A 243793-nucleotide genomic window follows, 5' to 3' on the forward strand; every position below is an offset into this window, starting at 1 on the left:
GGGAATACAGGCGTCCACCACCACGCCCGGCTAGTTTTTGTATTTTTAGTAGAGACAGGGTTTCACCATATTTGCCAGGCTGGTCTCGAACTCCTGAGTTCAGGTGATCGGATGTTCTTGACCTCCCAAAGTGCTGGGATTACAGACATGAGCCATCGCGCTTTTTTTTTTTTCTTCTGAGACTAGGTCTTCCTGTGTTGCCCAGGCTGCTTTGGAGCTCCTGACCTCAGGCGATCCTCCCGCCTGGGGCTCCCAAAGGGCTGGGATTACAGGAGCCGCCATGCCCGGCCTTAAAAAAAAATTTTTTTTAAGGCTTTGAAAGGTGTCATTTTCTTTGGAATGGGGTGGGGCTTCTAGTGCCTGCCACAGTCCTCCGCTCAGGCCCGCGGGGCTGGTGCTGGGCTCGGCCTTGGTGCGTGGGTGCAGAGGGCCTCCGCCACACCTCCTTCTCCCTCTGCAGAATTGAGCTGTGCGGTGGTAACCATAGCGACCATACTTCCTCTTCACCCAGTGCTTCCCCTCCCTCTTGTGATTTAGGAGTGTAGTGGAAATTATTGCCAGGGTTATGGGTTCTTCAAAATACAAAAAGCCAAACCAAAACGAAAAAAACCCTCTTGTGTAATCAACTTCCCCTGCGTGCGAAGTTAGGGAAACGGGGGCGGCATGCCTCTGCCTCCCGCCTGCACACCGTCTCCTCAGGAGGCTGTCTGGTGAAGCACCCTTGTGTCCTTGCTGGCATAGCAGCCTCCCTAGACGTATTGTCCTGTGACACACTCCCAGGTCCTTGTAGGTGCCAGGCTTTAAAAAGGGAGCTGCTTCAAGAAGAAAGCACATCGGGGGCTCTTAGAGGCCAGCGTGGACACTGCAATCGGGGGAGAGCCGCTCGGAGAACCTGCGGCTCCAGGGAGGTGCTGACTCGGAGGGTGCGCGCGCACCACTGACCTCGCCAGTTTGGGGTCGGGCCGGGGCATCGCACTGGGTGGAGCCGTTCCTTGGCCCCTAACAAAGGAAGTGCTCATTGCTCGGTGGGAATTGTGAGTTGGTGCCAGAGTCCTACTAGGAACTAGGTATATAAAACCTATCTAGGGCCGGGCAGGGTGGCTCACGCCTGTAATCTCAGCACTTTGGGAGGCCGAGGCGGGCGGATCACCTAACATGAGGAGATCGAGACCATCCTGGCCAACATGGTGAAACCCCCGTCTCAAAAAAAAGAAAAAAAAAAAACAACAAACCTATCTAGAGGGTGTTGAAGTTCCAGCAAGCAATAGAATTATCACAAGGCTGTAATTTGAGGCCTGAAAATGACCAGGTTAAATGTCTCTTGAATTCGTAGAATTTCTGTTACAGATTCTGTCTTAACATAAATTATGCTTAATAGAGTCTTGTCTTTTTTTTCCTTCCTTTTTTTTTTGAAACGGATTTTCACTTTTGTTGCCCAGGCTGGCGTGCAATGGGGCGATAACCTCCGCTCCCTGGCTCAAGCAATTCTGCCTCAGCCTTCCAAGTAGCTGGGATTACAGGAATGTGCCACCATGCCTGGCTAATTTTGTAAGCCACCGCACCCAGCCTAATAGTCTTTAAAATTGGCATAATTTGAAATAGGCATGATATCAAAGTCCTTTGGTGTTGTCTATAGGATCCTGGAGATGGATTTTATTTATTTATTTATTTATTTTTATTTCCGTGTCTCTCTGTGTGGCCTAGGCTGGAGTGCAGTGGCACAAACAGAATGCACTGCAGCCTCGACCTCCTGGGCTCAAGGGATTTTCCCACCTGCAGGCCTCTGCCACACACCGCTAATTTTTAAATTTTTTGTAGAGACAGGGGTCTTGCTGTGTTGTACAGGTTGGCCTGGAACTCTGGGGCTCAAATGATCCTCCCACTTCAGCCTTCCAAAGTGTTGGGGTTACAGGCGTGACCCATGGGGCAGGCCTGTTTGAATTATTTACTTCAAACTACAACCAGGTGTCTGAGAGGAGCAGCAGGGCAGCTTCAAAGAAATCTGGTGAAAATTTCCATTCATATGTAATAAGTTACAATTTATTTGGTATTTGAGATTTTATCAAATGCAGTTTGATAGCTTTCTCTGAATTAATCAGAAATCTTGGCCGGTTGTGGTTGCTCATGCCTGTAATCCCAGCATTTTGGGAGGCCGAGGCAGGGTATCACTTAAGGTTAGGAGTTTGAGACCAGCCCAGCCAAGGTGAAACTTCATCTCTGCTAAAAATATAAAAATTAGCCATGTGGTAATCTGAGCCTGTAATCCCAGCTACTTGGGAGGTTAAGGCACAAGAATCACTTGAACCCAGGAGGCAGAGGTTGCAGGGAGCTGAGATAGCACCACTGTACTCCAGCCTGGGCAACAGAGGGAGACTGCATCTAAAAAGGAAAAAAAAAAAAGAAGTCTTAATTTGCATTATTTATATTCTGCTTGCATCTTGATGGTGTAGATGTTACAATCTCCTAGACCTGGGTGTTTTGGCTAATGTGATTATCACTTATGGTGAAACAGTTAAGCTTTTCAATAATGGAGATTAGCGTTAGGGTCTTAAAAGTTTGAATGAGAGCCTGGCACCATGGTATTCACCTGTATTCAGGTGGTTGGAGCAGCAGGATCCCTTGAGCTCATGAGTTTGAGGTTGCAATGAGCTATGATCCTACCCCTGCACTCTAGCATGGGTGACAGAGTGACACTGTCTCAGAAAGAAAAAAAGAGGTTGAATAAAATATCTGAATTGGCTGGGCGCGGTGGCTCAAGCCTGTAATCCCAGCACTTTGGGAGGCCGAGGCGGGTAGATCATGAGGTCAAGAGATTGAGACCATCCTGGTCACCATGGTGAAACCCCGTCTCTACTAAAAATACAAAAATTAGCTGGGCATGGTGGCGTGTGCCTGTAATCCCAGCTACTCAGGAGGCTGAGGCAGGAGAATTGCCTGAACCCAGGAGACGGAGCTTGCGGTGAGCCAAGATCGTGCCTTGCACTCCAGCCTGGGTAACAAGAGCGAAACTCTGTCTCAAAAAAAAAAAGAAAGAAAGAAATATCTGAATTAACATAGAGAGGAAGAACATTTTGTTCATGTGGGATTTTTAAATATAATAAATGTTAATTTAAGGCATGCAATGAGGTGTCAACATTTCAGAGGAACCCTTAACTAAAGTGACCCAGACGCTGACTTCCAAAAGTCTTTTTGTTTGTTTTGGTTTTTTTTTTTTGAGACAGAGTTTCACTCTTGTTGCCCAGGCTGGAGTACAAGGGGGAAGATCTAGTGAAACCTCCGCCTCCCAGGTTCATGCAAGTCTCCTGCCTCAGCCTCCCAAGTAGCTGGGATTATAGGCACATGCCACCACGCCTGGCTAATTTTGTATATATTTTTCTGAGTTGGAGTTTCCCTCTTGTTGCCCAGGCTGAAGTACAATGGCACAATCTTGGCTCACTGTAACCTCGCCTCCTGGGTTCAAGCGATTCTCCTGCCTCAGCCTCTTGAGTAGCTGGAATCACAGGCACTATGGCCGGCTAGTTTTGTATTTTTAGTAGAGATGGGATTTGTCCATGTTGGTTAGGCTGGTCTTGAACTTACAGGTATGAGTCACTGCACCTGGTGGGGTTTTTCCCTGTTGGTCAGGCTGGTCTCGAACTCCTGACCTCATGTGATCCACCCACCACGCTCTCCCAAAGTGCTGGGAATACAGGCGTGAGCCACTGCACCTGGCCAAGTTTTTTTTTTGAGACGGAGTCTCACTCTGTCCCCAGGGTGGAGGGCAATAGTGTGATCTTGGCTCCCTGCAACCTCCGCCTCCTGAGTTCTAGCGATTCTCCTACCTCAGCCTCCCTGGGTAGCTAGGACAACAGGCATGAGCCATCATGCCTAGCTAATGTTTGTATTTTTAGTAGAGACGGGGTTTCACCATGTTGGCCAGGGTGGTCTTAATCTCTTTTTTTTTTTTTTTTTTGAGACGGAGTTTCGCTCTTGTTACCCAGGCTGGAGAGTGCAATGGCGTGATTTCGGCTCACCTCAACCTCCACCTCCTGGGTTCAGGCAATTGTCCTGCCTCAGCCTCCTGAGTAGCTGGGATTACAGGCACGTGCCACCACGCCCAGCTAATTTTTTGTATTTTTAGTAGAGACGGGGTTTCACCATGTTGACCAGGATGGTATTGATCTCTTGACCACGTGATCCACCTACCTCAGCCTCCCAAAGTGTTGGGATTACAGGCGTGAGCCTCCACGCCCGGCGGTCTTGATCTCTTGGCCTTGTGATCCACCCACCTTGGATTACAGGCATGAACTACTTCGCCTGGCCCAAGCGTTTTTGTTTTTTGTTTTTATTTTTAAGACGAAGTTTCACTTTTGTTGCCCAGGCTGGAGTGCAGTGGTGCAATCTTGGCTCACCGTAATCTCTGCTTCCCAGGTTCAAGCGATTCTCCTGCCTCAGCCTGCTGAGTAGCTGGGATTACAGGCATGTGCCACCAGACCTGGCTAGTTTTATATTTTTAGTAGAGACAGGGTTTCTCCCAGGCTGGTCTCAAACTCCCAGTCTCAGATGATCCGCCCAACTCAGCCTCCCAGAGTGTTGGGATTACAGGTGTGAGCCACTGCACCCACCCCAAGTCATTTTATTATAACGTATTTGTTTCAAATTATAAAAGCAATACCTGAGAGGGCTTGGTGGCTCATGCCTGTAATTCTGGCAGTTTGGGAGGCTGAGGCTGGAGGATTGCTTGATACCAGGAATTCAGACCAGCCGCCTGGGCAATATGGTCAGACACCATTTGTTTTAAAAAAGACAAAAATTTAGGGGGCTGGGCGCGGTAGCTCACACCTGTAATCCCAGCACTTTGGAAAGCCAAGGTGAGTGGATCACAAAGTCAGGAGATCGAGACCATCCTGGCCAACATGGTGAAACCCTATCTCTACTAAAAATTCAAAAATTAGCCAGGCATGGTGGTGTGTGCCTATACTCCCAGCTACTCTGGAGGCTGAGGCAGGAGAATCACTTGAACCCTGGAGACAGAGATTTCAGTGAGTCCAGATCGTGCCATTGAACTCCAGCCTAGACAACAGAGTGAGACTCCATCTCAAACAAACAAATAAATAAATAAAATAGCAAGCTGGGTGGGGGAGCTGGGCATAGTGGCTCACATCTATAATCTCAGCACTTTGGAAGGCCAAGGTGGGTGGATCACCTGAGGTCAGGAGGTCGAGACCAGCCTGACCAACATGGTGAAACTATCTCTACTAAATTAAAAAAAAAAAAAAAAAAAAAACCGGGTCTGGTGGCATGGGGCTGTGTTTCTAGCTACTCAGGAGGCTAAGGCTGGAGGATTGTTTAAGCCCAGGAGATTAAGACTGCAGTAAGAAGTGATCACACCACTGCACTCCAGCCTGGGAAACAGAATGAGACCCTATCTTAAAGAATAATAAAATAAAAGTAATACCTGTTAACCAAAGAAAAATTTAGAAAATATAGAAAAATAATTTTTTTTTAATGAAGTCTTGCTCTTTTGCCTATGCAGGAGTGCAGTGGCTCAGTCTTAGCTCACTGCAACCTCTACCTCCCAGGTTCAAGCAATTTTCCTGCCTCAGCCTCCCAAGTAGCTAGGATCACAGGTGCCCACCATCATGCCTGGCTAATTTTTGTATTATTATTATTTTTTCGAGACAAAGTTTTGCTCTGTCGCCCAGGCTGGAGTGTAGTGGGGCCATCTTGGCTCACTGCAAACTTTGCTTCCTGTGTTCAAGCGATTCTCCTTCCTAAGCCTCCCAAGTAGCTGGGATTACAGGTACCCACCACCACACCCAGTTAATTTTTGTATTCTTAGTGGAGACGGGGTTTCACTATGTTGGCCAGGCTGGTCCTGACTTCAGGTGAGCCACTGGCCTTGGCCTTCCAAAGTCCTGGGATTATAGGCGTGAGCCACTGTGCCTGGCCAGGAATAAATTTTTAAAAATTCAAATTTGACTACTTCTCCCCCAGACTCCTTGATAGTCTGTTAGTGGGAGATCCTTAAAATTAAAAAACAAAATTCAAATTCTACCACATAGACATTAACCAGGATTAACATTTGCAAATATCTTTCTAGTCTGTTTTCCACTCAATTACACAAATACTGGTAAATTGCATTAATAATCCTTTTTTTTTTTTTTGAGACAATCTCGCTCTGTTGCCTGGGCTGGAGTATGTTGGCATGATCTCGGCTCGCTTGCTGCAAACTCCACCTCCCTGGTTCAAGCAATTCTCCTGCTTCAGCCTCCCGAGTAGCTGGGACTACAGGTACATGCCACCCATGCCCAGCTCATTTTTTGTATTTTTAGTAAAGATGGGGTTTCACCGTGTTAACCAGGATGGTCTCAATCTCCTGACCTCTTGATCCACCTGCCTCGGCCTCCCAAAGTGCTGGGATTACAGGCTACTGAATAATTCTCAATATTAAGTATATTGCTGGTACTTCCTCATAGAGGGAAAGATGTTACTTTTAGCAAATTTCCAGGAATAAAGAATGGTAGAAACCTAAGAACTGATTTAAAAATACATCAGCCAGTATATTCATTTCTGAAAAACTAAAAATAACATGGAATAAATTATTTAGCTTTTTTAGAGGGTTGAACAGTAAAGTGCTTTATGAAGTTGGTTTTGTTTTTTTGAGACAAACACCCTTTGATAATATTACAGTGGTGGTGTGTGTCTTATTTTCTGTTATTTTGAGGAAAAAGCTTGGTTCTACTAGTAGGAGTTTGTTTATATTGTCCAATTCTCTTGTGGTTGGAGCTTTTTCCATTTTATAGCTAGTTAATATAATTTTATTTTATTTTTTTATTTTTTTGAGATGGAGTTTTACTCTGACACCCAGGCTGGAATGCAGTGGCATGATCTCAGCTCACTGAAACCTCTGTTTCCCAGATTCAAGCAATTCTCTGCTTCAGCCTCCCAAGTAGCTGGGATTACAGGTGCCCACCATCACGCCTGGCTAACTTTTCTGTATTTTTATTAGAGACAGAGTTTCACCATCTTGACCAGGCTGGTCTTGAACTCCTGATATCATGATCCACCCACCCTGGCCTCCCAAAGTGCTGGGATTACAGGCATAAGCCACTGTGCCTAGCCAGTTAATATAATTTTCTATGACGCCTTTAAGAAGAAATGTGCTGGGCGAGGCCGTTCATGCCTGTAATCCCAGCACTTTGGGAGGCCGAGGTGGATGGATCACAAAGTCAGGAGTTCAAGACCAGCCTGGCTAAGATGGTGAAACCCTGTCTCTACTAAAAATTCAAAAAAATTAGCTGGGCATGGTGGCAGACGCCTGTAATCCCAGCTACTTGAAAGATTGAGGCAGAGAATTGCTTGAACCCAGGAGGCAGAGGTTGCTGTGAGCCAAGATGGCGCCACTGCACTACTGCCTGGGTGACAGAGTGAAACTCTGTCTAAAGAAAAAGAAAAAAAAGAAATGCTGGCTGGGCATGGTAGCTCACGCCTATAATTCCAGCACTTTGGGAGGCTGAGGCGGGGGAATCTCCCGAGGTCAGGAGTTCCAGACCAGCCTGGCCAACATGATGAAACCCCTTCTCTATTAAAAATACAAAAATTAGCTGGGCATGGTGGTGTGCACCTTAGTCTCAGGTACTAGGGAGGCTGAGGTGGCAAAATCACTTAAACCTGGGAGGTGGAGGTTGTAGTGAGCTGAGATCACACCACTGTACTCTAGCCTGGGCAACAGAGCAAGTCTTAATCTCAAAAAAAAAAAAAAAAAAAGAAAGAAATGCTTACATTTTGGCCTGGGCAAAGTGGCCCACACCTGTAATCCCAGCACTTTGGAAGACCTAGGCAGGTTGATCACTTGAGGTCAGGGGGTTTGAGACCAGCCTGGCCAACACAGTGAAAACCCATCTCTACTAAAAATACAAAAATTAGCCAGGCATGATGGCACATACCTATAGTCCCAGCTACACAGGAGGCTGAAGCGTGAGAATCTCTTGAACCTGGAAGGCATAGGTTGTAGTGAGCCGAGATCATGTCACTGTACTCCAGCCTGGGCAACAGAGGAAGATTCTATCTAAAAATAAAAAAAGAAGAAATGGATATATATGTGTATATATATGTGTGTGTGTGTGTGTTTATGTGTGTATATATATATATATATATATATATATAATTTTTTTTTTTTGAGACAGAGTCTTGCTCTGTCGCCAGGCTGGAGTGTAATGGCGCAATCTCAGCTCACTGCAGCCTCTTCTTCCTGGGTTCAAGCGATCTCCTCCCTCAGTCTCCCTAGTAGCTGGGATTATAGGCATGCGCCACCATGCTCAGCTAATTTTTTGTATTTTTAGGAGAGATTGGGTTTCTCCATGTTGGCCAGGATGGTCTTGATCTCCTTACATCATGATCACCTGCCTCCCAAAGTCCTGGGATTACAGGCATGAGCCACTGCACCCAGCCGAAATGCTTTTAAGTGAATGTTTTCTCCTGAAACAGCTGAATTTTAATAGCTTGGGACCTGATTTGTAACCAAATTCTTGTTAAATATCTGATAACTATTGTGTCCTGCTATTTAAATGGAGATATTAGTTTATCTGCTCTAGTGGCTGGCTTAGCATTCAAAGCCTGAGTTTGAGGCTAGGACGCCTTCCCCATCTGAGCTTCCATTACGCATGACTGAACTCTTTGAGCATGTCTAGCATGCTAAATACAGCAGCTCCTCACAGTGTGAAAATAAAACCTGATTAAAAACAAATCTATTTTAATTCCCCTTTGCAAATGGCTCTGCTTTAATGTCAACTTTCTGAATTATCTTTAATAATCAAATGAGGAAATTCACTTCACTATCCATTTATCATAGATAAATCACAACCTACTTTTTGACCTTTTTCAATGAGCGTCAATTATTGTTAAATAAAAAATCATCAGAGAATAACAAGAGTGGGTTGCCTTTCTATAGAACACATAACAAAGATACATGCTTTAAAGATGTTCTGCCCCTCGAAGTATTTGTTACAGGAATATAAATGGAGAAAAGCTCTTTCTGGTGTTTTGTGATGCATTGTCAGCAAAAATGAAAAGCACTGAGAGGTGGTGCTGTTTTCTCTGAACCATCCAGTGCCATCCTCGTCGGTGCAGTGGTACACGCGCTCTCCGCCGCCATGACTGAGCAGATGACTCTTCGTGGCAACCTCAAGGGCCACAACGGCTGGGTAACACAGATTGCTACTACTCCTCAGTTCCCGGACATGATCCTATCCGCCTCTCAAGACAAGACCATCATCATGTGGAAACTGACCAGGGATGAGACCAACTATGGAATTCCACAGCGTGCTCTGCGAGGTCACTCCCACTTTGTTAGTGATGTGGTTATCTCCTCAGATGGCCAGTTTGCCCTCTCAGGCTCCTGGGATGGAACCCTGCGCCTCTGGGATCTCACAACGGGCACCACCACGAGGCGTTTGTGGGCCATACCAAGGATGTGCTGAGTGTGGCGTTCTCCTCTGACAACCGGCAGATTGTCTCTGGATCTCGAGATAAAACCATCAAGCTATGGAATACCCTGGGTGTGTGCAAATACACTGTCCAGGATGACAGCCACTCAGAGTGGGTGTCTTGTGTCCGCTTCTCACCCAACAGCAGCAACCCTATCATTGTCTCCTGCGGCTGGGACAAGCTGGTCAAGGTATGGAACCTGGCTAACTGCAAGCTGAAGACCAACCACATTGGCCACACAGGCTATCTGAACACAGTGACTGTCTCTCCAGATGGATCCCTCTGTGCTTCTGGAGGCAAGGATGGCCAGGCCATGTTATGGGATCTCAACGAAGGCAAGCACCTTTACACCCTAGATGGTGGGGACATCATCAACACCCTATGCTTCAGCCCTAACCGCTATTGGCTCTGTGCTGCAACAGGCCCCAGCATCAAGATTTGGGATTTAGAGGGGAAGATCATTGTAGACGAACTGAAGCAGGAAGTTATCAGCACCAGCAGCAAGGCAGAACCACCCCAGTGCACCTCCCTGGCCTGGTCTGCTGATGGCCAGACTCTGTTTGCTGGCTATACAGACAACCTGGTGCGAGTGTGGCAGGTGACCACTGGCACCCGCTAGAAGTTTGTGGCACAGCTTTACAAATTAAAGGAAAAAACTGGGAAAAAAAGAAAAGAAAAGCACTGAGAAAATTAAACACTCGATTTCAGTCTGAGCAAAGGGCATATACTTACCAGTTTTGTTATTAAAAGCTTTTGCAATAGAAAAAGTCAACCAAAAAAATAAAAGCAAGAAACTTCATATCTGACATGCAATCACTGCATCCTGATTTAACTACAGGACCTGGCTATAATGATGAAAATATTGTTTTTTTGAGACTGAGTCTCACTCTATCACCCAGGCTGGAGTGCACTGGCAGGATCTTGGCTCACTGCAATCCCCATTTCCCAGGTTCAAGCGATTCTCCTGCCTCAGCCTCCCAAGTAGCTGGGATTACAGACACTCCCCACCACTCCTGGCTAATTTTTGTATTTTTAGTGAAGACCAGGTTTCACATATTGGCTGGGCTCGTCTGGAACTCCTGACCTCAGGTGATCCGCCCACTTCAGTCTCCAAAAGTATGGGGATTACAGGCGTGAGCCACCACGTCCCTCCTGATAATGTGTTTATTAAAAAATACTTTTTATGAAAACTATTAGGAAAATGTAGTGTTTTAAGCTTCAGCTGTTGCTTACTTTTGATATTAATGTGAAATTAAATGTCCACATAATAGTATAGTATGATATTTACATGGTGTTTACTTCCAAACATTTTAACATATATTATTTCATTTGTTACTTCTAGCAACCTTACTAGATACAGAAAACAGGTAGTTTAGCCGGGCGCGGTGGCTCACGCCTATAATCCCAGCACTTTGGGAGGCTGAGGCGGGTGGATCACGAGGTCAAGAGATTGACACCATCCTGGTCAACATGGTGAAACCCCATCTCTACTAAAAATACAAAAATTAGCTGGGCATGGTGGTGCGCACCTGTAGTCCCAGCTACTCGGGAGGCTGAGGCAGGAGAATTGTTTGAACCCAGAAGTTGGAAGTTGTGGTGAGCCGAGATCGTGCCATTGCACTCCAGTCTGGGTAACAACAGCGAAACTCCGTCTCAAAAACAAAACAGGTAGTTTTATACTCGCTTTACAGGTAAGGTAAGGAAATTGAGACTTCGAGTATTTAATTGATTTGCCTAGGCCATATAGTCAGTGACATAATTGGAACTAGATTTTTTTTTTTAATCTAATGCCAATTATTATTACTATTTTTTTTTAAGGCACAGGGTCTTGCTCTGTTGCCTGACTAGAGTTTCTCCATGTTGGTCAGGGTGGACTTGAACTCCCGATCTCAGGTGATCCTCCCGCCTCGACCTCCCAAAGTCCTGATATTACAGGTGTGAACCCCATGCCCAGATGGAATTTTTGACTGGCTCATGCCTGTAATCTTGGCACTTTGGGAGGCCAAGCCAGGAGGTTCACTGGAACCCAGAAGTTTGAGATCAGCCTAGATAGACATGGGTTCATACCTATAATCCCAGGCTTGGAAGGCCAAAGGTTGGAGGACTGCTTGAGAACAGGAATTGGAGACCAGCTTGGGCAACAAAGTGAGATCGTTTCTCTACAAAAAATAGTTGTGGTGGTGGGCACCTGTGGTCGTATCAATATAGCAATACCTTGTCTCTATTAAGAAAAAAAAAAGAGGGCTGAGTGTGGTGGCTCACGCCTGTAATCCTAGCACTTTGGGAGGCAGAGGTGGGTGGATCACCTGAGGTCAGGAGTTCAAGACCAGCCTGGCCATCATGGTGAAACCCCATCTTTAAAAAAAAAAAGTAACGGTAGAATTCCCACCTGTATTGCTTTTTTAACCCAGCATTTCCTTTTTACCTTTTATTTTTTTTGGAGACGGGGTTTCACCTTGTTGGTCAGGGTGGTTTCAAACTCCTGACCTCAGGTAATCCAGCCACCTCGGCCTCCTAAAGTGTTGGGATTACAGGCGTGAGCTACCATGCCCGGTCTATTTTTCCTTCAAATGAATTCCTTAACTGAAATAGAGTATTATTTTTTTGACACCATAGGAGCACATTAAAAATTAGAACAAAAAATAATTAAAATTTGTTTTACTCATTACATAATTTACCTATCTATTTAGCTGATGTCTGTTGACATTTTAAATATTGAGAATTCTCTTTTTAGAGGTGTAATCACATTTCAAAAAAAAAAACCTAAATCAAATACTTCTGTTGCTATTTTTGGTGCCCCTAATTCTGAAAACATGTATTTTGTTAAAACTAAGACTTCAAGAGAATCTGAGTGAGGTGGTTATAAAATGATGTTTAATGGAAATTTGCTTGCCTGTAAATTGTTAAGAGTTTCTCAATTGTTTGAGAAATCTCCGATATGATGATAACTTGACATTTCCTCGTAATTTCTTTTTACATTCTATGATCTCTAAGGATCTTGGAGATAATTATAACTAAACTTTATTGAATAATTTGTATGTTAATAATCTTCCACAAGTTTCTCCTCTGCTATTCCCCAGATGGTGGGAGGTTTCAAAGTATTTGTAAACAGCTTTGCCCATTTCAAATTAAATTATAAAAATTGTGGCCGGGCGCAGTGGCTCACGCCTATAATCCCAGCACTTTGGGAGGCTGAGGCGGGTGGATCACGAGGTCAAGAGATTGAGACCATCCTGTTCAATATGGTGAAACCCCGTCTCTACTAAAAATACAAAAATTAGCTGGGTATGGTGGCGCACGCCTGTAGTCCCAGCTACTAGGAAGGCTGAGGCAGGAGAATTGCTTGAATCCAGGAGGCGGAGGTTGCGGTGAGCCAAGATTGCGCCATTGCACTCCAGCCTGGGTAACAACAGCGAAACTCCATCTCAAAAAAAATAAAATAAAAATTAAGTATCTACTCTGCCTTTTACATGGAGCAATAGCACTACTGTAACAAGACTTTTAGGCGAATCAGAACGAAATTAAAAAATTTAGTTTGGTAAAAATGTTACTTTTTTTGTGGAGAAAGTATTATAAACATTTATTTTTTCTTTTTTTTAAAGACGGGGTTTCACCATGTTGGTCAGGCTGGTCTTGAACCCCTGACCTCAGTTGATCTGCCCACCTTGGCCTCCAAAGTGCTCGGATTACAGGTGTGAGTCACCACACCCGGCCTATAAACACTTCTTAATTGGTTCTTACCTTTTTATTGCTGTTTAGATGCAAAATACCATATTGAATCATTACTCTAACCATTCTCTCCTTTAATTATTTTCCTTCTTTAAAAGGCCTTTTTTTTTTCCAGCCCTTGAATTCTTTTTTTTAGCATGATTTTAACAAGCCTGCATTCACAGTGAGACATGCCATTTATTTCTATAATTGCAAGACACTTTTCTGAATCCTCTTGTCAGTTGCTCCTTTTAATACAATTTAATACAATTGAGGTGACGCTGTTCTTCATGGGAACTGTGTTCTTTATGGTGACACTGGTCTTTCTCAAGAGGTTTTAGCTAATTCAGAGTCTATCAGATTTTAAAATAAGCTTCAAACCTGGGTGCTTGTATTCAAATTTGTGCTTCACAGAAAAATGCTTATCAATTCAACATTTAATTGCAGCCACATTCACAGTTCATGAGTTTAGGTAGTAGGGTGCTAGCCTGACTTTCCTTATGTGATAATTGTGACAGAGTAATGGCCAGATGTAAGTAGCCAATTCTACTTTCTTTATTCCTTTTTTAAGAGAGGGGTGTTCCCTATGTTGCCAATGCTGGAGTGCTGGGGCTTTTCAAGGCAAAATAATAGTGCACTACAGCTTGGACCTCCTGGACTCAGGTGATGCTCCTGCCTTAGCCTCTCCAGTAGCTGAGACTACAAAGAAACAATTTAATTATGCATAGGTGACCTATTTGTGCCATTGGTTATGGTGACAGTATTTTTGAAGTCAAATGGTGTCGTTTGTAAGTTGGTTTGTATTTAAGGATAAAATCCAGGAGACCAAGTATTTAAAATTGGCTGGGCTGGTGGCTCATGCCAGTAATCCTGGTACTTTGAGAGGCCAAGGTGGGCAGATCACTAGGTCAACAGCTCGACCATCCTGGACAAGGTGAAACCCCGTCTCTGAAATAGAAAAATTAGCTGGGCAAGGTGGCTCGAGCCTGTAGTTCCAGCTACTCGGGAGGCTGAGGCAGGAGAAATGCTTGAACCCGGGAGACAGAGGTTACAGTGAGCTGAGATCGTGCCACTGCACTCCAGCCTGGTGACACAGGGAAACTCCATCTCAACAACAACAACAACAAAAAGTTCAACTGTAGGTTTCAAAAGCTTTTAGGCCTGGAAAGGCCAGAGGTCTAATTCCTTCTCTGTTTAAATTATGGCAAACCCTCTGAAGGGAGCAATATTGGATTCCTAACTGTCTCATTTCTGTTTTATTCCTCGTATACCCTAGCGATCAGCAAGGATATCTTGCAAATGGTTTTGCAAGATCCTATATAAAAAAGTTGCTTAGGCTGGGCGCAGTGGCTCAGGCATGTAATCCCAGCACTTTGGGAGGCCAAGGCAGGCGATTACCTGAGGTCAGGAGTTCAAGACCAGCCTGGCAACACGGTGAAACCCTGACAACTAATACAAAAATTAGCCGGGCGTGGGGGCAGGTGCCTGTCATCCTAGCTACTCGGGAGACTAAGGCAGGAGAATCGCTTCAGCCTGGGAGGCGGACGTTGTAGTGAGCCGAGACCGTGCCATTGCACTCCAGCCTGGGCAACAGGGCGAGACTCCGTATAAAAAAAAAAAAACAACAAAAAACCGTTGCTTAATGTTACAAGCCAATGGCTCTTGCATGAGATCTATTTCTGAAGCCGTCGCTGCTCAGCGGGGCGGTGAGAAGGGCATCCTTGTTTTGATCGCTTTCCCAAGCAGGCGGAGATCCAAGTACTCGGAAACGCCGGGAGCTGGCCGCCGGGTGAGCGGAGGACGAAAGGGTCCTGGCTTTTAGGGGACAGGCCTTGGCAGTCGCTTTGACCCGTAGCCCTGTCGAAACCAACTCCATTTCTCTTAATTTCTTCCACTAGACCTGCGCCTGGGGTTACCGCTGGAGGGGCTAGAGACCCGCCCTACCGCCCCTGCCCCTCCTCGCCCCGCGCTGGAGCCCGACCCAAAGCCCGTAGAGTTGCCGACCTCTTCGAGCGGCTGCGCGCCTGCGTACCGGGACCGAGCGCGCGAGCATTCGTTCCCTACCCCGGCGTTCTTCACAACGTTGTCCGGCCCGCGCGCCTGCGCGCCTGCTGGGAGGAACTCCGCGTCTCCACCTCGGCGGGCGGGAGGACGCGCGCGCGCCCGCGGCGAGGGGGAGGCGGTGCGGCGGCGGGAGGCGGCCTGCGCGCGCCGGTGGGAAGCGTCCGGCTGCCACAGCGCTAGCTCCGTCGTAGTTGCTGCCGCCCGGGTCCCGCTCGCCCCTCCTCCCGCTCCCCCCTCCCGCCGCTGCCCGGGCGCATGCGCCGCCGGAGCGCGAGGGTCGGCTTCGGGTGTGTGGTGGCGGCAGAGCTAAGCTGCGAGGCCCGAGAGTCAGAACCTGGGGGAGAGGGATGGTCTCTGCACTGGGGGGAGCCGGAGGAGCCGCCGCCGCTGCCGACGCCACCGCCGCAGCCGCCGCCGCCGCCGCCCCGGCGCCCGCCTCCCGGCGCTGACGGTCTCGTACGAAGCCGGCGAGGGGGAGCCAGCAGCGGCGGTCGCCGGCACGCCGCCCAGCATGGTCCGGGAAACCAGGCACCTCTGGGTGGGCAACTTACCCGAGAACGTGCGGGAAGAGAAGATCATCGAGCATTTCAAACGGTAAGTGACACGAGGCCCGTGGCCGCGCTCGCTTCTCGGGCGCCGCTTCCCGCCCGGCCCGTTGCCGACTCCTCCCGGAGCGCGGAGCTGGTGAGGGGACCCCAGCCCGGACCCACGGGCGCTGTGGGACCTCGTAAGCCGCTGGGTTGGGCCTCTGGTGTCGGCGGTGCGGGCGGTCGAGCCCCGCCGCCCTCGAAGAGCCCCCGCGGCCCCGGTGGCCGCGTCCCTGAAGAGGGAGGTCGCCGAGGCTCGGCCTCCACGCAGCCGGCGCCCCGGGGCTGCCCTCGCTTCGGCCCGGGAGCCGGTGGGGTCGCGTCCTTGCGCACCGCGCCGGGCCCGGAGCAGCGGGGACCCGAGCCCTCCCGACAGCCCGGCCCGGCGCCGCCACTCGGAGCCGCTCTGCGGGCGCTCGGCGATGTCTGACTTCGGGAGGGTTCCGTGCGAAGGGAAAGGCGGTGAGAAAACAGAAGTCGCGGTAGGTACTGTGGCGCGTCGGGGACCCGGGGAGAGACCACCTAGGACCTCTCCGGAGGATTTGCGCCCTTGAAACCACGGGGAATGGCAAACGTTTTTCGTTTTTGCGGGGCTGGGTGGAAGGTGGTGTGAAATGAGTTGGTGAGCCCGTTTCGGCTCCTTCGTCCCGGGCGGAGGGGACCGCGGGCTCTGACAGGAGGGTGCCCGCCCCGGCGCCGGAAGCCTCGGGTTGCACTCGCTGGCCGCCCTAAGACTCTGGTGTCCCCCACCACTGAATTCACGAATCAAACGGTAAAACATTACAAACCTTTTTCGATGAGAAGATGTAGTTAAAAAAAAACAAAAAACACCTTACCTGATTTTTTTGTGATTATAAGAATCAGTGTTGTCCTTGATACATTTTACTGAGTAGCATGTAGCGCGTTTTCTTTGTGAAATGCCTGTGTACCGTAACGGATGGCCTCCGTATAAAACGCTTATTAAAATGACGATTGGCTTGGTGCAAATTCAGAGGGACCGCAGCAAATCTGTGATTGTCCTCGAAAATGATAGTTTATTAGGATATTTAAGACCCTGGAAGGTTTCAAGTTTGGGTTTTAATTTCCCTTACTATCTAGTGAGTGGAGGAAATTATGAAGCGTCCTCATTAATGAGTCACCATGGGAAAAATAGATTGCGTCGCTCGCTTTGAGCCGCTTGGATAAGGAAATGGAAGCAGCGGCAGCGGAGCTCCTGTCTTTTAAATGGAGGATCATTGATTGTGTTGGTGGTTGCTGTTACTGGGGCATTAAACCCTCGCTGCTGGAGCGCGCGTCTGCGCGTGTCCGCGTGTGAAAAGAAGCCGGGAATCGTGGGGCCATTCATAACCTGCTCGAGCTGTCCTCGGCAGGCCGGGGGGAGGTGCGCGCTTCCAGGGACTCTCCCGGTGTTTACTACGTTGTGCCTGAGAAACCAGGAGAGGGCGGGGGGGAGGCAGGGAGCAAAAATTCACCTCTGTGCCCTAGGATGAAGGGGAGACCTCGGGCTGGATTGGGAAGCAGATGGGAACTTTCTCTTCCTGGCGCTGCTCCACCCCTTACCCGCCCCCCACCTCCTGCCTTCTCCCCCAGTATCATCAGTGTTTTGATGGAAAAATAATTTAGGTGCAGATTATTGGAGTGGAAAAACTACTTAGACGTGCTCACTTTAATCCCCTGTGGACTTTCTCTGTAGGTCTCTGCCTGGGAAATTCGGTTGCACCAATGTGCAAGCACGTGCATTGCAGCAGTCGCTGGCTCCTCCGTGTTAGGTGCCCAGACGTGTCATTTCTCATTATGCAGATTCCAGAGACATTGCATGCCTATGGCACAGGAGTTTGGCCCCTCTGCAAATGAGGGGGCAGAGAGAAGAAAGAGGAAATCGTCCAAGGCAGTTTTGGAAGGTTTTTTAGTGGACGGTGCTGCAGTCCGGCTTCTGTGAATGACTTTCTAAAATGGCGGCCAGGACCCACTTTATGTGGGAATCGGCAGAGCCAATCTCAGAATGCACAGAGGGAGGAGGGGGCGGAGGATGCGAGCTGCCTTGGAAAGCGGCAGTCTGGAGGAACATGACTGTATTAAAAAGGGCTTAGCTGGCACTTTGCTCACGACTGCATTCAAAGGAGCATCTTACCTTTTGCAGAGTAAGAGCAGATGCTTCTGATAAAAGCAGGTTATTTTAAAACTAAGCAGATTATGGGTCCCTGAAATTCTTTAAAGATTTTTTTCATTTTTAAACCTTATTTTTTAAATAGACAGTACATTTTTATGGGTTCAAAGCGTGTGAAAGGTATACAGAGAAAAATCTCCAACCCTGACTCTGGGATTCCCAGTTCCCACACTTCCTCCCCTCACCCCCCAAAATCCAGGTAATGTCTATTTCTGATTTCTTGTTTATCTTTCTGCATGTACAAGAAATGTTCTGCTGATCTAGCTGTGGAGCTAAATGGACCTTGTTTGGAGGATATCAAGGCCTTTTATCCTTATTGTGGAATATGTTTTGTAAAATGTGTGATTGCTACTGGGAGTGAAAATGAAATCTGAATAATTTAAGTGAAAGGAATAAAAAGGTAGTTGTACCAGAATGATGTCTCTGCAAGAAAATGAAATGGTATTCACTTCGGGTGTCTTGTAGAAATCACAGTGAGGAAAATCATGCAATATCTATATTAAAACTGAACTTTCAGTGCCTGCTTTTACCCTTTTCCCTAGATGATTACATTAATAACTGTTTTACAGGATTAAGAGGTATACAGTGGGAATACATTATATAAAACGTTTTTAAGATGAATGTTCTCTTAACAGTGATTAGGCTTTTGTAGTAAGTGTTTGGATTTTACAAAAAGATTAAACCAGACAGCTTTGGGGGCAGCTTAGAGACATTTTAACGGAAAAAAGAGGTCAGACGATTCTTAAAATTTTTATTTTTAAATTTACATTTTGATCAATTGTTTTGTTTTGTTTTTTAATGGACCATAGATTGAGAGGAGGATGGTGATTTGGCTTTTTTCTCCCCAGTGCCAAAGAAAGACCAAATCCTTAAAATATAATCAGAACATTTTCAAAAATTGGCGTTACTTTTCTTGCAGTAATAATTCTGTTGTTACGTTTACAGTTTTCAATTTGCTGATTTAAAAAAATTAAATGAGAACTATTTCTGAATTGGGTTTTAGTTAACAAAGATTCATTACAGGGGCACAATAGAGAAAGTCCTTTCCTTTGTATGTTAGCTGGGTTGAAGGGGGAAGGGAGGAGTTATACAACAATTGATTCCTGTCTTTTACTTAGGAGAGGCAGAGAGGTGTGTGCAAAGGCGACTCCTTGAATTAGAATGAGCAAATAAAAACCCTTAAAATATTTAAAATCTTTATATCTTTTCAGATTTTAAATAAGTTGCAAATTTAGGTTCTTCCCATCCATTTCCAGTTTTAGAGACTAGGTTAAAGATTATGCAGAGGTGAAGTGAGGTAGCCCCTCATGTAAAAATATCGTTTAAAGAATGAGACCCAGGCTGGGTGCATTGGCTCATGCCTGTAATCCCAGCATTTTGGGAGGCTGTGGTGGGCGAATCACCAGGTCAGGAGTTTGAGACCATCCAGGCCAACGTGGTGAAACCCCATCTCTATTAAAATACCAAAAATTAGCTGTGTGTGGTGGCCTGCACCTGTATTCCCAGCTACTCAGGAGGCTGAGGCAAGGGAATCACTTGAACCGCAGAGGCAGAGGTTGCAGTGAGTGGAGATTGCACCACTGCACTCCAGCCTGGGCGACAGAGCAAGACTCCATCTCAAAAAAAAAAAAAAAAAAAAAAAATGCCGGGCGTGGTGTGAGTGCCTGTAATCCCAGCTACTGAGGAGGCTGAGGCAGGAAAATCCCTTGAACCCGGGAGTTGGAGGTGGCAGTGACCCGAGATCATGCCACTGCACTCTAGCCTGGGTGACAGAGCAAGACTCTGACTTGGGGGTGGGGGCAAGAATGAGAGCCATTTAAAAATGTAATTTGTTTTTGCTGATTTTAATTATCACTGTAGTTTTCCTGAGTTTAAATAGATGGAATAATTATTACATTTTATGTATATTCAGATATCTTTATCTCTGGGACCCAATATAAAATATTGAATTTCCTTGTCCTGACTACTAGGGATATTTTTAGACTTAAGCAAATTTGACTCACTGTAGCCTGTATCATTGTTACATCGTTTCTTCATTTGAGACCAGAAGGTTTCTGTGAAACCACTTGTTGTCTATGGCCATACCACCCTTACCACGCCCCATCCCGTCTGTGAAACCACCTCTGGTTTTGAATATTACGATTTTCAATATCTATTTTCATAATGTGCTTTTGCACATTTTAAAAAAAGAACAAGATCAGAATTATCTTGAAACATTAAAAATTATACAAAATAATTATATAAGCAATACAGAATAATACAGAAAAATTATACAGAATAATTATACAAAATAATATAGAATAATAAAATGTATTTTGTTTACCGAAAGGAATGCCCTTGGCAGATTGAAGGAAACTGTAGGGCTCAGTGTCAGGAAGAATGGTAGTGTTTCACTTGTGTAGAGGGCACCTTTTTCTAACTATGTTTGTTGTAGGCTCTTGATTGCTGGGATTGTATTGTTTGGTGTGCTTATGAAGAGGTTTCAGGCTTGATTTATGAGACATTTTAAATCCTGGAAACACTAATCCTTTGGGAAAATTTATGTAGGAGGTTTTTTCAAATAGTCTTTCAAGTTTCCCTTTCCCCCTAGTTTGAAATTTTACTGAAATTAAAAAAAAATTTTTTTAATATTCTATGAAAACTAGCATATCCAGTGGAGACTATATATTTATTTGCTTTTATTAATTAACTGACTGACTGATTGAGACAGGGTCACCTAAGCTGGATCACAGCTCACTGCAGCCTTGACCTCCCAGGCTCAATTGATCTTCCCACTTCAGCCTCCAAAGTAGCTAGGACCACAGGCATGTGCCACCCAACTAATTTTTTGTAGGGATGGGAGGTCTTCTTATGTTACCCAGCCCTGGCCTTGAACTCCTGGGCTCAAGTGATCCTCCTCCTTTGTCCTTCCAGAGTGCTGGGATTACAGGCATAAACCAGCTTGCCCAGCCTTTGCTTTTATTTTTATTTATTTATTTACTTATTTTTTTGGGGATGGAGTCTCTCTCTGTTGCCCAGGCTGGAGTGCAGTGGGGCGCTCTTCGCTCACCACAACCTCCTGCCCCAGCCCCCCAAGTAGCTGGGATAACAGGTGCGTGCCCAACCACACCTGGTTGATTTTTGTTTTTTGTTTTTTGTTTTTTTTTGGGAGACAGAGTTTCGCTCTTGTTACCCAGGCTGGAGTGCAGTGGCTCAATCTCGGCTCACCGCAACCTCCGCCTCCTGGGTTCAGGCAGTTCTCCTGCCTCAGCCTCCTGGGTAGCTGGGATTACAGGCACGCGCCACTATGCCTAGCTAATTTTTTGTATTTTTAGTAGAGACGGGGTTTCACCATTGACCAGGATGGTCTCGATCTGTTGACCTTGTGATCCACCCGCCTTGGCCTCCCAAAGTGCTGGGATTACAGGCTTGAGCCACCGTGTCTGGCCTGATTTTTGTATTTTTAAGTAGAAATGGGGTTTCACCATGTTGGTCAGGCTGGTCTCAAATCCCTGACCTCGTGATCTGCCCGCCTCAGTCTCCCAAAGTGCTGGAATTACAGGCATGAGCCACTGCACCCGCTTATTTTTTTATTTTTGTTTTTATTTGTTTGTTTATTTATTGAGATGGAGTTTCGCTGTTGTTACCCAGGCTGGAGTGCAATGGTGCGATCCCAGCTCGCTGCAACCTCCGCTTCCTGGGTTCAAGCAATTCTCCTGCCTCAGCTTCCCGAGTAGCTGGGACTACAGGCGTGCACCACCATGCCCAGCTAATTTTTGTATTTTTAGTAGAGACGGGGTTTTACCTTGTTGACCAGGATGGTCTCGATCTCTTGACCTCGTAATCCACCCGCCTTGGCCTCCCAAAGTGCTGGGATTATAGGCATGAGCCACTGCACCCGGCCTATTTATTTATTTTTTAGACGGGGTTTCACTGTGTCGCTCAGGCTGGTCTTGTACTCCCGATCTCAGGTGATCTGCCCCGCCTTGGCCTTCAAAGTGCTTGGATTACAGGTGTGAGGCACCATGCCCAGCCTATTTTTATTCATTTTTTTTGAGACGGAGTCTTGCTTTGTTGCCCAGGCTGGAGTTGCTTTGTTGCCCAGGCTGGAGTGTGTGATCTTGGCTCGCTGCAACCTCCTCCTGGGTTCAAGCAGTTCTCATGCCTCAGCCTCTAAGTAGCTAGGACATCATGCCCAGCTAATTTTTGTGTTGTTTTTAAACTTTTAATTAAAAAAAAATTTTTTTTAAAGATGGGGTTTCACCATATTGTTCAGGCTGGTCTCGAACTCCTGACCTCAGGTGATCCGCCCACCTCAGCCTCCCAAAGTGCTGGGATTACAGGTGTGAGCCACTGCGCCTGGCAATTTTTATATTTTTAATAGAGACAGGGTTTCACCATATTGGCCAGGCTGGTCTCAACCTCCTGGCTTTAGGTGATCTGCTTGCCTTAGCCTCCCAAAATGCTGGGATTACAGGTGCAAGCCTTTGCACCAGCCTATTTTTATTTTTTGAGATGGAGTCTTGCTCTGTTGCCCAGGCTGGAGTGCAGTGGTGCAATCTTGCCTCACTGCAGCCTCCTCTTCCCAGGTTCAAGCGATTCTCCTGTTCAGCCTCCTGAGTAGCTGGGATTACAGGTATGAGACACCATGTCCAGCTAATGTTTTGTTTTGTTTTGTTTTGAGACGGAGTCTCACTCTGTCACCCAGGCTGGACCGCGGTGGGGTGGCGTGGTCTTGGCAGAGATGGGGTTTCACTGTGTTGGCCAGGCTGGTCTTGAACTCCTGACCTCGTGATCTGCCCGACTTGGCCTCCCAGAGTGCCGGGATTACAGGCATGAGCCACCATGTCTGGGCTAATTTTTGTATTTTTGTTAGAGACAGGGTTTCATCATGTTGGCGAGGCTGAACTCCTGACCTAAGTGATCTGCCTGTCTCTGCTTCCCAAAGTGCTGGGATTACAGGCGTGAGCCACCACGCGTGGTCTGCTTTTATTTTTAAAACATTTTTAGTGTTAGTTTGAGCTGTAGTTAACTGTCCACAGTATGTAGAGTAAATAATGTAGTCTGAAAATACCTTGAGTGTATATATTCATTAAATTGGGCTCCTGAATTTTGTTACTGGATGAATTGAAATAAGTACTTTTCAACCCCTTGAAACACATATATTAGCCTGCTGAACAAGGAGACTAAATAGAGTACATTTATCTGTAGTTAAATTAATAATCTTCTTTACTATTTGGTTTAAAATTTTCTTTAAACTTACTTGCCTTACAGCTACACATATTTTGAATAAAAATAATGTGCTCCTCTTGGAAACCAATTAGAATGTTAACCATTTTATTTGAAACCATGTAATTTTTGTGTGGTATGTAGCTGGTTTTTTTTTTTTTTTTTCTTTTTTTAAAATGGGGTTTCACCATGTTGGTCAGGCTGGTCTTGAACTCCTGACTTCAGGTGATCCGCCCGCCTTGGCCTCCAAAGTGCTTGGATTACAGGCATGTGCCACAACGCCTGGCCTGTAGCTGGTTTTTAGTGTGTGTAAATATGCTTTGCAGTGAGTGAAAAATTTTTTTCGTATAAAGTATTTCAATATTCAGATTGTTCTCCCTACATGTATCCCTGTCTGCCAAGTTGAAGATTACAAGTGGCTAAAAAAATCATAGTGGAATGGTTCTATAAAATCCTAACTTAAATTTAGTGAATTCTTGGATTTAATTACTTATGATTTCATTTTGAATATGGAAATGATATGAACTCTAGCATACTTAAAGATTTGTATTATGTAAGGAACTGCTCCAGTCCTTAGAATTAAGGAATATTTGTCGGAAAATTCAAATGAGAAACACTATTTCTTATCCTGTGTACCTGGTGCTAGATTTTTAGTCCAGCCTTAAATGCTAGGGTTGCATATGCATGTCTCTGTTTGGGTTACTAGGGAACATTGCCAAATGATGTAAAGATTCTTCTAGTTATACATTGTATTGACTTTGATTGTTATATTCCCATTATGTTACACATATGTACTTTTACATATATTTATAGTTTCTTTGGTTCTTAAAATTGACTAAAAGTGATTTTTTTTACACATCATTTTTTTTCCCTTTGATTTAAAAACTGGGGCTTATGTACTCAAAAACCATTTTGTAGTTTACTAAACTACATTTGACATTTAGCAATTTGTCTTTTTTTTTTTTGAGACAAGTTTCACTCTTGTTGCCCAGGCTGGAGCGCATTGGCTTGATCTTGGCTTACCACAACCTCTGCCCCCCGAGTTCAGTGATTCTCCTGCCTCAGCCTCCCGAATAACTGGGATTACAGGCATGCGCCACCACACCCAGCTAATTTTGTGTTTTTAGTAGAGACAGAGTTTCTCTGTGTTGGTCTGGCTAGTCTTGAACTCCCGACCTCAGATGATCCACCTGCCTTGGCCTCCCAAAGTGGTGGGATTACAGGCGTGAACCCCACCGCACCTGGCCATGATTTGTCTTTTACCAGTCACGTTGGTTGGTAGTGGATGTATTTTCTCTGAACCATTAACTTTTAAAAATTATGCTGTTTGGCAGCTGGGTGAGGTGGCTCATGTCTGTAATCCCAGCACTTTCCAAGACTGAGGCGGGTGGATCACAAGGTCAGGAGATCAAGACCATCCTGAATAATATGGTGAAACCCCATCTTTAAAAAAAAAAAAAAAAAGAAGATAAAAGAACAATTTATTATGTTGAAAGGATATTAGAATCTTTAATGAAGATTAAAGATTCTGGATCAGAATTCAAGAGGAAGTACTAAACTTTGGTGAGAAAATGCATCTTTATTTTTACTAACTTCTTATTGGGATCTAGTATTTCCTTCAACTGTAACAGAGAGAGAAAAACTAACAATACTTGTATTTTTTGTCACCAATATAAATCATATGCATTTTCATATTTTATATTACAGTTTTTACAAACACCTCATTATTTATGCTCATCACAACTTGGAAATTACAGTAGCTATTAGACCTGCTGCTAGAAGACAGAGTCTCGCTCTGCCACCCAGGCTGGAGTGCAGTGGCATGATCTCAGCTCGTTGCAACCTCTCCCTCCCAGGTTCAAGCGATTCTCCTGCCTCACCTCCTGAGTAGCTGGGATTATAGGCACCCACCATTATGCCCAGCTAATTTTTGTTTTTTGTTTTTTTTGAGACGGAGTTTCGCTCATTACCCAGACTGGAGTGCAATGGCACAATCTCAGCTCACGCCACCTCCGCCTCCTGGCTTCAGGGAATTCTCCTGCCTCAGCCTCCCGAGTAGCTGGGATTACAGGCACGCGCCACCATGCTCAGCTAATTTTTTGTATTTTTAGTAGAGACGGGGTTTTACCATGTTGACCAGGATGGTCTCGATCTCTTGACCTTGTGATCCACCCGTCTCGGCCTCCCAAAGTGCTGGGATTATAGGCGTGAGCCACCATGCCCGGCTAATTTTTGTATTTTTATTAGTGACCGGGTTCCACCATGTCGGCCAGGCTGGTCTCAAACTCCCAACCTCAGGTGATCTGCCCGCCTCGGCAGGTATGAGCCATTGTGTCCAGTCTGGATACTTTTATTTGGTGTGTTAGTTAAGAAGCGTATGTATTACTATATGATCAGTTTGTGTTACCTATCATAAAAATTCTATCTTGGGCAATTTTTTTTTTAATCATGCCATATGATTTTTAATTATGCATAAACATCTAACATATCACCCAGGGACCATTTCACCTGCTGCTCTGTTTGGCTGCCAGTCTTTTTTCTCTCTCTTCAGCAATGGTGAGGCGGATACCCTTTCCTCGGGGAAGAGAAATCCATGGTTTGTTGCCCTTGCCAATAACAAAAATATTGGAAAGTCGAGTGGCAAAACTGTTGCCATTGGCATCTTTCACATGAACCACATCGAAAGATCCAGGGTGCCTCTCTCTGTTGGTAATCACACCAATTCTTCCCAGGTTAGCACCCCCAGTCACCATACACAGGTTACCAGTGTCAAACTTGATGAAATCAGTAATCTTGCCAGTCTCCAAATCAATCTGAATGGTATCATTCACCTTGATGAGGGGATCAGGGTAGCGGATGGTGCGAGCATCATGAGTCACCAGATGAGGGATTCCTTTTGTGCCCACAAAGATTTTTTGTACCTTGCACAATTTGTACTTGGCCTCCTCAGGTGTAATACAATGTACAGCAAAGCGACCCTTGGTGTCATAGATCAGACGGAAATTCTCTCCCATCTTGTCAATGCTGATGACATCCATGAAACCAGCAGGGTAAGGTTATATCAGTTCGGACTTTGCCATCAATCTTAATGAACCGCTGCATGCAAATCTTCTTTACTTCATCTCCTCTCAAGGCATACTTAAGTCTGTTCCTTAGGAAAATGATGAGGGGGAGACACTCTCTCAACTTGTGAGGACCGGTGGATGGACGAGGAGCAAACACACCAGTCAATTTATCCAGCATCCAATTCTTTGGAGCTGCCACCCGCTTCAGATGCTTCTTGGGACCACGAGCCATGGCTGCGTTAGGCAAGGAAAGAGGACCTCCGTCTTCTCTTGGGCAATTTTGAACATACACAAAAGTGGACAAAACAGTCAGTGAATCACTAGTATCTATCATTCATTTCTAACAACTATCAGCTATGGCCTATTTACTTTTCTCCTTCCTGTATTTTCTTTTTCTTTCTTCCTTTCTTTTCTTTTTTTTTTTGAGACGGAGTTTCGCTGTTGTTACCCAGACTGGAGTGCAATGGCATGATCTCAGCTCACCGAAACCTCTGCCTTCTGGGTTCAAGCAATTCTCCTGCCTCAGCTTCCCGAGTAGCTGGGACTACAGGCGTGCACCACCATGCCCAGTTAATTTTTGTATTTTTAGTGGAGATGGGATTTCACCTTGTTGACCAGGATGGTCTCCATCTCTTGACCTAGTGATCCACCCGCCTTGGCCTCCCAAAGTGCTGGGATTATAGGCGTGAGCCACCGTGCCTGGCCTCTTTCTTCCTTTCTTTCTTTTTCTTTTTCTTGGGACAGAATCTTGCTGTATCCCCCAGCCTGGAGTACAGTGGCGTGATCTTAGCTCACTGTAACCTCAGCCTCTGGGGTTCAAGCAGTTCACTTGCCTCAGCCTCCTGAGTAGCTAGGATTACAGGTGTGTACCACCACGCCCAGCTAATTTTTGTGTATTTAGTAGAAATGGGGTTTCACCATGTTGGCCTGACCTCATGATCTGCCTGCCTCAGCCTCCCAAAGTGCTGGGATTACAGGCGTGAGTCACTGCACCCAGTCTCTTTTTTTTTTCTTTTTTTGAGATGGAGTCTCACTCTGTTGCCAGGGCTGGATTGCAGTGGTGCAATCACAGCTCACTGCAGCCTCCTTCTCCCAGGTTCAAGTGAGTTTCCTGCCCCAGCCTCCTGAGTAGTTGGGATTACAGGTGTATTCCACCTTGCCCAGTTAATTTTTTAGAATTTTTAGTAGAGACAGGGTTTCACCATCTTGGCCAGGCTGGTCTTGAACTCCTGGCCTCGTGATCCACCTGCCTTGGCTATCCAAAGTGCTAGGAGCCACCTTGCCTGGCCTTATTTTATTTAAAATTTATTTATTTATTTATTTTTTGAGACGGAGTTTCGCTCTTGTTACTTAGGCTGGAGTGCAACGGTGCGATCTTGGCTCACCGCAACCTCTGCCTCCTGGGTTCAGGCAGTTCTCCTGCCTCAGCTTCCTCAGTAGCTGGGATTACAGGCACGCGCCAACATGCCCAGCTAATTTTCTGTATTTTTTTTTTTTTTTAGTAGAGACGTGGTTTCACCATGTTGACCAGGATGGTCTCGATCTCTTGACCTCGTGATCCACCTGCCTCGGCCTCCCAAAGTGCTGGGATTACAGGCGTGAACCACTGCGCCCGGCCCCTTATTTAATTTTTTAAATTGAGACAAGGTCTCACTTTGTCACCCATGCTGGATTGCAGTGGCGTGATCACTGCTTACTGTCCTTTCGACCTCCCAAGCTCAAGTGATCCTCCCATCTCAGCTTTCCGAGTAGCTAGGACTATAGGCATGTATGACCGCACTCAGCTACTTTTTGTATTTTCTGTAGACACAGAGTCTCTTTGTGTTGCCCAGGCCGGTTTCACACTCCTGAGCTCAAGTGATCTGTCTACTTCAGCCTTTCAAAGTGCTGGGATTACAGGTGTGAGCCACTGAGCCCAGCCTTTTTTTTTTTGAGATGGAGTCATGCTCTGTTGCCCAGGCTGGAGTGCAGTGGTGTGATCTTGGCTTACTGCAATCTCTGCTTCTTAGGTTCAATTGATTATCCTGCCTCAGCCTCCTGAGTAGCTAGGATTACAGGTGTATGCCACCACGCCCAGGTAATATTTGTATTTTTATTAGAGACAGGGTTTTACCATGTTGGCTAGGCTGTTCTCAAACTCCTGACCTCAAGTGATCTGCCTGTGTCGGCCTCCCAAAGTATTGGGATTACAGGTGTGAGCCACCGTGCCCAGCCCCTATTTTTTTTTCCATAAAAAATTGTTTTTTCGCACCCAGGTTGGAATGTAATGGCATTATTATAGTTCACTGTAGCTTTGACCTCCTGGGCTCAAGACATACTCCCACGTTAGCCTCCTTAGTATCTCAATACATCCTCCCACGTTAGCCTCCTTAGTATCTGGGACTATAGGCATGAGCCATAATGTCCAGCTAATTTGAAAAATTTGTTCTAGAGACAAGGTCTCACTGTGTTGCCTAGGTTGGTCTTGAACTCCTGAGATCAAGTGATACTGCTGCCTTGTCTTCCCAAAGTGCTGGGATTACAACTGTGAGCCATTGGGCCCAGCCAAAAAAATAGAAAAGTTCAGGAGCTGACTAGAACTCCCATATCCCCTTCTTCCAGATTCCCCAGTTAACATTTTGTCACATTTGCTCTATTACCCCTTGCTGTCTTTATGGCATAATGTCCTTCCACCCTAAATTCTCTAGTGTGTACCTCCCTGATAGAAGGACACTTTCCTGTATTGCTGCCCTGTAGTCCTCCTACTTAGGAAATCAAAACTGATAGAACACTACCACACCTAATCCATAGCCTAGGTAGGCTCTGCCCTCTAGTAACTCAATTACTCCTTAAGTAATCCACCTGGGATTACGGGTGTGAGCCACAGTTAATTTTAAAAAGATGACCGTGTGCTTTGTTATACTCTGTTATACTAATCTATGCTTTATAAAGATATGAAATATGCTCTTTTTTTGTGGGGGGGTCTCCTTAACCTGTTTTTCTTTTTTTTTTTTTGAGACGGAGTTTCGCTCTCGTTACCCAGGCTGGAGTGCAATAGTGCGATCTCTGCTCATCGCAACCTCCGCTTGCTGGGTTCAGGCAATTCTCCTGCCTCAGCCTCCCGAGTAGCTGGGATTACAGGCGTGCAGCACCATGCCCAGCTAATTTTTGTATTTTTAGTAGAGACGGGGTTTCACCATGTTGACCAGGATGGCCTCGATCTCTTGACCTCGTGATCCATCCGCCTCGGCCTCCCAAAGTGCTGGGATTAGAGGCGTGAGACACCGCGCCAACCCTAACCTCTTTTTCTTATGAAGTAACCCTTATCCACAGTTATTTATTTATTTATTTATTTTGAGATGGAGTCTTGCTCTTATTGCCCAGGCTGGAGTGCAGTGGTGCAGTCTTGGCTCATTGCAACCTCTGCCTCGCAGGTTAAATGATTCTCCTGCCTCAGCCTCCCGAGTAGCTGGGATTACAGGTGCCTGCTGTAATTATGGGCGTGGGCCTGGCTAATTTTTTGTATTTTTAGTAGAGACGGTGTTTCACTATGTTGGTCAGGCTAGTCTCGAACTCCTGACCTCAGGCGATCCACCCGTCTCTGCTTCCCAAAGTGCTGGGATTACAGGTGTGAGCCACCTCGCCCGGCCACTTTCCAAAGTTATAATTTTTTTGACACAGATCATTCCCTTTCAACCTAAGTTTGCTTTGTCATTCTAAAAGTTGATATAGAAAAGGAACTTTCATCACAGCCTTGGGTCTCAAAGAGTTGTAACATTTTATTTTCTGTATATTGAATTTATTTGAAATTTGTTTCAAAAATGATTTTCTGTGAGGATTCTTCCTAAAAGGACTTTATTTCTGGAGAAAGCTTTTAATTCTAGAGATACTATAATTCAGCAGATTAAAATGTTGACTGGAGGCCGTGTGCGGTGGCTCACGCCTATAATCCCAGCACTTTGGGAGGCCGAGGTGGGTGGATCACGAGGTTAAGAGATCGAGACCATCCTGGTCAACATGGTGAAACCCCATCTCTACTAAAACCACAAAAAATTAGCTGGGCATGGTGGCGCGTGCTTGTAATCCCAGCTACTCAGGAGGCTGAGGCAGGAGAATTGCCTGAACCCAGGAGATAGGAGGTTGCGGTGAGCCGAGATCACGCCATTGCACTCCAGCCCGGGTAACAAGAGGGAAACTCCGTCTCAAAAACAAAAAACAAAAAACAAAAAAAAATAAAATGTTGACTGGAAAGTCTCAGATATTTAATAAGTGTAAAGAATGTTCAGTTAACATCCTAAGGCATAGACTTCAGTGACTTTTTCTTTTTGAGACAGTGTTGTTCTGTTATCCAGATTGGAGTGCAGTGGTATAATCCCAGCTCACTGTATCATCAACCTCCCAGGCTCAAGTGATCCTCTCACCTCACCCTCCTGAGTAGCTTCAGCTAATTTTTTTTGTTTTTGTTTTTGTTGTTGCGATAAGGTTCCACTATATTGCTGGGGATGATCTCAAACTCCTGGGCTCAGGAGATCTTCCCTTCTCAGCCTCCCAAAGTGCTGGGATTACCATTTTAAGTGTGAGCCCCTACAGTAGTGACTTTGTTTTTTGCTCTGTCACCAGGCTGGAGTGCAGTGATGTAGCCTCCATCTTTCAGGTTCAAGCAATTCCCCTGCCTCAGCCTCCTGAGTAGCTGGGACTACAGGTGCGTGCCCCCAAGCCTGGCTAATTTTTTCTATTTTAGTAGAGACGAGGTTTTGCTATGTTGGCCAGGATTGTCTCAATCTACTGACCTCATGATCTGCCCTCCTTGGCCTCCCAAAATGCTGAGATTACAGGTGTGAGCCACCGTGCCTGGCCTTTTTTTTTTTTTTTTTTTTTTTTGAGTCAGAGTCTTCCTCTGTGGCCCAGGCTGGAGTGTGCAGTGTCTCGATCTTGGCTCACTGAAACCTTTGCCTCCCAGGTTCAATCGATTCTGCCACCTTATCCTCCCAAGTAGCTGGGACTGCAGTTTCGTGCCACTATGCCCAGTTAATTAAAAAACTTTTTTTTGATGGAGTTGGGGTTTCATCACATTGGCCAGGTTGAGTGCCTTTGTTTTTTTGAGATAGTCTCACTCTATCACCCAGGCTGAGGTGCAATGGCATGGTCTTGGCAGAGACCAAGGGGAGACTTGGGGAGAATTCAAGTGATTCTCCTGCCTCAGCCTGAGTAGCTGGGACTACAGGTGCGTGCCACTATACCCGGCTAATTTTTGTATTTTTAGTAGAGATGGGGTTTCACTATGGCCACGCTGGTCTTCAACTCCTGACCTTGTGATCTGCCCATCTTGGCCTTCTAAAGTGCTGGGATTACAGGCGTGAGTCACCATGCCCAGTTAAAAGTTACTCATTAATTATTCTGAGAACAGTGTTCAAATGTTAGCTTAATGGTCATCATGATTATTTATATTCCTGTACTTTTTTTTCCCCTCCTGCACTTTTTGATACTTGCAGTATAGACTCCTGTCTTGTTCTCTGGGGAAGAAGCAGACTGTGAGTTTTTCCAAGATTGTTAAAATATTCCAGTTTTTTGTTTGCTTTAACCAGTAGAATCTAAAGATTACAGAAAACTGGAATTTTTCTCCTAATTGGACAATCTTTTGAGAGGTTTGTCATTTGAACACTATCCCTTTTTTAAAAGTTAATTTTATTTAATAAGTAATTTTTCATCAGATTGGAGTCAAATAATGTGAATATGTATGTATATAAATAATTTTTTTTGGCTAAGTACGGTGGCTCATGCCTCTAATCCCAGCACTTTTCCCATTATCAATGGGGAAAAAAACAAGTAGTTTGGTGTGGTGGTGTGTACCTGAAGTCCAGCTACTTGGAAGGCTGAGGTGGGCAGATCATGTGAGCCTGGGAGGTTGAGACTGCAGAGAGGCAAGATTGTGCCATTACATTCCAGCCTGGGGGACAATTTGAGACTCTGTCTCAAAATTTGTGTGTGCGCGCGCACACAAACACACACACACATCTATCTGTCTATCTATCTATCTATCTATCTATCTATCTATCTATCTATCTATCTCTTTTTTCCTTACTGGAGTAATGATGCCTGTAATAGTTCTGAAAAATATTTACTTTCAGAACTTTACTGAAAACAGATGCCTTTTCCTAGGAGTTATAATTATCAAGTTTTCCATGTTCAGGAATCTAGGTACTCACTCTAGATTCAGTAAATGGGGGTGTAGTTTTATTGGCTGAATTGAGCTTATTCTTGGTCTTAAAATTTTCTTAAAGATTTTCTAATTAGAACCAATAAATAGTTTCTAATATAAAAAAGTAATCTGGCTGAGTGCAGTGGATCATACCTTTAATCCCAGCACTTTGGGAGACCGAGACTAGAGGTTTGATTGAGCCCAGGAGCTGGAGACCAGCCTGGGCAATGTGTTGAGGCCTCATTTCTATGGAAAACACAAAAAATGAGCTGGGGGTGGTGATGCCTGCCTGTAGTCCCAGCTGCTTAGGAGGCTGAAATAGGAGGGTTGCTTGAGCCCAGGTGGTTGAGGCTGCAGTGCGCTAAGATTATTATGCCACTGTACTCCAGCCTGGGCAGCAGTGCAAAACCTTGTCTTAGAACAAAACAGACAAAAAAACTAATCTATTATGTTTTCAGCAGCATTATTCACAGTAGCCAAAATGTGAAGGCATCTCTGATATCGATGACCAATGAATGGGTAAACAGAATGCGTTTATCAGATGTGTAATAAACAGAATTCATACAATGGAGTATTATTCAGCCTTAGAAAGGAAATTTTGATGCATGCTACAGCATTTGAAGATACTATGTAAGTGAAATAAGCCGTTACATAAGAAGGAAAAATGGAGTGTATGATATACGTATATGAGGTACCTAGTTACAGTAGTCTGTTCCATAAAGACAGCAAGTAGAATAGTGGTTGCTTTTTTTTTTTTTTTTTAATAAATAGAGTCTCACTCTGTAGCCCAGGCTGGAGTCTGGTAGCGAGATCTCAACTCACTGCAATCTCCTCCTCCTCCTGGATTCAAGTGATTCTTGTACCTCAGCCTCCCAAGCAGCTGGGAATACAGGTGCACGCCACCACGACCAGCTAATTATTTGTATTTTTAGTAGAGATGGGAGTTTCATTGAGTTGGCCAGGCTGTTCTCAAATTCCTGGCCTCAAGGGATCTTCCCTGCCTCGGCTTCCCAAAGTGTTGGGATTATAGGCGTGAGCCTCTGCTTTTTTTTTTTTTTAATACTGTAAGCAGTGTTGTAGTAAGCAATTTTGTACACTTGTAGACATGTGCAATTACACGTGTATGATAATTTTTGTGAATGGAATTTCTAGGTTTGTGAAAACTTAGGTTTGTGGGGTGTTTTTTTTTTTTTTTTTGAGACATGGTCTCCCTCTGTTACCCAGTCTTGAGTTCAATGATGTGGTTATGGCTCACTGCGGCCTGGAACTACTGGGCTCAAGGGATCCTCCCGTCTCAGCCTCCCAAGTAGCTAGGACTACAGGTGTGTGCCAACACAACTGGCTAACTTTTTTATTTTTAGTAGAGACAGGGTTGGGGAAGGGGTCTTGCTTTGTTGTCCCAGGTTGGTATTGATGTCCTGATCCCAAATCATCTTCCCACTTTGGCTTCCCAGAGTGGTGAGAATTATAGACATTACCCATTATTCCTGGCCATTTTAAAAATTTTGAGTGAAACTGAGCAGCTTTCAATGTATTTATTTTTTTTTGAGATGGAGTCTCACTCTGTCACCTGGGCTGGAATGCAGCTGTGCCATCTCAGCTCACTGCAACCTTCGCCTCCTGGGTTCTAGTGATTTTCCTGCTGCAGCTTCCCGAGTAGCTGGGACTACAGTCATGTGCCACCATGCCTGGCTAATCTTTTGTATTTTAGTAGAGACGGGGTTTCACTGTGTTGCCCAGACTGGTCTCAATCTCCTGACCTTAGGTGATCCGCCCTTCTTGGCCTCCCAAAGTGCTGGGATTACAGATATGAGCCACCGGGCTTGGTGTGAGTGTTTGTTTTAATTACCATTTTTGAGTGAGCATGTTTTAGAAAACATCCTATGCAGGTATTTGCCTGTTTATTATTTATTTATTTTTGAGAGGGAGTCTCACCCTGTTGCCAGGCTAAGGTGCAGTGCACGATTTTGGCTCACTACAATCTGAGCCTCACGTGTTCAAGCAATTCTCCTGCCTCAGCCTCCTGAGTAGTGCCTGGCCACTTTGCCTGTTTTTTGTTGCGGCTTGTCTCTCCCTTCATTTGTAAGAACTCTGCATAATTAGGAAATCATTTATTTCTCAGGTGTTGCAAGTATTTTTTTCTCCACTTGTCTTTTGACTTTATATCTTGCTATATAGGAGTTGTAATTTTTTTTTTATTGAAGATGGAGTCTCACTCTGTTGCCCAAGCTGGAGTGCAGTGGCATGATCTCAGCTCACGGCAACCTCCGCCTCCTGGGTTCAAGCAATTCAGGAGTTGTAATTTCTATGTGGTTTGATTTATGTGATCTTTTCCTTTATGGTTTAGGGATTCTATATCATGCCACTTCTTTCTTAGTTCCAAAATTTAAAAACCAGCTCAATTATTATTATTATTATTTTTTGGCAGAGAGCAATACATATCTTCAAAGTAGTAAAAATCCTTTTGCCCACCTCTTTTTCCTTCCCTTCTCCCATCCCTCCAAGTAGATAAATACTTCAGGGTATGAGCTTTTTCTGAAAATGAGATTAGGGCTCTGTAGTTGACTTTCTTTTGCTGGCTTTAAGAATTCTCAGTGTCTTTTACCATCTTTAGGAATTATTTGTTACAAAGTATTTATTACTCAAAAGAGTGATTAAAGGACGAATACATTAGTTATTTAAGAACAGCTCATATGTCCATTTTTATTTTATTTTATTTTGTTTTTTTTTGAGATGGAGTCTCACTCTGTTACCCAGGGTGGAGTGCAGTGGCATGATTGCTGCTCACTGCAACCTCTGCCTCCAAGGTTCAAGCGATTGTCCTGCCTCAGCCTCCTGAGTAGGTGGGACTACAGGTGTATGTCACCATGTTTGGCTAATTTTTGTATTTTTAGTAGAGACTGGGTTTCACCACGTTGGTTAGGCTGGTCTCAAACTCCCGACCTCAGGAGATTTTCCCTGCCTTGGCCTCCCAAAGTTCTGGGATTATAGGCGTGAGCCACTGTACCCAGCCTATCCATTTTATATATAAAATCATTTAATAATAAATTTTTTGAAAGAGTTCTATATCACCAGCCAGGTGTGATGGCTCTCCATTCTTTGTCCCCAGCCCCTGGCAACCTCTAATCTACTTTCTGATTATATGGATTTGTGTATTTTGGATCTTTTGTGTATTATGGAATCATACAGTATGTGACTGGCTTCTTTCATTTTGCATGTTGTCAAAGTTCATGTGTATTTTAGCATATTTCAGAACTTCATTTTTCTTTATTGCTGAAGAATATTGCATTGAATGAATGGGCATACATCCCCTTTTATTTATTTATCTTTTCTTCTTCTTTTTTATTTTTCCCCCCCTTTTATTTTTATTTTTAGAAGATGGGGTTTCACCATGTTGCCTAGGCTTGTTATCTCAAACAAGTGATCTGCCCACTTTGATTTCCCAAAGTGCTGAGGTTATAGGCATGAGATACCGTGCCACATTTTTAATCCATTTATCAGGTTTTATCCATTATTAGGTTGTTTCTCATTTTTGGCTATTATGAAAAATGCTGCAATGAAAACATCTGTGCATTGGTAGTTGTTGCTTTTTGAGAAAGGGTCTTGTTCTGTCACCCAGGCTAGGTGGCTATCTTACCAGTGATGTATGAGAGTTCAGATTTTTCCTCATCGTCATTATTACTTGTCACTGCCTTTTTTTTTAATTTGGCTGCCCTAGTGGGTATGAAGTGGTATATAATTGTGATTTTGGTTTCTCTAATGACTAATGATGACTAAATTTATGACCTTTTCATGTATTTATTGGCCATTTATGTATCTCTCTCTGTGTATGTATATGTGTTCTGTCACCCAGGCTGATGTGCAGTGATGTGATCTCAGCCCACATCAACTTCCCCCTCCTGGGCTCCAGCAATCCTCCTGCCTCAGCCTCTGGGGTAGCTGGGACTACAGGCATGCGCCTCCATGCCTAGCTAATTTTTGTGTATTTTGTAGAGATGGGATTTTGCCATGTTGCCCAGGCTAGTCTCAAATTCCTAGGCTAAAACGATCCACCTGCCTTGGCTTTTCAAAGTGTTGGGATTACAGGTATGAGCCACTGATTCCAGCCCCAGCTAATTGAAACATTTTTTTTTTTTTTTTGGTAGAGCTAGGTCTTGCTGTGTTGTATATGTGGTACTGGAACTACTGGTTTCAAGTGATTCTCCCACCTGGCCTCCCAAAGCTTTGGAATTGCAGACTTGAGCCACTGTGTCCAGTCTCATTTTTAAAAATTGGATTGTGCTTTTTATTGAGTTGTGAGTTCCTTATCAGAGATATAATTTGTAAATATTTTCTCCTATTCCATAGGATTATGTCTATTTTTGGTATGTCTTTAGATAGAATAAAACTATATTAACTATTTTAGTTTGTCATTGTCATTTAGCTATTTAGATTTATCATTGACTTGCTGGATAATTGTTAAAACTTAAGTTTTACTTTTGGTTTTAATTTATTTTAACTGACATGAGATAGATGGCATATTACAAATTTTACTATTTTATTTGGTTATGTTAAAATTGTAGGAGTCTTGTAATCTGATTATATGATTTCAAGTAATGAGTATGAGTATGATTATAAATAATTTTTGTATTTTTAGTGGTATATATCAGTAATTGTGAAGTAGTCTTAATATCTACTTCAGTTATGTTGATGACAAGTGACAGGTTTTCAAAAATAAATAAATAAATAAATAAATAAATAAATAAATAAATAAATTTATTTATTTGATGGAGTTTCGCTCTTAATACCCAGGCTGGAGTTCAATGGAGTGATCTCGGCTCACCACAACCTCTGTCTTCTGGGTTCAAGCAATTCTCCTGCCTCAGCCTCCCAAGTAGCTGGGACTACAGGCGTGCGCCACCATGCCCAGCTATTTTTGTATTTTTAGTAGAGACGGGATTTCACCATGTTGACCAGGATGGTCTCAATCTCTTGACCTTGTGATCCACCTGCCTAGGCCTCCCAAAGTGCTGGGATTATAGGTGTGAGCCACCGCGCCCGGCCCTCTTTTTATTTTTTAGATAAGAGAAAAATCTGTGTAAACTTAAGTTTAGTGATAAGCTCTGTGTGTGTAAGTGTGTGTTGGGGGAGTAAAATATATATATAATATGAAATTTATCATTTTATCATTTGAATCATTTAAAATTTACAATTCAGTTGCATTAAGTAAATTCACAATGTTATGTAACCATCATCGCTGTATTCAGAACTTTTTCATCATCCCATATAGAAACTCTACCTATAAGCAATAACTCCCCATTCCTGTTTCTCTCAGGTCTTGGTAATCTATTCTACTTTCTCTTTTTTTGAGGTGGGGTTTCTCCCAGTTGGTCAGGCTGGTCTCAAACTCCTGACCTCAGGTGAGCCGCCCACCTCGGCCTCCCAAAGTGCTGGGATTACAGGTGTGAGCCACCGTGCCTGGCCTACTTTCTTTATGAATTTGACTATTCTAAATACCTCATATAAGTGGTATCATATACTGTTTGTCCTTTTGCATCTAGCTTATTTTATTTAGCATAATGTTTTCAAAGTTTTATTCATGTTGTAGCATGTTATCAGAACCTCTTTGCTTTTAATATCTTATATTCCATTATATGTGTATTCCATATTTGTTTATCTCTTCATCCATTGATGGACATTTGGGTTGTTTACGCTGTTTGCTATTCTGAATAGTGCTGCACTGAACTGAACATTGGTGGAGACTGCTTGTTTGAGTCCCAGTTTTCAATTTTTGGAGTGAAATTGCTGGGTCATATGGTAATTCTGTGCTTAACTTTTTGAGAAAATGCCAAACTTTTTCACAGGACTGTGTATCATTTTATATTTCTACTACCTACGCATAAGGATTTAAATTTCTCTCTCTCTCTCTCTTTTTTTTTTTTTTTGAGACAGTCTTGCACTGTCACCAGGTTGGAGTGCAGTGGTCCAGTCTTGGCTCACTGCAACCTCTGCCTCCCAGGTTCAAGTGATTTACCTGCCTTAGCCTCTGGAACAGCTGGGACTACAGGCATGTGCCACCACACCTGGCTAATTTTTTGTATTTTTAGTAGAGATGGGTTTCACCAGGTTGGCCTAGGATGGTCTCGATCTCCTGACCTCATGATTTTGGCCCAGCCAAAAACAAAAAAATGAAAAAACAGAAAAGAAGTGTTTGCAGGGATGTACATTTTTTTGTTTTTTAGAGTTTAAAAAAAATAGCCATGGCTGGAAGTGGTGGGTCACGCCTGTAATCCTAGCACTTTGGGAGGATGAGCGGGTGGATCACCTGAGGGCAGGAGTTCAGGACGAGCCTGATTAACATGGTGAAACCTCATCTCTATATTAAATACAGAAAAGTATCCAGGAGTGTAGGTCCATGCCTGTAATCCCAGCTACTTGGGAGGCTGAGGCAGGAGAATCGCTTGAACCCGGGAGGCGGAGGTTATAGTGAACCAAGACTGTGCCACTATACTCTGGCCTGAGCAATAAGGGTGAAGCTCCTTCTAAAAAAAAAAAAAAAGCCATTCTCAGCCAGGCGAGGGGGCTCATGCTTATAATCCCAGCACTTTGGGACGCCAAGGTGGGCAGATCACAAGGCCAGGAATTCAAGACCAGTCTGGCCAATGTGGTGAAATTCCGCCTTTACTTTTCTTTCTTTTTTTTTCCCCCTGCATGCATGTATGTAAATAATAGACTTACTTTTTCTGTTTTCCTCCCTGTCTCTACTAAAAATACAAAAATTAGCTGGGCGTAGTGGTGGGCTCCTATAATCCCAGCTACTCGGGAGGCTGAGGCAGGAAAGTCACTTGAACCTGGGAGGCAGAGGTTTTAGTGAGCTGAGATTGTGCTATTACACTCCAGCCTGGGTGACAGAGCTAGATTCTGTCTCAAAAAAAAAAAAATGTCATTCTTGTGAGTGTCAAGTAGATGTCTGGTTTTTGTTTTTTGTTTTGAGACAGGGTCTTACTCTGTCACCTGGAGTGCGGTAGCACAATTTTGGCTCACTGTAGCCTTGAATTTGTGGGCTGAGGTGATTTATCTGACTCAGCCTCTTGAGCAGCTGTTGGGACCAAAGAAACATGCCACCGTGCCTGGCTATTTTTTTTTTCTTCATAGAGTCAGGGTCTTGCTTTCTTGTCCAGGCTAGTCTCAAACTTCTGGGCTCAAGTGTTTTCATGCCTCAGCCTCCCAAAGTGCTGGGATTATGGTGTGAGCCACTGTGCCTAGCTTGAAATAGTATCTTACGGTGGTTTTGATTTATATTTCCCTAATGACTAAAGATTTTGAATATCTTCTCATGTGCTTGTCTGCCATCTATTTATCTTCTTTGGTGAAATGTTTTAACCATTTAGAGAAAATTCGATTGAGTTGTAAGGTTTCTTTTTTCTTTCTTTCTTTTTTTCTTTTCTTTTCTTTTCTTTCTTTTTGAAATGAGATGGAGTCTTGCTCTGTTTCTCAGGCTGGAGTGGAGTGGTATGATCTTGGCTTACCGCAACCTCCACCTCCCAGGTTCAAGCGATTCTCCTGCCTCAGGCTCCCGAGTAGCTGGGACTACGGGTGTACACCACCATGCCTGGCTAATAATTTTTGCATTTTAAGTAGAGACAGTGTTTTACTATGTTGGCCAGGCTGGTCTCAAACTCCTAACCTCACAATCTACCCTCCTTTGCCTCAGAAAGTGCTGGGATTACAGGTGTGAGCCATTGCGCCCAGCTAAGGTTTCTCATGTTCTAGATAAAAGTCCTTTGTCAAATACATTGGATGGCATTTGTGTCTGTGTGGAAAGAAGTATTTCAATTTCTATCAGGTTTTTTTTCTAAATTAAAAAGGTTCTTTTTGAGGGTCCCTCTGAAACTATTCTGGTTTGGGGGCTGCTCAATAAAGGGGTGAAAAAGGACATTTTAATAAATTAATTTGTGCCAAGTAGTTTTATTACTTCTATTTCAGTTTCCTGATGAACCTGGTTTTGGGATTATTTACTTTGTATGAGATGGTAACTTAAATCATGTGAGGCGATGTAAAAAAGAAAAATTGTGCTTTCTTATAAAGTCAGCTTCTTCACAGGAAGTATAAAATTATGACTGGATTGTCAGCAAATAAGAATGTTATATTTAAAAGTGCTTGTGCCTGCTTTTCTGCCAAATTACGTGTACATAAAGTATTAACTCCTAATGAAATTTATGGCATTTTCATGATTTTCTATTGTGATTCCAAATTTTATTTCTCACATGTGCTTCAAAATATAACACATACCTTATAATTCCCTTTTTACAGACATTGTATACTTTTTTTTTAAGAATAAAAATTAGGATGTATGGTCTATCAAAAGATTTTCTTAGAGATTTATTAATTTGTATAGATAAATATATATATGTTTTTTTTTTTTTTTTTTTTTTGAGACACAGTCTCGCTGTATTACCAGGCTGTAGTGCAGTGGCAAGATCCTGGCTCACTGCAACTTCCATTTTCGAGTTTCAAGCAATTCTCCTGTCTCAGCCTCCCGAGTAGCTGGGACTGCAGGCACCCATCACCATGCCTGGCTAATATTTTGTACTTTTAGTAGAGATGGGGTTTCACCATGTTGGCCAGGATGGCCTCAGTTTCGATCTCGTGATCTGCCTGCCTCGTCTTCCCAAAGTGCTGGGATTACAGGCGTGAGCCACCACGCCCAGCCATATATGTGTATTTTAAGATGGAGTCTTACTCTGTCACTCAGGCAGGAGTGCAGTGGTGCGATCTTGGCTTACTGCAACCTCTGCCTCACGGGTTCCAGTGATCCTCCCACCTCAGCCTCCTGGGGAACTGGAATTATGGATGCATGCCACCTTGCCCGGCTAATTTTTTTATTTTTAGTAGAGACAAGGGTTTCACCATATTGGCCAGGTTAGTCTCAAACTCTTTTTTTTTTGGAACAGAGTTTTGCTCGTTACCCAGGCTGGAGTGCAATGGTGCGATCTCGGCTCACCGCAACCTCCGTCTCCTGGGTTCAAGCAATTCTCCTGCCTCAGCCTCCCAAGTAGCTGGGACTACAGGCATGCGCCACCATGCCCAGCAAATTTTTGTATTTTTAGTAGAGATGGGGTTTCACCATGTTGACCACGATGGTCAAGAGATCGAGACCATTGTGATCCACCCGCCTCAGCCTCCCAATTGCTGGGATTATAGGCGTGAGCCACCGCGCCTGGCCTAGTCTCAAACTCTTGACCTCAAATGATCCACCTGCTTTGGCCTTCCAAAGTGCCAGGATTATAGGTGTGAGCCATTGCACCCAGCCTGTATAAGTAATTTTAATTATGTCTATGTTAAAAATTTAACAGTTTTTTTTTAACTCCCTGGAAAAAGAAAATTAAATAGCAAAAAATTACATTAAAACTTAGACTATCACTTGCAAATGGGCACAAAAATATTTGGATTTATTTTTGCCTTTTTTTTTTTTTTTTTTTTTTTTTGAGACGGAGTTTCGCTGTTGTTACCCAGACTGGAGTGCAGTGGCATGATCTAGGCTCACCGCAACCTCCGCCTTCTGGGTTCAAGCAATTCTTCTGCCTCAGCCTCCCGAGTAGCTGGGACTATAGGTGGGCACCACCATGCCCAGCTAATTTTTGTATTTTTAGTGGAGACGGGGTTTCACATTGTTGACCAGATGGTCTCGATCTCTTGAACTCGTGATCCACCTGCCTCAGCCTCCCAAAGTGCTGGGATTATAGGCGTGAGCCACCGCGCCTGGCCTATTTTTGCCTTTAAGTAAGGAGTGTTTGAGTACTTCAGTTTTCCAGTACGATTGTCACTTAAGTTAAAATGAAATTTGTGAAATAGCTATGTATGTTTTTATTTTAATAGAAGTTTTACAGATTCCTTTCTTTTAATAGAAGTTTTACTTCACAGCATCAATTGCTTTGATTCTATCCTAGGGTCAGTAATCGTTTTTCGAATATAAGTATTTCTAAAAGCTTCTGAGAAGTGTATTTCAAGGCTGGGTGCTGTGATCCCAGCACTTTGGGAGGCCAGGGCAGATGGATCACCTGAGATCAGGAATTTGAGACGAGCCGGGGGGACATGGCAAAACCCGTCTATGCTAAAAATACAGAAAAGTTTTAGCTGGGCATGGTGGTGCATGCCTGTAATCCCAGCTTCTTGGGAGGCTGAGGCATGAGAATCACTTGAACCTGGGAGTTGGAGGTTGCAGGGAGTTGGAGGATTGTACCACTGCACTCTAGCCTGTGTGACAGAGGGAGACTCTGTCTCGAAAGGAAAAAGAAAAACGTATTTCAACTAAGTGTTCTAGAAAGGTGAAGGGGAGTTTAGTAAATATTATATTTAAAAAATGAGAGTAATATAGTAATGCGGTGAAACTATTTTCCCCAGAGACAAAAATGTAAATGTAAAAGAGAGCCATTTAAAAAGTCATTTTGCAGCTCAGCCCTCCTACATACATAATGCAAATTGTCTAAAAAATTTTTTTAAATCTCATTTTGGAAAATTAATATGCAGTAATAATGTTGACTTTATTTTTTCCAGATATGGCCGTGTGGAAAGTGTCAAAATTCTCCCCAAGAGGGGATCTGAAGGAGGAGTGGCTGCCTTTGTGGATTTTGTGGACATCAAAAGTGCACAGAAAGCTCATAACTCAGTCAACAAAATGGGAGATAGAGACCTACGCACGGATTATAATGAACCAGGCACCATCCCGAGTGCTGCTCGGGGATTGGATGATACAGTTTCCATAGCATCTCGTAGTAGAGAGGTTTCTGGGTTCAGAGGAGGTGGTGGAGGGCCTGCTTATGGTCCCCCACCGTCACTTCATGCACGAGAAGGACGTTATGAGCGGAGACTTGATGGGTAAGTTCCAAGGTTTCTGTAGGCAGGTATTTTGTATTTGATATGGTGAGAAACAGAAACTCATATTTAGGGGCCCCAGACGGATTTAAAGTTTTGGGCATTCTCAATGTTTCCTATTTTGGGTTGGAAACGGAAGTGATTTCTATCCCAATGGCTGGTATCTTATGGAATCGTAGAGGATATTTCCTGCAGCTGATTGGATATCTGTTCCTGAGATATAAAGTGGTGGAAGATTTCCTATGGAAGCATCATTTTTGGAGTTACCTGTCTTCTAGAATTAATTATTCCTTCTCCTGGATAATGTTAAGTCCTTCCTTGGATCTATCCCTTCTACCTGATGGAGCTATTTGGCTTTTGTGTTCGTACTATATGGAATATTTCTGGAATATAAGAGCCTACAGATTCTTTTAGAAGTTGATATCTGCCTCTCCATTTTCACTGCATAAAGTGTACAAACAAATTGGATTGTCACAGATAATCTAGCGGACCGTAATGATTCAACCACTTGGATTCTACAAACAATACTTTAACATGGAAATATGTACTTGGATGAAGAGAGAAGGCAATGCTTGATTTTTCCATTTTGGATCTACACAATCTCTGTATTGTTGGAATTACACTCCTTGATGGAATGGGGGAAAATTGATATGATGGACGTTTCCTAAATCCTGGAATATAGCGATTCTTTTCTAATTGCTGGGATATATGGGATGTCATGCTGTCAAGACTCCACTAGCCCAGGGAAAGAGGATTACTATATCATTTCTTAAGCAAGTTGCTGTCCAATCAAAGGTACTTTAGCTTTGAACACATGGTGATTATCACTTGTGGATACAGCAGTCAAAATTAACTGGGCTGGATGGCTACAAAAGTGAACTCTTGGCGAGCAACTGTGCTTCCTCATTTGTTGGAATTGTAGAGGATATTTCCTCTTCTGCCAGCTGCCTGATTCATACTTAGGACTGGAAATATTTATGAATGTGGATAAATTTCTAATTGTCTACTCTCTCAAGAAAGAAGTCTGGGGGTTTGAGAGTTACAGTTTGTTTGGGACTACTTGCTTCCAGTGGAATTATTTTGTCTGGTCACTAAGATTTTTTTTTTCTTGTGGTTCATCTAAATATCATTTGACACCCTTGCCCATTAAGAAGGTGGATTACCCCCATAAGAGGGGCCAAAATTGGGGAAGTTATGTTCACAATTCTCTCCCTAGATTTAATTGGGATTATAGGTCGTGTTTCCACACTTGGAAAAGGTTGGTATGTCCTGACCTGTGTATATTAGCTTCTCTCCTAACCCAAGTCAAACTCTCTTTTTCCCCCCACTAACTCTAGAAGTATTTAGTACTAATAGCGAATCAGAGAATAGCTATTAGATTTCAGCTCTGCTAGCTCTTGTGCCTGCCTTCTGTATCTTCTTAATGGATAAGAACTTTGCATATTTATAAAATAGCAGCTGTAGCAGTAATTATCCTAGAACTTTTTGGCCTATTGTTTCTGTTATATCATTAATAATGGCTTTCACTGATTAACATTTGGTAGGGTGCTAAATTAATTATTTATGACATTTTCTCAAAGGATACCTTCTTATTTGTTAGACATTGAAATATCAAAATTTCAGAATTGTAGTGAATAAAAGAGAAAGTCACAATACATTTAAGAAGTAAAGATATATAATGTTTATCATGCCAGTTTTTTTTCACAATAGCAGCAAAAAAGCTAAACTAAGCTTAGGAGGATAGGGTTGCTACTAAGTAAAATAATGGGTGAAAATGACTATTAATGGAGAGACCTGGAATCTAAGCATGTACTGAGGATCTAGTATTAATTATCATAAGATTTTGCCAGATATTCTTCTTTGGAGATATTCTAATTCTTTATCTTTCATGATTCCTTAATCCCTTTTGATAGAAGATAGATCCAGAGATGGGTTGAAGAGAAATTCAAGTGAAATGGTCTTTTAGTAACTCAGGAGCTGAGTTCTACTTCTCTACAAAAGTAGATAACTTTTTTTTTTGAGACGGAGTCTCGCTTTGTCACCCAGGCTGGAGTGCAGTGGTGCAATCTCGGCTCACTGCAACCTCTGCCTCCTGGGGTCAAGTGATTCTCCTGCCTCAGCCCAGGATTATAGGCGTGCACCATCATGCCTGGCTAATTTTTGTATTTTTAGTCAAGAGATGGGGTTTCACCATGTTGGTCAGGCTGCTCTCGAACTCCCAACCTCAGGTGATCCATCTGCCTCAGCCTCCCAAAGTGCTGGGATTACAGATGTGAGCCACTGTGCCTGGCCAGATTTCTTTGTAGGATTATAATTAGTTTTTAATATTAACACATAATTGTATGTGCTACAAAAGTAGAGAATTTATGATTTCTTCATAGGATTATAAGTAGTTTTTAATATTAACACATAATTGCATGTATATAATTGTACATGCAACATGTTTTGTACTTTTTAGGTTGACAGATACATCCTACTAAATGATTTTAGCAGGATTCTAAGTGACCTTAGAATATGTTGCTTAACTTAATCACAGGCAATTTGAATATAGCTAAAAGCTAAGAGAACATATCTTCTACTACCATTGAGTATATACATTAAGAAACTTAATTATGAAATAGACATTTTTAAAGTCATCTGGAATTTGATAGCACAAGGAGTAAAATACTTTTTATTTAAATTTACATAGAACATCATGTGATAACCCAATATTTTGATATTTGAAGTGGTTTTTTTTTTTGAGGTTGAATTTTTATTATTAAGTGTAATTGGTCACCACTGTGCAGTCTATGTAATCTAGTTTAGGTAGTCTAGTAATTTTCTATAATTATCCAAGCAGTCAAAACTTAATGAAAAAAAGTTAAAGTTAGAAAGGTTTTTCTGGACTTCCTTGAAAGTCCTTCCTACTGTGAGACACACGCTGCAGCGGGGCTTTCATGTCTAAGTTAAAACGCAGCATGGAAATGTGGCCTCAAAGAAATTTGTGAGTAATTAAAATTTGGTATATACTTTAATCAGATGAAAGTGAAAACAATAGTCTCCTCTTGTTCCGTTAAACCTAACAGGAAAAGGAGATAGTATATTTATGTATACAAGTCAGAAAATCTCTAATAAAGTGAGCAACTGAGCTGCAAAACACTAGTCATGAAAGCCCAATATACATGAAAACAGTGATTGTTCAGCTATGAAAATAATTTTTGGAGCAAAGTAAAATGTTAAGCTTGTTAGCATTTGCTTACTAAGTAGGTTAATGCTGTTTAGAAAATGACCATTTGCAAAGACAAAGACAATGCTGAAGTGAATGTTTGCATGACTTGCTTTTAGTTTTGCTTGCTCCTTTCTGATTAAATATTTTTCCCCCCTCCTAAATGCAGGGCTTCAGATAACAGGGAGCGTGCTTATGAACATAGTGCCTATGGACACCATGAACGGGGGACGGGAGGATTTGATCGGACAAGACATTACGATCAGGATTACTATAGAGATCCTCGAGAGCGGACTTTACAACATGGGCTCTATTATGCTTCTCGGAGTCGAAGTCCAAATCGCTTTGATGCTCATGACCCCCGATATGAACCTAGGGCTCGGGAGCAGTTTACTCTGCCCAGTGTGGTACACAGGGATATCTACAGGGATGATATTACCCGGGAGGTACGAGGCAGAAGGCCAGACCGGAATTACCAGCACAGCAGGAGTCGGTCACCACATTCATCCCAGTCTAGAAATCAGTCTCCTCAGAGACTGGCTAGCCAAGCGTCTAGACCCACAAGGTCCCCTAGCGGCAGCGGCTCTAGAAGTAGATCCTCCAGTAGTGATTCAATCAGCAGCAGCAGTAGTACCAGCAGTGACAGGTAGGTTAACAGCCTTTTGTTATAACAGATGAGCTAGCTTTAAACAAATTCTCAACAATCAGTGGGAATGGTTTCAGCATAGTAATATTTTTAAAATTAATTTTGGATCATATATGTATGTAATCAGTAAAGAAACTGGCATGTGGCCACTGAATTAACTATTCTCAGTACTTGAAGTGATGATTTGCAAAGTGCTGTTTCATCCTCCAGATGCACAATATTAAAATTAAATGATTAAAGAGGAAGAGAGGTGGTGACACTAGTTGTGCAAGGCAAATCTTGTGACACTGAAAATGTGGTATCTCTGTAGCATTTTAAGTTTTGTAGGTGTATACTACCAATTTATTTCTATTATTTTGGTTGAATATTTGTGAAATCTGGTTAAATATATACGGGTGAAATATATTGTTGACATATTTATTATCAATGACTAAAATTATGAACAAATTTTAGTTAATTTTAATAACAAGGTGGTAGCTAATTTATAACTTTAAGTAGAAAAGCTTCCTTTCAATGTGGGTTGTAACTTTACTGTTCTAAGGCAGAGAAAACTCATTTCACTGGTTGAGAATATCTTTTTACAAATAATTTTTTTTTTTTTTAAATGGAGTCTCTCTGTTGTCAAGGCTAGAGTGCAGTGGTGTAATTTCGGCTCACTGCAACCTGTGCCTCCTGGGTTGCAGCAATCCTCCTGCTTCAGCCTTCCAAGTAGCTGGGATTACAAATGCATGCCATCACACCTGGCTATTTTTTGTTTTTTAGTAGAGGTGAGGTTTCGCCATGTTGGCAAGGCTGGTCTCAAACTGACCTGCCCACCGCAGCCTCCCAAATTGTTGGATGACAGGCATGAGCCAGAGTGCCAAGCCAAGAAGTTTTATTTGAAAAATGAAAATAATAAGTTGAAGGTAATCTCAATAAGGAATTTAGCTTCAAAGCTAGGTATATGGATTTTGAAATCACAGATCTAGGTATATGGTATAGATTATCCTTTAGGTAATCTAGGATAAATTGCTTATGCTCTTCAGGCCTCAGTGTTTTCTGTCTCTCTCTGTCTCTCTGTCTCTCTCTCTCTCTCTGTCTCTCTCTCTCTCTCTCTCTCTCTCTCTCTCTCTCTCTCTCTCTCTCTCTCTCTCTCGATATGGAGATTCGCTCTTATCGCCCAGGCTGGAGTGCAGTGATGTGGTCCTGGCTCACTGCAGCCTCCACCTCCTGGGTTCAAGTGAGTCTCCTGCCTCAGCCTCTCAAGCAGCTGAGATTACAGGCGTTAGCCACCATGGCTGGCTAATTTTTGTATTTTTAGTAGAGATGGGCTTTCATCATGATGGCCAGACTGGTCTCTAACTCCTGACCTCAGGTGATCTACCCACCTCGGCCTCCCAGAGTGTTGGGATTACCTATGTGAGCTATTGCGCCTGACCCAGCTTTCTCATTTTTCATAAGGACCTTAATAAAGTTATTGTGAAAATTAAAATGAAAACTTCATGTAAAATGCTTACTTTGATTACTAGTATATGATAAAAAAAAAACATGCTGCTATTCAACTTGTTAATCCCAAATGTCCTACTTTTCATTTTAGGTGGTATATATCTAAAATTGACAGTCAAATTCTTTGACCTGATTAAAAGACTCAGATTATTTTTCTTTTGCCTGCTTAAAATTAATTTAAGAAAAGCAACTGGTCAAATGGCCAACATGGTGAAACCCTGTCTCTACTAAAAGTCCAAAAATTATCCAGGCCTGATGGCGCATGCCTGTAATCCCAGCTGCTCAGGAGGCTAAGACAGGAGAATGGCTTGAACCCGGGAGGCGGAGGTTGCAGTAAGCTGAGATTGAGCCACACTGCACTCCAGCCTGGGTGACAGAGACGAGAAGCCATCTCGAGAAAAAAAAAAAAAAAAAAAAAAAAAAGGAAAGATGTTGAGGCTGGGTGAAGTGGCTCACACCTGTAATCCAGCACTTTGAGAGGCTGAGTCAGGTAGATCACTTGAGGTCAGGAGTTGGAGACCAGCCTGGTCAACATGGTGAAACCCTGGATCTACTAAAAATACAAAAATTAGCCTGGTGTGGTGGTGGGTGCTTGTAATTCCTCTACTCAGGAGGTAGAGGTGGGATAATCGCTTGAGGCCAGGAGGCAGAGGTTTCAGTTAGCTGAGATCTCTAGAGGAGAATGATGCCTTCAGGGTGGCATTATACTTTGATGGTAATATAATGGATCCACCCTCAGAATTGTAGGCTCGGAAGCCTGACCCCATAGGGGATCTGATGAATTTGATGGAGTTAATCCCTGCTCATGTAATTTAAAAAAAAAAAAAAAAAAAGCAACTCTGTGCTTCTAAATACTTACACTCAACACTCAGAAAGGTAACTGCTAGAAGGGTAGGCTACACTTAGAAAATCTGCCTGGGGACTAAATTACAGTAAAAAAGTTGGTGAGCAAGAGGATTTTTGATGATTATTTTATCAAGTTATGGTAGCTAGATGTATGCACTTACATACTGAAGGCTACAACCTACAGGTTTGAAAGGTGGCATCTGATTAGCAGACACATTTAATTCACCTTGTATAGTGTTTTAAATTATTGCCAGTGTTTAAAAAGTTGGAATTTCCACCTAAAAGGCCAGATTTGGGCTCTTGTATGTTCCTTCCCTCTGATTTGCACTGTAGGACCATACCTGACAGGGAAGTAAGGCATGCTGAAATGTGAAGACACATTCTTTCCATGGGCTTGGGGAAGAATCACTGAGAGATTCTTGCTCTGTTCCCCCTTTCTTATGTCTGTCCAGATTATTCCTTTATATGAATCACTATTTTTTTTCCTTCTGAAGGTTATAGAGCATTTACTTAGGTTATTGGTTTCATTTCATACAGTCATATTTTCTAGAGCTAACAGATTTCAACCTTATATTTATACATTGCTTTTAGTGAGTTACTTGAACCTCATTTATTAATATTGATTCCTTCTACTTTCACTCATGTGACAAATTTTATGTAATGATAGCTTTTTATTTCCTTTTTTTATTTTAAAACAGGGTCTTACTCTCACCTAGGCTGGAGTGCCATGGCACAATCTCGGCTTACTGCAACCTCCGCCTCTTGGGTTCAAGTTATTCTCTTGACTCAGCCTGCTGAGGAGTTGGGATTACAGGCACTGCCACGCCTGGCTAATTTTTCTGTTTTTAGTAGAGACGGGGTTTCACCATGTTGGCTAGGCTGGTCTTGAATTCCTGACCTCAAGTGATCCACCCACCTGGGCCTCCCAAAGTGCTGGGATTATAGGCGTGAGCCACCATGTCTGGCCAATGATAGCTTTTAAGAAGAACAGTGAGAGAAATCTTTTGACAGTTGGAAAGACCTGATAGGTAGCATTTGGTTAGGCTATGAAGGATATGCAGAAATTCCAACAAGAAGAGAGGAGGTTTAAGCTAGACAGGGAACGCTGTGGGTAGAAGGAACAACCTGAGGAGATACAGATAGGTGGAAGAATGTTTTGAGCACAGCATGTAATTTAGAATTAGACCATTCATTACCACAGAACGGTTTAACTGTGGTAATGTTTTTTTTTTTTTTTTTTTTTTTAAAGAGATAGGATTCTGCTCTGTTGCCCAGGCTGGAGTGCAGTGGTATAGTCATAGCTCCTGGGCTCAAACCATCCTCCTGTCTCAGTGTCCTGAATAGTTGAGATTATAGGTGCACATCACTCACATCCGACTAATTATTAAATTTTTCATAGAGATGAGGTCTCACTGTGTTGCCAAGGCTGGTCTCAAACTCTTGGCTTCAAGTGATTTTCCCTCCTGTGCCTCAAGTGCTAGGATTACAGGTGTGAGCCACTATGCCCAACTTGTGGGTTTTATTCTGTATACAGAGAGGGCCATTAAGAGTTTAGAAAGGAGATAACTTGCTGAGATCTGTGTTTTAGAAAGGCAGCTGGTGATTTGGCTGTAATCTCTTTTTTTTTCCTACTATTAGCATTCTGAAAATTTGGAACAGGTGGGAGAGACATTGTATTAAGAATCAGATTATCCTGATGTGTAAAAACCAGAATGAACCTTTTGGGGATATGAAAGAACAAGACGGGCCAGGCTCTGTGGCTCACGCCTGTAATTCCAGAACTTTGGGAGGCCAAGGCGGGTGGATCACCTGAGGTCAGGAGTTGGAGACCAGCCTGACCAACATGGAGAAACCCATCTCTACTAAAAATACAAAATGAGTGGAGCATGGTGGCTCATTCCTGTAATCCCAGCTACTTGGGTGGCTGAGGCAGGAGAATCACTTGAACCCGGGAGGCGGAGGTTGCAGTGAGCCGAGATTGTGCCATTGCACTCCAGCCTGGGAAATAAGAATTAAACCATCTCAAAAAAAAAATAATAATAATAATAATAAGACTGAGTGGCCTTAATGCACATCACAGAACTTAGTATATTGCCTTTCTCCAAAACGTGTCCAATACGTAGTTGAAATATTTAGATACTGTTCTAGTTAACATAAAGGATAAAGCAGAATTAATGTAGATAGCTAAAAGTTTTTGTCTTAAATTGTGATTGAAGCAGGTGTGCAGAAATAATCCTCTGGTGTTCAGAGTTTACCCATTATTCCCTTTTATCAGATGCTCTCTTTTCCTCTGTAATTATATTGAATTTAAAGTGGAATATTTTAGGATGTTATGAAATTCAGAATATTTCGTTTCCTTTTGGAAGAAATAAGTTATTTCTTGTGATCTTTAAAACTTGTGAAACTGGCCGAGCATGGTGGCTCATGCCTGTAATCCCAGCACTTTAGGAGGCCGAGGCAGGTGGATCACGAGGTCAAGAGATCGAGACCATTCTGGTCAACATGGTGAAACCCCGTCTCTACTGAAAATACAAAAAATTAGCTGGGCGTGGTGGCGCGTGCCTGTAATCCCAGATACTCGGGAGGCTGAGGCAGGAGAATTGCCTGAACCCAGGAGGCGGAGGTTGCAGTGAGCTGAGATCGCGCCATTGCACTCCAGCCTGGGTAACAAGAGTGAAACTCTGCCTCAAAAAAAAAAAAACAAAAAAACTTGTGAAACTGTGACATTCCTTAAGTCCTTTAAAGATGTTTAAAGTTAGCACTCATATAGTGGACAAAATATAGCTCAGTTTTACCTATAGAAACAAGTTTCTCTTCTGTCTCCATGACCGATACGACTGATGGGGATATTAATCACCCTCTATCCTTATTGACTGTTACAGTTTTGGTGAATAGATTCCAAGCAGGGCATTTCAAATGAGTAAATATGGGATTAATGGCAGTCTAGTTGTGGAGTCCTTATAAATAATACACCTACTGTTTCTGCAAAACCTTTAACAGTATTTAACTGGTGAGAACATGCCTCCTTTTGCTGCTATATACTGCTAGATGTCTTTTAGTTTCTCTGTTATGGCCATTTATTGAGCCACATTGCCTTGCCTTTTTTTTTTGAGCCACATTTCCTTTCAACAGAACATTTTAAATGCACAAGTTCCACAGAAGTATTTATTTTAAAATCCCTTGACTGGGGTTGAACATTCTTTATTTCTATAGTTCCCTATTATTGGACTTTTTTCCCCCATCAAGATGTAAGAATTTTATTTTTATTTTATTTAAATTTTTTTTGTTTTATTTTCTAAAAATTCTCTTTAATACAGGCCAAAGGAATTAAGGTATTTGGTGAGGTTAAATTAAGATATTTGGAAAGTTGATGAACTAAGGTAATTTCGACAGCTGTTTCCCAGTTGTTCATTTTGATTACAGTCAAAGATGATTAGACTGGGTTAGGGGTTCAGTCATCTTTGGAAATATGAATGGGGGAAAAATTACATATTTTCCCTCACCTGTAACTGAAATTAAACATTGCCTTCCATTTTGAAAGTAGGCAACAAACTACAGTTAATAGTAACCGTATATGTTACTTTGTTACCAGTATAAAGTTACAGGTATTTTAATATCACAGTTGCAGATAACCTGAACTTATATTCACCATTACCTTAAAATTAAGATAGTTATTGAACCCAGTGTTAGGTCGTGTTATTTAATGTTAATAAAGACATATATTACTATATCACAGAAATTTAAATATTTTAATAACTTTCAATATAATTTTCCTTTTTATTCCTATTTATTTACTTTATGTATTTAAAAAACATTATCCTGAAAAGTGGTCCATAGACCTTACCAGATTGCCAAAAAAGGGTCCCTGACACCTTTGGAGCTGAAGTTAGCCCTTGATTCTATACCCTGTAGGAGATTACCAAATCCTGTGTGGAGATGGATGAAAGTACAATGGAGGGAGATTGATATTTGGATAATCCAAAACCTTTTTTTGTTTTATCCCTCCCTGCTAATAGGTTACTTCCCTAAATCTGTTTTTAGGCCACAGTTAACTTGAGTTTACATTTAGCCATCTCTTTACTTAGTAATGCTTTTATTGTGCACCATACTTATTGAGTAAGATATTTTAATGGCAGATTGTCTAGAGCCCCAAGAATAGAACCAGTTAGAATTAAACACTGGGGCTGGATGCGGTTGCTTACGCTCATAATCCCAGCACTTTGGGAGGCCGAGGTAGGTGGATCATCTGAGGTCAGAAGTTTGAGACCAGCCTGGCCAACATGGTGAAACCCTCTCTCTGCCAGAAATACAAAAGTTAGTCAGGTGTGGTGGCATGTGCCTGTAATCCCAGGTACTCAGGAGGCTGAGATGGGAGAATCACTTGAACCTGGGAGGCAGAGGTTGCAGTGAGCCAAGATCACACCACTGCATTCCAGCCTAGGTGACAGAGTGAAACTGTGCTTCAAAAATAAACAAACAAACACTAGCTAATCCAAACAAGAAATTCTACATGTCTAATTAAGAGTTAACATGTAAGACTGGGTGGGGTGGTTCGCTGCTGTAATCCCAGCAGTTTTGGAGGCCGAGGCCGGTGGATCATCTGAAGTCAGGAGTTCGAGACCAGCCTGGCCAATATGGCAAAACTCTGTCTCTACTAAAAATACAAAAATTAGCTGGGTGTGGTGATGCGTGCTACTTGGGAGGCTGAGGTGGGAGAATCACTTGAACCTGGGAGATGGAGGTTGCAGTGAGCTGAGATTGTACCATTACACTCCAGCCTGGGCAACAGAGCAGAGTCTGTCTCAAAAAAAAAAAAAAAAGAAATTATTTGCCACTAGCAAAAGGAATGCACAGATACTAGATTGGTTTGGACAGCTTACACATACTGAGCACATACAATGGGTCACACCTGTACTAGGATGAAAGGTGCAGCCTAGAGGGCTGGCAGGTGTTGGGTGATGCTCAAGTTTCCAAGTGATGGCAGAAGACTAGTTTGGTAGGCCCGCATGGCTCTGCTTGGCAACATCACAGGCCACAGCCCCCTCAGGGCTCTTGCTTCCCCCAGGCTCCAACCAAGTCTGAATCACGGAGCTATGAATGAAGCTTCCCTTCCCTCCTCAGCAGGAAACCCCCCTTTTCCCAGAAGAGAGAGGGGAAGGGAGGCAGTGGCTGACAAGGTCATTGCATCCACCAGAAATTGGAATTTTAGAGCAAGCTTTCTTCTTAAAGAGATTTTAAAAATTAGAATGAGCTGATTTTTAAAAAGTACTCAAATTTTCATTGTATAGTTGTTACATTATTAAAATTTCTTTTGCATTGTCAGAAGCTAGAAGATATAGGGGAGAAGCTTGGGAACAGGAATGGGGAGAGAAAGACAGACACACACACAGTTTCTGGTCAGGGAAGCAGACAAGTGAAAGCCTTTTTGGTGTTTGCTTGAAGTAACAAGGAAAGTATTTAGAACTTCAAGTAACCAGACTTTTCAGCTCTTAATGCCGTGTTAAGATACAGAAAGCTTTGTGTCTCTCTCTTCTTCAGTATGTTAGCTTTGTAGTAGAACTATTTACTTTTTTTTTTTTTGAGACAGAATCTTGCACTGTGGCCCAGGCTGGAGTGCAGTGGTGTGATCTCACCTGACTGCAATGTCCAACTCCCGGGTTCAAGCAACTCTCATGCCTCAGCCTCCTGAGTAACTGGGACAACTGGCATGTGCCAGCACATCTGGCTAATTTTTTGTCTAATAGGATTACAGTTGTGAGCCACTCTGCCCAGCCTAGAACAATTTACTTTTTAATTGAAAGTGAAATGAAGTTATTTTTTATTACTGATGATAATTCTTTGCACAACCTGTCTGTATATTTCTTTTTCTTTTTCTTTCTTTTTTTTGAGACAGAGTTTTGCCTTTTTACCCAGTTGCTGGAGTGCAAGGGTACAGTCTCGGCTCACCGCAACCTCAGTCTCCTGGTTCAAGCAATTCTCCTGCCTCAGCCTCCCGAGTAGCTGGGACTACAGGCAATGCGCCACCATGCCCAGCTAATTTTTGTATATTTAGTAGAGACGGGGTTTCACCATGTTGACCAGGATGGTCTCGATCTCTTGACCTTGTGATCCACCTGTCTCGACCTCCCAAAGTGCTGGGATTATAGGCTTGAGCCACCGCGCCCGGCCCGTATATTTCTTTAAAATTATTTATGCTGAGTAAAGTATATCAAAAGTTGTGTATAACCCTGTTACTTTTTTTCTTAATATTAGACAATTTAAGATTCTTTTATGGGTAATTAGAATATTGGATGAATTCTGGATTTTCTTAAAAATTTTTGATTTTTTAAAAAAAAGACAGGGTTTCACCATGTTGGTCAGGCTGGTCTTAAACTCCCAACCTCAGGTAATCTGCCCGCCTTGGCCTCCAAAGTGCTTGGATTACAGTTGTGAACCACCATGCCGGGCTGAATTCTGGATAGATATAAGGTTATAAAAAGGAATATAACCCCTTTGACTTAAAAAAGCATGAAAGTCTCTAATAAGAAGCATTTTTTCCTCTAAAGACCAAATCTTCAAATCATGAACAATTTAGATATTACAGATTATAGTTTCTTTCCTAGAGGGGGAATTCTGTTTATGTATCCTTTGTCTTTTCATGAAGAGGTTTTGCAGTTAACTTATTTTAGTTAGGAGAAATGATTTTCTTCCAAGTTCAATTAGAAAACTTCAAAAATGCCACCATTTTTGTAGTCTTGTGAAAGAATGTGGATGAGGGTATAAAGGTGAGGGAAACCGTTAAGAATGGTGGCGTCGTATGTATCAGAGTGACTGTACTTTCCATTTCTCTCTCTTTTTTCTTTAAACAGGTATGCTCATTCAGGTTTTAATTGGGAAAAGGAATGCTAATTTTATTACATGGCTGTACAGTTTGCTGTGATACATGGCATGTGCTAGGAACTGCCAGACACAGCAGCAGTTTTAAAATGCATATGAAGTAAAAGTCAGTTTCTTTTTTTCTTTTCTTTTTTTTAAAGGCGTAGTCTCACTTCGTTGCCCAGACTGGAGTGCAGTGGTGCAATCTATACTGACTGTGACCTTTGCCTCCTAGGTTCAAGCGATTCTTCTGCCTCAGTCTCCTGAGTAGCTGGATTACAGATTGCGCCACCACATCCAGCTAATTTTTTGTATTTTTCTAGTAGATATGGGGTTTCACCATATTGACCAGGCTAGTCTCAAATTCCTGGCCTCAAGTGATCCACCTGACTTGGCCTCCCAAAGTGCTGGGATTACAGTGATGAGCCACCAAGTCTGGCCTAAAAGTCAGTTTCTTAAAGTATTAAAGGAATTAATAATTAGTCATCTTTTTTTGTTGATCAGAGAAACAAATTTGTCTGATTATCATCAAAAGTTATCTATAATATTGAATAGGCAAATGATTTCTGGATTCAGTGGAAGATATAATTTTGTTTTGTAGCTTTGTGATTCTTTTTTTGTTTGTTTTTGAGACCAATTCTTACTCTGTCTCCCAGGCTGGAGTGCAGTGGCGCAATCTTGGCTCAATGTGGTCTCCAGTTCATGGGCTTAAGTGATTCTCCTGCCTCAGTCTCCTGACTAGCTGAGATTACAGGTGCTCACCACCATGCCCAGCTAATTTTAGCATTTTTAGTAGAGACAGGGTTTCACCGTGTTGGTCAAGCTGGTCTTGAGCTCCTGATCTTGTGATCTGCCCACCTCTGCCTCTCAAGTTCTGGGATTACAAGTGTAAGACACCATACCTGGCCAGTTTTGTGATTCTTTATTTTCAGATAAATTTTGTTTGGTTATAATAGTGTGTGTTCATTTTTTTTTTTCTTTTTAACAGTTACTATCACCAAAAAATCGCATCTTTTAATTTCAGAAAAAAATGATATAACTGAAATTAAACCTTCTTTGGGATGTTAGTGATTAGCCACCATGATTTTTTTTTCCTGGCTATTCTGTTTGTAGCTACATAGGCTTGAAGTAAAAGTAGAAATCGATTAAGTTGATTGTTCACAATATTAACCTTTCTCTTTCACCTCTCTGTCATTTTGAGATGATCACTTAAATTGAAATGAGATTTTTGAGATGATCACTTAAATTGAAATGGGATTTTTTTGGGTTCTTTGAATATGTATAGAGAAGATACCTGTGCTAAGATACTACTGAACACATAAATTATTACTTATCAATTAAAATAAGATAAAATTATAGTAACTCAAAATTCAGTGATTAGCTATATATATATTTTTTGGAATAACAATAAATGAAGTTTATGTTTTGGGAGCATTGAGAGGATTTTCAAGGAGGAACAGTAAAGGTTTAGTGAGGCCTTTACGAGGCCAAAGTCAGCGGGGCTCAGTGGCTCATGCCTGTAATCTCAGCATTTTGGGAGGCTGAGGCATGTGGATCACAAGGCTATGAGTTTGAGACCATCCTGGCCAACATGGTGAAACCCTGTCTCTACTGAAAATATAAAAATTAGCTGGGCGTGGTGGCATGTGCCTGTCATCACAGCTACTCAGGTAGCTGAGGCAGGAGAATTGCTTGAACCTGGGAGGCGGAGGTTGCAATGAGCCAAGATCGCGCCACTGCACTCCAGCCTGGGCAACAGAGCGAGACTCCATCTCAAAAAAACAAAAGGCCAAAGTCAAGAATAATGTCTTAGGAGAGATATTTCTTAATTTATCTTGTGCCCCTCGTTTTCATTTAAAGTAGAAATATTTGCCGGGCTTGGTGGCTCATGCCTGTAATTCTAGCACTTTGAGAGGCTGAGGCAGGTGGATCATCTGAGGTGAGGAGTTCGATACCAACCTGACCAACATGGAGAAACCGCATCTCTACTAAAAAATACAAAATTAACCAGGCATGGAGGTGCATGTGTGTAATTCCAGCTACTCCAGAGACTGAGGCAGGAGAATTGCTTGAATGTGGGAGGAGGAGGTTTTGGTGAGCTGAGATCATGCCATTGCACTCTAGCCTCAGCAACAAGAGCGAAACTCCATCTCAAAATAATAATAATAATAATAATATTTGCACTCTTAAGCCTAAATAAAATACTGTGTATTGCATTTCAAATAGCTGATTTATTTCTGCCTTTCACAACTTTACTTCCTCCTCTCCTTCCCTCCCTTCCTCTCCTCCCCTCTCCTCTCCTCCCTGGAGTCATCTCAGCTCACTGTAACCTCTGCCTCCTGGGTTCAAGCAATTCTCCTGCCTCAGCCTCCTGAGTAGCTGGGATTACAGTCACATGCCACTATGTCCAGCTAATCCGAGTTGCTGGGATTATAGGCACCCACCATAACATGCGGCTAATATTTTATATTTTTAGTGGAGACTGGGTTTCACTATGCTGGCCAGGCTGGTCTCGAACTCCTGACCTCAGGTGATCTACCTGCCGCAGCCTCCCAAAGTGCTGGGATTACAGGCCTGCACTACCATGCCTGGCTAAATTATTTTGTATTTTTGGTAGAGACAGTGTTTTACCATGACAGACCAAGATGGTCTTGTCTCTTGACCTGGTGATCTGCCTTCCTCAGCCTCTCAAAGTGCTGGGATTACAAGCATGAGCCAGAAGTTTTTTTTTTAAGCATTCAGGAGGAAATGTATGTGAAGTTTCTGTCTTGATGTTTATTATTATTCTTTGTGATGGAATCCTGTAAGAGCCAATTATTGTTTTCATTGACTGTGTACGATTAAATATGCTCTTTCCTTAAAATATTTGTATCCAAATTCTTTAAAAAAATTACCTACTTGGAGAAGGGTTAGGGAAGAAAAAGAGAACAGCAGGCATATTAGTGTCTGTAATCCTCAAGAAACGTTAGGTCGTGCCTCATTTTGAGTGGCTCTCTTAAATACTTTACAAAAGAATAAATATTTGCTTGTTCTCTGCTTAATGCTATTTTGGTACTGTTTAGCAGCATGGAATAAATGTTCAGTATTTTGTGCTGTGGAGAGAAACCAAAAAAAACCTCTTTTTTCCCCTTCAGTGGCAGACAAACTGCAGAGGTCGCTGAAGTGCCCACATTTTGGAAACACATTCTTTGTTTGGCTGCTGTATTACTTGCGTCGTTTGTTATTGCTCAATAAGCAACACACAGCCTTCTGTTTTTGGGGGTCATATTAGCCAGCCAAGCCTTTTTTGTGCTAATTATGGAACATAGAAGAGACTTAATTGCTCTAGTAGGCATAGATCTTATAATGGATACCTGTAAATAGGTCTGTTTCCTTTCTGAATTACCTTTTTTTGGCCAAACACAGCATTTTAGTAAAGGGTTTTTTGGTTTGTTTTGTTTTAGTTGTGTAAGTGGCAGGGTCTTGTACAGAATAGGCATTCCATTTTAGAAACAAGTGCTGGGCTGACCCATATAGCTGAAGTGGGAACCCTGCTTTTAATTAAGATGCTGTACTGCAGAGGAATGGGAACCAGATAGACTTAGCTCTGGAAGCAGATGAGAAGCGCTCACCGGGGCAGCCCCTTCGTCTGAATATTGTGGGGGAAGCTAGTAACTGTTTGTTACTTGAACCAGCCTAAACTGGAACTATCCAGTTTGGGTTGGCTGCTTGCCACCTCCCGGAGGCTTCCTTGTTTTGCCAGAGTTTCTGCCCAGCCCTCAATCCAGGGGCGGGGCGCAGGGACCCGGCTGCTGCACGGTGACTGGGCGGGAAGGTGGGAGGGGCAGGACGGCTGTGCCTTTACTGTTCCTGGGGAGGAGGATTTCAAATCTAGCAAGGGTGAACACCCAGCTGCAAGCTGGTGCAAACTCTATTTTTAATACATCGTTCTGTTATTAACCCTTGCTTTAATGGTAATGTTTAGTCTTCTACCTTTTAGAAGCTATGGCTTCTGTAAAACTGCTTCTAGCATGCTGCCAGTGCTTGGCCACATCACAACATGGTCCAGCATTTGGTGACAAGAAGTCTATTACCAAAGTCCCTAGGAGCATTGCTTTTAGTTAGGTTAGTCTGTTTGAAGAAAAGAATGGTCCCTTTCACCCCTTCTCATTCTTACCACTTAGGTTGTGCTGGGGTTTTTTATTTTGGTTTCTTAGGTGAAGGAATTAAAGGTTTTGGTGGCAAAGCTGTGACATGATGTCTTGTGGGTTTTAATTTACTCTGGATAATTGATTGATTGATTGATTGGTTGGTTGGTTGGTTAGACAGGGTCTTGCTCTGTCACCCAGAGCAAGTGGCGATCTTGGTTCATTGCAGCCTCAACCTCCTGAGCTCAAACTATCATTGCACCTCAGCCTCCCAAGTAGCTAGGGTTACAGGCACACACCACCATGCTGGGCTGATTTTTGTATTTTTTGTAGAGATGGAGTCTCACTGTGTTGTCCGGTCTGGTCTTGAACTGCTAGGCTTAAGCTGTCTGCTCACCCTGGCCTTCCACAGTGCTAGGATTACAGGTGCGACATACTGTGCCTGGCCTGAAAAATTTTTTAGTGTTGCTAAAAATTAAAAAGTCGAGACCAGTGTAATGGTATGTGCCTGTAGCTACTCTGGAGGTTGATGTGGGAAGATCACTGGAGGCCTGGTGTTTGAAATGTACAAGACCCCACCTCTTAAAAAAAAAAAATAACAAGTCCATCAAGTAGTACGGTGGCTCACACCTGTAATCCCAGCACTTTGGGAGGCTGAGACAGGCATGGTGGTATGGTGGGTGCCTGTAATCCCAGCTGCTTGGGAGGCAGAGGTTGCAGTGAGCCAAGATCATGCCACTGCACTTCAGCTTGGGTGACTTAGGGAGACTCCATCTCAAAAAAAGAAACCAAAAAATAAAAATAACAAGTAATTAGGTAGATTAAAGTTCTAAACAACAAGTTTTATTTGTTTATCTCTTTTTTTGTTTTTGAGACGGAGTCTTGCTCTGTCGCCCAGGCTGGAGTGCAGTGGTACTGTCTCAGCTTATTGCAACTTCCGCCTGCTGGGTTCAGGTGATTCTCTTGCCGCAGCCTCCTGAAAAAAACTAATTTAAAAGTAAAAAATGCCAAATCAGATTGTATTTTTTTTTATTTGGAAACAGAGTATGTAAACCTTTTATTTTTATTTTTGCTTATTTATTTTTTGAGATGAGTCTTGGTCTGTTGCCCAGGTTGGAGTGCAGTGGCATGATCTCGGCTCATTGCAGCTTCCGTCTCCCAGGTTCAGGCAGTTCTCCTGCCTCAGCCTCCATGGTAGCTGGGGTTACAGGCACATGCCACCATACCTGGCTAATTTTTGTGTTTTTAGTAGAGACGGAGTTTCTTCATGTTGGTCAGGCTAGTCTTGAACTCCTGATCTCACGGGTGATCTGCCCGCCTTGGCCTCCCAAATTGCTGGGATTACAGGCATGAGACACCATGCCTGGCCAGTCATTTTTACTTATGGTAAAACTTTACTCAGTGCAGTTTAGGTGATCTTGTTCTTTTCTTTTACCTCTTTTGTGGTGTTTGTACTCTGAGGTTCTTTATGATCATTCTTAGAAGCCAAGACACAATTTTACCTTGCCCCAAACAAGGAATCATGCATTTCCAGAAATTTAAGGAAAATGTAGCATTCTCATTTTAAAATGAAGAGCATTTTCTGAAGTTCAGAATTAGCTGAGGTTTTATTATTTATACAAACACCCTCCTATTTTTAAAATCTGTGTCTTAGAGTACAAACTGAATTACCTTTAAAGAGCAGTCTTGCCATCAGTTCCCTCGTGAGAAAATGGAAAGAGCGCCCTCTGGTTGTTTACTTACTTATCAGGTATTCATTAAGTTATGTGCTGCTAGAGTTTACTGGTACTAGAAATTGTGGTATCTGTATAGAACATCTTTCTAAATCCACTTGTATTGTAAATAAACTTCCTATGTCCAGGTTGACAAAAACAGTGAGTGAAATAACTTTAATAATGTATTTGCAAAGTAGAGTTTGTTTCTAAGAATTTCACTCATGCTCTAAAAACTCATTTGGTGTGGAAAGGAGAAGTAGATTACAAATAGATGCTAAGATGAGGGCAGTAAAACATTCTTACAAATAGAAGGGAAAACATACATAGTTCAATAAGATAAGGTTGACATTTTAATTTTTATTAATTAATAAAAATTTTTTTTTTTTTTGAGACAGAGTCTCTGTCGCCTAGGCTGGAGTGCAGTGGCTCCATCTCAACACACCACAACCTCTGCCTCCTGTGTTCAAACAATTCTCCCTCATTCAAATGATTCTCCCGCCTCAGCCTCATAGGTAGCTGGGATTACAGGCACCTGCCACTGCATCTAGCTAATTTTTGTATTTTTAGTAGAGATGGGGTTTCACCATGTTGGCTAACCTGGTCTTGAGCTGCTGACCTCAAGTGATCTGCCCGCCTTGGTCTCCCAAAGTGCCGGGATTACAGGTGTTTTATTAATTTATTTATTATGGAGTCTTGGTCTTGCAGTGGCGCAATCTTGGCTTACTGCAACCTCCGCCCCCCGGGTTCAAGTAATTCTCCTGCCTCAGCCTCCTGAGTAGCTGAGATTGCAGACGTGTACCGCCACACCCAGCTAAGTTTTATATTCTTATTAGAGACAGGGTTTCACCATGTTGGCCAGGCTGGTCTTGAGCTCTTGACCTCATAATCCACCTGCCTTGGCCTTCCAAAGTGCTGGGATTATAGGCCTAAGCCACTGTACCTGGCCTGGTTGACATTTTAGATTTTGATTTCAGTTTTTGTTTTTTTTTTAATAGACTGAATCTTGCTCTGTTTCCCAGGCTGGAATGCGATCTCTACTCACTGCAACCTCCACCATAAAATTCACTCATTTAAAAGTGGACACTTAATGCTTTTTAGTACATTTATGGAATTTGCAACCACCACCATAATGAAACTATTGCATTTTCATGTCCCCAAAAAGAAACCTCATACCTATTAGCAGTTACTCCCATTTTTTTCCTCCTCCAGCCCAAGGCAACTACTAATCTATCTCTATAGATTTACCTATTCTGGAAATTTAATAGAAGGAAAATCATGCCATATTGCAGTCTTTTGTGACTAGCTTCTTTTATTAGCATGTTTTTGCAGTTCATCCATGTTACAGCATTGATCAGTACTGGTGGGTGCAGTGAATAGCCACATTCAAGTACTTAGTAGCCACATGTGACTAGTGGCTGTAGTACCGGATATCCCAGTTCTAAAAACAAAAATTTCCATAATAAACCAGCACATCATCCTTTAAGTAGGAGAAAATGGTAGGCCTTTATAATGCTTAGGCATAGTCCAGAATATATGTGTGTGGGTTTTAATAAAGAAATTTCATTTACATTTGGAAATAATTGCTACAAAAATTTTTTTAGAGGCAGTCTTGCTCTGTCACCCTGGCTGGAATGGTGGTGTGATCATGGCTCACTGCAACCTTGAACTCCTGGGCTCAAGGGATTCTCTCACCTCAGCCTCCTAAATAGCCAAGAGTGTAGACATGCCACCACACTTAGCTAATTTTTTTTTTTAAGAGATAGGGTCTCACTATGTTGCCCAGGCTGGTCTAGGACTCATGGCCTCAAGTGATCCTTCTGCCTTGGCCTCCCAAAGCACTGGGATTACAGGCATGAGCCACACTATACCTGGGCTAATATAAAAATCATTAAGAAAAACTAATGTCATGGTGTCATGTTGATAAATTCACATATATTTCAATAGAACTGTTTAAAAATACACACCAAGTTCTGGAGACCTCGTTAAAAAATAGTTTATGTTGTCCGGGTGTGGTGGCTCATGCCTGTAATCTTAACACTTTGGGAGGCCAAGGTGGGTGGATCACCTGAGGTGAAGAGTTCAAGACCAGCCTGGCCATCATGGTGAAACCCCTATTTAAAAAAAAAATAGTTTATGTTGACTATATGTTCAAATGATATTTTGAATATATTAGGTTAAATAAAATGTATTACTACATTAATTGCATCTGTTTCTTTTTGTTTTTTAAAATGTGACTATTTGAAAATTAAAATTTTGTGGCTTATATTTCCGTTGGACAGTACTCATCTAGAAGCAAGCTCCATCAAGCTGTAATGTCACAAAGTAATTTGTGTATCAATTTAGTGCTTTTAATTTTGTTTAAAGACAAATAGTTTCTTTTTCTTTTTTTTTTTTTAATTCCCCCAAACCCTTCTGTTCTCTTGGAAATGATGGATTAATGGAAAAAGCTTTTGGGACTGTTAGGCCTAAAATATAAACTGAGCTACTTCCAGATTCCATCTTCAACAATTCAAGTGTTGGTCAGGCCTAGGGAATGTTTGTTTTAAGGGTGGGTAAGGGAATATCTCATCTGAAATAATCTATTTATTTCAAAGTCCAGGTTCTAGGCTTAGAAATATTTTAATACCAAAGCCTCTAAATAAATTTCCCAAGAAGAGAATAAAATCATCTTACCCAGAGTAAATTTATTTTTTAAAGTTTTAATTTTATTTTTTTGAGATGGAGTTTCACCCTGTTGCCAGGCTGGAGTGCAGTGGCACCATTTCGGCTCACTGCAACCTCCACCTCTTGGGTTCACGTGATTCTTCTGCCTCAGCCTTCCGAGTAGCTAGGACTATAGATGCGTGCCACTACGTCCAGCTAATTTTTATATTTTTAGTAGAGACTGGGTTTCACTATGTTGGTCACAATGGTCTCAATCTCTTGACCTCGTGATTTGCCCACCTTGGCCTCCCAAAGTGCTGGGATTAGAGGCATGAGCCACCATGCCCGACCATGAGTAAATTTATTTTTAAATGTAAAAAACAACTTTCAGCCGGGCGCAGTGGCTGACGCCTATAATCCCAGCACTTTGGGAAGCCCAGGCAGGTGGATCACCAAAGGCCAGAAGTTCAAGACCCGCCTGATCAACATGGCGAAACCTTGTTTCTACTAAAAATATAAAAATTAGCTGTGTGTGGTGGTTTGCACCTGTAATCTCAGCTACTCAGGAGAGTGAGGCAGGAGAATCATTTGAACCCAGGAGGTGGTGATTGCAGTGAGCCAAGGTAGCCATTGCATGGCAGCCTGGGCAACCAGAGTGAAAAAAAAGCTTTCATCTGATGATCATTTTTAAGTGATGGCTAATTCTTGTGATAGAGGTTTAAGATATGTCTATTTACATACCAATGCTAATAGACTGGAATTCTGTTGCTGGAATTAGAAGACACACAAATAATACACATGTTGCTTCTAGGCATGATTTGTATAACCCAAACTGGAGGAGTTCTGTGATTGTTTGTTTATATGCGATTTTCAATGGTAGTAGAAAGGGTAAATTAGGTTCCTGAATATGCTGTGTCTTGGTGTGTGAGGCCATCTTGGACTGTAGCTTTGCATCTGTCACTGAAGAAACTGCAAAGAAGTAATTATATTTAAGCAGAACAACTTTAGCTTGAGGTTTTTTACTGAGTAATTTGTAGTCATTTATAAATAAACAAAGTATACCAAATAGTAGATGGCCTAGGCATTCTGGTGGGGAGTTGGGTGGGGAGTCTGACAGTTTAAATTTCCTCGTCTTTTTTGTCTTTTAAATAAAGATTGCTGCCACGTGGAAGGATTTCTTGTTCTTAGGCAGACATGTTATATCTGCTTACTACATTCAGGGAGCATGCATGTTTGCTTTTTGCTTTGAGTTACTTAGTACAAGGTTTTCTGAGTGTGAAGGGTCCAGTAAAGCCCACCAGAAAAGAAGTCACATGATTCTTAGTAATAGATTAACAAAAGCATAGCCTCTTAATATTTTTGCTACTGTTATTAGGACAGTAGACCCTGAAACTACCATATTATGTTTTCTTTTTGTTTGTTTGATTTGTTTGTTTTATTGAGACGGAGTTTTTTTTTTTTTGAGACGGAGTTTCGCTCTTATTACCCAGGCTAGAGTGCAGTGGCATGATCTCAGCTCACGGCAACCTCCACCTTCCTGCTTCAAGTGATTCTCCTGCCCCAGCCTCCTGAGTAGCTGGGATTACAGGCATGTGCCACCACACCTGGCTAATTTTGTATTTTTAGAGAAAGGATTTCACAACGTTGGTTTCTCCATCTTGGTCAGGCTGGTCTTGAACTCCTGACCTCGGGTGATCTGCCCACCTCGGCCTCCCAAAGTGCTGGATTACAGGCATGAGCCACCTCGACCCAGCCTGTTTCCTTTTTTTTTTTTTTTTTTTTTTGAGACAGAGTTTTGCTCTATTACCAGGCTGGAGTGGCGCCATCTCAGCTCACTGCAACCTCCACCTCCTGGGTTCAGGCGATTCTTGTGCTTCAGCCTCCCAAGTAGCTGGTATTACAGGCACGCACCACCACACCCAGCTAATTTTTGTGTTTTTAGTAGAGATGGGCTTTCACCATGTTGGCCAGATTGGTTTCCATCTCCTGACCGCCTTGGCCTCCCAAAGTGCTGGGATTACAGGGTGAGCCACTACACCTGGTCCATATTATGCCTTTAATGCCAAAGCTTAGAAGACTTCAAAAAAGTTTTTTTTTTTTTTTGATTGTAAAATATACAGAGCATAATATTTACCACTTGAATCATTTTTTTTTTTTTTTTTTTTTTTCTGAGACAGGGTATTTCTCTGTTGCCTAGGCTGGAGTGCAGTGGTGCAGTTAACTCTCACTGTAGCCTCAACCTCCTGGAATCAAGCTACCCTCCCATGTAGCTGAGACTATAGGCATGCACTACCATGCCCAGCTAATTTTCAGGTTTTTTTTCTTTTGTAGAGATGGTGTCTCTGTTGCCCAGGCTGGTCTCAAACTCCTGGGCTCAAGTGACTGTTCTGCTTCAGCCTCCCAAAATGCTGGGATTATAGGTGTGAGTTACCCATGCCTGCCCTCATTGTAACCATTTTTGACTGTATAGTTCTGTGCCGTTAAGTACATTCATATTGTGTGACCATCATCACTGTCCATTATCATTAAACAATAACTCCCATTCCTTCCTCCCTTAGCCTCTGCCGACTACTATTCTGCTTTCCGTCTCCATGAATTCCTGACAACTCTGGGTATCTATATATGTGAAACCACATAGCATTTGTCCTTTTGTGTCTGGCTTATTTAACTTAGCATATTTTCAGGGTTCATCGGTCTTGTCACATGTATCATAATTTAATTCCTTTTTAAGGCCGAATAATATTCCTTAATTATTTTTGGGTAACCTTTAGTTGTCTACCAGTTACCCTGTTGATCAACTAGTTCCATATTTCTTTTGTTTTACTCTACCCAAAGATAGTAATAAACTTTAAAACATTAATTACAGCTGTAATTGCATCCCAAATAATTACTTAGCCTCTTTTCTTTTCTCTTTCTTTTTTTCCTTTCTTTCTTTTCTTTTCTTTCTTTCCTTCCTTCTTTCTTTCTTTCTTTCTTTCTTTCTTTCTTTCTTTCTTTCTTTCTTTCTTCTTTCTCTCTCTTCTTTCTCTTCTTTCTTTCTCTTTCTTTCTTTCTTTCTTTCTTTCTTTCTTTCTTTCTTTCTTTCTTTCTTTCTTTCTTTCTTTCTTTCCTTCTGCCAGAGTATTACTGTCTCCCTTTCTTTCTTTCTTTCTTTCTTTCTTTCTTTCTTTCTTTCTTTCTTTCTTTCTTTCTTTTTCTTTCTTTCTCTTTCTTCTTTCTCTCTCTCTTCTTTCTTTCTTTCTTTCTTTCTTTCTTTCTTTCTTTCTTTCTTCTTTCTCTCTCTCTCTCTCTCTCTCTCTTTCTCTCTTTCTCTCTTTCCTTTCGAGTATTACTGTCTCCCAGGGTGGAAGAGGGCAATGGCGTGACTCCCGGCAACCTCTGCCCCTCGGGTTCAAGCAGTTCTCCTGCTCAGTCTCCTGAGTAGCTGGGAATACAGGCATGTGCTACCATGCCTGGGTAATATTTTTTGTATTTTTAGTGGAGACAGGGTTTTGCCATGTTGGCCAGGCTGGTCTTGAACTCCTGACCTCAGGCTATCCACCCGTCTCGGCCTCCCAAAGTGCTGGGATTGCAGACATGAGCCACCATGCGTGGCCTATACTTAATCTTTTGTGAGCATGCTAACCACATAAAGCATATTTAAGCATAATTTTAAACAACATTTTCTGCCAAAATAAGACAGTTTTTAAAAACTGAGTCTGTAATGATGTTTTTTCCTCTCATTTATATAAACTATTGGATTTGAGAATAGAAGAGGAATAATAAAACTGATTATTTATTGTGTTTGATTTTACCGTAACATACATACATACATACATACATACATACATACATACATACATACATTCATTCATTCATTTATGGCAGAGTCTTACTCTGTTGCCCAGGCTGCAGGGCAGTGTTGGGATCTTGGTTTACTGCAGCAATTCTTCTGTCTCCGCCTCCCAAGTAGCTAGAACTGCAGGCACAGGCTACCACTCCTGACAAAGGTTTGTATTTTTTTGTAGAGATGTGGTTTCACCATATTGGTCAGGCTGGTCTTGAACTCCTGACCTCAGGGGATCCACCTGCCTCGGCCTCCCAAAGTGCTGGGGGTTACAGGTGTGAGCCATTGTGGTTGGCCACATTTTTGCTTTTTAATGTATCAACAGAGCATTTCCTTAATATATATCCTAAATTGAAAGAGTTTAGGCAACGTTTCATTAACTTGGGCTCTAAAGGGCTTCATTGATCAGTTATACAGTTGAGTGTTTACTTTTGTAATAGTTGCACAGTCACCAATTAGATCTGACTTGTTGCCCTGATGTCATCTCTAAGGAATTCTACCTGGGAAAGACAGGAAGACAGGTTGTGAGACCCCTTGATTGAGCAAAGCATTGTAGACGAAAAGCAGTAGGTAGCTTACTTTGACTGCTTTGGAGTCGCTCATCTTTTTCTAAGGAACAAAGAGAATGACCACTAACTTTGTATTTTACTTCTTAACTTGTGTGTATGTGTAAAATAAAATTTACCATTTTAACCATTTTTAAGTGTCCAGTTCAGTGGCACTTAAATACATTGACATTATTGTGCAACCATCACCACCATCTGTCGCCAGAATTTTTTCATTGTCCCCAACTGAAATTCTATACCTGTTAAATAATAACTCTCAATTCTCCCTTTCCCCCAGCCCCTGGCAGCCATCATTCTATTTTCTGGTTATGTGAATTTGACTACTCCAGATACCTCTTATAAATTGAATTATACAATATTTTTGTTTGGTACGGCTGGTTTCTCTCATTTAGCATAATAGCTTCAGAGTTCATTCATGGCGTAGCATTTGTCAAAATTTCTTTCTTTTTTTTTTTAAAGGCAGAATAGATAGGGTCTCACTCTGTTGCCTAGACTGGAGTACAGTGGTATGACCTTGGCTCACCACAACCTCTGCCTCTCATGCTCAGGCGATTCTCCTGCCTCAGCCTTCCGAGTAGCTGGGATTATAGGCATATGAGACGGGGTTTCACCATGTTGACCAGGCTGGTCTTGAATTCCTGATCTCAGGCGATCTGCTTTGCCTTGGCTTCCCAAAGTGTTGGGATTACAGGCGTGAGCCACTGCACCTGGCCAAAATTTCCTTTCTTTTAAAGGCTGCATAATATTTTATTTTATGTGTATGCCATATTTTGTTTACTCATTCATCTGTCGATGGACACTTGGTTTTTTTCCACCTTTTGGGCATTTTAACATGCTATGAATTTGACACTTGGTTTTTTTCCGCCTTTTGGGCATTTAACATGCTATGAATTTGTACAAATATCTATTTGAGTTCCTGTCTTCATTTCTTTTGGATATATAACCATAGTGGAATTGCTGGATCATGTGGTAAGTTAGTGTTTTGGGGAACCCCATGGCTGTACCATTTTACCTTCCCACCGGTAATGCACAAAGGTTCCAATTTCTTCACATCCTTGCCAGCACTTGTTTCCTTGCCTTTTTTTTTTTTTTTTTTTTTTTGAGATAGGGTCTCACTTTGTCATCTAGGCTTCAGTGTAGTGGTGTGATTTTGGCCCACTGCAACCTTGACTTCCCAGGTTCAAGCCATCCTCTTGCCTTAGACCCCGCCCCCACAGTAGGTGGGACTACAGGCATGCACCACCATGCTGGCTAATTGTTTTGGTATTTTTTTGTAGAGATGGGGTTTCACCATCTTGGCCAGGCTGGGCTTGAATTCCTAAGCTCAAGTGATCTGCCTGCCTTGCCCTCCCAAAGTGCTAGGATTACAGGTTTGAGCCACTGTGCCCGGCAGTTTATTTTTGATAATAGCCATCCTAATGTATGTGAAGTGATACATCATGTGGTGGAGTTTTTTTTGTTGTTGTTCTTTAAAAAATCCAGGTATCACTGTGTTGCTCATGCTGCACTTGAACTCCTAGGCTCATACTATCCTTCTGCCTCAGGCTCCCAAGTAGTGTGAACTCCTAAGTAGGAGCCCAGTTTCGCGTGGTTATGGTTTGCATTTCCCTAATTATTAGATGTTGCGTATTTTTTCCTGTGCTTATTTCCCATTTATGTATCTTTGGGGAAATGTTTATTGAAGTTTTTGACCAGTTTTGAATCAAGTTGCTTTTTGTTGTTGAGTTGTAGTGTGCTTTCTATTGTTGTTGTTTTGAAACTGAGTATCACTCTGTCACTGAGGCTGGAGTACAGTGGCATGATCTCAGCTCACTGCAACCTCTGCCTCCCAGGTTCAATCAATTTTCTTGCTTCAGCCTCCCAGGTAGTAGCTGGGACTACAGACGCACCCTACCATGCCCAACTACTTTTTGTATTTTTTAGTAGAGACAAGATTTCACAATATTGGTCAGGCTGGTCTCAAACTCCTGACCTCAGGCGATCCACCCACCTTGGCCTCCCAAAGTGCTTGGATTACAGATGTAAGCCACTGTGCCCAGCCTGTAGTGTGCTTTTTAAATGAAATTTGAAATGTCTTAAAATTATAAAGCATAATACCTCATTAACCTGATTATGTAAAATAGAAGCCTTTTCTCATTTCTTCTGAGCATTGTACTTTGGTGAGGAAAAATCTAATTGTGGTATTAAACTACCACCTTCAGTCCCTAGGTTGAAGGTAAAGAAAACTATTGCACTAAAAACTATTTCAGCATGAATGGAATTGATTTCATTGATGTAAACCTTACACTAGAGTATGAGCAGCAATACTGTATATATTTTACTTATTACTTGTTTAAAAATTATAAAACAGTTTTGTCTATAGAGTACCTTGGTATTGAATGATGAAATACGTATTGTAAAAAAGTTGTTTATACTTTACCTTTTTATATGTTTTCCCAAATCAAGTGGTACCAGAGTGTTTTAGATCTCAGCTTCCCCTTGAGAAAGTCTGATTTTCAGAAGTTTACATTTTTTTCCTATAGTTCAAAGATTTTTATGAAGTGATACTTTAGTAATAAGGAAGAATAGTCAACATTAAGGATCCTGTGTTTAGGTCCCAGCTTGTAATTAGCATGTTGGTTTTTCTTTTCTTTTTTTTCTTTTTAGACAAAGTTTTTATCTTGTTGCCCAGGAGCAGTCTCAGCTTACTGCAACTTTCACCTCCTGGGTTCAAGGGATTCTCCTGCCTCAGTCTCCCGAGTAGCTGGGATTACAGGCATATGTCACAACGCCCAGCTAATTTTGTATTTTTAGTAGAGAAGGGGTTTCTCCATGTTGGTCAGTCTGGTCTCAAACTTGCGACCTCAGGTGATCCACCCGCCTCGGCCTCCCAAGATTCCGGAGTTACAGGCATGAGCCACCTTGCCTGGCCAGCATGTTGGTTTTTCAGAAGACGGGAAATCAGTCCAAGAAATTATATAGGCCACGGTTTCTCAGCCTTGGCACTATTCACATTTGAGACCAGAGAACTCTTTGTTGGGACTGTCCTGTGCATTGTAGGGTACTTAGTGGCATCTCTGGCTTGTACCTACTAGATGCCAGTAACCCTACCCACCCCACCCCACTCCCACTATGACAACAAAATGTCGTAGAACCCTGCTAAAACTAGTAGGGACCTTGAAAGATCATGAGGTCTGCTAACCGCTAGCAGGAAATTCAAGTTAAGAGAGACAAAATGAAGTGTCTTGGTAGGTCACACAGTTGATTATTTCCTTCTTATTTTAACTCCTTTTTTAAGCCTGTTTTTTTTTTTTAAAGATCATCTTGCTCTGTCACCCAGGCTAGAGGGCAGTGGCGTGATCTCGGCTGAGTGCAACTTCCGATCCCCAGGTTCAAATCATCCTCCCACCTCAGCCTTTAAAAAAAGGCTTAAATTTTAACTTCTTATTTTTTAACTCCTTTTAATTTAGAGTTAAAAAAATAATAGGTGCTTGATTCAGGTGTGGGTGGTGTATGCATGTAGTTCCAGCTTCAAGGGTGACTGAGACAGGAGGATGTTTGAGCCCAGAAGTTTGAGACCAGCCTGGGCAACTTGGCAAAACCCTATCTGTACTAAAAATGCAAAAAAAAAAAAAAAAAAAAAAGCTGGGTGTGGTGGTGAGTACCTGTGGTCTGTGGTCCCAGCTACACAGGAGGCTGAGGTGGGAGGATTATTTGAACCTGGCGATCGAAAGTTGCAGTGAGCTAACACCACTGCTCTCCAGCCTGGGTGACAGAGCAAGACCCTGTCTTTAAAAAAAAAAAAGGCTTAAATTCAGGTTCCATCAGAAGTGGTAGAGTTGAAAATGGTAGTGGTGTCACATCAGACTATATACTGAATTGTTTGTTTTTAAAACTTTCTAGGCTTAAGACTTTACATTTTAAAATTATGGACCTTTCATTTATTGTGGATAATACCTATTGAACATTTGTCATATTGAAATGTAAACTTTTCTTTTCTTTTTTTTTTGAGACAAGAGTGTCACTCTGTTACCCAGGCTGGAGCACAGTGGCATGATCTTGGCTCACTGCAACCTCCGCTCCCTGGGTTCAAGCAGTTCTCCCTCAGCCTTCGGAGTAGCTGGAGCTACAGGTGCTCGCTACCACACCTGGCTAATTTTTTTTTTTTTGGCATTTTTATTAGAGATGGGGTTTCATCATATTAGTCAGCCTGGTTTTGAACTCCTGACCTCGTGATCCGCTTGCTTCAGCCTCCCAAAGTGCTGGGATTATAGGCATGAGCATGATCTCAGCTCACAGCAACCTCTGCCTCCCAGTTTCAAATGATTCTTGTGCCTTGGCATCCCAGGTAGCTAAGACTACAGGCATGTGCCACCACGGCTGGCTAATTTTTGTATTTTTATCAGAGAGAGGATTTTGCCATGTTGGCCAGGCTAATCTCAAATTCTTAGGACAAGTGATCCGCTCGCCTCAGCCTCCCAAAGTGCTGGGATTACAGGCTTGAGCCGCTGTGCCTGGCCTGGAAATCTTTTAAACATCTGGTTTAATAATGTAGTTAGATTCTCATAACCAATTCTGTATTCAAACTGTGATTATAAGGTTTTTTGGGTGAAGTATATGAAAAAATCTGGCCTCACACAGATAAACAGTTGAAATAGGGAAGATCTCACACATTTCCTAAAAGGGTTTTGGGTCCTCTCAGGTCCTCTTATACTTAGATAACTGCTGCACTAGAAAGATACAATTTGGACTTGTAAAAAAAAAAAAAAAAAAAAAAAAGAGAGATGTCGAAGTATTATTATCTGCTGTGGTGATGCATTGTGTTTAAAAGATTATGGGCCAGGAATGGTGGCTCATGCCTATAATCTCTGTACTTGTAGAGGCAAAGGTGGGAAGGTAGCTTGAGCGCAGGAATTGGAGATTAGCCTGGGCAACAAAGTAAGACCCCATCTTTACAAAAATAAAATAAATAAAGTAAAATAAGATAGATGATTATTTTAATAGAAATTAGATAAAAACCAGTTGGCACCCAAACCTGACTGAAAATCTAATCTTTTGACCCAAACTTACATATTGATTATATGGAGAGAAAAATTATTAGCTATCTGATGGATAGGGAGATACCTGGTTATGATAAATGGGTCCTTTAACTGTCTGAATTGCAATGTTTTCTAAGTGCCTTAATTGCTCCTTTCTAAAAATACTGGTTTATGCCAGAGTTTTGTTTCTCAACTTACTTTGGTTGAATGCCTTTTAACCTTCTACCTTAAAAAAAAAAAAAAAAAAAAAATCATAGATCCATATTTGCCATAAGTAAATATTTACAAATAATACAAGGATACATTAATCATTCATTGGATGTCACTCTTGTATGTTAACAAATATAGCCCCGAGTCATCTTATAAATAGCATACCCAGTGCCTTGACATTTTCAGTGATAAGAGTCAAATACTCATGTAGTTCTGTGTATAAAATGGCTGCAGGAATAGGATTAGTTGATGATCTGATATCATTATTTGGTTTATGAGAATCCTAGCATCCTGTATTCTGCTTATCAAGAATTAATATATAACCAGTTACCTACTCTTACATACATAAGGAAATACTGGTCAGGTCTGCTTCTTTGTTTTTTCTCTTTTCTTTTATTTTCTTCAGTAATCTTAATTACAAATTATAAGGAATAATTTGTCCTTAACTGTCAAATGTTGTTAGGAAGAGTGTAACTAGATTTCTTTTAAATCGTGTTTCTGTTTTTTAAAATTATACTTTTAAGTTCTGGGATGTGCAAATCGTGCAGGACTGTTCCATAGGTATACACATGCCATGGTGGTTTGCTGCATCCATCCCCCTGTCATCTACATTAGGTATTTCTCTTAATGTTATCCCTAAATTGTGTTTCTTTTAAATTTTTTTTTCTCTCTGTGAGACAGAGTCTCATACTGCCCAGACTAGTCAAGTGCAGTAGTGAGAAGGGGGAAAGAGTAGAACAAGGAGTTTGATCTGTAACTGACTGTGAACAATCAATTGAGATAACTCACTACCTTCGGACCAGCCAATTCCACTTTCTTAAAACAATTAGTCAATACACCATTGTTACTACCATGTTTTTTTTTTTTTTTTTTTTGAGACAGAGTCTCACTTTGTTGCCCAGGCTGGAGTATAGTGGTGCCATCTCGGCTTACTGCAGCCTCTGCCTCCCAGGTTCAAGCAGTTAACTGCCTCAGGCTCCCACGTAGCTGGGATTATAGGTGCCCACCACCATGCCCAGCTAATTTTTTGTATTTTTAGTAGAGATGGAGTTTTAATATCTTGGCCAGACTGGTCTTGAACTCCTGACCTCATGATCCACCTGCCTCAGCCTCCCAAAGTGCTGGGATTACAGGTGTGAGCCACTGCTCCCAGCCTATTACTACTTCTTTAAGACAACTCAAATTAGCTTCTGATGAACCATTTTTGGCTTTTCAGAAACAGCTAAATACTGTATCTTGCACTTTGATGAACTGTTGTGATTCTTTAGCTCAAACAAAATTGTGAACATAAAAAATTTTTAAAAATTAAAATGGACAAGATTCTAGGCATTGGGCCTTCTGTCAATTTAGTAGGACTGAAAAGTATTTGGGGGCCTACATTCATGCCCCCATTTTGATTCAGTATCTTGAAATCCATGGTATGTTGCAGTTTAGGTTATATCAAAATGTGAACTCAAGGCCAGGTGCAGTGGCTCATGCCTGTAATCCTAGCACTTTGGGAGGTTGAGGCGGGTGGTTCATTTGAGGTCAGGAGTTTGAGACCAGCCTGACAAACATGGTGAAACCCTGTCTCTCCTAAAAATGCAAAATTAGCCAGGTGTGGTTGCGCACTCCTGTAGTCCCAGTTACTTGAGAGGCTGAGGCAGGAGAATCACTTGAACCTGGGAGACATTGGTTTCAGTGAACTGAGATTGTGCAATTGCACTCCAGCCTGGGCAATAAGAGCGAAACTCCGTCTCAAAAAAAAACAAAAACAAAAACAAAAACAATTTTCCCTTCTAGTTGCCATTTCACATTAGCAGGTGATTCTGAAAGTTAAATTCTACATCTTGTTTCAGAATTTGTGTGGTAGCAGGGTATTCACCAAAAGAGAGTGTGATAATTCTTTTTTTTTTTTTTTGAGGTCTCAAACTCCTGACCCCTACCTCAGGTGATTCACCTGCCTTGACCTCCCAAAGTGCTGGGATTACAGGCATGAGCCACCACACCCAGAATGTTTTCATCTTTTTTTTTTTTTGAGACAGGGTCTCACTCTTGCCCAGGCTGGAGTGCAGTGGTGTGACCATGGCTCACTGCAGTCTCAAACTTATAGGCTCATATGGTCCTCTGCCTCAGCCTCCCAAGTAGCTAGGATTACAGGTATGTGCCACCATGCTCAGCTAATTTTTAAATTTTTCTTTTGTAGGGATAGGGTCTTGCTATATTGACTAGGCTGGTTTTGAACTCCTGCCCTCAAGCAGTCCTCCTGCCTTGACTTCCCAAAGTGGTGGGATTATAGGAACTAAGCCACTGCACCCAGTCAAGTTTTCATCTATTGCTTTAACATATGAGAGCTAAAAATGATGTGTAAATTATTAGTTTTTTGGAAACATCTTTAGTTTTCTGTAAGAAAACATAGTATTTATTAAAAAAAATAATAAGATAGCGGCTGGTTCTGTTGGCTCACACCTATAATCTCAGCACTTTGGGAGTCCAAGGTGGGCGGATCGACCAGCCTGGCAACATGGTGAAACTCCATCTCCACTAAAAATACAAAAATTAGCCGGGCATGGTGGCACGTGCCTATAATCCCAGCTACTTGGGAGGCTGAGGCACAAGAATCTCTTGAACCTGAGAGGTGGATATTGTTGCAGTGAGCCAGATCGCACCACTGCACTCCAACCTGGACGACAGAGTGAGACTCTGTCTCAAAAGAAAACAAAAGGGCTGTAGCAAATTCTTTTCAACCTAGACTTGGACTCATTTGTCTGGATGGATCAGTGATTGTCCTGAATATGAGAGCTGTAGTTCTAGTACAGAGACAGAAACTACCATGGGTCTTTTCTTGTAGCTAGTGTGCTTAAGATGGATTCACCACTCAGAATGATTTGCTTGAAAGGTGAGGAGGTCTTTATAACATGGAGGAGAATATGAAGCAAAATTTCAGAAAGATAGCAAAATCTGTAAATAGCATCTTATTAACCTATTTGAGAATGCCATAAAAGCAAGCCACAAAAGTCTGGCATGTGCATTACTGAAAAGAGAATTTTATGTTTCTCACATAGTTCTTAGACATAATAAACTTTTTTCCTATGAATCTACATAGAGAACTAAGGCATAATAAACTTATTTAATTTTTTTTTCTTAATTTGACTGTGTAAGTAGCATTTCCTTCTTGTCCTTCAATTGACTGTCTTTCTATTTGAGGGTTTTATTAAACTGAGATAGTTTAATTAACTCTGACTTTTCAATGTTATCCATATGAAAAAAGCCTAAACTAATATGACTCTAGTAATTTACACAATATTTATTCATCAGTCCTTAAGTAATTTAAAAATTGCACCTACATGGAAAATTATTTTGGTTATTGTTTTTCTAAAAATTACTCGAGGTAGTAGTGCTACTGCTACTAATACTAACTGAGCAGTGCTGCTTTATTTATTTATTTACTTGTTTGTTTTAAAGACAAGGCCTGTCTCTGTTACCCAGGCTGCTCTCAAACTCTAGGCTTCAAGTGATCCTCCTGCTTCTGCCTCCCAAAGTGCTGGAATTACAGATGTGAGCCCCCATATCCAGCCCTGTTTTACTTATTAGATACCTGTCATATTTCAAACTTTCTAAACTTGTGCATTGTTTTATTTCTTTCTCTTTTTTTAAGACGGAGTCTTGCTCTGTCGCCAGGCTGGAGTGCGGTGGCGCAATCTCAGGTCACTGCAACCTCCGCCTCCCGAATTCAAGCAATTCTCCTGCCTCAGCCTCCCAAGTAGCTGGGTCTACAGGCATGAGCCACCATGCCCAGCTAATTTTTACATTTTAGTAGAGACGGGGTTTCACCATGTTGGCCAGGTTGGTCTCAATTTCTTGACCTTGTTATTTGCCTGCCTCGGCCTTCCAAAATGCTGGGATTACCTACCACGCCCAGCCTATTTTATTTAATTCTTAACCCTGGGATATAGGTACTATTATGATTATTTTCATTTTACACATTTGATATTGGAAGACATTGGGTATGATGAAATTTTAGAAATACTATTTTCATTTAGTTTTATTATGTTGGCTGAGAGTCCTGTGTTTCATGCAGTAACTTTGAGCATAACATTGTGATAGGAAACCTGTTTCAATCATGTTAAGTGATTTGTCCAAGGACACATGCTATATGTCTGATCCAAGATTTGAATCTAGACCTCTGAATCCAAATCCCATATATGCACCGTTGTTATTATTACACTAAGTGAATTACATTCACTAGTCTTACTTCATTTGAAAAAAATCGTTCAAGTTATTAATAGAATGCAACACTCATATTGGTAGTATATGGTGGTAAATGAAGATTATACTTTTGTGCTCCTGCATTTTTATCATCTTCTGACACCTCCAAAGGTAGAGTATGAGATAGATATGTAGAATGCAGGGCCTCCAGATATTCCAGTCCGAAAGTTTAGACTTTTTGGTTATTTTAAGAAGTTGTATAATGCTACTCATTTTCTGTGTGTCTTTTCACTAAAGTTTGTTGTTGTTGCCTTTTTGCAGCAGTGATTCCAGCAGTAGTTCAAGTGATGATTCTCCAGCTCGATCAGTTCAGTCTGCAGCAGTCCCAGCACCCACTTCCCAGTTGCTTTCATCTTTGGAAAAAGATGAACCCCGTAAAAGTTTTGGGATCAAGGTCCAGAATCTTCCAGTACGCTCTACAGGTAAAATTTTGTGTGAATGTTCTTTCCTCTGTGCTGCTACTGAGGAATGAGGTATGATACTGCATTAAGTTGAAATAACTTTGGGCATAAAATTATAGAAAACACATTTCAAAATATTAACATTTTAAATGAGGAAAGCCATAAGTAATGGAAAAGTCTGCTTAAGCTATTCTGTGGTCTCTCCTTGAAATATTTTTAATTGACAGTTGATCATAATATACTATTACTCCTACATTCGGCATGTTGATCGTGTAAACAAGTTAAATCTGTTAGTAGATAGTCCTGCTAACAAAGACAAAATTAAGTATTTCTTAGCCAAGTGTATTTCAGTGATTGCTTAAATTATTTATTAAAATAGCCTATAAAACTTAGGTATCAGGTTTGTGAATAGTGTTATTGAGGCACCAATGTTGATGGACTTTTTGTTTAGAACTATTGGTAATTGAGAAATGGACAAGGGAGTAAATTGGCTTGCCTTTTTGTGCACCTTTTGTATTTCTAATAAAGCAAACTAACCCAAGCCCCCCAAATGGTATGATTCATCTGTAAAAGACATTAAAATTGCTTAGCATGCTACATGACACTTCTCACACAGTTTTATCCTTGAGATGATCCTTGGAAAGACAGAAGGATACCTTAACATTTCAAGTCTCTAACACTTTTATTTAATTATAAACATATATAAAGTTTTATGAAACATATGCCAAAGTAGAAGGAATAGCAAAATGAATTCCCCTTATACAATATCCAAGATTCAGAAATTATTTTGTCATTTTTGCTTTATCTGTTTCCTGTCTTCCTGCTTTGCTACAGTTTTTTTCTTTTCACCTTTAAAGTGGATCCCTGATGATGTTTTATTTCATACCTACTTACAGATATATATTTATGTATATATCTGTAATATATGAGGACATTTTTCTGCATAGTGTCATTATTACCTAACAACCAATACTATCATCTAACAGTTTATTTTCAGAATTGTACAATAATCTCCAATATGCCTTTTTTGGGGCTTTTTTGTTTGAATAAGTAATGTTTTAATGACGTAAAACTTAGGTCAAAAACCAAGCTAGATGCTTTTGTGGTTCATAAGCGTGATGACTGGGTTTTATGCCGTGTGAGACGTGCCTCCCTCAGGCCTTGTTATGACAATTGGCATATTACCTATCTGACATGAACAGAAAAATAAGAAAACCGGGCTAAAGATTTGGTAGTTTGCTTATTGAGTTGTAATTAAATTAGAAGAACTAATAACTTGGCTTTGTTTGGGAATTTAGATACAAGCCTTAAAGATGGCCTTTTCCATGAATTTAAGAAATTTGGAAAAGTAACTTCAGTGCAGATACATGGAGCTTCAGAAGAAAGGTACGGTCTGGTATTCTTTCGGCAGCAGGAGGACCAAGAAAAAGCATTGACTGCGTCAAAAGGAAAACTTTTCTTTGGCATGCAGATTGAAGTAACAGCATGGATAGGGCCAGGTAAGACACAAGCAAGCTGAATTTGAGTTATACATCATACACACTCTGTTGTATAAGAGGGCAGCATATGGTCCTGAATGTGGGCACTATTTTGGCTTTATTGACATTTCCATTGTCTTCTGTTTAAAAAGATGATTCTATTTATTGTTCAACTTAATAAAAAGTACTGTTTTGCTGGGCATGGTGGCTCATGCCTGTAATACCAACACTTTGGGAGGCCAAGGCATGCGGATCACCTGAGGTCAGGAGTTTGACACCAATCTGACCAACATGGAAAAACCCTATGTCTACTAAAAATACAAAATTAGCTGGGCGTGGTCACGCATGCCTGTAGTCCTAGCTACTCAGGAGGCTGAGGCAGGAGAATTGCTTGAACCTGGGAGACGGAGGTTGTAGTGAGCTGAGATCCCAACATTGTACTCTAGTCTGGGCAACAAGAGCGAACCTCCATCTCAAAACAAACAAACAAAAAACAAAATACATTGTTTTGGTTAGGGAGGATAGATTTTTCTGTAGCTATAATGGAGAATTGCTGACTGTTAAGTGTCTGAAAGGTAGAACTATAGATCCTTATTGAGTCCAGACTTCCCAAAAGGATTGAATTTATCAAAATTAGGAGGTAGTTTCTAGGAGTGTGACAACAGAATTATCTTGAATTAGAAAGCAAACTACTTCCAGCCAGGCATGGTGGCTCATGCCTATAATCCCAGCACTTTGGGAGGCTGAGATGGGCAGATCACCTGAGCAGTTCAAGACCATCCTGGCCAACATGGTGAAACCCTGTCTCTACTGAAAATACAAAAATTAGCTGGGTGTGGTGGCACATGCCTGTAATCCCAGATACTTGGGAGGCTGAGGCAAGAGAATCATATGAACCCAGGAGGTAGAGATTATAGTGAGCTGAGATTGTGCCATTGCATTCCAGCCTAGATGACAGAGGGAGACTCTGTCTCAAAAAAAAAAAAGAAAGAAAGAAAGTAAACTACCTCTTAATATTGATTTGAAGGACTTGTTAGACTAGTTTTATTTCTATTATGCCAAATACAAATTGGGTCTGTTATTCCAGCTTGCATGACCTTTAAGACAGAGTAACAGAAATAAGTCTTACAGGTGCAACCCACTGAGAATTTCTGGGGAACATTTTATTATCTTGAACATACCTGTGGAACCTGTTGTAAGGCAGGAAATCTCACACATGGCTTGTATCAGCATTTCTCCTGTTTTAGGACCACCTACAGTACTTGTTTAAAAATGCAGACTCTTTGACCCTACCCCAGCTTACTGATTCGGAATTTATACACTTAAGTTTGGGAATCCCTGATTTAAGAGAATTTGTGAGTAAATTTGTAAGGGAATCAATAGAAACATTAAAATTTTATTGTCACCTTATAAAGCTGAGACAGTTGAACTTTAAGACTTTAAGTGGAATTTATAGGGTAAACATGGCTTATTATAGGATAATATGAATATTCTTGGAATATTCATTTATTAGACAATTAAAAAGAAAAAAATTTAGTTCCCCTGATGAGGATGTACAAATATGTTATTTGTATAGTAAAACCAGCATGTAATTGTTAGAGTGACCGCTGCAAAACAGTCACTCTATGATGTTATGATGAAACATAACAGTTCAAAGGAATATTATCTTATTTTTCTTTTCTTTCTTGTTGTTTAAAAAACTGAGAAAACTTGGAACCAGGAATATTATCTTTTCAAAGGATAATAGATTATGCCTTCACAGTCCTTCTTCCATCAAGTTTGAGATGGACTGCCCTAAATTTTACTAAGCTAAGAGCAACTCCAGGAGTTCTTTAATGCATTTGGAACAGATCAGAACTGCTTGAGAAACATTTAGAATGTCATATAATCTATATACATTTCTAGAGCCAATCATAATTATTAAATAAGGAAGATCTCATCCAGGGGCATTCATTAGGTAACTTTTATCTCTAGATGGTAGGGCTAGCTTGAGATTTTTACTGTAAAAAGCTTTTAACCTGGTTATTTAGCACCTAGGAAATAGGCTTTACCTACTTGCCAGTGAAGATTTTGAGAAGTTTGGTTGGTTCAAACGTAGGAAAGCTAAAGGTACTTTTCCCAGATTGGACAACATTAAATACTAGTTAAATGGGATATGTGAAAGCAGTGGAGACTTGGTTGGAATTTTGTTGTCAGATGGTTAAATCATGAATGTTATATTGAAATGTATTGAGCTGATTACTTAGGTCAAGGATTATTTTCAAATATTCAAATCCAAGACTGGGTGCAGGTGCCTCATGCCTATAATCCCAGCACTTTGGGAGGCCGGGGTGGGTGGATCAAAACCCCATCTCTACTAAAAATATAAAAATTAGCTGGGGATGGTGGCGCACGCCTGTAGTCCCAGCTACTCAGAAGGCTGAGGCAGAGGAATTGCTTGAACCCAGGAGGCAGAGGTTGCGGTGAGCCGAGAATGCACCATTGCATTCCAACCTGGGTAACAAGAGCTAAACTCCATCTCAAAAAAAAAAAAAAAAAAAAGATTCAAATCCAAGAAACCTAACTTTGCATATAGACCCGACCCTTTGGTGGCATCTACGATTTCTTTTCCCACATGAAATTACAAGTTCAAGAAGTTTTTTTAAAAGATGTGTAGGCATTAAGACTTTGACTGGTTGTGAAGTTAAGTGAACTACATGTGGAAAACTTACCTTTTTTTTTCTGCTCACTGAATTTCTGATTTTGAAAATCTGCTGGTTGTAGTGGCTCACACCTTGATTGATTGATTGATTGGAAACAGGGTCTCACTCTGTCACCCAGGGTGGAATGTAGTAGTGTAATCATGGCTTACCAAAACCTTGACCTCCTGGGCTCAAGTGATCCTCCTGCCTTGGCCTCCCAAAGTGGTAGCATTATGGGCATGAGCCACTGTGCCTGGCCAAGCTCATGCCTACAAACACTTTGGGAAGCCAAGGCAGGAGGATCCCTTGAGCCCAGGAGTTTGCGATGAGCCTAGGCAACAAAGTGAGACCCCATCTCTACAAAAAATAAAAAATCAGCCAGGCCTTGTGTAGTCCCAGTTACTTGGAAGGCTGAGGTGGGAGGATTGCTTAAGCCCAGGAGTTTGAGGCTGCAGTGAGCTATGATCCCACCACCGAACTCTAGGCTGGGCAACAGAGCAAGACCCTGTCTCCAGTGTGGGAGGGGGAGGGGGAGAAAGAATATGTACCAGGCCATTTGGTGGAAATGAAGCCATTAGAGATTTTAATAGTTGCAAATAATACTTTCCTCTTGTGATTCTCCCTTTCAGAGCACAAACCTCAAGATTCTATCTGAATTTTTTGAAATATTCTTAAATGTCTGCCTACATTTAAATTAAGACCAAGTTGAGCTTAAAATGATATATACTCTTTTGAGATATGCAGAATATATGGAGATAGCTATTATGGGCCCTGGGCAGTTTCTGGGTCCACATGAGTTTGTGAAAGTACATAGTCTGATGAAAGTGGCAAGATTAGTTGAGTTACCATTAGAGCCATCAGTCTGGAATCAGAAGTGAGATGCATTCTGACTTAAATCTAGGTCCCTGAAGTTGAGTTTTTAAAAATACCAGTGTTTGCCAGGCACGGTGGCTCATGCCTGTACTTCTAGCACTTTGGAAGGCTGAGGGGCTGGATCACCAGGTCAGGCATTCGAGACCAGCCTGGCCAACATAGTGAAACCCTGTCTCTACTAAAAATACAAAAAATTAGCTGGGCGTGGTGGCGAACACTTATAATCCCAGCTACTCAGGAGGCTAAAGCAGGAGAGTTGCTTGAACCTGGGAGGCGGAGGTTATAGTGAGCTGAGATCTCGCCATTGCATTCCAGTCTTGGCGACAGTATGAGCTCTGTCTCGAAAACAAAAAAGCAAAAACCAGTGTCATTGACATTATCAGTAATGTTCAATGGCTGGCCTTAAATGCTTTGTTTCAGTAAAGTTGATTAAATATTAATTTTTGGATGGTTTTATGGTACATTAAGAGAAAACAACACACAGTACTTTCCTATAATTATTATCAACAAAACCTTGAGGGTTCCTTTCCTAGACCAAGTTAATAAATGGAGCTTCAGAGAAAGGCTATGACTGAATTAGAGATTAAGCCAGGGCTTTTAATAGTAAAAAACAGAGGCCGGGTATGTGGCTCATGCCTGTAATTCCAGCACGTTGGGAGGCCAAGGAGTATGGATCACTTGAGGTTAGGGGTTAGAGACCCAGCCTATCCAAAATGGTGAAACCCTTTTCTACTAAAAATACAAAAAACTTGCCAGGCATGGTGGTGGGCGTGGTGGCGGGCGTCTGTAATCCCAGCTACCCCGGAGGCTGAGGCAGGAGAATCACTTGAACCCAGGAGGCAGAGGTTGCAGTGAGCCAAGATCATGCCACTGCACTCCAGCCTGGGCAACAAGAGTGAAATTGTCTCAAAAAAAAAAAAAAAAAAAAAAATTGAAATCATAGGAATCATTTAACCTCTTTCTGTTTGTCATTGGGTACCATGGAATATCAAAAGATATTTTTAAAATATTGCTTTGATTAGTTTTCATAGTTACTTTTATATCTAAAATTTCTGCATTCAGACAGTTGATTTATTAGTATGAGGGGGCAAAATGCTAAATATCTTACAAAATGTTGAAAAGGAAATGAAATTAAACAATGAAGCTGGACTGTTTTCAGCTGAGTAATTTTTATGTCTATTTCAGAGTGTAGTTTCATACTCCAAATTGAGAGCCTGCTATATAATTTTGGAAACTAAGATTAGGCTCAATTAATTAATTACCATTTTTGCTGGGTTTAAAATCTATTTCTGTGTCAGTGATTATTTTTAAAATAAATCAGGCCAGGTGCAGTGTAATCCCAGCACTTTGGGGAACTGAGGCAGGAGGATTGCTTGAGCCCAGAGACCAGCCTGGGCAACAAAGTGAGGCTTTATTTCTGTGGGGTAGCAGGGGAAACTAGCTAGGCGTGGTGGCATGCACTAGTGGTCTCAGCTACTTAGAAGGCTGAGGTGGGAGAGTTGCTTGAGCCTGGGAGGTCAAGGTTCCAGTGAGCCACGATTGTGCCAGTACACTCCAATCTGGGTGGCAGACCTACACTCTGTCCCAGAAACAACAACAAATCACCCTAGCAAAGATATGTATCTATTTTATTTTTGGAGGCAGGTTCTCACTTCCATCACCCAGGCTGGAGTGTAGTGGCATGATCACAGCTCACTGCAGCCTCAACTTCCTGTGCTCATGCTGTTCTCCCACCTCAGTCTCCTGCGTAGCTGGGAATACAGGTGTGCGCCATCATACCTGGCCAATCTTTTGTAGTTTTTGGTAGAGATGGGGTTTCAACTTGTTGCCTAGGTTAGTCTCAAACTTCTGGGCTCAAGTGATCCTCCTACCTTGGCCTCTTAAAGTGCTGGAATTACAGGCATGAGCCACCACTCCCAGCTAATTTAGCAGATTTAAATCGATTTATTTTTTAATTGTAAACGTTAAACAAAGTGTTACTTTAGCCTTAATTTTTTTTGAAATGTTTCTTTAGCCTTTGTGTTCCTTTTTTGCTTTGGAGTTAATAAGGGGTGGCTATTTCTGAAGGTGTTTATAATATTTCAGTTTATGTGAGTATTCAAACCCATTATTTCAGAAATTTTGTTTTTTAAATGTAGATTTTCCCATGATATATAAATATGCATTAAAATATTCTCTTTTCTTTTTACTCTGCCCCCATTCCGCTTACAGAAACAGAAAGTGAAAATGAATTTCGCCCCTTGGATGAAAGGATAGATGAATTTCACCCCAAAGCAACAAGAACTCTCTTTATTGGCAACCTTGAAAAAACCACTACTTACCATGACCTTCGCAACATCTTCCAGCGCTTTGGAGAAATTGTGGTATGTTGCTTTTACTATGAAAACAATTTTAGATCTTTGTCATGACACATGAAGCATAGTACACATATTTGGAAAGGTGCTATTTAATGGTGTAATGATAATCCAGAGAAACCCATTGGGAATGGTTCTATATATATGTGAAAATCTAATATATGTTTTTTGTTTACACACATATATTTTCTTTATTTTGAGAAAGAGTATTGCTCTGTTGTCCAGCCTGGAATGCAGTGGCATGATCACAACTCACTGAAGCCTCCACCTCCTGGGCTCAAGCGATCCTCCCATCTCAGTCTCCTGAGTGAGTTGGGACTATAGACGTGTGTCACCATGCCCAGCTAATTTTTGTGTTTTTTTTTGTAGAGATCGTGTTTCACCATGTTGCTCAGGCTGTTTCTTACTCATTTTTATCTTTCTTTGTTCATTGAGTTCTATTTTAATCTCTAGTTCTGTGGGTTGAAAGGAAAATCTGGAAGAGAGAAATGTTTGTAAAAAAGCAGCAGCAGGCTGAGCGTGGTGGCTCATGCCTATGATCCCAGCACTTGGGAGGCTGAGGTGAGTAGATCACTTTGAGCTCAGAAGTTTGAGACTAGCCTGGGCAACATGGTGAAACCCTGTCTCTTAAAAAAAAAAAAAAAAAAAACAGGAATATTAGCTGGGCTTTGGTGCTTGCTCCGGTGGTCCCAGCTACTCAGGAAGCTGAGGCTGGAGAATCAGGTGAGCCCAGGAAGCAGAGGCTGCAGTGAGCCAAGATCACACCACTGCACTCCAGCCTGGGTGACAGAGTGAGACCCTGTCTCAAAAAAAAAAAAAAAAAAAAAAATAAGGAAAGAGTAAATTAGTGTACGATTGTTTTGTGATCACAATGCACATCAGAAATACCTTGGGGATTCCCAGAACATGGATGTAGTGTGCTAGCAGTTCAATTCTATTAGGAAGTTTTAATTTGAATCACTTTTTATATTATGCAAGTAATTGTTAGATTAAGAGGTACAAGAAGTTTTCTGTTCCTTTATGACTCAAAATTTGAGTAAGTTTAAAATGAAAATATTTTGGGCACAGCTTTATAGTTTTGGGATATACCATTATTATTGTTGTTGACAGAGTTTTACTCTTGTTGCCGAGGCTGGAGTGCAGTGCCTCTATCTTGGCTCACTGCAACCTCCCCCTCCTGGGTTCAAGCAATTCTCCTGCCTCAACCTCCCGAGTAGCTGGGACTACAGACACCCACTACCATACCCAGCTAATTTTTATACTTTAAGTAGAGACGGGATTTCACCATATTGGCCAAGGTGGTCTCAAACACCTGAGCTCGTGATCCACCTGCCTTGGCCTCCCAAAGTGCTGGGATTACAGGCGTGAGCCACCACGCCTGGCGAAATTCTTTATATTCCAAAATCACTTTGTACTCTGAAAGATACCAGCCTTTCTCATCTCCTCAAAATCTTATATAGGTAACTTCTGTAGAAATCTACACATGCCTTCTTTCCTGGTTTAGCCACAGCAAACTTAGAGAACCACAACCTCCAATTAATGCTCCAATAATATGATATTACAGATGCTTGGCCAGAAAGTCACACATCTGAGGTTTTGTCAAAGCACTGGAAGCCCTGGTAGTTAGTTATTTTCCTTGATAGGTATGTCAGTCTCACCCCCAACATCCTGCCTGGCTGATAGAGAAATGGATAACCTCATTTTCAATTATTTTGATTTGTCAGATTTTTTTGGTTTTGAGGGAGTAGCATACTCTAATTGCAGTTCTACTGCCTACCTAGATGGGTGATGTGGAATTCAGTTACATATCTGGGCTCCAGCTTCTTTTGTCTTTAGACAGTTATCTGTTATTTGTTTGTTTGTTTGAGATGGAGTCTCTTGTTCCCCAGGCTGGAGTACAATGGCGTGATCGTGGCTCACTGCAACTTCTGCCTCCCCATTTCAAGCGATTATCCTGCCTCAGCCTCCCAAATAGCTGGTTTTACAGACATGTGCCACCATGCCCAGCTAATTTTGTATTTTTAGTGGAGATGTGTTTTCACAGGTTGGTCAGGCTGGTCTTGAATTCCTGACCTCAGGTGATCCATCCGCCTCAGTCTCCCAGAGTACTGGGATTACAGGCGTGAACTGCCACACCCAGCCAGTTATCTGTTATTTAATTTGGTGTTGGTATTCATAGATCTGTGAATTGATAAAACTTTCAGACCTACTTTTATATGAAGATAGTTGGTACTTTAGGCTTCAGAGCAGTGTAAAAAGCTGTAGTTGGGCAAATGGATACATTCTTATCACCAGGTTTGTGAAAAATGTAATGATTATTGTGTTTTAAGAGTTGTGGTTCTCAATAAGGTAGACATGTCAGTATACTGTTTGAAACCATAATCTCATCAATGTTAGTATTTGCTGATCATTTATTTTATTTTATTTATTTATTTTTGAGAGAGGGTCTTGCTCTGTCTCTCAGGCTGGAGTGCATTGGCAAGATCCTGGCTCACTTCAGTCTCTGCCTCTCAGGTTCAAGTGATTCTCCCACCTCAGCTTCCCAGGTAGCTGGAACTACAGGTGCCAGCCACACCTGGATAATTTTTGTACTTTTTGTGGAGATGGGGGTTTTACTCTGTTGCCTAGGCTGGTCATGAACTCCCAAGCTCAAGTGATCCATCTGCCTCGGCCTCCCAAAACGCTGGGATTATAGGCATGAGCCACTGTGCCCAGCCCTGAGTGTCACTGTAGTTTTTTTTTTTTTTTTTTTTTTGAGATAGAGTTTTGATCTTGTTGCCCAAGCTGGAGTGCAATGGTGCAATCTTGGCTCACTGCAACCCCTGCCTCCCGGGTTCAAGTGATTCTCCTGCCTCAGCCTTCCGAGTAGCTGGGATTATGGGTACATGATACCATGCCTGGTTAATTTTTTGTGTTTTTAGTAGAAGAGGGGTTTCCCCCTGTTAGCCAGGCTGGTCTCAAACTCCTGACCTCAAGTGATCCACCCACCTCTGCCTCCCAAAGTACTGGGATTACAGGCATGAGCCACCATGCCTGACTGAGTGTCACTATTTTAAATAACCCACAAACTCTGGGAAAACAGTCTGTTGCTTATTGATAACAGATGATGCAGAAGCCAGAAGAACCTTTATAAAGAATCTGCTCACCAGTATTCTTAGGAGATATTTCTCTTAAAAGGAATTATCCTGGGTTTTTACATTCTGCATAATTAAAAGTTAGCTCCCAATTGCTATTATTTTGAGGAGTTTTAAGTACAAATTATTTAATTTTTATTTTTTTTAGAGAAAAGGTCTCCCTGTCACTCAGGCTGGAGTTCAGTGGTACGATCATAGCTCACTGCAGCCTCGAATTCCTGGGCTCAAGGGATCCTGCCTCAGCCTCTTGAGTAGCTGGGATGTACCACCATGCCCAGCTAATTTTAAAATTTTTCATACAGAAGAGGGTCTTGCTGTGTTGCCCAGGCTGATCTTGAACTCCTGGCCTTAATGATTCTCCTGCCTTGGCCTCTAAAAGTGCTGGGATTACAGTTGAGCCATTGTACCCTTTCAGATTATCACTTTTTAAAGTACCCATCAAACAGCTCTTTAAATATGTTACTGTTTCAAGTCTTGATTATTGGCTTGTGAACCTTAAGGACATTTATATAATCACAGTACTTATTCTGCAATATATGGCCCAAGTCATTGTTGTTTACATACAGATTTTGCTAGCTAATTCTCTCATTTCTCTGGACGATTTTCATGTCTAAGCCAGGTTTTCTCACTGCCGCCTCTGAGTAGGTATGGGAGTGTCAGACACAACTATAGGCTTTATGTATTCCAAAGACATGGAAGCTTCCTTTATAAGTGTTTCTTTTATCCAAGAACTGTGTCTGGTGGATCTTCCCAAAGGAGTTCAGGTGTTTATATATCCATCCATTCTGTGTGTGAGAGATTATTACCACACTTACCAATCACCAGCCTTGGTTCAGTTGGATATACTGATAGAATGAGTCGTTTCATTCAGGATTGCATGTTTTAAAATGCTTTCTGAAAAATTGATCTATCATTCTTAATCATATTTCATTTTATTTTATTTTTTGAGATGGATTTTCACTTTTGTCACCCAGGCAGGATTGCAGTGGTGCGATCTTGGCTCACTGCAACCTCTGCCTCCCAGGTTGAAGTGATTCTCCTGCCTCAGCCTTCCGAATAGTTGGGATTACAGGGATATGCCGCCATGCCTGGCTAATTTTTGTACTTTTAGTAGAGACAAGGTTTCACCATATTGGCCAGGCTAGTGTCAAACTCCTGACCTCAAGTGATCTGCCTGCCTCTGCCTTCCAAAGTGCCAGGATTACATGAGTGAGGCACTATACCTAGCCAAGTATCATATTTTAAACGGCCTGACCCCGATAACGATTTTAGATATTTAGAAGGGAATTATTTCTTAGGATTTCATTACATAGGCTGCCATTTCTTTATTATCATAAGTTTCTCTTAATGCTGTTATTATGGATTTTAAATTTTGAATTGCAATGCTGTTGTTCTTCTGCTGAGAGTTTCACATAGGAAGGATACATTCTGTGACAACAAATGCTGTATATTTTATAGCAGACTTCTACCTTACCATTGTATTAAGATGTATAATTTTTTAACTAAGTAAATGATGATTGGTAACATAACTTTTTTGAGAAATAAATACCCTCTATGGACTTGGTTCATTCTAATTTATTTTCTGGGGCATATTGCTAAGTGGTATTGATTGGCTTTTTCAGGATATTGATATTAAGAAAGTGAATGGAGTTCCTCAATATGCGTTCCTGCAATACTGTGATATTGCTAGTGTTTGTAAAGCTATTAAGAAGATGGATGGGGAATATCTTGGAAATAATCGCCTCAAGGTAAATGAATTTGCATAAATTATTGTGCTGTTATGATTTGCTTTGATTTTTAAGATTTGATTTTTTTTTTTTCATATACCTGATTATTTAAGATCCTGGTAAGACAGATAACCGTAAAGGTGATGATATACTTCTTTGCATTCCCATCCTATTATGTACTATAACCTGGTTAATACTCAACTAGCCAGGCAAGATTGCTTTTTTATAAATTTCTATTTGATTTTAACCAGTTGGTTCCCACTTGAGATGTTGATTTGCAAAGATTACTATAGAAAACCAGTTTTCTCAGAATTCTGTAGTTGAATAGTAACTGTGAACTTTACTAATAGAAATTTTGTGTTTTATATTCAGCTGGGTTTTGGAAAGAGCATGCCTACAAACTGCGTGTGGCTAGATGGGCTTTCTTCGAATGTGTCGGATCAGTATTTAACACGACATTTCTGCCGATATGGGCCTGTGGTAAAGGTAGGCGGGAGGTTTTGGTGTGTGGTTCAGACTTCTGACTCCCTTGTCTTGGTATCCTCTCCTTTCCTTCTCAATTGCTAGCATTGCCTATTTTTTTTATTTAATAACATATTATAATTATGTTTGCTAAGATTTGGTCAAATAAGGGCATTTGCATCTGTTGCCTTAAGTTACTTTGAAAAACTATTTTGAACTAGCCAAGATGATTAATTTTGAAACTATTTTCATTGTATAGTTAAATAGAATGAAATAGAAATGTTGCTTATGGATTTTTATAATTTTATCTTACATTAAAATTAGTCTGATTATATAATTATGCACATTTACACTAAATATATAATTAGACTTTTTTAAATGAAGGGAAGTTCACACAACAGAATATTCATCTAACCAATGTTTTTAATGTAACACACCCATAAGCAACAGGAAAAGGATCTCCAGACTCAATTCAGTGTGTGAAGGTAAAGCTTCCTGTCCTTAAATATATGTTTTCTCTGTGGTGGGTATATTGTATATACTTGACAATACTTTATTTTTTATTTTTTTATTAATTGAGACAGAGTCTCACTTTGTCACCCAGGCTAGAGTGTAGTGGTAGGATCTCGGCTCACTGCAACCTCTGCCTCCCGGGTTCAAGCAATTCTCCAGCCTCAGCCTCTTGAATAGCTGGGATTATAGACATATGTCACCATGCCCGGCCTGGCTAATTTTTGTATTTTTTGTAGAGATGGGGTTTTGCCATGTTGGCCAGGCTGATCTCGAACTCCTGACCTCAAGTTATCCACCTACCTCTGCCTCTTAAAGTGCTGGCATTACAACCACTGTGCCTGGCAGACAATACATTAAATGTAGCTTTTGTTGTTTAGAAATACACATCTCAAGGATTGCCTGTATTTAAAAAATCCAGTTTTTTTTTGGAAATAGCATTTTGCTCTTATTGCCCTGGCTGCAGTGCGACGACGCGATCTTGGCTCAGTGAAACCTCTGCCTCCTGGGTTCAAGCAATTCTCCTGCCTTGGTCTTCCAAGGGATTATAGTCATGCGCCACCACACCCAGCTAATTTTGTATTTTTAGTAGAGACGGGGTTTCTCCATGTTGGTCAAGGTGGTCTCAAACTTCCGACCTCAGGCGATCTGCCTGCCTCAGCCTCCCAGAGTTCTGGGATTACAAGTGTGAGCCACCGATCATGGGCAGACATCCATAGCTTTAAGACAGTGGTGCTACTTATAGCCAAAATTCACAGAAATTCTTTGTTGTTCCTTTTTCCTTCCTTTCAGGGGTGTTTTTTTTAATTGTTGTTGGTTTTGCTTTTTTGTTTTGAGCCAAACAAGATGAATGCTTTACTGAAATATAGTATAGTGATCAGTCAGCATGGAAAACAAAGTAAAATACAGAAAAACAAAGGCATAATCTCTTAAGCCACACTATCTACAATTGTAAACAGTTTCTGCACATTTTATTGTGTTCACTACAGCATGCATTATGCTTTTTAAAAAATAGAATAAAGTATATAAAAATATATTTTTTCTCATCAGTGTCCTTGTGGTTTAGGATTTTGTTGGGACTGCACTAAGTCCAGTGGATGAGGCTCTTCCTTGTTTTTTCTTTTTTACAGGTGGTGTTTGACCGCTTAAAAGGCATGGCCCTGGTTCTCTACAATGAAATTGAATATGCACAAGCAGCTGTAAAAGAGACCAAAGGGAGGAAAATCGGTGGGAATAAAATTAAGGTGTGCAGAATGACTTTAAACAGAAGCAAAACTAAGTTATATTCAAATCTCACCCTCTTGAGCTGGGTGTGGTGGCTCATGCCTGTAATCCTAGCCTTTTGGGAGGCCGAAGTGAGTGGATCACCTGAGGTTAGGAGTTTGAGACCAGCCTGATGAACATGGTGAAACCCTTCTCTACTAAAAATACAAAAAAAAATTAGCTAGGCATGGTGGCACATGCCTGTAATCCCAGCCATGTGGGAAGTTGAGGCAGGAGAATTTCTTGATCCCAGGAGGCAGAGGTTGCAATGAGCCGGAGATCATGCCATTGCACTACAGCCTAGGTGACAGAGTGAGACTCCATCTCAAAAGAAAAACAACTCACTCCCTTAATAACTAGGATTTCATAGGCTGCCAACAAGGGGAGTGGTTTACAGGACACATTCTGTATCATTAGTGTTCAAGGGGAATATTACGATTTTATGCTTAGCTACTTGTGGGCACAGCATCTTTAAACCGTAAGCCACAGATCCTTCCCTAAAAATCCTCTCATTCAAAGAAATGTGCCTTTCAGTGCTCTTAGTGCTGATGCTCACACAGACACCCTTAGCGCAGGTTCCACCACAGTCGCCTCATAGTATCAGTCCAGCATCCTGAATGATACATCTTTCTCTCCTTTCCTACTCCAGAAGAGTGGGTAGCCACTGAAAGCATAATTATATGTCTGGTGTATATATTTAAAAACTTGTGTTCATGGTAGTTTTAAGAAATTTATGTACTTAATAACTATGATGGTTAGGTTGAAAGAAGTATTTTTAAAAATATTGATAGATATTAAAAAATATCCATATTGATATTAATAGATATTTAAATGAGATTGTAGCTGATGGGTATCATTTGCTTTAACAACTTTGAGGCCCATCTGTGAGTAAAGTTTAAATGTTCATATTTTGTTTTATATTCTAACTGTACTTCTGGCAACAGAGATTTCTGAATTTAGTTGATCTGATTACTTAACCGCCATTTTAGTTTTCCATTTTGCTTTTTTCACTCCTTCACAATTGGGTTTGAAACTTTAAATTTCATTCCTTTATCATGATTTAAACAGAATTTGAGAGATTTCAGGTTAACAAAACATAGTTTCAGTTATGAGGATTGTTTTACTTTAGATACATTGCTCTTTCCTGAAATTTTCTCAGAAGGGCTATGTTGTGAAGAATTTTCAAATTTGATAACATTTTTTTATCATTAACATTTGAAACGCATCAAACATGTTTTTCTTTTTTAAAGGTGGATTTTGCAAATCGGGAAAGTCAGCTGGCTTTTTATCACTGCATGGAGAAATCTGGTCAAGATATCAGAGACTTTTATGAAATGTTAGCCGAAAGAAGGTATGTATTTTAAACCTATAAGTGTAGCTTGAGTTTTAATACAGAAACTTAAGATGGCATTACATTTTATTTTTCACTCTTTACCCCTACTTTCATTTTCTAGAATAGAGAATGCTTCTCTTTTATCACTTCACAGGTAAACACAGGTTTATTTTTTGAATCCAGTTTTCAAGTGACTCCTATGGGTTTGGAGCAACCTGTCTGGATTTCTCATTGAATGCTCCTAGAGCTTGAAAGAATTACTGTTTTACCAGGTGATAACTTTATGTACCTTTTTTTTTTTTTTTTTTTTTTTTGAGACGGGGGTGTCTGTCACCCAGACTGGAGTGCAGTGGCATGATCATGGTTCACTGTAGCCTCTTTCTCACAGGCTCAAGTGATCCTCCCACCTCAGCTTATCATGGCTTACTGCAGCCTCTGCCTCATAGGCTCAAGTGATCCTCCTACCTCAGCTTCCTGAATAGCTGGGACTACAGATGCTCGCCACCACACTGGACTAACTTTTGTAGAGATGGGGTTTCTCCATGTTGTCCAGGCTGGTCTTGAACTCCTGGGCTCAAGCGATCCGCCCACCTTGGCCTTCCCAGGGTGCTGAGATTACAGGTATGAGCCGCTGCACCTGGCCAGCTTTAGGTACCATTAATCATAAATACATATCATCCTGCTTACAGTTTTAAAGTAAATTATTAATATATGTTAGAGAGCATTATAAACTGTTAAATGGCTGCATACTTAGTAATGACAACATCCAGGTTGTCACTGCACATGTGCTCATACATTTAATTAAAAATAAAACAACTTCCAAAAGAATATCAAAAGGTTTATTTTAAAGCTGAATCTCTTAAATAGTCAGAGTGAATCAATAAGCCAAAGCATATGTAAACCAGTGACTTTGACAACGTGCAGGGCAAACCTGATTTCCCCTTGTTAATGCTTTCAGTCATGGTTATGTAGTATTTAATATTTTTTCTGCTGAACAGATCAAAATACACTAAAACATCTTAAGATAACACCACTAGATTCTTCAATAGCTGATTACTTTTGAAAATGGAAATTTGGTCCATACAGCCAAGCTGTTTTTCCAGACACACTTCTGATTAAGTCTCCTGGAATTTTCCCACTAGGTCTCCACTCTTATACATACGTGTTAGACAAAAGCTTTGTGTGAAAAAAATTTTAGACACTTGTTCAGAGTATGAAAAGGGCTCCATGGCAAGATGAGTCAGGATGGGGTTGTGCTGCCACAAGCCTTGTTGAATACATTCCCTTTCTACTGCCTCTTCTTGCCAGTTCATTTTTGTTTTAAGTGATAGCAAATATTAATATATATTAATTCATTTCTTAGTGGAATATTGTACAACAGTCATTGAATACTTGGTGCTCTTTTTTGAGATGGAGTCTCTCTCTGTTGCCCAGGCTGGAGTGCAGTGGCGCAATCTTGGTTTACTGCAACTTCTGCCTCCTGGGTTCAAGCGATTCTCCTGCCTCAGCCTCCTGAGTAGCTGGGACTATAGGCACATGCCACTGTGCCCATCTAATTTTTGTATTTTTGGTAGAGATGGGGTTTTACCATATTGGTCAGGCTGGTCTTGACCTCCTGACCTTGTGATCTGCCTGCTTTGGCCTCCCAAAGTGCTGGGATTACAGGTGTGAGCCACCGTGCCAGCCTGTTTGGTGCTTTTTAAATGAAAAATGCTCTCTATGGCCAAAATCTCTAAAATGCAAACTTAATCAGGCTTTGATAGTTTCTCACCAGATCAGAATCCAAATCACAAAGCTTCAAAAATAACAGTCCTGTAGAAAGTCAGGCTTAATAGGCTGTTTTCTCAGTTGCTTGAGTGTAAGAGAGAAGGAGCATGAGTGTAAGAGAGAAGGAGAGTGAGTGTAAGATTGTGTGTCCACATGCAGGAGAATGTGTGTGTCTTAGGAGAGAAAAAAGTTCTCCATCCTGTCTCCCCAAGTAGCAGTTTGAATTCATTGTTAATACAGTAAATGTAGACAAGAATTCTTACCTATACGTGAGTGGAAAGTGTCTCGGAGGCCTACTTGCACCTAAAACATAGAAAATCCATTAAAATCCTCTGTGTACATTAAATATTTTAAGAGAGCAGTGTTGTGAGGGTTGAATAATGTGATGTGAGTGTTACTTTCTGTATATTACTACTTAAAACTCATGGTTTTTTTTTTTTTGAAACGGAGTTTCTCCCTGTTGCCCAGGCTGTAGTGCAATGGCACGATCTCGGCTCACCACAACCTCCGCCTCCCAGGTTCAAGCAATTCTCCTGCTTCAGCCTCCCAAGTAGCTGGGATTACAAGCATGCAACACCATGCCAAGCTAATTTTGTATTTTTAGTAGAGACAGGGTTTCTCCATGTTGGTCAGGCTGGTCTCAAACTCCCTACCTCAGGTGATCTACCCACCTCGGCCTCCCAAAGTGCTAGGATTACAGGCATGAGTCACTTGCCTGGCCAAAACTCATTTTTTTCTAGTGATGAACTAATTGGCTTTGGCTTTGTTCTGTGTTATTTATCCCTCTCAAATGGTGGTTATCTCCTCATGAGGAAGCAGGAGAGTGTGGTACCCTGAAACCTGTGACCCAGGTTTGCCCTGTGTGGTTTCAAATGGCAGTGCTTGTGGAATGCATTCTTTGCAGTAGACCTAAAGGATCTTTGCCTCTTCCATAGAATGGAAGTTATCTCAATGAATAGTTGATGCGTGAATGAAAAAAATGTTTAACGCTAATGGTAATTCAGCTCAGGAATGCAAATGACAACTGTATTTGCACAAGGCTTTGTCATTTTCCAATTAGTATTTCATTTGATCCCACAAATACTCTGTCAGGTAACTCCCCCCCCCTTTTTTTAGACGGAGTTTTGCTCTTGTTACCCAGGCTGGAGTGCAATGGTTGCTCACCGCAACCTCCGCCTCCTGGGTTCAGGCAATTCTCCTGCCTCAGCCTCCTGAGCAGCGGGGATTACAGACACGCGCCACCATGCCCAGCTAATTTTTTGTATCTTTAGTAGAGATGGGGTTTCACCATGTTGACCAGGATGGTCTTGATCTGTTGACCTTGTGATCCACCCGCTTCAGCCTCCCAAAGTGCTGGGATTACAGGCTTGAGCCACCGTGCCCGGCCGGTAACCCCTTTTTATGGAAGAAACTTTTGCTAATAAGGTCACAGGCGGCCATAAAGGGGTTGTTGGGCTGGGGATAAACCCAAGGTTCCTTCTTGCTGGTACATTGAGCTTACCCTTTACCAAAGTGGTTCTCAAGAATTTACAGGGTCACATTGTGATTCAGATGACTCTACTTTTATGGTACTTTGCATATTGTGTGGTTTTGTGAACAGTGTTCTTTCCGAACCTTTTTGGAGTTCCTCAGTGTCCCTGTACATGGTCCAAGTGCCAGTTATGCTGTCCCTGCTTAAGTTGTTGAATTCTTTGAGGGCTTCTTATTTCTTTTTGTGGTCATGGGGCCAAGCAAAATAAGTATTTGTTAAGTTGAACATACTCCAGCATGAATGCTTATACATATATTTCTGCCTCCTAAAACTTTTTTTCATATTATTACTTTTTAAATTTTTTATTAACTTTTTTTTTTAGAGATGGGTTTTCGCTGTGTTGATCCTGCCAGTCTTGAACTCCTGGCCTCAAGCAGTCCTCCCACCTTGGCCTCCCAAAGTGCTAGGATTATAGGCCAGAGCCACTATGCCTGGCTCATATTTTTAGAAATAGTTTTAGTTTGCTTAATTAAAAAATCTTGACACTGTGTTTTAAAAATAAGACTCAAGCCTGCCATTAATACGGGCAGTAAACTAATGACTGTTCTGGGTGTCTTATTCACTCTATAATTTTTGAAGGTATACAGTGGGTTCACCTTCATGTGGAAAATACTTCCTCAAAGTATGTATTTATGTTGGTAATGAGTTAAATTAGCCTAATTCCATGCCTAGTAACAGTTATTTACAAGATGGCTGCTCAGTATTTAGACAAGGAATCTGATTCCCATGGAGCTATGGAAGGATCATCTTCAGTTAAACCAGGTATCATAGATACATAATAAAATATTTCATTTGAACTGAGAAATTTCAATATAAATACATATAATAGGCTAGACGTGGTGGCTTATGCCTATAATTCCAGTACTTTGGGGGACTGAGGTGGGCGGATCACCAAAGGTCAGGAGTTTGAGATCAGTCTGGCCAGCACAGTGAAACCTGTCTCTACTAAAAATACAAAAAAATTAGCCAAGCGTGGTGGCACATGCCTGTAGTCCCAGCTACTCAGGGTGGTGGGGGTGGGGTGGTGGTGACATGGGAGAATCGCTTGAACCCCAGAGATGGAGGTTGCAGTGAGCTGAGACTGTGCCACTGCACTCTAGTCTGGGCGACAGTGAGACTCTGTGAATGAATGAATGAATGAATGAATGAATAAATGTGTGATCGATGTTTTCAGTGTTGGAATGTTCTGTCTAGATGCTTCATTTGCTGTTCAAAGGAGTTGGAACATCATTTAATAGCGGCTTTAATATATTTTTCTGAAGTTCATTCTTTCAACAAATAGTTGAGTGTCTGCTATAAGCCAAGTGCTGTTGTAAGAGCTAGAGAAATTTTGGCCAAGAAGACAAAGCCTATGCCTTTATGGGGCGTAAGTTCTAGTGTTCTTTCAGCGAGCTACTAATGGCAATATTATCTGGAATGAGCCAGCTGTACCTATGTGAGAGAACAAACATTGCTGAGAATGAGTGAGTGAAGGAATTGGCTTCTGATACAGGTGTATCTAATTTCATATATGTTCTTGTTTGTAAATGTAATCCTATTTTGAATGCACCAGACAGATCCCTGTGGGAGAAAACCTTTGGTAAGGTCCTTAAAACCAGAGGAGTTCTCTCACAATGCTTACAGTTATCTCTGGTTTGTTAGCTGGCAACCGGGGGAAAGTGACAACATTTACTGAGGCCCAGTGTTTGCCTAGGAGTATGCTAGGGAAGTTTTTACAGATGCTCTCTTAATCTTTTAAAGAGCCTTATGAGGGAAAGCTGCCATCATTTTATGAGTGAGGAGACTGAGTTCAGAGAGCTTAACCAGGTTCCAGTGTATTATTTTTAAAAAATTGTGAATTAGATAGAAGTGTTACCAGTATCATACAGGTCATAGGTGGTAAGATTTTAGTTAAATTTTTAATCTTTTTTTCTAAACAGTGCATTTATTTCCCAAGTTGTGGTAAGAATATCTTTTGGTAGAATGGGTTTTATGGGAGACTTAGGAGTGTGGGGACATTGTCCAATAACTAGTGTCTGCTTTGCAACCACACCGGAGTTACCAGAAACATTGAAAAAGGGTTGAACCACCACTGTCCAATAGAAGCATAATGCAAGTTCTGTATACATAAATTTTCTAGTAGCCATACTAAAAAGTAAAAAGAAAAGATGAAATTAATTTTCTTTAATATATCTAAAATATTGTTTCAACATATAATCAGTCTAAATAAATTATTGGGTTTTCTTTTTCTATAAACTAGGTTTTCAAAATTGAATGTGTATTTGACATACACTTCTCAATTTAGCCAGATTTCAAGTGCCTAGTAGCTGCTTGAAGCAATAGTGGACAGCCACTAGAGACTAATCATTTCACAAATTATTAAATAATGTCAAATTTTTTTTTAGAAGCAGGAATTTCTGATTTCATATATATGATTTCATGCATAAGTGATGAAGTAACAAAAGAACTAATATCTTTGTGATTTTTTTGGCAGAGAGGAACGAAGGGCATCCTATGACTATAACCAAGATCGTACATATTATGAGAGTGTTCGGACTCCAGGCACTTACCCTGAGGATTCCAGACGGGACTATCCAGCTCGAGGGAGAGAGTTTTATTCAGAATGGGAAACTTACCAAGGAGACTACTATGAATCACGATACTATGATGATCCTCGGGAATACAGGGATTATAGGAATGATCCTTATGAACAAGATATTCGGGAATATAGTTACAGGCAAAGGGAACGAGAAAGAGAACGTGAAAGATTTGAGTCTGACCGGGACAGAGACCATGAGAGGAGGCCAATTGAACGAAGTCAAAGTCCAGTTCACTTACGACGTCCACAGAGTCCTGGAGCATCTCCCTCTCAGGCAGAGAGGTTGCCCAGTGATTCTGAAAGGAGGCTTTATAGCCGATCCTCAGACCGGAGTGGAAGCTGTAGCTCACTCTCCCCTCCCAGATATGAGAAACTTGACAAATCTCGTTTGGAGCGCTATACAAAAAATGAAAAGACAGATAAAGAACGAACTTTTGATCCCGAAAGAGTGGAGAGAGAGAGACGCTTAATACGGAAGGAAAAAGTGGAAAAGGACAAAATTGACAGGCAAAGACGAAAAGGAAAGGTTCACTCCCCTAGTTCTCAGTCTTCAGAAACTGACCAAGAAAATGAGAGAGAACAAAGCCCTGAAAAGCCAAGGAATTCTAATAAACTGAGCAGAGAGAAAACTGACAAAGAAGGAATAGCGAAAAACCGCCTAGAACTCATGCCTTGTGTGGTTTTGACTAGAGTGAAAGAGAAAGAGGGAAAGGTCATTGACCACACTCCTGTGGAAAAGCTGAAAGCCAAGCTTGATAATGACGCTGTGAAGTCTTCTGCCTTGGACCAGAAACTTCAGGTCTCTCAGACGGAGCCTGTAAAATCGGACTTGTCTAAACTGGAATCTGTTAGAACAAAAGTACCAAAGGAAAAGGGGCTTTCAAGCCATGTTGAAGTGGTGGAGAAGGAGGGCAGGCTTAAAGCCAGGAAGCACCTCAAGCCTGAGCAAGCTGCAGATGGGGTAAGTGCTGTGGATCTGGAGAAGCTGGAAGCAAGGAAAAGGCGCTTTGCAGATTCCAGTTTGAAAGCAGAAAGGCAAAAACCAGAGGTTAAGAAAAGCAGTCCAGAGATGGAAGACACTCGGGTGCTTTCAAAAAAACAGCCTGACGCATCCTCTAGAGAGGTCATTCTGCTGAGGGAAGGAGAGGCTGAAAGAAAGCCTGTGAGGAAAGAAATTCTTAAGAGAGAATCTAAAAAAATCAAACTGGACAGACTTAACACTGTTGCCAGCCCTAAAGACTGTCAGGAACTTGCCAATATTTCTGTTGGGTCTGGCTCAAGGCCCAGCTCAGACCTACAAGCAAGATTGGGAGAATCAGCAGGTGAACCTGTGGAAAATCAAGATATCCAATCAAAAAAAACCATTGCCTCAAAACCACAGCTCAAACAGCTGCAGCTATTAGATGATCAAGGATCAGAGAGAGAAGAAGTTAGGAAAAACTATTGCAGTCTTCGTGATGAAACACCTGAACGTAAATCAGGCCAAGAGAAATCACATTCAGTAAATACTGAAGAAAAGATTGGCATTGACATCGATCACACGCAGAGTTACCGAAAACAAATGGAGCAGAGTCGTAGGAAACAGCAGATGGAGATGGAAATAGCCAAGTCTGAGAAGTTTGGCAGTCCTAAAAAAGATGTAGATGAGTATGAAAGACGTAGCCTTGTTCACGAGGTAGGCAAACCCCCTCAAGATGTCACCGATGACTCTCCTCCCAGCAAAAAGAAAAGGATGGATCATGTCGATTTTGATACTTGCACCAAGAGAGAGAGGAATTACAGAAGTTCACGCCAAATCAGTGAAGATTCTGAAAGGACTGGTTGTTCTCCCAGTGTTCGACATGGTTCCTTCCATGAAGATGAGGATCCCATAGGCTCCCCTAGGCTAATGTCACTAAAAGGGTCTCCTAAAGTAGATGAAAAGGGCCTCCCCTATTCTAATATAACAGTCAGGGAAGAGTCTTTAAAATTTAATCCTTATGATTCTAGCAGGAGAGAACAGATGGCAGATATGGCCAAAATAAAACTATCTGTCTTGAATTCTGAAGATGAACTAAATCGTTGGGACACTCAGATGAAACAAGATCCCAGCAGATTTGATGTGAGTTTCCCAAACAGCATAATTAAAAGAGACAGCCTTCGAAAAAGGTCTGTACGAGATCTGGAACCTGGTGAGGTGCCTTCTGATTCTGACGAAGATGGTGAACACAAATCCCACTCACCCAGAGCCTCTGCATTATATGAAAGTTCTCGATTGTCTTTTTTATTGAGGGACAGAGAAGATAAGCTACGTGAGCGAGATGAAAGACTCTCTAGTTCTTTAGAAAGGAACAAATTTTACTCTTTTGCATTGGATAAGACAATCACACCAGACACTAAAGCTTTGCTTGAAAGAGCTAAATCCCTCTCTTCATCTCGAGAAGAAAATTGGTCTTTTCTTGATTGGGACTCCCGATTTGCCAATTTTCGAAACAACAAAGATAAAGAAAAGGTTGACTCTGCTCCAAGACCTATTCCATCCTGGTACATGAAAAAGAAGAAAATTAGGACTGATTCAGAAGGGAAAATGGATGATAAGAAAGAGGACCACAAAGAAGAAGAGCAAGAGAGGCAGGAATTGTTTGCTTCTCGTTTTTTACACAGCTCAATCTTTGAACAAGATTCCAAGCGATTGCAGCATCTAGAGAGAAAAGAGGAAGACTCTGACTTTATTTCTGGTAGAATCTATGGGAGGCAGACATCTGAGGGAGCAAACAGCACCAGTGATTCCATTCAGGAGCCAGTAGTTCTGTTCCATAGCAGATTTATGGAGCTCACACGAATGCAACAGAAAGAAAAAGAAAAAGACCAGAAACCCAAAGAGGTTGAGAAACAGGAAGATACAGAAAATCATCCCAAGACCCCAGAATCTGCTTCTGAGAATAAAGAATCAGAACTAAAAACTCCACCTTCCATTGGGCCTCCCAGTGTCACAGTCGTAACTCCAGAATCAGCCCCATCACTAGAGAAGAACACTGGTGACAAAATGGCAGAGGCACCTTTGGTAACAGAAGAGAAGACTATGGAGCCAGCCACTGTGTCAGAAGAAGCAAAGCCTGTGTCTGAACCGGCTCCTGCCCCTGTGGAACAGCTGGAACAAGTGGACCTGCCTCCAGGAGCAGATCCCAATAAAGAAGCTACTGTGACACCAGTGGGTGGTGAGGAAGGTTCATCAGGTGACCAGCTGCCTTATCTGGATGCCAAGCCTCCAACTCCTGGGGCCTCGTTTTCCCAGGCAGAGAGCAATGTAGATCCAGAGCATGACAATACCCAGCCACTTTCAAAACCAGCTCAGAAGTCCGAGGAAGCCAGTGAACCAAAAGCCGAAAAGCCGGACGCCACTGCTGATGCGGAACCTGATGCAAACCAGAAAGCCGAAGCTGCTCCTGAGGCTCAGCCGCCAGCTTCTGAAGATTTAGAGGTTGATCCTCCAGTTGCTGCGAAGGATAAAAAGCCAAACAAAAGCAAGCGTTCCAAGACCCCCGTTCAGGCAGCTGCAGTGAGTATCGTGGAGAAGCCTGTCACAAGGAAGAGCGAGAGGATAGACCGGGAAAAACTCAAGCGGTCCAGTTCTCCTCGGGGAGAAGCACAGAAGCTCTTGGAATTGAAGATGGAGGCAGAAAAGATTACAAGGACTGCTTCTAAAAACTCTGCTGCAGACCTTGAAAATCCCGAACCAAGTTTGCCTCTCAGCCGAACAAGGCGCCGGAATGTAAGGAGCGTCTATGCAACCATGAGTGACCACGAAAACCGCTCTCCTGTCAAAGAGCCTGTTGAGCAACCAAGAGTGACCAGAAAAAGATTGGAGCGAGAGCTTCAGGAGGCTGTGGCGGTTCCCACCACTCCTCGGAGGGGAAGGCCTCCAAAGACACGCCGGCGAGCTGAGGAGGAGGAGGAGGAGGCCAAGGAACCTGCAGAAACACTCAAGCCACCTGAGGGATGGCGGTCCCCACGGTCTCAGAAAACTGCAGCCAGCGGTGGCCCCCAAGGAAAAAAGGGAAAAAATGAACCAAAGGTGGATGCTGCACGTCCTGAGGCCACCACTGAGGTGGGCCCACAGATAGGTGTGAGAGAGACCCCTGTAGAACCCAAGGTTGCTGAGGGGGAGGCAGGAAGTGAACAGAAATGTGACAGAACAGACATCGGCACAGACAAAAATCCTCCTGAAGCCACCTCTGTCGAAGTTGTAGAGAAAAAACCAGCCCCTGAAAAAAACTCCAAATCAAAGAGAGGAAGATCTCGCAACTCCAGGTTAGCAGTGGACAAATCTGCAAGTCTGAAAAATGTGGATGCTGCTGTCAGTCCCAGGGGAACTGCAGCGCAGGCAGGGGAGAGGGAAGCTGGGGTGGTGGCCGTCTCCCCTGAGAAAAGTGAGAGTCCCCAAAAGGAGGATGATTTATCCCAATTGAAAAGTGATCCAGTTGATCCAGACAAGGAACCAGAGAAAGAAGAGGTGTCTGCCTCTGGGCCGTCCTCAGAAGCAACGCAGTTGGCCAAGCAGATGGAGCTGGAGCAGGCTGTGGAGCACATCGCAAAGCTCGCTGAGGCCTCTGCCTCTGCTGCTTACAAGGCAGATGCACCAGAGGGCCTTGCTTCAGAGGACAGGGACAAGCCTGCACACCAAGCAAGTGAAACAGAGCTGGCTGCGGCCATTGGCTCCATCATCAATGACATTTCTGGGGAGCCAGAAAACTTCCCGGCAGCACCTCCACCTTATCCTGGAGAATCCCAGACAGATCTGCAGCCCCAAGCGCAGGCGCTGCAGCCTTCTGAGGAAGGAATAGAGACCAATGACGCTGTGTCTGGCATCCTGGAAACTGAGGCTGCTACAGAATCTTCTGGGCTACCAGTCAATGCTCCTGGCCCCTCAGCAGGCCCAGCAGATACCAAGGAATCCAGAGGAAAGAGCAGTGAAACCTCACACTTGGTGCCGGAAGCCAAAGGGTCCAAAGAAGTGGAAGTTGCTCTTGTTCGGAAAGAGAAAGGGCGCCAGAAGACAACTCGATCACGCCGTAAACGGAACACAAACAGGAAAGTGGTGGCTCCTGTAGAGAGCCGTGTCCCTGAATCTGACCAAGCTCAAGGTGAGAGTCCTGCTACAAATGAGGGGACGACAGTACAGCACCCTGAAGCCCCACAGGAGGAAAAGCAGAGTGAAAAACCCCATTCCACTCCTCCTCAGTCATGTACTTCCAACCCAGGCAAGACTCCGTCTACAGAGAATTTGTCCCAAGAAATCAGTGTTGAGGAAAGGACTCCAACCAAAGCATCTGTGCCCCCAGACCTTCCCCCAATGCCCCAGCCAGTGCCAGTGGATGAGGAGCCTCAAGCCAGATTCAGGGTGCATTCCATCATTGAAAGTGACCCGGTGACTCCACCCAGTGACCCAAGCATGCCCATACCCACGCTGCCTTCTGTAACTGCAGCAAAGCTCTCACCTCCTGTTGCCTCGGGGGGGATCCCACACCAGAGCCCGCCTACTAAGGTGACAGAGTGGATCACAAGGCAGGAAGAGCCACGGGCTCAATCCACCCCATCTCCAGCTCTTCCCCCAGACACAAAGGCTTCTGACATCGACACCAGCTCCAGCACCCTGAGGAAGATTCTCATGGACCCCAAGTATGTGTCTGCCACAGGTGTTACTTCCACGAGTGTCACCACGGCCATTGCAGAGCCTGTCAGTGCTGCCCCTTGTCTACAGGAGGCTCTGCCCCCTCCAGTTGAATCTAAAAAGGCTTTAGAAGAAAAAACAGCAGCTCCAGTGACTAACAACTCTGAGACACAAGCCTCGGAGGTGCTGGTAGCTGCTGACAAGGAAAAGGTGGCTCCAGTCATTGCTCCCAAAATTACTTCTGTTATTAGCCGGATGCCTGTCAGCATCGATCTAGAAAATTCACAGAAGATAACCCTGGCAAAACCAGCTCCTCAAACCCTCACTGGCCTGGTGAGTGCCCTCACTGGCTTGGTGAATGTCTCCTTGGTCCCAGTGAATGCCCTGAAAGGCCCTGTGAAGGGCTCAGTAACCACACTGAAAAGTTTGGTGAGCACCCCTGCTGGGCCTGTGAATGTCCTGAAGGGGCCCGTGAATGTTCTTACGGGGCCAGTGAATGTTCTCACCACTCCAGTGAATGCCACGGTGGGCACAGTGAACGCCACTCCAGGCACAGTCAATGCCGCTGCGGGTGCAGTGAATGCCACAGCAAGTGCAGTGACCGTCACAGCGGGTGCAGTTACTGCTGCATCTGGTGGTGTGACAGCCACAACAGGCACAGTGACAATGGCAGGGGCAGTGATTGCACCATCAGCAAAGTGCAAACAGAGAGTGAATGCTAATGAAAACAGTCGGTTCCACCCAGGGTCCATGGCTGTGATCGACGATCGTCCGGCAGACGCAGGCTCAGGGACGGGGCTGCGTGTGAACACTTCCGAAGGGGTTGTGCTCCTGAGTTACTCAGGGCAGAAGACTGAAGGCCCACAGCGGATCAGTGCCAAGATCAGTCAGATCCCCCCAGCCAGTGCAATGGACATTGAATTTCAGCAGTCGGTGTCTAAGTCCCAGGTCAAACCTGATTCTGTCACGGCATCACAGCCTCCACTCAAAGGCCCTCAAGCTCCTGCAGGCTATGCGAATGTGGCCACCCACTCCACACTGGTACTGACCGCCCAGACATATAACGCCTCTCCTGTGATTTCATCTGTGAAGGCCGATAGGCCATCCTTAGAGAAGCCCGAGCCCATTCACCTCTCGGTGTCCACACCTGTCACTCAGGGAGGCACAGTGAAGGTTCTCACCCAGGGCATCAACACGCCCCCTGTGCTGGTTCACAACCAGCTGGTCCTCACCCCAAGCATTGTCACCACGAACAAAAAGCTTGCTGACCCCGTCACCCTTAAAATCGAGACCAAGGTCCTTCAGCCGGCCAACCTGGGGTCCACGCTCACACCCCACCACCCTCCTGCTCTGCCCAGCAAACTGCCTACAGAAGTGAACCACATCCCCTCGGGGCCCAGCATCCCAGCAGATCGAACTGTCTCGCATTTGACAGCTGCAAAGCTAGATGCTCATTCTCCTCGACCCAGCGGACCCGGGCCATCCCCATTCCCAAGGGCAAGCCACCCTAGCAGTACTACATCCACTGCACTCTCCACCAACGCCACGGTCATGCTGGCCGCAGGCATTCCAGTGCCCCAGTTCATCTCCAGCATCCACCCAGAGCAGTCTGTCATCATGCCACCCCACAGCATCACCCAGACTGTGTCCCTGAGCCACCTGTCCCAGGGTGAGGTGAGAATGAACACTCCCACGCTGCCCAGCATCACCTACAGCATCCGGCCAGAAGCGCTTCATTCTCCTCGGGCTCCACTGCAGCCCCAGCAAATAGAGGTCAGGGCCCCACAGCGTGCCAGCACCCCACAGCCAGCCCCAGCTGGTGTGCCTGCACTGGCCTCCCAGCACCCTCCTGAGGAGGAAGTGCATTACCACCTTCCCGTCGCTCGAGCCACAGCCCCTGTTCAGTCAGAAGTCCTGGTCATGCAGTCTGAGTACCGGCTGCATCCCTATACCGTGCCTCGGGATGTGAGGATCATGGTGCATCCACATGTGACGGCAGTCAGTGAGCAGCCCAGGGCCACGGATGGGGTGGTGAAGGTGCCACCAGCCAGCAAGGCCCCTCAACAGCCTGGGAAGGAAGCTGCCAAGACACCAGATGCCAAAGCTGCCCCCACTCCCAGCCCTGCCCCCACCCCCACCCCTGTCCCCGTCCCCGTCCCTGTCCCTGTCCCTGTCCCTGTCCCTGCTCCTGCCCCTGCCCCTGCCCCTCCTCCTGCCCCTGCTCCTCATGGTGAGGCCCGTATCCTCACAGTCACCCCCAGCAACCAACTCCAGGGGCTGCCTCTGACCCCCCCTGTGGTGGTGACCCACGGGGTGCAGATTGTGCACTCCAGTGGGGAGCTGTTTCAAGAATACAGGTACGGCGACATCCGCACCTACCACACCCCGGCCCAGCTCACACACACTCAATTTCCTGCTGCTGCTTCTGTTGGCCTGCCTTCGAGGACCAAGACAGCTGCTCAGGTGAGTGAGCCAGGGGTCTCCCCACTGTCTTCTGGGCATATGCCAGTGGGATTCAGCAGGCTTTGAAGCAGAGATGTGTTAAGGAAATCAGGGCTAGGTGTAGTGGCTCGTGCCTGTAATCTCAACACTGTGGGAGGCCCAGACAGAAGGACTGCTTGAGCCCAGGAGTTCGAGACTAGCCTGGGCAACATGGCAAAACCCCATCTCTACAAAAAAAAAAAAAAAATACAAAAATTAGCTGGGGGCAGTGGCACACATCTGTGGTCTCAGCTACTTGGGAGGCTGAGGTGGGAGAATCACTTGAGCCCTGGAGGCAGAGGTTGCATTGAACCAAGATTATGCCACTACACTCCAGCCTGGGTGACAGAGCGAGACCTGCCCAGTCTCAAAAAAAAGAAAGAAAAAAAAATCAGGCTGGGCATCTGGGCGTAGTGGCTCCCGCCTGTAATCCCAGCACTTTGGGAGACTGAGGCCAGTGGATCACTTGAGGTCAGGAGTTCAGCCTGGCCAACACGGTGAAACTGTCCATACTTAAAAGTCCACCTTTTGGTAAAGATAGTGGGTGAGTACAAGTGAATTGGTCAGCTATCCCTAAAGATGATCTTTTCATGAGTTTAAAGAGCTTTCTTAGTTCTGAGATGAAAGGATTAGATCAGATCATGTCATGGGGAGCTCTGCATATTGGGAGGGAGCTCTTCTTACTCTGAGAGCAGCTCCATTGATTCAGGCTCCTTCTGCGGGCCTGACTTGACAGGAGATGCCACATCTGACCCTTTCCCTGTGGCCCTTTGGGTCATTTGTTGGGCGCAGGGGTTTGTGCACAACAGACTGACTCTGTCCCTTTGCCTTCCTTCCTGACCCCAGGGCCCTCCTGAAGGTGAGCCCCTGCAGCCTCCTCAGCCTGTGCAGTCCACACAGCCTGCCCAGCCCGCACCACCCTGCCCACCCTCCCAACTCAGCCAGCCCGGCCAGCCACCAAGCAGCAAGATGCCTCAGGTGTCCCAGGAGGCAAAAGGGACCCAGACAGGAGTAGAGCAGCCTCGCCTCTCAGCTGGACCTGCAAACAGGCCACCTGAACCTCATGCCCAGGTTCAGAGGGCACAAGTGGAAACAGGCCCCACTTCCTACCCCTCCCCCGTGTCTGTCTCCATGAAGCCTGACCTTCCAGTCCCTCTTCCTGCTCAGACTGCCCCAAAACAGACATTGTTTGTCCCAACAACCTCTGGCCCCAGCACCCCACCAGGATTGGTTCTGCCACACACTGAGTTCCAACCAACCCCCAAACAAGATTCCTCTCCACACCTGACTTCCCAGAGACCTGTGGATATGGTTCAACTTCTGAAGGTAAGCATGAGCAGGGGCCGCCCTTCCTGGCCCCCCAGATTTTATGCCATGTTAAATGTCCTAAGATTCCCTAGTTAACAGACTAGCAAGCTACGGCCTCAGGCCGTGTCAAGTGTGGCTCAGCCCTCCAGCCATGAGCTCACTTCCTGTTTGTTTCCCTGTGAGCAGAAGTACCCCATCGTGTGGCAGGGTCTTCTGGCCCTCAAGAATGACACAGCTGCTGTGCAGCTCCACTTCGTTTCTGGCAACAACGTCCTGGCTCATCGGTCCCTGCCCCTTTCTGAAGGAGGGCCCCCACTAAGGATCGCCCAGAGGATGCGGCTGGAGGCATCCCAGCTGGAAGGGGTTGCCCGAAGGATGACGGTAAGACTGAGGACCAGGTGAGCAACTGCCCCACCTGCGAGGAGGGAAGACAGAGATAGCCCCTGTCAGCCCGTCTCTGGCCTGTCATGGAAGAGTTAACTATATTCTTGTTGTTGAAACAGTCTCACTCTGTCGCTTGGACTGGAATACAGTAGTGTGATCTCTGTTCACTGCAGCCTCTGCCTCCCAGGTTCATGCCATTCTCCTACCTCAGCCTCCTGAGTAGCTGGGATTATATGCACTCACTGCCATGCCCAGCTAATTTTTTGTATTTTTAGTAGAGATGGGGTTTCACCATGTTGGCCAGGCTGGTCTCGAACTCTTGACCTCAAGTGATCTGCCCGCCTTAGCCTCCCAATGTGCTGGGTTTACAGGAATGAGCCACTGTACCTAGCCAGTAACGGTGTTCTTGAAGTGGGCAATGAAGGGTCCGTTCTACCTCTACTTGGTGGGGGATGTAAAGTGCCACCAGATCCAGAAACAAGGCTTCGCATTTTTAAAAAGTTATTTTTTAAATCGACTTTCTCAGGTTGAAAAAAGCTTTTTTTTTTTTCATTCAAATATCAGGGTAGACTTTAAAGTCATCTCAGAGGTGGGGCGTTTTGTGGACCTGATACTATGGATTGGATGTGGGCTGCTATTTGACTAGGAGGCCTCTGCTCACAGGCTGTTGGCCTCTACCTCAGGTGGAGACAGATTACTGTCTGCTGCTGGCTCTGCCCTGTGGCCGTGACCAAGAGGATGTTGTGAGCCAGACTGAGTCCCTCAAGGCTGCCTTCATCACTTACCTGCAGGCCAAGCAGGCAGCAGGGATCATCAACGTTCCCAACCCTGGCTCCAATCAGGTTGGTTTTCCTGTGTCCTTCCTTCACATGTACACCCACAGGTGGGGCTGGTCAGGGTAGGTGGGCTGACTCATCTGGTGCCCACTACATCTGGTCCCAGAGCTTCCCAGAGGTGGGCAAGGGGGCATTTTGGACGAAGCCAGTGGAGCACACAGCAGGGTGCCATCGCCCATCCTGGAGAGAACCTGGGAAACCACTGAGAACACAGGTGTTTCATGAGTTTAATGACAGGGAAGAGGGCCCCCAGGGGTTCCTGTTCATAGTTTTCTAACACCTGTTAGGTCTTCGAGTGGACATAGTCCTGGAGACATTTGCTGGTTGGGGACTGAGCCTGGTTCTTAGCATTGGGCCTCTTCAGGTCCCCCCAGTGGAAATGGAGTTGGGGGGTGATACGAAGACAGAGGGTCCCATGTTGCTCTCTCGTCCTGTCTCCAGCCCGCCTATGTGCTGCAGATCTTCCCACCCTGTGAGTTCTCTGAGAGTCACCTGTCCCGCCTGGCCCCTGACCTCCTTGCCAGCATCTCCAACATCTCTCCCCACCTCATGATTGTCATTGCCTCCGTGTGAGCTGCTGAGTGGTCACCACCTTAGTGAATCAAAACAAAGGACAACCCAGCCAAGCAGAGGAAGAAGCTGCTGAAGGGGATGGACTCCACTGCCAGACGGCCAGCCTCGATGTCCTGCCGCCCGGCTAGTCGGACAGACTTCCTCTGGGAGTGGTGCTGCTACCTTGTATGTTTACATGATGCTTTAGCCCAAGGACACATCACCAACCGATGGACTTGCAGACACCCTGGGGCTGGGTTTCTCTCTCCTCTTTTTGGAGAAAAAGAACAGGGCAGTGGAATAAAAATTTTTTTGTTTGTTTTTAAGAAACAAGAAAACAGAACTGCCTTTGCACTAAATTAGTGACTTGGACTTTTGCCCAGTGAAGACAGGCTGTGACACTCTGGATGTCTCATGTGTGTAGACACATCGTGGACTCAACGCAGGAAAGACTTCAAACTTCTGCTGAGACCTTGGGGTCAAGGAACATTTCATCGGGTTTTTCTGTCCCTCCACATCTCCCTCACTCATTTGGATGCATCACCTAGTTCTCCTGCTACCACCGTCTTTGATTCACCGGGATGTACAGTTTACAGTTGAAGAGCAAACAGAAAGGTTTTCTTTTGGTGGGATATGCAGAACTTGGGATGTGTGTATATATAAATATATAATATATATAAATATATATAATACTGACTGAAAAAGTCCAATCCCCCAACATACATTTTTTTTAATCTGTGCCAAAAATGTGTTTTCAGAGGAAATCTTATTTTCATATTCAGACTTTGTATTGCCCACTCATTTGTATAAGTGCACTTCGGTACAGCTCGGGTCCTGCTCCCGCGATGTGGAAGTGTCACACACCACCTGGACAAAAAGACTGGCTAACCCCTCTTCCTATTACCTTGACCTCTCCCCCAACTTCCTAACACTTATTAATTTATGAAACTGTTTTTCTCAGCGCAGTTTTGTTTTGTGTGTCCATTGGATTACAAACTTTATTAAAAAATATAAAACACACCAAGTGTGAATGTGACTGTCACTTGGGTGGGAGGATGAACCATGGGTCCTTGGCTTATGGGAACAATTAACCCTCATCCCGCTTTTGCTCCCCATGTCAAGTCTGTACATGGGACCTATTTCCCTTCTGCCTCCTAGTCAGTCCTCCCCAAGTATAATTTTGTCTTGTACAAGAGATTTTTGTCATCGACATGGAACTTAACCATTTCTCACTCTTGTGGTGTCTTCAAGGTCCTAATTGGTTTTTAGGTAATGTGGAAGGCACTTCCAATTTTGATACAGAATATAACCACACTCCACGCTGTCTCAGAAATGTCTCAGCAAACTTTGGTTTCCTGTCTCTTGCCTCTTCCCTTCCAGTGCAAAGCAGCCTGCCTCCCGCAGATGCAGTAGCCTGTTTGGGCCCCAGACAGGAGGATGAGGGTTGTGGACAGCTTCTCCTGCAGCTGGTTCCTCTCTACAAGCTATGGAGTTGGGGTAGGGACAGGGACATGGGGACTACAGTTGGTGGTCTCACTTGCAATACCAGTGGGCTCCTACAAATTGGCCTGTTCTGGTGTGAGAAGATGGCTTCCCCCTCTAAACAGTGGAGCACAGGTGCTGAGGCCAACTGTGGGAAGGGGCGAGACGGTACCTCCTGACTCCCTGCTGACAGGAGTGAGAAAGCTGCTCTGCCAGCCCCCCCCACCTCCCCATCAAAGCTCTTGGCTACTCCTTCCTGTTCCTCTGGGCTCCCAGCCTGGTGGCCCAGATGCCATCTTTTGAACCTTCCCAAAAGATGATGGCACTGGCTTGGCCTTAGTCCTCAGGCCACCTTGCTGAAGCAAGTGTGACATCCATCTCCTCCTCCAGGCCCATCAGAGCCAGGCCAGGGGCCTGGGCCTGGCACTCTCCTTGGCCTACCTTGCCACTCTTGCTGAAAGGACCCCTAAGCCAAGCCTGGCAGCAGTGGTCTGTGAGCCAGGTTTGCCCTGGGTTGTCTATGCCCTGGTAAGCAGTTGTTGCCTGCCCCTGCTGGTCCCTTCCCCAACTTACCAACCTGTCCCCAACCTGGGCAGAGGGGGAGCAGGGTGATAGCTGTGCTCGCTGTGGGGTGAGGGGAGGCTGGGCTCTAAAGCTGAACAGGTGAGAAGCCTCCAAACAGAAGATGGGATGAGGACATGGGGTACAGGGTACCGAAATCTCTCTAGCCCGAGTATGCTGCCCACTCCTCAACTTGGGGTAAAGCAGCCAGCCTGGCTCTGGTTCCAGTTGCATTCGACAGGAGGAGTGGACTGAGCTTCCCAGGAAGGCTGGTCCTGGGTGGTGCAGCCCTTCTGTGGCATCAGCCCTAACTGCCAACTCCCCACCCACCCCACAGGGACCTATAGGCAGCATTAGAAAATAATCCAATTTATTCTCTCTAGGGAACAGGTCACCCGTCCCGGTTCCAGGGTGCCATCCATCCTTAAATAAACAGTCAGGAGAAGGGCCGCCAGCTCACTCGGCAGGCGGTGGACATTCAGGAGCTGTAGGGGAGGTCTCTGCCAGTGCAGGCTGGCCTTCAGCCCCGTCCCGAGGACGGAAGACCAGCTCCCCAGCCTGCAGCACCTGCCCAGCAGGCCATGTGCCACCTGGCCCGTACTGCTGGTAGAAGTCCGCGTCTGTCTGGAACATGACCAGTGCCTGTGCTGTGTGGATCCGCACATGCTGAGCCAGGCTGTTGGCATCCAGGAACTTGTCCCCACACGAGTCACAGGCGTAGAGGATGTGAGTGTTGGGGTCTGTGGAGGTAGGGCTGCAGTCAGAGTGGGAGGGACCCTGGGCTCCACCGTACCCACACCCAGGCGGCCCCTCTCACCTTCTTCTTGTACTTGCTTCACAGCTTTGCTGATCTCGGCCTTCAGGACTTCCGTTTCATCGGCTGTCACTGCAGCTCCCACTGGCACCACTGTGGGCAGAGTTGCAGGGCCTAAGGCAAAGGCACAGGCACTGCCCCATCATCGACACCCTGGCAGCAAGCTGCCTGTGACTTCCCTCTGCTGCCCACAGCCCGTACCTGTGAGCTGAGTGACGGCTGTCGCCGCCAGTGCCTCAGTGGCCAGCGTGACCATGTCATCCACAGTGACCACGCTGACCTCACTGCCCTCCTCAGGCTCCAGGATCTTGATGCCTGCCTTGCCCTGGTGCACGGTCTTCACGTGGGAGCGCAGGTTGTCTACCCGGTTGAAGCCACGCCCACACTTATCACACAGGTAAGGCTTCTCTCCTGGGGGAACAAGGTTCTCTCTTTCCTTAGGGGGAAGGGGCCACAGGGGTGAGGTGGGAGGCCCTCAATGACTCCTTTGTCCAGCAACCCTTTTACAGCAGGAGGTGCTCTGGGGCGGCCACTAGAGCTGCACAGATGCCTCCCGTGACATTGGCTCCTCTGGAAGCTCTAGGAAAATGGGGTCCTCATTTGAATGGAACTGCCTTTAAGGCCACCTGCGGCAAGAGGCAGCACCTGAGGCTGGGGTCTGGGGGTCCCTTCCTTCCCCCTGCTCCCCACAGGCATGGTGGGGGCATGGCTCACCAGTGTGGATGATGATGTGCTTGGACAGGTCCCCCACGTTCACGAAGGCCTTGCTGCACACGCTGCACTTGTGTGGGCGGATGTTGTCATGGTGACGAATATGATTGGCCAACTGGCTGGACTGGACGAATCTGTGGGGCCACAGTGAGGGGCTCGCATGGAACCGCCCCAGCCTGGGCCTCCTGCCTCACCCTCTAGACTGAAAAGGACCCCTGGGACCAGAGCCTGGGTGTGGGCAGCAGTCATCCCAGTCCCCAGCCAAGCCCCCAGTTTGTCTTCTGGGCCCCCTCACTGTGGAGTGTCTGGGCAATGGATATGGTGGGGGGCGGGGGCAGGACCTCTTGCCGCAGCGCTCACAGACGTAAGGCTTCTCCCCGGTGTGCTGTCGCACATGGGCGATGAGGGAGCTGGCCTGGGTGAAGGCCTTGCCACACATCACACATTGGCATGGCTTCTCACCTGGGGGCCGGGAAGAAGGTGTTGGTGTTGGCTCCTCCCCATGCCCTCCCAGCCCGGGTGTGGCTGTTCACCCACCCGTGTGGATGCGGACGTGCCTCTGCAGGGCGCCAGGGTCCGCAAACTGCCGCTGGCAGTGGATGCACACATAGGGCTTCTCCCCACTGTGGATCCGCAGGTGCCGCTTCAGGTTCCCTGTGGCGAGACCAAGGGCGAACCTGCCGTGGGGCACCGCTGGTGGCCGAGGAGCAGGGGTGTGAGGGCAGCCAGGGTAGCCCTGGCCTTACCTGAGGTGGTGAACTGCTTCCCACACTCTCGGCACTTGAGGGGCCCGTCTGCGATGTGGATCTTCAGGTGGGCCTTCAGGTTCCCCACCTGTGCCCAGGGAGAGGTCAGCGGGGCCACGACACAGAGCTCGGACTTGAGCTCTCTCACCTGCCCCTCCCACCAAGGAGCAATGGCTTGCCACGCCCATGGAGGCTCCATTTCTCCTGGGTCAGGAGAGCTCCCAGGTCCCAGGGGTGAGAGGCAAGCCACCCCACCCCATTCTTTCAGGCCCAAACTCCACCCTGACTCAGCCTGCCCTCCGGGTTGCCTCTGTGGAGCAGCCAAGAGCTCTCCTGTGGGAGTGGCTGGGGCTGGCTTTGTTTCCTGGGTGAACAGGCTGATGAGCTCCTAGAGGCTGGGGCTGTGCTACCCACCACCATGTAGCATGCGTGGGGCTGCTGGGGGGTCCCAGGCGCTGGCTCAGGGAGGGGTCTGCATACCTGGTTGAACTTCTTGTCACAGTGTGGGCACTTGTGCTCCTTGTCCGTGTCGTGGGTCTCCAGGTGGCGCATCTTGGAGGTGGGGTCGGAGAAGGAGCGGCCGCAGTAGTCACACTGGTAAGGCTTCTCGCCGCTGTGCACCAGCTGGTGGCGCTTGAGGTTGCCCGAGGTGGTGAAGAGTTTGCCACAGTCCTCGCAGCGGTAGCGCGCCTCGCCTGAGTGCCGCTTCTTGTGCAGGTTGAGCAGGCTGATGAGCCGGTAGCTCTTCCCACACTCCTCGCAGCCGTAGGGCTTCAGGGGGCTACGGGGCCAGAAGGCGACAGGGAGGCAGGGCTCGCCGGGGCTCAAGAGGCCCAGCCAGGCAGGGGCCCGGGCAGGAGGCCAGCCTGGGGCAGTACCTGTGTGTCTTCTCGTGGGCCTTGCATGCGGCTGGGTCAGAGAAGGCCTTGTTGCACTCCCGGCACGAGAAGGGCTTCTCCCCCGTGTGGATTCGGATGTGCCGCTTGAAGTTCCCCGTGTGCGTGAACTCCTTCCCACAGTCCTGCGGGGGCAGCAGGGAAGCGAGGCATGAGGGGCAGTGAGGGGGGAGGCTGGAGGGGAGGGGAGGCCGGTGGGGAGGGCTGGCCATGCTCCCCCGCACCTCGCACTTGTGGATGATGGAGCCGTAGGCCTTGGATTCTGTGCGGTCGCCGTAGGTGCCTGAGCGCAGGCCCCGGGCCTCGGTGCCAAGCTCTTGCCCAGAGTCTGTGCCTGCCGACTCCTCGTTCTCATTCTCCTCGGGCGCCTCTCCGTTCTCCAGCTGGGGGCCCTCCTCCTTGACCTCGTCAGGCCCTGCACCCTCCTCTTCTTGCTCCTCTTCCCCTTTCCGGGCAGGCTCTACCTCCACTTCTGTGGAGAGAAGTGTGGGCAAGGAGGTGCCTCAGACGGTGTTGGGGCCTCACACCTAGGCCTGGGTCTGGGCCCCACACGCAGCCCTCTCTGCCTAAGCACCTGTCAGGGGCACCAGCAACATGTAGCGGGGACAGTAAATGGCCCCAGCACTGGCTGAGGAAAACCCCCTGGGGGTCTGTGAACTCGATATTTGCTGCTTGGGGGATGCAGGTGGGCTGGCTCAGCCAGCTGGGGTGGGCGTTGTCAGCCAGCAGGCACTGGAGAGTTGCTGTGGGTGGCAAAGCACCCCCGCCTGGTGCTCAAAGCTGGGAAGCAGCACAAGCTCCAGGGCGTGGAAGGATGTGCCTGTGCTCACAGACACATGGCTCGCATGGTCAGCCAAGGAACGACCTTGACACTCAGGAACACGCGAAGACCAAGTGTGTCCAAGAGCCAGAGTGCGTGGTGGCTCCAAGCGGGACTGGCTGGAGGTGGGAGGAGGGGAGGATGCACCAGAGAGGGCCTGGTCCTGGCTGGGCGGGGCTACCTTGCTCCGCACTCTCCGACACAGCAGCCTCAGCTTCTGCAGCAGCCATGCCACTCGTGGGGTCTGGCTTGAGCTCCACAGGCGGCGGCTCCCGGGGCGCGTCGGCTTTCTCCGTCTGCTCTGCACCTGGGTGGGGGAAGCACCGGAGACTGGATTGCTACCCTATGTCCAGGGGTCGGATGCCTCTCCTGGACGAGTGCCCTGGTGGTGGCTATGTGTGGTGCAGAAGGGGAGGCCCCAGCATACCCCTGGCTCAGGCTACTCGTGTCTGCTCTGGCTGGAACAGACCCCTGGAACACACAATAGGTAATTCTGGGTAACAGAAGCTCAAGAGGTGCAGATGCCTGTGCCACTGTCCCAAGGCAGCCCTCATGACCCTGTGCCCAGGCCACTGCGAGGTGACAAGGCAGCTGGCTGGGTTCTCAGCATCTGACTCACCGCTGGCCGCACTCTGGGCTTGGCCGCCGCGCTCCTCCATGAGGTCCCTGCTGGGGCCGGTGGATGCTCTTCGTCCTGCCTGCTCCAGCCTGCTCAGTGTGCTGGTGGCCGCCTTCTCTTCTTTGGCTCTCTTGTCCCCTCCTGGAGATGGAACAGGGCAGACCTGCCATTTCCCATCAAGTGCCCACTATTTGGAGGTATGAGGTGGCCCAGAACTTGGCTGGGTCTTCCTCGTCCTCCCTAGGGTACCTCTAAGTAGTGGTTTGCTATTTTCATTCACCCAATTACTCACAGGGCACCCACTCCATACCAGGACACAACAGTGATGGTTCATGCTTGTGTGGGACACACATACTGGTTGAGAAGGCAGACCTCACATGTGTATTAAGGGAACTATCAGAGGTCAGCACTTGGAAAGGGAGGAACGTGGCTTCTGGAAGTCTCCAGCAAGGTACCTGGCCCAGAGTGGGCATCTGAGGGCTTTAGCTCAGCAGCTAAGGGGAGTGGAAGGAGGGGCTCAGGAGAAGAGGAGTGGAAGGAGGGGCTAGGAGCAAACTGCCCGTGTGCAAAGGCACCGAACCAGGCACAGCTCCCGGGTGCTCTGCAGGGGAAAGGCAGGCAGAGAGGTCACCCTCAGACCTGAGGCTAACCCTTGCCAGCACCCCCAACCAAGTCAGGGCCAGATGAGGAAACTGAGACCCAGAAAGTCAGAGGCAGAGCCCACATCAAAAGCCAGGGCCTCTGGCCATCTGCTTGGGAGCAGGTGCCAAAAACCTACCTTCTGTGGCCAAGGCTTCTGTGTTTCCCCTAGGGCTGGTGGCCGGCTCGGCGAGTGACTTGAGGGCATGGCAGGCCGTGATGATGTCCTGCATCTGGAGGAAGGTGGCCACAGCCAGCACATCATCCACATTCTCAGGGCTCAGGCTCAGCTTGGCTGTGTACATAAACTCCAGCACCTGCCCCAGGCCTGCCGAGGACAGGACAGCTGTCACAGACCCACCTCAAGACCCAGCACTGGTAGCCTGCCTGCCACTCCACTCAGCAGCAGGACGCAGGGATTTCGGAGCAGTGGGGTGGCAAGCCTGCATCACCCCATCTCCTGTGTGGGGAGGAGGCAGGTAACCTGGGGATCTCAGCACTGCCAACAGCCCTTGAAAAGAAGTGCTCACTGAGGGTCTGAATGTCTGTCCTGCACCGATAACAGGAGGTGTGAACACCCGTCCTGCACGGAAAACAGGAGGTGTGAATGCCTACCCTGCACGGAAAACAGGTGTGAACACCCGCCCTGTACAGAGGACAGGAAGTGTGAATGCCTGCCCTGTATGCAGGATAGGCTGTGAATGCTGTCCACGCGTGGAGAAAAGGAGGTGTGAATATGAACCCTGCACGGAGGACGGGGTATAAACGCCCGCCCTGCACGGAGGACAGGGGTATAAACGCCCGCCCTGCACGTAGGACAGGGGGTATAAACGCCCGCCCTGCACGGAGGACAGGGGTATAAACGCCCGCCCTGCACGGAGGACTGGGGGTATAAACGCCCACCCTGCACAGAGGACTGGGGGTATAAACGCCTGCCCTGCACGGAGGACTGGGGTATATAATCCCACCCTGCACAGAGGACAGGGAGTCAATGCCTACCCTGCACAGAGGACAGGAGTATAAATGCCCACCCTGCATAGAGGACAGGGAGTATGAATGCCCAGCTTGCACTGAGGACAGAGTGTGAATGCCTGCCTTCAATGAGGACAGAGGTATGAAGGCTCATCCCACATTGAGGACAGATGGTTTGAACACCTGTCCTATATACCCTCTACTTGGCTGCTGGGCTTCACCATCGAAGTGAAGGACACTCTGACCTGACTTTCATCAGGACTCTCCTACCAAATCTCTGATGGACCTCCAGGCCAGTCACTGACCTCTTTGGGTCTCAGTTTCCACATCCATAAAATGGGAGAATAATACCTTCTCTGGGCATGTCATGCCATTCTGGGTTGGGAGTCTGAATCCAGGACCAGCTCCTCCTGCAATCCCAAAGTCTTGCTGACACTGCCCCCAGCCCCCTGGCCTTCCCCATCACCTCTCCCCACACTTCTAGTTAGCACTGAGGTAGATGCTTCAGGACTGACTCAGCCAGGGAATAGAGCCTGCCTGCTCTCTGACCCCCCTCAATTAGATTTTCCTGTGTTCATTGCAGCCTAGAGCTCATCATGAGCCCTTCCTGCCAGTTTTTCCCTTACTACTTCACCCCCAATCAAAACAGACCCCCAAAGGTGGGAGGAACTTAGTACTGACATGCTCATGGGCTGAAGCCTGTGCAGGAGGCCTGGTGCACCCCACAGCCTGGAGGTGCTACCCTTGGAGGGCCTGGCATGGCACAGGGCCAGCCACAGCTTCTGGCCCTCAGCAAGCTCAGCTCCAGCCCTGACGGGGTACCTGCCGCGTTACTGATGTCCAGGTGCACCACGTCCTTCTGGTCCACGAAGAGCATCTTGAAGTACTCGCTGCAGGCTGCCAGCACTGCTTTATGGGCCTTAAAGTGAACACCATCCACCACAAAGGTGCAGTCACAGAGAAGCCCCAGCTGCCGCTGCTGGTTCAGCTGTTCCAAGACGTGCTGGCTGTGCTGGGGAAAGTCCATGGCTGCAGAAAGCCAGAGGGCCCTGGGGTTAGCAAGGAGAAAGGGTGGGCCAGCCACACTCAAGAGTCACCCCTCAACTCCCAGGCAAGCACCACGGAGAAGACAGAGTTAAAACAAGTGAGGGCATTTCTGCCACAAAAGGGCAGATCCCTCCAGACACCCCCCTGCAAGCCAAACTCAACCAACTGGTGGCTCCTGTATACCTGGGTTTACTGGCCAGGAAAGTGCCCCAAACCAGAATGCATCGGGGCACCAACATGAGGCAGCCGCCTCTGTATCCAGCCTGGTAATGACATTAAAAAGCCAAAAAAGTGAATAAACATAAAACACTGATTACCACCATGACTTCAAAACTGAAAAGACATGGTCACTTTACGTTTGTTACAAAAAAAATGCATGACAATCTTAGAATCGGGGACAGATGTTTCCATTGGACATGCTGGTCTTTAATAAAACTTTCCTACCTTGTTCTTATTTTTTGTATTCTCTCATGGACAGGTAAAGACAAGATGGTGTTTCATCACCCAGTTGCAGAGCTTGGCCCTCTCAGGCTCTGCAGGTTCCCTCACCCGCTGCTGAAGCCCAGATCTCCCTCTCTTTCTGATTCATGGGCTTGGGGAACTACCTAGAGTTGCGGAGTCTTCTGACTTCAGCAACCTGTGTCCTGGTGGCCGTCCCAGGAGAAACAACAAACTCTGATCCTGACCCCAAGAGCAGCTGACCTGGCCACAACTTCTCTGTCAAGGGCCTCACTTCATGCCTGGAAATCCCACAAGTGAATATGCTCAGGAGAATTCCGTGGCCCAGTGCCCAGCAGTGTTGAACCACATAAGCCATGACTCGATATTTAAAACGGCTCTCACTCCCGCCCCCACACCACCCAGAGTCAGCATCGAGATCAGCAATTGTCTAGGGAAAATAAGCAGGCCCTCTTTTCTAAAAAGAACCCATTTCAGAATGTTTGAAGAGAAAAATCAATACCCACTGTCTGGGATCACATTAGACAGATTCAACTGGGCACAGCTGTCATGCCCTGGCCCAGGCTCCGCTAAAGGGTGGTGGGTCTCTGCCTACTCCTCCTCTTCTCTGAGGCATGAGTCTGCACAGGGCTGCCCCTGCTGCTTCTGGGAAGGTGAGAAGGACACTGGGGCTCTCTGCCCTGGCTCCAGCGCTCCCCTGTGACATCAGCCTCTTGGGGGTGAATCACTGCTGCAGCTCTGAAGCTGCTGTGACCATGTATGGCTGTCAGACTGTGATGAGACGCAGAGGAAGCCACGCCCCTCCTGCCAGCACAGGTCCACCAGCCTCGAAGGGCGCGAAGGCCCCCCACAACGTAATGTCTGGGAAACTTTTCATAAATGGGGGTAATGTATCTGCTGAGTCGGGGGGAGCGTGGCAGTGGCAACGAGCATGAGCCATAGCGCTGCAGCCTCCGAGCCACACGTTCAGCATTGCTGCTGCCGCCAGAGACCCAAAAACAGCCGCTCCTTCCCCCTATACTGGCTGGCTTCAGCTCTCAGTGGCATTCCTAAATGGCTGTGGCAAGAGCCCTAAGTGTAAGCACTGGAGATCCAGGGCCAGCCCTGAAGTCAGGAGGTAAGGCCCTAGGGCAGCTGGCCCTACACGAAAGCCAGGGGGCTGGCAGCTGCACACGGCCACCTGGAGCAAAGCCTAGAGGCTTTCTCTCCCGTTCTCAGTCCCTGGATGCAGCAGGGTCCCATATGTGACCTGAAGAAACCCAAGGGAGAATCGTGGCTGCGCTGTTCCTACACGCTGGATGTGGGGAGGCACCAGTGTCTGGCCTGTGGGTCAAGACCTGAGGGCACAAAGGGCAAGGTGCAGAAGGAACCAAAGGCTGGGCCAGGTGGCCCCAAGCCATGTCAACCCTAGGCTGTCTTCTGGCTGTGGAAAAGTCACGTGAGCAGACAGGTGTGTGGGTGGCAAGCCCTGGGCTCAAGCACTAGTCACCCCCGTACAGGCCCAGGAGCCCCAAGTGCGGAAGAAGGGAACACCAGGGCCTACACAGGGCAAAAGCCTTAACTGGATTCAGAAGCAGCCCATCTGGAACTTGCAAGTGAGGCTCAACCCTTTTCTCCTAGCTGTATGCCGACTTCCTCATCTTCCCCAGGAGCCAACCTGACACCTGAGCCGGGAGGGAGGGTCTCCCAGGTGCTAAAACAACCCAGGGGGCAGCAGCTGAACCCCCAGAGGTAGAGAGAACCCAATAGCAGGAAAACCATCTGACCTGCTGGGAAGATACATGTGAGAAAACTCCTAGCCAAGTGAAGGGACAGGATCAATCCACCTTGTCTGGGGCTACGGCTGGGATGAACCTCCCTGTGGCCACGTGCCCTGGGGCTTCCCACAAGCACAGCCTCACCCAGTCATACCCAGCCATATAGCTGTCCTGGGCCTAGGTGGATGGATGGATGAGCTACATAGATTAGATAAGACACACTCCCTAGAGAATAAAATAGTAAAGGTCCTGAGGACAGGGTGGGTGCTAGCCCAGCACCCCCCATGCCACCATCTGCCAAGAGAGCAGCTGTGTGCCCATGAGTAATGTTCTCTACCCCACACCAACCGCACTCTTCCCATGCAAGATGCCTGCCCAGCAGTGGGCTCCTCCCACACATGGGTGTTAGCAGGAGAAACAGGTGTCTATAACCCTGAGGCAGCTCCAACAGAAATGGACCAAAAGGGAAGAAAATAGGAGAGCCGATCATAAGAGGGAGGGAAGTAAAGATGGGCAAAGGAAGGGAGGGAAAGGAGGAGGAAGGGAGGGAGGGACCCTGTTCCCACAAGAGAGCAGCAGCTGAAATGCACTCTCCAGTACAATCTGGGACTGGCCTCCCAGGGGTGCAAGAGCAGCCTGAGGGGTGCAGGAGGGGGTACACCACGTGCTAAATGGTGTCACCTGAAGAATTGTATCATTGTGGACTTTATAACTGAAGCCCCACCCTCATGAGGCAAGTGGGGCTCAGGGTCCCCCAGCAGCCAGGAAGCTCGAACAGCCCCTCTCCCAAGGTCCGTGGTGAGACAGGAGGTATGGCTGGCTGGGTCCTTCCCTCAGAGGGGCTGAGCTAGAACTAGGCAGTCCCTCACCTTCAACCCACGCGAACTGCTCTAGAGGGATCACCAGGCCATGTCCTAGTTCCTCCCTTATCTGCTCCTCAGTGACAGGAACCCAGCAGGATGGCCAAGCTTGGATGGACACAGAAGAGGAGCTGGGAGCAAAGGGGTGGGCAGCTCCCAGGAGCATCCCTTCCTGAGTGCGTGCTAGGAGGTGCTGTCTGGGGAGACGTTAACCACAGTCATCGGATCCACAGCCAGCCTGCTCCCCAGTGCCCCAGGTGAGCAGGCACAGAGGGTGAAGAAATACTGCTCCCACCAGGCAGCCTGTCCCCACCCACCCTTGGAACTCGGTACGCATTGCTCAAGCACGAGTATCAGGGTACGTGGTCTTTACTTCATCTTGTGTCGTGGGTGATAAACACAGGCACTAGTTCAAGCGACTTCTAAGGAAGACCCTAAAACCTTAGACCCACAGAAAACGCCAAGACACAAGACCACAGAGCCCAGCAGCCCAAAGTCCTCATTTTAGATGCAGACTGACCCAATCTTCCCCTTACAAAGTCCTGGCTGCAACTGGACACCTTTCCTCTGACATCTCCAGTCACTCAGTTTTTCTCCCTGACCTCAGGTGTCAGAGCTGGGATGCTGTCCAGATGACCAAAAGCTTGGCTGGACACACGGCCCTGGCCTCCCTCAAGAGGAATTCACTAGGGAACAAAAGAGTGAGGCACTGGGGCCACCTGCAGCATGAGTCCAGACAGGCACACCAGTGCGGCGAAATGGACACAAGGCAATGTAGGGCCCCTCTCAGGATGGCCAACAACGCCTCTCCTACCAGGGCCTACCACGCCTCCCATGGAGAGATGGTGTCTCTTTCCCTCCTGGTGGAATCTGGAGGGCCCAATGAGGACTCTGACCATCAGTATGCAGGGGCTGTGCCAGTTTCAGACCTAAACCTAAAGAAGCCTGGAAGATTCTCCTCTGGCTCCTGGGAACTCAGCTGCTGAGCTGGAAGAAAGCCCAGGCTCCCAAGTGAGTGGGAAACGCATGGAGGGGCTCTGGGGACAGGGCACACGGGGAAGAGCAGGGGCCACTGACAGCACCAAGGCTCTGCGGTGAGGGACACACTTTCCTGCACCTCCCAGCCCACGTGTGCTGCCTGCACAGCCTCATACAATGCCTGAGGAGCAAGTGACTGCCTGTCCACCCACAAAACTGTAAGAAATACTGACCCACTGATGACTTAAACCACTGGGTTTTGGGGTGGTTTGCTGTGCAGCAAGAGATAACTGAGACAGATGGTAAAACTATAAATCAAAGGAAGTGATTAAATCAAAGGTTCAGGATGATGGTTCTCTCTAGATGGAGAAGGGCAAGCAGGGGACTTCTGAGATCCTGGAAGAGTTCTCTTTCTTTACTTAGAGTCCCCTGGATTTACTACTTAAACTCGATGTGTGTATTTCATACATGTAAATGAAAACATATTTCAATTTAAAAAAATATTATTATTTTTTCGTAGAGGCAAGATTCTACCATGTTGCCCGGGCTGGTCTCAAACTCCTGGGCGTAAGCAATCTGCCTGCCTCACCTCCTAAAATGCCGGATTACAGGCATGAGCCACTGCACCCAGCCATTTTTCAAAAATGTTAATAAGAAAACAGTGACGTTCAGTTGCCAGACTTGATCCAGTCATGGCACAGAATGTGTAGGCCAAGGCTGGGTTGCTCCCAACCACGATCCCCGCCATGCTCGCCAGGGCTGCCTTGAGGCCCAGCATGGCAGCGAGGGTCAGAGGAGCTAAGAGGGCAGCCAAGGCTCCCATAGGTGGGATTCAGAAGGGCTGGCCCCAGAAAACACCACCCATTGCATTTGCCTTGCAGTTCCAAAGCACCACAGACTGCTGAGTAAGAAAGGTTTCTGTTTGGGGTGTGACATCAACTCTGGTGCCAAGTTCTACACTGCTGCCTCCACAACGCAGGGATTCCAGTGGCAGCTGAGCCCCGTGGAAGCAGCAGAACCTCCGGGGACAGGTCCAGCAGGACCTGGGACTGAGTTCCACCACCCACCTGCAGGTGATCTCCAGCAAAGCTTCTCCAATGGCCAACAGGGCTAATGGTGTGATTTCCTTTGTGAGGGGATTAAATTAAGTAACATCTGTCAAGGCCCTGTACAGTGCCTGGCATATCGTGAGCACGCAGCAAACTCCTATTACCAGGAAGCAGACATGCAGATGACAGTTTTGCTTTTGCAGGCCAAAGACTTTATCAAATGGTTTCTATAAACCCCTTTACGCTGGGCACATTGGGTACCTTTGAAAATTATATGGTGACTTGACCTTGTTAAGAGGTTGTAATCATAACCCATCACTCCTTCTAAATGCAATCTGGAAAAATCCCGGAGCACAGTTAGCATGAAAAGAGGGAGGGAGTGCGGGAGGGGCAGTGAGTGGAGAGACATCCAGAGTGATGGTCTCTGCTGGGAGGCACTTTGTACTGAACTTCTGTTAAACTCCAAGGGTGCTCCCAGGTGAAGGCTGGAGTGCATGCCCAGAGCACTAAGTAGCTCCACAGAGCACAGCACCCGCCAAACATGAAATATGACCCGGCTTATTACTGCCGCAAAGGGAAGCCATTAAGCCAGGAAACAACTAGCCTACCACAGAGAGACACTGATCTTCACAAACAGCAGTCCTGGCTCCCAGAACAAGCTGCGCTCAGCTCTGAGCCTTGACATGAGCCCTCTCACATCCAGGTGCTTGAAGAACCTAATGGCAGGTAAGAAGGATCACCACTGGCTTCCAGTTGCTCAGCCTTCTCGATTTTCTAGAAATACAGGTGGCTCAACATAAACTTCCAAAGGAGCCAGGCACGGTGGCTCATGTCTGTAATCCCAGCATTTTAGGGAGCCAAGGCGGGAGGTCTGCAGAAGGTTTGAGACCAGCCTGGGCAACACAGTGAAACCCGGTCTCAACAACAAAAATTTTTTTTTAATTACCTGAGTATGGTGGCACAACCTGTGGTTCCAGCTACTTGGGAGGCTGAGACAGGAGGATAGATTAAGCCCAGGAGGATAGATTAACTCGACCAAGAAGCCCAGGAGGTCGAGGCTGCAGTGAGCTATGATTGCGCCACCGCACTCCAGCCGGGGCGGTGAGACCCTGTCTCAAAAACAAACAAATAAAAAACTTGTGGCCAGTCACGGTGGCTCACGCCTATAATCCCAGGCCTTTGGGAGGCCAAGGTTGTTGACTCACTTGAGGTCAGGAGTTCGAGATCAGCCTGACCAACCATGGAAAAATTCCATTTCTACTAATAATACAAAATTAAGCTGAGCTCAGTGGCTCACGCCTGTAATCACAGCACTTTGGGAGGCAAAGGTGGGTGGACCATGAGGTCAGGAGTTTGAGACCAGCCTGACCAACATGGTGAAACCCGGTCTCTACTAAAAATACAAAAATTAACCTGGCGTGGTGGCGTGCGCCTGTAATCCTAGCTACTCAGGAAGTTGGGGCAGGAAAATCGCTTGAACCCAGGATGCAGAGGTTGCAGTGAGCCGAGATCACGCCACTGCACTACAGCCTGGGAAACAGAGTGAGACTCTGTCTCAAAAACAAAATTTAAAAATAAAAACTAAAAATACAAAATTACCCAGTGTGGTGGCTCATGCCTGTAGTCCCAACTACTCAGGAGGCTGAGGCAGGAGAATCACTTGAACCCTGGAGGCAGAGGTCACAATGAGTTGAGATTGCACTGCTGCACTCCAGCCTGGGTGACAGAGTGGACTCTGTCCCCAAAAACAAACAAACAAAACTTCCAAGGAAATGGAAGTTCACATCAGGCCAGCCTTGTGAGCATGAAACCTACCTGCCCAACCCCACCAACCACCCCAGTTTGACGACCCATTTCTCTGAATACAACAGATGGCAGAGAAGCAAAGATGAACAAAACTACCCCTGCTGCCACTTTCCTCCTCACCCAGCAAACACTCTTCTTGTGTTAAGACTGGATTTCTCAAACTTTTAAAATCACTTTCTCCTTTAGATAAACATAAATCTTGGCCCCTCCCAACAACCTGACTCTGGTATTTCCCCTGGAGAGTGCCCGTTCCGAGCTTAAGAATCACTGCTATCCTCTACACAGTCTCACCAGCCAGGGTTCAGCAGTATTTTCTGAAGTTTGTATTATTAAAAAAACAGACTTCTTTAAATCTTAAAAATGTCTAAATATAAATGAAATTTCGATGCTGACTTTGCTTTTCAAACTATACAACTACTACCATCTTTCAGATTTAGGCCAGGCACAATGGCTCACACCTGTAATCATAGCACTTTGTGGGGCTGAGGCTGGAGGGTCACTCGAGGCCAGAAACTTGAGATCAGCTTGGGCAACACAGTAAGACCCCATCTCTACAAAATAAAAATTAAAATGTTAGCTGGGTTGAGCTATGACCGACCACCGCACTCCAGCCTATGTGACAGAGAGAGACCCTGTCAACATCATCATCAGCAATAAAAGTTTAGCCACACTTTTGAAGGACAGACACCCCATTGCCTGATCCCTGATGGACCCCACTGCTCCAGGACTGTGTATGTAAGGGAAGGATGGCTGGCCAATTACAACTGAGATGTCTGCTTGCAGAGATGATCATTAAAGCCACGAGGTGGAACAAGATATCCATGGGAGCGGGTACTGGATGAACAAGAGAAGAAACCAATGGACTCAGAATCCCAGCTCCAAACTTAACAGGGTGATCTCAGGCAAGCATCTCTGAGTTTTCAATTGCTCACCTGTAAAACAGGAAAACCACCATCAACACGAGGGTTCAATGAGACAGGAAGTACTGCCCAAATACTGGCCAAAGTGGAATTAGATATTACTTCTCTAACGCAGCTCTGTGACTGACACACAGTTAAAACAAAGGGGAAATGATGAACTAATTAAAACAAAAACAAACAAGGTGATCCCAAGTGAAATCCCCACACCAGGGGGGCACAGGGCTCCTGTGAACAGGATGGCAGCTGGTCAAAGCCCTGGGAGGGCAGCTGGCAGAAGCTAAAGGAGCCACAGCCTGCTCCAACGACAACAAAGCACAGAGGTATTGCTTCTCTCTCGTCAGGCCTTTGTAACGGCGCCACTTACAGCAGAAAGCCTGGGAGCTCAAGTTCAATAGAAGGGGATCCGGGGGTCTAGTCTCCATAGCTGGTGGGCTGAGGGGATGGTGGAAATTACTTCAAAGTCAACTGCAGAGCACTATCTAGTGCAGGGGGCCCTGGGATAAGGCGGGTCTCAGCCCCAGCCCCTCGACTGGGTGATGAGTGGGAGCTGCTAATGCCAACTTGGGAAGACGTGACCACACCTAGGCAGCTAACGGCAAGAAAGACGTCCAGGCAGGGACAGCAGAAGCAGTGACGGCTGGAGGGCCAGGTCGAGAAGTGGATCATGCATGCCCCAGCACACAGGAGGAAGAAGGAGACAAGTGATGGGAAACACAGCTGGAGGGCCAGACACTCGGCTGGGACCACCACACCAGGACTCAGTGACAACCCTGGCAGTCAGGAGCCACACTGGGACTTGAAAGCAGAAGATTAAGTTCCACTGGGCTGCACCCTTGGGATGGGAAAAATGGGACGATGTCCCCTCCAGGTGGCCCTAAAAGGGTTTAGTTAGTGCCAAGAATTCAAAACACACTTACATTATTCTCTCTGGACAGTCTGTACAAGTGGCCCTCCCACTCAATACTATTAAATCCTCTAAAAGTTTTAAGCAGCTCTTCTTGGAGTAGCTCAAAGTCTCTTAAAATTTAGTATCTGACCCTTCCCAGTGGAAGGTAGGCCATGACATTTGTCTAAAACCGTAAACCCAGGCTAAGAATTTGTACATCTTATTTTATTTTATTTGAGATGGAGTCTTGCCTTGTTACCCAGGCTGGAATGCAGTGGCGCCATCTTAGCTCACTGCAACCTCCGCCTCCTGGGTTCAAGTGATTCTCCTGCCTCAGCCTCCCAAGTAGCTGGGATAAAAGGCGTGCCACCACACCCAGCTACTTTTTGTATTTTTAGTAGAGATGGGGTTTCACCATGTTGGCCAGGATGGTCTCAATCTCTTGATCTCGTGATCCACCCACCTCGGCCTCCCAAAGTGCTGGGATTACAGGTGTGAGCCACCGCGCCTGGCCCATCTTATTTTTAAAAGACAACATCCCCATCTCTGGAGGGTATACAGGAAACTGGTCATGAGAAGCCCCTCGGGGATCAGGGGAGGTGGGGAAGGAGCTGAACTTTTCACTGTATTGCCTTTTTGTATTGTTTCCCCACTTGTAAACACTATCTATTAAAAAATTAAAACTAAGAAAGCTAAAGAAGAATGGAGAGAAAAAGAGGAGGGAAAAAGGGAGGGAAGGAAGAGTGAGGAGAGGGAGGGAGGGAGGGAAGGAAGAAAGAGGGAGAAGGAGGGAGGGAAGGAAGGAAAAAAGGAAAGGAGGGAGGGAGGGGAGAGAGGAAGGAAAAAGACAAAGAGGGAGAAGGAGGGAGGGAGGGAGGGAAGGAGGAAGGAAGGAAAGAAGGAAGGGGGGAGGGAGAGAGAAAGGAAGGAAGGAAAGAAAAAAGGAAGGGGAAAAGGAAGGAAGGAAGCCAGGTGCATGGTCCCAGCTAACTGGGAGGCTGAGGTGGGAGGATTGCTTGAGCCCAGGAGTTTGAGGCTGCAGAGAGCTATGATCACACCACGGCACTCCAGTGTGGGCAACAGAGCAAAAATGTATCAAAAAATAAAAATAAAAAAGACAAGGAAAGAAAAGAAAATAATGCCCACAAAGCCAGTGACCTAAGTCCTTTATTTCCATTTACCATAAAATCTTGAGATATTTTCTATAAGACCTGGTGACTGAAAGTTCTCAAAGGAAAAAATTTCTCATAAGGGAAATGGAAACTTGTGGTAATGTGCACAGAGAATCAATGTATCACTCAGGAAAACAATATGAGCAGAAATTCCTTGAGGGGACGCCCCTAGCGCAGCAGCTGGTACCCTCATGTTCAAACACAGAGGAAGCCACGACAGTGCGATGAAACCCAAGTCCTTCCCCCTGGGACACACGTACACACCATCCACACACAACGGTGGGGAGCTTGCCATGCCCACAACCCAGTTCAAACACTCCGAACTTGGAATCCAGCGAAGGCTAGTTAAGTGCCTCAGGCAGGAGTACCTGAATCTCTGTACCTCAACTTCCCTTCTGTAAAACGGAGATCATGATGAAAGTTTCTTCATAAAGCTGCTGCTGGCCGTCATCATTCATTACATAGAAACCCACACCAGCAAGGTTGATAAATTATAGAAAATAGTTGGCTTGAACTTGTTTTTAATTTTTTAAAAAAGAAAAAAATTACAGGAAAAAGAGAGCCCAATGCTGTCATCCTTGTCCTATCTCTTAGAAATGGATGTAAAATTTCATCAGTAATACAGGTACCCATCAAGTTTCAACCTGAAAAAAGACCAGGAAAAGGCCCACACACTGCAATACTTCCTCCAGTTGACAGGAATCAGAATAAAAGGCGGAAATGCTTAATACTTGATAGTAACCACCACCTTCTTTCTACAAAGGGCACAGGACGCCAGGAGCAAAGAGGCTTTCGTTGAGGACAAAGCACATGACAATCACAAAGGAAGGCTTAGATGGCCCATGATACTCTTGAAGATCAAGAATTCAAGCCAAAAGAATAAAGCAGGTTAAGTACAAACTGGAAATGGATGTAGCTCAGGCTCTTCAAATGTGACTGACTTTTTCTGGGTTTGGATCCTCATTTGGATTAGGTAACTGCCAAGGTCCCTTGTAGTGTTCAGATGTAATACATGCTCCAGCCTGGGTAACACAGCAAGACCCCATCTCTACAAAAAATACAAAAATTAGCCAGGCGTGCTGGTGCGTGCCTGTGGTCCCAGCTACTCGGGAAACTGAGGTGGGAGGATCATTTAAGCTCACAAGGTTGAGACTGCAGTGAGCAGTGACTGCACCACCGCACTCCAGCCGGACAACAGACCCTGTCTCAAAAAAAGAAAAAAGATTTCATAAATGTTGAATAAATGAATGAACGATTTCATAAATGAGACTGCCGTGCATTTGAAATATACCAGATACAGTGTAACAATTAAAATGAGGCACGTACCTAGCAGTTAGCAGATTTTTTCCACTTAAAACTTTTCCTGGCCAGGCTCACGCCTATAATCCCAGCATCTTGGGAGGCTGAGGCGGGCAGACCACGAGGTCAGCAGTTTAAGACCAGCCTGGCCAATATGGTGAAACCCCCGCCTCTACTAAAAGTACAGAAAAAACTAGCTGGACGTGGTGGCTCGTGCCTGTAGTCCCAGCTACTCGTGAGGCTGAGGCAGGAGAATCACTTAAACCCAGGAGGTGGAGGTTGTGGTGAGCTGAGATTGTGCCACTGCACTCTAGCCTGGGCGACAGAGGGAGACTCCGTCTCAGAAACAAAACAAACAAAAAACAACCAAAAAAAAAAAAACTTTCCCTACAGTATTATCTTTAAGATTTCCAACTATGACATGAACTGTATAGGACATGAACACAAACTACGAAATACATATGGCAGGAGCCAACATCAGATTTTTTTTTTTTTTTTTTAAGGTTAGGAGATGGGAGAGTTCTAGAGGGAAGAACATGTGCAAAGAAATCATGGTAGGGAGGATAATGTATTTAAGGAAATGGAAAACACTGGGTGTAGTGTTAGGACATACTTTAAGGCACTGCAACAAGGAGGCCACCAGTTACAATGATTCAAACAAGATGGAAGTTTACTTTTTTCCCATAGAACAGTTAGGATTTGGTGTAGTGGCTTGCGGAGAGTGGTCACCTGTACAGGGTCCTTGCAATGCTAGTAAGAGTAAATTCCTGATTAGGAAACTCTAATTGTTATATTTAATTGTTTATGAATAACTAAATACCTGTCTTACTGTATTTTTTTTTTTTTTAATGGATTGGAGGTTTCAGTGGGACGGGAGAATCACAAGAAATCAGGTGTTCAGAGGAATGTATTGAGTAGAGGTGAGGAACTAGGATGTTGAAAAGTAAAAAAAGAAGAGAAGGAGAGGAAGAAAGAGGAAGAAAAAGAGGGAGAGAGAACAGGAATATTGCTTCATTCTAAAACTGCTGGGCTTCTCAATCCAGATGCAGAAGTGCTGTCCTACAGCGGAGGTTTTAGAAGCAGCCCTGTGAGGATTAAGAGAAGCTCAGGGGCCCAGGGCCGCCCTTCAACAAACAGTGCTGCAGACCTCCAGCCCTCAAATTCCTACCACCTGCGGCAGCAATGAATCAGCAAAGCTGCTTCCCAGGCCAAGCCTTGAAACGGAAGGCTTGCAACCCTGGCTGGTTTCCCGACCAGCCCTGCTTTGAAGTACGAGCTTCTGAGAGAAATGTGGAAATCACCCCCAAGTGTGGCCTGGCTCTTGTTCCTAATAAGACCAGGGAGGTGGGGCAAATGGGATGGAGACGAAGACAGAGACACAGACACAGCTAGCGATGACATGGGGTGGGGTCCCAGTGGAGAAGTATACTTTCTGATGTTAATATATATGCTTTATCAGTAAACCCAGACTGGTGGCTCACACCTGTAATCTCAACACTTTGGGAGACCCAGGAAGGAGGATTGCCTGAGCGCCAGAGTTGGAGACCAGCCTGGGCAATATGGTAAGATCCTGTCTCTACAAAAAGAACAAAATAATTTAGCTGGGCATGGTGGCATGTGCCTGTGGTCCCAGCTACTGGGAGGCTGAGATGGACGGATCGCTTGAGCCTGGGAGGTTGAAGCTGCAGTGAGCTGAGATCATGGCACTGCTGTTCCAGCCTGGGTGACAGTGCAAGACCTTATCTCAAATAAAATAAAATAATAAAATGAGATGAAATAAAAATTGTGAGTCCTGGTAAGAGACCACAGGTGGGACTGTGCCCTGTGTGCCAAAAGGAAACTCAACCTTGCTGATAACAGCTCCATCTGCTGAGACTCCAGGGGAGGTTACTGGCAAGAGAAACTCACAGGCTGGTTGTTTCCTATGCAAACAGACTATAACTCACAGCAGACACGAAGGGAGTAAGGGCCAGAGCTGCTGCAGTGTCCCACCAGCAGTGTTTCACGCTTCCACGCTGCCTCACCAGTACTCATAGTGATCCTGCGAGGAGGGACTAATACTGCCACCCCCACTGAGCAGATGAGCAAATCAGTTTAACAGGTTGTCACTGACCTAGGTCACACTGCCCTGCCCACATTCAAAGCCAAGTCCATCATACTCTAAAAACTGTGCTCCTTCCACTATAGACAAGAACAAAACGTCTGTGGACAAACACAGAATACCAGGCTCAACAGATCCTGAGCCTGTACCAAATGGGCCAATTCTCTGTCATCACAGGCATGTAACAGTCTCTCTTCCTTATACTAATGAGTGCTATAAAACATCATATAAAACCCAGAAGTGGCGGGGTACAGTGGCACGTGCCTGTAGTCCCAGCTACTTGAAAGGCTAAAGCAGGAGGATCACCTGAGGTCTGGAGTTCCAGGCTGTAGTGAGCTTTGACTGCATCTATGAATAACCTCTGCACTCCGGCCTAAGCAACACAGTGAGACCCTGTTTCTAAAAAAAAGAAAAAAAAAAAAAAAACTTTAAAAAATCCAAGGCTGGGCACAGTGGCTCACACTTGTAATCCTGCACTTTGGGGGGCCGTGGCAGGCAGACTGCTTGAGCCCAGGAGTTTGAGACCACCCTGGGCAAGACAGTGAAAACCTCTTTCTAAAAAATACATAATTTAAAAAACTCACACAATCCAGAAGTGAACATTACTAAGTCTTAATATATTCAGAGTTTGCTACTGCCAGATGAAATGCGAAGTTAAAGCTATGAAACAACTCCATTTCTGGCAAAGGTAGCCTGGCCAATTCTCCCACTGCAAACAGCTATAAATGCTGGATAAAAATTATAAGACATCTTTTAAAATGCATCAAAGATTGATAATAAGAGGAGTTAAAAAAGAAATAAAATGGCCAGGTACGGTGGCTCATACCTGTAAGCCCAGCATTTTGGGAGGCTGAGGTGGGCTGATCACCTGAGGTCAGGGGTTTGAGACCAGCCTGGCCAACATGGTGAAATCCTGTCTCTACTAAAAATACAAAATTAGCCGAGTGTGGTGGCATGAACCTGTAATCCCAGCTACTGGGGAGGCTGAGACAGGAGAATCACTGGAACCCGTGAGGCAGAGGTTGCAAGTGAGCCAAGATTGTGCCATTGCATTCCAGCCTGGGCAAAAAAGAGCAAAACACCATCTTAAAAAAAAAAATGACCTTCCGTCCAGCCTGGGCAATAGAGCAAGACTCCATCTCAAAAAATAAGTAAATAGATAAATAAAAGTAAAAAGTACCAAAGAACTGATAGGTCAGTAATACTGAGAGGTCAAAACACAACTAAATAAGGGCTGAAATCCAGACAGCAAGTGGAGCTTTGAGACCAGGTTTCACGGAAAGACGTTTGCAGAACAGGCAAGCTTGAGCCCTACCCTCCACCCCATCCCCAGAGAGAGGTCTCACTGGACCTCGGTGGAAAGAAGACAATACAGAAGCTGCTTCTATCACATCCTGGTGCAGAATGGAGGAGGAAAAAAATCTTCCCTGAGAATACATAATACATAATGACTAGCAGGCCCCCAAAGGACTGCAACCCAAATTTACACCTTATGAAAGACGTATTTCAGGCAGATGAAAGTGATCCCCCCAAAGCAAGTATTAAATGCAAGAAGGAAGGAAGAACAAGGAAAACAGTAAATATAAGTGAGCAAACCTAAACAAATGCTCAACTGATGATGTTCATAAAAGCTGGAAAAGGACTGGCACAGTGGCTCACACCTCTAACCCCACCACTTTGGGAGGCCAAGGCAGGAGGATTGCTTGAGCCCAGCAGTTCAAGACTACTGTCTTTACCAAAAGAGACCTTGTCTTACAAAAAAAAAAAAAAAAGTAAAACTTAGCAGGGTGTGATGGTAAGTGCCTGTGGTCCCAAGCTACTGAGAAGCTGAGGCAGGAGGACTGCATAAGCCTGGAAGGTCAAGGCTGCAGTGAGCTGTGATTGTGCCACTGCACTCCAGCCCGGACAACAGAGCAAGACTCTGTCTCAAAAAAAAAAAGTTTAAAAAGAACTAAAATACATACCTACGGCGTAAAAGTGGAAGAGGAAGTGATAGGAATTAAAGTGTTCTCAGGTCCTCATTGTTTGAGAGTAAGGTATAAAGACATTGACTAAATTTAGACTTTGATAAGTTCCGTAAATTGAAAGCTATACCATATTTATGGATCAGATGACTCAACATCATAAAAATGTCAACTCTACCCAAAGTTATGTATTATAAACTCAAGGCAATCCTAATAAAACATCCCAAAAATTTTTACGGCATTTGACAAGCATAATCTAAAATGACAATGGGGCCGGGCAAGATGGCTCACGCCTGTAATCCTAACACTTTGGGAGGTTGAGGCAGGAGGATTGCTTGAGTCCAAGAATTGAAGACTAGTTTGGGCCACATGATGAAACCCTGTCTCTACAAAAAAGACAAAAATAGCCAAGCATGATGGCATGTGCCTATAGTCTCAGCTACTTGGGCGGCTAAGGCAGGAGGATAGGTTAAGCCTGGGAGGTCAAGGCTGTAGTGAGCCAAGATTGCACCACTGCACTACAGGCTAGGTGACAGAGCAAGACCCTGTCTTAGAAAAAAATAAAATGAAAATGGAAGAGCAATGGGCCAATGCATTGCTAGACACCAGTTCACCGGTTTTCTAAAATGATGTAATTTACTAGTCAGTGTGGCATTTGCAGAGACAGAGAACAGATAATAAAGAGCCTAGAAACAGACCCACACATTAGTGGACACTTGATGTATGCTAATATTCCTGGTGACATTATAGATCCACACAAAAGAGGTGAGTTTTTTTTTTGTTGTTTTTTTTTTTTTTGGAGATGGAGTCTTGCTCTGTTGCCCAGGCTGGAGTACAATGGCCTGGTCTTGGCTCACTGCAACCTCTGCCTCCTGTATTCAAGTGATTCTCCTGCCTTGGCCTTCTGAGTAGCTGGGATTACAGGCACGTGCCACCACACCGGCTAATTTTTTATTTTTTTTTATTTTTAGTAGAGATAGGATTTCACCATGTTGGCCAAGCTGGTCTCGGACTCCTGATCTCAGGTGATCCACCCACCTCAGCCTCCCAAAGTGCTGGGATTCCACGCATGAGCCACTGTGCCCAGCCTATTTTTTTTTTTTTTTAAATAAATGGTACTGGGGCAATTTGGTACACCTGTCAAAAAAAGAGAAAGAACCAGGCACAGTGGCTCACACCTGTAATCCCAACACTTTGGGAAGTTGAGGTGAGAGGATCACTTGAGCCTAGGAGTTCAGGATCAGCCTGGGTAACAGAGAGAGAACTCACCTTAAAAAAAAAAAAAAAAAAAAGCCAGGCTTGGTGGCTCATGCCTGTAATCCCAGCACTTTGGGAGGCCGAGGTGGGTGGATCACCTGAGATCAGGAGTTCGAGACCAGCTTGGCCAACATGGTGAAATCCTATCTCTACTAAAAATACAAAAATTAGCTGGTGTCATGGCACCTGCCTGTAATCCCAGCTACTCAGGAGGCTGAGGCAGGAGAACTGCTTGAACACAGGAGGCAGAGGTTGCAGTGAGTTGAGATCGCGCCATTACACTCCAGCCTGGGGGACAAGAACGAGACTTCATCTCAAAAAAAAAAAATTATTATAAATGGATTAAAGACCTCAAGGTAAAAGGCAAGATAGTAAAATGCTTGGAAGACAATATATACAGGGAAATATCTTTATGAATTTGAAAGTGGAAGGAATTTCTTAAAAAGAAACAAGAAGAACTAATCATAAAAGGAAAATTTGATAAATTACAATAAAATTAAGGATTCTGGTCAGGCATAGTGGCTCATGCCTGTAATCTCAGCACTTTGGGAGGCCAAGGTGGGCAGATCGCCTGAGGTCAGGAGTTCGAGACGAGCGTGGCCAACATGGTGAAACCCAGTCCCTACTAAAAATATAAAAATTAGCCGAGTGTGGTGGTGCATACCTATAATTCCGGCTACTCGGGAGGCTGAGGCACGAGAACTGCTTGAACCCAGCAGGCAGAGGTTGCAGTGGGCTGCAATTGCACCACTGCACTCCAGCCTGGACAACAGAGCTCTGTCTCAAAAAAAAAAGAATTTCTCTTCATCAAAAACAAAATCCTGAGTTTCTGATGAGTAAAAAGACAAGCCACAAACTGGAAGTGGGCAGTTATAACTCATATGACTGGCAAAGACTTAGTATCCAAAATAAGAGAAAAACAAACTAACAAAAAGTCTACAAACCACCCAAAAGAAAAATGAGCAAGACAATCTGGTGTTTCAGAGAAGGTGAAATCTGAATGATCCGGAAGCAATGAAAAGATGGCCAGCTCACAACCAGGAAAATGCAAATCAAAACCACATGAGATGTCACTCTACGCCCACCAGATTAGTAAAAATGTTGAAGTCTGAAAATACCATTGTTGAGAGGATATAAGGCAAATGGAATTGTTGAAGTATAAACTGGGGAAACCATTTTGGAAACAACTTGGCATTATTTGGTTAAACTGAAGACGCACATACCCTGTGACTCAGCTCCACTCCCAGCTGTAGCCCCTAGAGAGGCTGGGCACACATGTCCCAGGAATGTGAACAGTGGCACTGTTTGTCTCAGCAAAATACTGGAAACAACCCAAATATCCACCAACAATAGAAAGGATAAATAAATTCTCATACAATGGAACATTATTCATCTGTGAAAATGAAATACCACTCTATGCAACATGGATTAATGTCCCGGCACTGAAGAAAACAGTATGATTATATTAAGTTCAAAAACCAGGAAAATTAAATGGTACATTGTTCAGCAAGACAAACACATGGTAAAACTATAAAGAAAAGTAAAAGAGTGATAAAAGCAAAACTCAGGGATAACTTGGGCTGGGCGAGATAGGGAGGGGCACACAAGGGGCTCTAAAGGTAACTGAGTTCTTTTTGGAAACTGGGTAATGGGTACCTGGAAGATGTTTCTTGTATCCTTATTCTTTACACTGAACACATTCTTTTGTATCGTCAACATTTAACAAAAACAATTTACAAAATTAAACAACGTTCTTTCTTTCTTTAAACAATGTTGTTAAGGGTTCATTTGGGCTGCTGACTGAGTCACAGTAGCTGGGAAAATCCCTGAGGGGTCCTGCATGGCCTGAGACCACTGAAAGGATAAGTGCTTTGCTCTCTGAGCTATGGTGATACAGCTTCCCATGGGGCAGGCTGGCGAAATCTGAGTCGAGCCTGCCATTCGGGACAGGAAAGTGGCTGCTTAGATGAGTAAGTTCCAGTATAGGAAGTGGTGAGGCTGGGAGTGAACACATTCTACTGCCAGACCTTTTAAGACCAGAAGCCGAGCAGATTTTTGATGTTACAACGAACCCACCAAGCCTGCTTTCTGGCCTGCTCTCTACTCACAGCGGGAATTCCCACCTCTGAGCTCTGTCCACACTACTGTTTGGGTATGAGTGAACAACTCTCAATTCTCACCATGCCCTTTGCTTCCTTCCTTCCTTTGAAGCCCAGGCCCTAAGAACCATCTCTCTTCAATTCATAACAAGCATGTTTGAATCCAAGAGCCCAAGCCCCAGTTTTCTACATGTATCTGTGCTGACTGCATTACTGAGGTCAGCCTTAACCACCCTGGGACTGTCAAGCATTGATGTCCATAAGGAGTTCCTGTGCTGACACTCCACATACACGCTTGCAGCAAAGCTGAATCTCTTTGAGCCACAGTACTTACTCTCGGACCTCTATTATTTCAATCATTTAAAAATTGTGGCCACGGGAGGCTGAGATAGGAGGATTGTGTGAGCCCAGGAGGTCGAGGCTGCAGTGAGCTCTAATCCTAGCACTGCACTCCAACCTGGGCAATAGAGCAAGACTTGGTCTCAAAAATTAAAAAACTGTTAAAAAAAAAAAAAACTATGGCCAGCAAAAGAAGTAGATTATGATCTCCAGGACAATATGCTTTGTACACAAAATGTATTTGGAGTTTTTTTGGTTTTTTTGAGACGGAGTTTCGCTCTTGTTACCCAGGCTGGAGTGCAATGGCGTGATCTCGGCTCACCACAACCTCGGCCTCCTGGGTTCAGGCAATTCTCCAGCCTCAGCCTCCTGAGTAGCTGGGAGTACAGGCACACGCCCAGCTAATTTTTTGTATTTTTAGTAGAGACAGGGTTTCACCATGTTGACCAGGTTGGTCTCAATCTCTTGACCTCGTGATCCACCTGCCTCGGCCTCCCAAAGTGCTGGGATTACAGGCGTGAGCCACTGCGCCCGGCCGGAGTTTTTTGTTTTAATTAAAGTTGAGCTCCCTCCCTACTGTGATGTCAAATGTCAAACCCAACAATGGGTCACCCTGCAGGACACCCCTGCTCACGTCTGTAATCCCAGTCCTTTGGAAGGCCAAGGTGGGTGAATCACTGGAGTCGAGGAATTCAAGACCAGCCTGGGCAACATGACAAAACCCTATCTCTATAAAAAACAGAAAAATTAGCCAGGTATGGTAGTATGTGCTTGTAGTCCCAGGTACCTGGGGGGCTGAGTCAGAAAGATCGCTTGAGCCAGGGAGGTTGAGGCTGCAGTAGCTACGACAGCTCCACTCCTCTCTAGCCTTGGCCACAGAGCAAGACCCTGCCAAGAAAAAAATAAATAAAAAGTGTTAGCTGAGGCTGGGTTTGGTGGCTCAAGCCTTTAATACCAGCACTTTGAAGGCTGAGGCAGAAGGACTGCTTGAGCCCAGGAGATTGGGACCAGCCTGGTACACCCTTGAGAACCTCCTGATTTTTCAGCCTTGTAAATGCATTCCCATACCAAACATTGTTCTCTTCCTAAACTCTGCAGATTTTCTTTTCTGACCCTCAGGAGTCTTCTATCAAATAATAGTAATTATGGAGCCAGGGACACGACTAAGCACGTTACACGCATAACCTTATTAATAATTCGACCCAAGAAAGTTATATTCAAGGTAACTATTATCCCCATTTTACATCTGAGCAAAACTGAGGCTTCTCTGCCCAAGGGCCTACAGGTAGTAACTCTAAGACCCAGACATGAGCCCAGGTATGTCTGGCTTAAAAGTTCATGTTCCTAACTGCTACCCTATACTGCAGGGGTTTGTAAACTGGGGCGATTTTATGCCAGGAAACACCAGGCAATATCTGGAAACATTTTGGGGTGTCACCACTGGAGAAGAGTTACTACCGGCATTTATGGTTAGAGGCCAGAGATGCTACAGGAACACCCCCTGCCCCCAACAAAGATATATCTGGCCCCAAACGTCAGAAGTGTAAGGTTGAGAAACCTGCTATACTGGAACAAGACAAAAAGACAGAGAAACCATCTTCTGACCAAAACTCTCACAGTGAAGGTCACAGTTCACCATGTCTACTTCCCATATTACAGCCAAATACCCAAGAAACAAGCAGCGTGCCCAGCCCTCATCACACGGAGTTTCTCCAGCCCCAAATGCCAGTTCCTCCTCAGCCAATCAAGACTGATCATCCACTCATCCAACATTTGCTGAGCATCAGCTGTGTGCCAGGAAACAAGCTACACAGTGGCAATGCCAGAATAAATAAGACCCTGTCCCTGCATTCAAGATGCCGGCGGTCTCATGGGAAGACAGGCGAGGAAGCCTAGAATCATAACTGAGGTGAAAATGTTAACAGAGATCAAAAACAGGATGCTAAGAAACCACAGGGGAGGGGCTCCAAACTCACTTGGGTTAGGGGATCTGGGAAAGGCTCAGAAAAGGCTTCTCAGAGGCATGTGAACTTGAAGGAATTAAACTGGCAAACAGAATCCTCAAAATACCCCTTATCAAATCTCTCAGGATATGGTCTCTGAAAATCCAAGGTTTGATGACTTTAATTAGAAAGCTTGGGGGAACTCTCACAGAAAACAGGGGGCACAGAGCAATCCTCGACCATCCATGCACAACCTAGATGGCATGGTCCCTGCCACGGGACAGGACGGCAACCTGGCCTCCCCACAGGTTTGGGCCTTCCTTGGCTTCCATCCTGACTGGCCCCCAGCTTCCAACCATCCTGTATCTTGCAGCAGGAGGCAAGTAACATTTCATAAATGTCCACTATACCAGGGGTCCCCGACCCCTGGGCCATAGACCACTACTGTCCATGGCCTGTTAGGAACCGGGCCGCACAGCAGGTGAGCGGCAGGCGAGTGAGCGATGATGCTTCATCTGTATTTACAGCCGCTCCCCATCGCTCCCTCGCCATTACCGCCTGAGTTCCACCTCCTGTCAGATCAGCATCGGAGGCATCAGATTCTCATAGGAGCAAGGCCCTATTGTGAACTGCGCAGGTGAAGGATCTAGGCTGCATGCTTCTCACGAGAATCTAATGCCTGATAATCTGTCACTGTCTCCCATCACCCCTAAATGGGACCATCTGGTTGCAGGAAAACAAGCTCAGCGCTCCCCTGATTCTACATTATGGTGAGTTGTGGAATTATTTCATTATATATTATTATGTAATAACAATAGAAAGAAAGTGTATAGTAAATGTAATGTGTTTGAGTCAACCTGAAACCACCTTCTACCTTTAACCCCCTGTTCATGGAAAAACTGTCTCCTGCAAGACCAGTCCCTGATGCCAAAAAGGTTGGGGGATGCAGGCCATGCCACAGCTGCTGGACCTGGGCATGGGGGCTGAGGGGGCATGAGGCAGTGGCACAGGGACTCCAGATCCTGGAGGCCGTCCATGGGGCAGGAGGTGTGAGGCCACTGCCTGCCCGGGGCTCGGAGGGTTGGGGAAGCAGAGTGGGGCGATTGGATAAATTGACCATTATCTCAGGACATCTCTTTCTGGCTGCTGATATCTTCACCATCACCAGCATCACCAACCCAGACTGGCTCAACACTGGGGAGTCAGTGGGAGCACTCACCGTGGGCCTCATGTGACAGTGCCAAACAATCCACGGACGAGACAGGATGTGCATCTCTCCCGGGCTTCCCCCGGAGTGGGTCACCACATCATTTTTTTATCATCATGGGAATCATTTCATTGACTGTCACATGTGGTTTGCTGGTGGCTTCCCACTGGGGAAGAGAAGCTACAAAATGTGCTCAATGGATAGCATTCACTGGAATCATCCTTTTCTGTATGGCTGCCCTAATATTTCCAATAGGATTTTACATCAATGAAATCAGAGGTAGGCTGGGCACGGTGGCTCATGCTTGTAATCCCAGCACTCTGGGAGTCCAAGGCGGGTGAATCACCTGAGGTCAGGAGTTCGAGACCAGCCTGACCAATATAGTAAAACCTTGTCTTTACTAAAAATACAAAATTAGCCAGGCATGGTGGTGCATGCCTGTAATCTCAGCTACTGGGGAGACTGAGTCAGGAGAATCACTTGAACCTGGGAGGCTGAGGATGTAGTGAGCCAACATCACGCCACTGCACTCCAGCCTGGGCAACAAGAGTGAAAGTCTGTCTCAAAAAACCAAACAAAACAAGGCCCACATGGTCCTGCCCACGGCGGCCAGACATGCACTCCTCTAGCGGCAGTTCCACGTTGTGCCAATGGCCCACTACGAGGATGTGAGTGTGCCTGGCTTCGAGGAGTTCAACCGGGCCGTGGAACAGCACAACGGCAAGACCATTTTCACCTCCTTTACGGGTTCTAAGGAAGCCGGAGGGAAAAGCTAGTGCCCGACTGCGTGCAGGCTGAACCAGTTGTACAAGAGGGGCTGAAGCACGTTAGTGAAGGATGAGTGTTCATCCACTGCCAAGTAGGAGACAAGCCTTATTGGAACGATCCAAAGAATGGCTTCAGAAAAAACTTGAAAGTAACAGCAGTGCCTACGCTACTTGTATGGACCACCTCAAAAACTGGCAGAATCTCAGTGTCTTCAGGCCTACCTCACGGAAATGTTGTTCTCTGAAGATTAAGACTTTATGATGGCAATCATGTCATGAGTTCCTGATTTTAGTATCAAAAAACTGTATACTTGCTTTGAATTCATGTTAGCAATAAATGATGTTAAAAAACTGGAAACAAAACAAAACAACAATGAAGTCAGAGGTAAACCTTATAAATTACCCAACAAACACAGTAGTTGGGACAGCATATGTACTTTTTGTCTTATCAAAATTTTTTTTTAAAGATGGGGTTTCACCATATTGGTCAGGCTGGTCTTGAACTCCTGACCTCAGGGGATCCACCCACCTCAGCCTCCCAAAGTGCTGGGATGACAGTCATGAGCCACCACGCCCGGCATCAATTTTCTTTACAATAGTAGGACTTCTATTTGCCGCAAAGTTTGTTTACCAGGCTGATAAATGTCTAAATTCCTTGACTCGCTTATTATTTTTTATTTTTGGAGGGTGGGGAGGACAAAGGCGAGACATTTGAGCAGCCTCACATGGGAAGGTGCTCAGATGAAACTGATGCTGAGAAGGAAAAAAAAATGCTTTGATTTGCTCTCACTATGCACTTTGGATTTTGAAAAAAAAAAAAAGAAAAGGAGAGGCTTTTTTTTTTTGAGACGGAGTCTCGTTCTGTCCTCCAGGCTGGAGGAAAGTGGCGTGATCTCGGCTGACTGAAACCTCCACCTCCCGGTTCGAGCGATTCTCCTACCTCAGCTTCCCGAGTAGCTGGGACTATAGGCATGTGCCACCATGCCCAGCTAATTTCTTATATTTTTAGTAGAGACGGGGTTTCACCATGTTAGCCAGGATGGTCTTGAACTCCTGACCTTGGGATCCACACGCCTCGGCCTCCCAAAGTGCTAGGATTATAGGTGTGAGCCACTGCCCCCGGCCAAGAGACCCTTTTCTATAACCAAATACAGACAATATTGACTAAATCTCCTGAGCATATTCAAGCAGTCTGCACTGTGATAGCAAGCTAGAGAAGGAGAATGCTTTATAGTGAAAAGCATGTGGCCCTTTGTGACTTTGTTGTTCCATTTTTAATGTCTAATGATTCACTGGAGGAAAACAAAAAGTCTAAGTATTTACGCATCATGGTGGAGCAGAGGGACGCAAGAGAAGGTCATGTGGGGCTGGCCTCACCTCCCAAGAAACGAGCGTTCACAACTTCCTTGTAAGAGTGGGAGCCTTTGGCACCAGAAGGGATTGCCATGGCATTACTGCACCAGAAAGCCAGAAATCAAATGTGTTTGCTAAAATGTAAAAATGCTGAAATTCCCTCTTCTCTGCATATGAAACAAAAAAATCAAACACTAAGACACATTTTTGGGAAGGGGGGAAAATCTTCCCTATATTTATATAATTATATATATAAAATGCATATATATTGCTAAAAAAAAAAAAAGGAAGGAAAAAAATGAAAAGATTGGGGACCACCGTACTACGCAGCAAACTCTGAATTACCTGCCTGATGTCACGTCCTTCTCCAAACAATTCTGTGAGGTAGCTGTTGTCATCCCTATTTTACAGATGAGGAAAGTGAGGCTCAGCGATGGAACTGAGTAAAAGGGCTTGCTGTCTCATGTGTCAGAAGTTAATCTTGTGATTAGGAAAATTAATAGTCATGAAGGTTTTTTTTCCCCTCTTTGGAACACAGTTTCAGAAGGAAGTGACTGTCAGGCACAGAGCCACTCAACAGGAGGACAGACCCACACCTGACTCCAGAGTCCTGGTTGCCTCTCTCTGTCCAAGGGGACCTTTACAGTCATCAGTCCAAAAAATGCCATTCACTACCTCTTCCCCCCTCAGGAAGGCCTTCCAGCCACAGTCCATCCTCCCTGCGTGCACACACCCTCAACCAGCCCTTCAAGGTATTTTGTGCATTGCATGGTGCACCTGCTCCCAGGATTCACTCTTACTCGTGTCAGCATCCCTAGCACCCAGCACAATGCCTGACACACGCTGGGTACAATGAATGGATAAACAAGCCTGCCCTCCCTGGGCCCACGTACTGTAAACCTATGCAAAGCCAGAGTAGCCTGCCTTGGGGACTCAGTGGACCTCCCCTCAGGCAGGGATCACAACAGTAATCCAAACAGACTCGGGACAGAGCACGTTTTCTCAGCCAGCTTTTTCTCCAGCACTGAACCACCCACAATCTATTCTTTAGCTGTGCATCAGATGCAGGAAGTGGCTTATGTTTGGGAACCATGTTGTACAAAAATGTCTCCTTAAACATTAGAACCTTAAAAGGAATGAGTGTGTGCTCGCTGCTCTGTTTCCCTTTTTGCCCTACGGAGATCATACATGTTGGCAGGAGCTACAGCAGCCAGCTTAGACCATGAGACGGAAGCCCAAGTTTGAGCAAGAAAAGCCACATTATCAAAAGAACCTTGCTCCCAGATGATTCACAGAACAGAGCAAACTGTTCTACCAGCTCTGGATGGCATACTTCCAGAATGTTAAGGAGAAAGGAATAAACTTCTGTTTCCGCCACTGTATTTTGGATTACTTTGTTGGAGCATTTTAGATTTCACCTATCTAAAGGTGTAAGCATTGCCCAGTGATTACCCACTCTGGTCTCTGTAGGTAAAACAATCATAGTAATATCAACGACTGCCCAACCAAACTGTAACAGGGATTTTTGTCATTACTGTATAATTCTGAAGAAAAAGCTATCAGGAAAGAATGATTTGAATCACGTTGAGTCTAGAGAGAAGAAGGACAAACTGAACTGGTTTGTTTCATCCCTGAGTATTACAGACATACCTCAGATTTCCAAGTAGCCCAGGCTACTCTCTTCTGACAGTTTGCCTGTGTAAACTCCAGCTTGGCTCCCCTCCTCCAGCTCATTACCTGAATCAATGACACCCAAGAAGAAAATCTGATGAGAACCTGAAGGGTACCTGCTCCCTCAGAGCTGCCCTTTCACACATCAATCAAACAGAGAGAAATACAGAGTGCTGAGCACAGGGCCCAGCCCAAGGAAGTGCTGAATAAATGGCCTGCTCCGTGCCAGACAACATTCTGGCACTGGGACACAAAGATGCACAGACTTAGCCTCAGGCCCTGCTCTCAAGAACTCCTGCTCAATGAGAGACAGGACACAAGGTTGATAAGCAAAAAATGACAAGGCTTGTGCCCAAGCATTACTGCTGCACTGGCACTGCTCTGGGATACCTGGGCACTTTGTTTCTCACTGCATACCCTTCCTTAGGTGAGCTCATCGCCTCCCATGACTTCAGTGACCTTTGATGGTGACAGCTACTAGATCACCGCTGAGCCAGTGTACTTCAATGTTTTACAGGTAGGCATCCAACTCCAACATGTTCAAAACTAAACATATCTGCCCTCCCACATATCTGGTCCCCGTCCTGCTCCCTGTCACATGGAGCAGCATCCAACACTCATCAGCCAAAAATTGGGGTGATCCTGACTCCTCCCTGCCCCTAACTCTCATCGAACTCATTGTGTCAATTCTATCTTCAAAACCATCTTTCCTCACACTCTGCCTCTAACTCACACCCTCATTTCTCACTTGGATTATTATTAATTTTTTTGGGATGGAGTCTCACTCTGTTGCCAGGGTGGAGTGCAGTGGTGTGATCTCGGCTCACTGCAACCTCCACCTCCCAGGTTCAAGTGATTCTCCTGCCTCAGTCACCTGAGTAGCTGAGACTATAGGCACAGGCCACCACACCCAGGTAATTTATTTTAATAGAGACTGGGTTTCACCATGTTGGCCCAGGATGGTCTCCATCTCTTGACCTCGTGATCCGCTTGCCTCGGCCTCCCAAAGTGCTGGGATTACAGGCATGAGCCACCGTGCCCGGCCCTCACTTGGATTATCCTAGCAGTCTCTTAATTGGCCTACAGGCCCACTCCCTTTGATACATTCTTCACTTAGCCAGAGTGATCTTCCTAATCCACAAATCTAATTCTTGGCCAGACATGGTTACACATGCGTATAATCCCAGTACTTTGGGAGGCTGAGGTGGGAGGATTATTTGAGGCCAAGAATTTGAGACCAGTCTGGACAACATAGTGAGAGCTCATCTGTACTAAAAATTTTTTAAATTAGCTAGGTGTTGTGGTGCATGCCTGTAGTCCCAGCTAGCTGGGAGGCTGAGGCAGCAGGATTGCTTGAGTTCAGGTCGAGGCTGCAGTGAACTATGATTATGCTGCCACTGCACTCCAGCCTAGGTGACAGAGCAAGACTTTGTCTAAAAAAAATCTGATTCTTTTATTTCAGGCTGGATATAAAAGAATCCTCCCACCTCAGCCTTCCAAGTGCTGGGACCAGAGGCATGCTCCACCATGCCCAGCTATTTTTTTTTTTCTATAAAGATGGAGCCTTGCCATGTTGCCCAGGCTTGTCTCAAACTCCTGGGCTCAAGTGATCATCCCACCTTGGCCTCCCAAAGTGCTGGAATTACAGAGTAAGCCACCACACCTAGCCACAAATCTGATTCTTAAATGGCTTCCCATTAATCTAAAACTTAAAGTCCTTAACTAGGTTTACAATGTTCCTTAAGACCAGACCACAGCCTACTTCTCTTTTTATTTTTGAGACGGTGTCTCGCTCTGTCGCCCAGGTTGGAGTCAACAGCGCCAACTCAGTTCACCGCAACCTCTGTCTCCCGGGTTCAATCGATTCTCCTGTCTCAGCCTCCCAAGCAGCTGGACTACAGGTACATACAATCACACTGGCTAATTTTTGTGTTTTTAGTAGAGATGGGGGTTTCACTATGTTGGCCAGGCTAGTCTCGAACTCCTGACCTCAAGTGATCTGCCCGCCTCGGCCTCCCAAAGTGCTGGAATTGCAGGCGTGAGCCACCTCACCCGGCCCAGCCTGCTTCTTTAGCCTAATCTCTCTCTCTCCCCCTTAGGTCTTAGCTTTCTGGGGGACAGAAGCCTCCTAGGATTCCCCCTAGACTGAGGGAAGTGTCTCTACTCTGTGCTCCAGAGTAGAGAGGGCTTTCTGCCCTCACAGCAGTATCAGAATTGCTGATTTACCTGTATGTCTCCCACATGGGTCTCTGAGCTCTGGGTGACGATTAGGATACAACTAATCACAGCAACAAACGCACAGCATTTACTTTGTGCCCAAAAGTGTTCTAGGAATCTCATTTCCCCTTTATTACAATCTTAGGAGGCAGATTTTATTAACATCTCTGCTTAAAGGATGAGTAAACCCAGGCAGAGAGAAAGAGCCAAAAGTGCTTAAGGCTCCACTGTTCACACTCCTAACCACTACTCCAGGATCCAGTCCATCCGCATCACTCTCTCTCTAGCCTCTGCATCTATCAGGTGCTAAACCACCGTCTGTAGGACGAATGAATGAATGAAATAATTTTATACAAGGACAGCGCTGGCCTCCTGTCAGCTCCTCCAAGGCCCTTGCAGCCCCGCGCCCTCCCGCCCCGGCCGGCCGACGGCTGCCGGGCCCCGCGCTCCCTCGCGGCCGCAGAACGCCCACCCTCGAAAGCGCGCGGGGTCAAGGGGCGGTGACAGCCGGGCGGCGGGGGCGGAGATGCTACCAGCTGGGGTGTCACCCAGCCCGGGAGATGACTCGCGCCCCCTCGCCCGGGCGGTCGCTCCGGCCGCCCACTCCCCGCCCGCCAGCCCAGCGACGCCCCCCGCGCCACCACCCCACAATCTCCCGCCTGGTGGTGTCCCCTCAGCCCCGGTTCGCGTCCCATTCCACTTCCCTCCCCTCCCCCACACAACCGTCCCCGGCGTCCCGCCGCGCCCCATCCTCCGCCGCCTCCTCCCTGGCTTCCGGGACTTCCCCGGCCCCGGGCGCTTGTTGACCCTCACCTGCCATGTCCCAGACCCCACCGCAAAGGGAAGTGCATCACGGCCGCGAGAAGGCCGGGGACGGTACTTCAGAGCAGACAAAGGGCGCCGCCATGTTAGAGTCGGGCGGAACCGACCTCGCAGGCTTCCCGGTTGCAACTTCCGGCGCATGCGCAGCGCCCTCGCTAGACGAGCGCCATTAAACAGACGCATGCGCCTAGCTATCCAAAAGTTCTACCTTACAGTACTGCGCTGAGAATTGTCCTCATTGTACCCCTGCCTTGGTTTCTCTTCCAAATATAACAGTAACATCATGTGTTCAGCTCTTACTGTGTGCCAGGCACTGTGTTAAACGCTTTACTTGCATTATCTCTTTAAATCCTCACACCAATTATAAGATTATTCTCCTAATTTTAAAAAAGGGAAAACAGACTCAAAAAGTGTAAATGAATTGCCGCGCATGGTCACATATATCTTGTAAGTGGTGGAGCGGAGATGTAAATCTATTTGTGGCTCCAAAGCAGCAGATCCTAATTGTGTTTAATCTTCTAGACCAACCATTATCCCCCTCCCTGTTTAGGCAGATCCAGGATTATCTTGGATGTGAATAAAGGTGTCTGAAAACAAAAGTGTCCGCAGACGTGCACGGCCCCTCTGTGGCCCCTATTCTATCTTTTTGGTACCTTTAGGTCACTGACTTCTCCACTTTCTCACCGTCTGAGGGCTTTCTCCTTTCTTCTAGAGCTGTTTATTTTCCATAATCCATAACTTTTTTTTTTTTTTGAGACGGAGTTTCGCTGTTGTTACCCAGACTGGAGTGCAATGGCACGATCTCGGCTCACTGCAACCTCCACCTTCTGGGTTCAAGTAATTCTCCTGCCTCAGCCTCCCGTGTAGCTGGGACTACAGGCGTGCACTACCATGCCCAGCTAATTTTTGTATTTTTAGTAGAGACAGGGTTTCTTGTTGACCAGGATGGTCTCGATCTCTTGACCTCATGATCCACCCGCCTTGGCCTCCCAAAGTGCTAGGATTATAGGCGTGAGCCACCGCGCCCGGCCCATAATCCATAATTTTAACAACACTCTTGCCACTAGCGAAAGCTCTTTTGCTCCCTTGTCTTTTTGTCACACGGATTTGGTAAGAATACCAACCCTGTGTGACTCCAACTGCACCTTTTCTCTTTGCTTGTTCCCAAACAGCCAAGCACAGCCAGAGAAAGTATCCAATGGGGAGACTGTCCCTACAGATTCATGACCACTAGCCTTCAATAGGACTGCAACATATGCCAATCTGGCAACTCACTCCTGCCTTCACAATGGCAAGAGAAACAAAAAGCCCAGCAGTTGAGTTTGCCCCTTCTTGTATTTCCTTCCTCCCTCCCTCCTTCCCTCCTTCCCTCTTTCCTTCCCTTTTGACGGGGTCTGGCTGTGTTGCCCAGGCTGGACTGAAACCCCTGGGCTCAAGCAATGATCCATCTCCTCAGTAGCTGGGACTACAGGCATATGCACCCACACCTGGTTAACTTCACCCATTCTTTATAATTTTTACTTCAGTAGTTTTTGGGGAACAGGTGGTATTTGGTTACATGGATAAGTTCTTTTGCTGATTTCTGAGATTTTGGGGGACCCATGACCTGAACAGTGTACATTGTACCCAATATGTAGTCTCTTTTTTGAGACAGAGTTTCTCTCTCGTTGCCAAGGCTGGAGTGCAATGGCATGATCTTAGCTCACCAGCTCACCACAACCTCCCGAGTAGCTGGGATTACAGGCATGCGCTACCATGCCCAGCTAATTTTGTATTTTTAGTAGAGATGGGGTTTCTCCATATTGGTGAGGCTGGTCTCAAACTCCTGACCTCAGGTGATCTGCCCGCCTCAGCCTCCCAAAGTGCTGGGATTACAGGCATGAGCCACTGTGCCTGACCCCCAATGTGTAGTCTTTTATCCCTCACCCCATCCCATCCTTTCCCCCAAGTTCCCAAAGTCCATTGTATCATTCTTATGCCTTTGTATCCTCATGGCTTACCTCCCACTTATAAGTGAGAACATATGATATTTGGTTTTCCATTCCTGAGTTACTTCATTTAGAACAATGGTCTGTAACTCCATTCAGGTGGCTGCAAAGGCCATTATTTCATTCCTTTTTTATGGCTGAGTAGTATTCTGTGTTATATATATACCGCATTTTTATTATCCACTCATACATTGATGGGCATTTGAGCTGGTTCCATATTTTTGTAATTATGAAATGTGCTGCTATAAGCATGTGTGTGGAAGTGTCTTCTTCATATAGTGACTTCTTTTCCTCTGGGTAGATACCCCCTAGTGGGATTGCTGGATCTAATGGCAGATTTACTTTTAGTTCTTTAAGGAATCTCCATACTGTTTTCCATAATGGTTGTACTAGTTTACAGTCAAGTCTGTCTCACAGACTCCGGCCGAGTGATGGATGTACGGAGTACGCAGACACAGGTTTTTTGCCTGTGAGTGCGGCTGGACGCAGGGCTCAGCACAGCCGAGGAGAAAGTGAGGCCCCCAATAAGCAGCTGGAGAACTCGCATTTATTTAGTACAAATTTAATGACAAAGGCTTGGAGCAAACACCATTTGCAGGTAATTAACATTGTAGACCCCCTCCCCAGTAGGGGTTAGTCCTGCGCCCTGATGATCAAAGGTTGGTTTCCAGAGAAATAGATAAACAAATTTATCTAGATAAATTCCTTTGCACTTTCTTGTTATCTGCCCTCTGCCATTAGCTCAAGGTAAGAGGATTAGGCTGCCTTCAGCCATAACCCTTTCCCAAAGCTTTTGAAAACCTCCCAGCCTTCCAAGAAGGTCTGAGTCTTTCCTATAATTTTTCCCACCACCCTGACCAATCTTCTCCAGTTTACATTCCCACTAGCAGTGTAAAAGTGTTCCCTTTTTTCTTTTTCTCTAGCAGTTAGAAGAGTACCTGCCTCGAGATAAACAGTAATAAACAATTATGACTCATCCAGCTCACAGATGCTACTGGAACCCCTGTTCCACCGGCTCTTGAATGTTGACTGGATAAACAATGAAATGAAGGCAGAAATAAAGATGTTCTTCAAAACCAACGAGAGCGAAGACACAACATACCAGAATCTCTGGGACACATTTAAAGCATTCTCTAGAGGAAAATATATAGCAATAAGTGCCCTCATGAGAAGCAAGGAGAGATCCAAAATTGACACCCTATCGTCAAAATTGAAAGAGGTAGAGGAGCAAGATAAAAAAAACTCAAAACCTAGCAGAAGACAAGAAGTAACTAAGATCAGAGCAGAACTGAAGGAGATACAGACACAAAAAACCCTTCAAAAAAATCAATAAATCCAGGAGCTGGTTTTTTGAAAAAATCGACAAAATAGACAGACCACTAGCCAGATTAATAAAAAAGAAAAGAGAGAATAACCAAATAGATGCAATAAAAAATGATAAAGGGGATATCACCACAGATTCCACAGAAATTCAAACCATCATCAGAGATTATTACAAACAACTCTATGCACATAAACTAGTAAACCTGGAAGAAATGGATAAATTCCTGGACACTGCCTCCTCCCAAGCCTAAACCAGGAAGAAGTTGAAACCCTGAATAGAACAATAACAAAATCTGAAGTTGAGGCAGCAATTAAGAGCCTAACACACAAAAAAAGCCCAGGTCCAGACGGGTTCACAGCCAAATTCTACCAGACACACAAAGAGGAACTGGTACCATTCCTTCTGAAACCATTTCAAATAATCCAAAAAGAGGGAATCCTTCCCAAATAATTTTATGAGACCAACATCATCCTGCTACCAAAACCCGGCAGAGACTCAACAAGAAAAGAAAACTTCAGGCCAATATTCATGATGAACATAGATGCAAAAATCTTCAATAAAATACTGGCAAGCCGATTGCAACAGCACATCAAAAAGCTTATCCACCATGATCAAGTAGGATTCATCCCGGGGATGCAAGGCTGGTTCAACATACACAAATCTATAAATGTAATTCACCACATAAATAGAACCAAAAACAAAAACCACATGATTATCTCAATTGATGCAGAGAAGGCCTTTGACAAAATTCAATGGCCCTTTATGCTAAAAACCCTCAATAAACTCAGTATTGATGGAACGTATCTCAAAATAATAAAAGCTATTTATGACAGACCAACAGCCAATATCATACTGAATGGGCAAAAACTGGAAGCATTCCCTTTGAAATCTGGCACTAGACAAGGATGCCCTCTCTCACCAGTCCTATTCAATATAGTACTGGAAGTTCTAGCCAGAGCAATCAGGCAAGAAAAATAAATAAAAGGTATTCAAATAGGAAAGGAGGAAGCCAAATTGTCCCTATTTGCAGATGACATGATTGTATATCTCGAAGACCCCATCGTCTCAGCCCAAAATCTCCTGAAACTGATAAGCAACTTCAGCAAAGTCTCAGGATACAAAATCAATGTGCAAAAATCACAAGCATTCCCATACACCAATAACAGACTTAAAGAGAGCCAAATCAAGAATGAACTGCCATTCACAATTGCTACAAAGAGAATAAAATACCTAGGAATACAACTAACAAGGAACATAAAGGACCTCTTCAAGGAGAACTACAAACCACTGCTCAACAAAACAAGTGAGGACACAAACAGATGGAGAAACATTCCATGTTCATGGTTAGGAAGAATCAATATCGTGAAAATGGCCATACTGTCCAAAGTAACTTACAGATTCAATGCTATCCCCATCAAGCTACCAATGACCTTCTTCACAGAACTGGAAAAAACCACCTTAAACTTCATATGGAACCAAAAGAGAGCCCACATAGCCAAGTCAATTCTAAGCAAAAAGAACATAGTGGGAGGCATCACATTACCAGACTTCAAACTATATTACAAGGCTACAGTAATCAAAACAGCATGGTACTGGTACCAAAACAGAGATATAGACCAATGGAACAGAACAGAGGCCTCGGAGGCAACACAACATATCTACAACCATCCAATCTTTGACAAACCTGACAAAAACAAGCAATGGGGAAAGGATTCCCTGTTTAATAAATGGTGTTGGGAAAACTGGCTAGCTATGTGCAGAAAGCAAAAACTGGACCTCTTCCTGACACCTTACACTAAAATTAACTCCAGATGGATGAAAGACTTAAACATAAGACATGGCACCATAAAAACCCTAGAAGAAAATCTGGGCAAAACCATTCAGGACATAGGCATAGGCAAGGCCTTCATGACCAAAACACCAAAAGCATTGGCAACAAAAGTGAAAATAGACAAATGGGACCTAATCAAACTCCACAGCTTCTGCACAGCAAACGAAACAGTCATTAGAGTGAATCGGCAATCAACAGAATGGGAAAAAATTTTTTCAGTTTATTCATCTGACAAAGGGCTGATATCCAGAATTTACAAAGAACTAAAACAGATTGACAAGAAAAAAACAAGCCCATTCAAAAATGGGCAAAGGATATGAATAGACACTTTACAAAAGAAGACATACATGAGGCCAACAAACATATGAAAAAATGCTCATCATCACTCGTCATTAGAGAGATGCAAATCAAAACTACATTGAGATACCATCTCACGCCAGTTAGAATGGCAATCATTAAAAAATCTGGAGACAGCAGATGCTGGAGAGGATGTGGAGAAATAGGAACACTTTTACACTGCTGGTGGGAGTGTAAATTAGTTCAACCATTGTGGAAGACAGTGTAGCGATTCCTCAAGGATCTAGAAATAGAAATTCCATTTGACCCAGTAATCCCATTTCTGGGTATATATCCAAAGGATTATAAATCGTTCTACTATAAGGACACATGCACACGAATGTTCATTGCAGCACTGTTTACAATAGCAAAGACCTGGAACCAACCCAAATGCCCATCGATCATAGATTGGACAGGGAAAATGTGGCACATATACACTATGGAATATTATGCAGCCATCAAAAATGATGAGTTCGTGTCCTTTGTAGGGACATGGATGAACCTAGAGGCCATCATTCTCAGCAAACTGACACAAGAACAGGAAGTGAAATACTGCATGTTCTCACTCATAGGCGGGTGTTGAACCATAACAACACATGGACACAGGGAAGGGAGCACTACACACTGGGGTCTGTTAGGGGGAATAAGGGAGGGACAGCAGGGGCTGGGGAGTTGGGGAGAGATAGCATGGGGAGAAATGCCAGATATAGGTGAAGGGCAGGAAGGCAGCAATCACACTGCAACGTGTGTACCTATGCAACTATCTTGCATGTTCTTCACATGTACCCCAAAACATAAAATAAAATTAAAAAAATTGAAATCAGGACCTTGAAGAGATATCTGCACTCCAATGTTCATTGCAGCATTTATTTACAGTAGCCAAAATGTAGAAACAACCCAACCAAGAGTTCATTGACAGACGAATGTTTAAACAAAATATGGTATATACATAATATGGAATATTATTCAGCCTTTAAAAAGGAAATCCTGCAATGTTGGACAACAATGATAAACCCTAAGGACATTGTGCTATGTGAAATAAGCCAGTCACAGAAGGACAAATCCATCATTACTCCACTGTAAACTAAAAATAAAATCCCAAGTCCCCCACTGACTGAATGAACCTCCTCTTGGCTAAGGAGATCCCAGAAAAACCTTAGAGACTGAGTTCCCAGCTACAACAGGGTGGGAGGTTAGACACGTGATATGGTTTGGCTGTGTTCTCACGCAAATCTCATCTTGAATTGTAGTTTCCATAATCCTCATGTGCTGTGGGAGGGGTCCAGTGGGAGGTAATTGAACCATGGCGGTGATTATCCCCATGCTGCTGTTCTCAGGATGGTGAATAAGAGTGAGTTCTCAGGACATCTGATGTTTTGTTTTCGTTTTAGAAGGAGTCCTGCTATTTTAGTAGAGATGGAATTTCACCATGTTAGCCTTGAACTCCTGACCTCAGGTGATCCACCCGCTTTGGCCTGCCAAGCTTCTGGGATTACAGGTATGAGCCACCACGCATGGACCATCTGATAGTTTTATAAGGGGCTTTTCGTCCTTTTGCTCATTCTTCTCCTTGCTCCTGCCATGTGAAGAAGGATGTATTTGCTTCCCTTTCCACCATGATTGGAAGTTTCCTGAGGTCTCCCCAGTCATACTGAATTGTGAGTCAACTCAATCTCTTCCTTTATAGAGTACCCAGTCTTGGGTATGTCTTTTAGCAGCATAAGAACAGACTAATACAACACACCTTGACATACTTCTATTTGTGTTTTTATTTATTTATTTACTTTGAGACATAGTCTTGCTCTGTCACCCAGGCTGAAGTACAGTGCAGTGGCGTGATCTTGGCTCACTGCAACCTCTGCCTCACAGGTTCAAGAGATTCTCCTGCCCCAGCCTCCCGAGTTGCTGAAATTATAGTTGGGCAACACCATCCCCAGCTAATTTTTGTATTTTTAGTAGAAATGGAGTTTCACCACATTGGCCAGGCTGGTCTCAAACTCTTGACCTCAAGTGATCCGCCCACCTTGGCCTCCAAAAGTGCTGGGATTACAGGTGTGAGCCACCACACCCGGCCCTATTTGTGTTTTAGACGTAACAACTGATGAGTATTAAAGTGAAAATAGAGGCAATAAGACTGACAGAACAGACTCTGTGGCAGTAAAATCCCAAATTATAGACAGAACCTAAGGCCATGCCAGTCAAGGGTTCAGTCATGCACCCGTACCTTAAAGAATAAACTGTGTTCAATTGCCACAAGGTTTTTCTTTTTCTCTAGCAGTTAGAAGAACTCTGACATGGTCTCACTCTGTTACCGAGGCAGGAGTACCACTGGCGGCTGTCTCAGCTCACTGCAACCTCCCGCTCCTGGATTCAAGCAAATCTCCTACCTCAGTCTTCCAACTAGCTGGGATTACAGGTGCACACCTTCACACCCGGCTAATTTTTGTATTTATAGTAGAGATGGGTTTCACTATGTTGGCTAGGCTGGTCTCGAACTCCTAACCTTAAGTGATCTACCAGCCTCAGCCTCCCAAAGTGCTGGAATTACAGGTGTGAGGCACTGTTCCTGGCCACTTGATTTTCAAGGTTTAGTGACACTGTGGCACGTGTCAGTACTTCAGCATTTTTTATTGTCAAACATATTCCATCGTATGAATACACCACACTTCATTTTTCAGCTGGTAAACATTTGGGTTATTTTCACTTTCGCTATTATGAATAATACTCCAATGAACACTTGTGTAAAGGTTTTTTGGTTTTGTTTTGTTTTTGAAATAGGGTCTCACTCTGCCACCCAGGCTGGAGTGCAGTGGCGTAATCTCGGCTCACTGCCACCTCTGCCCCCTGGGTTCAAGCAGTTCTTGTGCCTCAGCCTCCCAAGTAGCTGGGACGACAGGAATGCACCAACACAGCCCAGCTAGGGTTTTGTACTTTTAGTAGAGATGGGATTTCGTCATGTTGGCCAGGCTGGTCTAGAACTCCTGACCTCAGATGAGCCTATAGTCCCTGCTACTCGGGGTGCTGAGGCAGGAGGACCGCATGAACCCAGGAAGAGGAGACTGCAGTGAGCCGATATCAAGCCACTGCACTCTGGCCTGGGTAACAGAGCAAGACTCCATCTCAAAAAAAAAATTACAATAAACATTCATATATACAGGCACCTGCCACTATGCCAGGCTAATTTTTGTATTTTTAGTAGAGACAGGATTTTGCCATGTTGGCCAGGCTGGTCTCAAACTCCTGACCTCAGATGATTCTCCTACTTCGGCCTCCCAAAGTACTGGGATTACAGGTGTGAGCCACTGTGCCCAGCCTAACTTTTCCACTCACACACCCTGATGGAAGACAAGTGAATTCAAATTCCAGGAGACGTGAGTATTCAGTACAAGAACTAATTTTCTTTTGAAGTCATATGGTTAATCTTAAAAGCCCAGGCCAGGCACAGTGGCTCAGGCTTATAATCCCAACACTTTGGGAGGCTGAGAGGGGCAGACCACTTGAGGTCAGGAGTTTGAGACCAGCCTGGACAACATGGTGAAACCCCGTCTCTATTAAAAATACAATAATTAGCCAGGTGTGGTGGCACGCATCTGTAATCCCAGGTACTTGGTAGGCTGAGGCCAGATAATTACTTGAACCAAGGAGGCAGAGGTTGCAGTGAGCTGAGATCGGACCACTGTACTCCAGCCAGGGCAATGTGGGGAGACTCCATCTCAAAAAGAAAAAAATATTTTTAAAAATTCCTATTTTGTTGTATATCCTGTCTGTTTTTTTTAATTAATTGATGTATTTAAAAATAATAAATTACTCAACATTAAAATTTCATTCTCAGCGGGCATGGTGGCTGATACCTGTAATCCCAGCACTTTGGGAGGCCAAGGTGGGAGGATCACTTGAGGTCAGGAGTTCTAGACCAGCCTGGTCAACATGGTGAAACCGCATCTCTACTTCAAAATACAAAAATTAGCTGGGTGTGGCAGCAGGCACCTGTAATCCCAGCTACTTGGGAAGCTGAGGCAGGAGAATCGCTTGAACCAGGGAAGCAGAGGTTACAGTGAGCTGAGATTGTGCCACTGGACTCCAGCCTGGGTGACGGAGGGAGACTGCCTCAAAAAAAAACTTTTTAAAATCTCTTTAGGAAGATACATCACATTTATCCCAAGGATCCACATTCTCTGCACGCCTGTTTTCCCGGGGCTTGGGTACTCCAGCTGAAGGAGTGTGGTTCTGACCTGTCTCCTTTATGATAGGTGTAATCCACTTACCAAGAGTGTGACCGTCAAGAGTGAAGGCACTATTCAGTTCAACTTCACATTTGTTCAGTCCTCAACAGGTTCAAACAATGAATCAAAGAAAGGAAAGGGAGTTCGCATCAGCACCGGTGATGCCAGTGATCCAGGTACTAAAGAGTTTAAAACTTTAATTCAGGCCGGGCACGGTGGCTCACGCCTGTAATCCCAGCACTTTGGGAGGCCGAGGCGGTTGGATCACAAGGTCAAGATATCGAGACCATCCTGGTCAACATGGTGAAACCTCGTCTCTACTAAAAATGCAAAAAATTAGCTGGGCATGGTGGCGGGTGCCTGTAATCCCAGCTACTCAGGAGGCTAAGGCAGGAGAATTGCCTGAACCCAGGAGGCGGAGGTTTCGGTGAGCTGAGAGTGCGCCATTGCACTCCAGCCTGGGTAACAAGAGTGAAACTCTGTCTCAAAAAAAAAAAAAAAACAACTTTAATTTAAAAACATTCAGCGGAGGAACGTTTGGAAAGCCTCAAGGTACACTCCTCCTCAAATCTGGCTCTTTATCAATAATATTTCTACAAAGAGACATCGTGGTTTATCAGAAGACACAACCAAAATCCAGTGAGGAAGGGCAGCTGTCAAAGGTTTTATTTGTCCGGGTGGCTTACCCCTATAATCCCAGCACTTTGGGAGGCCGAGGCAGGCAGATTACCTGAGGCCAGGGGTTTGAGACCAGACTGGCCAACACTATGGCCAGTCTCTAATAAAAATACAAAAATTATCTGGGTGCAGTGGTGAGCGCCTGTAATTCCAGCTACTCGGGAGTCTGAGGCAGAAGAATCGCTTGCCTGGGAGGTGGAGGTTTCAGTGAGCCGAGATCTTGCCACTGCACTCCAGCCTGGGCAACAGAGAGAGACTCTGTCTTAAAAAAAAAAAAAAAAAAGGTTTTATTCTCCAGGAGAAGGGGTTCTCAGGGGCTATAAGCAGCAGGCAGAAGACTTTATTGCATGTGTGGTTAGGTAATAGTGACCTAAGTTTGCACTGGGAACTGGGATCAAGAGTGACCCAACCTCCTGCTCATGTACCTCTCTCTCTGTCTCTTTCTCTTTTATGTCTCTCTCCCTCCTCTTTCTCTCAGCCTCCTCTGTCTCTCTCCCACTCTCTCTTGATCTCACTCCCTCCTCCCCATCTCTTTCTCTCTCCTTCTCCACTTCTCTCTTCCTCTTCGTCTCACTCCCTGCCACTGTTCAGGCTTCTGGGGCCCACCTGGGTGGGTGCACACAGGACTCCTAGGCCACCTTTCAGGATGCATGCACAGGGCTGCAGGACCTTGGTCCCCCATCTCCTAGCACCCTCAAGGTCAGGGGCGTGGGGTGTGTCTGGGCTTTATCGGGTGGGTGCCCCACGCTCCATGAAGCAGAAGCTGTAGGTCACCACTGACTTGAGTGGCGTGCCTGCCGGGCGGCTGGCTTCCACCTTGTGATCTGCTGAGGCCAAAGCGGGGGACACCTGGCCAGGCCTGACCCTGCACCAGGGTTGGGTAGGGGTGGGTTTGGAGGTGGGGGTGGGATGGGAGCGGCCACTGCAAACTGGTCCCTGGCCAATTTCCTGCCCCACACCCTGCCATGCAAGGCCTCCTCTGCTGCCCTTCCCCCTGCCCCACCACCTCCACCCCTAGAAAGCCCCAGGCACAGGCTCCAGAAGTCTCCCTCGTAGTAGGGTTGGGGGTGCCCATCTGGATGCCTGGGGTGGCCACAAAAGGATCCGGCACCACCCAGTGGGAGATGGCAACGGGATATGGGCTCTGACCCCTCCCAGGGAACTCTCCCGGCCTGATGCCCACCCTTTCCCTAGATCGCCTCATGAAGATGTCCAGGTCTGGCCCATTGGCACATTTTCAGGACCAGTTCTCCCATACCTGGGCCCTGGATGACAATGCAGTTCTCAGGCACCCTCTGGTCTCTATGAAGAAACTAACAAGGAAGCATGGGGACCTCCCAAGTCACCCTCTGGGCAGTCAGTAGTGGCGGACTGCCTGGACCCCCAACCCTACTACCTGGGCCTTTCGCTTGTACCTTTTCTTCCCCTTCTTCCTCTTGGACTCTAAGAAAGCACGGTAGGCCCACTGGTCCTCAGGACAGGCACTCAGTGGGTGTGTACCGGACACGCTGTGCAGGCAAGAGGGGGATGTGGGCAAGACGCCTCCAACAAGCCCCCTCCCACTTTCCAGAGACAGAGATTGCAGTGAGCTGAGATAACACTACTGCACTCCAACCTGGGCAACAGAGCAAGACTCCATTTCAAATAATAATAATAATAAAATAAAAATAAAGTGCACTTCCGGCTGGGTGTGGTGGCTCACGCCTGTAATCCTAGCACTTTGGGAGGCTGAGGCAGGCAGATCACCTGAGGTCAGGAGTTTGAGACCAGCCTGACCAACATGGATAAACTCCATCTCTACTAAAAATACAAAATTAGTCATGTGTGGTGGCACATGGCTGTAATCCCGGCTACTTGGGAAGCTGAGGCAGGAGAATTGCTTAAACCTGGGAGGTGGAGGTTGCTGTGAGCCGAGATTGTGCCATTACACTCCAGCCTGGGCAACAAGAGCAAAACTCTGTCTCAAAATAAATAAATAAAAGTGCACTTCTTTTTCAGTAAACACAGTTGACTGACTTCAAGGACATGTGAAGTAAGTAATGTTACAGACAGTTCCTAGAAATGGGAAAAAAATCAAACTGGTGGAATCACTGGATGATGACTGAGTTTGGGAAACTGAGGCTGGATGAGACGGTTCCAGAGGTCTATCCCAAATCAGGAAGCAGCTGCCCTTGGTAGAAATAGTGTCTGTTTGGTCTGTCCTGCAGGAGGCCTGCCTCCCACTGACCCAACAATAACCCTGTTGATCAAAGCGATCCCCGGACTGCTCTGGGCCAGTTCCTTTGGCTCCTGGTGGAATGCACTCAGAGAATCCAGATCCGGTCAGTATAAAAGCTCTGGTCCCGCAGTGGGGGAGCCACATCCTGGAAGAGCGGCCGAGGACAGCTCCCCTCCTGCCAGAGATAGGCAAGCACTGAGGTAGTGACATGGCCCCGTCAGAAGACCCCAGGGACTGGAGAGCCAGCCTGAAAGGCACCATCTGTGAGACGGGCCTGGAGACCAGCTCTGGTAAGAGGTGGCAAAGCTACCCCAGCCACACAGAAAGACCAGCTGGGGGCTGGGCGTGGTGCCTCACGCTTGTAATCCCAGCACTTTAGGAGGCTGAGGCGGGCGGATCGTGAGGTCAGGAGTTTGAGACCAGCCTGGCCATCATAGTGAAACCCTGTCTCTACTAAAAATACAAAAAATTAGCTGGGTGGTGTAGCAGGCACCTATAATCCCAGCTACTTGGGAGGCTGAGGCAGGAGAATTGCTTGAACCCAGTTAGCGGAGTTTGCAGTGAGCTGAGATCGCGCCACTGCACTCCAGCCTGGGCCACAGTGCAAGACTCCATCTTGGAAAAAAAAAAAAAAAACAGAAAGACCAGTTGGGGGCGGGGGTTTGATGGCAGACATGCTACCTCCCTCAGGTTGCCGGCATTCTCAAGCCAAGGGCGGGCTTGTTTTATTTCCTGTGTTAGCCAACCTGCTAGAATGTAAGCTTTTTTCTGAGTCCATGCTGTGATTCCCAGCACGTAGCTAAAAGAATGGACGTGTGTGTTATTTTGGGTAACTCAAAAAGTTACCTTTTTAAGAGCACAGGCTTTGCATTCAGATATACTTGCTCAGATACCTGCTTCATTGATAAATCTAATGGCTGGGATTAGATAAATCTAAACTCGGTGGGAGTTTGCCAGGGCAGATGCCACCAGGCACTGATGGAATTCTCTGAGGCTGTGGATAAGATTGTGTGGGGAGGGGAAGAGCATCATGATGCTCCCTGAGACCCACCAGCACTTGTGCAAGCTGGGCCTCAGTTTCCTCACCTGGAAAGATGGCCAGGGCCTTCCTCTCTTGGGTTGAGGACTGTGCTATTCATAATATGGTCTATGGACCAGCAGAATTGGCATCCCCTGGGGGGCTTGCAAGAAATGCAAATCTCAGGCCCCACCCCAGCCCCACTGCACTAGATTCTGCATTTTAACAAGCTCCCCAGGCAGCTCATGGGAACAGCAAAGTTGAGAGGCACTGACATGTTGGACTCTATGCTCCTGGAAGGTAGATGGATGGATAGTGAGTGGAAACTTGAAGGTCTCTCTAATGCTGAAATCCAGACGCTTAAACCCTGACTGTCCTCCTCTGTTGGTGTATCAACCAACTCAGTTAAACCCTATAGAATGAATGAACAAACGAATTAACAAAACCATGTCCCAGTCAGGTACCATGGCTCACGCCTGTAATCCCAGTACTGATTGGGCTGAGGCAGGAGGATTTCTTGAGTCCAGGAGTTTGAGAGCAGCCTGGGCAGCATAGGGAAACCTCATCGCTACAAAAAAAAAAAAAAAAAAAAAAAATTAAAATTCACTGGGCATGGTGGCATGAGCGTGTAGTCTCAGCTACTTAGGGGACTGAGATGGGAGGATTGCTTGAGCCCCCGAGGCTGAGGCTGCAGTGAGCCACAATCATGCTCACTGGGCGACAGAGCGAGACCCTGTCTCAGGGGGCAAAAAATGTCCCTTGCTTATGCTAACACAAACCTTTGGTCTTTTCCTCCCTTCTAGGTGGGAAGTTGGCCAGGCGCCAGAATACTGTTCCCACAGCTCACCTGACTTTCGTTATTGACTGTGCCCACAGGAAGCAGCTCTCCCTGGCAGCAACCCCATCACCACCCCAAGCCCCCAGTCCCAATCGAGGGCTTGTCACCCCACCAATGAAGACCTACATCGTGTTCTGTGGGGAAAACTGGCCCCATCTGACTCGGGTGACTCCCTCCAGTGGGGGATGCCTTGCCCAGGCCAGGGCCACCCTGCCGCCCTGCAGAGGGACTACAGCCTCAGCTTCCTTCCAGGAAGTTCCCGAGGCTAAAGGGAGACACTTGAAGGCTATGCCTGTGAGGTCCTCAACTTGGGGGACAGTCAAGGACTCGCTGAAAGCCCTCTCCTCTTGTGTCTGTGGGCAGGCCGATTAGCTGGAAGGGCCAGGCTCCTATGCCCAGGAGCTGCAATTCCCAAGGCCTGGCCCTGCTTCCCCAGCTAAGCAGGAGTCTTTTGTGCCTGAACCAAGGAAAGATCATTAGATCTGCTAAGGGGCATCTGAAACAGCCATCGAGTGGCAGAGTCAGGGTAAGGCACCTGCACCTGAAGAGACTCACTTATTCATACAGCAAATATTACTGGAGCATATTTTACGTGCCAGGCCCTGCTAAGTGCTGAGGAGATACCATGGTTTTCTTGGAGCTGGTATTTTTGGGGTGGAGGGAATCCACCCCAAATAAATAAAGTAACCAAATAAATAAAGAAGATGATTTTGAACAGTGATGAATGCTGGGCAGGAACTGAAACAAGATGCTAGATGGAGAGTGATGGGGGTGAAGAGCTTTCCTGATACAGTGCTTGGGAAGGGCCTCTCTGCATAGGTAACAATTAAAATATGATGTGAAAGATGAGAAGGAGCCAGTGCTGAGAAAATCCACCCTCCCCAGGGCCACCTGCAGTCATCTTACTCCAGGGCAGGCCAGAGCAGGTGGTCAGCATGCCCCAGCATGATGGGCTTGCTGCCATCTTGGCTCAGAGGCAAGTGTGTAAGTCACTGCAAAGGCATGGGACAGCACACAGGGAGATTCAAGGGCATGCCAGTGGGGGCTGGGAGGCTCAGGGAAATTGGCTCCAGGAGACTCCATCCCAGAAGGCAGTCCAGGTGGGACCTGGGAATCTGAGATGGGAAATAAGGGGACCTGGCTTCTCAAAAGGGAAGGAGGTGTTCAGAAATAAAGTATCATATTTGAACTAATTAAAATAAGAGATATTTATTGAACATCTACTGCATACCAGGCCCAAGATGCCCTCTAGGGATTAAAAAAAAAAAGGTAGCTGGAGGAGGTTCACTCCCCCCAAGGCAACCGTGTTCCCTGAGCAGGAGGTGGGGTTACTGGCGTGGGTGTGAGGGTGTGTGTAAGTCTAAGAGAGGCACAGTGTTGTGTGAAACCCTAAATCAACCTATTTAAGGAAGTCAGTTTCAAGGCTCCCAGATAAAAATCAGAGTTTTCATTTATTTATTTTATTTTAGAGACAGGATCTCACTCTATCACCCAGGCTGGAGTGGGTGAGATTATAGGTGCACCACTACGCCCAGCTTAACTTCTTTGTGTTTTAGTAGTGAGGAAGTCTCACTGTGCTGCCCAGGCTGGTCTTGAACTCCTTGCCTCAAGCTCTCCTCCCGCCTCACCTTCCCAAAGTGCTCAGATTATGTGAGCCACTGTACCCGGCCATTAATTTATTCGATGGCCATTTTACTAGGTTCCTACAAATACCAGCCGCTAACATTTAACATGTATTGATCATTTACTCTGTGTCAGATAAATGACATGAGCACTATATTTGTGACCATTTTATAGGTTAGAGAGCTGAGGCACAGAGAGAATGCACTCAAAGTTCCATAGACTGGTACTGTTGAGATTAGCACTCAGGCAAGCCTGATGTTCATCTTCTTGCTCATAATTGTAAGGTACATATCCTCCTGGCACCGTCTCTTCTAGACAGAGACCCACAGAGAATAAATGTAACTCTGTCCTCAAGGAACTCACAGCCGGGTGGAGGAAGTCAGAAAGAAAGCAGACAATTGGCCGGGGGTGGTAACTCATGGCTGTAATCCCAGCACTTTGGGAGTCCGGGGCGGTCAGATCACCTGAGGTCCGGAGTTTGAGACCAGCCTGACCAACATGGAGAAACCTTGTCTCTATTAAAAATACAAAATTGGCTGGGCGCGGTGGCTCACGCCTGTAATCCCAGCACTTTGGGAGGCCGAGGCGGGTGGATCACGAGGTCAACAGATCGAGACCATCCTGGTCAACATGGTGAAACCCCGTGTCTACCAAAAATACAAAAAATTAGCTGGGCATGGTGGCGCGTGCCTGTAATCCCAGCTACTCAGGAGGCTGAGGCAGGAGTATGGCCTGAACCCAGGAAGCGGAGGTTGCCGTGAGCTGATATTGCGCCATTGCACGCCAGCCTGGGTAACAAGAGCGAAACTCTGTCTCAAAAAAAAAAAAAACCAAAATACAAAATTACCCGGGCAAGGTGGTGCATGCCAGTAATCCCAGTTACTAGGGAGGCTGAGGCAAAAGAATCGCTTAAACCCAGGAGGTGGAGGTTGTAGTGAGCTGAGATCATGCCATTGCACTCCAGCCTGGGCAACAAGAGTGAAAATTGATCTCAAAAATAAAAAAAATTTTAAAAAGCAAATAAATAGCTTCTGAGAAGTGCAGCAGTGAGGGCAAAACAGAGTGATGCTGGAGGGCACCCAGCCCACTCTGGAGAGAGGAGATCAGGGAGGGCTTCCTGCAGGAAGTGATGCCTAAAGTGAGATCTGACCAGTGACTAAGCTATACAAAAGGGTGGGGTGGGGGAGCAAGTGGGGAGTGCTCTGGGCAGAAGGACCTGTCATTCTGTCAGGCTAGGGTAATCATCATTCATTCATTTACTCACCAAGTATTTATTAGGCACCCACTGAATGCCAGGCTCTAGTCTAGACCATGCGATAGAGCAGTGAATAAGACAATGAGGCCCAGCCATGAAAGAGCTTATCCTCTAGTTGGGGGACACAGGCAATGCACATACACACAACAAACAGATCAGAAAAGTGGCAGGAGGTCAGGCACGCGGGTTCACGCCTGTAATCCCAGCACTTTGGGAGGCTGAGTTGGCAGTGCAGGGAAAGGATCACCTGAGGTCAGGAGTTTGAGACCAGCCTAGCCAACTTGGTGAAACCCCATCTCTACTAAAAATGGAAAAATTAACCAGGCATGGTGGCTGGTGCCTATAATCCCAGCTACTCAGGAGGCTGAGACATGAGAGTTGCTTGAACCTGGAAGGCAGAGGTTGCAGTGAGCTGAGATCTTGCCATTGCACTCCAGCCTGGGTGATGGAGCAAAGCTGTCTTAAAGAAAAAAAAAAAAACAAGAAGAAAAGTGGCAGGAGCTGCATCCCGTGAGGCCTGGCATGCTGCAACAAGACCTTTAGTTTTTGTGTGTGTTTTTTTTTTTTTTTGGAGATGAAGTCTCGCTCTCTTGACCAGGCTGGAGTGCAATGGTGCAATCTCGGCTCACTGCAACCTCTGCCTTCTGGATTCAAGCAATTCTCCTGCCTTAGCCTCCCAAGTTGCTGGGATTATGGGCACCCACCACCCCACCTGACTAATTTGTTATATTTTTAGTAGAGACAGGGTTTCACCATGTTGGCCAGGCTAGTCTTGAACTCCTGATCTCAGGTGATCTGCCCACCTCAGCCTCCCAAAGTGCTGGGATTACAGGCATGAGCCACTGCACCTGGCCAATTTTTTGTATTTTCAGTAGAGACAGGGTTTCACCATGTTTGCCAGGCTAGTCTTGAACTCCTGACCTCAAGTGATCTGTCCCCCACCATGCCCCTGCTGCCCTCCCAAAGTGCTGGAATTACAGCGTGAGCCACAGTGCCCAGCCAGACCTTTAGATCTTATTCCCAGATGGCAGCACTGCAAACTGTGAGCAGATAGCATCATGGCCAGACATACCTTTGCAAAGGATCCCTCCAACCCTTCTGCCTGCAGGGGAGGAGGCACAGGAGGTTGAGCCTTAATCCAAACGAAGGAGAGTAATGGTTTGGACTAGAGATAGGAGGATACAGTGCAGTCTGGGTGACATATGCTTCTTCCTCTCTCCTGAAGACCCCAAGGACAAGGCTGCAGAGAGAGTTTGAGACCCTCAAGGGAAAAGGAGGCCTGTGGCTGCACGTCCAGCTTTTCAGCAGCAGGTGTCGCCCTCTCATCAGACTGGAGGACACTGGGTCCCAGTCTGGACAGGGAAGGCGTGGACCTGCTGGGTCTGGGACTAGAACCTTGAGACCAGCTGCCTGGTGGATCTGTTTTCAGAAGCCAAACTCATTTTAACCAAGACTCCTTTTATCCGGAATAATGCATGTTTACTGTATGCCAGGCACCCAGCAAAGTGACATTTCAGAGTTGAACCCTGGGGGTCTTGGTGAGGAGTTAGAGGGACCAGGCACTTATACTTGCCCCTTAAAGGGAGCTGTCATCATTACTGTTGATGTCGTCAATTACTATAGCTGTCATAATTACTGGACAATTAAATATGCACCCCACGCCCCATCAGTTCACCTAACCCCAGTCACGTGCGGTTGGCATGACTTCCCACGCCATTTTACAGAGGAAGCTGAGGCACAGAGAGGTTGAATACTTTGCCCAAGGTCATGAACTGGAAACCGGTAGAGCCCAAATCCAAACCCCAGGTAGTGTGACTGTGAACTGGGCTTGCAGGCCCACACTGTGCTATAAACACACTGGTCGTATCTGTTGAATGAGTGAGTGAAGAATGACCATTTTCCAAGGACCCAGCCAAGGACTTGGTAGCATGTGGGGAGTGTCTGGGTACTGAATGGGTGGTGGGGCCCTTGCTGAGATGGGACATACAAGTGGAGGAGCCAGTGGGAACATGGGGAGATGACAGGCTCAGGAGGTGGATGTCACGTGAGGGACTGTGGGACGTGCTGGGGGGGAGGCTGGCAGGTGATGGGCCATTCCCTGTTGGAACTCTGGTCAGAGGCTGAGGCTGGCAGTGGGACTGCATTGGGATAGAGGTGGGTGATGAAGTTGGTCTGGGGAGGTGAGATGTGAGACCAGGTCATCAGGCTTGTGAGAAACCAACTTACTTGTCCAAACACAAAGAATGGACTCAGAGGCACGGAAAACAGCAGAAGAGAGCCTTTTTTTTTTTTTTTGAGACAGAGTCTGACTCTGTCACCCAGACTGGAGTGCAATAGCGTGATCTCAGCTCACTACAACCTCCGCCTCCCGTGTTCAAGCAATTCTCCTGCCTCAGCCTCCTGAGTAACTGGGATTACAGGTGTACATTACCATGCCTGGCTAATTTTTGTATTTTTAGTAGAGCTGGGGTCAGGCTAGACCATGTTGGTCAGGCTGCTCTCAAACTCCTGACCTCATAGTCTACCCACCTTAGCCTCGTGCTGGGATTACAGGCGTGAACTACCACACATGGCCTGGAAGAGAGACTTTTAATGACTGTCTTGCACGATGGAGTGTCTGGTGGGCAGGCACACCTAGCACAGTCACAACAAGCAATCTATCCTCTAGTGCGTAGGTCCCTTCCTGGTTCCTCATAGGCTGAGTACTGTGGCTGTGGGGTTACAGATGTCACCTATTGGTTGGTGGGTAGGGGTTTTTAGGTGTTTTCTTTTTTTTTTATTTTATTTTTTTTGAGACAGAGTTTCGCTCTTGTTACCCAGGCTGGAGTGCAATGGTGCAACATCAGCTCACCGCAACCTCCGCCTCCTTGGTTCAGACAATTCTCCTGCCTCAGCCTCCCAAGTAGCTGGGATTACAGGCACGCGCCACCATGCCCAGCTAATTTTTTGTATTTTGAGTAGAGACGTGGTTTCACCACGTTGACCAGGATGGTTTCGATCTCTTGACCTCGTGATCCACCTGCCTCGGCCTCCCAAAGTGCTGGGATTACAGGCTTGAGCCACCGCCCCCGGCCAGGTGTTTTCTTTAGAGGTACATTTTGTGGCAGCCCACAATGCATTGCAATCATAGTCAGCTTAGGATTCTTTCAAGTATTTGACTTATGACCTAGGTAGTCAGGCAAGCTGATAAGAATAGACCAATTGAGCTATTTTGCAGGCTAGTAAACGTTCATTCTAGACTAAACTTTTTTTAGTTTGGGTGAGGGCAATTAAGGGCACCCTGACAAGCAGGCACCAGCTGTCAAAGCTGGGCCCTAGTAGAGTCTGTTCTGTAGTTTGAGGTCTCAAACCTATTCAAGGCACTTTGTTTTGGAAATGGACCACTGCATCCATTATTTCCTTTAGGCCTAAGGTGACAGAGACGTGAAAACTTTGGAATAAGCACAAAAGATCACAAAAAATATCCAACACAGTCTATGCATTGTCTGATTACCTAGGGGTTGAGCATTTTTCTTTGCCTTTGAGCTATTTTACAGCTCTGTCTATGGTACGTAACCCATAGGAATGCAAAATACTTCTTGTCTACAGACAAGAAAATTCTGTCCTGTCCTGCTTAAGTCCAGTGGATTCTCCGTCCCCACTGTGGAAGAAGCCAGTGTTACCTCTATGTGCATGTTCATTTCAGTATTCCCTGATCTACAGATATTGTCTGTTCTTTGCCTTCTTTGAACTGGTTGTAACATCTTACTGGTTCCCTCATTAACCACAAATTAAGTAAAATCTTCAGTGGGACTGTAAAACGGTACAACCACTTTGGAAAACAGTCTGGCAGTTCCTCAAACAAATGTGGAGCTTTTAGAGGACCCAGCAATTCCGCTCCTAGATATATACCCAATAGAAGTGAACACATTCATCCACATGAAAATGTGCACTAATGGCCACGCGCAGTGGCTGGTGTAATCCCAACACTTTGGAGGCCGAGGCGGGTGGATTACTTGAGGTCAGGAGTTTGAGACCAGCCTGGCCAACTTGAGGAAACCCCATCTCCACTAAAAATACAAAATCAGCTGGTGTGGTGGTACATGCCTGTAATCCCTCAGGAGGCTGAGGCAAGAGAATAGCTTGAACCCAGGAAGTGGAGGTTGCAGTGAGCTGAGATTGTGCCACTGTACTCCAGCCTAGGCGACAAGAGCACAACTCCATCTCAAAAAGAAAAAAAAGAAAATGTGCCTGAGTGCACAGAGCAGCGCTAGTCACCAAAACCAGAGGGTGGAAGCAACCCAAGCATCCATCAACTGATGAAAATGTAAGCAAATTGTGGCCTACCCATGCAACTGAGTATGATTCAGCCTTAAAAAGGAACAGATTATTAGCCCATGCTACAATATAGATGAATCTTGAAAACATTATGCCAGGTGAAAGATGTCAAATACAAAAGGTCACTGTAGGACAGGGTTCTGTGAGCTCCTCCCTGCTGGTGGGGAGACGAGAAATTGTAGAAATAAATGACACAAGACAGAAATAGAGAAAAGTAAGTTTGGCTCCAGGGGTCCACAGCCAACCAAATTGCGGAGTCCCGAGTGTCCGCACACTCTGACTTAATTTATTGAGTACAAAAGCTGGGGGCAAGGAAGGTAGGGCGTGGTCTTGGAGGTCTGTGACTGGGGGCGGGGTAAAAGAGGGTGTGACAGTGATAGGGTCATGCAGGTAGGGGCTCAGGAATATTCCGTAGCCGAGATGAGGTAAGGGGCGTAATTTGTCAGCACTTTTTCCATACTTGTCACAAAGGCATTAAGATTTACGTTACTTTTACTGATTCATTCTTACAAGAAAAAAGAACCAGGTGCAGAAGCATATCATGAGATTGACGTGGAATGTGACCACTGAAGCACAGCATCACATAGAGACAGTTAAGCCCCCGGGTGTTTGTGGGCCTTCCTGACAGCTGTCACGCCTTACCGCAAGAGCTTGCAGAAACGGAGTTTTCTCCTAACTCCTCCGAGGAAGGAGACCTCTCGGCTATTTTGGACATCTCCTTCCCTAGCTGGCTAAACAGCGGGCGCTTTCCCAGCACTGAAGCTGCCTGCCGCACAGCTAAGGCGCCCTCCAGCAGTCCTTACGCAGGCATGACAGAGGGCTTAAAGCATCTTGCCTTAGAGTCTTTCATTTCACAATGTCGCCCAGGTTCACACTTCCAAACTGAGAGGCATTAGTAAAAGAATTAAGATCACGGCCAGGCGTGGTGGCTCACGCCTGTAATCCAAGCACTTTGGAGGCCAGGGCAGGTGGATCACTTGAGGTCGGGAGTTCAAGACCAGCCTGACCAACATAGTGAAACCCCGTCTTTAAAAAAAAAAAAAAAAAAAGAATTAAGTTCACTTATGAATAACTAAGATCACCTATGAATAAAAAAAAAAAAGAATTTCAACGAATGGATAAAATAGCCAGTTAACATCAAATGGCAGTAACCCTAAATTTAAGTTGACTAAATCCCCCAATCAAAAGATACAGCCGAAACCTAACGGTATGCTACATCCAGACCCATTTCACATCCAAAGATACACAGACTTAAAGGGATGGAGAAAGACTTACCAACCAAATGAAGAGCAAAAACAAACAAATAAATAAATAAATAAAAAGCAGGAGTTGCAATTCTCGCATCTGATAAAATAGATTTCAAAGCAACAAAGATACAGTGGTAAAAGGATCAATGCAACAACAAGAGCTAACGATCCTAACACCCAGATACATAAGACTCATAAAGAGATTTAGACTCAACAAGACAGAAAATTGATGAGGACAACTGGGACTTGAACTCAGATCCGGAACAAGTAAACTCAATAAAGATTTATAGAGCTCTCCACTTCAAATACACAAAATATACATTCTCCATCTTAAATACACAAAATATTGATCGGCCATTATTAATACCCATTTTTAGAATAAAGCTACATTCCCGTTCTGTCTCCCTCTTTTTCTTCCTCTTCCTCTCCTTCACTCCTTTTTTTTTGTTTCTTTCAAAGAAAAAAAAAAGAATTAAGTTCAAGTTCACTTACGGATAACTAAGATCACCTATGAATAACTAATAACTACGACGGTTGTGTTTCTAGCTACTTTCTTCTTCATTATTCATACGGAAATAAGCTGAGGCCTTTGGTTCCTGCCTCGGCACTTCTAGGGTCTTTTCCCTACAGGTCACTTTTTTTTTTTTGAGACAGGTTTTCCATTGCCCAGGCTGGAGCGTGGTGGCTCAAACATGACTCACTGCCTCAACCTCAGGGCTCAAGCGATCCTCCAGCATCAACCCCCAACTAGCTGGAGCTACAGGTATGCGCTACCACATCCTGTTAATTTTTGTATTTTTTGTGGAGGTGCAGTGTTACCGTGTTGCCCAGGCTGGTCTCAAATCAATGCTTTGTATTTATGTAGCTCAGGCAATCCACCCTCCTCAGCCTCCCAAATTGCTGGTGTGACATGGTAAAAGCCCCATAAAACTACCTACCTCAACTGTACCCCGGCTTTCTGTTGAAACTGCTCTCTGTAACCCACATGTGACAGGCAAGCAGTCCAAATCCATGCCATCTTGGCCCCTGCAACTTGTAATAAGTAATTAAGGACTGTAATTTCCACCCTACCCAGACAAGTGTAAACAAATGCTAATCTTGACTTTTGTGAGCCACTTAAGTAACAATCAGAATGTCAAAAGTCCCCCGGCCCTCTAAGAGTCTGGAGCCCCTCACCCTCATCTTTGCCCAGGAATCCACTGGAATGTCTGGAGCCTGTCACCCTCGTCTCCGCTCAGGAGGTGATTTACAGAATCCACTAGCCCTCAGAACATCTGAAGCCCCTCACACCCTGCCCCTCACCCTCACTCCCAAGGTGGTTTTATGGGTATAAAAGGTCTTGACGCCCTCCTTTCAGGGCCATGGGTTGGAGAGACTCGAGTCCTCCGTGGCCGCCGGCAATATAGACTCTGCAATTTGGCATACTTTTGTCTTGGTGGTGACTTTCTATGCTTGGGCCAGTACAACACTGGGAATGCAGGAGTGAGCCTGGTCACTTTTTTTTTTTTTTTCTGAGACGCAGTTTCGCTCTTGTGACCCAGGCTGGAGTGCAATGGCGTGATCTCGGCTCACCGCAACCTCCGCCTCCTGGGTTCAGGCAATTCTACTGCCTCAGCCTCCTGAGTAGCTGGGATTACAGGCACGTGCCACCATGCCCAGCTAATTTTTTGTATTTTGAGTAGAGACGGGGTTTCACCATGTTGACCAGGATGGTCTCGATCTCTTGACCTCATGATCCACCCGCCTCGGCCTCCCAAAGTGCTGGGATTACAGGCTTGAGCCACTGCGCCCGGCCACCTGGTCACTTTTTATTTTATTTTATTTGAGTCAGGGTCTCACTGTGTCATCCAGGATGGAGTGTAGTGATTCGATCATGGCTCGCTGAGGCCTCCATCTCCTGGGCTCCAGCGATCCTCCCACCTCAGCCTCCCAAGTAGCTGGGACCACAGGTGCACATCACCATATCAGCTAATTTTCATATTCTGTGTAGAGACCGGTTCTTGCCATGTTACCCAGGCTGGTCTCTAAACCTGGGGCTCAAGCGATCCTCTCACCTCAGGCTCCTGATGTGACATGGTAAAAAGCCCCATGAAACTGCATGCAATGGCCAGGCGCGGTGGCTCAAGTCTGTAATCCCAGCACTTTGGGAGGCCGAGACGGGTGGATCACGAGGTCAACAGATCGAGACCATCCTGGTCAACATGGTGAAACCCCGTCTCTACTCAAAATACAAAAAATTAGCTGGGCATGGTGGCGCGTGCCTGTAATCCCAGCTACTTGGGAGGCTGAGGCAGGAGAATTGCCTGAACCCAGGAGGTGGAGGTTGCGGTGAGCCGAGATCTCGCCATTGCACTCCAGCCTGGGTAACAAGAGCGAAACTCCGTCTCCAAAAAAAAAAAAAAGAAACTGCATACCTCAACCATACCTCAGTTTTCTGTTGAAACTGCTCTCTGTAACCCAAATGTGAATAAGTAATTAAAGACTGTGATTGCCACCCTACCCAGACAATGTGTAGACGAATGCTAATCTTAGCTGTTGTGAACCACCTAAGTAACAATCAGAATGTCAAATAGTCCCCTGGCCCTCGGAATGTCCGGAAACCTCTCACCCCCATCCCCGCCCCTCACCCTCATCTCCGCCCAGAAGGTGATTTACAGAATTCACTAAGCCCTCGAAATGTCTGAAGCCTTTCATCCCCATCCCCGCTCCTCACCCCCACTCCCAAGGTGGTTTTACGGGTATAAAAAGGTCTTGTCACCCTTCTTTCTCTGCCACGGGTTGGAGAGACGTGAGTCCTCCATGGTCGCCGGCAATAAACCCTGCAATTTGGCATACTTTTGTCTTGGTGTTGACTTTTTTTTTTTTTTTTTTGAGACGGAGTTTCGCTCTTGTTACCCAGGCTGGAGTGCAATGGCGTGATCTCGGCTCACCGCAACCTCGGCCTCCTGGGTTCAGGCAATTCTCCTGCCTCAGCCTCCTGAGTAGCTGGGATTACAGGCACGCGCCACCATGCCCAGCCAATTTTTGTATTTTTAGTAGAGACGGGGTTTCACCATGTTGACCAGGATGGTCTCGACCTCTTGACCTCGTGATCCACCCGCCTCGGCCTCCCAAAGTGCTGGGATTACAGGATTGAGCCACTGCACCCAGCCTGGTGTTGACTTTCTAAGCTCGGTCCGGTATAAAACTGAGCATGCGCTACTTTCATCTGAGTTTGGAAACAGGGTTTTGGAAGGGGCTCTGAACATCTGCCTAGGCTCTTTGTGCTCTGTCTGTGACTCTGAGCTGGTAGTTCTGGAGGGCTTTCTGGAGGAGGAGGCCTTTGGCCTGGGCTAGGCCTTCAAAGTGAGGAAACCTTTGAGGTCTGACCCTCCCAGTCTCTGGTACTACCTGACCTGGACTTTCTCACAGTTTTCCAGCCCCAGAGAGCTGTGTCTTTTCAGTGTCCCCTACCTCCTTCCCAGGCCCATCCCAAAAGCTGTAAGATGCGAGAACCCACTTTCCCTGTGTTGACTGCCATGGTTGCTGGGAGCTGATGATCCAGGTCGACCCAGCAGAGGGCTTTCCGGAGCCACAGCAAGGATTCACATCCCAGCGCCGCCACTTCCAAGCCGGGTGACCTTGGCCAGTTGCCTGACCTCGCTGATCCTCCGTGTCCTTCTCAGCACACCGTCATCATAGTACCTGCTTTGCGGGACTCGTGGGACTGAGCAGCGCGCCTGGCACACACTAGTTGCTTAATGAATGGGACAGCTATAATTACTCTTCCGGGTGAGGGCGGGGCACAGGGCCTGAAGCCAGGCCTATATTTAGCCTGGAAGCGGGTTGGAGGCGCGGGGAGACAAAGCGCAGAGGCCAGTTCCCAGGGGGCGGAGCCGGCGAAAGCCCCGCGGCCAACCCGCCCTCCCCTGCCGCAGGGTCACCTTGGCCCGGCTGGCGGCCAAGGGCTGCTTCAGACCCGACAAGCCCCAGCGGCCCAGCGGCCGCCTGGTCCCCTGAGCTGTCCTCATCCCCGCAAACTGCGGTTTGGGGAGGGGGCTGCTGGGGACTGGGAGCGGGGGTTCGGCCCCGTTGACCACTTAGGAAGCTGTCCCCTTTCCCAGCACCGGCCGAGGGAGGGCTTGCTGGGGTCAGTACGCCAAGGTGAGCCTGAACCCGGGTGGGGGCGCGGGAGGGGAAGCCAGGCCGGCTCCTCCCACAACCTCGCGCCAATGAGTGTCGGGGCTGCAAATAGCCCAGTGGAATCGGTGAGTCATAGAGGCTGGAAATACCGCGCGCCCCTGCTCGCCTCGCGTCCTCCTGGCCGCAGCCGGAGGAGCTGCACGGGGTGTGCAGGGTGGCGGACCCCTCCGGAGAGCTCCTCCTCCCCAGGCTCTCTGAATCAGACAGGACAACCCCTGCCCCCAAGTTCCAGCTGGCTTTGCCTCTGGGACTGTGTGACCCTGGGCCAGTCACTCAGCCTCTCTGGGCCGCAGAAGCCCCATTAGGTACAGGAAGGAATTCAAGAGGGCAGGCGACCTGGTGCAGCCTGCCCACCTTTGCATCCCTGCGCCTGGGACTGCGACAGTGCTTGGCACAGCGCCCGACACACAGCAGGGCAGTAAACATCTCTGGAAGGAAAGAAAGAATAAAAAGGGAAGGGCAGGCAGTTGGAAGAGAGGGTGTTGCAAGGGTGTTCCAGAAACAATCCTGGGGTTCCTGCCCAGGGGTTATGGGGAGCCCACGGAGGAGGCCAAGGAACACCCATACTTTGTAAGATCTTCAGCTCTAACTTGAGCTACAACTCTCACTCCCAAATCTCAAAGGTGTGTCTGTTTCTCCTGGGGTTTCCAGCCCTGCCCTGTTTGAGAACTCCAGGCAGGCGGCCTCCAGAAGCCTGTGAGACTGTCCTTTATTGTGCATACAGGTTCCAGCCACAGGGCTTTCCCACACCCCTCCCCAGTCCTCCCCCAAGGGGCCCAGAGTGGCAGGAGTGAGAGGCCACTCCACGGCACACTGACCTGAGGCACGGAGGGAGGAGGCCGGCCTGCCACTTGCCCTGGGGACCCACTAACTGAGGACCACCCTTTCCCTCCACCCTGCTTCTGTATGTGGGAGCCAAAGCCAAGAGTCACCGGGGGCAGCAGGCATTCCCCAGGGTTAAGGCTGATGGAAGGTCGCTATCCCAGATGGGAGACTGGGGCTTTTCCTATGACTCCCCCTGTCCCCCAGCTGGAAGATGCATAGCCTTAGAGAGGTAGAATGGGGGGAAGTACTCCTCATTGCCCAGAGATGGGGGGTTGAGAGTAGCTGTTGACACCCTGGGTATAGATCTAACCTTCGGCAGCAAAGCCGGGCGCTCAATGGCTCACAGATGGTTTCCCCATTGAAAATGGAGATCGTAAATGTGATATGAGAAAGCTCTGAATTTGGCTTCAACCAGTGGTAATGCTGAGTATTTGAAGGACAACAATAAGGGTGTGTGTGTTACACACACCAAGCCTATAAATTCATAGATTAAAGAGGGGTACGGATGAGGAGGCGACTGCCTAGAGGGGAAGGTGGCAAGAAGCTTTAGGACCCAAAGCCCCATCCATGCCCTGGCTTCCACGTCTGTTGGGTGATCCTGTCTGCATGGGAACAGCCCAGGAACATAGGCCTGTGGGTGGGAGGGAGAAGGACCAGCCCCACCCCCAACCCTACCTGGCCTTGCTGAAGGCCCCAGCAGGCATGGGACGGCAGGAGTTTCATGCAGTTTATCACGAATCAGATGTATTGGAAAAAACCCATCTATATACAGATGTGGCGTGGCTCTGCTCTGGCACAGCCAGCTGGCTGGGGGCACAGGGCGGGCAGGCAGCCTGCTCATTGGCATGAGGGTTGGAGGCTGGCAGAGGGAAGTTTACCGTCACGCTGTCTCCTTTTGGCCTTGCTGAGCCCTCGGGCAGTTAGTTCCACTTAGATAGACACCCCTGCCTATGACCTTCCCTCTGTGTCTCCTGCTCCCCTTGCCCTGCAGAGACTTAATAGATCAGAGTGTTTGTCTGTCTGTCTGTCTGTCTGTCCCGCAGAGCTTGCCCAGATGTCCTGCTGGTCCCATTCCCCTGACCCACAGCAGGTTCTTTAGATATTCCTTCCCCTACCCCAGCCCCTCTACTCTGGATTAAGTGAGGGAAGCCATATCTGATATCTGGGCACCATGCATCAGGCCGGGGACCCCCCTGGCCTGCTCTGGATAGAGTGGAGGGCCCTAGCATGGGAGGATGGTCCACCTGGGGCCTGGGGAGCACAGGGGCTGGAACCTGGGCTGAGATGGTCTAGAGCTGTTGAAATGGGGTTAGGAAGGCTTTGCTGGCAGACGTGGGGGTGGGGGCAGGGGCAGGGCAAGGGAAAGGAGAGGCCCTCAGATTTTGATCTCCGTCCGGAAGGTCTGCTGGACATGCTCTGTATGTGGGTGGCGCCGTGCCCGGATGGTGAGGCTTCCGTCCTCCCGGAGAGCCGAGGTCACCGACGTGGGGTCCACATCCTCAGGCAGCTGGCACTTGTGAGCGAAGGTGTTCATGACCGTGCCGTCAGCTGCCAGCTGGGAAAGGGGTGACTGTCAGGCAGGCTGTCCCTGCCCCTGTCCTGCTTGTGACAAGCCATAGTCCTCTTCTTCCCATTCTAACCCTGGCCGGGCCCCATATGCTGAGGGGCTCTGCCCTCAGGTGTGGAGGGTCTGCCCAGGGTGGTGATGGCCACAGGCCCAGGGCTATTCAGGGACAGCCCAGGGGTGTGTCGCAGAGCTCCAGTAGCTCCAAGAGACAGGCAAGGGACATAGCGAGGGGTGGGGCTTGGAAAGAGAGGCGGCTCTGTGGCAGTAGCTCTGAATCTGGGGCTTCTGGGGAATGCAGAGAAGACAGAGGAGAGCCGTGCCTTCCTGGATCCCCAGACTCATTGGGCGTCTGCCCACCAGGGCTGAGCACCTGCCCCTCCCCCACAACTCAGCCAGCACATAGTGTCCAGGGGAGTTTGGGGCGGCTGAGTCATTGTTGTGGGTGGCAGGCTGGCACGTGCTGCCCTCAGGTCCTGGTGTCCCCAGTCTTTGGCATCCCTGGCAGGGATGCTCAGGAGTCCATCCCTGAATACTGAGGGGAGGAAGCCAGCCCATGGGAGCTTAGGAGGAGGCCTTGGGCAGGTCCTCTCTTCTCTCCTGGCAGCCCTGGCTGTCCCAGGTGGGGCCCCTGTTCAGGCCTGGCCACACCCTCTCCAGGGCAGAGCCCCAGTGCCTCCTGGAAGTTCAGACTCAGACAGTCTAGAGACCCATGACCCTGAGACCTGTGGGCAGAAGGTGTGTGTGGTTAAGAGTGTTTGTGACCCTAAACTGCAGAGTGGTGATGGCCACAGCCCGAAGACTTTGCAGGGACAGGGCAGGGTGCTTCGCAGAGCTCCAGTAGCTCCAAAGGACAGCATGGGGCATGGGGAGGGGGTGGGGCTTCGAAGGAGAAGTGGCTCCATGGCAGTAGCTCAGAATCTGGGGTGCCTGGGGAATGCAGGCATCTCAGCCCAGGTTGCAGCCCCTACACTCCCAGACCCTAGGTGGACTGGACACCCTAAACTGTCCAACCTCGGGCCTAATTTGGGGGTTCCAAGATGGAGGATGGGTCTCTGGCTGTGGAATGGAAGAGTGCTTGAGGTGTGTCACATGGAGAAACTCCTCCCTCAGCTGCCCAGGTGAGTTCCTCACCTACCCGAATCCACCCTCTATGGCTGCCAGAGGAGCTGTTTTCACTCTGCCATCACCATCTCTCGCCCCTCATCTCCCGCCCTTAAGCCCCCACCCCCTCAGGCTCCCTCTGCCCACATCCCTCCATCCCTCTCCCATTTCCCATAGGCTCCCTCAGCTGCCCAGGGCCCTGGAAGAAAGGATCTGGGAACCTCAATGCAAAGAGAGGCAGTGAGGGTCCCCATAGCCATGGGCTGCAGGGGCAAGGCCTTCAGTTAGCCCTGGGGGGGCATGCGGAAGGGACACTGGCCAGGGTCTGGGGTCCCAGGATGGGAAGGGGGAATAGGGGACATTGGAGGCAGGAGCAGAATTTGGGGTGCAGTGGGTGGGGTTGGGGGGCTTACCTTCTCAGCCCGCACCTCGATGTGGTTGTTGGAGGTGGTGACGATGATGTCTTCAGGTGAGAAGTCCCTCACGTCAACTGCAAACTCATAGGCGTCTCCGAGGGTCTTGATGTTGCCTGGTCCCCCAGGGCAGGCTGTGGGATGGGCTACTGTGAGCCAGGCATGGAGCAGGCCTGGCATGCTGATCCCAGGGTTCTGGCTCCTTCTCTTAGGGCAGTGGGTGGCTCCCCAGGCCCTACCCACCCCCCAGGTGTTTCTCTTTAAGCTCCTCCTCCTTCTTGCAGCGCACCTTTTCTGGGGTGGGGGGTGGGGCCTCACCCACAGGTGTGGTATGTGTATAGTGATGCTAAGTCTGTAACACCCCACCCCGGGCCTGGAGGCTGGGGGCTGCCTCCTACCCCTCACCCCATCCAGCCCTCTAGGGTTCCAGCTGGGATTGGCTGCATTTACAGACCATTACAAACCATGTCTGATCCCTACGGCCACCATTGTTCCTTAGAGGCCCACCTGTTTTCATGGCCACATCTGTCCCTGTGGACACCTCTGTCTTGGCAGCCACACATGGCTGTGGGCTGTGTGGCACCTGTTCTAGGCAGCCCGGCAGCCACAGTGCATTCAGTGGCGCCCTGGAGTGGACGTCACCTCTCTCTGCACCTCCCCTCCCCTCAGAGCCATGAGCACTTGCCTGGAAAGGCCAGGGGCTCCGAGTGGGGACGCATGAAGCTGCCAAAGTCATCGGAAAACATGCTCAGGGCCTTCTCCATGGGTGGGTCCTGGGCCGGGAGGGCACGGGAGGCCGAGGAGGAGGTGGAAGAGGAGGAGGAATGAAAACTTCTCTCCGCTCGGAAGGTGGAAGAAGTCCTGTGGCTCATCCACGGGCGGCGCCGGGCCCTGTCCAGGCGGGCAGGGACTGGACAGGAGAGGGTGTGGGCACAGGCCTCCGGGGGAGCATGCTGGGCCCCGATGGTGGCCGCTTTATAAGGCCGACTGTCCCTGGGCTCGGGGCCAGCCCCTTGTCTACTAGCTAAATTTAGGCCTCTCCATGGCCCAGAGGGGGCTGGAAACCTTCTCCCGTGCGCCGGCCTGCTGACAGCCCGACGCAGGCAGGCCAAGAGGCTGAGCTCACAGCCTGGCATTCCAGGCCGATCACAGCAGCCCCAGGGGCCTCCGCACCACTTTTCCCAAACACAGGCCTGGGTTCTGCCCCCTTGACACTCAGACCTCGGTGCCTGCCCCAGAACCTTGCAGGTTTGGGGTTTCTTGTGTGTTTCGCTTCCCCGCATCAGACTGGGAGCTCTGTAAGGACTGTGCCTCCCCCCTCAGACTCTGGTTCTCCGCCACGGCTGTGCCTCTCCCATCAGACTGTAGGCTCCTTGGGGACAGGGTAGGTGGAAGCACCACGGCTGTGTGATGTCAGGAGCTCCTTCCCTCAAGGCAGACAACCTTCCCAGCCTATGTCTAAGGAAGGCTGAACCCTGGCAGGGGGAGTAGAATGTGCAGCTGTCCCCTGCCAACCCCCACCGGGACCTGGATCCCCTGCCTGCACTCCCCCTGACTCTCAGAGCATGTAGGGGCCCCAAGAGGAGAAAGCTGGTCTAGAGGGTTATGTTCCTGGCAACTGTCTGCTCCACCTCTGTGTCAGAGGGGACCCCTGGGGCTGCTCTAGGGATTTCAGTCAGAGATAAAAGAATTCCGGACGACTCTCATTCTAGTCCTGATTTCTGGAGTGACTTCTGGGCACAGGCTCCTGGCCGCAAGCTGTCTAGTGTGGCCCCGTTTGATCCCCACACAGCTGGGAGGGTGGAAGTGAGGCGTTCTTCCCATTTTATGGACGGAGAAATGAAGCCTCTTGGAAAGGGAGGGGCTTGCACTTGCGTAAGGAGCAGAGCTGGGATTCGAATCCAGATGTGGACCCAAAGCCCTTCGGAGGCCGAGGTGGTTTTGAACATATGCCTGTGGAGACAGGCTGGCCCAGAAGAGCCGGAGAAGCCCCTCCCTACCCACCTGCTTGTTCAGCAGAGCTGGAACTGACCATGCCAGGGTGGAGGCCATTGTAAGAGGCAGCCAGGCCCTCTGCTCTGCCCAGGTTGCAGTTCGGGGCCTCTGCTGTCCTCTCCAAATCCTGCCCTTCCATCCCAGATCAGCTCCAATCCCTCCTCCCCCAGAGAGGCCTCTCTGATTGCTCCTGCTCATACAGCCCCACACTTGGTCCAGATGCCCCCAACACTGACTGTCTTTGTCCACCCACAGCACCTGGCAGTGTGACATGGTCTTTCTGTGTGCTGTGACTCTGCTGTGTCCCTTCTTCCCTATCCAACTGGCAGTTCCCAAGGGGGCAAGGATTCACCTGTCTCCCCATTAGATGGAAGGTTCCCGAAGACGGACCGTTTCTCTTTTATCTGAGCCCCCTACAACCCAGTCTGGCACTTCATCTCAGAGGGCTCGGTCTACAGGGGTGTTGGTGGTGCTGGAGGTACGTGGAGTGGAAGCAGAGCAGGGCACAGGGCACAGTGGGGGCCAGGCTGGTGCCTGTTGCCCTGGCAGTTTCCTGCCCATGTGGTAGCCTGTGACACCCAGCCTGGCTAAGGGGTTTCTAGGGCCACTGGGAAGCCACCAGCACTGAGGTGAGATGGAGAGAGGGTGGGGCGGGATGGGGGGCCCAGAGCCTGCCGGACGCCAGGGAAACAGGAGCCAGTGGCTAAATGCAGACACACTGTCATGGTGCTGAGGGCCTGAGTCACTGCCCCTGGATGTCAGATCCCATTACCCACCCCCGCCCACCATTCCGCTTCCCAAGGCATTGCCCACACAAATACTGGATCCTCTGGCTTCACTGGCCCGGAGGGACCTCAAAAGGTCATCAAGGCCATTCCCCTGCCTCTATCTTCAGATCACAGGGACAGAAGGAGCTACAAAGATGATACAGTCCTTTGAATCCCAGTTACCCAGGGAAGCGTTACCCAAACACAGACCCTTTCCTCCGACCCCAGGATTTTGATTTGGGATCTGGAGAAGGCACCTCCCATGTCTTCCCATCAGCTCCCCACACAGCCGGCTCATGGGCTGGTGATGAAGCCCTCATCACTCAGCAGGTATTTATTGAAACACTGCTATAAATAGGGGCTGGGCACTGTTCTAGGCTCTGAAGGACTCAGATGAATAAGGCAGAGACAGGCCCCTGCCTCCCGGCTTACCTCATTGGACAGAAGAGGAAACTGAGGTTCGAGTTAATGAAGGAGTTAGGCATAGCAGAGCTGTGCTGGCTTCAAACCTAATTTCATCCTGCTGAGCCCCTGGCTGCCCTCTTCTCAGCCTCCTGGGGCTCACAGGGCTGGAGGGTGAGGGTGGATGTGGACTTGCAGTGCCAGCTGTGGGACAGTAGCCAGCAGTTGCCCCAGACCAGACCCTGGGCATCAGGATGTCAACAGGGCGGCCCGTTCTGGTGCTGTGCAGAGTCAACAGGTGGGGGTGGCCAAGGTGAAGGTGGGCTCAGGACCACACAGAGCAGCAAGCCCCTTCCCACCTCCCACAACACACACCTTGTATTTTGATCTGACTTGCCTGGCATCTAGGGACAGAGGGTAGCTCAGCGTCCCAGATTTTAACAATCATTACAGGACCAACCTCTTGCCCAAAGTGACATCAGACTCAACCCTTCTGCTGTGTACCCAAACCATTCCCCTGGTTGAGCCTCAGGAGCTGGAGGAGATTTGGGCAGAGGAAGAGCTGCACGGTGGAGGGCTGGGTTCAGCCTCTGCTGTGTGACCCTGGATGAGTGACTCACCTTTCTGAACATCTACAAAATGGCAATGCTCCCCTCATTCACAGGGTGTGTGGAGGGGGACTTGAGCTGCGGATGTGAAGCTCCTGCACGTAGCAGGCCCACAACACCTGCTTGTTCCTCGCCATGTTCCCTCACTCCTGCGCTCCTGTCCTCTGTTGGAGAAGGACAGATTCTGTGGAATTACCCAGAAGTCCCCAGCCAGAGCTGCTACCCCTTGGACCTGTGCTTTGACAGGCATTTCCTGAGCCTGGAGGGTCTGGACACGAGGATCAAGTTCAAGTTCCTCACCCCAATTCGCCACCTCGCCCCAGGTGTTGGCCTCCTCGCCAGCCCTGGACAAGATGGGTTATCAGGACCGTACCGTGCGGCACAGCCTGTAGGCTTTGGAGCCAGGCAAACCCTGGCTGGGAGTCCTGACTCTGCCTCGGCCTCTGACCTCTGATCTTGGACAGGCAGCCTTGCCTCCCTGAGATGCCATTTCTTTACAACGGGATCACCCTGCCTGCCTCATGGGGTTTCCATGGGCACTTACAGTGATTAATCTGGGGAAGGCTGACTGTGTACCTGGCACACAGGGAGGGTGCGGGCGTGCCGCCCCACTCACCTTTGCTGGCCTGTCCTCACCTTCCCTGCCTAGCCTCCTCCATCTCCCTCTGTGCTTTTCCAAACCTTCCATGTCCAGCTCTGAGCCCACTGGGACTTGAGCCTCAGCTTGGGTAGATGATCCCTCGCTGCCCTGTGTGCGTGAGCTCCCCTTCCCTGGCACCTGCCCAGCAGCACCCCGGGAGCCTGAGTGCAGCCGGGCACCACCCTGTGTGGCTCCGGTGGGTGGGGAAGCTCCTGCCCCCGTCTCTCTTGGCAGCTCTGCCCTGCACGGCTCTGGGCTGCACAGTTCAGGTTGGTTTGTCAAGGACATTTGAAATCTCCACAGTAAACCCCAGGTGGGGGGGTGAGGAGAGGATGATGATTGGTGGAGCACAGAGCATACACCTGTGTAGGTGCACTGCAGCTGGGAGCACAGGAGGCTCTGTGACGGGAGGGCCAGTTTGGCCACAGCAGGAGGACTGAGAGGTAAGGGGACTCTGGGCATGAACTGGGGTATGGACCTGGCAGCACCAGGCAGGCAGGGCAGAGGGGATGGTAGGGGCAGGAGCCAGTGCCTCACTTTGGCTTTACAAGGGTCTCCTTCTGGACCTGGGGCTTTCCTGCCTCTGTGGCCTGAGCTATTGGGGAGAGACAAGGGTGCTCTGAGATGGACAGGGAGAGTCAGAGCCATCCCTGGGACTGCAGTGAGAGAGCCACGGCCCTGGCCAGAGACTGCTCCCAGCAGTGGAAGCACCAAGTGATCCAGAAGGGTGTGCGCGGTGACCACAGAAGGGGAAGGCTCTGAGCAGGGCTTGGGCTCCAGCCTGTGCCCAGTCAGGTGCTGGACATGGGGGGACACCTAGGAATCCCACCCCCATCCCACACAATGACACACACAGGGGCATACCCTCAGTGACAGACCTCAGGGATGAGGGCACACAGAGACCTAGTGTGATAACTTCACACACGCACGCACAGAGAGAAGCCCAATCCTTCCTCTTCGTTTGGTAGGGAGAGCCCCGGAAGAGCTGAGAGGCCTCGAGAAGATGTAGGGCAGCTTACCTGGGTCCTTCCTTCTATCCAGAGCAGCTCACCTGGGTCCCTGCCTCTATCTGCTTCCCCAGGGACCTGATGGAGGAACTGGTGGGGCTGCATGAGGGCTCTTCAGGGGACCCTGTGACTCTGCAGGAGCTGTGGGGCCCATGTCCCCGCATCAGCCGAGGCATCCGAGGTGAGAGCCAGGTCCCCTTCCCCTCCCTGTGGCGGACCCCTCAGGACATCCCTCTGCCCAGCTCCCTGCCCAGGAGCCACCCTCCTCCTGCATTTGTCCAGGACGTCACGGGTCAGAGTCTCCTGGGTGTAGGGAGGGAAGGGGTCTGTCTATCGAGCTGTTTGTGGGTCAGATGGGCTGGGCATCTGTCCTCTGCCTTTTGAGAGATACAGCTTGAGGCCTGGTCACTGTGCCCACCCTCCTCCCAGGCCTCTCCTTCACCTACCTGTGCCAGTGAGGGACCCCGAGGGTGAGCTGCTGGCACACCACTACTGTGGTGTTCGGAGCTGGGACAGCTGGGGTACAGCAAGGGGCTGGGGCAGCCTGCACTGGGCACCTTTTTTTTTTGAGACGGAGTTTCGTTCTTGTTACCCAGGCCGGAGTGCAATGGCTAGATCTCGGCTCACCACAACCTCTGTCGCCTGGGTTCAGGCAATTCTCCTGCCTCAGCCTCCTGAGTAGCTGGGATTACAGGCACGCGCCACCATGCCCAGCTAATTTTTTGTATCTTTAGTAGAGATGGGGTTTCACCACGTTGACCAGGATGGTCTCGATATCTTGACCTTGTGATTCACCCGCCTCGGCCTCCCAAAGTGCTGGGATTACAGGCTTGAGCCACCGCGCCCGGCCTGGGCACCTTTTCTTAAAGGCCCTCAGCTATGGGGCAGAGCAGGCAGGGACCCCGGAAGGAAGCTAAGTGCAGCCCCAGGAGCTGGTGCCCACAGTCAGTGATGGCCAGCTCCCAGGCTGGGCTGGCAGCCAGCAGGCCAGGGGCATTGCTGGGGACCCAGAGGATACCTGGTGCCACAGGTCCTGGGACACGCAGGAGTCTGCTAGACTCTGGAGCTCTCTAAGCTACAGACCCTGCAGGGATTCCGGTGAAAGCATAGCTGCCAGCCCCCTCCACACTCCCTGTCCCGCGGGGGCCCCCCAGTACAGAGGGTGGACAGGTCAAAAGCCTCTGGCAGGGGCAGCAGTCCTGGTACCCACTGTGCTGCCACTGTCACCCATCGCAAATCCTGCCCAGCCCCCAGTGTGAGGCAGGGCCCCCTCAGGACTACCCCCAACTCCACTACCAGGGTCCTCCCTACCTGGAACCAAGCAGGCCTCCAGGGAGGGGGCTGTCTGTGCCCCCTTTCCCAACATAAGCGAAGACCCCTATGCCCTGCCCCAGGAGGCCTGGAGTGGCTGAAGCAGAAACTGTTTCGCCTGGGCGAGGACTGGTACTTCCTGATGGCCCTCGGGGTGCTCATGGCCCTGGTCAGCTACGCCATGAACTTTGCCATCGGGCGTGTGGTCAGAGGTAAGTCCTCCCTGGCTGGTGCTGCTCTGGGCCAAGGGATTCTGAGCTCGCTCTGGGCATGCCAGATGGATGTCACCAGGTGCAGCGGAGGTGGGGAGAGGGCTCTGGGTGGGGATCTGGTCCTGGCTTTACTCCTGACTTGCTGTGTGATCCTGGGCAGGCTCCTGCCCCTCTCTGGACCTCAACCATCTCATTTCCACAAGGGAGAGAGGCCTGAATGTTCCCCACAGCCCTTCCTCCTCTGAGCTCTGTGTCTCCTCTTACAGCCACACCATTCTTTCTCCTTCCCTCCTCCGCACCCTAGGGCAGGAGTAGGGGCACTTGCCTAGATCACCAAACCTGGAGCCTTGCCCCCCATTCCTCAGCAGCCTGCCTTCACCCTGAGGCCTGCCTGGAAGAGGGGGTGTGGGCAGGAAGGGTCTAAGACACTTGCTCTGGAGACCCTCAGCTGCCTGAAACACAGGACCTACTGCGGTGTTTGGAGCTTCACACCTGTGTCATTCAGTTCTCAGTGGCTCTCTTTAGTCTACAATGAGCCTGTGAGGGAGAGCCCATCACTAGCCCACTTGACAGATGGGGAAACTGAAGCTCAGAGAGAGCTTGAGTGGTTTCCCAAGGTCACTGAGCTAGGAAGTGGTAAAGCTGGGATATGGACCCAGGGTCGCACTCCTGCCTCCTCTCAGGGGTCTGCGCCTCACTGGGTGTCCTGGTCCTCCCCTCTTTGTGCCTCCATTTCCTGTTCAGTCAGTGGGCACCACAGTGTTGGTCCCAAGGGCTGCAGAGGCTGTGGGTGGCCCCCTGATACCCAGCCATCCCCAGCACACCAGTGGCTGTACCGGGAGATTGGGGACAGTCACCTGCTCCGGTATCTCTCCTGGACTGTGTACCCTGTGGCCCTCATCTCTTTCTCCTCGGGCTTCTCCCAGAGCATCACGCCGTCCTCTGGAGGTGAGTACACGGTCACCATGCCAGTCCCCACTGGCCAAAACCTTCTCAGATCCCAGGGGGCTTCTGACGGGGGGAGTTGGGAAGCAGCAGCCTCATTTTACAGATGAAGGCCCAGAAGAGAGAGTTGTGTGGCTTGCCCGAAGGCACGCAGCAAGAAGGCCAGCTTGACTCTTGGGTCACTGCTGGCCCTACCCACTTTCCAAGGACTCCTTGGAAAGAGATCCCCTGTGGGGCCTGTGCTGGTGTCTTGAGGGGCCTGTGGAGGAGGCCTGAGGTTTTGTTCAGGGCTCCCCGCCCCGCCACACCATCTGTCAGGCCCGCAGGGAGGAACAGGGACAATTCGAATTCCCTCTCTGCCTATCAGCGTCCAAATCTGCAAAATGAGTTTATGCATTCTAACTTCAGAGGGTTCTGCGGATCTGGCGTGATCATAATAGGGCCAGGCATGGTGACTCAGTCTGTAATCCCAGCATTTAGGGAGGTGGATGGATTGCTTGATTCCAGGAGTTTAAGACCACCTTGGACCACATAGTGAAACCCCATCTCTACAAATAATAAAAAACAACCACCACAACAAAAGTTAGCCAGGATTTGTGGTGCCCGCCTGTAGTCCCAGCTACTTGAGAGGCCAACTTAGGAGGATCACTTTTGAGCCTGAAGAGGTCAGGGATGCAAATCAGCTGAGATCTAACCACTGCATTCCAACCTTAACGATAGAGTGATACCCTGTCTCAAAGGAAAAACAAAATCATGATGTGAAAACACGGTGTGGGTAGAGTGTTGAGAGTTTTAATCTAGAGATTGTCCCCTTCTCATTTCTGTCCTCTCCCGCTAAGGTTCTGGAATCCCAGAGCTGAAGACCATGTTGTCCGGTGTGATCTTGGAGGACTACCTGGATATTAAGAACTTTGGGGCCAAGGTGGTGGGCCTCTCCTGCACCCTGGCCTGTGGCAGCACTGTCTTCCTGGGCAAAGTGGTATGGGCAGGCATGAGGGCACCCCAACCACCCCTCCCACCTCATCCTGAACCTATCCTCTCCCCCATCACCACCAAAGCTGAGTCAGAGCAGACTCAGGCTGGTCCATGCCTTCAGGGGGCTCCATCTTAGGGGAAGAGGCAGGTCAGGTCCCCAGTGTGACAAGAGCCACCTGAGGACAGCCCTGGGGGTTGGGGAGATGGAGGAGAGGGCGTGGTGTGGACGCCTTGCGGTGGCCTCTGGGTGAGGCTCTTCTGCTGCCCTCACCTGGGCCCTGGGCCCACCCCTCCCTCTGCAGGGTCCCTTCGTGCACCTGTCTGTGATGATGGCTGCCTATCTGGGCCGTGTGCGCACAGCGACCATCGGGGAGCCTGAGGTTAGGGACTCACGGGCTTCCTTGGAGGAATGGGAGTGGGGACGGAGGGGCTGACGCTGAGCCCTGGACTCGGATCCCACTAGAATAAGAGCAAGCAAACCGAAATGCTGGCGGCAGCGGCGGCAGTGGGCGTGGCCACAGTCTTCGCAGCTCCCTTCAGCGGTGAGACCCCCTCATGCCCCGCCCCCTGGGTCGCTGATGCTCCTCCCCTCACACCCTGGGCTCCCTCGGCCCCGCAGAGAGCCTGGAGGAGGGGGCGGGGCTCATTCTAGTTCTAACTTCAGCCCAGTCTTGGAGTCAGCCAACCCCCAGGGACGTGGGGAGAGGGGGAGACGGGACGTGGTTGGGCGGTGCTGAGAGGCTTCAGGGTGACATTAGAGAGACATGGGTTTGAAATCCACGTGTGATCCTGGCCCGTTGGCCTCTCTGAGCCCGGCTTCCTCCTCTGTAAAATGGGGATCGTAACCGTCCCCACCCGATAGTGAGAGGGCACACACCTGTATCCCAGGCTGGACGGGTCCCTGGGCAGCGGGGTCCTCCCCACCCAGGGCGCATGCCCTGTCCTCCCCTCCTGTCTGTTCCTGTCCAGACTGTAGGGAAGCAGGACAGATGGACCAGGGAGGAGGTTACATGGGGAGGGGGCTCTACAGCAGCAGATGGGTGGGGGTGGGGGTGTGGCTGGAGGTGGGGGTCCCAACTGAGATCAGTGTCGCCCCCAGGCGTCCTGTTCAGCATCGAGGTCATGTCTTCCCACTTCTCTGTCTGGGATTACTGGAGGGGCTTCTTTGCAGCCACCTGCGGGGCCTTCATGTTCCGACTCCTGGCGGTCTTCAACAGCGAGCAGGGTGAGCCCCTGGGCTGCCTGACCCTGGCCCTGCCTGGGGGCTGGGTGGAGGGGGCTTCCCTTCTCCCCTATGTACATCCCTTGTTCTTCCCTTCCTTCTTTCTCTCTCTTTTTCCTCCTCCCTGTTACCACCTCCTTCTGGGAGGATGGAGGGGCTGACCTATGTGGAGCATGAAAGGCAGGGGCCTGAGGGTAGAAGGGGGTGAGGCTGGACAGGGAGGCAGGAGCCTGATTGTGGGGGCCTCCAATGCCAGGAAACAGATTCAGGGTCAGGACCTGGCACCCCTCCACCCTGGCCTGTTATCCTGGGACTTGGGTTTGGGTGGGGTGGGAGCATCATCTAGGCTCCCCACTGCCCTCCTTTCTCAGAGACCATCACCTCCCTCTTCAAGACCAGTTTCCGGGTGGATGTCCCCTTCGACCTGCCAGAGATCTTCTTTTTTGTGGTGCTGGGGTGAGCGTGTGCCCTTCTGCCCCGCCTGCCCCGGGCCTGGACTGTGGACCCAGTACTGGGCTCGAGGTCTGCTCTTACCTCCCTCCACCCCGCAGTGGTATCTGCGGTGTCCTGAGCTGCGTTTACCTCTTCTGTCAGCGAACCTTCCTCCGCTTCATCAAGACCAATAGGTTCAGCTCCAAACTGCTGGCCACCAGGTGGGCTCCGGATAGGGGCTGGGGACCTCTCAGCGAGTCCCATGTAGGCTCCCTAACTTATGAGAAAGCCCCACCCCCATCCTCCCACTCAATCCCTCCCTAGCCCATGGAGCACCTAACACCCCATCTCCGAGTCCCCACAGTCACTGTCCCCCCTTCCTTACTGTGCTACGAACCCCACCATTGAACCCCCATCCCTCCTTCAGTCTAACTGACTCAGCCAACCCCCACTCCCTCACTGAGCCTCAAACCTTGTGCCCCTTCAAACCCTGTGTGACCCTGAGTCTCTGCTTCCAGCAAAGCATTGGACTTGGCATTGGCCAGCCCTCTTGCCCCGAGATGCACGTGGCCCACCCTGCTCCTGCCCACTCTCTCCTCTCTCCCAGCCTGCTCTGCCCCTGTTCTCCTCTCAATTACCCATATGATTCCTCTGCTCCCAATACCTCTGCCTCATACCCAGTAGTGAGGAGCTCACCTCTCAGGTTCCACCCTCTGGAGGGGGCCATGTTCCCTGCTCCCACCCTTCCTCCTCCCCAGTCCTTGCCTTGCCGTCAGCCCCCGGGGTGGGGAGGAGCTCTGCTGCTGTCTGGGCGAGGCCCTGCTTCCCTCTCCTCCGGATGGGGGAAAGGGAGGGCCAGCCCTGGAGCTCACCCACACCCCACAGCAAGCCTGTGTACTCCGCCCTGGCCGCCTTGGTTCTCGCCTCCATCACCTACCCGCCCGGTGTGGGCCGCTTCCTAGCTTCTCGGGTAAGGGGCCCTGAGCTGGAGTGGCAGAAGTGAGGACCCCCATTTGTTTTCCCCTTTGCATGTATCTCACATAATCCCCTCAGTACCCCACAAAGGCAACACCTGGGCATCATTTTACAGATAAGGACACCGTAGCTGGGTGGGGGGGCGGCTTTCAGAGCTCTGCCCAAGGCCCCCTGATGGGAAGTGGCAGAGGAGGATTCCAGGCGGGGTCAGGTGGTGCCCGGGTGGCTGGGGTCTGCCACTCAGGCCCCTCACGTCCAATTCCCACTTGCCCCACCCCAGCTGTCCATGCAGCAGCATCTGGATTCGCTGTTCGACAACCACTCCTGGGTGCTGATGACCCGGAACTCCAGCCCACCCTGGCCTGAGGAGCTTGACCCCCAGCACCTGTGGTGGGAATGGTACCACCCGAGGTTCACCATCTTTGGGACCCTTGCCTTCTTCCTGGTTATGAAGGTGGGCCCCCCAAGACCCCAGGTGTGCACAGAGACCAGCTTTGGTGGGGAGGGGGTTGCCTTCCCGCAGTTGGTGGCATGGAGCCCAGGCCTCCCACCCATATTTCCTGATGTGCCCCCTGCTCCCCACATGGTCCGGGGCAAGTGGCTTCAGCTCTTTGGGCCTGTTTTCCCATCTTTAAAATGGGGTGGTTACTGAGAAGGCTGAGGAGGGAAAAAGGAACATACCTGGCACAGTGCCAGGCACACAGTGGGCATTTCTCAGGGTGAGAACCCTCCCCTAATGACAGACTCTGGCAATGGGCACATGACCGGATACCTCTTTCTCTCTAGTATGCGCCCCTGTCCCCTGCTCTGTCCTCCCTTGTCCACGCCTTGCCCAGCGGCCTCTAAGCTCTGCCCTGGGCTCCCCCCTCCCACAGTTCTGGATGCTGATTCTGGCCACCACCATCCCCATGCCTGCCGGGTACTTCATGCCCATCTTCATCCTTGGTGAGTCTGGGACACTGAGGTTCTGAGAGTTTCGGGGTTCTTGGGGCAGGGCCATGGCTCCTGGTTCACCCTCTTCTTGGGTGGTACTGAGGATGGTCCTCAGGGATGGAGGGCTGTGGGGGCCGGGTCAGCCTGGCTCCCCCTCACCCTAAGTCTGTGGCCAGGAGCTGCCATCGGGCGCCTCTTGGGAGAGGCTCTTGCTGTCACCTTCCCTGAAGGCATTGTGGCTGGAGGGATCACCAATCCCATTGTGCCCGGAGGGTATGCCCTGGCAGGTGAGTGGGTCAGGGCCCTGCTGGATGGACAATGTCATGGGGCTGGACTGGACCTGGAGAATTGGCTGGTGGTTCCCCAAGGCCAGAGCAGCCACTGAGCCCTGCATCATGGGGGCTTGCCCCTCCTGAGCCCCACCATTCCCCTAGCTCAGTCGCTCCCTCATGGCTTCTGTCCTATCACCAGCTCTGTGGCCTCCCTTATACCTCTCTTCTCACTAAGCCTGGGCCTCGGGGCACTTCCCACAGTGCCCAGGTTGTGGCCTCTTACAAATGCCATCTTAGTCCTTGGCTACAGCCAGGCTAGTTATGCCTTCACACTCCTGACCCTTGGCCCCCTGACTCCTGGCTTGAGCCACGCTGCCTGACTCTGCCCCTGCAGGGGCTGCGGCCTTCTCAGGGGCTGTGACCCACACCATCTCCACGGCCCTGCTGGCCTTCGAGCTGACCGGCCAGATAGTGCATGCGCTGCCCGTGCTGATGGCGGTGCTGGCAGCCAATGCCATTGCACAGAGCTGCCAGCCCTCCTTCTATGAAGGCACCATCCTCATTAAGAAGCTGCCTTACCTGCCACGGATCATCGGCCGCAACATTGGGTGAGCGGCGCCCACCTCAGGCTGGCTGAAGGGGGTCACAGTGTTTGGGTTTGGCTGGGGGTGGAGGGCACCTCCAAAAAGAAATGCTAATGCAGCTGACCTTGGACATGGGGGCTGGGAGGGGCCGAAACAGCTGTGCTCTGGTCTCTGCTCTCCCTAGTGCCCCCGGGTGACCTTGGGCAAGGCCTTGGCCTTCAGGCCTCAGTGTCTGTCTATCGGTCAGCTGGTCTTAACAGCAGGAGGATGAATATTGCCCTGTGTGCAGGTTGAGGAAACTGGGGCTTAGAGAGGGGCTGTGTCCTGCTCCAGGTGACATGGAGAGTCAGCACCAGATTCCAGAGTTCTCCGCTCCTCTCCCCACTCCTGCGTCCTTGTTGGGACTTTGGGAACAGGAGGTAGAGTGAGAATGGAAATGGGCTTTGAGGTCCTCACTCAACCAGATAGTACCAGAGCGGCTTCTGGCGCCAGAGAGGCAGACCGAAGAGGCTTTGAGAGTCCCTGGGTCTGAGGCCAGGTTCCCAGCACACGCACACTGCTGCCTTGCTCTGAACCTGTTTCCCCATCTGTAAAATGGGGCTGTTTATCACAGTGGTTTTCAAACTTTCAAATTTTTCCTTGGGGGCGACATATACTTTTTAATTGAATGGAATTCTCCAGAGAAGGCTGCTGGGTAAAACAGACCCAAGTGGAGCTGGTCTGGGGGACATGGGGACCCAGGGACTGGGGATTCGGAACTAGACCATCAGGGACGTGGTCTCCAGGTTTTCCTCCCACTGTGGGTTCTAGGCATCCCTCATTCCAGGAACCTCTCCAGCCCTGCCCACACTCCAGAGCCGTAGGTCCCTGGTTCCAGCAAAGCTTCCACCACATCCCGCTGCCTGGCCTGGGTCTGACATCCTTGACTCTGGGACCTGATGGGAGGCCCTCTGCCCCACAGCTCCCACTGCGTGAGGGTGGAACACTTCATGAACTGCAGAATCACCACGCTGGCCAAGGACATGCCGCTGGAGGAGGTGGTCAAGGTTGTGACCTCTACAGACATGGCCGAGTATCCCCTGGTGGAGAGCACAGGTGCCAGCCAGAAGGGGGAGGAAGTCGGTGGGGGGATGCCCTCTGCCTCCTTCTTGGACCCGTCAGGCAGACAGGATCTGCATCCAGGCTCTGTGGCTTAGCAACCAACCGTGTGACCTTGGGCAGGTCACTTTGCCTGAGCCTCAGTTTCCTCATCAGTAAAATGGAGATCGTGGCCTTCCTCCCTTGGGGTGGTTGACTTGTCTAAAGAGACGGTGGCTGGGTGCTTGTAAGGCAGCCCCTGGGCACCTGCTGGAGTAGGAGCATGGAGACTTCCAGAAGCTTTGCCCTCAGGCCTGTTTCTTTGTAATGCACCTCTCTCCCTCTCCCTCTCCACTTGCCAGAGTCCCAGATCCTGGTGGGCATCGTGCAAAGGGCCCAGCTGGTGCAGGTCCTCCAGGTTGAGCCTTCTTCCTGGGCTCCAGGACATCAGGTGGGTACTCTTGAGGGGTGTGGGGATGGGGTGGGGGTCGGTCAGCAGGGCTGGAAGGAGAGGGGCATGCTGATCTCCTGAGGAAGAGGTGGTCTGAGAGAGGCAGCCTGGTGGGGGGGCCGGCCCTGCACCTATAACTCTTCTCCACCCCAGCAGGGTCTCCAGGACATCTTGGCTTGGGGCTGCCCCATACAACCAGTGACCCTGACGCTATTCCCAGAGACCTCCCTGCACCAGGTAACAAGTATTGGGGAGTGCGACTCGTGAAGCCCCTGGGGAGGGGCAAGAGTTGATGAGGAGCTCAGGCTCCAGCCTCCCCTCCCACCCCAGCCCCGCCCACCTGCCTTGTGCTGCTTCCTGCCCCTCCTGGGCCTGTGCCCTCACCAGCACACCAGGCAGGGCAGCTCCCGCCCTGTCATCACCTCAGTGCCAGAGTTGTGGGGATGATGCAGGGAGAAGGGAAGTGGAGGCTTGGCAAAGGGAAGTATCTGGGTGGAGACAATGGAGTTGCAACAAGGCACACGCGTGCTTTTGGACAAGTGACATAGCCACTCTGGACAGAGCCTGACACATGGGTGGGGGAGGGGCCGAGGCCAGCAGGGGACCTGGAGATGGCGCTGCCCACTCTGTGCTGATGGAGGGTGCTGGATATTGGGTCCTGTCCACCTGCTGCCCACCCAGCCTCTTGCATGGACTCTGGCATCCCCCAGTGGCCACACTGGACATTGCAGGCCTGGGTCTCTGGTCTCCCACCCACATCAGGCCCTGCCCCTCTTCCTGGCTCAGAGGCATGGGCAGGAAGGTGGCCAGAAGGTGGGCTGGACGCCTTCAACCCTCCAGCATTTCCTAACAATCCCTCCTCCAGGCACACAACCTCTTTGAGCTGTTGAACCTTCAGTCCCTCTTCGTGACATCGCGGGGCAGAGCTGTGGGCTGCGTGTCCTGGGTAGAGGTACCAGGGTCTCCAGGGCAGAGCAAAGCAGGGGACCCATGCTGAGAAGGCTGGGGAGGTGGGAACACAGCATGCTCCCATCCAAACCTGGGGGTTCAGAGGATACTGATGAGCCCCTCTTCCTGGCCTAGGTTGGCCACTGGGTCTGGCTCCCCCTACTTTGTTTTCTGGCCAGTGGCCAGCCTGCCCCTCTCTGGGCCTTGGTGATCCCATCTGTGTAATGGGGTGGCATGGGCTCTGCTATTCAGCCCAGAAACAACCCTTAGGGGAACTAAAAATGCTGCAGCCCCCCTCTCAACCTCCTCTACATCCCCCCAACTCCCACCCCCTTTCTCTGTTCTAGATGAAGAAAGCAATTTCCAACCTGACAAATCCACCAGCTCCACAGTGAGCCGGCCCAGCGAGATGAAGCAGGGCACCCCAGCTGCCCTGGTGCTGAGGTTGGGCTGAGACCCCACCTCTCCTCCCCCATCACCACCCACCCCTCCCTCCAGCCCAGCTCCATTCCTTGGCATAAGAGGCAGCTCTAACCTAGCCCAGAAGAGCCTGGCTCATCCTGGAAGAAACGATGGCTCCTGATTGAAAGCCAAATCCCACCTTGGACAGAGCTCAGAGCGTGAGATGCCAGAAAACCAGTATCTGGCAGGTGCTCAGTGACTGACCATCACATTAATGAATGACAAGGTTGGGGTATGCTGTCACCAAGGGCAGGCACAGATGCTCTCTGGGGTTGTCTGATTCCCAGTGAGAGGCTCCTGAGAAAAATAAAGCTAGTTCCCAGAGCTGCTGTCCATCCCTCGTCTCAGCTGCAAGGGTGCTGGCCTGGGACATGAGCTCCCCACCTGCACTGGTCCAGAATGAGTTTCCCATGGTCACGTGGGCACTGCAGGCTCGGGTCCCTGGGCTCCTCCTCATGTTCCACTTCTTGCCAGGGAAATGCCGGGGAAAGAGGGGCTCCCACCAGGTCTATGATGCTTGTCCTCATGGGTAAGCAGGACCCTGTCTGTGTCACTCAAGCCCTAGTCTCCTGCTTGGCTGAGCCACAGCTCATAAAGCCATAAAGCCAGGTCCCCAAGTGTGGCTCTTGGGGAGTCCACAGAGCCTTGGGCATCCCCCATGGGTCCTCTCGGGCTGGGTAACAGCAGTGTGTTTGTGTTGGGGTTGGGGTCCTCCCTGACTCCCTCTGGTCTCCACCCAGGGGCCCAAGGTCACATCTTCCCCAGCAGAGACCAGGCCAAGGTCATCCAGGGTGAATCCACCACTTTAATGTCTTCAGAGAGCCTTGAGTGAGATGGGAGGGAGCTGCAAGGAGGGGGAGGGGGCTCCCTGGGGAGGAGCAAGGAGCACTGAGGAAGCAGGTTCAGAGAGGGAGGGACAGACACACAGACACTCCACAGAGACAGATGTCCTGGTGAGGAGAGCTAGGGAGCCGGTGCTTAGCTACCAGAAGTGGCCACCTCACCTTTGCTGGGGGACAGATACACAGACACTCCACAGAGACAGATGTCCTGGTGAGGAGAGCTGGGGAGTGGGTGCTTAGCTACCAGAAGTGGCCACCCCACCTTTGCGGGGGGGCAGATACACAGGGGAGTGTGAGGGCCTGAGCCCCAGGTATGGGCAGGGTTCCCAGACCCCACTCTAAGTGGGTCCCAGTTCTCTCCCTGGCTGTCCCCCTGGGGCCTGGCTGTGGCTCCTCTGGGCCGTCTCTGAGAGTCCTTGAGTTCCCTGAGGGCAGACACCCTGCAGGGGAAGGTGCCCACCTGAGTGACCTAATGAAGGGGAAGGGGATTATGGCTCCCACTGCCAGGGGCAGGTCCACCGAGGCACAGAGAGGCCACCATGAATGCTGGCCCATCCCTGCTGCACTGACCCTGTGCCTACCCGAGGGGTCAAGAGATGCCCTGCCCTGGACCCCAGGGTCTAGATATGCCTGGGCTGCCCACGTGGCGAGGTCATGGTGTGAACAGTGCAGGACCGGCACAGCCCCCTCCTCAGTTATAGAACACCTCGTCCTCCTCCCAGAGGGAGCCGCTGTCCACGGAGGGGAGGGAGCCTGGCAGGTTGGTCCCACCCTTGGGTCTTTGGGTCCTAGGCAGCCGCCGCCGATGCTACAGCTCTGGGCTGGGGGCTGGGGGCTCCTAGGAAGAGGGCCAGCAGCTGGAGGAGCGGCCGGGCGAGGAGAAGGCCTGACGGCTGTTGTCTTGCAAGGACCACTGGGAAGGCTGTTCTGAAGGTAGCCACTCTCCAGGTCTGGAAATGCAACCGGGTGAGGGAGGAATGGTTGAACCTAGGCAACCCGGCTGGGAGTCCTGACTCTGCCTCGGCCTCTGATCTTGGACAGGCAGCTTTGCCTCCCTGAGACACCATTTCTTTACAACGAGATCACCCTGCCTGCCTCATGGGGCTTCTGTGGGCACTTACGGTGATTAATCTGGGGAAGGCTGGCTGTGTACCTGGCACACAGGGAGGGTGCAGGCATGCTGCCCCACTCACTTTTGCCGGCCTGTCCTCGCCTTCCTTGCCCAGCCTCCTCCATCTCCCTCTGTGCTTTTCCAAACCTTCCATGTCCAGCTCTGAGTCCCCTGGACCTTCAGCCTCAGCTTGGGCAGATGACTCCTCGCTGTCCTGCTGTGTGCGTGAGCTCCCCTTCCCTGGCCCCTGCCCAGCAGCAGCCCGGGAGCCTGGTGCAGCCGGGCACCACCCTGTGTGGCTCTGGTGGGTGGGGAAGCTGCTGCCCCCCTCTCTCTTGGCGGCTCTGCTCTGCTCTGCTCTGCTCCTGGGCAGTTCTGGTTGGTTTTCAAGGACATTTGAAGTGTTTGCCATAAACTCTGGGCCCAGGCAGGAAAGGGGGGAGGCTGTTGATTGTTGGAACACACACCTGTCCAGGTGCAGGGGAGCTGGAGGCTCTGTGAGAGGAGCGCCAGCTCAGCCACAGCAGGACTGACAGGTGAGGGGGTGGCTGCAAGGAGCTGGGGCTTGCCAGGGCCAGGCAGGCTGGGAGGAGGGGGTGGCAGGGGCAGGAGCCAACACCTCACTTTGGTCCTGGAGGGGTCTCATTTTGGGCCTGGGATTTTCCTGCCTCTGTGGCCTGAGCTGGGGTGGGGGGTGCTCGGGAGTGGACAGGGAGAGTCAGAGCCATCCCTGGGACAGCCCTGGCCAGAGACTGCTCCCAGCAGTGGAAGCACCAAGCGATCCAGAAGGGTTCGAGTGGTGGCCACAGAAGGGGAAGGCTCTGAGCAGGGCTTGGGCTCCAGCCTGTGCCCTGTCAGCTGCTGGACATGGGGGGACACCTAGGAATCCCACCTCCATCTCACACAATGACACACACAGGTGCACACCCACAGTGACAGAACCTCAGGGATGAGGGCACACACAGACCTAGTGTGATAACTTCACACACACACACACACACACACACACACACACACACACACACACACAAACACACACACAGGAAAACCCAATCCTTCCTCTTCATTTGGAAGGGAGAGCCCTGGAAGGGCCGAGAGGCCTTTCGAGGACGAGGAGCAGCTTACCTGGGTGCCTGCCTCTAACCAAAGCAGCTCACCCGGGTCCCTGCCTCTATCCACTTCCCCAGGGACCTGATGGAGGAACTGGTGGGGCTGCATGAGGGCTCTTCAGGGGACCCTGTGACTCTGCAGGAGCTGTGGGGCCCATGTCCCCGCATCCGCCGAGGCATCCGAGGTGAGAGCCAGGTCTCCTTCCCCTCCCCGTGGCGGACCCCTCAGGACATCCCCCTGCCCAGCTCCCACCCCACCTCCCTGCCCAGAAGCCACCCTCCTCCTGGCATTTGTCCAGGACATCTTGGTCCAGAGTCTCCTGGGTGTAGGGAGGGAAGCGGTCTGTCTGTCCAGCTGTCTGTGGGTCAGATGGGCTGGGCATCTGCCTCTGCCTTTTGAGGGCAGCCTGAGGCCTGGTCACTGTGCCTACCCTCCTCCCAGGCCTCTCCCTCACCTACCTGTGCCAATGAGGGGCCCTGAGGGTCAGCTGCTGGGACAGCTGGGGTACAGAAAAGGGGGGGGCAGCCTGCACTGGGCACCTTTTCTTAGAGGCCCTCAGCTATGGGGCAGAGCAGGCAGGGACCCCGGAAGGAAGCCAAGTGCAGCCCCAGGGGCTGGTACCCACAGTCAGTAATGGCCAGCTCCCAGGCTGGGCTGGCAGCCAGTGGGCCAGGGGCATTGCTGGGAACCCGGAAGATACCTGGCGCCACAGGTCCTGGGACACGCAGGAGTCTGCTAGACCCTGGAGCTCTCTAAGCTATGGACCCTTCGGGGATTCAGGTGAAAGCGTAGCTGCCAGCCCCCTCCACACTCCCTGTCCCCCAGGAGTCCCCAGTAGAAGCAGGGATGTAGAGGGTGGACGAGTCAAAGGCTTTCCAGCAGGGGCAGCAGTCTTGGCACCCACTGTGTCATGATTGTCACCTATCACAAATCGTGCCCAGTCCCCAGTGGACTACCCCATGCTCCACCTCATGCAGGGCCCCCTCTCCACCCCATGCAGGGCCCCCTCAGGACTACCCCATGCTCCACCACCAAGATCCACCCATCCTGCCCCAGTCTCCCTGCCTGGAGCCCAACAGGCCTCCAAGGAAGAGACTGTCTGTGTACCCTGCCCCACCCTGGGCCATGACCTCTATGCCCTGTCTCAGGAGGCCTGGAGTGGCTAAAACAGAAGCTGTTCCGCCTGGGCGAGGACTGGTACTTCCTGATGGCCCTCGGGGTGCTCATGGCCCTGGTCAGCTACACCATGGACTTCGCTGTTGGGAGTGTGGTCCAAGGTAATCTCTCCATGGCAGGTGCTGTCCTGGGCCAAGGAATTCTGAGCTCGCTCTGGGCATGCCAGATGGATGTCACCAGGTGCAGCGGAGGTGGGGAGAGGGCTCTGGGTGGGGATCTGGTCCTGGCTTTACTCCTGACTTGCTGTGTGATCCTGGGCAGGCTCCTGCCCCTCTCTGGACCTCAACCATCTCATTTCCATGAGGGAGAGAGGCCTGAATGTTCCCCACAGCCCTTCCTCCTCTGAGCTCTGTGTCTCCTCTTACAGCCACACCATTCTTTCTCCTTCCCTCCTCCGCACCCTAGGGCAGGAGTAGGGGCACTTGCCTAGATCACCAAACCTGGAGCCTTGCCCCCCATTCCTCAGCAGCCTGCCTCCACCCTGAGGCCTGCCTGGAAGAGGGGGTGTGGGCAGGAAGGGTCTAAGACACTTCCTCTGGAGACCCTCAGCTGCCTGAAGCACAGGACCTACTGCGGTGTTCGGAGCTTCACACCTGTGTCATTCAGTTCTCAGTGGCTCTCTTTAGTCTACAATGAGCCTGTGAGGGAGAGCCCATCACTAGCCCACTTGACAGATGGGGAAACTGAAGCTCAGAGAGAGCTTGAGTGGTTTCCCAAGGTCACTGAGCTAGGAAGTGGTAAAGCTGGGATATGGACCCAGGGTCGCACTCCTGCCTCCTCTCAGGGGTCTGCGCCTCACTGGGTGTCCTGGTCCTCCCCTCTTTGTGCCTCCATTTCCTGTTCAGTCAGTGGGCACCACAGTGTTGGTCCCAAGGGCTGCAGAGGCTGTGGGTGGCCCCCTGATACCCAGCCATTCGCAGCACACCAGTGGCTGTACCGAGAGATTGGGGACGGTCACCTGCTCCGGTATCTCTCCTGGACTGTGTACCCTGTGGCCCTCATCTCTTTCTCCTCGGGCTTCTCCCAGAGCATCACGCCATCCTCTGGAGGTGAGTACACGGTCACCATGCCAGTCCCCACTGGCCAAAACCTTCTCAGATCCCAGGGGGCTTCTGACGGGGGGAGTTGGGAAGCAGCAGCCTCATTTTACAGATGAAGGCCCAGAAGCAAGAGTTGTGTGGCTTGCCCGAAGGCACACAGCAAGAAGGCCAGCTTGACTCTTGGGTCACTACTGGCCCTACCCACTTTCCAAGGGCTCCCTGGAAAGAGATCCCCTGTGGGGCCTGTGCTGGTGCCAGGAAGGGGCCCGTGGAGGAGGCACAGCTCCCCCAGGTTGCTCAGCCCTGTCTCCAGCTGCAGGCCAGCAGAGGGGAGCTCCAGGCTCACTCGGTAGTGGCCTGAGGTTTCATCCAGGCTTCCCCCATCCTGCCACAGCCATCTGTCAGGCCTGGCGGGGAGGAACGTGAACAACTCCCATTCCCTCTGTGACGCTCAGTGTCGAAATCTGCAAAATGGGTTCAAAGATCTTATCCTGGGCCAGGTGCAACGACTCATGACTGTAATCCCAGAACTTTAGAAGGTTGAGGCAGGAGGATCACCTGTGCCTAGAGTTTGAGACCAGCCTGGGCAACACAGGGAGACCCTGTCTCTAAAACAAATAGAAAAAATCAGGCCAGGCGCGGTGGCTCAAGCCTGTAATCCCAGCACTTTGGGAGGCCGAGGCGGGTGGATCAAGGTCAATAGATCCAGACCATCCTGGTTAACATGGTGAAACCCCATCTCTACCAAAAATACAAAAAATTAGCTGGGCATGGTGGCGCGTGCCTGTAATCCCAGCTACTCGGGAGGCTGAGGCAGGAGAATTGCCTGAACCCATGAGGCAGAGGTTGCGGTGAGCCGAGATCGCGCCATTGCACTCCAGCCTGGGTAACAAGAGTGAAACTCTGTCTCAAAAAAAAAAAAAAGAAAAAAAGAAAAAATCAGCTGGGCATGATTGCATGTGCCTGTGGTCGAAGCTACTCAGGAAGCTGAGGTGTGAGAATTACTTGAGCTGGGAATTCAGTCCTGCAGTGAGCCGTGTTTCACCACTGCACTCCAGCCTGAAACAAAGGAATCCTAACCCAGCTGGGCACACTGGCTCATGCCTGTAATCCCAGCACTTTGGGAGCCATAAGGGGACGGATCGCTTGAGGTCAGGAGTTCTAGAGCAGCCCAGGCAACATAGCACTCCTCTTGAAAAAATAAGCCGGGCAAAGTGGTCTCCGCCTGTAGTCCCAGCTATTCAGGAGGCTGACTTGGGTAGATAACTTGAGTCCTGGCATCTGAGGCTGCCGTGAGCTATGAGCTATGAGGCTGCCACTGTACTCCAGTGTGGCCAACAGAGCCAGACCCTGTCCCCAAAGGAAAATAATCCTACCTTGAGAGGGTTCTGCTGATCTGGCAAGACTGTAATGTGAAAACACCGCGCGGGTAGAGCGTTGATAATTTTAATCCAGAGATTGTCCCCCTTCTGGCTCTGCGCACCCCTGGCAAGGTTCCGGAGTCCCGGAGGTGAAGACCATGTTGTCGGGTGTGATCTTGGAGGACTACCTGGATATTAAGAACTTTGGGGCCAAGGTGGTGGGCCTCTCCTGCACCCTGGCCTGTGGCAGCACTCTCTTCCTGGGCAAAGTGGTATGGGCAGGCATGAGGGCACCCCAACCACCCCTCCCACCTCATCCTGAACCTATCCTCTCCCCCATCACCACCAAAACTGAGTCAGAGCAGACTCAGGCCGTCCATGCCTTCAGGGAGCTCCATCTTAGGGGAAGAGGCAGGTCAGGTCCCCAGTGTGACAAGAGCCACCTGAGGACAGCCCTGGGGGTTGGGGAGATGGAGGAGAGGGCGTGGTGTGGACGCCTTGCGGTGGCCTCTGGGTGAGGCTCTTCTGCTGCCCTCACCTGGGCCCTGGGCCCACCCCTCCCTCTGCAGGGTCCCTTCGTGCACCTGTCTGTGATGATGGCTGCCTATCTGGGCCGTGTGCGCACAGCGACCATCGGGGAGCCTGAGGTTAGGGACTCACGGGCTTCCTTGGTGGAATGGGAGTGGGGAGGGAGGGGCTGACGCTGAGCCCTGGACTCGGATCCCACTAGAATAAGAGCAAGCAAACCGAAATGCTGGCGGCAGCGGCGGCAGTGGGCGTGGCCACAGTCTTCGCAGCTCCCTTCAGCGGTGAGACCCCTCGTGCCCCGCCCCCTGGGTCGCTGATGCTCCTCCCCTCACACCCTGGGCTCCCTCGGCCCCGCAGAGAGCCTGGAGGAGGGGGCGGGGCTCATTCTAGTTCTAACTTCAGCCCTGTCTTGGAGTCAGCCAACCCCCAGGGACGTGGGGAGCGGGGGGAGACGGGACGTGGTTGGGCGGTGCTGAGAGGCTTCAGGGTGACATTAGAGAGACATGGGTTTGAAATCCACGTGTGATCCTGGCCCGTTGGCCTCTCTGAGCCCGGCTTCCTCCTCTGTAAAATGGGGATCGTAACCGTCCCCACCCGATAGTGAGAGGGCGCACACCTGTATCCCAGGCTGGACGGGTCCCTGGGCAGCGGGGTCCTCCCCACCCAGGGCGCATGCCCTGTCCTTCCCTCCTGTCTGTTCCTGTCCAGACTGTAGGGAAGCAGGACAGATGGATCAGGGAGGAGGTTACATAGGGAGGGGGCTCTACAGCCGCAGGTGGGTGGGGGTAGGGGGGTGAGGCTGGGGGTGGGGGTCCCAACTGAGATCAGTGTCGCCCCCAGGCGTCCTGTTCAGCATCGAGGTCATGTCTTCCCACTTCTCTGTCTGGGATTACTGGAGGGGCTTCTTTGCAGCCACCTGCGGGGCCTTCATGTTCCGACTCCTGGCGGTCTTCAACAGCGAGCAGGGTGAGCCCCTGGGCTGCCTGACCCTGGCCCTGCCTGGGGGCTGGGTGGAGGGGGCTTCCCTTCTCCCCTATGTACATCCCTTGTTCTTCCCTTCCTTCTTTCTCTCTCTTTTTCCTCCTCCCTGTTTCCACCTCCTTCTGGGAGGATGGAGGGGCTGACCTGTGTGAAGCATGAAGGGCAGGCAGGTGCCTGAGGGTAGAAGGGGGTGAGGCTGGACAGAGAGGCAGGAGCCTGATTGTGGGGGCCTCCAATGCCAGGAAACAGATTCAGGGTCAGGACCTGGCACCCCTCCACCCTGGCCTGTTATCCTGGGACTTGGGTTTGGGTGGGGTGGGAGCATCATCTAGGCTCCCCACTGCCCTCCTTTCCCAGAGACCATCACCTCCCTCTTCAAGACCAGTTTCCGGGTGGACATCCCCTTCGACCTGCCAGAGATCTTCTTTTTTGTGGCGTTGGGGTGAGTGGGAACCTTGGGCCCCTGAGAGTCCAACATGGCATCCCCAGGTCTGGACTGGACCTCTGGTTCTGGGGTTGGGCTCTGGACTCATGGCTCCCTACTCCCCAGGGGTATCTGTGGCATTGTGAGTTGCGCTTACCTCTTCTGCCAGCGAGTCTTCCTTGGTTTCATCAAGAACAATCAGTTCAGCTCCAAGCTCATGGCCACTAGGTAGGCTCTGGACTAGGGGCTGGGGACCTCTCAGCGAAGTCCCCTGTGTACCCCCAACCTTATGTTGGCTGAGCCCTCCTGCCCCAGGCGCATGAGCCCCACCCTGGCCTGGCCCCACTCTGTCCTCCCTCCCAGCCTGCCTGTGCCCCAATTCTCCTATCAGCCTCTACTCCTAAGAATACCCAGGAGTGTGGGGCTGACCCACAGGTTCTGTCCCCTGGAGCGGGCCCAGTCCGTGTTCTCCATTCCCACTCTTCTTCCTCCCTGGTCCTTGCCTTGCTGTCCTGCCTGGGCGAGGCCCTGCTTCCCTCTCCTCCGGATGGGGGAAAGGGAGGGCCAGCCCTGGAGCTCACCCACACCCCACAGCAAGCCTGTGTACTCCGCCCTGGCTGCCTTGGTTCTCGCCTCCATCACCTACCCACCCGGCGTGGGCCGCTTCCTAGCTTCTCGGGTAAGGGGCCCTGAGCTGGAGTGGCAGGAGTGGGGAAGCCCTATTTGTTGCCCACTTTGCGTGTATCTCATGTAATTCCCCCAATACCCCATAGAGGAGATGCCTGGGCATTATTTTACCGAAGAGACTACAGCTTCGGGCCTAAGGCCTCCCGCTGGGAAGTGGCAGAGGAGGATTCCAGGCGGGGTCAGGTGGTGCACAGGTGGCTGGGGTCTGCCACTAAGGCCCCTCATGTCCAATTCCCACCTGCCCCACCCCAGCTCTCCATGCAGCAGCTTCTGGATTCGATGTTCGACAACCACTCTTGGGTGCTGATGACCCGGAACTCCAGCCCACCCTGGCCTGAGGAGCTCGACCCCCAGCACCTGTGGTGGGAATGGTACCACCCGAGGTTCACCATCTTTGGGACCCTTGCCTTCTTCCTGGTTATGAAGGTGGGTCCCCCGGACTCCCACATGTGCACAGAGCCAGGACCAGCTTTGGTGGGGAGGGGGTTGCCTTCCCGCAGTTGGTGGCATGGAGCCCAGGCGTCCCACCCATATTTCCTGATGTGCCCCCTGCTCCCCACATGGTCCAGGGCAAGTGGCTTCAGCTTTCTGGGCCTCAGTCTTCCCATCTTTGAAATGGGGTGGTTACTGGGAAGGCTGAGGAGGTAAAAAGGGACATACCTGGCACCAGTGCCAGGCACACAGTGGGCATTTCTCAGGGTGAGAACCCTCCCCTAATGACAGACTCTGGCAATGGGCACATGGCCGGGCACCCTCTTTCTCTCTAGGATGCACCCCTGTCCCCTGTTCTGTCCTCCCTTGTCCACGCCTTGCCCAGCAGCCTCTAAGCTCTGCCCTGGGCTCCCCCCCTCACAGTTCTGGATGCTGATTCTGGCCACCACCATCCCCGTGCCTGCCGGGTACTTCATGCCCGTCTTCGTCTTCGGTGAGTCTGGGGTCTGAGGTTCTGAGAGTTTCAGGGTTCTTGGGGCAGGGCCATGGCTCCTGGTTCACCCTCTTCTGGGATGGTCCGCAGGGATGGAGGGCTGTGGGGGCCGGGTCAGCCTGGATCCCCCTCACCCTAAGTCTATGGCCAGGAGCTGCCATCGGGCGCCTCTTTGGGGAGACTGTCTCTTTCATTTTCCCTGAGGGCATCGTGGCTGGAGGGGTCACCAATCCCATCATGCCCGGGGGGTATGCCCTGGCAGGTGAGTGGGTCAGGGGCCTGTTGGGTGGGTGACGTCGTGGGGCTGGGCTGGAACTGGAGAACGAACCAGTGGTTCCACAGGGCACAGAGAACCTCCCAGCCCCCCAGTGAGTCCCCCACCCCTCATGGGGGCCTGTCCTTCCTGAGCCCCACCATTCCCCAGGTCCCATTTCTTCCTCAGAGCTCCCGTCCTCTCCCCCATGCCCCGTGGCCTCCCTTATCACTCTTTTCTCATCAAGCTCAGGCCTTGGGGCAGTTCCCACAGTGCCCAGCCTGTTGCCTGGACCCTGGCTGCAGCTGTGCCAGCCTTGCCCTCACATGAGGCTGGCCCCTGGCCTGAGCTGCCCTGCCTGACTCTGCCCCCACAGGGGCTGCAGCCTTCTCAGGGGCTGTGACCCACACCATCTCCACGGCACTGCTGGCCTTTGAGATGACCGGCCAGATAGTGCATGTGTTGCCCGTGCTGATGGCAGTGCTGGCAGCCAATGCCATTGCACAGAGCTGCCAGCCCTCTTTCTACGATGGCACCATCATCGTCAAGAAGCTGCCATACCTGCCACGGATTCTGGGCCGCAAGATTAGGTGAGCAGCACCCACCTCAGGCTGGCTGAAAGGATCACAGTGTCTGGGCAGGGTTGGGGGTGGAGGGCACCTCTAAAAAGAAACACCACCGCAGGCCGGGCGCGCTGGCTCATGCCTGTAATCCCAGCACTTTGGGAGGCTGAGGCAGGCAGCTTATTAGGTCAAGAGATCAAGGCCATCCTGGCCAACATGGTGAAAGCCCATCTCTACTAAAAATACAAAAATTAGCCAGGTGTGGTGGCATGCACTTGTAGTTCCAGCTACTTGGGAGGCTGAGGCAGGAGAATCACTTGAATACAGGAGATGGAGGTTGCAGTGAGCCGAGATCACACCATCGCACTCCAGCCTGGGCAACAAGAGGGAAACTCTGTCTCAAAATAAAAAGAAAAGAAAAGAAACGCCACCGCAGCTGACATCGGACATGGCGGCCGGGAGGGGCTGACACCAGTTGTGCTCTGCTCTCCACTCTCCCCAGTGCCCCTGGTGACCTTGGGCAAGGCCTCGGCCTTCAGGCCTCAGTGTCTGTCAGGTCAGCTGGTCCTCACAGCATGAGGATGAATACTGCCCCGCATGCAGGGTGAGGAAACCGGGGCTCAGAGAGGGGCCGTGTCCTGCTCCAACACCAGAGCTGGGTGTCCTCCCCTCTCCCCACTTCTGTGCCTTCACTGGGACTTTAGGAGCAGGAGGTGGAACAAGAACGGAAATGGGCTTTGAGGTCCTCACTCCACCAGACATATCGGACCAGAGCAGATTCTGGCACCAGAGAAGCAGACCAAAGACACTCTGAGAGCCACCGGGTCCGAGGCCCCGTCCCAGACACGAGCAAGCTGCTGCCTTGCCCTGAACCTGTTCCTCTAAAATGGGGCTGTCGCCCCAGTGGTTTCCAAACCTTCAAGTTCTTGCCCTGGAGGAAAGATATACTTTGTGTGTGTGAGATAGAGTCTCTCTTGCTGTGTCACAGGCTGAAGTGCAGTTGCACAATCTCAGTCACTGCAACCTCTACCTCCCAGATTCAAGCGATTCTTCTGCCTCAGCCTCCCAGGTAGCTCAGACGAGGCGCATGTCTCCATGCTCAGATTGTTTTTATATTTTCAGTAGAGACGAGGTTTCACCATATTGGCCAGGCTGGTCTCAAACTCCTGGCCACGAGTGATCCACCTGCTTTGGCTTCCCAAAGTGCTAGGATTACAGGCATGAGCCAGTACATGCCCAGCCGCATATACTTTTTATTCAAATGAAATTCTCCAGAGAAGGCTGCTGGGTAAAAAAGGCCAAAGTGAAACTGACTGGAGGATATGGAGGCACGGGGGGGCAGGGGGGATTCGGAACTGGGCCGTCAGGGATGTGGTCTCCAGGTTTTCCTCCCACCGTGGGTTCTAGGCGTCCCTCATTCCAGGAACCTCTCCAGCTCTGCCCACACTCCAGAGCCGTGAGTCCCTGGTTCCAGCAAAGCTCCCCCAAGATGCCCCTGCCCGGCCTGGGTCTGACATCCCTGACTCCAGGACCTGATGGGAGGCCCTCTTCCCGCAGCTCCCACCGCGTGAGGGTGGAACACTTCATGAACCACAGCATCACCACGCTGGCCAAGGACATGCCGCTGGAGGAGGTGGTCAAGGTTGTGACCTCTACAGACGTGGCCGAGTATCCCCTGGTGGAGAGCACAGGTGCCAGCCAGAAGGGGGAGGAAGTCGGTGGGGGGATGCCCTCTGCCTCCTGCTTGGACCCATCAGGCAGACAGGATCTGCATCCAGGCTCTGTGGCTTAGCAACTAACTGTGTGACCTTGGCCAAGTCACTTTGCCTGAGCCTCAGTTTCCTCATCAGTAAAATGGAGATCATGGCCTTCCTCCCTTGGGGTGACTGACTTGTCTGAAAAGAGACGGCGGCCGGGTGCTTGTAAGGCAGCCCCTGGGCAGCTGCTAGGGTAAGAGGTTGGGGACACACCAGGGTCTTTCAGAAGCTTCCCTTCAGGCCTCCCTTCAAGCGTTTCCCAGATGAGGCCCCTCCCCCAAATCCCTGTTGCCATGAGGAAAACATCTCCTTAAAGACAAAAGCATGGCGGCCCTTGTTTAAAGGTCTGGAACCCAGTGCTTGGGGAAACCTTTACTAGAGCATCATTTCCTGTGGGGACAAGTCCAGTATCTGCATCCAGAAGACAAGGCGGGGTTGGGGGGTAGCCCTGCCCACTCAAGGCCACTGTCAGCCCTGTGTCTCCCTGTGCAAATGAGACAAGGTGCACACCTGGCAAGCACAGCACAGCTGGATTTTGGTCTCCACTTGCACTTTGGGCAGGCATCTTGTGCAGTGAGCAACCTGTGCAACCATATGGGTCACCCCTATGCCCACCCCCAGAGGAACAGATCCACTTATGAGCTAAAGAATTGTGAGTATTCCACTGAAGCTCTGTGTACTGCATTTTCATCATCTGAAAAGTAGGGCTCAAGAGAGTATAGGGTTGCCAGACGTTCTCACCCCAAATGCTAGGCCCTTTTTCCCACTAGTCGGAAGACTGTTAGCATTACACCATGGAACATGCCAAATATCTCATCTGAAAATGTTTGCATTGGAATGACCCCACCAAGAGGCTTCACCTCCTGGAGCAGAGGAAGAATGAGCCTTTAAGACAAAGTCTTCTTTTACCCTTAGAGCCACAGCAAAGTGCTTCAACCAACACAGGCCCAGGCTGTGGGGCCCCACTGCTCACCCAAGAAATAGCCTCATTGTTCATTATAAAAGGAAGAGGAGGGTGAGCGCGGTGGCTCATGTCTGTAATCCTAGCGTTTTGGGAGGCCAAGGCGGGCAGATCATGAGGTCAGGTGATCGAGACCATCCTGGCTAACATGGTGAAACCCCGTCTCTACTAAAAACAAAAAATTAGCCAGGCGTGTGGCATGCACCTGTAGTCCCAGCTACTCGGGAGGCGGAGGTTGCAGTGAGCCGAGATCGTGCCACTGCACTCCAGCCTGGGCAACAGAGTGAGACTCTGTCTCAAAAAAAAAAAAAAGTCTTTTAACTTGAGAAGATAACCAAAAAAAAAGAAAAATAAAAGGAAGGGGGACATGTGTATGTCTGGGTGTCAAGTTTTTATTCTACTCAACAGAAAGCAAAAGCACCAAGCTGGGCCCTCAAAACTAAATATCCAACAATGCCAGTGATACCCCAGGGCCAGAGTGAAGCTTGCCAAGGCCCCCAGCACACAGGAGGGCCTCAGAACACGGTGGTCTCCTGGGCTCACACTTTTACTGGGCTTCTCCAGATGTGAAACCTCTTGGGAAATGAAGGAGAAAGCCCAGACCTGACACACAGACGTCATCGTGCCAGCGTCCCCAGCTCACTCCAGTCTTGAGGACCTGCAACGTGGGGGATCTCAGTGGTGGCCAGGGTCCCTGCTGGCCCCCTGGCAGCCTCGCTCAGTCACCCTCAGCTACCACACCTCTACTTCAGAAGCTGAATGTCCTTGGGCAAGACAATGAGCCTCTCTGTGCCGCTGAGCCTGTTTCCTGTCCTTTATAAAGGGTGACAATAGTTACAATAGCCCCACAGGAACACCCAGCATAGTTCTTGGCTAAGTAGGTGCTAAGTCAATGTGAGTCCCTGTTTCTTTGTAACGCACCTCTCTCCCTCTCCCTCTCCACTTGCCAGAGTCCCAGATCCTGGTGGGCATTATACGAAGGCCCCAGCTGGTGCAGGCCCTCCAGGCTGAGCCTCTTTCCTGGGCTCCGGGACAGCAGGTGGGTACTCCTGAGGGGCATGGGGGTCGGTCAGCAGGGCTGGGAGGGGAGAGGCCCGCTGATCTCCTGAGGGAGAGGTGGTCTGAGAGAGGCAGCCTGGGGGGGCCAGCTCTGCACCTGTGACCCTTCCTCACCCCTGGCAGTGTCTCCAGGACATCTTGGCTGGGGGCTGTCCCACGGAACCAGTGACCCTGAAGCTGTCCCCAGAGACCTCCCTGCATGAGGTAACAGGATAGTTAGGGAGTGCAGGCACTGGAGGCCCCTGTGTGGGGGAAGAGCTGATAAGGCGCTCAGGCTCCAACCTCCCCTCCCACCCCGCCCGCCAGCCTGCCTTATGCTGCCCCCTGCCCCTCCCGGGTCTGTGTCCTCACCAGCACACCAGGCAGGGCAGCTCCCACCCTGTCGCCCTTCACTGCCAAGATTGTGGGGATGATGCAGAGAGAGGAGAACTGGGGGGCTTGATAAAAGGAAGTCTCCAAGAGGAGACAATGGAGTTGCACCAAGGCGCACGTGCATTTCAGTTTCAGGTCCCGCACATTTTCTCTGTGTGATCTTGGACAAATGACATAGACACTCTGGACAGAGCCTGACACACGGGCGGGGGAGGGGCAGAGGCCGGCAGGGGACCTGGAGATGGCGCTGCCCACTCTGTGCTGATGGAGGGTGCTGGATATTGGGTCCTGTCCACCTGCTGCCCACCCAGCCTCTTGCATGGACTCTGGCATCCCCCAGTGGCCACACTGGACATTGCAGGCCTGGGTCTCTGGTCTCCCACCCACATCAGGCCCTGCCCCTCTTCCTGGCTCAGAGGCATGGGCAGGAAGGTGGCCAGAAGGTGGGCTGGACGCCTTCTACCCTCCAGCATTTCCTAACAATCCCTCCTCCAGGCACACAACCTCTTTGAGCTGTTGAACCTTCAGTCCCTCTTCGTGACATCACGGGGCAGAGCTGTGGGCTGCGTGTCCTGGGTAGAGGTACCAGGGTCTCCAGGGCAGAGCAAAGCAGGGGACCCATGCTGAGAAGGCTGGGGAGGTGGGAACACAGCATGCTCCCATCCAAACCTGGGGAGTTCAGAGGATACTGATGAGTCCCCTCTTCCTGGTCTAGGTTGGCCACTGGGCCTGGCTCCCCCTACTTTGTTTTCCAGCCAGTGGCCAGCCTGCCCCTCTCTGGGCCTTGGTGATCCCATCTGTGTAATGGGGTGGCATGAGCTCTGCTATTCAGCCCAAAAACAACCCTTAGGGGAACTAAAAATGCTGCAGCCCCCCTCTCAACCTCCTCTACATCCCCCCAACTCCCACCCCCTTTCTCTGTTCTAGATGAAGAAAGCAATTTCCAACCTGACAAATCCACCAGCCCCACAGTGAGCTGGCCCAGCAAGATGAAGCAGGGCACCCCAGCTGCCCTGGTGCTGAGGTTGGACTGAGACCCTGCCTCTCCCTCCAGCCCAGCTTCATTCCTTGGCATAAGAGGCAGCTCTAACCTAGCCCAGAAGAGCATGGCTCATCCTGGAAGAAACGATGGCTCCTGATTGAAAGCCAAATCCCACCTTGGACAGAGCTCAGAGCGTGAGATGCCAGAAAACCAGTATCTGGCAGGTGCTCAGTGACTGACCATCACATTAATGAATGACAAGGTTGGGGTATGCTGTCACCAAGGGCAGGCACAGATGCTCTCTGGGGTTGTCTGATTCCCAGTGAGAGGCTCCTGAGAAAAATAAAGCTGGTTCCCAGAGCTGCTGTCCATCCCTCGTCTCAGCTGCAAGGGTGCTGGCCTGGGACATGAGCTCCCCACCTGCACTGGTCCAGAATGAGTTTCCCATGGCCACGTGGGCACTGCAGGCTCGGGTCCCTGGGCTCCTCCTCATGTTCCACTTCTTGCCAGGGAAATGCCGGGGAAAGAGGGGCTCCCACCAGGTCTATGATGCTTGTCCTCATGGATAAGCAGGACCCTGTCTGTGTCACTCAAGCCCTAGTCTCCTGCTTGGCTGAGCCACAGCTCATAAAGCCATAAAGCCAGGTCCCCAAGTGTGGCTCTTGGGGAGTCCACAGAGCCTTGGGCATCCCCCATGGGTCCTCTCGGGCTGGGTAACAGCAGTGTGTTTGTGTTGGGGTTGGGGTCCTCCCTGACTCCCTCTGGTCTCCACCCAGGGGCCCAAGGTCACATCTTCCCCAGCAGAGACCAGGCCAAGGTCATCCAGGGTGAATCCACCACTTTAATGTCTTCAGAGAGCCTTGAGTGAGATGGGAGGGAGCTGCAAGGAGGGGGAGGGGGCTCCCTGGGGAGGAGCAAGGAGCACTGAGGAAGCAGGTTCAGAGAGGGAGGGACAGACACACAGACACTCCACAGAGACAGATGTCCTGGTGAGGAGAGCTAGGGAGCCGGTGCTTAGCTACCAGAAGTGGCCACCTCACCTTTGCTGGGGGACAGATACACAGAAGGAGTGGGAGGGCCTGAGCCCCAGGTACGGGCAGGGTTCCCAGACCCCACTCTAAGTGGGTCCCAGTTCTCTCCCTGGCTGTCCCCCTGGGGCCTGGCTGTGGCTCCTCTGGGCCTTCTCTGAGAGTCCTTGAGTTCCCTGAGGGCAGACACCCTGCAGGGGAAGGTGCCCACCTGAGTGACCTAATGAAGGGGAAAGGGGTTATGGCTCCCACTGCCAGGGGCAGGTCCACCGAGGCACAGAGAGGCCACCATGAATGCTGGCCCCATCCCTGCTGCACTGACCCTGTACCTACCTGAGGGGTCAAGAGATGCCCTGCCCTGGACTCCAGGGTCTAGCTATGCCTGGGCTGCCCGCGTGGCGAGGTCACGGTGTGAACAGTGCAGGACCGGCACAGCCCCCTCCTCAGTTATAGAACACCTCGTCCTCCTCCTCCCAGAGGGAACCGCTGTCCACGGAGGGGAGGGAGCCTGGCAGGTTGGTCCCACCCTTGGGTCTTTGGGTCCCAGGCAGCTGTTGCCAATGCTGCAGCTCTGGGCTTGAGGGCTGCAGGACGCCAGCAGTGCTGGGGGGCTCCTCAGGTGAGGGACAACTGTCAGGGGAGAGGCTGGATGAGGAGAAGGCCTGAAGGCTGTCATCCTGCCAGGGGCCGCTGGGAAGGCTGTCCTGAAGGTAGCCGCTCTCCAGGTCTGGAAAGAACAGGGTAAGGGAGGAATGGCGTCCCAGATCCAGCTCCTCGCCCTCTCTGAGTGTGTGTAGGAGGGCAAGGGCAGAAGACCTGCCTCCAAATCTCACTGTGTGACTGTCGAGCTTGTGACCTTTGTCAAGTCACCAAAACTCTCTGAGCTCCAGGTTCCTCCTCAAGGCAGTAAACGGAGGAGTTAAGAGTGGGCTTGGAGCCAGCCTGTGCTGTCTGATAACTGGGGAGACAGGGCTCCCCCTGAACCTCTGTCCCCTCCCCATTCCTCTCCATCTGTCAGGGAGGATTAGTGCAGGCTTCCCCCGGGGCCAAGGCTTATTGAAGGCCTCAGTAGTAACCTGGGCTTCTAGAAGGGCGGTTGCTTGTGCCTGCTGGTAAATTTCAGATCTGTCTCTGACGCTTCTAGCTGTGTCATTTGGAGTCAGTTTCTGAACCTGAGTGCCTCAGTTTCCTTATTAATTACAAAAATGGGGACAACAGGACCCACTCCCTAGGGCTGCTGTGAAGATTCTGTGCCCAGCCTCAGTGTGGCAAGCGCCCGGTTCCAGCCTCTGCTGTGCTCATTCTCTCCTTCATGCTCCTGGCGCTGCCGGGCAATGGGCAGGCCAAGGATCACTGCCTCATTTTGCAGATGCAGAAATTTAGGCTGAGAAAAGGAAGGGGCTTGGCTGAGGTCATATTGCATTTGCTGGTGGGCAGGTATCCAGCCTCAGCTCCTCTCTGCCCGCCCACCCTGGACCCCCTGGGCTGTACCCTGGAGCTGGCTGATGTCCTGGGGGCTGTCCTTGGGGTGCAGTTCCTCATCGTCCAGCAAGGACCAAGCGCTCAGTGTGGCCTCCGTGATGGCAAACTGCTCAGCGACCCCTGAGGGGACAGTGAGATCTGGCTCAGGGGGGCACAGTGGGGGATGACTTCAGTGCCCAATGGAGCTGCTCCAGGACAGGCTGGAGGGTGTCCGCCCCTGTGGGCTGCCAATCCACACCCCAGTGGTCGGAAGTGCTCACTGAATCCCCACCCATGCCATTATGTTTTCCTGCCCAGACAATTCCCATGCAGTGATTTGGGCCTCCCAAGGACCCAGCTTCACCCCCACAGGGCTCCAGCCAGTCTCTCTCCACGCTGACCTGCAGCAAAGCGGGCCTCACGCAGCTCATCCGGGAGGCAGCAGTAATGCTCGTCTTCGGCTGGGGACAGCTCCCAGCCTGCCCGATGGGCACTCCAGCCCTTCCACTCGATGAGGTGGGCCACGCGGCCTCGGGCCATGGCTGTGGGCTTTGTGATGTGGTCCTTGATGCTCTGCACCACCCCTGGGGGCATGGAGGGCATCTGGGTGACTGTCCTGACACAATCCCCAGCTCAGGGCCTGGCCCCCGTGCCTCAGCGCTCCCAGGGGCCTGTACCCGACATTCTTTCAGTGCACCACAATCTCTATCAGTGCCCCATACCTCCCCAGGGGCCTGTACCCATCTAACTCCTTGTGCCCTCCAGCACCTCCTGCCCACTCCTGCCCTGAGCCCTCCCCTGCATGCCCCACCCACCGGTGTGTGCATTTCCTCCCAGCATCCAACTCCCAGTCCATGTTCCTGCCCACTGGTGCTTTTTCCCCAACCACCCACACCCCTCACTCCCTTTCTGACCAAGTTCAGACCCTTCCACCCAAGGAGATCCACCCAAGGACCACTCATGATCCCCCAGCTTTCTCCAGGATCCTTTAAACACATTCTGAAAGAAAGTCTCTGTGGCCGTGTCAGCTCTGCTGAAGGTGAGACCTGGGTGGGTGGAGCAGGCAGGGAAGGCTTCCTGGAAGAGGAGACTTGGGATTGGAATTTGAAGTTGGGTTGGGTATAGACAGACAGAGGCAAAAGATGGGAGGCTTTTTCAGAGATGAGAAGAGGATGAAGGCACGGAAGAGTCTGGCGTGAGTCCAGGACTAGCCGAGGTGAGACATGGGGTCCACACTAGGACTGGGTGGCAGGAGAGGTTGGGAGCTGATCAGGGCCAGGACAGGTTTGGAGAGAACAAGGTGGAGGGCTCAGATGTTCTTCTTGTGCAATGGGGAGCCACAGCAGGGTAATGAACATGAGAGTGACCAGTTGGCACTCCTGTTTAGAAAGTGCTCCAGTTGGAGGATTAGGGGCTACTGCAGGGACCCAACAGGAAACGAGGCAAGGGCTGGGCAAGACGGAGAGGAGGGGTCTGGGCTTTAGTTCTAGAGCTGCTGGATAGAGAAGATGAAGAGGGCGCTGCCATTAACCAAGTGGCGCTGGGAGGAGAGGCAGCGGGTGCAGCTTATACAGCTTATACTGAGAACAGATCTGGGAGCCACCCAGGTCCCCGAAGCCATGGCTCAAGGAATGGCGATATTTAAGGAGGCAGAAGTATGCACGAAGGTAATTAGAGCGGGGAAAACGGGAAAGATCGGGGGGGGTGTGGAGAAAAGGGGAGACTCTTCCTCCCACCAAGTTGGGGAGTGTTGGCAGTTGAAGAGGGTGTTTTGGAGGAGGTTGGGGTTCAAGTGGACCTTGAAGGGCAGGTGAGGCTGAGGAAGGTGCTGCGGCTGGAGGAAAGGCACAGGACAATTGGGGGAAGGAGGGCCCCAAGGGTCCCAGGGCAGCTGGGTGGGATTTAGTGCCGGGGCCACCAGATGCTGTGGTGGCCACCAAAACCCCCTCTACTAGCCTGGGAACCCATGGCCAGCTGCTTCAGGTGCTGCTGCTGTGAGCTCACACCCTTATCTGGAGAACTGCCCTGAGCTCCCGAGAGCCTCCTCACCTAGAGATGCCCAGGAGGCTGCAGAGTCCTCCCCAGGGCAGGCAGTGAGTCACGATGGGGGAATATAAAGTCCAGCCCCTCGCTTTGGCATGCTGTCAATTCCGGGGTGTCATGCATGCTCCCAAGCTCCCGGTGAGACCTGGTGGGCAGGGCTAGACTCCTGCCGAACCCCTTCCCCACCCGCCCTGCCTCCCCCACTGCCTGCTGGCTTCTCTTGAAGGCCAGTCTCCAGGGAATCACCTGCAGTCACGCCCATGCCAAGCTCTGCTTCCAGGGAACCTGACCTAAGGTGATGTGACTGGCAGAGAGGCAGGGAGACCACCCTAGGCAGACATCTGAAAAACTCTGGCCAATCCCCTCAGAGCTTCTTGAGAACCCAGCAGTTTAACCTGACCATGCTGACCTGCAGCAAAGCAGAACCCTGAGCCACCGTCACCCTGTGACCCGCAGAACCCAGCAGGGAGTCTGGCATTTAGAAAACGGAGAATCCAACAAGGTTGCCATCCCCCCACCTGCAACTCAGCTGTGCCCTTGCCAATGCAAGGGTCTAGGGTGAGACCGTGTGGTCTCCACGGGTGGGAGAGGGGCAGCCGGAACCTACCCACAAGGGACGAGGTGGCCAGGGCTGCCACATTGTAGTTGCTGGAGCAGGACCTGGAGTCGGACAGGTAGCCATTGGTGGTCTGGAAGCACCTCTGCAGGAAAGGGCAGGAGGGCTGAGCAGAGCGGGGCCAGGCTGCTGGCCACATCCCTCCATCACTACCCATCCCTGTCTCCCAGCCAACCAGGTCCTCTGGGCAGTGGGTAGGGACAGGGCAGCTAAAGCCAGGGAGATCCTACCAACTGCCATGGGACCACCTCCACCCACTGTTTCATCAGACCACCCCCTTCCCCAGGGCCGGCAGGACTGTGTGCCTGGGCTGGGCACAAAGGATGGAGGAGTGGTGGTGTCAGTTGGGGCTGGCTAGACTGGGGGACACTGTGCACCGACCTGCCAAGGATCCCAACAGAAATCCATCTGTTTGTCCTGAAACAAGAGGAGAGAAAGGGTAAGGCAGGGCCCAGCACACTGTTCCTGCAGATGGCCCGAGTTCTGGCGCCCTGGCTGAGGGTGGGGGGTCAGCCTTCTGGTGCTTTGTGAGGTCGGGGTATGCCCTCTCGTGGGTCATGCCCTGGTGTCCCCTGGCATGCAGAGTAAGAAGGAGGGGCCACAGTGGCGCTGGGAGGAGAGGCAGCGGGTGCAGCTTATACAGCAGGCTTGGGTGTGGATTCTGACTTTGCTGTTTCCCAGCTGGTATCCCTAGACTATTCCTAGCAGCTCCGAACACGTCTCTTCCTCTGCAAAATAGTGACAATGCCATTCACCCCACGAGTGGTGGTGAGGCCTAAATAACAATGGAGGTGGAGAGCTGAGCACAGGGCTTAGCAGGAGGGGTGTACTGAGGGGAATGGTAATCACACCCACTGGTGGATTCATGCCACAGACCCTGAGGCAAGGGGGGAAACTGTGCACCAGAATTTGGGGTCCCTTGTGACCCTTAGTGACATATTCCAAATTAATCTGGACTGAGAAATATATGAACATAATTTATACATAGATACTCTATATAAAAATTACAAATATATTTTAAAAACAGTATAAATACATTTACATAAATATATTTTATATATTATATTCATATAAACTATATATATAATTTATATACAAATTATATATAATATATAACATATACAAACTATATATATAGATTATATATAATTTATATGAATATATATAATTTGTGAGGCTGCTCATGTGAGGTAGCGGAATGTGTTGTCTGCAAGGCTGAGTTAACTTGCACAGGAAGACCTTCGGGGTGGATGGTCTCCTAAACAAGCCTGGTCCAGTCCCTGGATGCTCAGCCCTGTCCAGCCCCTCATGCTGCTGAATACCAGGTCTTGAGGCCCGATTGCATAGGGAGAAGCGGCTTTGGCAGGGAAGGAAGGAGACTGGAATGGATTCCGCTCCCTGTGGGGAGCTGTAGGGGACAGGTCAGAACCGGAGCATGGGTGGCACAGGATTCAGTTACCTTGCCAGTGACATGGTCTGGAGCCACGGTGGGAGTGCAGCCCAAGGGCAGGTCTGGGTTCAAGGGGTTCGTGCCGTGGGGCATGGGGCAGTCCTTGTGGGCACTTGTGAACAGGTCTGGAAATAAGAGCAAGAGGAGGAACTCAGCAAAGCCCAGCCCTCTCCTGCTTACAAAGCATGGTCACACCCCCTTGTAAGATGGGCATGGCCTTATTCTTACCCAACATCATTGTACAGGAAGCAGACTCAAGTCCACAGCAGGAGAGGGTCCAGCCAGATGCCCTCCTGCCTCTGCCCCTCAGTGGGAATTATTGGCCTCATCTTCTTTTTACTCCCTTTCCACAATTTCTGGCACCCACACTCCAGCATGTTTTTGGCCCCGTAGATACCTTTAATCCATTCACCCTCGTATTTCCCGACTAGCTCCTCCCGTCCTCTTTAGCACCTGGCCCAGCTGACCCCCTGGCATGGCCTCCGAGCTCTCCTTCACAGATGGTTTGAGTTCGACCCTCCTGTCCCATGCCTGGATCTGAGGAGCTGAATGTTGGCGGAGTGTGACTGCTGCGTGTGAGCTTGGTAGCTCCAGCCTCCCGAGGGACGTGACGCTTCCCAGATCCTTCTCTGTTTCTCCATTTCCTGCTGCCTTAGTTTCCTGCCAGGTTGACAACTTCACCCCATCTTTCCTTCCCAGACACGAAACACACCCCCTCCTCTCCCCTGCACGCTGTTGGGGGCTTCGCCCCTACCTCACTGGGTCCAGGATCCTTGGAAAGGTGTCACCCATATCTTTCCAACCAAATCACCAGCCTGCCTGCATCTCTGCCCACATCATCACCTTTCCCGCCTGCAACAAAGCAAGAGCTGTTCCTGCTGCACTCAAGACCTGCTGGGCCATCCCCCAAGGCTGGGTCCTGCCCCTGCCTTCCCCCCGCCACCCCGTGGCTCTGCTTTCCCTCCACTCCATCCAGCTGGAAGCCTTCATCCAGCGTCGCACATGCTGCCCTGCTTCTTGGGCTCTGGACCTCCTCCTGCATTCTCACTCCTCTGTCCCCTTACCACTGGGTGGGGCCGTCAGCATCCCAGCAGCCCAAGCATCTCCTGTCTTTTCAGCACCTTGTCGTGACCAGTTTCCCTCCAGCAACGTGCCCGTTTCTCTGCCTTCTCGCCGGACGTGCAGAGAGCTGGGTCCCACCTCTGCTTCCTCCTCCTCCACTTCTCCTCCACCCGCTCCTGGCAGGCTGTCATGAGGCAGCCCTTGCCAAGCTGCCAGGACCCTTCATGGGGCCAAGTCCAATGGGGGCCGCTCTAGCCTCTTCTTGGAGCTCGAGCTGTGCAGCCTGCCTGCCCTCTTGAGCCTCGCTCTTATCCTGGCCTCTGACCTCTCTGGCTGCTGTCCTGGGTCCTTTTTGTGGCTCCCCCCGGCTCATCCCTGCCTGTTGGCTGGCACCACACTTCCGTCCTGGTCCTTCTCTGCCCTCTGTCCTCAGGAGGTCTCACCTGGGTGTTTCTGCTGCCTGCTGCCCATATGCACACCTCCAGCCCTAGCTCCACACTTGAGCTCCCAACTGAGTTTCTAACTCTCTATGTGGATGCCCCAGAGGCACCTCAAGCACACCTGGGCAAAAAGAGGACTCCCAAATCTGAGTCCATCCTCCCCTCTACCCCCCTCACCCCCAAACCAACTACAACCCAGGAGTTTCTCAGGGTCCTGTCATCCCCCATTCTCCCCGAGGCCACCCAGTCAACCAGCAAACCCTATTAGCCCACTCCTAGGACTATCCCGGGTCTCCCCTGCCTTCTCCCAGGGATCCCCTGCTGCAGGCATCCTCCCTCCCTGGAAGACAATGGTCCCCGAGCTCACTCTCAGCCCAGCAGCAGAGGGAATTCGTGCTCCAGGCCAGCTGGTATCACTGGGGTCAGGGGACCACAGGGTGCTGCCCCCACTTCCCCTGGATTCCTTTCTCCTGTTTTTGCCTCTGCCCCTGAATGGCTTCTAAGAGGCACCACCTGAGGCTCTTTCTACAGAGCCTGCCCTTGGTAAATTTCCGTTGGCCCCACCGAGAGGGTCCCCAAGCCAATGACTACCAGGTGCAAGACCCCAGCTCCTTTGGGATCAGAACATTCCCTTCACTTACCCTTCTGATTAAAGTTTTCATCCCAACCTGATTAGACTTAGTTAGCAAAAGAGACCACAGATTTCTGGGATCTACCCAGCGTTTGTAAGCAGGTGGGCGACCAGCTCCAGGTCTAAGGATGTGAGCGCCCTGCAGGACCAGGCTGAGGCCGGGCCCAAGACCACCCCCTGCCTGGCTGGCCTCCTCTTTCCTCCTCTCATCCAGTTCCCTACTGGCTTCCTCTGGAAGATTCATTGTGTATCAGTTGTAACCAAATCCTCATTTCAGGGGCAGCTTCTGAGGAACTGCTCCAAAGCCCACCGGGTCAGGGCCTGGAGCCAGACTGTCCCATCGGAATCCCAGTCCCGCCCTTACCACCTCCAAGACCTGAGCAGGTGCCTTCTCCTCACCCATTTCCTCATCTATAGAGTGGGCCATTGAGGGAGACCGTTCTCATTCACCAGGAATTCTCTACTGAGATCTAAAACTGAGAACACAGAGGCCTTGAAGCCCCCGTGTTTCCAAGCAAGCCGCTGTCATCAGTGGGGAGGGAGATGACCTCATCTCTAATGCGGCCAAAACAGGCTCTGCGACCCCAGCCATCAACCGCCCTTCTGACTCCAACCACGAACGTCTCCCCACTGACTGAGAAGGTTCCCACAAGATCTCGTGCAGAAATGTGGGAGGCCTGCAGAGGCAGGCGAGGCCCCAGTTAGATGTCCCTATAACCAGTGAGAGAGTTCAGGGTGGGGCAGGCAGGGGCAGGTGGGGCGCATGCCTGTCCATCTCATCCACTGTCTCTCACTAGGATACAAGCTCTGCCAGGGCTGGGCCCTTGTCTGTTTCTTTCACCACAGCAGCCTCAGCACCTGCCACTGGGCCTGGCACACAGAGGCACTCATGGTACATTTGGGTAAGAATGAAGGCATGAATATTTGGGTGCCTGCCACACAGATGTCTCAACAGGGAGCCAGTATAGGCCCAGTGAGACCCTAAAGCCCGTGATAAAGTAACAGTGTCTTGGCCCTTTCTCTGAAATCCCTCATGTCAGACCCCAGCATGCCAGAGGAAAAAGAAATGCCAAGAGAAGACAGAGGTCAGCAGAGTGGAGAACCCACTGTGGCCCGCAGGTCACCAGCCCTGGCTGGCAGGGGGAAGGTGAGCATTGAATTGGAGGCGAGATTGAAGTTTTCACCCCATCTGGATTAGACTTAGCTTGCAGAAGGGATCACCCAAAGTCTGTGAGTAGGTGGGCAGATCAGGGAGGTTGGAGGCAGAGACTGGAGTCAAGGAAGGTTCTTGATTAACTGTCCCACCCATGACCCAGGTCTAAGGAGGTGAGAGCACCCGAGACAGCCTGGGATCGTGTGGGCTGAGCCGTAAGCCTGCACACCACAGCGCTCAGCTCATCTTGTTCTTTTTCCTGAGTCCCCACTGTGTGACCCTGAGCTAGTCCTGCCCCTCTCTGGCTCCAGGACCTTCATTTCTACAAAGGCCATGTTGTCCAGGCCCCTCAAAGGCAGTGTCCAAACTGGGAGTACATCTTTCAGTGGGTCATGCAAGCCGTTTATTTATTTATGTCTTTTTTTTAATTTTTTTTTGAGACAGATTTTCGCTGTTGTTACCTAGACTGGAGTGCAATGGCATGATCTCGGCCCACCGCAACCTCCGCCTTCTGGGTTCAAGCAATTCTCCTGCCTCAGCCTCCCAAGTAGCTGGTACTACAGGCGCCCGCCACCATGCCCAGATAATTTTTGTATTTTTAGTAGAGATGGGGTTTCACCTTGTTGACCAGGATGGTCTCGATCTCTTGACCTCGTGGTCCACCCGCCTTGGCCTCCCAAAGTGCTGGGATTACAGGCGTGAGCCACCGCACCTGGCCTAGGTCTTATTTTTTAAATGAAATAGGCCAGGTGAGGTGGCTCACGCCTGTAATCCCAGCACTTTGGGAGGCCGAGGCGAATCATTTGAGGTCGGGAGTTCGAGACCAGCCTGACCAACATGGAGAAACCCCGTCTCTACTAAAAAAAAAAAAAAAAAAAATAGCTGGGTGTGGCGGCACATGCCTATGAAGCTGAGGCAGGAGAATTGCTTGAACCCAGGAGGCAGAGGTTGTGGTGAGCCGAGATTGCGCCATTGCACTCCAGCCTGGGCAACAAGAGTGAAACTCCATCTCAAAAAAAAAAAAAAAGGAAAATATCAGAGCCCACTGCAAGTCAGGTTAAGTATGACTTCATGAAGTTTCTGTTTCTGCAGATACAAGTCTGTGCACATGTGTGCCCACAACACACACAGTAACACTTTTCTATGTGTGTATACCGGGTCATGATGCAAAATATATTATTCCTATGTGTCCAGTCAAAACAGTCTGAAAGTTGCCAATCTTGAGGTTCTGGAAATTCTGCATGTCCTGCACAAGCCAGCACCCACCAAGGTGCAGACAGGTGGTACTGGCCATAGGCTGACTCTGGGAACTTGAGGGGTGTTAGAGTATTTCTAGAACACCTGGCCATCCCCTGAAGGTGTTTTTCTTTTGTTTTTGTTTTTTTGAGATAGAGTCTCACTCTGTCACCCAGGCTGGAGTAGAATGGCAATGGCTCGATCTCAGCTCACTGCAACCTTCACCTCCTGGGTTCAAGCAATTCTCCTGCCTCAGCCTCCTGAGTAGCTGGGATTACAGGTGTGTGCCACCATGCCTGCTAGTTTTTTTACATTTTTAGTAGAGATGAGGTTTCACCTTGTTGGTCAGGCTGGTCTCGAACTCCTGACCTCATGATCCACCCGCCTGGGCCTCCCAAAGTACGGGGATTACAGGCATGAGCCACCGTGCCCAGCCCCTTGAAGCTTTTTTACAACTCTCCAGCCACCGACTAGGGAGCAAGGTTGATGGGGAAGGGGCCCAGGCACAGAGGAGGCTGGTGGTGATGCCAAAGCCTGGTGGAGGCGTGACTTGAACAAGGTCATTCGTTGAGACAGTGGTGCTTGGCGGACTCCTGACTCCCACACTCTCCCCAGCCTGCCTGGCCCCCCACCTCAGTTGGGGTGCAGGTGCCTCTGCCTAAGCTGCCTGCTCCCCCTGAGGACTTTGGCCCCATGATGTCACAGGCTGGTTGCCACGGAGACGTCAGGTAATGAACCAGCCCAGGGTGAAATCACAGGCTGTTCTTTGCCCAGCTGGGACTGGTGGCCACGTCACCACCAGAAACTGGAAAAACACAGAGTGTCATGTGGGGTTGGGGGGCAGCCCAAGGGGACCGCTAGCACCTGCTCCTGTGGTCCCCTCTCCCAGAAGGACACAGCCTTTCTTTCAGCCCATACCCTACTCTCCTGACTTCAAGGTCAGAGGTCCCTTTTCAGACCTGTTCCCTCCTCTACCTCCTCTGTCCACAAGAGTGACCAGCTTCTGGTTGCCATGGCAACCTGGAGGAGGCCATCTTGATCCTTCGAGGAGAGGATGTCAGCAGATGTCTCCTCCACCATCTGTCTTTAACCAGAGTTTCTCCTCTGCATCTTGAGGGTGCTTCCTGCCTTCTTATGCCCGCTTCTCTTCAGTCTGCTTCAGAGTCTAACCTCCCACACAGTTCCTCCTGATGTCTAGCCTAAAACTCTCTTGCAGCGTGTGCAGTGGCTCACGCCTGTAATCCCAGCACTTTGGGAAGCTGAGGCGGATGGATCACAAGGTCAGGAGTTCAAGACCAGCCTGGCCAAAATGGTGAAACCCCATCTCTACTAAAAATACAAAAATTAGCTGGGTGCAGTGGCAGGCGCCTATAATCCCAGCTACTCAGGAGGCTGATGCAGGAGAATTGCTTGAACCCAGGTGGCAGAGGTTGCAGTGAGCCAAGATCGTGCCACTGTACTCCAGCCTGGGCGATAGAGTAAGACTGTCTCAAAAACAAAAACCGTCTTGCTGCAGTTCCCATACTGGTCTTCTCTGCTTGATCCTTGGGTGAGTCTGCAGTACAGCCTCTCAGCCTCCTTTCATCTGCTACAGGGCCTTCCAGCTCCTTTAAGCTGGATCTTTGGGGCTCTGTGTCCCGCCCCTTAGTCACCATGGTTGCCGTCTACCCTAAGAGTGTCTCTCAGGGCTCTGCACCCCAAAGGGCAGAAAGGGACCGTGTTTACCTCTGCAGCAGCCCAGGGAGGGTAAACATCCTCTTGAAACCACACAGACACTGAGCAGCAGCCTGGGGCCAAAGTGCCCTGTGATGCCCCTCCCTGGCCAGCCTCGAGCTTCTCCACTCAGCTTCCTGCGACATCTGCAGCCGAGTGCCTGATGCGGTCCCTCCGGCCAGCACTGCATGGGTGTGTGCTGCCCAGCTGTGCCATGCTGGGCTCTGCCCTTGGCTCTGAAGAGAACATAAGTGGCCAAGGCATTCCGCTGACAGCCCCTGAGCTGGGTTTGTCCCAACTTCTCACTTCCGGCTCTGGGGGGTGGACATGTGACTTAGGCTGGGCATGTGACTTAGGCTCTGTGAGCCCTGGATTCTCATCTGTGAAATAATACCAGCCCAGAAAGGACTGCAGCAAGGATGAAGCGCCCACCACAGTAAGTGGTCCGTAAGCGGCAGCCGCTCCTCCCTCTCCCTCAGTGTCTCTCTCTGGACAATGAGACACATCTGGTCATCCACTCTGGTTCTGTCCCCAGGGCTGGAGCTGGGTTTGGAGGCTCTGCAGAGGGAGGCCCTTGAGGGTGAGTCCTTGACCTCTCTGCCAGATGAGTCACTGCCAGGGGAGCAGGCCACAGAGATTGGCAGAGGCCAGGCCTCAAGTGGACTGAGTGTCCCCTCCTCCCCAGGACATTGTTTATGGGTCACGTGAGCCATGATGGTAGCTCAGAGCTGCTGAGGGTGGGGGTCCCGTTCCCTCCCCTTGCAAGGATGGAGAGAGAAAATGGGCTCCTCCCCAGGACTTCCACACTCCCAGCTCCTCCTCACTTCCTTCCCCAGGCTCCCTCCCATCCTGTGACCCCGACTCTGGGAACATCTTGTTCTAGCCTCACCTCACCAAAGCAACATGCCCAGATTGGCCTCTTCTGGATTAAGTGACTCCCTCATCAGTGGCCCTAATGGGCAAAGTCCGGCCTGCAGTGATTTGCCGCCACTGTTTACTGAGAACCTACTAAGTGTCAGGTACTGTCCTAGGCCTATTCACCCATGATCTCTCATTTAACCCACATGGCAATCCTGCAAAGTAGGTGTTATGCCCATTTTACAGACAGGGAAACAGTGGGTCAGAGAGGATAAATGCAAGGTCACCCGCTAATAAGCAGCAGCCCCAGTGAAACTCCAAACTTCAGCCCCAGTGAAACTCCAAAGCTGGTGCCCCACCCCTAAACGACGCTGATCTCCAGATAGGGTCCTCAAGGCATTCTTCTAAGTGTCCATGCATCTTGCCTCCCCCATTAGGCTATTCCAAGGACAAAGCTGTACCTCTCTCATCAGACTGTGAGCCCCTGAAGGGCAAGGTTCCACTACCCAGTCAGTCCTCAGTCCCCCACAGGTCCAGGTGTAGGACTGCTCAGGACTTGGAAACTGTGGGTGGCCCTAGTCAGCCCCCCTAGAGCATGTGCCTTCTCCCAGACATGATCAGATGTCTGACTTTCCAGAGGAAACTCCTAGATCTCTAATTTCTTCTTTGTTTGAGTTGGAGGATTGCTCTGTTGCCCAGACTGGAATGCAATGGTGCAATCTCAGTTTACTGCAACCTCCACCTCCCAGGTTCAAGCCATTCTCTTGCCTCAGCCTCCGGAGCAGCTGGGATTACAGGTGCCCACCACCACGCCCAGCTGATTTTTGTGTTTTTAGTAGAGACGGGGTTTCGACATATTGGCTGGTTTCAAACTCCTGACCTCAGGTGATCCTGCCTTGTCCTCCCAAAGTGCTGGGATTGCAGGCATGAGCCACTGCACCCGGCCTCGGTCTCTAATTTCTACTCTCACCCCCGACCCCACCAGCCCCCAGGGCATTGGAGACCCTCAGGGTGGGGCCAGGGAGCTGATCAGTTGGTCTGGAGGAGAGGGCTGGGGCATGAGTGGGCAGGCAGAGTGGTTATGGCACCAAGGGCGTGCAGTGAGTACTGAGCCCCTGGAGCTGGAGAGAAGGGGGCAAATATTAACTTCCGCTCTGTTCCATACAGACTGCCACTGGCTGCAGAGTCTCAAACAAATAGAGACTATTCAAGTTATTCCAAAAGGTTGTTTTTCTAAGCACCGGCCATATACTTAGCACTTCTTTTTGTTTTTGAGACAGTGTCTTTGTTGCCCAGGCTACAATGCAGTGGAGCAATCACAGCTCACTGCAGCTTTGACCTGCCGGGCTCAAAAGCCATCCTCCTGCCTCAGCCTCCCAAGTAGCTGGGACTACTGGCCCACACCACCACACCTAGTTTGTTTCTAGATGGAGTCTTGCTCTGTCGCCCAGGCTGGAGTGCAATGGTGTGATCTTGGCTCACTGCAACCTCTGCCTTTCAGGTTTAATCGATTCCCCTGCTTCAGCCTCCCTACAGACATGTGGTGGGACTACAGACGCACGCCACCACGCCCAGTTAATTTTTGTATTTTTAGGAGAGACGGGGTTCCACCACATTGGCCATCTTGAACTCCTGACCTTGTGATCCACCTGCCTCGGCCTCCCAAAGTGCTGGGATTACAGGCATGAGTCACTGCACCTAGCTAATTAAAAAGATTTTTTTTGTAGAGATGAGTTCTCACTAGGTTACACAAGCTGGTCTTGAACTCTTGGGCTCAAGTGATCCTCCCACCTCGGCCTCCCAGTGTTTAGATTATAAGCATGAGCCACAGCACCCCTCTCTATGTAGAGACATAAGAGAACAAAGGACAGGGTTTCCACATTCAGGCTCTGGGGTCACACTGACCTGGATTCGAGTCCTGCCTCTCCATACTCTGCCCATGTGACCTGAGGGAAGACCCTCCCGTTCTCTGAGCCCCACGTCCCTTGTCACAGGGTTGAATGAGAACTAACTAGGTCAGGAGAGCAAAGATTCAGCCCAGCTCAGGATAAGCGCTTGACAAATGGTAGCTTAAAAATAGATAATGAACACAAAACAGCTCCTGGAAACAGCGTTTGCTGCCTTAATCTGTCCCAATCACTTTCCCGATGTCCTCGGTACCTCGAGTGCCTGCCACCCGCTGCTTTTCCAGTGAGGCAGGGTGAGGCTTCAGATCTCTGTAGGTTCCCCTTCCCGCCACGAAGACCTGCATTAGCTGTCTGCACAGACGGGTAATACAAATTAAAGGCCGGGCACAGTGGTTCACACCTGTAATCCCAGCACTTTGGGAAGCCAAAGCAGGTGGATCACCTGAGGTGAGGAGTTTGAGACCATCCTGGCCAACATGGTGAAACCCCTTCTCTACTAAAAATACAAAAATTAGCCGGGTGTGGTGGTGCACACCTGTAGTCCCAGCTACTTGGGAGGTTGAAGCAAGAGAGTCGCTTGAACCGGGTGGCAGAGGTTGCAGTGAGCCAAGATCGAGCCAGCCTGGGCGACAGAGCAAGACTCTGTCTCAAAAATAAATAAATAAGAGAGCAATAGCTACTATGTACAAGGGCTTACTATGTGTTGGGTACTGGTCTGAGTGCCTTATATGAATTAAGCCATTTAGTGCCCCCAGCAACCCTATGACACCAATTTAGAGATGGGAACACAAGGTCAAGTCACTTGCTGAGGTCACAGAGCTAGTGAATGGTGGAGTCCTGGTTCATATCCTCTCTGTCAAGTATGCAGGAGCAAACTGCTGCCGATGCTGGGATGGGGTTGTTCTCCCAGTTGTGGCCTGACCTGGGGTTTGGGGTTTGGCTGCATGGCCCCAGCTGGGTGCAAGCTCTGGGCTCTGTTATGGGCATCAGCCTGAGGCCTGCAATCCTTGCCCTTGGCCAAGGGTGGAGGTACTCCCTCCACCCTTCCTTCTATAGCAGTGCCCACCTGGCCCAGCAGGCACTCAGTGCTCAGAGGCTACGATTAGCAATCAGTTGCTGGTGCTGGGGCCAGGTGGGAGCTCAGGAGCCCACGGCAGCCTGCAGCTGCAGGAGAGTAGACAGGTGCAGGCAACAGGGCCGAGGGCTGGCTTCGAGTGCAGAGACCGAGGCCCCAGGCTGTGGAGTCAGAGCACCATGGTTTTAATCTTGGTTTATACCTTCCTAGCTGTGTGACCCTGGTCAAGTTACTCCACTGCCCTCTGCCTCAGTTTTCCACTTGTAAGATGGAGACTGTGCTCATATATAACTCAAATAGCTTTAGCTGCTTAAAACTTTCAGATTAGTATGCTTCGGAGAGCATCAGTGACAAGGAGAAAGCTGGGCGGGGGCAGTCAGTGGTGCAGCCACCCAGTCTCTGGGACCCTGGCTGTCCTCTGCCCACGTGGCTCCCCATACTCCTTTCACCTCTACCCAAATCTCCTGGGTGCATGTCGAGACTGTCAGGGGCCTGGTCCTCTCAGGAGTGGGACAAAGCTGGACCATCGAGTCAGATCTGGGGGACACTGGGGAAGCCCAGGCTGCAGAGGAAGGGTGGAAGGAGCGTACCTTGCCTGCTGTGGCCCCAAAGAACCCTGGAAGAGGGGCCGGTGGAAGGAACCCCAGGTGTGGGGTCAGAGGACCTGGGCCCCAGCCTCTCAGGGTGACCTTAGCAGGTATCTCTTCCTCCCTGGCCTCTGCCCCGTGCTCAGTGGGTCCTCAGCTCACAGGCCAGTCCACCTGGGCTGGGACCCCAAGGCACCTGGCATGGGGTGGCCAAATGAAGGGGAAGGGATGTGACCACTGAAGAAACACTCAGATTCCCTCAATCTGGAGCTGGTCTCAGCCAGAGACTGCCTAGAACCTTTGGGGTTTCTGGAGACACCCTCAGACTCTTGAGGGCCTAAAGAACCCCCAGCACTCCTTACTCTTCAAACTCCCTTCCCCACCCGCTAGGCTGGGGCCTCCTGGACCAGGTGCTGGGCTGGGTTCCTCGCTGCTGGATGTCCAGCGTGCACACACTGCCTGGCACATGGTGGGCATCATGTTAATATCAGCCTAATGCATGGATAAGTAAAGGAACCTCATATAGTCCTTATACTCCCAGCAGGGGGTGTGTGGCTGCAGGGATGAGAGCACAGCATGGGACCCTGTTGCCTTCCGGGCTGCAAATTGGGGCAGGGATGCCTGCGGTGACTGACCTCTGCATGCTTGATCTCTGTGCTGCCCCCCCCCTGCCCCCCGCGCCCCCCGGCCGTCCCTAGCCCTGTCTCCCTCAGGACACTGCCTGCCCAGGGGTGCGGCCGGGCCATGAAAGGCAGGGAAGTTACAGTGACCTTGTACCTTCCCATTCCTCACCCATGATCCCACTCCTGACATCTCCCAGAGACATCCTGAGCCACTTACCTGAACGCTCACAGAAACTCCCAAGCAGAAGCCCTTAGAGTCCAGAGGATGGGGGAAGGGCGTTGTGCTCCTTGCTCAACACCCCCAGGACAAGGTCCCCTCTATTCCCGATAAGCTACTAGGGGTAACAGGTGTGGTGGTGATCCATGGGTTTGGCCTCAGCCTACAGGGCCTGAACCAAGGCCAAAGCCACCCCGACTCCCAGCCACACCCCCTGATCCCACTGTGGGGTGAATGGACCAAGGTTGGGGAAGGGCTTAGCCCAATCGCTGTCTAAAATGCTGCCCAGAGGTCTGTTGGAAAGTTGGTGGTGGTGCTTGGGGTGGAGGAAGGGGGTTCCAAAGACCAACCTGCCCATCCCCCAATCTCTGTGCAAGACTCTGCATCCCCTCCTCACAGACAGAAGGGGCCGGGGCCTGCCCTGTGACCCCAAGCAAGGGCAGGACCCTCCACCTCCCTGGGTATCATCTGGGGGAGAGTGCAGGGTGGCAGGTCAGACACAGAAAGGCCCAGGGGTAACCGGGAACATTAGCTGAGCTCTGGCCCTTCGGTCCCCAGACCAAGAATGGGGGTGGGGAGGAGGATTAGGGATAAAGGTTGGGGCAGGGGAACCTTCTAGATAACCTGTGCCCCACCATTAACCCTTTCCTGCCAACAGGGCTCCGGGGCTCTGCAGATGGGGGTACCCGGTAAGGTGTGGGGAGGGGTGGAGGGGGTTAGCTGGTAAGGCCTGTGTCTTGGGGAGGGGTGGGAGAAGAAGGGTCTGCTAGTTCTCCGGGTGCCCCACAGTTCCTCCAGTAAGCCAGGAAGAACCGGAGCCTCCCTCCCCTCCCAGGCACCCGGCAGGGGGTGTGTGGCTGTAGGGCTGAGAGCGCGGCGCGGGACCCTGCTTCGTGTCACCTGCAGGGCTGCGAACCGAACCCGGGTCACCGATGCGGTGACCTCTGCACGCGCGCTGTATTGCCCCCGCCTCCTACGGTCTCCAGCCCTGTCCCCCTCAGGACGCCGTGTCCCCGAGGGTGCGGCCGGGCCGCGAAGGGCGGGTCGCCAGCTCCATCCCCCAGGTCTCCGAGCGGCGAGAGGACCGCGCGGGTCCCTGGCACCCGATCCCCCACCACCGGCCGGGCCCCCTCACCTCGCGACACGCAGGAGCCCATCACGGGGCCGCGTGGCCGGGCCGCTGTCCCCGGGGTGCGTGGGGCCGCGGGGCGCTCATGTCTCCGCGGGCCCGGGGCTAAGCGCTGCGCAGCCAGAGGACGCGCGGGGAGGGGGCTCGGGCGCCCTCGGCTCGGCCTCCGCTCCCGCCCGGGTTGTCCCCGCGGCCGCCGCGCCGGGCTCGCCTCGCGCCGCCGCCTCCCGCCCCGCGCCTGCCGCCGCCAGGGAAGGGCGAAACCGCGGGGCGCGGCGGGCGGGGCCAGGGGAAGCGCAGCCGGGAGACCTGGGCACACCTGTGGCCGCGGAGTGCGGGAGGACCACCTCTGTCCCTTCGGGTCTCCGGCACCTCCCTGAAGGGCTGAAGGTCAGGGAAGGAGACGGAGGGGGCGGGGAGACTCCTGACATTTGGGGCACAAAGTAAACAAGATGAATTTAACCGCAACAGCGACAACTGGGCACGAGGGCTTGGGGGTTGGGGAGGGGTGCGCACAAGAACAACAGTTCCATTAGGCCCATTTTGCAGAGGGCGAAAGTGAGGCTTGCAGAAGTTAGAGGCCCTGCCTGTGAGCCCTAAGCTATGAATTTAGCGACTTTTGACTGTCAACACCTCATTCAGAGCTGTTGAAATTAACATATGCAAAATAATACATGCCCAAAGTTGGGGTAGAGAGTGGGGATGGTGCGCTGGTGGCCTGGGATCTCCAACGCGATGGTTGAAGATGGGGGCAAGGCTGCCTCTCAGGGCTTGTCTAGGGCAGAGTAAACTGAGGCACGGGTTTTTTCCCCAGCACTGGACGACCTCTGTAGTCATTCACATTGACACACACGTACCTATACACACACTCTCCCATGTGTACATCCCCCTCATTCACACACTGGTGGTCATACACACACACACATATACACACACACTTGCATTATATACACAAACACACACACGTGAATACACACACACTCTCCCGCGTGTACATACCCCCACTGACACCCACACAATGACAGAGTTATCCACTCACATTTATGTATGCTTGCATTTACACACACACACATCCCAGTTCCTGAGGTCTGAAGATCCTTTAGCAAAACTTCCCAGTGCCAGTGTCTGAGACCCTCACTCACACATGGTATCTCACTCCTTCACGCTCACCTGTGCACCAGGCAGGACAGCCACTCTTGTGTCTGTTTTCCAGGTGAGGCAGCCAGGTTCACTGGTTTTGGCAGAGAGGGGTTTTGAAGAATGAATAAGGAGGGGCCAGCGTGGTGGCTCATGCCTGTAATCCCAGCACTTTGGGAGCCTGAGGCAGGTGGATCACTTGAGGTCAGGAGTTCAAGACCAGCCTGGCCAACATGGTGAAACCCCGTCTCTACCAAAAATATAAACAATTAGCTGAGCGTGGTGGTGCATGCCTGTAATCCCAGGTCCTTGGGAGGTCTATGCAGGAGAATCACTTGAACTTGGGAGGCGGAGGTTGCAGTGAGCCGAAACTATGCCACTGCTTTCCAGCGTGGGTGACAGAGCAAGACTCTGTCTCAAAATAATAATAATAATAATGATAATAATGAATAAGGGTTGAGGCAGCAGCATGGGGTGGGGATGGAGGCCTTTTGAGGGGCAGGATCTGGGCCAGGGGGTGCTACCGGGACAATTGGGCCAGGGAGTGGCTGCTGACTTCTTTCTCTAAGCCGGGTGCTCTCTGTCCAGTAAAGTCTGGGTGGAGAGCAGTTCTGTGCCTGGCCCTGGTGTCAGCAGACTTGGGTGAATGAGGGCTCAGCTCACACAAGTTGTGTGACCTTGGGTAAGTTGCTTTACCTCTCTGAGTTTTTTCAGCTGTTAACTTATGGTAAAAATCTCACCCTCATGGGATTGCTGTGAGGGCTAATGAAATTAATATATGCAAAATGACTGGCACATAGTAGGTACTCAGGACTAAAAATAAATAATAATGATAGGGGAACGCAGACAGGTATGATGGGTTATTACTCCATCACAGGTTCCCGACAACCACAGGGGAGCTGGAGAACTTCCGTTCAACAGATACATATAAAGCACCTACTTTGTGCCAGTGTGAGCAAGACAGATGTGCCAATCCTTGAGTCAGCACTGTATTCCATCACAGGTGCTCAGAGGCCCCCTAACTGTATCTTCCAGGTCTGGCCTTGGAGGGAGTGGCTCAGAAGGGATGGCCTACTATCACCTTGGATGCCTGGGTGCCAGGTGTGTGCCTGCCCTTGTGTGGAGAAGGAAAGGCGGATCTGTCTGTGCCAGGCTCTGGGGTCCCATCCTGTGTGGCCCGGGCTTGTAAAGGCAGCAGTGTCCTTCTCTTCTTCCTGTCACTGAGTGACTGGATCTGGCTTGGAGGAGGACTCTGAGTCACTATGACGCAGGATGCTCCGTCATGGCAGCTGATGTTCCCTGCTGGCAGCCTGACAGCTTTGGGGGCAGATGGGGCAGGGAGGGGGACCCTTGAGGAGAGGACAGGGCAGCTCATAGGGGAGAGGATGCCTGGGCACCCCACTGTTCCCCCTTTAGCCTAAGCCAGGGACAGGAGGGCAGGACTAGGCAGTGGGCCCACCTGGGGTCCCTTGCTGACTGGGCTAGGGAGCTGGCTCTCCTGCCTCTGGTGTTCATGCTAGTCAGTTCCACACTGACTCAGTTCTCTCCTTGTGCACATTGGCACTCAGAGAGGGACAGGGGCTTGCTCAAGGTCACACAGCAAATCAGTGGTAGAGTGGGGACTAGAACCCAGGTCTCCGGCCTGTCAGCCCAACCCTGGCACCAGCCTGAGACCAGCCCACGCAGGTGTGGTGTCTATCCTTGCACATTTACCTCACATTCACCTTGGAATTCTGCTGAAGTGGACAATGTCCAGACAGCTCCGAGATGTGTGGTTGTCCTCTCTGGGGCCACACTGTCCTTTCCCAGCTCACCCCACAGCCTGTCTGCCCTGTGACCTTCCCCTGCCTGCCCCCAGGGCCCTCCTTGGCATGCCCGCTGCTGGGGCAGAGAGGAGAGGAGAGAGTGTCCAAGCTGTGCCCTTCACACCTGGCATCCCATTCTGCTGTCATGATTTCAAGATTCCAGGCAGAACTCCCACTTCTGTAGCCTTGCTCCGGACATTCACCAGCCCTGAGTGCCCGGCCCTGGTTGGCTGGGCGCTGGAGCCTGGAGAGGAGCTGCTGCAGGGTTTGATCAGAGAAAGATTAATCAAGGCCAACCATTACAGTGATGAATCAGATCAGGCCCTGCCCTGGCAGCCCTGGGGGGTGGGGTAGGGATGCTGCAGGAGCCACGTGCATAAATAGCACAGGGTCAGGGTGGACAGTGCTGCATCTCCATGCCAGCCAAGTGTGTGGCAGGAGAGTCACTTCTGCCAAGGGCTGTGGGGGTGGCTTTCAGGCAATCGTGACCCTAGAAGTGGATTTTGAAGGTCGAGTGGGCTGTGGGTGGTAGGAGACTCTGTGTGCACAAAGGTTTGGAGGCAGGGGGCCACAGTGGACTGGCATCTATGACATCCAGGGACCAGTGGGAGTGGGTGGGGCTGGACCCCTTCCCCGGGCCCCAAACATCACAGAAAGGGCAGAGCTTGCAAAGCAGAAAGAGAACAGCATGGTCAAAAGCCAGACAGCCGGGTTTGAATCCTGTGCCAAAACCAACATGCAGTAGATAGATGCTCAGTAAGTATCTGCTGAGTGAATGGAAGAAAGTGAGACTTGTCCAAGGTTCTACACCTAGAATGTGGTTCAATCAGCCAGGACTGAGTCGACATTTCATTCATCCAGCAATTGCTCACTGAGCACCTCCTGTGTGCCAAGTGCTGTCTGTGCCGAGATTGCAGCATGAATGAGACGGGCCCCATCATTGGAGCTTACGGTTCTGGTGGGGGAGGCAGGTGTTAATCCAATGATGACCCAGATACATTTAGAATCACAGCCCTGGAGGAGCTCGGAAAGGAGCCTTGAGAGTGGAGAGGAGGACTTCTTCTGGTCCCAGGCATGAAGGGCACATCCAGAGAAGTGGCAGTGACAGAGCTCACAGCTGATGGATGAGTGGGACTTAGCTAGGCAGAGAGAGGGGAGGGCCTCCAAGGCAGAGGGGCTGGGCAGAGAGGCTAGGTGACTGCCACGGTCTGGAAGTGGGAGGGAGGGACCAGGTCCCAGGAGGAGGATAGAGGCAGCAGCTCCTCCTGCAGGGCCGCAGAGTAGAATCTGGTCTTTGTCCAAAGAGTATCTCTTGTTTCCTCATCTGTGAACCAAACCCCCCTCCATTCATTCTTGGTGAGATGCAGGCACAAATGAGTTTCCATGAGAATTCTCTGTTTTCTCTGGAGGCCCAGCCCTGCCTGGGAGTTCCAGGGGCAAGGACTTGGGGCCTCTTAGGGGAGACTGAGAAAGAATGGGCCCACTTTCAGCTCCAGGCTCGGGGCTGAGGCTGCTGGCTAGAGTTGGGTGTCAGGCCATCTCCCTGCATCACACCCAGGCAACTAGCTGGACTAGGGAGAGAGAGAAGTTTAAGCCCTCAGTCTGATGGAGGAGACAGAGCCCTCAGGGACCTCCAGGTCTGTGCTGGGCACAGAGACACTGGGGTGAGACCAGCCCTTGCCCTGGGAGCTTCCAGCCTGGTGGGTAAAGAGGTGCCCCAGGCCAGGTGTGGTGGCTCATGCCTGTAATCCCAGCATTCTGGGAGGCTGAAGCGGGAGAATCACCAGAAGTCAGGAGTTTGAGACCAGCTTGGCCAACATGATAAAAACCCCATCTATACTAAAAATACCAAAAAAATTAGCCAGGTGCGGTGGTGTGAGCCTGCAATCCCAGCTACTCGGGAGGCTGAGGCAAGAGAATTGCTTGAACCCAAGAGATGGAGGTTGCAGTGAGCCAAGATCGTGCCACTGCACTCCAGCCTGGATGACAGAGCGGGACTTTGTCTCAAAAAAAAAAAAAAGGAGGAGCCCTGAGTTCATCTCTAAGATGCCCAGCCCAGGCCTGGCCCGGCCCATGGTGTCTGCTTTGTGATAGGTCCCTTTGTCAGGGCTCAGAGGGCTGGAGCCCCAATTCCTAGATCTCGGGATCTCAGCTCTCTGCAGGTGAGAGGAAGCCCCTCTGCTAGAACCATTGCTTTTCCGGAGCTGTGAGCGTGAGGCAGCCGCTGGCCACCAGGGGGCAGACTGAGAGCATCATTCTCTGTTGCTTTCCTTTCCTTCCTCCCTTGGTCAGCTGACCCAGAAAGTACCGGCCGGTAACTCAGCCCCAGCCGTGGCTCCAGGTGGTGTATGCTGCACCCAGCGTAGAGGTGCCCGGCTGAGCGGGAGGGGACCAAAACCCTCACGTGCTCTGGTCCCAAAGCCCTGAGCCCTACCGCTGTGTAGAGCTCTGTGTCTGCCCCAAGACAGGGCGGATTTTTTTTTTCCTAGCACAAAGGTGTCACCTCCTTTAAGCTGTGCTCACAGGCTGCATCTACCAAGAGGGAAGGCCTTTTACAAATCTGCACAAAGTCTCTGTACGGCCTAGCCAGGCTCCTGAAGTCAGACAGCGCCTGGTCCCAACCCCCATTGTACAGATGTGGAGACTGAGCCCCAGGAAAGGAACCAAGGCCAGTTAGGAGCACAGCAGGGACTGGAACCCTGCAGCCAGCAGGACTCCCCTGGCTCCAGTCTGATGGTGTCAGGTGCTAGGTGCCACTTCTGGTGTCCTGGCCCTGCCTGGGGTTGCCGCGGGGCTGGAGCTTGGGGCCTTTCTGGGGAGCCTGAGAAAGTCACAGGCCATTCTTGGAATGTGCCGACTCTCACTTCGAGGTTCTGACTGGAATAGGATGTCACCTCAGGGCCCTCAGGGAGCTCCCCAGGCAACCAGCCAATCTAGGTGGGATAAGGAGAGACAGAAGTCAAGACCCTACCTAGTCTGATGGGGGAGACAGAGCCCACTGGGAATTCCAAGTCTGATGGAGGAGACACAGCCATGCTGTCAGGCCCTGTCCTGAGCAGTGGGAACATGGAATAATCCAGTCCCTGTGCTGGGAAAGGTCCCAGCCTGATGAGGCGCTGAGGTGTCCTCAGCTCCTCCAGAGACATTTCATGGTCATTCTGAGGGCCCAGCCCCAGTGCGGCGAGAGCCCTGCTGAACGGGTCCAGCCACTGGTGGGAGCTTGAGGGGCGGTTGCAGGTGTCTGGGTTATTAACAATACCAATGATAACCATGGCAGCTGAGGCCCTTCTGTGTGTCACGTGCGTGCAGACCCTTACCCACCTGTCCTGTTTCACCCTCCCAGTAACCCTGGGAGGGGCAGGGGGTGGTTCAGGACATCATCATGCTGGGGCAGCCCTTAGATGCTTGGTATTCCCCTCTATCTTGACCTTGGGGGCGATCCTGAGCCTGGTAACCACTGGAGCCTGAGCACCCCCCTCATTCCTGCCTCTTGACATTTGTACAAGCTGCACACCCCTCCACCATCAGTCCATAGCTCACACATCCTTCAAGTCCTACCCACAGAGGTCTTGCCTGTTTTACTCTCTCTTCATGCCTTTATTCATCAAATGTTGATTGAAGCAGCACCTACAGTGAATTACAGCTGACAGCGAACAGCCACGCTCAGTCTCCAAGGCAGAGGGAACAGCTCAGGCACAGCCATGGTCTGGAGGTGGCCTGCCGGCCCTGGAGATTACAGCAGGGGCCCATGGCCAAACACAGAAAACAGTCTGTTTTAGTAAGTAAATTTTTATTTTATTTTATGTAATTTATTTATTTGAGTTGGAGTCTCACTTTGTTACCCAGGTTAGAGTGCAATGGCACAATCTTGGCTCACTGCAACCTCTGCCTCCTGGTTCAAGCAGTTCTCCTGCCTCAGCCTCCTGAGTAGCTGGGACTACGGGCATGTGCCACCACTCCTGGATAATTTTTTTATTTTTAGTGGTGATGGGGTTTTGCCATGTTGGCCAGGCTGGTCTTGAACTCCTGACCTCAGGTGATTCGTCCACCTCAGCCTCCCAAAGTGCTGGGATTACAGACATGAGCCGCCGCACCTGGCCTAAACAAAGTTTTATTGAAACATGTCTACGCTCATTTGTTTACCTATTGTCTCTCATTGCCCCACCCTCCCACGGGCACAGTGGTGTGGACAGAGATGGCAAGGGCCTCAAAGCCGAAAATAGTCTGGACATGGTGGTTCACACCTATCATCCCAGCACTTCAGGAGGTCGAGATGGGAAGATCACTTGAGCCCAGGAGTTCAAGACCAGCCTGAGCAATATAGTGAGACCTTGTCTCTACAGTTTTTTTTTTTTTTTTTTTTTGAGACAGAGTTTCGCTCTTGTTGCCCAGGCTGGAGTGCAATGGCGTGATCTCGGCTCACCACAACGTCTGCCTCTCTGGTTCAAGTGATTCTCCTGCCTCAGTCTCCTGAGTAGCTGGGATTACAGGCATGCACCACCACCCCTAGCTAATTTTATATTTTTAATGAGACAGGATTTCTCCATGTTGGTCAGGCGGATCTCAAACTCCTGTCCTCAGGTGATCTGCCCATCTTGGCCTCCCAAAGTGCTGGAATTACAGGTGTGAGCCACTGCATCTGGCCAAAATTTTTTTTAGATTAGCCAAGCATGGTGCCTGTACCTGTAGTCTCAGCTAGTCTGGAGGCTGAAGTGGGATATCGGTAGAGTCCAGAAGGTTGAGGCTGCAGTGAGCTATGATGCCTACAGTGTGGCAGAGGACAGAATGCTAACAAGTCACTGGAATAAATAAGTTGTAACATCAGAGGTGCCAGGAGGGGCACAACAGGGGCCAGGAACTGACCCTCAGGGTCAGACTGGTTGACCATTGATTTTCACCTTTGGTACCCCGACCAGGTCAGCCCGGGCAGGGTGGGGGTAGCAGACAGCGTGCTGGTCCCTCAAAAGGCAAAGCCTTGGGTGAGGGACTCCTGCTGGGTCAGTGTTTATGCCAGGTAGAGGGAAGGCTCCCAGCCAGATCTGCAGTAGGGGCCACTGCTCTCATCACCACCTCACCTGGCCTCACCTGGCCTCATCTGACCTCACCTGGCCTCACCTGACCTCACCCAATCTCACCTGGCCTCATGGCCTTCACAGCGGATCAGGAGCCCTTCCCTGCCAGTCATCCCCTGGGAGGAAGGCAGGAGAGGAAAGTGCGAATGAGATAACATACGCTCCTCGTGTTTGATGACTTGGTCAAGGCCTTGCTCCTTGTCTCTGCAGGCAGTGATCTTGATGTCATGGGAAAGCCCCAGATGGCATTTAGGACACCAGGGTTCTAGCCCAGGACTCATCAGGGCAAGTCTCTTCCCCTCCGGGCCTCAGTGTGTTCATCTGTACCCTAGAGGGCTGGATGAATGGACCCGTATGTTCTTTTCTGCATCTGCCAGCAGCACGCTGGGGCTTGCCCATCACTCTTCAGGTCTTGGTTCATCTCTGTAAAATGGGGAGATGAATACTGGGCCCTCCCACACTTCTGGGGTGGGTCCCAGGCCAGAGAGATCACAGATGGGAAAGTGCTTTGAGCTCGGTGAGAGAACGGAACTCTATAAACCCAGGGGTTTATTAGGTGATCCAGGATCAAGCAGGGATGATGGCCTGGAGGCCTTGGGGCAGTGTCTGGTCTGACCAACAGAGGGCACTCTGGGGAAGCTGGGGCTGGATCCAGGACTGGAATCCACTTTGTTCCTATGAGAACCCATTCTGAGGCCCTACTGTGGGTCCCGTCTGCTGTGCTGGGCAAAAGGACCTGGCCATGAATGAATGGGACCCAAGGGGGTGGGGCGGGGTCATGGGGCAAGAAGGCCCAACACAGAATGAGATGGGAGCTATGTTGGGGGCTAGGCAGGGATGATGCCCAGGGCAATGTCCCTCCTCTGCCACCATAGCTCCCGTCTCTCCGTAGTTGGGGAGAGATGTCCAGCCTGAAGTCCAGGTCAGAGATCTAGGCTGGAGAGCCAGAGGGGCACATGGAGAAGCAAGTGTGTGGGCCCCGGGGCCAGGCTGCTTGGGTTTGAACACGGGCTCTGCCACCTATGGTCAGTGCTGTCCCCTCTCTGGGCCTCAGCTTCCTCACCTGCAAAGCAAGGATAGCAACAGTACTCACCTCCCAGAGCTACTGTGGGGACTGGGCAGCTAATCTTGGGTAACACCTTTTGGAACAGAGCATGGCCCATGCAAACTCCTGAAATGGCATTGTCATGGCCTGGTGTCAGTGGTTGGGATGTTGCCACCAGGGGCTTGTGCCCGCCCTGGGGGAGACTGATGAGGACAAAGCTGAGGATGGAGCCGCCTGGAGAAGAGACAGTGAGAGGTGCAGACTGGGAGATCTGGGGGAGGAAACATGACTGCACTGCGGGGGGAGGGTGCAGGGAGGGCAGGGAGGGAGTTTGAAGGAAGGGGTAGCCAAGCATCCAGTGCAGACTCAAAATAAGCCCTCCTGCTGATCCACCCCCTGCCAGCCCCCCTCCTCAGCTGTCACTGGGCATGTCACTGAACCTCTCTTAGCCTCAGTCTTCTCCTCTGTAAAATGGGGAAATAGCACCCGTGTCACGGTTTCAAATGTCCCCTAAGATGGCCTGGCCCTGGGGGGACTCTAAATGCCCCCTCCCACATAGTCTTCTGCTGGGACTACCTTGGCCCCAGGAGGGGCTGGAGCTGGCTCTGTCTCCACAACCATCCAGGCCTTTTGTTTAGAGAACCAGTCTAAGAGGAAAACCCCAAAACAAACACAGCCCCCTCTGGTCTCCCCTGCCCAGCCCTGCCCAGCCCTGCCCAGCCCACTTCTGCCTTCCCGACCCGAGAAGCAGGTGGAGGTGGGGCAGAGAAACTCACACTGTGGGAAAGTGTTTTTCCCAGCAGAGGTGTGACGGGGTCACAAGGCCAGGTCAGGGTGGCACCAGCCAAGGGGCGGACCCCAGGGCTCACCTGCCTATGAGATGTTCCCTCCTGGGGGAAGAGCAGTGGGCAGCAGCCCCCCAGCAAGCTCAGTGAATGTGCAGAATCCAGAGTCCTTCCACCCCTACTCTCTGCCACTAGGTCCTGGTTCCCTGAGTTGGTAGGAACTCTGAGCTCCCTGCCAGGGTGGAGAATGAGGGACGGATGTGTAGAAAGTCTCCAAATGGGGCTTTTTTCCCTTCTTTTAAAAAAAATTCTGGCTGGGTGTGGTGGCTCACCCCTGTAATCCCAGTACTCTGGGAAGCCGAGGTGGGTAGATCACTTGAGCCCAGGAGTTCGAGACGAGACTGGCCAACATGGTAAAACTCTGTCTCTACAAAAATACAAAAATTAGCAGGGCGTGATAGCACACACCTGTAGTCCCAGCTACTCAGGAGGCTAAGGCAGGACAATCTCTTAAACCCAGGAGGCAGAGATAGCAGTGAGCCAATATCACACTACTATGCTCCAGCCTGAGTGGCAGCACGAGATTCTATCTCAAAAAAAAAAAAATTGCTCCCCAACATCCCACTTTTTTTTTAAAGACAGGACTTGCTTTGTCTCCCAGTCCAGAGTGCAGTGGTACAATCATAGCTTACTGAAGGCCCGAACTCCTGGCCCCAGCAATCCTCCTGGCTCAGCCTCCTGAGTAGCTGGGACTACAGGCACCTGTCACCACACCGGGCTCCCTGAACTGGGCTTTGAGACCTGCTGGGAAGGGCAGAAGCCAAGTGGGGAAGGGTGGGACGAAACAGGCTCCAGGACAGGCTCTGTCAGGAAGGAGGACTCCCACAGACTTAGAGGCCAAAAGGAGGCAACAGTGGGCTGGGCACGGTGGCTCAAGCCTGTAATCCCAGCACTTTGGGAGGCTGAGGCGGGTGGATCACGAGGTCAAGAGATCGAGACCATCCTGGTCAACATGGTGAAACCCCATCTCTACTAAAAATACAAAAAATTAGCTGGGCATGGTAGCGCATGCCTGTAATCCCAGCTACTTGGGAGGCTGAGGCAGGAGAATTGCCTGAACCCAGGAGGCAGAGGTTGTGGTGAGCCGAGATCGCGCCATTG

The 243793-nt window shown here is 48.6% G+C and overlaps 7 protein-coding genes, 1 long non-coding RNA gene, 1 other non-coding gene and 4 pseudogenes across 39 annotated transcripts; 8 read left to right on the forward strand and 5 right to left on the reverse strand.

Moving 5' to 3' along the window:
* The window catches only part of LOC100411908 (uncharacterized), a 2361-nt pseudogene extending 1390 nt beyond the window's left edge, over positions 1 to 971 (reverse strand).
* Positions 972 to 9062: 8091 nt separating this feature from the next.
* LOC100895688 (small ribosomal subunit protein RACK1 pseudogene) lies at positions 9063 to 10146 on the forward strand (annotated as a pseudogene).
* Positions 10147 to 15485: 5339 nt separating this feature from the next.
* SPEN (spen family transcriptional repressor) lies at positions 15486 to 113012 on the forward strand. Of its 4 annotated transcripts, none has more exons than XM_009000464.5 (15): positions 15486 to 15834; positions 42982 to 44557; positions 46674 to 47150; positions 78951 to 79111; positions 80389 to 80589; positions 86334 to 86485; positions 91233 to 91358; positions 91710 to 91823; positions 93440 to 93553; positions 94823 to 94923; positions 100677 to 108894; positions 109759 to 110238; positions 110407 to 110601; positions 111288 to 111446; positions 111882 to 113012. In XM_009000464.5, exons 2-15 carry the CDS (start codon positions 44277 to 44279, stop codon positions 112011 to 112013), a joined length of 10911 nt encoding a protein of 3636 aa, XP_008998712.3. In that variant the 5' UTR covers positions 15486 to 15834; positions 42982 to 44276; the 3' UTR covers positions 112014 to 113012. The 4 variants fall into 4 exon arrangements, with proteins under 4 accessions (XP_008998712.3, XP_078186567.1, XP_002750362.3 ...); XM_078330441.1 differs by having other exon boundaries at positions 78954 to 79111; XM_002750316.6 differs by having other exon boundaries at positions 42982 to 43302.
* On the reverse strand, positions 25692 to 26522 carry LOC103794269 (small ribosomal subunit protein eS4, X isoform-like; annotated as a pseudogene).
* Positions 80185 to 80285, forward strand: LOC118143522 (small nucleolar RNA U13). The gene has a single exon (XR_004727724.1). It is a non-coding gene; the product is annotated as a small nucleolar RNA U13 (small nucleolar RNA).
* Positions 113013 to 114388: 1376 nt separating the features above from the next.
* On the reverse strand, positions 114389 to 150335 carry ZBTB17 (zinc finger and BTB domain containing 17). Of its 23 annotated transcripts, none has more exons than XM_078330442.1 (17): positions 150217 to 150335; positions 147166 to 147252; positions 121483 to 121562; positions 121075 to 121281; positions 119420 to 119608; positions 118642 to 118782; positions 118204 to 118329; positions 117427 to 117674; positions 117185 to 117327; positions 116787 to 117087; positions 116307 to 116394; positions 116098 to 116214; positions 115902 to 116022; positions 115564 to 115694; positions 115051 to 115260; positions 114853 to 114942; positions 114389 to 114775 (listed from the first exon to the last, which is right to left on the reverse strand). In XM_078330442.1, the coding sequence occupies exons 4-17, from the start codon at positions 121277 to 121279 to the stop codon at positions 114492 to 114494; spliced, it is 2394 nt and encodes a 797-aa protein (XP_078186568.1). In that variant the 5' UTR covers positions 121280 to 121281; positions 121483 to 121562; positions 147166 to 147252; positions 150217 to 150335; the 3' UTR covers positions 114389 to 114491. The 23 variants fall into 23 exon arrangements, with proteins under 23 accessions (XP_078186568.1, XP_078186576.1, XP_017829838.1 ...); XM_078330450.1 differs by having other exon boundaries at positions 118642 to 118804; XM_017974349.4 differs by lacking the exon at positions 121483 to 121562 and adding an exon at positions 141033 to 141133.
* Positions 142833 to 160086, forward strand: LOC144576938 (uncharacterized). The gene is made up of 5 exons (XR_013519810.1): positions 142833 to 142958; positions 147614 to 147703; positions 148992 to 149087; positions 157096 to 157202; positions 159955 to 160086. It is a non-coding gene; the product is annotated as an uncharacterized LOC144576938 (long non-coding RNA).
* On the forward strand, positions 143926 to 144512 carry LOC144576937 (thioredoxin domain-containing protein 17 pseudogene; annotated as a pseudogene).
* A 2877-nt stretch (positions 160087 to 162963) lies between the features above and the next one.
* Positions 162964 to 165382, forward strand: SRARP (steroid receptor associated and regulated protein). The gene is made up of 2 exons (XM_017975068.5): positions 162964 to 163113; positions 164645 to 165382. Exons 1-2 carry the CDS (start codon positions 163032 to 163034, stop codon positions 165049 to 165051), a joined length of 489 nt encoding a protein of 162 aa, XP_017830557.1. The 5' UTR covers positions 162964 to 163031; the 3' UTR covers positions 165052 to 165382.
* Positions 165383 to 177075: 11693 nt separating this feature from the next.
* Positions 177076 to 197751, forward strand: CLCNKA (chloride voltage-gated channel Ka). Of its 4 annotated transcripts, none has more exons than XM_035307852.3 (21): positions 177076 to 177264; positions 185038 to 186064; positions 186703 to 186809; positions 188023 to 188151; positions 188971 to 189099; positions 189936 to 190075; positions 190374 to 190451; positions 190535 to 190613; positions 191171 to 191296; positions 191665 to 191749; positions 191845 to 191946; positions 192611 to 192695; positions 192981 to 193154; positions 193576 to 193645; positions 193810 to 193920; positions 194300 to 194513; positions 195451 to 195584; positions 195929 to 196017; positions 196171 to 196254; positions 196883 to 196969; positions 197313 to 197751. In XM_035307852.3, the coding sequence occupies exons 3-21, from the start codon at positions 186710 to 186712 to the stop codon at positions 197358 to 197360; spliced, it is 2064 nt and encodes a 687-aa protein (XP_035163743.2). In that variant the 5' UTR covers positions 177076 to 177264; positions 185038 to 186064; positions 186703 to 186709; the 3' UTR covers positions 197361 to 197751. The 4 variants fall into 4 exon arrangements, with proteins under 4 accessions (XP_035163743.2, XP_035163744.2, XP_054114763.1 ...); XM_035307853.3 differs by having other exon boundaries at positions 196174 to 196254; XM_054258788.2 differs by lacking the exon at positions 185038 to 186064.
* HSPB7 (heat shock protein family B (small) member 7) lies at positions 177996 to 182161 on the reverse strand. Its single transcript, XM_009000473.4, has 3 exons — positions 181895 to 182161; positions 181210 to 181343; positions 177996 to 179683 (listed from the first exon to the last, which is right to left on the reverse strand). Exons 1-3 carry the CDS (start codon positions 182079 to 182081, stop codon positions 179504 to 179506), a joined length of 501 nt encoding a protein of 166 aa, XP_008998721.4. The 5' UTR covers positions 182082 to 182161; the 3' UTR covers positions 177996 to 179503.
* A 2813-nt stretch (positions 197752 to 200564) lies between the features above and the next one.
* Positions 200565 to 213919, forward strand: LOC100400180 (chloride channel protein ClC-Kb). 2 transcript variants are annotated; one of them, XM_035307854.3, is made up of 19 exons: positions 200565 to 200674; positions 201639 to 201767; positions 202587 to 202715; positions 204200 to 204339; positions 204637 to 204714; positions 204798 to 204876; positions 205436 to 205561; positions 205934 to 206018; positions 206127 to 206228; positions 206595 to 206679; positions 206940 to 207113; positions 207543 to 207612; positions 207764 to 207874; positions 208242 to 208455; positions 209986 to 210119; positions 212097 to 212185; positions 212329 to 212409; positions 213073 to 213159; positions 213505 to 213919. In XM_035307854.3, the coding sequence occupies exons 1-19, from the start codon at positions 200575 to 200577 to the stop codon at positions 213550 to 213552; spliced, it is 2061 nt and encodes a 686-aa protein (XP_035163745.3). In that variant the 5' UTR covers positions 200565 to 200574; the 3' UTR covers positions 213553 to 213919. The 2 variants fall into 2 exon arrangements, with proteins under 2 accessions (XP_035163745.3, XP_035163746.3); XM_035307855.3 differs by lacking the exon at positions 213073 to 213159.
* A 461-nt stretch (positions 213920 to 214380) lies between these two features.
* FAM131C (family with sequence similarity 131 member C) lies at positions 214381 to 233055 on the reverse strand. Of its 2 annotated transcripts, none has more exons than XM_009000480.5 (7): positions 232795 to 233055; positions 220167 to 220282; positions 219089 to 219124; positions 218699 to 218792; positions 216450 to 216632; positions 216079 to 216189; positions 214381 to 215314 (listed from the first exon to the last, which is right to left on the reverse strand). In XM_009000480.5, exons 1-7 carry the CDS (start codon positions 232814 to 232816, stop codon positions 215031 to 215033), a joined length of 846 nt encoding a protein of 281 aa, XP_008998728.1. In that variant the 5' UTR covers positions 232817 to 233055; the 3' UTR covers positions 214381 to 215030. The 2 variants fall into 2 exon arrangements, with proteins under 2 accessions (XP_008998728.1, XP_035163748.1); XM_035307857.3 differs by lacking the exon at positions 232795 to 233055 and adding an exon at positions 231660 to 232671.
* Between the last annotated feature and the right edge of the window lie 10738 nt (positions 233056 to 243793).

This window comes from Callithrix jacchus, chromosome 7, assembly GCF_049354715.1.
Source record: "Callithrix jacchus isolate 240 chromosome 7, calJac240_pri, whole genome shotgun sequence".
Classification (NCBI taxonomy): Eukaryota; Metazoa; Chordata; class Mammalia; order Primates; family Cebidae; genus Callithrix; species Callithrix jacchus.

Coding starts and splice junctions, on each gene's coding strand:
- SPEN (XM_002750316.6), top strand. CDS start 15,752: ATGGTCCGGGAAACCAGGCACCTCTGGGTGGGCAACTTACCCGAGAAC. Junction 91,359..91,709: donor TTGGAAATAATCGCCTCAAG/GTAAATGAATTT, acceptor TTTTATATTCAG/CTGGGTTTTGGAAAGAGCAT. Junction 110,239..110,406: donor ATATGGTTCAACTTCTGAAG/GTAAGCATGAGC, acceptor CCCTGTGAGCAG/AAGTACCCCATCGTGTGGCA.
- ZBTB17 (XM_002750318.6), bottom strand. Junction 117,675..118,203: donor GTCGGAGAGTGCGGAGCAAG/GTAGCCCCGCCC, acceptor TTCTCTCCACAG/AAGTGGAGGTAGAGCCTGCC. Junction 117,328..117,426: donor CCATCATCCACAAGTGCGAG/GTGCGGGGGAGC, acceptor CTGCCCCCGCAG/GACTGTGGGAAGGAGTTCAC.
- SRARP (XM_017975068.5), top strand. CDS start 163,032: ATGGCCCCGTCAGAAGACCCCAGGGACTGGAGAGCCAGCCTGAAAGGC. Junction 163,114..164,644: donor GGGCCTGGAGACCAGCTCTG/GTAAGAGGTGGC, acceptor CCTCCCTTCTAG/GTGGGAAGTTGGCCAGGCGC.
- HSPB7 (XM_009000473.4), bottom strand. CDS start 182,081: ATGAGCCACAGGACTTCTTCCACCTTCCGAGCGGAGAGAAGTTTTCAT. Junction 181,344..181,894: donor GGAGCCCCTGGCCTTTCCAG/GCAAGTGCTCAT, acceptor CCCATCCCACAG/CCTGCCCTGGGGGACCAGGC. Junction 179,684..181,209: donor TCGAGGTGCGGGCTGAGAAG/GTAAGCCCCCCA, acceptor CCCCTTTCCCAG/CTGGCAGCTGACGGCACGGT.
- CLCNKA (XM_035307852.3), top strand. CDS start 186,710: ATGGAGGAACTGGTGGGGCTGCATGAGGGCTCTTCAGGGGACCCTGTG. Junction 193,921..194,299: donor CGGAGGGTATGCCCTGGCAG/GTGAGTGGGTCA, acceptor CTGCCCCTGCAG/GGGCTGCGGCCTTCTCAGGG. Junction 195,585..195,928: donor TCCCCTGGTGGAGAGCACAG/GTGCCAGCCAGA, acceptor TCCACTTGCCAG/AGTCCCAGATCCTGGTGGGC.
- LOC100400180 (XM_035307854.3), top strand. CDS start 200,575: ATGGAGGAACTGGTGGGGCTGCATGAGGGCTCTTCAGGGGACCCTGTG. Junction 204,877..205,435: donor CTTCGCAGCTCCCTTCAGCG/GTGAGACCCCTC, acceptor TGTCGCCCCCAG/GCGTCCTGTTCAGCATCGAG. Junction 206,019..206,126: donor TTCTTTTTTGTGGCGTTGGG/GTGAGTGGGAAC, acceptor CCTACTCCCCAG/GGGTATCTGTGGCATTGTGA.
- FAM131C (XM_009000480.5), bottom strand. CDS start 232,816: ATGGGCTCCTGCGTGTCGCGAG. Junction 220,283..232,794: donor GGGCTCCTGCGTGTCGCGAG/GTGAGGGGGCCC, acceptor TCTTATTTCCAG/ACCTGTTCACAAGTGCCCAC. Junction 216,633..218,698: donor GGCCACCTCGTCCCTTGTGG/GTAGGTTCCGGC, acceptor CCATGCCCCCAG/GGGTGGTGCAGAGCATCAAG.